Source organism: Canis lupus, chromosome 13 (genome assembly GCF_011100685.1).
Source record: "Canis lupus familiaris isolate Mischka breed German Shepherd chromosome 13, alternate assembly UU_Cfam_GSD_1.0, whole genome shotgun sequence".
NCBI classification, from domain to species: Eukaryota; Metazoa; Chordata; class Mammalia; order Carnivora; family Canidae; genus Canis; species Canis lupus.
The window spans coordinates 7,034,974-7,323,331 of NC_049234.1; the positions used below are offsets into that span (position 1 = coordinate 7,034,974).

Sequence of the window (288,358 nt, forward strand, 5' to 3'; positions counted from 1 at the left end):
TTGATTACCATTAAGGCTGACTTCTTGGGTATGCAAACTGTGCAGTAACACAGAACTGTACACTTAGAAGGATCCTGAGTTTGGTTTAATGCTGTGCTGTTACTATACTGAAATTGCCAATCATTTTCAAATAAAAAGCCCCACATTTTTATTTTGCACTGGGCCCTGCAAATTATGTAGCTGATTCTGGTTGTCTTGTTATCTACAGCTTTTAATACGGTACTAATACATTATAGCTCTTAATAAACATATATGTGACTTGAATAAACAATTGAATGAACTACCCACCTTCCACTTAATTTTCTTCCTCTGGAAATATAAAATTATAAAATGCTGTGTTATTTATTTAGTTACTGACTAAATATTTTTTATTACCAATCGTATTGCAGATCCTGAAAATGTACAAAGTTTACATTATTAACTACTACTCTGTGTGTTTTCTGTGGTTTTTCCCTGCTTCTCTCTATTGACTTCTTGGTCTCCCTAAGGCCTTTTCTTCCTTTGTATTCTGCATAACAGTGAAACAAAAATTCAAAGTGTTAGACTAAGTGGGTAATAGATCAAATGCACATTCACAGAGGTAAATTCTTCCCCTCAAAAACTGAATAAAACTACAGCTTGACAAAGGGTGAAGAAAAAAAGATATTTCTTTAATTAGAGAAAAACAAAATGAAACAAAACAATGAAGTGAATAAAGACCTAAACACAGAAAGAGAATAAAGGGTCCTCCATCAAAGGGATCTGGTAGAGACTGGAAGGGAGCTAGAGCTAAGTGGTCCTCAACTATGTCCCCTATACAACCCTCTACTCATAAACAACAGGATTCCAACATACAGGTGGTCAGTGGACTCAGAACACTTTGTGTGGATGGGAGCCTAAAGGGATAACCGTACTTCTAAACAGGGGAGAACAGAAGAATACAATCTGGGAAATCTCCCATGGTCTGGAAAAATAGGTGTTATGGACTATTAGTGTCCCCCCAAAATTCATATGTCAAAATTCTACGCCCCCCTCCCCCCGCCATGTGATGGTAGTAGAAGGTGGGACCTTTTGGAGATGATTAGGTGAAACATCTTAGCCCATTCTAAAATTTTACCCAGAACTGTCTGGTTGTTGACAATCAAAGCTAATAGTGAAAAGTCAAAGTAAAACAAAAGGTATGTTTTATGGTGCATTCCATTGTACTCTTCTTTTTTGCATAGGGAGTGGGGGAAGCAGAACAGAAAAATCAAGACCTTTCAATAGATATTTAATAAATGATTTGTTCCTCTATAAGACATCTAGCTCTGATGACTAGAACACAGAAAGGAAAAAGGATCAAATTATATCTTGCTGAGTAAAAATTGATCTTAAAAGATTTTCTTTACTCTCATTAAGAAGATTAACATAATAGCTTCTGTATCCCAGGGAATCAAAGTGGATTTAAACTTTGTGTCTGGCAGGTGGTCTATAGAAAAAGGCTTGAACATGTTTGACTGGAATTCCACTGAAGTGGACCTATAGAGCTTGTCGTAAAATCTCCCCATTTACTCTAAGATCATAAATCATCAGGTCTAAAGGAAGTAAAATGAAATATGCACAAAATAGGAAAAATTTGGTTTTGAAATTTTTTCTCTGATAATACTAAGTATGGAATTTATACCTTTTTCTAGATTTCAGTATGACTTGATTCTTTCATAGATATTGTAGGATTGTCATTAATATTTATTCTCCATTTTCATATATTTTTTTCTCATCGTTTTAAAATTTTCTACTCCTAATTCCAAATTTTGTTTTCCTCTATTTCAGTTCCACACACATCTTTCTAGGCCTCAATTTCCTTATCTATAATTATATGATACTGAGGACATCTATAATATTTTTGTAAAGGGATTTTTTTAGATACTCAGTATAAACCATATTGTTTAGTATATAGTTAAAAATTCACTATATTTTAACTAGTACTAGTACTACTATGGTCAATCTCATATGTAATATCTCTAGAACCTCTAGCATATATACTATTACTACTTAGAAATAGATTTGGTCTTATAGCTCTCTTATAACAGAGTGCTTTAGGCCTGACCCCTAGGACATCTACATTTAGTCACTGTGGCAGAGATATTTAATATTCATATATTCTTCATGTGCTCCTCATCATTTTCTACTGAAATAAATTTTAACTATGGCACCATATAGGCTATGGTTTATTGTAAATTTAGACAGTGAGAAAGGGTGTGAAGAGAAGCAGCCAAGCTTCAAGTAAGATCAATATAGAGAATTCTAAATAACTTAGAGAGGCCAAGCAGACTTCCACAGCTCAAATACAAGCCATGATATGCTAGGTAAAGAGGAACAATCTCTATTTATTCTTAGTTTCAGAATACTTAATATTCACTTCTTCGTAAGTGTTAGCCATTTCCATGTGATTTCTTGTTAAATTCTAATGATAGTCATCTCGTTTTCTTCATTTTTATGGAGATTGAGTTTTTAAGAGATTAAGTGACATTCCCAAGTTTGGTATAGCCAAGTGGTTGGGCTTTGGAGTCCAGTAGACAGATGGGACATGTGAAATTTGGGGAATACTGTTTATTTCTTAGAGGCTCAGTTTTTAGATTTCAAGGGGTCATTTTATGGTTTGAATGGGCTAATTTATCTTAAACAGTAAATATTAGCTATTGCTGTCACAAAAGTAGTAAGTGATAGAATAGGTTTCAAACCTTGGCTTCTCAGACTACAAAACCTATTCTGAAACACTGAAAACAACTCCCCATTTTAGCCTATAACATGGTGCTCCATTATTCAAATTATTATTTTAACCAGAATTCCAGGACTGCTTGCCCAGTAAATCTTAGAAAACTTGACATTGTCAGTTTTTCCTGTCAAATTCTTGACATTGTCTTTCTTCCTCTTCTCCATTCAATAAGAAAGAATATGATGATAATTGTTGATTCACTTGGTAAACACGTATTGAGGATCTATTCTGTGCTGGGTAATAGACTAAATGCTGGGACTACCAAGAAAGGCTCACAATCTAGAAAAGATAGAAAGATACTAGCAAATGTCAGTCAGCATGATTAACATTATTTTTAAAAATTATTACAGTTTATGGAAACTCTGTAGATCCTATTGAACAGCTAAAACAAATCTCGAAAGACTAGAGATAAAGACAAAGAAAATTGTCAGAAAAGGGAAATATAAAGGATTAGTAAAAGTCATTGGAAACGGGAGTAGACTATACTTTTATTTACTAATGTCTTGTTCACCTGGATTTTTGACACCAACTATTAAGTCATAAGCTCATTTAAATCACTAAAGTGGTCCTACTCTCACTTTTGGTTATTGAGGATTTAAATATTGAAGAAATTCAGCTGTGGAAAGATTATACTTTCCCCACTCCTTATATCAGGTAGGGTCATGTGGCTTGTTTTAGCCATGTGAATGTAAAAGCCATTGCTTCTAGGTAGAAGGTTTAAAAGCCTATCCAAGGGATCCCTGGGTGGTGCAGTGGTTTAGTGCCTGCCTTTGGCCCAGGGTGTGATCCTGGAGACCCAGGATCAAGTCCTACGTTGGGCTCCCAGTGCATGGAGCCTGCTTCTCCCTCTGCCTGTGTCTCTGCCTCTCTCTCTCTGTGTGACTATCATAAATAATAAAAATAAAATAAAAGCCTGTCCAAGCTTTGCCATATTTTCTTTCCCATTGTCTGTAAATGACCAAATATTTTAGAGTTTGCCAGCAACATATTGTCTCTCTGCATACTCTTCTTCTTCTTTTCTTCTTCTTCTTTACTCAAACCACTTAAAATTTTTGAAAAACCATTCTTAGCTGATCGGCCATACAAAAACAGACAGCAAGTCAGGTCTGGCTCACAAATTTGCCAATCTCTGTTCTAGATAATGGGTCCTGGAGTGTGAAGAATGATGACATGGTACAGAGAACCCAGGTGACCCATGATGGATATGTGATATGATAACAGAACACTCTTGTGATGAGCCACTGAGATTTCAGCATTCTTTGTTACTATAGCATAACCTAATCTAGCCCAAATGACAAGAAATCCTAAACATTCTACCTGGAGACATTTAGATTTTTGTAAAATGTTATATTTGAGATAAATCTTGATTATGCATAAAATATTGCATCGTTCAAGAAAAAAGGAAGTAGGCATTTTAAACAGAGAATACAGACTGGGCAAAGGTTTCGATTCTTGAATGTATATGGGTAAGGATAGGAGGAGGAACAGGTGGACAAGTAAGGCCAGGAATACTAAGTGAGAGGACATAATGTATTACTGCATTATCACAGGGGTGGTAGAGTAGGATGTGCTTTACAGAAGCCTACCTGCTTAGAACATTACTTACATTTATTTCTAGAAGTTCTTCTGATCATTGAGGAAAAATCATAACAGAGAATAAGAAATGTTGTAATGTAGAGAGGTAAAGATACCCAAGTGCATTATACAGAGGCTAAATATTCTTCAGAGTCCTTCAAGACTATGTTTATGATTTCAGCAGTACTTCCTAGAGGAACTAAACATTTTGTGGAGGTTTTGATAACAGCTTAATTTCTTCAATATTTCAATCCTTAATAACCAAAAGTGAGAGTAGGACCACTTTAGTAGTGATTTAAATGAGCTTATGAGTTAATAGTTGGTGTCAGAAATCCAGGTGAAGTAGAACACATTACCTTATAAATATAATAGGAATAGGAATTTTAATCATTTAGCCTAATCAGTGAAGAAAATATTTTTTTCTTGTATGTAATTATTAAAGTGTAATTTCCCAGCCTACATTACTGAAGTATGCAGTGATAGTGATGAAAATACAACTAACATTGAAATTGATCATCTTACCATCAATAAAAAACCTATAGTTGATAGAGACTTACAGTTTATAGATAAACTAATGTGAGTAACTTGTATTTTAACTCTCCCACCCCATCCAACTCATATTTTAAAAATTGAATTATCTTAGGTATTATTTATTCCAAATATATATTTTTGTTCATATATAGGGATTTTTTTGATTACTCAAATTCATCTTTTACCCTTTTAACTAATTTATAAACTTGTAAATGTAAAATTTCAGCATTTGTCATCTTCTTTGGTTTTCTACTAAAACAGAAAATCTCTGCTGAGATTGACATTAAAATTTGCAATATAACTATTTATACATTCCAGTTACTCTGGATACTAACAACATAATGTTAGTGTTTTGATAAACTAAGAAGCTGACTTAGTAAACAGAAACTTACAAGCACTTCATTCTATATAATGTGACATTTCAAATTATTCAACCATGAAAAATATGGGAGATGGAACAAAAGGGGGACATTTCTCTGAAAGAAGAGAGAGTTAGGAACCTTACAATTATGGTATAAAGACTTCTCCAGTGATCAAATTTTTTTTTCTAATTTTAACTGGGAACTGATATGATAATTTTAAACAAAATTTTAGCTGACAGGCTGCAGAAATCTTTCTACTAGGTATCTAAAATGAGCTCACCACAGAGACAAATGAGTCAAATCCCAAAGCTTAAAAAATCTGTCTGGGAGGATGCAGTATAGAGTCAGTCATATAAAAGGAAACATGAATTCCAATGAAGTGAACACAATGAGAAAGTGCATAACGAGGCACACGTGGCAACATAAGGAATCCTAGAAGGGCAGGGATTCAAGAAACATTCTTGACATAGGAGCAAGTTATCTAAATCAAGTCTTAGGAGATATATATAAGAGGCAGGGAGATGAAGGGAGAAGCAAGCAGTTTGGGCATCCCAAACAAAGGAAAATCCTTGTGATTTCTTTTCCAGGATTACCCTTTTCTTATATACAAAATTATTTGGAAGCTCCATGAATACACTGCAATAAATGTACATAGTAAATATGCATTACAGTGTAGTATACCGTATATACTATACTATAGTGTAGTGTACAGGTACTCTGTTGGAGAGAAGAATATGGAGAACCAGCTTGTTGGTAGAAAGAGCCTAGACTTTTTCCTTGCACTAATCTGAGAAAGTTTCAGCCCCAAATTTACTCTTTATATTGTGACATCAAATTGTATCAAAATTGAGCTATGCAAATAATTTTGATATATGTAAAATAAGTAAAACAATACAATAAAATAACACAGATCTTTTACATTAATATAGATAGGCTAAATTATTAAATAAAGAGTGAACTATCCCATTTCTTAGTTTATGTTTATGTAAAGCAATAGGTTCCTGAGAAAAAACAAAGTTTAGGGGTACCTGGGTGGCTCAGTCAGTTAAGCGTCCAACTCTTGATTTCGGCTCAGGTCAGGTCATGAGATCATTCCCCACATCGTTCCCAGCATAGATCCTGCTTGAGATTCTCTCCCTCCCTCTGCTCCCACCACTGTCCAACTCACACTTACTCCCTTTCTCTCTCTCTAAAAAAAAAGAGAGAGAGAAAACATAGTTTCTCCATTTACTTGGCACCTCCAAATGGTTAATATATATTAAGTAGTCTACTGAGAACTGTGGAAAATCCATGAGAAATGGAATAAAATATATAAGACCTAGGAACAACACCCACCTTATCTACTTTACAGAATTATGAAATCTTGGGGGACAACAATTGGAACTATAAAACATTAACAAATGTCAACTATTTTCATTCTTGAAATGAATTTATTGTCTTTTAAAGACTTTACTGTCTTTTCCATTTCTCACTGGTTTATCTATCTCCTTTTCTTCGACTTCTGTAGCACACAATTTAATTATATAATTCATTGTCTTGTTTTTATGGCTTCTTGGGTTTGTCTCTCCAAACTGGATACAGACTGATTACCATACTTTTTTTTTTCCTGTCCTCAATTCACCTAACATGGAGCTGAGCCCATTCCTTATAGTTTCCCTCCTTTAGTTAATTTCTGTCCACATGTCCAAAAAGAGTCGTGAGTCTTCTGCTCATGGTGAATTGAATTGAGCTGGGTTATTTTTCAGAGCATTTGTTTCCCAGGTTGCAAAGACAAAGAGACCCTGGCATTGGATCCAAGTTCCAACTAACCAGCTGGGTGTGAAGGTTAGTGACACTCGCAGAGACCCAACTGTTCAATAAGAATGAAGACTTGTGGGTCAGCCAAGAAGAAGGAAGAACTGGGAATTCATTAGTTTATTAGTAACATATACTTACTGGATGCTGGGGGAAACCCAAATCCGTGACAGTGGCCTTGATTTAGATATGAATCTTACCTTTTCAGAGATAAAGCAAATACATCATCTTCTCTCATAATTATCTTGCACAACACATTGCTTGTTTGTTTTGTTATTTTTTCTCATGCATTATTCTATCCAAGAGAAAATCATGTTTAAAGATTTAGATGATTTTCACTCACATCTTTCCCCCAACTCAAGCCAGATGTAAACTTTCCTCTGGGAGTAGGCAGAAAGGAGTTCCTTTCTTGGGATTACATTTGGTTTATAGAGATGTGAGTTGATGCTTTCCCTAGAGCACAGAAGCCAAACTGGAAGATTCATTCAGCAGGATGCGTCCTTTGTCTGCTTTGGAAATAAAATATGTTCACAAGATGAAATGGTTTATCGTGATCCAAAACTTCTTGATTTGCAAGTTGGAAGGCTCAAAATTTCCCAAAGGATTCTAATATATAAAAATACTGTTTTTTTCGTCAGGGTCATTGGTCATGTATGCTAGTATTCCATTATAGAGACTCCAAGGCCCTTTGCCAGGAGAAATATTTTTCAAGTCAGAAACTCTATCCACTGAGTAATAAATTTCTCTATTTTATTTTTGTTTCATGCAACAATAGGATGGGATTTTTCTTCTATGGGTATAAAATACAGAGCTCTAAAAAAGGAAAAAAGACTAAAGGAGTGAAATCTCAACACTGGAACATATTTTGTAGATAGTTATGCATTTTTGGACCCTAATAGTGATTGTCTTATTTTAAAAATTATATATACATTCCCTACATACTTTATTGAGAACTTCAGGTCACTTTAATAAGGACCTTAGGTAAAATAGAAATAACATGAATCATCTAATATGAAAAATATTTAAAATATAAAAATAAAGTGCAATAAAGCTCACGAACATTGATACAACAATTATAGCTGAATGGAAAATTAAACATTCAACTTCCTTATTCACAAAAGACAAGGGGAAAAGACAATCAGTTATGTATTTAACTTTTTCTATATCAAAAGTCTTAAAAATGTTTGAGGGGGCAGTGTTTTCAGAAATGATGTTGTAAAAACAATTTTTCATGTGGGGTTTCAAATTCTGCTGTATCATTTACTGGCTATGGGATCTCTACAATTTATTTAACATCCCTTGTTTTTGTTTCTTCAAGTAAAAATGAAGGTAGTAATATAACAAACTCATAGGGTTATTAGGAAGATTAATAAGTCAATACGGGTAAAATAGAATCATTCCTGACAAACACATAGAGGTGTAATGGACATCTTTGGTAATATTCCTCCAAAAAATGCAACAGTAAGGATTTCATATGGAAATCATAGTAGAGGCCCTTCATAGAAGCTGAGATGACACTAACAAATCCCAGCCTAGTGAACATATTAGTCATAAGGTACTTAAAAATATGCATTCCCAGCATATAGCCTTTTCATGGTCTGACAGAAACCCAGTGATAAAAAAATAGCCTCTGTCACATGAGATTTTAAACGAAGCTTCATGGTTTAAGCTGGGTCTTGATGGGACCATCGAGATACAGTCTTCCTTGGATCTGAGAAGTTTCCTGTCTGTTAATCTGTGTTAGAAATCAATCTTTCAAAACAAAGCAATTGATTTTGTCTTACAAACCAATTTCCATTATGAAGAGAGGAAGAAAGGAACAAGCAAAGGAAGGAATGAGGGAAAAAGAAGAGAGAAGTTAAAATCAAGTGTGAAAACATGTTGTTGAATGCTTACATATATTATTTTTCTCTCTTCTCATTTACTAACCCAGCCTGAGAAATAAGCAAATCCAATTCAGTTATAAACTCTGATTAACCAATCATAGTAATTCCATTTCACCTCACCACTTATCAGTTAAGGGTTGAGCATGAACAAAGCTCTGGCCTAAGAAATGTGAGGGAGAGTCTGTGGGATTCCACATAAAAGTTTCCTCTCTCTTAAATATGTACCAGAAAAATTCTCTCTTCACCTTATAGATCTTCTTGTGTCTGCATTTGACATAGAACTTTTGCATTCTCCTTTCTGTAGTGAGGGAAGCCAGTTTGAAGACAGAGCCAGGAGATTAGGTACATTCCAGTAGAAGCACAGAAAGAACCCAGGTCCCTGCAGACCTTGTTAAATCATTAAGGAAACTGTCCTGGCATCACACTGACTGAATCTGTTATGTGAGATAAGTTACCTCGTTGTATATTCCTGGGGAGTTGAGTTTTCTTTTACTTGCAGACCAAAGCTTCCTAAGTTTAACCTATGGGTCAGACGTTTTAAAAAATGAGAAACTATTGATCTCTTAATAATGTGCTCATTGATTAATCCTCTGCAATTATCAACTTTTTGAGAAAAGTTTTGGAAGACACCCTAAACAGAATTGGCAAGAAATTGGGATACAGGAACTACTTGAGAAAGACTAAAGTAAGGTTGTTTCGACTGATTGTAGGTTAAAAAAAAAAAAAAAAAGATAAATCATGTAAAAAAAAAAACCCTCATGTAAGAGAGAAGTCAAAATAGACATTTTTAGTTGCTGAGAGCTCATACTCCTCATAGTCTCACTGAAAGAATGAATAAATGATGCTCTTCTACAAGATGAGATGCAAGCCTAAAAGGAAGGAGTAGGTTGCAGAAAGCAAAGGTAAACAAAGAAATCGGTATGTGTGTTGTCAATCTAGTAACAGTTGAGCAGGGTCCAGGGAAGGAATCTATATTTATGTTGTGTTTGTCTCAGACTTGTCCTAGGTGATGTTTTAGAACTTAGCTAAAATCTCTAATAAGATGACATATTTTCTATTAGTTTTCCTATGTAAGATATCTTTTGATTTTTATACATTTCTTTCATAGCTGATCTTATCAAATGTTTTTATTTCTAATAGAATTTTAAGAGATCTTTTTGGGTTTTCAAAACAAGTTGATTTTTTTAACTCAATAATTCTGGTATTCTTGCTTACTCTTTTTAAATATGTACAGTTCTAATTCCACATTCTTGCCTTTAGAGAAGTAGCATACAGGTCACTGGTAATCAGCATCGACAGTGTTTTCAAAAGGATATGGATTTGCATTCCAGCTCTGTAATTCCCTAGCTTTATCACTCCCAAACTTGAAAAAATGACTTACTCTTTCAAACCTCAGTCTCGGGATCCCTGGGTGGCGCAGCGGTTTGGCGCCTGCCTTTGGCCCAGGGCGCGATCCTGGAGACCCGGGATCGAATCCCACATCGGGCTCCCGGTGCATGGAGCCTGCTTCTCCCTCTGCCTTTGTCTCTGCCTCTCTCTCTCTCTCTGTGACTATCATAAATAAATAAAAATTAAAAAAAAAAAGATTCAAACCTCAGTCTCCTCATGGGTAAACTGAGGATTAATGATACTTACCTCAGGATTGTTGTCAGGAATATATGAAATAACACATGTAAAAATTTAACAGAGTAGATACTTAAAACATAGTAGCTAGTATTATTTTTACATATGTAAAGTATAAGGTTCTTAATAACATATATTAATTTTGAGAGAAGAAATTTATCTTATTTCTGATTCTAATGGGGAGACCTCTACCATTTTTTTGTTTGTTTGTTTGTTTTAATTTTTATTTATTTATGATAGTCACAGAGAGAGAGAGAGAGAGAGGCAGAGACACAGGCAGAGGGAGAAGCAGGCTCCATGCACCGGGAGCCCGACGTGGGATTCGATCCCAGGTCTCCAGGATCGCGCCCTGGGCCAAAGGCAGGCGCCAAACCGCTGCGCCACCCAGGGATCCCCTTTGTTTGTTTTTGTTGTTGTTGAATTGGCTTTATTTAAATTTTACAGAAACCTGATTAAAGTATGTAAGTCCAGTGACAATTCTACAAAAATGCACATACAATGCCAGAATTCCTTAAAAGCAACTAATATTGTATTCTTGTTTTGCATAGAACATGCATTTATCCCAACTGCCACATGTTGGCCAGAATCAGCCTCTACAAGAAGAGACTGTCCATTACAGTCAATAAGAAAACTAGTTGTGAACATAGGTTAACAAAAAAAAAAAGAGGTTTTCTGGTTAATGTAAAAGAAGGATCAGTACCTTTCTAAAGGAGCCCTTCTGCACTGGGTGATGCGTACATTGCTCTTATTTATGTTATTAACAGTTTGAGATAGTCTCAGGACGTTGGAACAGGAACTGAAGCATAAGGGTGTTTGTAAAAAGCTTATGATAAGAGTTACCAACGTAATTCTTTATTTTTCCTCCATTACTGAATAACAAGTAAAGAGGTAGAGGTTAATTATATCTTTAAATTTATTGCTTACAGGTGGGAAAGTATCGAATTTGGATTAAATCAAATATAAAATTCTTCAGGGTTAAATGAAGGGAATACAAACCATTATAAGTATTTAAAAATCAACTTTACTGAGGTATAATTTACATGTAATAAAACTGCTGCTTTTAGGTTTATGTTAAATAAAGTTCGGCAAATATATACTCCATATAGTCACTTTAATAAAAATACAGTAGTGGTGGAGCGCCTGGGTGGCTCAGTCAGTTAAGCATCTGACTCTTGATCTCAGCTCAGGTCTTGGTCTCAGGGTTGTGGGTTCAAGCCATGCATAGAGCCTACTATATATATATATATATATATATATATATATATATATATATATATATAATGTGTAATTGTGTAATTGTGGTATCCAATATAGTAGCACCTAGCCACATGGCTATTAAATATTTCAAACATGAGCAGTCTAAACTGAGATGCATGTTAAATGTAAAATACACACCGGATTTCAACAACCTGGTATGCAGAATATAAAATAATTAATATTTATGTTTATTATAAATATGAATTTATTCATATTTAATATTTAGTAATATTTTACATTTATTAATATATGATATTTAATTAATATTTTATTAATTAAACAATAAATCACATTAATTCTATGTTATAATCAGAACATTTTAGATACATTAGGTTAAATAAAATGTATTAGTAAAACTAATTTTTCTCAGTTTTTTTTTAATGTTTCTAGGGTGTGTCTTAGAAACAAAATTAGTGATGCATCTCATGTTATGTTTCTATTGAATGGCACTGACAGAGTATTTTTCTTGTGACCTTTTCCTTTCAATTCTCCCATACCTTCAGTCCCAGTCTTTGATCTACTTTTTTCCTTATAAGTTAATCTTCCCTGCTTTAGGCATTCATGTAAGTGGAATCATCTAATATGCATCATTGTATGCCTGTTTTCACTCAGCACAATTTCTGTGAGTGTCATTGGGAGTATCAGTAGTTCATTCATGTTTATTTCTGTGGAGTATTGCATTGTATTAGTATATTATCCTTTTTCCTACTGATAGACATTCTAATTTGGATCTAAGATGATTAAAGCTACTAACAGCACTCATATCATATACAAGTGTTTGAGTGAACATATACTTACATTTCTCTTGGAAAGACACCTAGGATTAGAATCACCGTGTCATATATTAAGTGAATGTTACATTTAGAAAACAATACTAAAGTATTCGAAGTTGGTTGTATATCATTTTATGTCTTCATGAGCATGAAGGGGAGTTCCGATTGCTCTACATTCTACCAACAATTCATATTGTCAGTGTTTTAGCTATTTTAATGAGTATATGCATACTTTTTATGTGCCCTTTTTTTGTATGTCAATTTTTTAATGGATGCTTTCTTAAAGATTCTATTTTTAAATAATCTTCACACCCAACATGGGGTTTGAATTTATAATCCTGAGATCAAGAGTCACATGTTCCATTGACTGAGTCAGCCAGGCACCCTGGATTTTTTTTTTTATTATTTATTATTCAGTGCTTTATGTATTCGGACACAACTCCTTTGCATATTATAAATATTTTTCTCAGTCTGTGCCTTGTTTTTGAAATTTTTAATTTTGATGAAATGCAGCTTATCATTTTATTTTATAAGTAAATTATGCTTTTTTTCTTTCTTAAAAAATCTTTGCCTACTCCAAGTCATGAGGTTTTTCTCCTATACTATATTGTAGGAGTTTTATAGTTTTAGCTTTTGAATTTAGATCTATGATTCATTTTGTTTATTTGTGTGTGACATGAGTAAAGTTTAAGTTTTTCATTTTGTTTTGTTTGTTTATTATAAATGGATATTTGGTTATTTTTGTACCACAGTATATGGTTATTTTTGTGCCACAGTATATGAAGATTGTCCTTTCTGCAGTGTTGCAGAAAATCAATTGGTCATATATTTGTGGACCCATTTTTGGATTTTCTGTTATATTCCAGTTGCTCTATGTTTATCCTTACATCAACACTACATTGTTTTGATTATTATGGCTCAAAGTAAGTCTTAAAATAGGTAGCCTAAATCCTCCATTTTTTTTCTTTCTCAAGATTAGTTCGGCTACTCTACATCCTTTGAATTCCCTAAAATATTTTAGAACTAGCTTGTTAATTTTCACATATGTCTAGTGAGAATTTGATTGTAATTGCATTTTTACAGAACATTTGGGGGAGAATTGACATCTTAATAATATTGAACATTTCAATCAATGTACATGATATATCCCTGCATTTATTTGGTTATTATTTTTTTAGTTAAGTTTTTAAAACATATAGAACTTGTACTAAAAGAATGCATACTAGAATGAGGATCTGATGGAGACTGGGCCAATCCGGTATACATTACTGGAATAAAAGAAAGATGAAGGATAGACCTCACCTGGAAATTGTGGATGATGGAAATGATAAACATTAAGCTTCTTTCTCTGATCCTGCCTATGGCAATACTGGAAATAAAGATCCCAAAGAATCATGGCCATTTTCTGCCTTCTCTTCCCTTAATCCATCTTCATATGCCTTGATGTTTCCCTTCAGTTTTGAGACATTATCTAATTTAGTTGCGAACTTTAGTTTTTGTTTTTTTTTGTTTGTTTGTTTTTCCCCCAATATTTTCATACATATTTTAATTGATAGGTAGCTTTATCTGGTTGCTAGTTAGAAGCTATTTTAAGCCTGACATAATCTTAAGGCAGTCTGTAAGGTAATAATTTGAGAGTAATTCCAATGACCTAATAAAAAATTTCATTTTTAAAGGTTCTTAGAAAATCAAAGAAGTTACTACCCTCTCAGAATTCATTCTTATGTTAGGAAAGCTTAGGGAAAAAAAAAAAAAAAAAAACACAGCTTTTTTCTTATTTAGAACCTAATCTTTTCAGGCTATGTAAAACCCAGTCTTTGCTTTGTCCCCAAAGTTCCTGAGTATTTTTCTAAGACAATTTCAAAGAGAAATAAATATCTTAGTCACCTGCACTGGGAACCTTGCCTTGCCTCTATTCAATAACAAAGATAGCTTATTATTATTTTTTAAAGATTTATTTATTTACTTGGGAGGAGGGCAGGCAGAGGAAGAGGGAGAAAGAATTCTAAGCAGACTCCAGATCCAGCATGGAGCCTGACACAAGGCTTGATCCCATGACCCTGAGATCATGACTGGAGCCAAAATCAAGAGCCAGATGTTCAACTGACTGAGCCACCCAGGCACCCCCAAAGATAGTTTAAATAGAAGAAAAGTGACCCCTGAAAGGGTAAAGCTGAACATGCAAGTACAACATTGGATAGGCATTGGAAATATGACAGGGTTTGGAAGAACTATAGCAGGACAGCTTCTTATGAACCCATAGAGGGGATATGTATCTTTTGTATGTTAAAGCAGAATTCGCTCACAGAGAGCTTACCATCTTCCATTCTAGGTCCAATCCTATGGATCTTATTGAGAAACAGTATGTGTTGGAAGGCCACAATAGGGGTCACCAATTAGAAATTGGTAAGGCAGACATTGCCATGCTGAGACCACCCAAGGACTCTCTTTTCATCCTCCTTCTGTAAGTGATGGAGGTCATTAATAATGGAAATTATATGACTTCTTTTCTACATGCATATCTTTTTTGTATGAATTCCTGAGCAGAGACCGCTGTTTCCTTTAAATTCAATGAAAAAAAGTCTCCTGGGATGGTACTGTAGAGAAAATGACATTGGAGGTTGTGCCCCAATAACTATGAATTCAATTGGATGTTACTTTAAGACATTTTAGATTTGTGGGAATTTAAGTATGTGAAAGAAAAAAAGGATTCCATCAAGCTTGAATATCTTCAGAATTCCATGGAAAAAGCATTTCCATATCCTAAGCACCAGAGAAATGTACACCTCAGCAAAGGGATATGGGGTAAAGAATTGGATGGCTCCTGTTAGATCACTTCCATCTTGAAGTTATACCATCAGTGATGTAAGGTTCAGTGAATCCCCAGGAGTCTGTCAGCCTTTTAGTCAAATTTCCTTGTCCTTAAAATGATAGCTTCACACATTCGAATGAAGCAAACTCAAAATTACATGGGATGTTATTCTCCTAACTTGTGTGAAATCACACAATAGTTTCTTGGTGGGTGAGCATGTTTTAAATCTGGAAAGATTTAAAATTAAGTATACAAATGTCTGAGAGAATCAAATCCATACCATGATTATATATTTTTTGGCAGTCTCTGTATATTTGTGATTTTATATGGCAGCAATATTTTAGAGATTTCAACATATTAGATAAGTGGGTTAGTCATATATTTCATATTGATCTATATTTGTGACTTATATAGAGTTTCAAAGCACTTAGAACGCAAGGCTCACCATACATGTTCAAATCATCAGATTTATAAAAGTTATTTAAGTACTTGGAAATAATTTGTTTATTAATTCAGACAACCTGAGTACTTAGAAAGAAAGTATAAATTTAATGAAATTGTAAATGAAACCAAATATTTTCCAAAGGCAATTAGGTGGTTGGTAAAATTTGCTAGAATTTTAAATAGAATTATATGAAATGTAACTCAAACAAAAGCTTCTTAAAAGAGATGATAGGTTCTTGTATTTGTAGCTTTAATGAAATAAGAACTTTTAAAAAGTAAAACTATGAATTGACTTTTCTGCATCCAAGAATATCCTAAAAGTCACCCCCAAATTTTTACGTAACCTGTAAGTAACAAAAATAACCCAGTTTTTAAAAAAGTTTTCTGTTTTACCTAGTATAATACCAATTTAATGTTTACCTATATTAAACCTTAAGGCATGTGTTCAGTTCTGTAAATTTCCCATGCATAGGCAGTGCTTGATCTTTATTCAGAGGGTTTTTTGGGGTGGTGGTGGTGGTGATAAGTTTCCTGTACAGAAAGCAGAGAAAAGGCTTAATTGGCATGACTGATGGGAAAATGCCTCAACATATAGTGCTGATTCACTATAAGGGCCATGGCACATTTCTCCCCTAAAACAGATACATATTGAGCTTCAATTTTAAGTAGGCTCCACGACCAGCAAGGAGTCCAACACCAGGCATGAACTCAGGACACTGAGATCAAGACCCGAGTCAATATCAAGAGTCAGATGCTTAACTGATTGAGCCACCTAGGCACCCCAGATTGAGCCTTAGTTTTAGGTTATAGAATGTAGTTCTGAAGTACTGCCAAAATGTTGTACCCAAAGCAAGAGAACTCAATAAATTGCCATTCCAAGAGATTCTTCCCATTCCCATTCTTGTTACTCCAAGATCCAAAGTTGTGCTCATAACATGCTGCAGGCTTCATGGGTACTTATTCAACAGGCATTCATTGGGTATCCAATACGTGACGAGCGCTGGAAATGCAGAGTTGAGGATATGGATGTCCCCCTCCCACCAATCTTTAGATAGAACCTTCTAGATAGAAGGTAAACAATTAAGGAAGCAATATATAGTACAATGGAAAGGAACATCCCTCAGGGTGAGGAAACACATTATAGTGATCCCCAATCTAGCCTGAAAAAATATAGAAAAAGTTTCAACAGACATTAAACTTGAATAGTAAGCAGGAGTTCTGTTTGCTTATTTTATTTCATAGAAAGGAAAAAATTATAAAGATGGCTTTTCAATGGACTCTGAGGTTGCTTTGGATACTGAAGAGCAAAAGGAAAATGCGCCAGAAATAAATTCCCCCTTTGGCATCATGGTAAAAGTGGAATTAAATATATTTGCATTATTAGACTAACAAAGCTCAAGTTTTAGATTTTAAGGGGAGACTAAATAAGTTGTACCTTTCCTGCACCATAACTAAGTAGGACAAAAGGTTGCAGAGGATTGGGCATTCGTGAAGACAACTAGAATACATAACCAAGTGTCCTAGTTTTTCAGAAATCTGGAAGCTCATTGTTAGGTGATGATCCAAATTGGACAACTGGTACAACATGAAACTTCTCCCTGATGATACACTATGCTCTGGTGGAAATTCTACAAAGTGCCATAATCATGTCAGAGTCTGATAAAGGTGATCAGTTTTTTTGGCACAAAAGCATAAATATCAAAGCACACAAATCAAAGGACTAGATTTAACGTCTTCTATGCTCAGTGAATCTAAAAATATAAAGAACAAATAATATTTGAAAGAGCTCAACAATGCATTCTTGGAATTTTATATCAATTTTTATTAATTTTTATTTGATTCTTCTTTAATTTAAAATTTAAAATTTTCTTGTATGTGTTGAATAATCAATAGATATTTTTAAGACCTTTTTTTTAAAAAGAGGTGTTTTTATGTCAATGTTGGGGCCAGCATTTCTTTCTGCTTGTAAAGAGGTAAGGTAATTTATAACATTCATATAATGTTGAATGCTCTATAATGTCTTAATCTATGCCTTATTAAAAAGACATGTTTTCCAAATTGTTTTGTAAAATCCCCTTATGAGTCATTGAATGTTTAATCGCTTAGACTAGTCCTTATATATGAGATGCTCAATTAAAGTTTGTTTAATTGGGGCAGTTGGCTGGCTCAGTTAATAGAACATGCAACTTGATCATGAGTTCAAGCCCCATGCTGGGTGTAGATCTTACTTCAAAATTATATAAACAGAGTTTGTTTAATACATGTAATTGGGTTGTGTTGAACTTGTGTTGCCTTGCATTGAACTGAGTTGGACTAAGTTGAGTTACATTTGGAATAAATTGACTTGGATTGCAGGGCATTGAGCTGCATTGATATAATTGAACAGAATTGGCTAGACTGAGAAAGATTATCTGTGTTTCATATGGTGAGGGACTTAATATTTTTGGTTTATCCCTTCATCTCTAGGATATAGCATAATTCTCTCTTTTTTAAGATTTTATTTATTTTAGAGAGAGAGAACATGTATGTGCAAGCAGGGGAAGGAGTAGAGAGGAAAGAGAGGGAGGTAGAAAGAACCTCAAGCAGACTCAAGCCTGACTTGGGGCTCCATCTCATAACCTGAGATCATGACCTGAGCGGAAACCAAGAGTCAGATGCTTAACTGACTGAGCCACCCAGGTGCCTATAGCGCAATCTTTAATATAAAACACACATGCAGTAAATTTTTGAGGAACCAAAAAAAAAAAAAAAAAAAAAAGAAAAAGAAAAATGATAGAATGGCTTTATAGTAAAAGTATAATTTATTCAACAATAATTTTTTATCAGGGGGATCCCTGGGTGGCTCAGCGGTTTAGCACCTGCCTTCGGCCCAGGCCGTGATCCTGCGGTCTCGGGATCAAGTCCCATATCGGGCTCCCTGCATGGAGCCTGCTTCTCCTTCTCTCTCTCTCTCTCTCTCTCTCTCTCTCTCTCTCTCTCTCTCTCTCGCTGTCTGTCATGAATAAATAAATAAAATCTTTTAAAAAATAATTTTTTATCATAATACTATATAAGCACTGTACTGTGTACTAGGGATACTGTGGTGATAAAAAAAAAAGCCTGTCCTCAGAGAGATTACAGTTTGCTGATGGCCACAGAATAAGAAAATTAGCAAGTAAAATATAATATACAGCAGTACAATTAATTGGTACTGTAACAACTCAAGAATGATTTATATTGTGGGCTATGGGATCAGTACATTCTGAAATTGTGTCTTGTAGTGGCCTTGGTAAGTAACAGGAATAAGTACTAAGTCCTACGCTAGGACTACCACATATGATTGTGTCCTACACAAAGGTCACTGACTTGCAAGGTGGTGGGTAGTAATCCTGTGTTCCACTACCAAGCTATTAGCATTCTGATGTCTGTCTTCTGACATTCCCAGAAAGAATTTTCCAACTCAGTTTTATTGTCACATAGGTCAAGATCAAACCATGAAGAATATTAACTGAAATTATTATTTTTAGTGAGCAAATAACTTGATCTTATTTTATTTTTGAAATCAATATGAAGAATAGTTGAAAGGTTGGGAGACCATCTAAACGTTAGTTCAATAATCTTTTGAGGGATGTTCAAATCAGGAAATTTTATTCCTCCCATCTTTCTGGTTGCTAAATTTTGTTTTTATTTGCTGGATCTTCTTACACCTTACCTTCTAAATATTGGAATTCCTCATGGATCCATCTGAAATCACCTTACATTCTCTCTCTACGCTTAGTCCAAATAGTTTCCTTCATCTTCTGATTTTACATACTACCCGGTGGTCTTCATGTCCGTGATCCTAACCTTATCCCTATGCTCCTCTACCATTTTTCCAACTACCAACGCATCTTCATTTGAATATCTCCCAAGAAACTCAAAAATAAAAGTCTTGATTTATTTTCTCATTGAAATACTTTTCCTTCCTATGTCTTTCCAATTCCACTGAATGCTATTATCATGTATCTAATACCCTATGCTTCAAACCTGTGAAGTCACTTTTGATCCTGCCCTTCTCTTGTACACCTTGTTCTCTATCTTCAATCCCCATAGAGACAAGTGGTTTTTAAAATGGGATTTTTAAAATGGGATCTGAGAAAAATGGGTCATTATTGCAAAATCAAAAATGCTTCATGGTCTATGCAGAAATCTATGTTATCTTTCCATACTCTAAGAATATATTGAGACTCCAAAAAGAATGCGTATGTTTATGAACACTTGCCTATTTTTAGAAAAATGACTTTATCTGTACAATTAGTCATTGTGCAAAGTACTTTGGACCTCCTACTCCTACGTATATGCATTTTTTTCATCCTTTGACCCTTTGATACTGTGATTTATAATATGAAATCTATATTCATCTTTTCTGGCACAGAGCTCCTAAAACCCTTGGAATTTCCTAAGTGAAAAGAGACAAAGGTGTTTCTTATTATGTTAATGAGCAGACTTTAAGATGGGGGCTGGCTGCCAGGAGAACCAGCTGTGTGATTAGAGACCTGGAACTTGCAGTCCCATCCCCTGACCTGGGGGTGGGGGTGGGGGGGGGGTAGGGGGGTGGGTGGTAGAATATGGAGATTGAATCCATTGCCAATGGTCGATGATTTAATCATTCATGACTACATAATGAAGCCTCCATAAATACCCCAAAGGCCGAGATTTGGAGAGCTTCTGGGTTGATGAATACATGGAGATGCTGGGAAAATGGTGCTTTGCACTAAAGCATGGAAGCTCTGAGCCCTTTCCTCATGGTTTGCCCTAAGTGTCTCTTCCGTCTAAGTAATATCTCTTGGAATAAAGCAGTATCTAGTAAGTAAAATGTTTCTCTGAGTTCTGTAAGCCACTCTAGCAAGTTAAACCCCAGGAGGGGTCCTGGGAACCTCTGATGTGTAGTTAGTCTGTGAAGTATAGTTGACAATCTGGGCTTGTGAGTGTGTAAGTCTGAAGTACAAGGAGGGTTTCACTGAACCCCCAGTCTGTAGCCAGTCAGTCACAAGTAAGGCAACAACCTGGGCTTGCCACTGGGATCTGAAGTGGGAGAGGCAGTCTTGTAGGACCGAACCCTTAACCTGTGGAACCTGATGTCACCTCTGGGTAGGTTGTGTCAGACTTGCTTGTTAGTCTTGTGGAGAAAGCCTCCCCCTCCATACATTGGAATTGAGTCCAGGAACCTAAGAGAAACCCAAAGAAGGTAATGACAAATATCTGATAGAGCTTTTAGTCACAGCACAATAACTACTATGTAGAGGCCATGGTTAACTGCACAGTTCTCCAGCTTTATGAGGATATTTTTACAGTTTCATGATGTTCCCTATTCATTGCCACTAAGAAAAAATAATGCTCGTTGAGTACAACTATCCCCAGAGAGTAGATTCTCATTCATTTAACCTAGCATATGGTCAATATAAAGTAATTGTTAAACTCTCTGACTACCAATTCAATTAACTAGTGAGGCCTGAAGTGCTGTAATTAACATCTAACATAAAAGTCCTGAAGACTATTACTTGGCTTTCAACTGTCAGCCCTGTGAATTATTCAAATACTAGTTAACAGAGACTTTGATCTCCCCACCCTTTATTGAGGTACATTTTCCAGGTCAGATAGGGACGTCTCTCTCGGCTCACCTGTCTTGCCACCCATCTTTTTTTCCTGAGTTCCAAAGAAGGCAAGAGGGCACAGAGTGGTAAGGCTGCCTCCCTTCATATCTGGGAATCCTAGAGACTCCAAACCATCATGCCAGCTCACATTCAGGCTTTACAATTTTGTTAGAATTTTCACCAACTTCTTTCTACCTAGGTGGAGCACAGATTGCTTCTCTCATGCTGTGCACCAAGGACGGCAGCAGCTGTGGATCCTGTCTCTCCTTGGAAGGGCTCCTCACTTTCTGGCTTTTTGTTTGGTAGGTTTCTTTACCTTCTCAGCGATTGGTTGGGTTTACATACACAACAATGATTCTCTAGATTGTTCTCAGTATTGGGATGAGCATACAGCATTCTTGCAATTTTCTCAATTGTAAGCTAAAGTGGAAAGTCCTTTATTGGTATTCATAACTCAGGCCCATATTGTCCTTTTCTTATCTAGTTTTGAAATCACCATTATAGAAGGCTCAATGTACTCTTTTTAAATTTTCTGTAATGACTTGTACAAAATAGGAATGCCCCATTCCTTGAAAGTTTGTTGGAACTCATCCTTATAACTATCTCAGCCCTAATATTTGAGCTGCAGGATACCTGACTTACACTCCTATTTCTTTAATGTTTATTGAGCTGCTAAATTTTTCAATTTTGTGTGTATGTGTGTCAGTGTGGTATTTTAAAACATATTTCTACATTATATAATGTTTCAATTTATTGGCATACTTTTAGTAAGTCTCAGTTCTAGAATACTGGAACACAGAGATAGATGATTCTCAATCCCTGCCCTCCAGAAGCTAGCAGTTAAGAGGGAGAGGCAGAAATATTGCTACTTAGAACTAAGTGTAACTCCAAAGATGAGCTGGCTAGTAGTCTTCACAGGGGTAGCACAAAAAAAAAAAAAATCACATCTCTGATGAATTTATCTCAGTCTAAGGTCTTTACTTAATAAATAAGAAATTTAGTCTTATTGAACCCAAGGAGACTGACTCTACATTAAACAAAATTATAAGAGACTGATATGCAAGCAAAGATAATAATTTCTTAATTCAGGGTGATATATCTCCTTTCCAATGATGGACAGCTATTAACCTACTATGCAGACCACACCGTGTCCTAGCACTGAAGTTCCAGAGGAAGATAAATTAGTCATTAGCTTGATGTGACAATGTGGTAACAAAATAAATTATCTTTAGAAGATATTTATCTATGGTTATTTCCTATTGAAATATTTTCATATTGTTTAGTTTCATCTCTTTTTTCCAGAAGCTTCTTTCCACAAGCTTATGTTATTAAAGTAATCAGTTTTGTTATATTAACCTTCTCTCTCTTTAGTTCTTCATTTCTTTGATTTCTGCAATTCTTCTGTTTCTTTGCGTTTATTCTGTTGATCCTTCTCCTAACTTTTGTTGAATAGTTAGCACTTTTTAAAAATTTAACATTTTATTATGAAAACCTTAAAACATATACAAGTGGAATAATATCATATGCTCCAATGTGCCCAACCAACTCTAACTATTATCAACTAGTGGTCTCTTTTATTTCTTCTTATACCCACATCTATCCTCCCTTTATTATTTTAAAGATCTTAGAAATTATATCATTTTATCCAAAAGTTTGAATGTCATTTGTAAAAGACAATGACTTTTTAGAAACTTAAAATACCAATTTCACACGTTTAATAAATCAAACTAATACTGTAATATTTTTAAATATCCAGTGAGCAGTCTAATGTCCACAATCCTCTCCTGTTCTGTCTTAATCCAACTGGTTGATATACCTCTTAATTCTCTTCTAATTTATAAGGTCTTCCACTTTTTTTCTTCCTTGCAATTTATTTGTTGAAGAAATCTGTTCTGTTCTGCAGCATCTCTAGTCTGGATTTTGTGGTCTGCCCCCGTGGTGTCACCTCAAGTGTCCATCCATCACCTGCACCTATCTTTTGCTTTCTGTAGTTGAATCTAGAGATCTAATGAGATCTCAAGTTGATTTTTCTGGCTAGCCTATTTTACAGGTGGTGCTGCATCATTCCACAGGGAGGGGTGTAATGTCTATCTTCCATTTGGTGAAGTTAGCAGCCACTGATGAACATTGCCTAGATTCACTAGTTCTTCAGAGTTTTTAAAGGGATGATATTCTAGCTTTATAATTTCTCCTTCATTTGGTAGCTTGAATATTCATACAGAGGGAAATTTCCACTATCAGAAATTGGATTAGGTTGATAACAATTTGATTTGCAAAGAGAGGTTACATGCTTGATTTTTTTTTTTTTTTTTTTTTTACTTAACACTATAGTTTCCAACAATAAGTTGGTTCTCTACCATCTTCCAAAGATAACTACTGAATTTTTCATGACTTATGAACTCATGGACTTAAACACATGATTTTTTTTACATCAATATTGTAATTATTATCCTTATTGATGTTCAAAGTGTCTCAGCTGTGTCAAAATGACTAGGTCATGAAAAAATATTCTGGATTCACCTTGCACATATATTACCCAAATCCAGAATCAGTCACTTTCTCCAGAAGCCCTGCTTTCCTTTAGTGGGAAATGGTACTTAGAAACCAAACAAACTGGGTGCTATGGTTATTGTTTCTAGCCATTGTTAATGGACAACATTTTTTTGTAAACATTTTTGTGATCTGATAAACTTATTTAGATTACACATTTACTTCTAAGTTCTTTTTTTAAAATATTTTATTTATTTATTCATGACAGACAGAGAGAGAGAGAGAGAGAGAGGCAGAGACACAGGCAGAGGGACAAGCAGGCTCCATGCAGGGAGCCCAATGCGGGACTCGATCCGGGGACCCCAGGACCACACCCTGGGCCAAAGGCAGGTGCTAATCCACTGAGCCACCCAGGGCTCCCCTTTACTTCTAAGTTCTGCTTTAGCCATATACTACAAAATTTTACTACTACTGTTTTCATTATCATTTTGTTGTAACTATTAATTTTTGTTATGGTTTCTTTTAATTGAAATATTATTTGGTAATATGTAGTCACTGAACATGGGCTTTTAAGCTGTTTGCTTTTAATTTCTCATCATGTTGCTTAATGGTCAAAGAATATAGTTGGTCTGATATTGATAATTTGCAACATACAGAGGCTTATGTCGTGGCCTAAAAACAGTCTATATTTGAAAATGTTTTCATTTTGTTTTAAAAAAGTATAATTTATTAGTCCTGGGAATTTGGAGAAGTATAGGGGTAAATTCCCAAGAATGACTTCTCAGACTTCATCTGCTTTACCTTATTCTTCAGCCCAGTATGCTTTTATGCTCCCAGTTGTTATCAGTGGACATAGACATCGGAGACCAGGGCCACCGTTGCCACTGATATCTGTGGCAGGCAATCATTTGGCCATGGCATATGGGAAGAAGCTTTCTTCCAACTAAGCCTCTCCCTGCTGCCTCTGGTTGCCATCTGTCCCAGAATTCAGCTGCCCATCACATACATAAACACCACACACACATATACACCACATACTGCACCCCCTTCATACACACCATGCCAACACATCACACATATCACATCATACCACATATACAACACATCATATCACACATACTAACATGCGTATACCATGCACCACACACATACACACACATAAACCTACATCACACACACCACATTCTGCACTCCAGTTCAAGATAGATTTCAACCTGGCCTAAAGCTTTTACAGTTTATTGGTTTCCTCTGATGTCTGTAGATTATCCAGCTTTGATTTTGACTTAGTAGCTTATGCTAGTTCAACCTCATGGCAAGAAGCAGAAGCTTCCTCATATCCATTTGTAAGCTAAGTTATTGGGCTAACAGCAATTGAAAATTAAGTCAAGGCCAGCATCTAAAACATTAACCTCTTAACTTGAATGTTACATGAAATGGTCTTTAAAATCACATCAGTCTTGTCCCTTGATTTAGGGAGAAAGGGTACTCAGACTACTATGAAGTCATAAAAATCTTCCGAACTGTATTATTTCCAGGAGCTTTTAAGAAGGAAACAAAGAAGATAGCAAAATTAGAGATGTGAGCCTTTGTGCCCGTGAAAAGATATTTTATTTAATGGGGAGGGGATGACAACATTGTTGAGGAGAAACAAATTTGAAATATTGTAATATAAATGTTAAGAAAGATCTAGCTAGGGGGTGCCTGGGTAGCTCATGGGTTAAGCAACAGATTTTCGATTTTGACTCAGGTCATGATCTCGGGGTTCTCAGATGGATACCCCACATCCCTTGAGCCCTGTGCTCAGCAGGGAGTCTGCTTCTCTCTCTTCCTCTGTCCCTCGAGTTTTTTCTCTCTCAAATAAATAAATAAATCTTAAAAAAGAGATCTAGCTAGGCTTTCATTATATGCTTAGCTAAATTTCCTAATATATTTATTGAATAATGCATTCCTCTCTAATTACACTAGATTCTTTCTTTACCAATTATTTCTTTACTACAATTTATTTTAGACTAATCTGTTTAGCTGGTAGATCTATTGAATCATCCGTACCCTTGTTTAAATCAGCCATAAAACATATTTTAATATGGCAAGCCCCCCTACTTTATTATTTTCAAAATATCATCCATTTTTTTCTCATCCATTTATTATTGTAGAAGAAAAACAGCAGAACACTTTGTCTTGAAACTTCTCAGTTAAAATAATTTCTATCTTCATAGTATTAATAGCAATTTCCACAATGATTAACATTTTGCCTATCAGTTTTAGGCTACAAGATGTTCCCGGTGCTTTTTTTGCAATATATTTCTTCCTTTCAAAAATTAGTCAGATAAAATTATAGACATTTTTAAGTGAGGTATCTAAAGTTCCAAGAAATAAGTAGCTTGTTCAAGGTCATAACACTACTAAGTTGAAGAAATAGAATTTAAATCCAGATATTTTTACTTCAAAGATGTTATGGTCTTCCTTGAACTGATTCACATCATACTTTTCAACTGGTAAAATAATTCATTTGTTAACTTATTTTGTGAGGTATATTTTTAAAATGAAAGATTTTTACACTTTAAAAATAGAGAGATAGCTGGAGGAAAGACTGATTGGAAGGGAAATGTCTGAGAATGGGTCTGAGTTCAGTGCCACAAGCAAGCAAATGCTAAGTGTCTCAAGGACAGCAAAGATGCCCATTAAGTAAATCCAGTTGCCATGCCCTATTCCTTGATCTCTTTTCTTTTCTTTTTTTTTTTTTTTTTTTTTTTTAAGATTTTATTTACTTATTCATGAGAGGCACACACGGAGAGAGAGGCAGAGACACAGGCAGAGGGAGAAGCAGGCTCCACACAGGGATCCCGATGTGGGACTCGATCCCCGGTCCCCAGGATCAGGCCCTGGGCTGCAGGCAGGTGCTCAACCGCTGGGCCACCCAGGCTGCCCCCTTGATCTCTTTTCAATGACCTTTGTCTCTTGCTCCCAAATTCCATTTATATATGCTTGGTTTGATTAAAAAATGCAGCGGTAGATAAACATAATGATGACTGAAGAATAAAGATAATAAATGCTATCATTTTCTAAGCTATATCATGTGCCAACTCTTCAACTAATTATCGAATCCTTATTTCTCTCAATTTACACATGAGGAAACTGGGCCTCAGGGAGATTAAGTACTTTGCCAAAAAAATAAATAAATAAAAAGTCACAGTTACTAAGTTGTGGAAATGAAATCCAAACCAACATCTGAGTTTTTCCAACTGTTTTTAGCACAAGAAAAGCTGCGCTAAAATGGTGAGGATATCCATTGTAAGTTAAGTTGTAAAGACATATCTAACACATCAACTTATTTTGAGACCCTTCCAGTCACAGGAAGTGACAAAAAACAACAACAACAACAACAAGCCAAGTGCTGAGTCTTCCTCTCATGTTTCCAGCCAGAATAATAGTGAAATTCAGAGGTGTTCTTGCTCAACAAATAGGAAGAAACAAAGGAAGAAATCTAGAGCCAGAATGAGCCATTAGTTAATGGTACATTTATGTACAAGCAGGATTTGATCATTTCTTATGTTCTCAAGAACTCATCTTTATTTGTCTAAGAGCACTTCTTACTCCATATCATCTAAACTCTAGAAGCACCAGATTTGTCCAACACAAGCTATATTTGTAATTTCCTAAATAAATACCAAAGTTAGGCAGGAGTTAGGGTGGCAGGATGGATACCGCTCCAGCTGGTTACAAGTATACATTTTTTCTGCAGACCTAGCAATAATTGTCCAAGTCCTTCCCCCATTAGACTGCAAGGTCCTTAAGAGCAGCAGTAATAACAATTAACAGTTGTTCACATTGTGCTTTCTCAAGATAGGCTATCATACTGGATCCTTACAACAGCTCTGGGAGGTCGAATATATTATCATAGACGTTTTGAAGTCGTTACAAATGCAGTGCAGAGAATTCAAAGCAAACTGCCTGAAGTCACAAAGGTGGTGAATGGCAGGTTGTATTTGAATACAGTGAATAGGATGTGGAACACGCTCTGGTCTCAGCAACATAGCAAAGTAAGAAAGAGAAGAAACCTAGGACTGGGCCATCACAAGCAGAGAGAATTTGGCTCTCTTCAAGATGAGAATTGTTAGGAATGTTAATAATGTGGCTATAATTGGGATGATTTTTTTCTTCCACAAAGCATTTAGTTAACCTCCTAGTGTCATGCTAACCAGTGACTAACCTAGTATATGGAACATGGTGGACACAAAACAAATGTTTAATGAACAAATCCGTTTGGAATATTTGCAATAATGCAACCTCAGACCCTGGTGGATTCTACAGTGCTAAATCTGGCCTTCATGTGTGTCTTCAGCATGGCTGAGCCAGTGCTAGAACATAGGAAGGATTTTCCTGGGAGGCCTGGGTGGCTCAGCGGTTGAGCGCCTGCCTTCAGCTCAGGGCATGATCTTGGGGTCCCGGAATCGAGTCCCACATCAGGCTCCCTGCATGGAACCTGCTTCTCCCTCTGCCTGTGATTCTGCCTCTCTCTCTCTCTCTCTCTCTCTCTCTCTTTCTCTCTCAGTGTCTCTCAGTGTCTCTCATGAATAAATAAATAAATGAAATCTTAAAAAAAAAAAAAAAAGGAAGGGTTTTACTGTCAGGAAGATTTGGTACATACCAGAATAGGCCTTAGGAAAGGAGTGGGCACAAGTACCAAGCTGGGGGTATACCAGTATAGATTAACAATTAGGCAATGGAGAAAGAAATAGTAGAAAATGAATTTAATGACTTTGCAAAGCTTGAGGGAATGAGACAAGTAGCTAAAGAATACAAATATACTAAAGAAAAGAATTTTAAAAACCCAGGATTTAACAGTGTGTTAATTTGCTGTGGCCACTCTAACAAAGGACCAAATGGAGTGACTTAACAATAGAAATTGAGGGACTCCTGGGTGGCTCAGCAGTTGAGCATCTACCTTAGGCTCAGGGCATGATCCTGGACTCCCGGTATCAAGTCCCGCATCAGGCTCCCTGATTAAATAAAAATCTTTTAAAAAACAAAACAACAACAACAAAACAAACAAAAAAAACCATAGAAATTGAGTGTCTCACAAATCTGGAGCATGGAAGTCCAAAATCAAAGTGTCAGCAGAGCCAGACTCCCTCTGAGGGCCCTAGGGAAGAACCTTCCTTATCTTTCTAGCTTCTGGTGGTTGCTGGGAATTCTTGGTATAGCATGGTTTGTAGACTATCACTCTAATCTCTGCCTCTGTTGTCACCTAGTTTGTTATGGCAACTCCAGGACACTAACACAGACTTTGGTACTTCATGCATGCATGAAGTTCCCATTTATGGTGTGTTTTTAGAAAGCATACCTGGGTCTGTCTTCTTGGGTGTCTACTCTTGTTCCCATTTAAATTCTAGCATTGAACAGCACTGTTGAATAGATGGGAATTTTTTGCTCCACTAAATTCCTGGGGTGTTCATTGAGGTGCCCCCATCCCCTGCCCCCTGCCCCACTGGCTGATTCTCAAAGTCTCCAGCCCTGTGTGAGCTCCAGTGGTGGTTTAGCTTACCGCTCCCTGAAGCTGCTTATTCTCTGTAGATCTGCTATGTCTGGTTTCATAGAGACTTACCCTTATGAATACAAAGCTTATATTTTAGATGAAAACTCAAGGGGACACAGACCGATTTCAGCAACTATTTCTCTGCAAGTTCTCTTCTTTCTTACTATACTGCTTTGCAAAGTCCAGCTACTCTAACATCTTTCCATGTTAGACCTTCTGACCTCAGGAGAACCACTGTGCTCTGTTTATGGTCCCCGCCTATGCAGCCATCAGGGGGTGTCCCCAAGGAGAGAGATTTCATCATCCTGGGGCCCACCTCGCCTGAGTTCATTCTCTCAGGAATCGTAAATTTGCACTGCCAGTTTTCCAACATCTAAAATAGTTATTTTGTATACTCAATTCAGTTATATAATTGTTTTTGGCAAAAGTCTGGACCATTACAAGCTACTCTATCATGGCCAGAAGAAGGATTCTCTGAGAACATGCTTTATATTTGTTTCTTGCCTTGGGAGTAACTGGAACGTCCAGTTAGTATAAATTTAAATTTTAACCTGGAAATAATTTAATTTGCCTCCTACAATCTCAACAAAGCAGGATATCTATCTTGTCGTTTTCCTATGTTGACTGGAACATTATTATTTCTAGGCTTTCTCTCACTGAATGTGTAAACTTTTTTGGTGGGGGAGGTCTTTTTTTTTTTTCTCTTCATTATTTGATGAGGGTTTTATTTTATTTTATTTTTTTAAGATTTTATTATTTGAGAGAGAGAATGAGCAGGGGGAAGCAGCAGAGCAAAAGGGGAAGTAGGCTCCTCACCGAGCAGGAAGACTGACTTGGGGCTTGATCTCAGGATCCCAGGATCATGATCCGAACCAAAGGCAGATTCCCAACCAACTGAGGCACTCAGGCACCTCAGTTGATGAGGTTTAAAACCTAAATCCCTAGAGTGCAGATTTCCCTTCCATGATGGTCAGTTTTTTATTTTAGCCATTCCAAAATGTGTTAAATGATAAGTCATTGTGGTTCTACTTTGCATAATTTGTGATGCTGAGCATCTTTCATGTGTCTATTGGCCATCTGTATGTCTCCTTTGGAAAAATATCTATTTAGGTCCTCTGCCCATTTTTTAAACTGGATTAGTTGGGAGGTTCTTTGTGTTGAGTTGTAGGAGTTCTTTATATATTTTAGGTATTAACCCCTTATTCTTGTGATTTTCTTCACATTTTCTTTTCTCTAGCTTACTTTATTTTAAGAATACAGTATATAATACAGTAACATAAAAATAAGTGTTAACCAATTATTGATGTTTTCAGTAAGGCTTCTATTCAACAGTAGGCTATTAGTAATTAAGTTTTGGGGGAGTCAAAAGTTATACATGAATTTTTGACTGCATAGAACTTCGGTGTTCCTAACCCCTGCATTGTTCAAGGGTCAACAATATATAAACATTTTTTTCTTTTATATGAATAGTCTAACTCTAAAAAAATGCATGATGAACTGGTGATTTTTATGATTTCTGTGTAAGAAAGCTGGGTAGATAGGCATGAGGGTGAGGGAGACAACTTTAAATGTTTTTGTGTTTTTTCTTGTTAAACCATGTAAGTATATTACCTTTTGAAGAAAATGCTAAAAAAAAAAAAGTTGTTATATTTTATTTACTATGTCTACATGTTCTGGAGTTTTTGAGTTATTGAGTCTGCTATGTATTCAGAACTGGAAGTCTATCACCTTCCTAATCATAAACTCCAGTATTATTCTTTTTCCCAGTTTTATTGAGAAATTATTGACATATGACTATTGACATAAAGATTTTCTTTATTCATTTGAGACAGAGGGATACAGAGAGAGAGAGAGAGAGAGCATGAGAAAGGGAAGCAGTTAGGAGAGGAGAAGCGGACTCCCCACTGAGCTGGGAGCCCGACGTGGGCCTGGATCCCAGGACCCTAAGATCATGACCTGAGCCGAAGGCAGACACTCAACCAGCTGAGCCACCCTGGTGCCCCTTGACATTTGATATTGAGTAAGATTCATAACGTGATAATTTGATATGTGTATATATTGTAAAGTAATTATCACAATAAGATTAGTAAACACCTCTATTATCTCACATACCATTTTTTTTGTGTCAGGGGACATGAGAACATATACAATCTATACTCTTAGCAACTTTCAAGTATGTAATACAGCATTATTAATTGTAGTCATCATGCTGTACATTAGATACCCTTTGACTGCCATCTTCTGTTTCTCCCAATCCCTAGCTTCTGGCAACCACTATTTTACTCACTATATTAGTTTGATATTTTAGATTCCACATGTAAGCTAGATTATACAATATTTGTCTTTCTCTCTTTCACTTATTTAGCTTAATGCCTTCTTTAGCTCCAGAGATTCTATTTGGTTCTTTTTATTCTTTTTTTTTTTAAGATGTTATTTATTTGAGAGAAAGAGGATGATTTGGAAGAGGGGCAGAGGTAGAGGGAGAGGGAAAATCTTAAGCAGACTCCATGCTCAGTGTGAAGCCTCATGTGGGGCTTGATCTTAGGACACTGAGATCATACATGACCTGAGTTGAAATCAAGAGTCAGATGTTTAACCAAGTAAGCCACCCAGGTACCTTCTATTTGGTTGTTGTTGTTGTTGTTGTTGTTGTTCTTCTTCTTCTTCTTCTTTTAAATAATTTCTGTCTTTCTGTTAAACTTCTCATTTTGGGTATATATTATTATCCTGATTTCACTGAATTCTCTCTGTGTTTTCTTCTTGCTCACTGAACTTATATAAGACAATTTTGAATTTTGTATTGGGCAAACCACAGATCTCCATTTTGGGATTTGTCTCTGGACAATTATTGTGTTCCTTTGATGGTGTCCTATCTCCTTGGCTTCTCATGTTCCTAAAGTCTTATCTTCTGTCTTTGCATTTGAAGAAGCAGCTGTCTTCCCTAGTCTTCACTGACTGGCTTTGGGAGACAAATATAGCCTTGTTAGGGATTCTGAGGCTTTCTCAGAGCTTTTCTATAGACTCACCTGCTCCACACTTCTTGTGCCCTCTTGTTACAGAATTCTTGAGTTTGCATTCCTTCTCTGAGTCCTGCAATTGCCAAACCAGAGCTTACATCCTTCCATTTTTTTTTTTTTTTTTTATCACCGATGTGATGCTAAGTTTCTTCCCAGGCCCACGGAATCAGGCCAGCCTTCTGCACATGCTCACTATTCATCTGCAAAGATGTTCCTGCTGCCACTGGGAGTATAATCAGGGAGTCAGTCATGGGGTGGAGGTGTGAAGGGTGAAGGGTATGAAGAGTTTTTGGTGCTCGTGAGCCATCAAGGGATATCTACAGGCGAGGTGTCCCCAGTGGCTCATGGACAGCCTTCATGATGGAGACTGTGACATGGTTGTAGGATCAGGATCCCTTTCATGTCCTCCCAGAGCCTTGCTCTTCTCTTAGTTGCTCCTTGAGCACCCAATTGCTCGGCATACTTCAGTATTCTTGATGGGGCAAGAGAAAAATGAGTCTCTTTGGCAGCGTCCCACATATGCTTTCACTTTTCCCCCACAGGAGGAAGTATGGGCTGAGAAGGTCTCCTCAGCACTGATCTGTGCTGCCTTGGGAGAAGGCAAAGCAAAACTGCTCCTTTTACCCTTTTTCAGGGCATCCAGTCTCTAGAGTCTTTCCTCCAGTGGCATACTGGATCTTCTCCATCGGACTCTGGGCTTTCACAAAAGCTCTCTCATCCATGGGTGATTATCTAGATTGGTGTTCTTCAGGGGAAATATTGTAGGAAACTCTTCTTCTGCCATGATGATGTTGTGTATCTCTTTAATATTCTTTGCAGCAAAGAAAACATGAACAAAACATAAGTACTAAATTTTCCATTACTTCAGACCCTCAGAAGAGATTCTGTTTTTTAATAGCTCATACAGAAAGGCCTATTAGAGGCTTGATTGGCAGTGATAGCAATCCGTGGGGTGATATGGTTGTCTAAATGTGGAATGCAAACATGGGCTGTGGTAGTGGAAACACAGTGCCTAGAATAAACAGGCAGTTAGTTCTATTTTACTGTTTACTGATTAGACCACTCATAAAGTAATGTTTGTTTTGATTGCTATTTATTACAAGGAAGATACACTGTCTTAAGTCAAGTTACCAAGAAGCAGATTCTGAAATGAGGACTTATGTGAAAGTGGTTTATTAAAGAAGTGTTCTGAGGAATACTGATGAGGGAGATTTTCTGGCAGCAGGATGCGGGAGGGGAAGAAGCTAAGCAGAGGATAATTTAAGTCCCACTTCAACTTAATTCTACAGAGATGCTCTCAAATGAAAAGGAGACCTCAAAGTTACCCAAAACTGGGAGTAGGGACTAGGCATTCAAGTTTCCTGAACTTTGAGCTGTTGGCCAAAGGTCCTGGCAATGGGCAGTAAATTCCCAGACACACTGCTTCTCTACTGACCCACAAAAGAATCTCCAGCAGGCCAAGGACAGTCCTCTAAGAAACAGACCAAGCAAAGCACAACAAAGGCAGGGAAGGGACACACCACAGTAGATACATAAACTATGATATATGACTGATTGAGCTATAGAATATTTGTGCACGATGCTACAATATTCTCAGGGAGGGACAAATACCTTCAAATAGTGTCTTGCAGACACTATTGGGGTTGAATGTGTCTGTATGGTCTCCAGATATAAAACTAAAGCTTCTAGATGGAAGGAACCTCTAAAAGATTAGAGATTCTCTGAACATTTTCAGAGTTCCCTATAGATGCCACAGCCTCTGTCAGTGAGGGGAGCATCTTTGTATTCTGTGATATTTGGGGTCATCCTATCAATATAGTAGTGAGTTAAGATGTGGTTTTCAAAGCTCCCAAATTCTGAGCAAACTAGACATTCAAGTTGTCAGGTTTGATTTTATGGAGAGGGAAAATATCCTGTTGACCACAAAATAGTAAACTTTCTTCCCCCAAACTTGCACATTTATTAAAATAAGGCATTCTCTTATTAATTATTTTCTCTGCAACACTGTGTATCACATGTTCTATCTTCTGGCACAGTTTAGGTCCAAATATTGTGAGGCTAGAAGAATAAAAAAAAATTTTAAAAACCCACTGTATATCATCTCGCTTTGTTGTTTGCTGTGATATGAAATAAGTAATGGAATCAAATTCAGTCTCATGAGAAGGAGGCCATGACCCAATCTGAAGACTTGGGAAAGAACTTTCATTCTTTTATGCTCTTTTTCCTCTATTTATTTTTAAGAAGAAAGTTTTTTATCCTGGTGAGCCTGTAAATATAAAATTTCAGGTGTGGAGAATGGGCCTCTAAAGAAAGATTTGAGGGACTTTGGCAAAATGTAAGTAAGGAAAAATTTCGTCACTCTGATCAAAGATGCCAAGCACCACTGCTCTGAGGAGACTTTACCTTTAAAAATTAGGCAAATGGGGCAGTCAGAACTTGAGAGAGATAGGGACAACCATTTTCTGTTTCTAATGGTCCATGTCCAATCCTTCAAACTGAGGCTTTATCAAAAAAATTTTTTTTCTAGAGAGCAGAAAATCCTCACTAGCAGGAGCTATTTAAAGGCTCTGGCCTTGCATTGAAACTGCAGATTTGGCAGTAGCAGGTTTCAGCTGGATTTTCTGGGCAGTAAGTAATGCAGCAGCAAATTTACTCTTTTTAATATAATGGCAACAGTCGTTGGAAGGAATGGGAATGACTTCAGGCAGTGCCAAATTTTAAATGAAAAATCTAACTATAGCTGTTTCCTTTTGCTCTCTCGGAGAGCTCTGAATGATTGTGTGGGAAGCAGGGGTGAAGGGTGACCTCAGCATGCCTGCTTTGGAGACTAGCTCAAGGGGGATAGCTTAGGTCAGCTTGCCCCACACCTGGCCCCTGGGGAGGATTTGTGTGTGACAATGGGAGCAGCAAGGAATTAAAAAGCAACTTCACTGGGCTGAACCCTTGTAGAGCTGGTATCAAGGGAGAGAGGTTTACTCTTTGATCTCTGAGCCCTTGAGCTGTGGCATGAGAAAGAATCACTGAGTCATAAAGTAAGTACCTAACTTAGTGTATAAGCCAGGCAGTCCTCTCTCATGGGTCTTTCTGGATCCCATACTGGGCAGCAGGGATGAGTCACTGATGGAGCAAAAGAGACATCCCCATGCGAATTCATCATTTTCTAAATGAGGAGAAATGGCTGCTTCCTTTTGATGGTTGTTTATTTGTTTTTGTTTTCCACTCAACAACCTCTATTCCCTGACTTTCCATCTCTGTTCCAGCTTAAAAATGAATCTTTTTATAAAAGCAGACTTCTTTGTATATAACAAAGTATATCCTAGGTAATCTCTACCAATTTAAAAGTAGAGTTTTGGAGTAGAGGGTATAAAATTGACCTAACCTGGAATTATGAAACATCAGAAAATATCTGCAAAATTCATGGGGTAGGGTCATCAAAGACCTCTTTGTAAGAAGAAAGGTAACTTTCTCCCCTTGGTTTTAGATACGGTCTTTGAGTTTTACCCTTGGAGGTCTCAGTGCACGAGCAATGGGCCCATAGGAGACTTTGGTTACTGTCATTAGCAAGTAACAGAGGCAGTGTCCACCTGGTCCCCAGAAAAAGGGCCAGTGCCACCTGGAAGGTGCAGTAACCCCCAGCTAAGACCCCGGTGGAGCCCAGGGTCACATGACACGGCAGAAGAAGCAACAATGTCAGGTGGAGCTACAGTAGTTGCAGCAAAGTTGCTGAGCAAAAGTGATGATGTGAGATAATCTAATTCTTGGGAAAAGGGAGATTTTCAGGAGTTTGAAGTACTGCGTAAGCAAGTAGAGGAAAGAGTAAAAAAACTTATTTGTTTTTAATGCAAACCTATTTATACTCACAGGTTGATGAGGACTAGAAAAACACGTGTTCCTTTTGAACAGACCCTTGTGTCACTCTGTAGCTGAATCAGGCAGCAAAAAAATCAAAATCCTTTGCATTCCTTTCCTTCACAAAGCCTTTTGTAAACAGTGGGAAAGCATGAAGAAAAGACAACCACTGGACAAATGCAGATTCACAGGGCTCTCAACAGCCCCCTTTGACAGGCTAGTGGAGCATCATAGCAGAGAGGAGGACTGGCTTCTGAGGCCAAATTTAAAGGCCCTGTGGTTTCAAACTGTAGAGGGAACAATATGACCAAGAGGGCTATTACCTCCATCAATATGGACACAAACAGAGGAGCCAGCAACCAGCAAAGAATGTAGCTGCTGTGTGCCAGTGCATATCAGTACTCCCTATGTTGCAAACCCTGTAGACACCCCAGATTTTACTAGCCCCACCCACCCACCCATGCCCTCCTTGGAAATGCAAAGTGCACCAGAGAACACCAAATGAAAACTCCTCAAGACTGTTTTCCCTATAAAAAGGAGAAATAAAACATTCTGGGAAGCAACAAATAAACTATGTAAACATCCTAGCATGTGTGTTCTAAGTTCTGTCTACAAATAATACATTCTTGAATCAGTGGAAGAAATCATGATCAATATCATTTCATCATTCTCGGTGGACTATTAAAAGGGTCTCATGTTACTTCTGTCAGACATAAAATGTCACTTTTATGTCGAAGAGTGCACATGGTAGGCCCTCAGAATATGTGGTGGAAAATGACTATAATTCACTGAGCACTCAGGCACCCCGGAATATTTTTAAGAGACAGAAGCAAAAAAATAAACTTTATAATAAAATCAGTTCACATGTTAAATTTCCTTTAATGGTGAAAGTTGTCTCAGATGAATTTGCTAAACAAAAATTATCTCAAAGAGAGTATAAATAGATTATATTACTTTACATTACAATATTAGCTTTCTAAAAATAAGAATGCCAGCTAAGCAAAACTGTAAGTACCATGAGCTCCCTGCAATATTAATATACAGCTGATCCTTGAACAACGTGGATTTCAACTGTGCAGATTCACTTATACATGGATTATTTTTACTATAAATGTGTTTTCTTTGATTTATCTTAATATTTTTCTAGCTTTATTGTAAGAATACAGTATATAATACAAGCAATATACAAAACATGTGTTAATCAACTGCTTGTTATCAGTAAGGCTTCCAGTAAGTAGTAGATCATTAGTAATTAGGTTTGCGGGGAGTGAAAAGTTATATATGAGTCCTTGACTGCACAAGGGGTTAGTACCTGTAACCCCAGTATTGTTCAACGGTCAAATGTAATATGATTTCAACTATGCATATGGATACCAAAACCTTTTTACTACATGCTAAGCACAATGCTGAGCGCTTCACATGTATTATCTCATTTAACCTTTATGGCAACCCAATGGAGCAGGTTTGTTTATCTCCACTTTAGAGGTAGGAAGCTGAGACCTAAAGAAGTTTTTAAAAATTCCAAGATCACAAAACCAAAAGGTGCAAAGCCCAGAATTCAAAGCTACTGTAATCAAGATAGCATGGTATGGTAAAAGAATAGACATGTTAATCAATTAAACAAGACAGAAGGCCTAGAAATAGGCATATACAAAATTAAACTTCAAATGGGTTATAGATCTAAATATAACACCTAAAACTGTAACCTCCTAGAACACAATGAAGGAGAAAATCTTTATTACTTTGATTTTTTGATATGACATCAAGAACATGATCCATAAAGGAAAACAAATTAAATTGGAGTTTATCAAGATTAAAAATGTTTGTTCTACAAAACTCACTATTGAGAGAATGATAGGAAAAGCTACAGACTGGAAGAGTATTTGCAAATTGAATTTCTGACAAAGGGCTTTTATTTAAAATATATTAAAATCTCTGAAAACTCAGCAATTAGACAATAATTCAATTTTAGAATAAAAGAACTGAATATACATTTCACCGAAGGAAAAAAAAAAAGAACAGAACGCAAGTAGGAATATGAAAAGATACTCAATATCATTTGTCATTAGGAAAACACAAATTAAAACCACAAAGAGATACCACTGCACATTTTTAGAATGGCTGAATAATTAAGTACCAAATGCTGACAAAGATGTATAGTGACTAGAAGTCACTACATTCTTAGTAGGAACACAAAATAGTAGATATTGTGGAGTACACTGTAAGAGGTTTTAAATTTTTATTTTGCTATGAATTTAAACATACTGCTATGAAATGACCCAATAATTCTCTTTCTGGATATTTATAAATGTGCAGTGAAAATCTTACACGCAAATCTGTATGTGAATGTTGAGAGCAGATTATTCACACTCGCCCAAATTTAGAAACAACCTGGATGTTATTCAATTGGTGAATGCATAAACAAACTGGCACATCCATAAAAAACAAAATGCGTGAGTTTTAATTGCATTTGCTAACCATAAGTAACCAGATCCAAAAGGCTACATGTTACATGATAGGATTTATATGTCATTCTAGAAAAGGCAGAACAATAGGAAGAAAAATGAACCAATGGTTAACAGGGATAGCGTGAAAGGATTGTCTGACTACAAAGAGGAACATGAGGGAATTTTTAGGTTAATGGAATTGCTTCTTATCATGACTTTTATGGTAGATACACAACTCTGCATATGTCGAATCCCTTAGGACTGTCCACCACAAAGAGCAAATTTTATTGCATGTAATTTTTTTTTTACAAATCAACAATGTATGGGGAAATCACAGTAAATATGACCTATAATAAAGGGACCTAATCATATTAAACATGAAAACGTTACCACATAAAACGGAAATCGTATTTTGACTGGCTAATGTAAGACAAAAGAAAAAAGAAACATACACAAACATTTTATTCTAGTTAGGATATTTGTTTCTCCTAGATCTGTAGCTTACCAATTCTAAAGCTATTTTTACAGCTTTGAAATTTAACTATTACAGATAAGGAAAGCTAGTTTTTTCAGTGTTAGACAAAGAAATTATAAATAATGCAGGGGGTGGGGAGAGCTAGAATAAGCCAAGAGACATTTGATTGGAATCTTAAGTATCAATATGGATTAATGTTTTTGTTATATACGTGTGTTGTATGTGGCTTTATATGGATATAGAAATATAGGTATGTTTATGTATATATATACACATATACATCTAAATGTATATATGTGTGTGTGTGTATATGCACACACATCCAAACTTTCTCCTGAGCATGTCTAGAAATAATGAAATCTTAGTAATAATTCATCTAGTACATCCCCACGATAGTTCCTAAATATGGTTTTCAAAGAAAAAAAAAAAACAGAATCAAGGAATCAAACTAGGTTTAGACATGAAAATTCAATGAAATGTGTGATTCTGGCTTGGATCCTGGTTCAAAAAAACCTCCTTGGAGAAGCAGTTGGTTCCTGGCTTTTGGTCAGGGAAAACACAAGATCAACCTGGATTATCTTTTGGTGCCAAAAATAAGGAAATACTCCAAAAAGGGTGAGAACATGTCAAAAGGGCATAGGAACCAACCTGAAAGAGTTCCTAGTAGCCAAAGCTGAACTTTTTGAAGAGTAAAATAGTGATAATACTGTCTTATAACCCATAGAATTAAGTAAATATCTCTGAGTTCATACTGATAAATCTAAATAACTGAAAAAGTAAATAAATGTGAGGGAAAGAACAACTCTTCCTTTATAAAATAATTCCAACTGCTAAATGCAGAAGAATGAGGGAAATAGAATAGGCATGATGCTAAAATTAGTAGGCAAAAGTTTGAGAAGAAACAGGGAATTTTCATTGCCTTTAAGAGCTTCCCCCAAGATCTTTATTAGTTGAAAAGGGAAGACTACCAACCTTAGAGTGGGTAAACGGCTGACACCACCTCCACCCAGTTAGCACTGTTAGCAATAGATACACGCAATTTATCTTATTAGTATCATATATCCTCTGATGTTCTGCATCAAGAAGGGTGCATCAGTTCTGTGGTATTCTTGCTAAAATACATGACCTTCATCCAATCATGAAAGGACACATCAACAACCTCAAACTGAGAGATAATCTACAAAATAACCAACAGGACTCCTTCAAGGTCATAAAAGACAAGAAAGAACCAAAGAGGAGACTAGGGAAACATAAAAATTAAATACCATGTGGGCTGGATCCTGGAACATTAAAAGGACATCACTGGAATAGCTGGTGAAATCCAGTTGCGTTCTGTAGCTCAGGTAATAGTATTCTACTCAATATGAATTCCTTTATATAATTGTACTATGGTTATATAAGATGCTAACCTGAGGGGAAGCTGGGTGAAATTATATGGGAACTCTGTGCTATTTTTGCAACTTTTCTGTAAGCCTTAAATTCTTTCAAAATTAAAAAAAAGTCTAGTCTGATCTAATATTGAAACTTCAATCTTTCATGTAATTTTACACCTCTTGGCACCCTTTCACTATGCAGCCTTTGGCATCTTCAGAGTGAGAACTGGGAGGAGGCAAGAGGGAAGACTCAGCAAAGCATAGCATAACTTGACAGGTATGCAATCTATGGCTTTAAAACCACCTGGGTACAGCGAATGCTATCCAAAGACTACTTCTTTTTCTCATCCTTGCTTGCTTTTGTGCAAAAATCCTTGCTGGGGAACACAAACTCATTTTCTGGCATGGGTAGATGTAAGCCCCAGATAATCACTGATGGCCGCTCCTCTCGGTGGCTACATCTGACAGTTCATCTCTAGTCTCTTTGGGCTAATGTGGATTTGCTCCCGGCAGGAAACGATCCCTCATGGAGGGCTCCTTCCCAAGATGGCTCTATGCCCGTTCTCGTCTGTTCTCTACGAGATATTCACATTGCTGCCCATTCCAAGGTGTAAGACCAGAAAGGCAGCAGGATTTTGCATACTGGACCAGGCCTAAATATTACAATGTTGCTATTCTCTTCTTACACATCTTATCTCTGACAGCAACAACACATTTAAAAGCTAGTAAGAGGTCGTAAGTGGAAATTAATTATAACATACTTATTACAATTATACTGATCACTTTTAGTGTATTGTGCTATTTTGAGGGCCTTATTTTTGTAAACATAAAGAAGGTTTAAATTCATTCTTGGCCTTGGTTCCTCTAAATTAAGTTTCTGTAATAGTACATTTTTTAAAAAATGGGCTTTAACATTGCTGTTATGTTAATTTTACATTTTTAAAACAGTGATTAAAAATTTACAAAGGATCCTCTGGATAATTCATCCAGCATTGAGCCCTAAGCATGGATGTTTGAGAAACAGCTGCAGTCAAGTGTGCTTCCATGAGGAACAAAGCAACTCTGAGCAAATATGTGGGTGACCAGGACTCCCAGGGGCAGAGACACAGGACATGGCAGGGACTTTAGTCACGGGTCTGCAGGTGAGGTTCTGAGAACTCCCACGTACAACAGAAACTTAATTTAGAGGAACCAGGGCTGAGAATGAATTTAAACCTTCTTTATGTTTACAAAAATAAAGCCCTCAAAATAGCACAATACACTAAAAGTGATCAGTATAATTTTAATAAGTATGTTATAATTAATTTGTAGACCACTTTTGGGTTTTTTTCCAGGGGATTCCCTCAAGATGTATTTGCCCCCTTCCACAAACTCCTTAACTTCCCAGATCTCTGGGCTATGGACTCTTGGATAGACTGCTACTTTCTTTATAATTCATTCATTCATTCATGAAACCCTAGTTGAATACAACCTAATTGCCTTAATACTTGGAAATATAACACTACAGACTCTTGGATAGACTGCTACTTTCCTTATAATTCATTCATTAATTCATGGAACCCTTACTTAATGCATTCTATTTGCCTTAATACTTGGAAACACAACAATGTATAAGACCCTCAAGGAACTTAGAAGACAGTGAAAAAGAAGATGCATATGAGATCATTATATTTCAGTGGAGTTTTATGATAAAGAAGCACAATATACTTTGGAAAGGAAACAAAGTGGGTACTTAACTAAGAATTAGTAGGTCAAGGATGCTTCCCTAATGGACCAAGAATGTTAGAAGATAAAGAGGCTGGAAGTGGAAAGATGTAAAACGTGGAAGAATGAGAAAGAAGGGCTCTCTGTGCAGAAGGGACAGGATGAAGAAGGAGATGGTGGAGAGAAATGGCATGTAAATTACCTTAAGTAAATCAAGGTGGTTGAAGCATAAAGGGCAAAACACCAGCGGTTCAGTAGTGGAGTTTATAAAAGAGAACACTGTCAGGATCACAGCGGCAAAGGAACTTGTATTCCTATAGAGCTGCACTGTCTGATACATGTGTTTAATTAAATTACAATTAAGTTAACATTTTAGCTCCTCAGTCACACCAGCCATATTTCAAGAGCCTTTAGCCACATTGGCTAGTGTTTAGAGGATAGAACATTTCCACCATCATTGAAATTTCCACGGAATAGTACTTCTATCAACAGTGGGAGTGTATAGAGACTTTTCTTAAAAAGTTGTTTGAATGTTCTTGCCTTGGAAGATGCAACTTTTCTAAAAATGCAAGTATTTATTTGTCATTTCCTCTATCACATTTTCTATCTAAAAGTGCCACATTTTAATTTTGTTAATATTTGCTTTTCTAAGAAAGATGGATACCTGAACCACTAACAGATAAAGCCCCATTTCACTGAGAGGAAACTTGGTGATGTCAATACAAGGGCAAGCAAGACTTAACCAAGTGACAGTGGCAAGTAGAGAGAGTACTGTGAGAGGCTGAAGCATGGTCAAAGGAGGTGAATATCTGTGCACATTCTGCTTGATCAGAAGATGCTTTGAGAGTTGGCTCATCTCCTTGCCATCCCTCAATACCTACCCTCAGGCATGGGCCAGAAGCAGTCAAGTGTAGTAGGAGAATGGTGGCTCCCATCACATCCACTGCTGTGAGAAGCTCTGGGCTCTGAGTGTCTCTAATTTGATATATAGACCAGACGAGGCAGATGAGAGATAAGTGATACTACTTTTGTGTTTGTTCACTAAACTTGAATTAAATGAGCTTCTGCCTCTTGCCTTTGGGTTTTGGGTGTCTAATTCAAGGTGAATGGGATAATCAGAACACTTTAGAATCAATCCTTCCCATGGGTTTGGAAAGGTAGTTAATTGTCATAATGTGAATATACCCGTTTAATCAGCACACAGATCAAGAAACAGAATATTAGCAGCATCCCCAAAGCCCCCGTGTGCTTCATATCAGTTACCATCCCCATAAGGATAACCATTGCTCTAGTTTTGTTTTTTTATAGAGAGAGTATGCCCTCTTCCAAATCTGATTTGTTTCACCCAGTACTATGTCAACTAATGGTTTCTGTTACATAAATTTTAAGGTTGCTTATCTATGTCACATGTGTACAGGAGAATGTGCCAAGTGCATACATAAATTTAAAGGAAAATCATCAAATTAAAAACATATGTTCTCCCACAGGTATCTAAGACAGATTTTTACCAGGATCTTAGAGATTCTCAGTGAGTTCTTCTTTCGCCCTCCCTCTCTCAAATGAGTAGCATCAGCCATCCTAGCTGCATGAGGCAAGGGCAATGTTGGCACTGTAATCAAGACTCTTAAAGGAGAAGATATGCTGAACAGAGCGTCCCTTCATCTCACTGAAGGTTTACGAGTCCCTTCTGGGGAAATCAGAGGAAAGGATTCAGTGAGTTCTGGGACAGCTAGAGCTCACCACGGTCGGGGCATGTGGCAGGGCTGCATCTGGGTAGAGAAGTTGCTGCCTGACAGGAAGGTACCCACATTGTGAGCTTCTCAGTTTTCTCTGCTTCTCCTTCACCATATCCCCTATCTCTCGTGTTCAAGGGTCAGACAGCATAGAATAGATCTGTGGATCAGAATGAGTGTTTGCAGCTGATTGGGGAAGCAAAGAACAGAGGATCAGGTGGGAACTTCTTCAGTGCATGGTTGGGACATGCAAAACTCAGGTCTCGTTCTAAGCTGGACAACCCAGCCTCTCTCTGCCCTCTACAGATCCTGTTTTTTCCGTTAAATAGATAGGAATCAGCAGCGCTGATCTTGTACGAACAGCCCTGAGCATGGTGAGTGCCACAGGCCCGCTCCCCTTGCTCTCACTCTTCTTCTGCTAATGGTATTCTGGGTCAATCTAGAGGCTACTTAAGAAAAGATAAGAAAGAGAAAAAGGAAATATCCCTTCCTCAAATAAAACCACTCAGATGAAGTGATGTTAAAAAGCCCAAGTCCCCAGGGGAAAAGTAGCACATGAAGACCACAAGAGGCACCAGAATGCCAGGCTCCGTGGGACAGTGGTGCCCCAAGCCATACCTCCCATTTTTGCTAGCAACTGCTTGTTTCCTCTGGAACTAAGCAAATAAGGGCAGAATAAAAACGATTGCTTTATATTCCCTCCTCAGTAATCACAAAATCCTATTTTCTCAATAGGATAGCATTGTAGAATATTATAGAGAAGGGGTGGTCAGAGGAAATTTCAGAGAGAGTTGGAAAACAGTGCCTGGGGTTTAAGGCCCTGGGCAGAATCATCCCTTTGTTTCGGTCTTGTTTGCCTTTAATCCACAATAACGTGCTTGGGAGGTGAGAGATGTAAACACGGAGTAGGCTCTTAGAGAATTAGTCCTGTTCATATGGAGAAATCTGAAAAGCACTATTCATTTCTAGAAGCAGAACAGCAGAGCCAATGCGAGGGAAGCTTGGCTCTTCCATTTGGAATGTGCATCTAAAGCTTGTTTTCCTTTCAGTGCAATAATTGCAAGGGCCAGAGTGTTTCAGTGAGGTAAATGCACGTCCTGGACCTTGGAAAAGACTCCTGAACTTATCCCAGGCTAAAACAGTAGCAAAATGAAAAAGGATTTTGGTTTTGGTTTTTGTTTTGTATTTGGTTTTGTGTGAATTTTGAAGTAGTTTGAAGGTAATTTATTCTACTATGTAACACTAGGAAAGTAGGAAATTACACTAGTTTCCAGTTTCATTTGGAGGGCGCTGGCTTATCCTTACCCATTTGCAAAAATATATTCCATGGAATGGGTGAAGAATGCTAAAAGTTACATGAGAGGGGATTTTTATGGTTAATTTTTTTTTTTTACCAAACAGATTAAAATAAGTTAATCACCAGGCTTCTATTATCAATGATATAGAATTAACTAGAACATTCCAACTCCTAGCTATGGTAGTTAGTGGACTATTTATTATATTACTTTTGTCAAATGTAAAAACATAGCTCATACTCAATTTTGTCATTAAATATCAAAAGCATTATTTCTTAGATGCTAGGATTTTATTTCTAGAGAAAAATACACACTTTAAACCACAAGAGGGCAGCAGCACTACTTTTTTTCTTTTTTCTTTTTAAATCCAGTGTATCTTTGGAAACTCAATACTGCGTCTAAAGCCATAATTACAATGTAATAATTACATGCCTTCCTCCAAATAACTCCTATTAATTTTGATGGTATTTTATAAGTAAAGTTATTTTTAAAATGTCTGTGACTAGGGTTCTTTACAAATGAGAATAGTTTCAAGAGAAGAGCAATAAGATAATTTTAGTGAGTGAATTAAAGTGTCTCAAGAGGATGAATTTTGCAAAAGTATTTTAAATTTTAGTTTTAAAAATAGCATCATTAAAATTATACAAATATATCTTTTCATAAACACTAAAGAGTATACAGAAAACAAGAATATTTAACAATGGATAAAACTTGTCATGTTTAGTTGTATGTATTTTTAAAACTAGACATAACTAAAACGAGAAAACCAGTAAGCATAAAAATTTATAAGGAATAGCCCCAACTTAATGTAAAAAATAATTAGGTATTTTTCTGCTGCTGACTACATTTTCTTCATTTTTAAGATGCAATAAAATTTCAATAATTTTATTTAGCCACCAGGTGGTGCTGCCTATTTGAACAATGAAGTAGAAAGAAAACTGAAGATCCGAGAAATAACATGTCTGTCTGATGCTATTTATGAATATTTATATGTTCACCAGATTTTTTTGACAAGTATAGAGTACTTTTGATTTCTGTAAGGGACGCCTTTGAAAGAGTATGTTAGAAAAATGCACTATCTGCAGCAGATACTTCACGGAACTACATGAAGTTCATGAAATTCATTTAATGGCAAAACTGAAACATGGACACTAACCTTTTCACAAAAAAACAAGGGTCTATTCTAACCAGATCTTCCTCCATGGAAGCTACTTATTTTTACCCATGAAATTGTTCCTTTTGTTTCTCAGATGATGAAAAATTGCATTTTATTGCCCTTCATATTAGTAAAAAAGTAAAAGAAAATTGTCTCCTAATTCAGCAATAGATAAGGAAAGATAACAAATCACATTTAATCTGCATCACCTGTAGATGGTGAAGTAATTATATGTATAGAGAGGCCAAACTTTATCCATACTTAGTCATTCTCCAAAAACAGTTTCATTTAAGTTTGAGGGATAAATGATGTGACTGTAGGTATCCTGCTATAGAATAAATAAATTTGGAATATGTTAGCCATTTTATAAGAAAATGCATTTTATAATGACTATTTTTTATATAGCTGATTAAATCATAACAACATTATGAAATTTAATAAGTATAAACACAGTTATAGGTTTATTATGCATTGTTGTCCTACTGCATATAGGAGAAAGAACAACTAATACTGAGTTCCATAAAGATGGTAGAATTCTCTTTCTTTTTGTTTCATTTAATCCTCAAAATTACCATTGGAGAAGGTGTTATCTCCATTCTCAGTCTAGAATTTGAATAAAGTTTTGACCCTAAAGCCATACCATTTTACCAATGTTGATAAAATCGTGGAGGAGACAGGAGTTCCACCTATGACTTCTCTCATGCAGTTAGTAGAGATCGCTAACTAATTTTGAACTTCTTTCCCTCCAAACCCAGATGGCGCCTCAGATTCTCAGAGCAGCAAATCCAGGGAGCCACTATCAATTAGTAGTAGACAATCATATTGTTTTCATTTATTTGCAGATGTTTTATTGGCAATGAGCAAATGCCTGTATCTTAAGTTTCATTAATTCCCTGTATAGGAAAATATCGTCCCTAAAACAGGTTAATGTTTTAGTTTTTGATTATCTATTTAAACATGATGGTAATGAAATATTAGCTAGCATTTATTTAATGAGTACTGAACTCTTTGTGTCATCTAGTGTTCTGTGTGCTTTTTATGTATCCTTTTAACAATCCTACAAGATATTTATATTATCATACCCATTTAATAGACAAAAAATTTAAGGCAAAATTTATATATACCAGTAACCACAAATCCAGGAATTTTGCAACACCTTTAGGTCAATATTTGTAGGGCCACAGGGAAACTTCAGTAGTACAGTCAGTTAAATGTCCAACTCTTGGTTTCGGCTCAGGTCCTGATCTCAGGTTTGTGGGATTGAGCCCTGAGTCAGGCTATGCGCTCAGTGCAGAGTCTGCATGAGATTCTCTTTCTCCTTCTCCTTCTGCCCCTCCCCCATGCTTTCTATCTCTCTAAAAATAAATAAATCTTAAAAAAAAACAAATTTGCAGGACCACAATCTCAGACATTTTTCTCTGTTAGTCACAGAGTCATTTGCTGATCCTGACTCAATCAAATTAAACAATGAAAAATGTGCTGGATATGGATTTTTTTTCCTCAGCTACCAACCATCCTTGCTTTGCTTTGCTTTGTTTTGCTTTGCTTTGCTTTGCTTTGCTTTGCTTTGCTTTGCTTTGCGATGCTGGGGCTGGAAGCTCTGCAAACCACAGCTCTGCTTTGTCAGCTGCTCCCTGCGGAGATCTGCCCACAGGGGGCATTAGAGACTGAAGGAGGAAGAAGGAGGCTTCTTCCCCTCTCTTGCAGTTCCCCTGCAGTTCTTGGGGGGCATCCTCCAGGTGACACTTCACTCGGAAGCAGTGCCTTCATGTACAGCAGCTGAATCCAACTTCCCCAACATTTGAGTGTTTGCAGTCCTTGCGGGAGCAGCCTCAGTGCACTGCCTCAGAGGCACCACCACCAGCTGAGAGCAAGTGCTTCTTCCTCAGGTGACTGAGCTTCAGCTTCTTGGGGCCCCTCCTCCAGGCTTTTACATTGTAATAATCAACTCCTTTTCTTTGCTCCTCCAACTTCAGGAGTGTTAGCTCTGCCTACAGTTGCTACCTCTGTGAAGATGCTTTGCTTTTTAGGTTACCTCATATTATGGATTGAATTGTGTCCCTTCAAAAGATGTGAAGTTCCTTACCCCCTACTACCTGTGAATATGCCCTCATTTGGGGATAGGGTCTATCAGAAACAGTAAAACAAAGGAGAAAGAAGAATTTATTGTGAGGGTTTCAACCTGCAGGCCAGGAAACTCAAAGCTCTAGGAGCAATGAGTTTTGAGTTGCTCACAGACCAAGGGATTTTTATGGGGTAACTGTGGAAGTTATTAGGCTTTTTTCAGCTGAAAAAAGTGGCCTTTTTCCCTACTTGGATCAGGGTAGTTGAGTCAGGGAACAAGAAGTCCAGAGATGGCATGGATAGACTTGGTGTTTGGGGATTGGCTGGCATCTGCTACTAGTTTCTGAGAAGAGCTGTCATTTCTTACAACTTCTGCTAAGTAAGGTTAAATTTCTTTCTTTCTTTTTTTTTTTTAAGACCTTTTTTTATTCATGAGAGACACACTGAGAGAAGCAGAGACATAGGCAGAGGGAGAAGCAGGCTCCCTGCAGGGAACCCAAATGCAGGACTCGATCCCAGGACCCTGGGATCATGCCTTGAGCCAAAGGCAGAGGCTCAACCACTGAGCCACCCAGGTGCCCCAAGTTTTATTTTCTTTAGAGCACCTGCATTGGCCAATTTCATTTCTGCCCCGACACAAGAGACTCCATTTTAGTGTTGGTTCTGCAGGTCCTCACAGATGACCCAGTTAAGATGAGACCATTAGGGTGGGTCCTAATGCAATATAACTGTGTCCTCATAGAAAGGAGAAGCGTGGTCACAGAGACAGACACGGCCACAGAGAGCATGCCATGTGGACAGGCAGACACCAGCGTGCTGTAACAACAGCAAACTAAGGCATGCTAAAGATGGCCAGTAAACCACCAGAAACCAGGATTCTCCCTCACAGATGCTCCCTTACAGCCCCCAGGAGGAAACAATCCTCCTGATACTTTAATCTCGGGCCTCTAGCCTCTAGAACTAGGAGACAATAAACTTCGGGTGTTGAAACCATCCAGTCTGTAGTACTAAGTTACGGCAGCCCCTGGAAACTAAGACAGCTAGTTAACACTTTTTTTTTCCAATTAACAATTTTTTGGATTACTTCTGTTAAAATAACTGGTGTGACTTATCTCTTGTGACCAGGTTCTGAATGATATAATGAGTACAGAGAATCATAAAAAAATCATAAAAATCATTAAAAATCATAGTTTTTATTGTAACTTTTTTTAAAAAAATATTTTATTTATTTAACGGGGAGAGAGATAGAGAGAGAGAGAGAGAGTACACAAAAGCACAAGCAGGGGGAGAGGGAGAAGTAGGCTCCCTGCCAAGTAGGGAGCCCAGTGTGGACCTTGATCCTAGGACCCTTGAGCTGAAGGCAGACATTAAACCGACTGAGTCACCTAGGCACCCATTTACTGTGGTAACAGTCATTAAAGGTCATTGTCTTTATGTTGTGGCCATGTGATTAGTACTTAGCTTAGCAGGTGTATTAGCTTGCTAGGGCTGCCACAACTTATACCACAGACAGGAGTGGCTTAAGTAACAGAAATTTATTTTTTCACAGTTCTGAAGGCTAGAATTCTGAGATCAAGGTGTTAGCAGGATTAGTTACTTCTTCATTTTTAAGATTTTATTTATTTATTCATGAGAGACACAGAGAGAGAGGCAGAGACATAGGCAGAGGGAGAAGCAGGCTCCTTGATGCGGGACTTGATCCCAGGACCCAGGGATCATGACCTGAGCTGAAGGCAGATGCTCAACCACTGAGCCACCCAGGTGCCCTGGACTAGTGTCTTTTGAGGTTTCTCTCCTTAGCTGGTAGATGGCCACCTTCTCCCTGTGTCCTCACATGGTCATCCCTCTGTGTGTATCTATGTCCTAACATCCTTTTCCAAAAAGGACACCAGTCATATTGTTTTTTGGCCGTTTGGATGAGATCAAATGTAGGACACCAGTCATATTGGATTAGAGCCCACCATCTGACCTCATATTAACTTAATCACCTCTTTAAAGACCCTATCTCCAAATATAGCCATATCCTGAGATACTGGTGGTTAGGACTTCAATCTATGAATTTTGGGGAAGACACAAACCCACCACAGCAGTAAATCCCCCTTTAAATAACCTAGTTCAAGATATTGCCTGAGGTCAAACTCAAGATTCCTGGATTATGGAATTTCTTTTCCTTCTCTCTTTTAAAAATCAAAACTCTCTTTACCAAGCTTTGGTCTTTCTGTCAGTCTCCAGCAGTGCCCAGAATTCCAGAGAATAGATTGGCAAGCTGATCCACAGGCTTTGCTGTGACTGGCAAGTAAATTAAGCAAGGTTTGCTTAACAGGTGCATTTGGATCACGTGTTGCTCCATCTCCCTCTCTCCCTATACAAGCTTCTCAGTACAGATGTTAGTTTGGGCCCATCTTTACTATGTGTTTTATTTATCTCTTGTCTAGTGGAGAAGATGAATGCTATTTATTGAAAAATGTCTTACAGGCCATGATATATTGGTCATAATTTACATGAAAGTTTTATGAACAATCAATACATATAGAATTAAATACAAAGTTGTTGCTGAGAACTTGGATTTACAAAACCAAGCCTACCAAATAGGGATATTAAAAATAGTTCAATAGAACTGAAGTGGAAATATGAGTATTTATCATCCTTCAAATTTTGGAGGCTTTTAAAAAAGATTTTATTTATTCATGGGAGACACAGAGAGAGAGGCAAAGGCATAGTCAGAGGGAGAAGACGACTCCCTGCAGGGACCCTGATGTGGGACTTGATCCCAGGACTCCAGGATCACACCCTCGGCTGAAGGCAGATGCTCAACCGCTGGGCCACCCAGGTGCCCCAAGTCTTGGAGGCTTTAAGTGCACTTATATTTTCTTTTATTTATTTATTTATATATTTTCTTATTAAAGCTTTCCCACACAGTGTGGGTCTGGATTAAATCTCTTCTCCAGTTCCTCTACCACATATAATCCCTCCATGTATGGCACTTGCCAAAGTCTGCTCTGTCAATGCAAGTGTTTGTGGGCTGCTTTCACTGGAGATCAGGGACCATAGGTTATTGCCATTATATGCTTCCAGGTCTGCAGCATGTACCTTGCATATGGTTATACTCAAGACATGCTTATTGAGATCAATTAAATCATAGAGTTTCCTTGGATACTAACAAAGAACAAATATAGATTGCTTTATTAATAATTTAGAACTAAAGAGTTAGATAATAAAGGCACTTTTATTCTACTTCACAAAATAGCTATAGTCAGACTAGATGACTCCTTTTAAAAACTCTGTGACAGCCCATATTTCTACTAAGTTTTATGGAAATTAAATTCTAATAAATTAAATTAAAGTTCATCAAGAAGTATTACTTAATGGAGCCTGCAGTGAATCCGTCTGAACATGAAGTACCTGGCAATGGGAATAATTACCAGGTTAGAAAAGTATAACTTTTTCTAATATTTTTCTTCACATTTATTTGAAATAATCTATATTTTCTCCTATTCTTTTATTTTTTAAAGATTTTATTCATTTATTCATGAGAGACACAGAGAGAGTGGCAGAGACAGAGGCAGAGGGAGAAGCAGGCTCCCTGCAGGAAGCCCAACGCAGGACTCAATCCTGGGTCTCTGGGACCATGCCCTGAGCCAAAGGCAGACGCTCAACCGCTGAGCCACCCAGGCATCCTTCTCCTATTCTTTTAAACACTTGACTATGGTATAGCTCTTATTTTTAGAGTGGCATGTAGAGGACATAATGGGACTCTCAATTTGATGAAATTTTGTCCTTTAACAGCTAATAATTGCAACTATCATAATATGTAGGAACCTCTAATCAAAAACTTTACAAGTAACAAATACATAGAATTCTTTCTCAAAAAGAACAAAAGTCTTTGAATTAGAGAACCTGGCATACAGTCCTTGGTCAGACACTTATTAACTATAGATTTGGGCAAATAACTTATTGTGGATAATTTTCACATAAAGAAATGGAATGACAACTACTTAACAGGGTAACGAAGAAAACCAAGTGAGATTATATATGGCAATACTTATTGTCAATTTAAAGCCTTATATAAACATTATTTGTTACCATTATTTAACAAAGAACACATTTGTGTATGTCCTTCCTTTGGTCTTGTGATTACTACACAAATGCCAATAAATTATGTTCTTCAATTTCTTAGTTATTAATATTAACTTTGGTATATCAATGCATAGATGAAATGCCACTAACAATGCCTGTAAGACTTAGTGGAATAGAGATTGAAAAGATCTTAAGACAGGGGTCCCTGGGTGGCTCATTCAGTTAAACAACCAACTCTTGATTTTGGTTCAGGTCATGATCTCAGGGTTGTGGGATTGAGCCCTGTAGGGGGCTCTGCCCTGAGTGTGGAGCCTTCTCCCTCTGCCCCTTCTCTCTGTTCATGTGCACATGTGCACTCTCTCTCTGAAATGAGTAAATGTTTAAAAAAAAAACAAACAGAAAAAAGACCTCAAAAGATTAAACTCAAAAGTCACAGTTGATGAGTGGGGAAAAATTAGAGAGAAAGATAAATCATGAGAGACTTCTAACTCTGGGTAACAAAGGGTTGCAGAAGGGGAGGAAGGTGGGGGGATGAGGTAGCTGGGTGACGGTCAGTAAGGAGAGCACATGATGAGATGAGCACTGGGTGTTATACTATATGTTGGCAAATTGAATTCAAATAAAATATTTAAAAACTCACAGCTGAAAGGCTTCAGAAACAGCCCACAGGCAGTAATTAAAGGTCTTTATGAGTCATTATGATTTATTTACAAGTGATTGTACATTGCTATATGCATAACCCACATGTCCCAGACTTCTAATTCAAATGTTACTTTTTCTGCTATTTTCTATGTTACCAAAGGCGACAGTTTTGCTAAACTCTCTAACACTTCACAGCAAGCATCTTCTTTCCTCCAATGTCCAATAACACTTTCTTCTGTCTGCCCATCCTTTAACTGTCTCCCTGAGGTATTTTCAGCTTTACAAATGGTCTCCTAAAGGTCTAGTCAGATCCCATCTAGCCTGGTGTTAAAGCCAAGGCCATGTTTTTATCATGAAGGCTCCCTACTTCCAGGCTCCACGTTTCTCTACCACTTACTATTCCCTAACAAGTGTCCTAAAGCAGATTGGTCTAGTTGTTTTACTGGTTTACAACTGCTTTATTATATTCACATATTCTGTGGGAAAGGAATTCAGGGCACAAGAATAGAGGGATGACTCTTCTCTGCTTCATGATGTCTAGGGCCTCATCTTCAAAGACTAAGAAATTGGGGGTTCTTAATGATTGGGTAATAGAATCATTTGGAAGGATATGCATTCAGATATCTCATGCTTGTTGCTGACTATTGGCTGAGTCCTCAGCTGGAGACAAATGACAGGACAAAACAGCTGATCGTACAGTGCACATATGGTGCATAATTCTCTTCTTACCCAGTGAATTCTACATGGTCCACAGCCCCTTCAGTGTAGACAAGCTCCTGTGATCGACTCTACCCAGGAAGTAGCAGCAATAGTTCAGCTAATGATATTCACAGTTAATCACTAGATTTCCTTTTAGGTCAGTTCTTACTAAAATTATTCTAAAGCCAGTGGTTTTTCAATATTACAAGGGGAAAATGCCTTTAATTTATAGTATTGTTCTTTTAAGAAAGTCATTAATTTGCAAAATCTAAGATTTTATTATGTCAGATATAAATGTGATTGGATATGAGGTTTAACACTTGCTTAATTCTTGCCAATTCTCATTTGCTTTTTTTTAAAATTTTTTTTTTAATTTTTATTTATTTATGATAGTCACAGAGAGAGAGAGAGAGAGAGAGAGGCAGAGACATAGGCAGAGGGAGAAGCAGGCTCCATGCACCGGGAGCCCGATGTGGGATTCGATCCCAGGTCTCCAGGATCGCACCATGTGCCAAAGGCAGGCGCCAAACCGCTGCGCCACCCAGGGATCCCTCTCATTTGCTTTACGTATATAGTTTATTTTTTAATCCTATAGAGTTTTTATTTCTTTCTACATGGCCTTATTTTTTATAAATTTATTTTTTATTGGTGTTCAATTTGTCAACATCTAGAATAACACCCAGTGCTCATCCCATCAAGTGCCCCGCTCAGTGCCCGTCACCCAGTCACCCCCACCCCCTGCCCACCTCCCCTTCCACCACCCCTAGTTCGTTTCCCAGAGTTAGGAGTCTCTCATGTTCTGTCTCCCTTTCTGATACTTCCCACTCATCTTTTCTCCTTTCCCCTCTATTCCCTTTCACTATCCTTTATATTCCTCAAATGAATGAGACCATACAATGTTTGTCCTTCTCCGATCGACTTATTTCACTCAGCATAATACCCTCCAGTTCCATCCACGTTGAAGCAAATGGTGGGTATTTGTCGTTTCTAATGGCTGAGGAATATTCCATTGTATACATAAACCACATCTTCTTCATCCATTCATCTTTCGATGGACCCCGAGGCTCCTTCCACAGTTTGGCTATTGTGGCCATTGCTGCTAGAAACATCGGGGTGCAGGTGTCCTGCCCTTCATTGCATCTGTATCTTTGGGGTAAATCCCCAGCAGTGCAATTGCTGGGTCGTTGGGCAGATCTATTTTTAGCTCTTTGCAGAACCTCCACACAGTTTTCCAGAGTGACTGCACCAGTTCACATTCCCACCAACAGTGCAGGAGGGTTCTCCTTTCTCCACATCCTCTCCAACATTTGTTGTTTCCTGCCTTGTTAATTTTCCCCATTCTCACTGGTGTGAGGTGATATCTCATTGTGGTTTTGATTTGTATTTCCCTGATGGCAAGTGATGCAGAGCATTTTCTCATGGGCTTGTTGGCCTATGTCTTCCTCTGTGAGATTTCTGTTCATGTCTTTTGCCCATTTCATGATTGGATTGTTTCTTTGCTGTTGAGTTTAATAAGTTCTTTATAGGGCTTGGAAACCAACCCTTTATCTGATATGTCATTTGCAAATATCTTCTCCCATTCTGTAGGTTGTCTTTTAGTTTCGTTGACTGTATCCTTTGCTGTGCAAAAGCTTCTTATCTTGATGAAGTCCCAATAGTTCATTTTTGCTTTTGTTTCTCTTGCCTTCATGGATGTATCTTGCAAGAAGTTACTGTGGCCAAGTTCAAAAAGGGTGTTGCCTGTGTTCTCCTGTATGATTTTGATGGAATCTTGTCTCACATTTAGTTCTTTCATCCATTTTGAATTTATCTTTGTGTATGGTATAAGAGAATGGTCTAGTTTCATTCTTCTGCATGTGGATGTCCAATTTTCCCAGCATAAATGGCCTACCTTTAAATAAAGATATTGAATTTCAGAGAGATTAAATAACTTGCCTATAGTCATATGGTAATCAGTCTACTCAAGATCCTTAGCTACATCTGTTTTCATATTTGATTATGTGGGAGATTTATTTATGTTAACAGCTTTTCCCTTTTCTTTTGTAATAGTTATCCTTCTTTGGTTTATGATTTTTATTGACAACTAGATAGCAAACTAATGACCTGGGTGGTGTTCAACACATGCTATGATTACTTATAATTCATCAATTTGATGCTGTCATAAAAGCCAGTGAGGGACTGATGAAAACTGACTCCGCCTCTCTCTTCAGATTTAGTTGTACTTGGGTCACATTTGAAAAAGTACACTGTGAGAGATTTAGGGCCCACAGTCTTTGGAAGGAAGCTGTAAAGAAAATGGTTGAGTAGCTAGGTATTTTGTTTAACAATGTTATATTTAAAATAATTTCCCATTGATACTGGTTGACGTTCTCAGGATATTTTTGAAAAAATTAAATGTTTGAGAAAATTTGGAAATCAAGAGAAGGTGTAGATTTATTAGGACAGGAGTTTGTAGATTTAATGGGCTATATGATTTTGTAGCATATAAGCAGGCATGTACCTTTTCACAGAGTCGAGGGTACTCACTTTGATCACACTGGATCACCCAATATCCTCTGTGTATGGATGTGTAGTTTGGAAGAGACAATTCTAAGAAATTTTGAATGTTTTTCTAAGGATAGTGGGAAGCTACTAAGAATTTTAAACAGGGAAGAAGAAGCATAATTTTTTAATAGAGAATTTTGACTGTGGGTAGACAGTCAAGTGAATGGGGTATGGATAGACTGAACAATAAGGGGAAATCACATATGAATCAGTATAGTGTTCAGATGAGCAATAATTGTGGCTTGGAAACAGATTATGGTAAAGGGTCAGAGGAGATAGAAATAATTTATGGAATCAGTAGTACTTGGTGATTGATTAAGGATATAGGATATGAGAGAAGTAGGTGTCAAGAAAGACTCCAAGTTTTCAGACATATGCAAGTGGGTATGAGGTGGTGTCATTTACTAAAATAGATTATAGTGAGAAGAGCAAGTTTGGTTGCTAGGAGTCAATAACATGAGTTCAATTTTAGGTATATAAAATATAAGATGCTGGGGCACCTGGATGGCTCAGTTGATTGAGAGTCCCACTCTTTATATAGGCTCAGGTCATGATCTCAGGGTCATGGCATGGACCCTGGTATTGGGTGTACTCAGCACGGAGTCTGCTTGAGATTTTCTCTCTCCGTCTGTCCCTCCCCCCACTTGTACACATATTCTCTCTCTCAATAAATAAATAAGCAAAATATTTAAATATATGTATATGTATTTATATTTATATGATGCTTGTGAGGCATGCATTTTTGCAGGAATTTATAATAGTTCAGATTGTACCAAACTTTTCTTTTTCCATTCTTTGTTGAGCATTTATCTTCAATGTGTCATGCTGGCTTACGACCTACATTAATTCATGTTGTATTACTTTAATTTTGCTTTAAAGGTCAAGGCATGAGAATATCAGTGTATATTCCTGTGAAAAGCAAGATGCTAAGTCTGATAATATTGAGATAGTGATGAAGAAATGATCCAAGTTAACTTTCCTAAGATCTATAGATGAATCATAACAGGGCAGCCTTCTAGCCAAGCCTAATAAGGGGAAGAACATTCAGGAAAAAAATGGCTGGGATGAGTTACCAGCTTCAGGATCACAACATCTAGAAGGACAGTTTTAAGAGATGTTCCTCTGCCTAACGGTATTCCTGAATACATTCCTGTGTGACAAAACTGCTGTCACTATGGCTAATAGCTGTCTCCCCCTCACACTTCTTTGTCTCAAAGCCTTCTGATGGCTTTCTTTCTCATTCAGAGGAAAATCCAGTTTCTTACCATGACCTAAAGACCACATGGAGTCTGGGTCCTCACTGTCAGGCCACTTCATGCCCTACCACCATTTCTTTCATTCAATTCACTACATGGACATAACCTTACTTAATGTTCCTCAAATAGACAAGCTTGCACCTGTTTCAAGGCCTTTGTTTTTTGCTGTTTTCTCTGCCTAGCACACTCTTCCCCTCCTGCATGGCTCCCTCGTATACCTCCACACTATCTCCCTTGCGAGATAGCACTTTCCTGATTCTCTGTGTCCTCCTGACTCTACACTCTTGTCTGCTTGTCCATCTTCATATCACTTATCACCACCTGAAGCATATCTACTCATTTGATTTTTCTCTCCCCTCCTCCCACTCACTCCATCTAGAATGTGAGCTCTTTTAGGGAAAGAACTTGTTTTGTTCACAACTGGATTTCCAGTTCATAGAATAAGTCCTAGAACAAAGCAGGTACCCAATAGATACTGGTTGAATGAGTTTTTAAGTAAATATTGGATGAGTGGATTATTGGAAACTGGAGATGTGGTAGTGAACTGTAAACTACTGTCTGCCTATTCTGATTAATAGAGTTCTATTTGTGTATTGTATCAATAACTGTCATACAGAAGTTTCATTTTTACATGGTTATTCATTTTTAAAAATTTATTTATGTTTTTGGGCCCTAGGCTTCATTGAATTTTTTAAATGTCATTGCAGAAGTTTGTGAGTTGGCCCTGAACCAATAGGCATACTTTCTAGTTTTTAGTAGCTCATTGATTCCCCCAATTTCACTCTTTGTATCGTCGGTATCCATGCTTATATTACTGTACACTTTGGAGCCTATAAATAAGGCCCATCTACCAAGTTAATGTAAAGAAAATGGTCATTGGATGTCTGGGAGACTCAGTGGTTGAGCATCTGACTTTGGTTCAGGTAATGATCCTGGGGTCCTAGGATGGAGTCCTTCATTGGGCTCCCTGCAGGGAGCCTGCTTCTCCCTCTGCCTATGTCTGTGCCTCTCATAAATAAATAAAATCTTAAAAAAGAAAGAAAGAAAATGGTCACTTGGAAAAATCTGTTGTCAACTGATTTGTGTATTCCACATAATTACCAGCAGATGGCACAACTGTAACAGCACTTCAACATTTTCAGCTTGCCTGGAGAAGTAAGATACTGTTGTCGCAGGAATGCCAAAATTTTCCGGAAGTGAAAATTTTTGGATTTTAGCTGTTTCAGTGCCAAGGTAAGGGACATCATCGTTCATGCTGTTTTTTTGTACATAGTGATAACTACTGGGTGTGTAGGTCTCACGTGTGATCCAGAGTAAGTCTCTTACTTTCTCAAATGTTGTGGAATGGACTACTCATGGCACATCATGCATGGGCTTAAGGAAATGCCAGTTGTAGGTTCAGCCTCTGCTGGTTCTCTATTTAGATAGGGTCTTCATCTTTAAATAACGTCCGCTTGGGTTGTCATTGGAGTTGCTTCTACTTTAAAACTTTTCATTTATGACCCTCTGTTGAGATGCTTTTAGGGAAAATCATATACTAAAATAACTAAAAGATATTTGTAAAACTTGCATTAAAATACAGACTATGGAGCACAAGAGAAGGCATGGTCTCTTATGAGAGACAAAATGAAATTTTTACTCTTACTTCACTGTTTTCTAGCCATATGACTTCAGGCAAAATACTTTCCTATAATTCTCCAACTCTCAATTTCCTCATGTATAAAATATCACTAAATAAACTCATTTTCCAGAGTGGTTGGAAGCATTAATGCTTTAGGAACTATTACTACATTAGTTTTTATTTTTTACGAAGATATATTCTCTAGAGCACTATATATTTACCCAGGAGCCTCAAACTCACATTAGAACACATATTTGAGAAGTCTGTGTGTTAGGAACTTTTTATGAAGGATCAGATAGATGTGTTTTAGATAGGCTTAGAAGAGAAGATTGTTGTTGATTGAAACAGAGGGTTCTGGTTTAGGGGGAAAAAAGAGATGCCAATGAGTAAGGCTTGCTTGTTAGCAGCAGCTGCATGATAGGATTCGGGTGATATCTAAATTATTGTGGTCAGTTTGGCAGTCCAACTGTCTAGATAGGCCAAGGACTCAAAAAATGATCAAAAGGACTTGGGAGTCACCAAGTGATATCCTAAGAGTTCATACACATAATTGATGGAAATCCCCATGACATTGCCCCCGTGAATCAGAAGTACTAAATGATCTGGTTTATGAACTCCAAAACTGTAACATGCAATCAAGAATGAAAGAACAAACAAAAGGTCCTAGAGATAGATATCTTGATGCAACAAAAGGGAAGTGCTTTCAACCTGAGACTGAGGGAGAAAACAAAAATAAAATCTAAAAATTAGTGGCAAGCAACTTCAAATCCTATGCTACATGGACGTTTAAATACTGCCAGTTGGATTCACCCTGGGAGCTTCATTGTATAATAGCACAAGACAGGCGCTGCTGTTCAAGGGGATGAATCTCAGTTTGAGTAGTGTGCGTACATTTTAGAAATGTTCCCATTAAAACAACATTTAGGATTGTAAGTGGTAAGCTTCATTTATTTGATAATTCAGCTTAATGAAACATATCAATTTTCTCATGGTTCTGAATTTTAAATGGTTTCTGATTTATAGAAATAATTCTTGCAGAAAGGTGCCATCTTAATTAACAGATTTAAGCCTTCTGGTTCATTCATGTTTATATTAATCTAATGTTTACCAAGTTTATTTATATGTGAGACACTATCAGAATGTACTGAGAGGTCTGATTTCTCATTTTTAACAATAATTTCTCCTTGAGAAGAAAAATGATGTCAATGTAGACACAATTTAGGCAAGACTCTGCTGTATTTTTCTACAGTTTGTTTTTTTTTTTTTAAAGATTTTATTTTTTTAAAATTTTTATTTATTTATAATAGTCATACAGAGAGAGAGAGAGAGAGAGGCAGAGACACAGGCTGAGGGAGAAGCAGGCTCCATGCACCGGGAGCCCGACGTGGGACTCGATCCCGGTTCTTCAGGATCACGCCCTGGGCCAAAGGCAGGCGCCAAACCGCTGTGCCACCCAGGGATCCCATTTTTCTACAGTTTGGATGTCTAGTTAGAGCAAGCCAAAAGAGCACAACTTAGCTACCAAATTCCTTTATCCCTTACCTTCTCTTTCATAAGTGATGCAACAAATGAGAAAATGTAACATATTGTGAATCTGTGGCTAACAAGAAATACAAAAAAGAGATGAAGGAACTCTTTACCTAATGAAAACAAATATGTAAATAAGTATTTTTTTTCTAAGTGGATGTTATCAAAGGTAAGTGATAAATAACTTTTTAATAAAAGTGCACAAAAATGCTAATCCTTGGGATCCCTGGGTGGCTCAGTGGTTTGGCACCTGCCTTCCACCCAGGGCGTGATCCTGGAGTCCCGGGATTGAGTCCCGCGTCGGGCTCTCTGCATGGCGCCTGCTTCTCCCTCTGCCTGTGTCTCTGCTTTTCTCTCTCTCTCTCTCTCTCTCTCTCTCTCTCTCTCTCATGAATAAATAAATAAATAAATAAATAAATAAATAAATAAATAAATAAAATCTTTAAAAATTGCTAATCCTTTTTAATGGATTCAAACTTACTGGTTCAAGTATTTGTAATACCTCACTGGAAATGAATGACAGTATCCAAAGCTAAATTCATTCCATTGGAAACAAGAAGAGTTCTATTTAGATGACACATGAAAATATAAATCCAAATTCAACCTGAGAGGTTTTTTATCCTCCTCATTTCTTTTTTTTTTAAAGATTTATTTATTTATTCATGAGAGAGAGAGAGAGACAGAGACAGAGACAGAGACAGAGACACAGAGAGAAGCAGAGACACAGGGGGAGGGAGAAGCAGGCTCCCATGTCTGGAGCCCGACGCGGGACTCGATCCCGGGATTCCAGGATCGCGCCCTGGGCCAAAGGCAGGCGCTAAACCACTGAGCCACCCAGGGATCCCCCCTCCTCCTTATTTCTATACTTAATGGTGACTCTTAATTTGTGGGGAGTTGAAGAACAGACTCAATTATTGTTGTTGAGGAATACATTTGTCACTGCCTGTCTTCTCTTTTGTTGACTTTCACTTTCCTCAAAATGCTTTTGTGGTTAGAGCAGAGCTGAGTTCTCTAAGTCTCAAAATATATTGTTTCCAATGATGAAAATCTACAGGGGAATTATGTCATTAAGTGGGTGAGTACTTTATGAACATAGAATCCAATAGACTCTACATTGATACACTCAATGGTATTTGTACAGATCCAAAAAACCAACAATCTAGTGTTGAAACATATGTGAGAAGTTGATGGTCATTGCTTTCAAATTCCAATCGAGATATATATATATATTTTTTTTTCCTTTAATGGCCTCAACAATCTTAAGTATTGCAGTCATATTTTTATAAATGATTGAACTATCATCCAAACAATTTAAGTTTGCCTTTTCCAAAATTTACCCAAGTGGTAAATGATCAAAGTGGGATTTATTTATTTATTTATTTATTTATTTATTTATTTATTTATTTATTTATGTCAAAGTGGGATTTAAATTCTTTAGAATGATGTCAATGCCCATGGACTTTGTACAAGTACTATTTGATTCTTTGTAATACCATACTGCTTCTTGAACTTGCATATAATAAAGCTCTATTGTATTTAAGTATGACTTTCTGTGCCCTGCAACAACCCGGGGGAAAATCTAATTAGATAGTTTGCCTTTCTACATTTCTTTCCAACATCTTGTTGCCCACCAAGTATTCAGTTAATAACTCCTGTTTCCAGCTAGTTTCCCATTATCCTAGCTTTATCTCTTCCTCTTTTGTGTTTGTTTTTTGGATACATCCAGTAATTTTAAAAAATTACCTCTAAGTGCTATTTTGTTAGAAACTGTTTTTTTTATAGCAGTTTTAGGGTCACAGAAGAATTGAGTGAAGGATACAGAGGTTTCCTGCCTCCACTCGTGCATAGTCTCCCTCTGTATTGACATCCCACACCAGAGTATACATTGGTTATAATTGATGAACCTACTTCGACCTATCATTATCACCCAAAGTCCACAGTTTAGGGTTCACTTTTGGTGTTGTATATCCTATGGGTTTGGACAAATGTATAATCACATGTCTCTACTATCAGAGTTTCACACAGAGACTTTTCACTGCCTTGAAAATGCTCTGTTTTCCACCCTCCCATCCTTCCTGTCCCCCACCTCTAACCCCTGGTAACCACTGGTCTTTTTACTGTCTCCATAGTCTTGCCTTTTCCAGAATCCTTTCCTCTTTTTTTTTTTTTTTTTTCTTTTCACCGTATACTGCACTTAACTCAAGCCTCCCCACTGCCAAAATTTGGGATACTATGGCATTTCAGAGATGGAGAAATTTTTGGACAGAAGGGCCTTCTGGAAATTTTAATCATTTATCATGTTTGTAATTTGTTTTCTCTGGTAGAATATAAACTCCATGAGGACAGTAATTCTCACTTGTTTCATTTATAACCATAAACTCCAGTCCTAGACCAGTGTCTGGGGCATTAATTGAATGAATGTTGTTAAATGAATGAATTTCCTTTGCTTCCTTCATCTATTTCCTATTACGACACATTTTATTTTTTTATTTTTTTAGATTTTATTTATTTATTCATGAGAGACAGAGAGAGAGAGAAAGAGGTAGAGACACAGACAGAGGCAGAAGCAGGCTCCATGCAGGGAGCCCGACATGGGACTCAATCTCAGGTCTCCAGGATCAGGCCCTGGGCTGAAGGCAGCGCTAAACCGCTGATCCACCAGGGCTGCCCTATTACGACACATTTTCTTCATATTTTGCCATACTGGCTTTTATCCTCCGGCAGTACTTTATTTTGCCAATCATTTTTTTTTTTTCAGATGTGGATACCTTGATGTTTGAGCACATAGAACTATCACAAATGTATCATTAGTCTACCCATGAAGCTTCTGCACTTAGAGTTTGTGTTCTGTTTATATTTAAAATCCTTTTCAGTTATTAGCTGGACTTTGACCACAGATGGAATGGGAGCACACGGTGGATGGAATCACTCAAACAGATTTTGCAGTCACTACTGTGATAGCTTGAATGATTGCTTTTTGGCTTAAAAGTTTGAGGCATTGTAACTCTTTATATAAATGATTTACTTTAACTTGAAGAATATTTAGAGTCTTCATCTATTGACAGAGAAGTGATAATCAAAGCTACAAATAATCTGATCCCAAGAATACACTACTTTGTATTTGCCCTTCAGCTTTCTTAGTTTATTCCTTAATACTAGCAGATAGTTTGCATACGTTGTCATTTTGACCATGTGCTTCATAACTGGATATGCCTCTTAGCAACACTTGAATCATGAATCTGGAGAGATGAGTAGGATATATGACCATTTATGTGAAAATACTGCCCCATTTCATCTCATTTTTGGTCCTCAAATGCTCTAGGACCATCATCTGTTGCAAAATTTCTGTAAAACAGTTTGTTTCAGGGCACCTGGGTGGCTCAGTCAGTTAAGTGTTTCCCTTCTACTCAGGACACGATCTCAGGGTCCTGGGATTGAGCCCTGTATCAAGCTCCTTGCTCTACAGAGAGTCGGCTTCTTCCTCTTCCTCTGCCCCTCTTTCTTTTTCTCTCTCTCTCAAATAAATACAAAATCTTTAAAAGAAAAACATAGTTTCTCTAGTAATTAAAAAAGAACAGAACCTCAATGTAATAAACTTTCACACGGAAGATAAAATTTATGGAGTGAACCAAAGAGCATTTAACTCTCCTGTGCACTGGCACTTCAGAAATTAATGTTTTTGTAACTTTTAATCAAATAATCTTTGGACTTTTATTTTTTGCCTATTGTTTGCAGTCTGGTACCTAAACTACTTGTATCTAATACAGTGAATATCTAATACAGTGAATATCCAATTAGGATCTGGAGCTACTTAGCCTTCTCCAATTACCAGCTATTTGCTGAAAACTTGAAAATTCATATTTTTAGGCTAGCTCTTTTAGTCTTAAAAATCTTTGTTTTAAAATGAGAAAGAATGAATTATAAACATATTACTTCAATTCTTTATTTTTGCCAACACAAAATAAAAAATGAATATTTATTAAATTTTGGACATATAGTTTGGCTTCAACACAAAATAATAAGATTTACAAGCTTCAAAATGAAATAATTTATTTTACCCCATCCTTTCTAACCTTCACTCTAAAAGAAGTTTAGAAAATGAGGGGTACCTGGGTACCACCCTGAGGGGTGGCTCAGTCTGTTAATCGTCTGCCTTCGGCTCAGGTCATGATCCCAGATCAGGCTCCCTGCTCAGTGGGGAGTCAGCTTCTCCTCCCTCTGCCTGTCCTCCAGCTTGTGCTTTCTCTCTCTCTCAAATAAATAAATAAATAAATACTCTAAAAAAATTAAGTTTAGAAAATGAGAGAAATTAAAAGACCTGATGAGCTTTAAATAAAAAAAAAAAATTTCCCTACACTTGGGTATGTCAGAAATTTCCCTTTTCTACCCAGTCTTGCAATACCTCCAAATGCTATCTCTTTAAGGTCTATGAAAAATCTAAAAAAAAAAAAAAAAAAAAAAAAAAAAAAAAAAAAAAAAATAAATAAATAATTAAGGCAACTTTTCTTAATATCAGGAAAAGTGAGGTATTCACACTTCTCAGAATCCAATTTTGGATAGCTAATTAGATCATGATGTCTGACCTAATACAATTATGCTTCTCTTCTCTGCATCCAAACTCCACTTACATTTTAGATAAATCAATTTAAGAGTTTTTTTAAAAAATTTATTTATGATAGTCACACACAGAGATAGAGGCAGAGACCCAAGCAGAGGGAGAAGCAGGCTCCATGCACCGGGAGCCCGACGTGGGATTCGATCCCGGGTCTCCAGGATCGCGCCCTGGGCCAAAGGCAGGCGCCAAACCGCTGCGCCACCCAGGGATCCCGAGGGTTTTTTTTTTTTGTTTTTTTTTTTTAAGAGCTGTGTAGACTCCTCACAGAACTAAGAGGGAGGTGCAGAAATTTCCCATATGCCCCCCATCCCTACATATGTTTAGCTTCCCCCATCATCACCACCCTCACCAGAATGGTACTTTTTTTTTTCTTCATCCAGGATGAACCTACATTAACACATCATAATCACTCAAAGTCCATAGTGTATCTTAGGGTTCACTCTTGGTGTTTCACATTCTATGGATTTGGACAAATAGATAATGACATATATCCATCATATTTATAATATCACATAGAATGGTTCCACTGTCTTAAAAACCCTCTGTGGTTGGCCTGGTCTTATGTCTCCGCCAGCCCCCAGCTCCAACCCCTGGCAGCCCCTGATCTTTTATAGTCTCCATAGTTTTGTCTTTTTCAAAATGTCATAGGATTGGAATCATATTGTATTTAGCCTTTTCAGATTGACTTCATTCAGTAATTATGCATTTAAGGTGCCTCCATGTCTTTTCATCGCTTGATAACTGCTTATTTTTTGAGGTCTCAATTTTTTTTTTTTAACATACTTAAAAACCGTTGCTAACTTGCTCCTCCAGAGAGCAGTATGATCACATCAGTGGGCAAGGCGAGTAAGACTGCAGAAACTAGGACAGATGAACTCAAATGCTATTAAATAACAAGAGGCTGTGTTTTTTTTCCTCTAATTTTCTTGCCTATCCTTCTCAAGGAGAAAGTCACACATAGAAGATCTCAGAAAGGGATCGTACGAAGTGAGAAGAGACATTCTGTGAGCATAGCAGTCAAGGAAGGCTAAAAAATGGAAAACAAAGTTTTAAGGGAAATGCATTGTTCCAAACACCTAACCCAGTGTCTCCCTCATGCCTTTCTTCTCCGTGAAAACACTGCTCTTTTTTTTTTTTAAAAGAGTTTATTTATTTATTCGTGAGAGACAAAGAGAGAGGGGCAGAGACATAAGCCAAAGTGCCCAGGACCCCGGGATCACGCCCTGAGATGAAGGCAGATGCTCAACTGCTGAGCCACCCAGGCGTCCCCACCACTCTTTCTTGAATGTTCCTGTGTTACATGTATTTCCTCAGGAAAGTTTTCTAACCAACTCTTGAGTTATGGATCAATGCCCTTTTTACATACTCCTAGAGCATCCTGTACTGCCCAAACCCTATTAACTTCTCACATTGAATTATTATTGTTGCCAACCTATCTTTCTTGTGCACTGCACAATAAGCTCCATGAGAGTCTCCAGCGGCTCTATGTGTCTATGGTCTATTAGAGTATCTGGCACATAGTGTCTTCTCAACAAGTATTTTATGAAGTAAGGAAACAGTTAACACGGGTATTTAATGATATGCACTGCTAATTTAATTAAGCAAGCTATTAGATGGAGGTATCTCTAATGCTGAGGTGGCCTATGTAAGAAAACCAAAATCTAAGCCTGTAAATGCCTCAAGGTTATGAAATCAAAACGCTAAGGATAACCAGTTACAAATAGCCAACTAAACTTGAAACAGTCAAATATTTTCCTTTCTTTATTTCTGTGTTTTTTTTTTCCATATAAGTCTCCCCCACACACATGCACCCCACCTTTTGTCAGCATAGCACCTCTAACCATTTCTGGTTTGGCACTGCCTGATTAGAATCTATACATGCTCAAATAAGGTCTTAAACATTTTAATATTCCTCAGTTTATCAAATCCAGAGAGAAAGAGGTAGCTGAAGGTGTTACTCTCCTGGCAGCACCTGTAGATTCCCGGTTGTCCAGAGCTGGTAATTATTCAAACCTTGCTCCAAAGGAAGAAAAACACAATATACTGTATTTGTTATAACTTGGGAGTTCAGATCAAAGAATCTTGAAAACACACACACACACACACACACACACACACACACACACACGATGCCCCTCAGTGAGGACAGGGGGAAATTACAAGACGGTGAAACTACCTGCTTGTTTTATTTTGACTCTGGGTGAAGAAGAAATAGAAAATACATATGTCTGTACTTGAAAGTCATCATAAGTTAGTAGTTTAAATTTGATCCTAGGTGCCTGGCAAAAGCAAATGCAAATACTTTCTGGGAGAAGGTATCTTAAACCCAAGTATAAAAAAGAGCAAAATAGTGTTCTAAGGAGCTTGATTGCATGATTTTAAAAATGGAATTAATTTCACAAAAACTGCAGTTATATAAATTAAAATAACAATATGTAACATAAAATAGTGGTGTTTTTTATCTTAAAAAATCAAACTAGAAATTGACAGCATGATACATGAAAAAAAAAAGACTGCCAAATAACCAGGAAGCTTTAATAATAAAATAGTCTGAAAAAGAAAAAAAATTAATAATTGCTATTGGAGACTTAGTAGATGAGTTACCTAGCAAATTAATCTGAGATGAAGAAAAAAATTTGTACACTAAAGATAAACCTAAAGAGGAGTGCCTGAGTGGCTCAGTTAAGTGGTTACCTTTGGCTCAGGTCAAGATCTTGGGGTCCTGGGATCTTTCCAGGTTGGGCTCCCCACTCAGCAGGGAGTCTCCTTCTCCCCCTGCTTCTTGCCCCTCCCTTCTACTCATGCTCTTTTTGGCTGCCTTGCTCTCTTTCAAATAAATAAAATCTATTTTTTTCTTTTTAAAAAGATTAACCTCAAGAAACTAGTTGGGATGAGATACATGAATGGAAAATATAGAAATATAAAAAAATAATAAGATCTGATATACTTTTGATTATAGTTTCAGGAGAGAGATATGTCAAAGAAGAAATATTTGAAAAGTTAGTGGCTCAGAATTTTCTAGAATCCATGCAAAATCTCATTCTCCTGACTTAAGACAGGTTAACAACTGCCAGTCATTATAATAAAGGAAATCCACACTAGCCATGTCATATTCCAACTGTTAAACATCAAAGACAAAAAGAAGATCTTAAAAGTAGCTGAAGTGGGCTGAGGGGGGTGGATCTGGCAAGAGGGTGGTGCTAAAGCTATAAAAGAATGATAATTTCCACATGACTGATTTCTCAACAGACCAAAAGATGGTGTGTTAATATCTTCAAAATACTGAGGCAGAAATAACTCTCAATATAAAATTTTCTAAACAGTATAACTATCATTCAAGAGTAAGAATGAAGTGAAGTTATTTCCAGGCTAAGAACAAGTGATATGAATGGAGCTTCTAAGTCCCAGTTTAGCCTAAAATGGTCAACTGATTCCTCTGCTTGTTCCTTTGCCCCTTATCACTTCCAGAGGAACTAGAGAGAGAACATGAAGAAAGCTGGAGTGACAGCTGCGGACAGAGGCTCCTTCTAGCTAGTGTGTGTGTTGGGGGGGAGTAAATTTGACCTGGGAGGGGAGGCAGCTGTCAAGCTTGTAAAAAAATATCATTTTGCTTTGTTTTGTTTTGTTTTTAAAGCCTTTTTTTTTTTAATTTTATTTATGATAGTCATACAGAGAGAGAGAGAGAGAGAGAGAGGCAGAGACACAGGCAGAGGGAGAAGCAGGCTCCATGCACCGGGAGCCTGACATGGGATTCGATCCTGGGTCTCCAGGATCGCGCCCTGGGCCAAAGGCAGGCGCCAAACCGCTGCGCCACCCAGGGATCCCTGTTTTGTTTTATAATAGGAAAAAAAGGGGACGGTTGGAAGTGTTCTTGTTTCTCTCACACATGCCTGGCTCAGACCCCTGATCCAGGTCCCCTCCAGGTAAAATCAGGGAAGCTCAGGAGCCATTTGCCTGTGAAATGCTAGATTATGGTTAAGGGGAATGATTGTAGTTTTGGGTTCGTAAAGCTCCCTGTCTATATTTGATTCTATTGCTGCCTGACAATAGTATGGTTAAACCACCCACATTTGTCATCATTTCACAGTTTTCTGTAGGTCAGCAGTCCAACCATGGGATGGCTCGGTCTTCCACCAAGGAGGTGATTGACGATGAGGTCTCATTTGAGGCTCAACCGCATTAGATTTTTAAAAAAGATTTCATTTATTTTTTTGAGAGAGAGCAAAAGAGAGAGAGAACGAGAGCACATGCACAACTGGGGGGAGGGGCAGAGGGAGAGGGAGAAGCAGACTCACTGCTGAGCAGGGAGCCAGAGGTAGGACTTGATCCCAGGATCATGGGACTAGGACCTGAGCCAAAGGCAGACGCTTAACCAACTGAGCCAACCAGGTGCCCCTGGGATTTTTTTAAATTATTATTATTTCACCATGATCTATTTCCAATGTTCAAGATTGATGGATATTTAGTGTTTTTTCTATCTTTTGCTATTATTAGCAATAGGACAATGAATATCAGTGGACTTAAGTCACTTTAAATATGCATATTTGTAAGATGTATTTCTACATATGGAACTACGAGATCAAAGGGAATATGTATTTGTGTTTTGATAGATATTACCAAATTTTCTTTGTACCCCCACCAGTAATGTATTAAAGCATCTATAGCCCACAGACTTTTCATAGAAGTGTGTCAGCAAACTTTTGAATTTTTACCTATTTAGCAGGTGAAAAATAGCACCATAGCATAGGGTTTTGTTTTGGGTTTTTTTTGCATTTCTTTTCTGATAAGTGAGATTGAACATTTTAAATATTTTATGTCTTTGTATTTTCTTTTTTTTTTTTTTTTGTCTTTGTATTTTCTTATGAAATCTCTGTTCATCTTTTAAGTTCTTTTTTTCTACTGGTCTGTTAATCTTCTATGACTTAATTTCTGAGTTCTTTCTATGTTAGGGAAACTAGCTACTATCTGGATATGGACTACAAATTTTTAACCTATTTCTGATTCCTCTTTTGACTTTTATGTTTTGCTATGCAGAAATTTGTTGCTGTTATGTATCAAATCTTTAAATCTTGTCTCTTGTGAAATTTAGACTTTGAGTCTCATTTTGAAATTTATTCACCATCCTGAGGATATAAATTAGTTCATCCATAGTAACATCTGGTTTTGTTTTTTAAATTTAAGTGATTAATCCATTTGGAATTTGTTCTGGTATATAATGTGAAGTATGGGTTCAATTTTTATTTTTAGAAGACTATCCAATTGTGCTAACATGATTTATCAGGTAAAACATTATTTCCTCCTTGCTTTGAGATGCCATTTTTATCAGATACTGAACTCCTGAATATATTTTGATTTATATTCTGATTTTTTGTTTTATTTGTGTCACATTGTATTAAATATGGAGAGCTTATTATGTTTTGATATATGATATGACTAGTTTCTCTCATTGCCCTTCCTTTTTCAGACTTTTCTTACCTATTCATGTTTGTTTATCTTTCAATATAAAGAAAGTTAGGGTTAATTTGTCTGGTTAAAAAAACTTTATGAATTTATTGAGATCACATTATATTTATACTGGGATCTCATTTTTATTATATTGATTCCAGTTTATCCAAATGTTCTTTTGTATCATTCAGAAATGATTTAAAGTTATAGGTCTTCAATATTTTTTAGGTTTGTTTCTAGACATTTTAATCTTTTTTTTTTAAAAAGATTTTATTTATTTATTTGACAGAAAGAGAGAGAAGAGAGAGAGCAGGAGCAAGGGGAGGAGCAGAGGGAGAAGCAGACACTCCGCTAAGCGGGGAGCCAGACATGGGGCTCAATCTCAGGACCCCAGGATCATGACCTGAGCTGCAGGCTGCCGCTTAACCAACTGAGCCCCTAGACATTTTAATATTTTCTGTTGCTTTTGCATATGATTCTTTTTTCTATTAAATCTTCTACTGGTTTACGCTAATGATTTTTAATATCATTATCAAAATCATACTAATATATCAAAGTCATACTTTTCTCTGTTAATATTTCTATTTTAGTCCTTTTATTTTTTCTATTCACATACACATATCTTTCTACTTAGAATTTTATGTATTTACAATTTTAAATCTGTCTGTCTTTTTTTTTTTTAAGATTTGAGAGAGAGCGAGATAGTCCAGGAGCAGGGAGAAGGGGGAGGGAAAAGAAGAAAAGTAGGGAGAAGCAGATGCCCCACTGAGCAGCGATCCCAATACAGGACTAAATCCCAGGACCCTGGGATCATGACCTAAGCCCAAGGCAGAGGCTTGATGGACTAAGGCACCCAGGCACCCCTTTGAGTCTATCTTTTTATAGTTAACCTTATATCTTAAGTATTGCCTCTAGTTAAATGCTCTTTGAAAAATGATTTTTGAATGCTTCCAGAATTCTGTCATGAATATTTTTAAACATTGGTTTGGTCACACACATTTCCAACTTTTCCTTTTCCAAATAATGCTATAATTCACTTCTTTGTATCAAATTTTGTGTAAGCATTTCTGCTTATAAGGAATTTAGGATAAATTCCCAAAGAAGAAATTATAAGTCAGTTAAAAATACAATATTTTAAAAGTCTTTACCAGTATATATTGCCAAATTTATTTGTGAAAAGGTTATTTAACTTGTATTTTTAAATTATCTGGAAATAAAAGTTTCCAGAAACATCAAGATTTGTGGCAGCTGAAATTTGAGTGGAAAATAATATTGAGCACTTTCTATCTGCCAGATACTGTACTAGATGCTTTACACAGAATAACCCATTTAATTCTCCTGTAATCATATGAAGTAAACAATTTTATTATCCCTATTTTACACTGAGGCACTGAGATTAAATCGTTTTCCCCAGGCTACATATCTAGTTAAGGGCGGAGCTGGATATTCTAGCATCAGAGTCTGCTTTTAACTGTTCTACTATGCTGCTTTTGTATAAATCTTACCAATATTTTTTTATGTCATGGTACACATTAAAATAATGAGTATTTCTGTAGCACCCTGGGGTAAATGTAAGATTTGTGCAGAATAGTAACTGGCAGGCATCTGCATATAACCAGGTCTCTACCTGACCTTTTTGAGAGGTAGGGGAATGAATAATTGATGTACCTAAAGCCCATCATCAGCACAGTGCTTAGGAAGCTCTGCTTTACAGTAGTATAAAAATCCTTTAAAACTTCAAATTAATAGTAATGATGACATATGCAGGTTTACTAATTCCTTCAGGTCAGCTATATACTATAGTTGAAATTGTTTTCTTTTAATTGAAGTTGACATACAATATTATATTAATTTCAGGGTTCAACATTTGTATATATTACCAAGAGATCCCACAATAAGTCTAGGTACTGTCACCATAAAAAAGCATTACAATATTTTTTTGTATATTTTTTATTGTAGTTCGATTTGCCAACATATAGCATATCACCCAGTGCTCATCCCGTCAAGTGCTCCCTTCAATGCCCGTCATCCAGTCACCGCCCCACCCCCACCTCCCTTCCCACCACTCCTTGTTCGTTTCCCAGAGTTAGGAGTCTCTCATGTTCTGTCTCCCTGTCTGATTTTTCCCACTCAGTCCTCCTCCTTTCCCTTATAATCCCTTTCACTATTTTTTTATATTCCCCATATGAGTAAAACTATATGTTTGTCCTTCTCCAATTGACTTACTTCACTCAGCATAAAGTATTACAATATTATTGACTATGTTGTACTTTACTTTACATCCCTGTGACTTATTTATTTTATAATGGGAAGTTTGTACCTTTTAATCACATTTACCTATTTTGCTCATCTCCCTACCCCTTTCGCCTTTCCACAAGTTTATTCTGTGTTTATGAATATGCTTCTGTTTTGTTTGTTAATGTGTTTTGTTCTTTAGATTTTACACATAAGTGAAATCTCACAGTATTTTTCTTTCTCTGTCTGACTTATTTCATTTAGCATAATACCCTCTAGGTCAATCCACATTGTTGCAAATTGCAAGATTTCATTCTTTTTATGGCTGAGTAATATTCCATTATATATACATATCTCATATATACAAATGCTGCTTATGTTTATCCATTCTTCTATGGATGGACACTTAGGTTATTTCTACATCTAAGGTAATATAAATAATGCTGCAATGAACATAGGCTGCCAGTATCTTTTCAAATTAGTGTTTTTATTTTCTTCAGTTGAATATCCAAAAGCGGCAATGCTGGATCAAATGGTTGTTCAATTTTTAATTTTTAATTTTGTGAGAAGCCTCCATACATTTTTCATAGTGGCTGTGCCAATTTTCATTGCCACCAACAGCGCACAAGGGTTCTCCCTTCTCATCTTCACCAACACTTGCTCTCTCTTGCCTTTTTGATACTAGCCATTCTGACAGGTGTGAGGTGACACCTCACCGCCATTTTGATTTGCATTTCCCTGATGATGAATGATATTGAGCATCTTTTCATGTGTCTGTTGGCTATCTGTATGTCTTTCTTGCAAAAATATCTATTAAGGTCCTCTGCACCTATTTTTAATCAGATGGTTTGGTGTTGAATTGTAGGACTTCTTTATATATTTTGGATATTAATCTCTTTTTAGAAATACCATTTGCAAAAATGTTCTACTATTTAGTAGGTTACCATTTTGTTTTACTGATAAGTTCCTTTACTGTGCAAAAACTTTTTAGTTTGATGTAGTCCAAATTGTTCATTTTTGGTTTCATTTCCCTTGCCTGAGGAGACATATCCAAAAAATATTCTAAGACTAATGTACCCAAGATTACTGCTTATGTTTTCTTTTACGAGTTTTATAGTTTTACGTCTAACATTTAGGTCTTTGAGTTTGTCTTTATAGATACTATAAAAAGTGACTCAGTTTCGTTCTTTTGTATGTGGCTATTCAGTTTTCTCAGCACCGTTGATTGAAGAGACTGTCTTTCACCACTATATATTCCTGTCTCTTTTGTTATAGATTAATTGACCAGATAAGCATGGGTTTATTTCTGGGCTTTCTATTCTGTTCCTTTGCTCTATGTGTTAGTTTTTGTGCGAGCACCATATTGTTTTTGATTACCATAGCTTTGTAGTATAATTTGAAATCTGGGAGCGGAATACCTTCAGCTTTGTTTTTCTTTCTCAAGATTTCTTTGGCCATTTGGGGTCTTTTCTGGTTCTATACATATGTTAGAATTATTTGTTCTAGTTCTGTGAAAAGTATATGTGGTATTTTAAAAATATTAATTTATTTATCTGAGAGAAAGAGAGAGCAGGAGTGGTGGGAGGGACACAAGGAGAGGGCAAGCAGACTCTCTACTGAGCAGGCAGCCTGATGCAGAGCATGATCCCAGGACCCTGAGATCATGACCTGAGCTGAAGTCAGATGCTTAACTGACTGAGCCACCCAGGTGCCCCTATTGGTATTTTGATAGAGATTGCATTGAATTTGTAAGGGTAGTATGGACATATTAACAATATTGATTCCATGAGCATGGATTATCTTTCCATTTGTATCATCTTCAGTTTCTTTCATTAATGTCTTACAGTTTTCATGGCACAGGTCTTTCATCTCCTTGATTGAATTTATTCCTACGTGTTTTATTCTTTTTGATGTAGTTGTAAGTGGGATTGTTGTCTTAATTTCTCTTTCTGATATTTCTAGTCTGTCTTTGTATGTTCTATATACCACCCCTCACTGAGGTATCTTACTTCATGTAGCAGTTTTAAAATTGTTTTTGTGTTTTGTTCAAGTATTACAATCTACCTACACTGAGAGTTTTAATTCTCATTTATGATTTCCTTACCTGTAGTGCTTTACTTTTGTCTGATTTTATTATTTTGTAACCCCAGAACAATGTTGAATAATACCTTTGATACAGAGTGATCTTGTTTTGATAATGATTTTAGTGGAAATATCTCTGGCATTTGCCATTAAAAATATTGGCCTTTGGATTGAGAGAGAGATCATGTTAAGGAAGAGTCAGTATTTTCTTTGTGTATTAAGCATTTTATCAAGAACTTTTATTAAACTTTGTCAAATGACTTTACGATATCTATTGAGATGATTAAGATATTTTTATCTTTTTCATCTGCAATATGACTAATTTAATAGATTAATATTGAACCATCCCCGCATTTTAGAATTAACCTCACTGTTTCAAGATGTATTATTCTTTTGGGCATCCCTGGTGGCCCAGTGGTTTAGTGCTGCCTTCAGCCCAGGGTGTGATCCTGGAGACCTGGGATTGAGTCTCATGTCAGGCTCCCTGCATGGAACCTGCTTCTCCCTCTGCCTGTGTCTCTGCCTCTCTCTCTCTCTCTCTCTCTCTGTGTCTCTCATGAATAAATAAATAAATAAAATCTTTTTTAAAAAAAGATGTATTATTCTTTTGATGTGCTGTTATATTCTGTTTTCTAGTATTATACTTAGGATTTTTTTCCATTTCTTTGTACCTAACATTATCACACTTGGGGATTAATTAATGTTATATTCACTTTAAAAAATATTTTGGAAGGTTGTTTTTGTTTGTATTTATTTATTTATTTATTTATTTATTTATTTATTTATTTGTTTATTATGCTTTGCAGCAATCTAAATAGGATTGCAATTTATTGGCTGTTTGAAGGTTTGATAAAATTTTTATTTGGAACTATATGAACATTGTGTTTTGGTGGGGTACTCACTGAAAAATTGATCTTGTGTGGCAATCAGTAGACTTAAACCTTATGATTCCTTAAGAATCTCTTTTTGCTAAATTCAAACTTTTCTGAAAAATTCTACCTTTACTCTTGCTTCCAAATTTATTTTGCATAGAATTAGTAAAGTAGTTTTTTATGGTTCATCAACATTTAAATTATCCTTATTAAAACTATTTTTACAATTTATTTATTTGAGGGAGAGAGAGTGAGCAAGCATGGGGGGAGGGAAGAAAGAGAGGGAGAGAGAGCCCCAAGCCAACTCTGCACTGAGCGTGGAGGCCAACACGAGGCTCCATCTCATGACTCTGAGATCATAACCTGAACCAAAACCAAGAGGCAGATGCTCAAGCAACTGAGCCACCCAGGTACCCCTATTAACTCTATTTTTGAGGTCAGAAAACTGAAGTTAATACAATACTTAGTTCCTATTTATACAATCAAAAGATACAAAGCCTGCCTTCCAAACTAACCCTTCTGACTCATTTTTGCTTCCATTCCCCTAAACCTGGTTGTATATCTACCCAATTTTCCAACAGCCTGTCTTGCTAAGACATTGAAATGTAAGGTTGTCAAAGGGTGATAGAGTCTCCTTAAAATAATGCTACTTTTGCTATGACAGCATTATGAGTTCTGTCAAATTTCCTAACTGAAGATATATTCTGACCATCCTTTACTGAAATTAAACAGCCTGAACATAGCTATGGGGACACTAATCAAAATGACATCCTGTCCTATATCAGGCTAAAGGAATTGATTTCTTCTTTAAAATAAAACAAAAAAAAATCAAATTAGACTCTGTTGCAACCTTTGCAGCTTTGCAGAAGAGTATTTGCAGATAGAGTACGACTCAGTACAACCTGCTACAAATTTATTTAAGAAAAGATATCCCAGGGCAGTCCTGGTGGCTCAGCGGTTTGGCTCTGCCTTCGGCCCAGGGTGTGATCCTGGAGGCCTGGGATTGAGTCCCGCGTTGGGCTCCTTGCATGGAGCCTGCTTCTCCCTCTGCCTGTGTCTCTGCCTCTCTCTCTGTGTGTCTCTCATGAATAAATAAATAAAATCTTTTTTAAAAAAAGAAAAGATATCCCACAGAAATACTTGCTAGCTTATTCCTCAATCAGAAATAAAGGTTTATTGCAATCAATGTCTGATTAAAAAAATAAGTGTAAGCAATATGTAGTTTAGAGGGGATACTCTAGAAAACAAGAAGTTTTATATCATGGATTTTGACATCTCAATTCATTTAAGTTTTTAGACTGACATAAAAAATGCTATTCCAGCAGGGAGAATCTATCAAATATCTCTTGTAAGTATAATGAAATAACCAATTCTGCTTCACCCCTATTAGTGCCAGGCAACTTCCAATCTTGTATTTAGGAGCACTGAGCACAGGACAGAGTACACCACTCTATCCACCTTGTGAGCTTGAACTTGCCAAAGGCTTGAGCACCATTTGTTATACGCTTAATTCAGGAAGCTGAAAACTCCACAGAGAATCTACATTATCTCTTCCTGACTTACCTGTCCAGCTTCACTGTGGGCTATGTGTGTCCACTAAGCTTCAGTCACTATGGATGGCTGTTCAGTTCCACGAACATATTAAATTTTACCTGCCACAGGACCTTTGTCTTTACTGTCTCCCCCCCCAACCCCCCGCTCTGGTGCAATCTTTTCAAAGATCTCCATATAACTGGCTCTTTGTTATTATTCAACTATCAGTTCAAATGTCACCCTCTCAGAGATGTCTTCCCTGACCACACAGATTATTGTCCTAAATAAAAGTTAAGTGACAATGACCTACAGTGGGCATTGCACTTCTGAGAGTATTTAAGTTCAAGATACGTGGAGTTTTAACTAGAAGGTAGAGGATATGAAAATCCCTGATTTTGTAATGTGTTTGGAATGAGAAAGATTTCCTATTGAGAAGAATCTATTTTAGGCTTTAAAATGTACTGTTATTTTATGAAAACCAGTATTATAAAAACATGGTATTTTAAAGCATGAATTTCACAGCTTATACAAGACAGAATAAAAATATGTTTAAAAAGCTGCTTTTTATATTTTATCATTTTGTTATAAATATTTCTAAATTAATACTATATTGCATTGTTCATATATTTTAAAGACTTGCCTTGAAAATGTACTTAGTTTATCCATAGAGATTTTGATGGGGACTTCAAAAGGCATCTTACTTATCCAAACATGATTCAGCCATGCAAAAGATTACATCATATTTATAGGCAGTATAGCTATACTACTACTACAATATAAACTACATTATAAAGACTATGCTTTCTTGTTTTGTCCTTTAATAATTCTAGCATCACAAAAATTATCAAGTGCCCTAAAAGTATTATAGGGTATAGTTTTGGAATAGAAACATGAAATACAAAAAAGAAAAAGAAACATGAAATACAGAAAAGAATCAGGGACTAAACTAGCCTCATGTACAGAAATAAGTACTAAATAACACTGGAGAGGAGGCCATCATGTGAAGGTTTTAATTGTGAAAAGAATAAGTCCCTGAGGCTGAGGAGGGAGTAACATGGACTATACTTTTCAGAGACTATTTCAGAGGATTTTTGGGACTTCTCTATGGATGCTGAAGGAAGATGAATTATGGATAAGATATAAAAGGGAGGAAGTTTCCTTCCTAGAGTTTTGAGAGCTTGCACTTTATATGTTTGCAGATATTAACAAAGTTATATATTAGTACATTCCAAAACCAGATTTAAATGTTTCATTATTGTTACATATTGTTTAAATATTATATATTGATTATATATCATGTATATACAGACACACAGGAGCTCATCTATATGTTTGATTTTTTTCTAGTTATTGGAAGCAATTAATTGCTAACATTGGGAGGCAGCACAAGTTGCAACTCATCCAGATAGTCACATAATGTCTTGTACAAATCAGTAGGCTCTAACCTGAGTTTTCCTTTCCTGTGGAGCAAAGTGCTCATAGTGGCTAATTTCCTTTCAACCCAAGGCTACTCTTTCAATGTCTCTAGTTGGAACCATGCTCATATCCTTGTGCTTGGCAGAGGTCTGATAGCCAGACAAGTGGGACTTTTTATACAGCAAAAACAAAGTTTTAATTGATGTTAGAAATAAAATGCATAGATCTTATCATCTCATAAATATTCAGCTTAGATAGTACAGTCCAAGGATCACAATTTATGAGTAACTTTATAAGATCAAGGCTAAAGTAATTACTAAAATACCAAAATAAATTAAAAAAATACCAATATAAATAAGAAGTATAAATTTAGGCCCCCAAACAGGTGAAGACCAAATCTTTTGATACCATTAATATTTTGAATCTGACATTTCTAGTACTTTTTTTTCCCTATTGTTAACTCAACCAAGAAATACTTTTATCTTTTTTTAAAAGATTTTATTTATTTATTCATGAAAGAGAGAGAGAGAGAGAGAAAGAGAGGCAAAGGGAGAAGCAGGCTCCATGCGGAACTTGATACCGGGACTCCAGGATCACACCCTGGGCTGAAGGCAGGCGCCAAACCCTGAGCCACCCAGGGATCCCCTTACCTTTTTATTCCATAATAATTTATTGTTCTATACTTCGAGTTGTGTCCCTGTATTTAAGTGGATTTTTTTGTTCCAATAGCCCAGAAACCATTATATCCCATTTCTTTTATATCACTTCTCAAAGAATGCATTAATGTGCATACTATACTATCAGAAAGCTAAACTATATTAAAAAACAATAAAATGCAAGTGTATTAAAAAGTAAACAGTGTTTTAAATAGGATGCAGTTATAGAAAAGACTTTTTCTTAATAGTAAGAAAATGAGATTCAGATCTAAGCTTTTATTAATATGTACATTCCTTTATTATTGTATCAGTGATTTAAAATTCACTTAATCCCACAAATGAAAATCCCAAGTGCACAGATATTTGGGGGATACTTTTCTCTAAAAACAAAAACCTCTTGATATCTTTGGTAACTTGCAAATATAGCAAATTCTTAATCACATAAACAATTTTTTCCTCCTGTCCTTGGTGTTAAATACAATATAGGATTTATATGTATGTTTTTATTAGCATTAATATGTATTTTCAACCAAATTCAATTGTATTTAAGCTTAGAAAGCTCCTCTTGTTGAAAACCTAACACAGAATGTTATGGCCAGTACTTCTTTTTATTCATGCTGCTCAGTAAAATGTATAATCTTGATATCTATTTATTCTATTGATTATTTAAATTAATATCATCTCCCTTAAGACCAACATATAATGCAAAGAAACTAAAGCTTGTTTAGATCATTTAATTAGTTCAATTCAATGAATATTTATTAGGCTTATCCCAGATGCCTTGTACTGGGCTAGTGTAAAAACACACGGAGATATTGTTACATTCGGGTTGCTCATAGTTCTGTGGAGGAGACCAAAACATAGAGATATAAGTGCAACTCTCCACATGAAGTGACATGATAGAAGTGTGCATCAGGGCAGAGGCTGCATGTAGGGGACCCATTTTATCCAGGCTGCAATGAGGGTTGCAGGAGGTGGAGATGGTTTGAATGGAGTTTTAAAGGATGGCAAAGACTAGGATCATTTTTTCTGGTTTATGCAGTGTGGGAGCGGAAGGGGAGCCAGAATAGGAGCCACACATGTGAAGGCTAGGGGCAAGATATAACATGACATATGCTGAGAACAGCAGCAGTCCCATGTTACTGGAGCATCATTTCCATGGTCCTTAGATTTTCATTTCTTTTTTTAAAAATCTTTTATTTATTTGTTCATGAGAGACAAAGAGAGAGAGAGGCAGAGACACAGGCAGAGGGAGAAGCAAGCTCCTTGCAGGGAGCCCAACACGGGACTCAATCCCAGGACTCTGGAATCACGCCCTGAGCCAAAGGCAGATGCTCAACTGCTGAGCCACCCAGGCGTCCCAGGTTTTTGCTTCTAGGTTTGGAAGACTATAGAGTGATTAAAGTTCAGAATCAGACAAATCTGGATGCAAATCATATTAGTTGTCTGATGTAACATGTATCTCACTTAAGGCAAATTGTATATTGCTAAGCCTCCCTTGCCTCATCATGAGTGTGGTTAATAATGCCTGGTTCCTGGGGAGATTGAAAAGAATAAAAGACATAATCTATATCAGTATGTCTTAGCAATGAGCTCAGAACACAACAGGCTCTCAAATAATAGTATTATTGAGTTTATGCATGGTAGTATTCTCTATGGTTGATACTTATTATGGGTAGTTTATGGATTTGTTAGAGAATCCTGATAGCAAGATCACAGATTCTCATTCCTGTAAACCAGGAAATTTTTCTTTCATGGTTATCACTGATATTTGTATGCCTACTGGATAAACATGAGATTTTAATCTTGAAGGAGACTGTGTAAGTCTATTACCCTTGCTAGAAAATAATAGCAATGTTACCTTATCTTTGTATTTTACTATGTTAGAATATTTGCCCTTAAAATCCATATGGGCATCTGTGGAAAATGTGCAAAAAAAAAAATACTACCACCAAAATTAGTTTCATTGGATAGATCAGCAAATTAATCAAGCAAGATCAGTAAACTAACAAAAATCTACATATTTTAGCTCTTGATCTCACTCAAAACATTAGTCATATCACTTTCTTATATGAAAAACTTAATCTTCTTTGAATGTCTTGTTTGTCAGTATTTCTGCTGTCTACATAATGTGGTGTACCATTCTGTGAAAGCATCCTATTCTGTATAACATATCACTGGTGTGTAGTGATCATTCATTGATGTGTAGTGATCTCAATGATCTCAAGTGTGATGGTATCAAAGGTATGTCCTCTACAAATGTGCACACTAATGCTAAGAGACACAAACAATAGCAACTTAAAGGTTAGGAAACAAGAAAATCCAGTTTGCATTTGCTTTGAACCAGCAGGATATTTCATATTTCCAGTACAAAAATCTTTATGGAGCTTTTATTATATGCAAGGCACTGTACTAAGTAGCAATAGGACATATACAAATGATTGTCAGTCATATGTGGTAGAGAGCTGTTGTTAAGGATTTAGATACAAAACAAATCCTTATAACATGCCATAAAAATGTATACAGTTGTATAGCTTTACAGCTTTATAAAATGCTATGAAGCAAGTGTGATAGCATGGAGGGAGGGATTAGAGATTCAGATGAAGAAGAGATCTTATTCAGTCTGAGCAATCAAGAAAAGCTTCCTTAATAGAGTTGAAGTTTAAGATGAATCTACAAAGATAGATAGCATTTCTACTCATGGAACTAACAAAAAAAGAAGAAGAAGAAGAAGAAGAAGAAGAAGAAGAAGAAGAAGAAGAAGAAGAAGAAGAAGAAGAAGACGAATAGAAGAAGATAAGACTAGAAAGAAGAAAAACGCAGAATAAGAAAAGAAGAAGAATCACGCCTAAGACATCCGATCAAGCATAAGCCGAATCATCCTACGCTCGCCTCCGCATCCGCCTCCTCCCTCCTACCCGCATCCTCCTCCTCTACCTCCCTCCTCCTCCTCCTCCCTCCTCCTCCCTCCTCCTCCTCCTCCTCCTCCCTCCTCCTCCCTCCTCCTCCTCCCTCCTCCTCCTCCTCTCCCCCTCCTCCTCCTCCTCCCTCCTCCTCCTCTCCTCCTCCTCGCCTCCTCCCAATCCTCTGCCCCTCCTCCTCCGCCTCCTCCTCCTCCGCCCTCCTCCTCCCTCCCTCCTCCCTCCTCCTCCTCCGCATCCTCCCCTCCTCCTCCTCCTCCTCCTCCCTCCTCCCTCCTCCCTCCCCTCCTCCTCCTCTCCTCCTCCTCCGCTCCCCTCTCCTCCTCTCCTCTCCTCCCCTCCTCCTCCTCCTCCTCCTCCCCTCCGCTCCTCCCCTCCTGGCTCCTCCTCCCCTCCCTCCTCCTCCCTCTCCTCCCCTCCTCACCCCTCCTCCGCCTCCTCCTCACCTCCTCCTCCTCCTCCTCCCTCCTCCTCCTCCTCCTCCCTCCCCCCTCTCTCCGCCTCCTACCGCCTCCGCCCCTCCCCCCTAAGCAGCTCCCCCACTAAGGTAGGAAGAGATGCATTGGAGAAGAAACTACCCAGATTGGCTAGAGTGTAAAGTAGAACTATGGAAGAGAAAGTCAGACATTAACACTCAGGATGTTATGGGAGATCAAAGGTGAAGAAATTGTACTCAATTCCTTAGGTAATGGGGGCTCAGCACAAGCTTCTGAGAAGGAGTGGGATGCTGTAGAGAAATGACTGGATCTGATCTATTTGAAAATTGCCCAGCAGATTATTGAGGCTAGATCCAAAGGAGAAAAGTAATTGCTGCCCAGAGGCTCTGTCAGTAATGAGGATGTGAGCCCAGGCAGTGTACATGGAGCAGAGAGTTAGGATCGAAGCCTGGGACTTCAGAGAAGTAGTAGCCACTTGTCTTTGAAAATGACTGAATGAAGTGGTGAGGATGGGAAAGCATGGAATGCATGTCTTTAAGCCTCAATGACTTCAATATCTTCTCACGGAAAAAAGGCAATGGAAAGTGATGAGGTGCTGCTCATCCCTCATTGCACTGGCCAGATGTTTCCATTTCATGCACCTGACCAGCAAGGTTAGGATTACCTTTCTCCATCACCAGATTGTGCAACTTTCCCAAAGTTTTGAGTATGGCTGAAATGTGAGGACTTTCCTAAATTGAGGAGTTAGACTTCTTTAGTCAATGTTATGAGTAGCTCTGATCCCAAAATATGCTCTTGAAACAGGAAAGTCAGTTAGGAAAAGAGAATTTTGGGGAGGATTTGGTGGATTTGTTTTTACACATGTCAAGTTTTTTTGTTTGTTTAATGATATTTGAGGAACTAATATCATCTCTGAAAAGTAATGCAGGAATTTTATCTTAAATGCCATCTGGCTCAATTATTTCAACCATTGCCATAAGCATATAGGGCTATTCATTGAGCAGGATGAGGTGTACCAAAAAGTGAGAGTAGAGTCCTGTGACATCTGGCCAGTGCCAAGGACCACCAGGACTGCAGCCCTATTTCACTGCCACCAAAGACTCTAAGTCTCTTTCACAGACAGGCTGTCAAATGAATGGTTATTCCCAAAGATATGAGTCTATTTCTCATAATCATTGCCAATTAAAAATAAACATTTTGAACTCAGTCTGTTTTTACACAATGCCAAACTACCACACTGCATGATTTAACTGAAGATGGTGGGGGTTAATTTTGTAATCAACATAAAACCAGAAGAATTCCAAAGAATTAAAAAGAAAAATCTGAATTAAATTTTTCCTATTTTGTGACATTATCAAATGAACTTGATTCTCTGAGATAACTGTAAGATAGAATGTATAAATGCAGTTCCTACTGTGTTACCACCTGTTTTACCATACAGTATCTCATTTGGCTTTGCAGCTTTACACATGGAGTATCATAATCGACTTTTAATGTTTAAAACAGGAGAGAAAACTTAGCTTCAGTAAGTAACAAATCTATTAATTTCCAAAGTTTGGATTCTACCCCAGTTGTGCCTCATTCCAAAGTCCATTTTCTTTCCAAAAAAATTTTTTTGATTTATTTATTTTTATTTGGGAGAGAGAGACAGAGAGGGGGAGAGCATGAGCAGGGGGAGGGACAGAGGGAGTAGGAGAGAGAATCTCAAACAGACTCCCCACTGAGCCCATAGCCCAGTGTCCGGCTCCATTTCACAACCCTGAGATCATAACCTGAGCTGAATTCAAGATTTGGTTACTTAACCATACTGAGCCATCCAGGTTTCCCGCATGTCCTTTCCACTTTAATGCATACCCCCAACTTTGTACCTGGGACAATCCAGTCATATAACACAAGAGTTTTAAAATTATAAAGCACAATTCAAATATAATAGGGAATATTCTAAATATTCTAAATGGTTCAGAGACCAGTCCTTTCTAGATACCTGTTGATTTTGCTCTAAATTACCCAGTTTATTTGATCCTGGATTTCAAACCATCCTGAAACTTTCAACTTCTAAAGAGCTAAATAAAAGGGTTTAGAATAAGGAAGTCACCGAACATTTGCTGCAAACACACAATATCATACAATGGCATGGATCATGGAAAAACCAGAAACCTAGGAGAAAGAGTTGCTTTTAAAGAAGGGAGGACAAACGATGAAACCTGCCCACTAACATGCAGGGAACATTTGCATTATTGAACATATATCCACTCACATGCATCAATTGACACAAATGTAATGTTGGAACAATTTCCCTGGGACAATAGCAATTATTTTTAAAATACACCGAATTATACACTCCATTGACATCCATTGAGCTTTAACTTGGCAGTTCAGCAGTAACTCAGCAAGCAACTTGGAAGCTAAAATTGTTTCAAGGTCAGAGAATCAGAATCTTCAGGTGCTAAGGTTGTCTCAGAAAATAACTCTAGATCCAATTAACTTTAAGACATGAGTCACTCATACATATTTATTCTAAACTTATAAGTAAAATTGCTTATAATTATGTTTGGCTTTTATTCATTGGGTAAACTGGCTCTAGCCAGACCTGGAGATTATACTATAATCCCCACTTGGGCTATTTAATATCACAAAATAACAAAGAAGAAACAAATCCCACATCCTAGCCCTTGTGTTTAATTTTGAGCTCTTATCTATCCCTACTGGTCCAAAAATATATTTTTCCATGTCTGAATAATTTCATCTAAAATAGTGCCCTGGAACCTCCAGCAAGATCATTATTAGTAGCCTATGCTTTTCTGTGCATGAAATTCCAGGGAAGGTATGGGCTTATCAGATTTAGTATCTTTCCAACTCTGAATCCATGGGAGTTAGAAATACTTATTTGGCCTTTTAGTTTTTCCACAGACACGTACTGAATTAGACACAAAATATATACACTTACATGCATGCATACATCTCCCAAGGTTTAATGTTGATTCTCAAAGACAGTAATTTCTAAATTTCTAAATCTCGAAAGACAGTAATTTCTTTTTTTTAAATTTTTTTTAAGACAGTAATTTCTAAAGAAGTAAAGAAACATTTTCTTAGCTGCCCCTTAGTTTGCAGAGTGATATTTTTTACAATGGAGTTTGTGCTCAAGGATATGAAACAGCACTATGTTCAGCCATCTTCCCTTTTTCCCACTTTGCCACCTAATGCCTGCTGCCTAGCGTAAGAAGCACCTTCCTACTGTTGAGCTATATATCTTTTTGATGTTTCCTTTCTTAGTTCCATACAGGTTCCATGGAAATACTGAGTTTTATGCTCATAGACATTTAATCAGATTCTTAGGCAGACCCAACTTCCTATGTCTTTGAGGGTAGACAGTTTTGTTCATTCACTTACTTCTTTGCTTATTTTCGTTCTATAAGAGCTATCCTGTGAAATTGTGACATATTTCCCAGAGCCCTTAGAGTGAGTTCCATATGTCCTAACCTGTAACCGTCCACATATCTTCACTACTGACCTAATGCTTTATGGGCGTTAGTCTTATTCTCCCAACCAAACAAAGAAATCTTTAAAAGCAGGAACTGAGATTCATACTTTTAGTATCTCCTAGGGCTGTGCAGTTCAGTAGAGCCTTCCCTGATGTTGTAAATGTCTATATCTGCATGGTCCGGTACTATAACTTCTAGCCATACATGATTATTGAATGCTTAAAATGTGGCTAGGGCAACTGAGGGACTGTATTTTGATTTTATTTATTTTTAATTAACTGAGCTAGTTCTATCTAGCTAGTAGCTAAGATATTGGACAGCACAGCCCTAGAGCATCCATTTCAAATCCAGTGCTCAATAAGTATTGGTGAATGAACAGTTTTACTAGTTAGTGTACTTTCTTTTTCAAGCACAGAATTTCTATCTTCTTTGGAATTTTACCATTAAGTGGGAAGAAAAAAAAATCTCTTTGAGAGATAAAAAGGGAGAAAGAGGGAAAGAGAGAGAAAGAAAGAGAAAGAAAGAAAGAAAGAAAGAAAGAAAGAAAGAAAGAAAGAATAAAGAAGAAAGAAAGAAGAAGGGAATAGAAAGATCAAAACAAGCAAGAAGAACCAGAAAGACAGAAACCCGAAACTACAAAATAAATAAAGCAAGACACAGCATCCCATCCCATCCCCGCAAAGCCCAAATCCCCCCACCCCCCCCTCCACTCCCCGAAACCCGCCCCCCCAACATAAAAAAAAGAAGAAAAGAAATAAAGGGAAAGAAACTAAAGTACTGAAATGAGTTACTTTTAAGGAAGAACCTTAAATAGTGTCCTTGAAAATCACTTTAAATTGGTAGTTACCCTCTCCACTTAGAGTTGGATCAAGTTGTATTGTAATCATGTTCAAAGACTTCTTAGGGGAGCTCAACTTTTAAAGTGGTTTCACTTTGATCATAGTGAGCTAAGCTATCAGTCATATGAGGAGAAATAATTTCATTCCAAATTGCTCAATCAGATTTAATCAACCAGAACCAAAGAACATATATGAACATTTTTCATAAAATGTGAATCTGAATTGACTTAGAATTTTATTAAGTTCTTTTAAAACATACTGATTGATATATTCTTGATCAGAACTTTAGACTTTCAACTCATTCGTTTCCTTCATAAAATATTGAGTAAATTTTATGTTAATTGAATCAATTTTATTATAAAGTTTACTATTACCCTTGAGATTCATGTAACATCGTAGGAAGTACATAAGCCAATGAGAGTGAGATAATTATTCTGATTGTATACCTGTGATGAACTCTAAGTAGAAGAGGCTGGACATGATGTATAATTGTTAAACTATGTTTTGAGAAATGGTTGAAGCTTTAATTTAATTTTCACAAACACAAAGCCTGACTTATGCCTAAAACTATAACCATAATCCCCAATATCAAATGTGTTTTCCTTCAAACAGGCTTACTATTTTCTTTGCTTATACATCTTAATAAAAATGAGTGTTAGTAATTTGAACTTACAATTGAATATATATTAAAGAAATATCACCTGAATCTATTTTATATGGGGGGGAGGGGGTTCTTCTAACATTTCATTTGAACATGTTCCACTGCTAAGATCTTTCATAATCACTAGCCTAGAAGATATCTTGGGGCTGTCAGAGCTCTGTTACATGCTTCTGTCTTCTGAGCTAGTGTCCTGGCTCCTCCTGTACTCCTTTCCAGATCCCAGGGCACCCAAGCAGACAAAGCGAGCAATCCTCCATTCCCCCTGAGACAGGCAGAAGCAGGGAGGGCACAGGAAATTGAGAACTCTCCTGCCGCTGGGCGCTCCCAAGCTATGCAGATCAATTCACCCCCACCTGCCCCCAGGAGCATCTAGGCCAGAGAGGACTGGTAGACTGCAGTTAGTTACTTGAGGGGAGCTCAACTCCAGAGCTGGAGATATAGCGGCCACCATTCTTGTTTTTCCTCTTAGTTTCACCTTGTGGCTGGGAGAAGTGGAGCCGCTAGGGAACAAAGCCCTCACAGGATAAACAGCTCATACTGAGCCAGCACCTTGGCAGGGGGTGGGACATCTCCACCCATGTACACACACTTGAGAATCAGCAAAACAGTCTCCTCCCCCAGAAGACCAGCTGGAAGAACAGGGAAGAGCAAGTTCTTGACCAATCAGGGCTGGAAAGCTCCAGGGCTGAGGGAAAATAGTATATAGAACTAGAGGGTCCTTTTTTTTTTTTTTCTTTTTCCATTACAATCTGTTTTTATATTAGACTAAGTATTGCCAATATTTTTTCTCTTTTCCCACCTTAACTACAATAATTTACAACTCTTCATTTTTAAGTTTTTCCTGTTTGACTTTCATATTTCTATAATTACATGTCTTAGATATATTTTTCAGTTCTGGATTCCCTTCAATGTATTCAATTTAATTTTGGTAGATAAATGAGATAGGGGTATTTGTTTTTTTCTGCCTTGTGTTTTACAATGGTGGAAGTTAGTACATTCTAACACACAACCAAAATACACCCAGAACGAAGTGGTACACCATGTTGGTTCATTCTGTGAGATTATATCTCTCTTCCTTCCCATTCTGCCCCCATCTTTTATCTTCCTTATGTTTTTGTGAACAATGTGAGGACTTTATATAAGTATTGCTGGTATATAAATTTGGGATAGAGCTTCTTCTAACATACAGAACAGAATACACTCAGAACCAAGAGGATCATCATCTAGGACCCCTCAGATAGACTACATTCTCCCTCCACTACCACTTCCTCACCACCACCATTTCCCTTCCCTTTAATTCTCTTTACTTTTCTTTTTCTTTTTTATTCATCTTTATTTTTGGTTTCTGGCTTTTCATTTTTACTACTTTGTTTTAAAATTTGTTTTTCACCTTAGTGGTCCTTTTATTTTGTTCTGTTACTCTTTTTTCTTAATTTTCTGGTTTCTGACCTCTTCAGAATCATCTGGGGTGAAATTTACTTAGGTTGTGGTTGATATTCTTGACTCAGCCCACTCATACAGCCACTCTGCACTGGCCAAAATGACTAGAAGGAAGAATTCACCACAAAAAAAGAACTGGAAAATGAACTATGGGGACTGCATCAAGATAAGAAGTGTTTGCACAGCAAAAGATACTGTCAACAAAACTCAGAGACAACCTACAGAATGGGAGAAGATATTTGCAAATGATATATCAGATAAAGGGCTAATTTCCAAGATCTATAAAGAACTTATTAAACTCAAAAGCAAAGAAACAAACAATCCAATCATGAAATGTGCAAAAGACATGAACAGAAATCTCACAGAGGAAGACATAGACATGGCCAACAAGCACATGAGAAAATATTACGCATCACTTGCCATCAGGGAAATACAAATCAAAACCACAATGAGATACCACCTCACACCAGTGAGAATGGGGAAAATTAACAAAGCAGGAAACCACAAATGTTGGAGCGGATGTGGAGAAAGGGGAACCCTCCTGCACTGTTGGTGGGAATGTGAACTGGTGCAGCCACTCTGGAAAACTGTATGGAGGTTCCTCAAAGAGTTAAAAATAGACCTGCCCTACGACCCAGCAATTGCACTGCTGGGGATTTACCCCAAAGATACAGATGCAATGAAACACCGGGACACCTGCACCCCGATGTTTATAGTAGCATTGTCCACAATAGCCAAACTGTGGAAGGAGCCTCGGGGTCCATCAAAAGATGAATGGATAAAGAAGATGTGGTTTATGTATACAATGGAATTATTACTCAGCCATTAGAAATGACAAATACCAACCATTTGCTTCGATGTGGATGGAAATGGAGGGTATTATGCTGAGTGAAGTAAGTCAATCAGAGAAGGACAAACATTATATGGTCTCATTCATTTGGGGAATATAAAAAATAGTGAAAGGAAATAAAGGGGAAAGGAGAAAAAATGAATGGGAAATATCAGAAAGGGAGACAGAACATGAGAGACTCCTAACTCTGGGAAACGAACTAGGGGTGGTGGAAGGGGAGGTGGGCGGGGTCCATCACTGGGTGATGGACATTGAGGAGAGCACTTGATGGCATGAGCCCTGGGTGTTATACTATATGTTGGCAAATCGAACTCCAATAAAAACAAATGTAAAAAAATAGAAAGAAACAATGGCTGATGTGATTGTCTCATTTTATATATCAGAACACCGGTTGCACCTCTATTAAGTATCATATCAAAAATCATAACCTAGATCTTCTGACTCCCACTCAAGTATCCTCCCCACAGAACCCCCAGTACTTGGAGTTATTTAGATTTAAGATCTGCCTCTCCACAATCTCCTAGCCCCTCATACTCTGGGGAGCTATCGTCTCTCTGGAAGTATAAGGCAGTTTTTCCCCACTCTCAGGTCTTGAACATCAGATGACTGAAACAGCACTACTAGTTATTGGGTGTTGGAGGGAGACTTTTAATATGAGAGAAGGAAAATTTACACCAGATGGTGTAGGTTCATGTTCCCCATTTCTACAACTTTCCACCTCAAAATTATGATGCACTCAGCCTAGTGAATCCTTTAGATAGTCAGCCTGATGTATGAGTTTAATCCTGCAGGCACAGAGCTTAGCATCTAGTACAAAGAAACATCCCTGTAAGGGTTCCTTTCAAGTCTGGAGGGGAGACTTGATAATAGGCTAGGACAGCTACAGGTTCAGGCAGTACACTGCAAATCACATTCTTTAGATTTCATACTAAAGGTGATGCAATGGAAACCAGTCATATCCAAGCAAAGTGAGGACCTGAGAACAATGGAATGGTAGGACAATACCTAACTAGGACCTCATACATACCTGGAAAACATGATATTTGCCCCTCACCATAAGAACAGAAGAGGAACAGAAAACCTTGGAAAGAATCTGTCTCACCATCAGGGCAATTTTCCAACGCAGGTAGGTAAATATTTGGAATCCCAATGCTAGTTTTCTCTCAAATTTTGGAATTTTATATAGTATAGATTCAGTCTCCCAAAAGACATTAGCTACCTCTGGTCATACGATGAAATGCTAGCTAATGCAGAAGAACTCTATAGGCCCAGCTTGGGTCAGGAACTCATTATTGAACCAATCATTTATGTCCAGTGGTGAGGTGGTGTCTTTGGCTTCATTTGGTTCAGATATTGTTGAACTGGTACAGGAAAGGCAGACAGAGTTAAATAACAATAAGCTGTGTACTTGCCTCTTCCCCGAGGCTTTAGATTCTGAGATCACAGACTGTGTTTTATTCCAATTCTCTAGCATAATGCTGGGGACATAATTCACATCAAATGAAATCTTACGACTTGATTTTTGAGTTATCCATTTTGCATTTGGGTTGATACTCCAGCAAATATCACAGTTTATTATACAGTTTTGCATGTATTTCAAAGACCACAGACCTCATGATGATTTCAATTTGTATACAAGTTGAGGCTAAGCCCCATCACATTCTCCAAGGAATACATACCAAGGCCTTACATAGTTATGCTCCCTGATCCTATAATTTTAATTGCATCCCCCAGGAGCCCAGCTTGACATCCAATTTGATTTGTACATAGAAGCTTCCCTAAGGCAGGCAACTCTAATGAATTTTAAAATCTATCTTCCCTGTTCAGTCAATGGAACAATTTTTTTTTAACAAAGAGAACTTTTTAATTTTTCCAGAAAATGCCTTACTCTGCTTATATTTTATTTCTTTAATATTTCACATATTTTATGTATTAATTCCAGGAAATAGCCATTGATCATTTTCAATGTTTATTTCTGTATATTTAATTTGTCATTACTTTTATTTCTTTATCCACATGTTCTTGCCCTTCTTCTTGAAAACCAAAATGTTTATGGGCAAGAAAGCAATCACTGTGTGAGAAGACAATTCATTGAAAATCACAATTGCCAAATTAAATTCAGTTCTTCCTAAAGGCCTGGAGACATCTTAAGGTCAAACATGAAAAGAAGTCAAAAAGGTCCTTTTAAAAAATTATATCTTCCCTTCCTATTTAGGATGACTTGACAGATAGAGCTGCTTCCATAGCCAATGTGTGACATTTTGAACAAAAATCCTACCCTTTCTGTTTGGTGCAATTTCCAGGCTTACAGATGAAAAATCAAGCATTTTTTCTGACTTCTAGAATTCACCAGGTTTTACTGTTGTTAATGTGTGAAGACCTATAAATTCCAAACAAGGAATTGGCTATGAATTTAAAGATAAACTTCTGAATTTTGAAAACCTAACAGTTTACCCTTCAAGATGGAATGAATACTGGAGCAATATAAAATGTCGAAGCTAGTTCTCTGCAGTCATGGTACCTCCATATTTAGTACTAACCATGTGCCAAGCATAATTCACTTACCTTTATCACTTTCTATTTTGTTGAATATATTGATTAATATTTTTGTGCCTCCATTTCTTCATCTATAAAGTAATGACAATAACTACCTCATAAAGTTACTCGGAAGATTAATCATAAAACATTATCCCTAGCACTTAGTTTCAATAATCACCATAAGTTATTTTTACTTGGATTCTAAGGAGAGAAATGGTATTTTGATTACCACCATAGTCTAGAAGAAGGAGCATATTTAATGATTTCTATGGACTACAAAAATTTACATAGGGCAATAGGTGGCAATCAGGATCTCATAGAATGATTGCAATTTTTCTTAGGAACATAAACTTAAGGGGACACCTGGGTGGCTCAGCAGTTGAGTGTCTGCCTTTGGCTCAGGACAAGATCCTGTAGTCCTGGAATCGAGTCCCACATCAGGCTCCCTGCATGGAGCCTGCTTCTCCCTCTGCCTATGTCTCTGCCTCTCTCTGTGTGTCTCTCATGAATAAATAAATCTTTTTTAAAAAGACCATAAACTTTGGGATTCAATTCTATGCCCACCAAGCAATATTTCAGAGTTGCTACATGTGATTAGGCTGCACAACTCTAAGGATATCATTTGCATTGTAGTCTAGTTGAATGGAGTCCCTATCAGTTCTGCGTACAAGCTGCGCATCCTACAATGTAGCCCTGCTTCTTATGTACTCATTTGGAACTCCCCTAAAGGCAGATTGAGAATTACTAGGACTTTCAGTTTCATGTTTGCTTCATGTGGTTCAGTACTACAATTTTTTACCATCTCTAAATGAATTGATGTGACAAGTTGCTAAATTTGAAAATCTGAGCAAGGAATTCTTAATTCATAGTGACCCCATTTAACAATAACAATATTCTGAGACCTACCTTAACATTAAGCTGACTTCACTCTCATCATTGCTTTTGTTTTGTTAGCACAGCATTATTAGCAAACTTCTCTAATCACTGCCTACATAGTGTACTATTCTAGGTCAGGTCCTGGCTTGATAGAGGTGAAGAACACAAATATGGAATTTACTATCTTAATACTGTTATCACCCTAGGTTATAAATATCTAGTAGACTTTTATGTCAGGGGGATATAGAATTGTTACTCCTCTACTGTCTCTTAATGGAGATGTTATAGAAGTTGAGGTGAGATGTTTCTCCATCATATAGGAATGTCCCATATAAATGAATAGGATCTCTAGTCTTCAGGCTCTTAAGTTCAGTTAGCAAGGTCCTGTCATTGTGACAACCAACATGACCCTAAGACATTTCCAAATATTCTTGTTGGGAGAGGGTGGTACTAATTTTTCTTGACACCTCTTGCCCTCCCATGCTGAGAGCTGCTGGGATAGAAATTCATCCATACTCTGCAGTAACTTAATTCTAGGATGTACAAAGAAATGGGGTCAGTTAATCACACATCTTTCTTTGTATCTTCTGCACTGAATGCTTTGATAATACGGCTGGATCATCATGAGATCCTTTTTTCTTTGTTTTGTTTTTCTCTTAAATAAACTGTATTGTCACAGTTTATTGAACTGTGTAACAGTTAACATAACTGTGTATACACAGTTAGTGTAATGATAAAATGTTTTATCTGCATTCAGAATTAATTGTTTTAAAAATTCATAACTTTTCTTTAAATTTATGTTCTAAACACATAAATGAGAGTGAGCAAAGAGGAATAATCAATGTGAAATATCGAATCTTTGGATTCTTTCTTTCTTATTTAGAATATTGAGTCAGGAATTCTGAGATAAGGCATGTAATCTTATTTTATTGCAAGAGTCCAATCTGCCAAATGGGGACAATTATATCTGTAGCATGACTTATTTTATTTGGGAAGATGTTGTACTTAGTGGTTACTAGTTAGTATTTAAAGTACTAACTTTATCCAAATGAAAAAAATAATCCCAGTTTTGTTATTGATTTTTGATTTTTTTATATGTATATTTTTTATTGGAGTTCGATTTGTCAACATATAGTATAACACCCAGGGCTCATGCCATCAAGTGCCCTCCTCAATGTCCATCACCCAGTGATGGACCACGCCCACCTCCCCTTCCACTACCCCTTGTTTGTTTCCCAGAGTTAGGAGTCTTTCATGTTTTGCCACCCTTGCTGAATTTTTCCACTCATTTTCTCTCCTTTCCCCTATAATCCCTTTCATTAATTTTTATATTCCCCGTATGATTGAAACTATATGATGATTGTCCTTCTCCAATTGACTTACTTCACTCAGCATAATACCCTCCAGTTCCATCCACATCGAAGCAAATGGTGGGTATTCATCGTTTCTAATGACTAATATTCCGTTGTATATATAAACCACTTTTCCTTTATCCATTCATCTGTCAAAGAACATCGTGGCTCCTTCCATAGTTTGGCTATTGTGGACATTGCTGCCATAAAGATTGGGGTGCAGGTATCCTGGCTTTTCACTGCATCTGTATCTTTGGGTAAATCCCCAGTAGTGAAATTGCTGGATCATAGGGTAGCTATATTTTTAACCCTTTGAGGAACCTCCACACAGTTTTCCAGAGTGGCTGTTACCAGTTCACACTCCCACCAACAGTGCAAGAGGGTTCCCCTTTCTCCACATCCTCTCCAACATTTGTTGTTTCCTGTCTTGTTAATTTTCCCCATTCTCACTGGTGTGAGGTGGTATCTCATTGTGGTTTTGATTTGCATTTCCCTGATGGCAAGTGATGTGGAGCATTTTCTCATGTGCTTGTTGACCTTCTTTGTATGTCTTCTTTGGTGAAATTTCTGTTCATGTCTTTTGCCCATTTCATGATTGGATTGTTTGTTTCTTTTCTGTTGAGTTTAATAAGTTTTTTATGATCTTGGATACTAGCTCTTTATCTGATAGGTCATTTGTAAATACCTTCTCCCATTCTATAGGTTGTCTTTTGGTTTTGTTGACTGTTTCTTTTGCTGTGCAGAAGCTTTTTATCTTGATGAAGTCTCAATAGTTCATTTTTGCTTTTGTTTCCTTTGCCTTCATAGATGTATCTTGCAGGAAGTTGCTGTGGCCAAGTTCAAAAAGGGTGTTGCCTGGGTTCTCCTCTAGGATTCTGATGGATTCCTGTTTCACGTTTAGGCCTTTCATCCATTTTGAGTTTATCTTTGTGTATGGTGTAAGAGATTGGTCCACTTTCATTCTTCTGCATGTGGCTGTCCAATGTTCCCAGCACTGTTTATTGAAGGAACTGTCCTTTTTCCAGTAGATAGTCTTCCCTGCGTTGTTAAATGTTAGTTGACCATAGAGTTGAGAGCCCATTTCTGGGTTCTCTATTCTGTTCCATTGATCTATGTGTCTGTTTTATGCCAGTCTGTTTTTATAACACACTGTCTTGATGATCACAGCTTTGTAGTACAACTTGAAATCTGGCATTGTGATGCCCCCGGTATTGGTTTTCTTTTTCAATATTCCTCTGGCTATTCGGGGCCTTCTCTGATTCCATACAAATCTTAGGATGATTTGTTCCAACTCTCTGAAGAAAGTCCACGGTATTTTGATAGGAATTGCATTGAACGTGTAAATTGCCCTGGGTAGCATAGACATTTTCACAATATTAATTCTTCCAATCCATGAGCATGGAATATTTTTCCATCTCTTTGTGTCTTCCTCAATTTCTTTCAGAAGTGTTCTGTAGTTTTTAGGGTATAGATCCTTTACATCTTTGGTTAGGTTTATTCCTAGGTATCTTATGCTTTTGGGTGCAATTGTAAATGGGATTGATTCCTTAATTTCTCTTTCTTCAGTCTCATTGTTAGTGTATAGAAGTGCCACTGATTTCTGGGCATTGATTTTGTATCCTGCCACACTGCCGAATTGCTGTATGTGTTCTAGCAATCTTGGGGTGGAGTCTTTTGGGTTTTCTATGTACAGTATCATGTCATCTGCAAAGAGGGAGAGTTTGACTTCTTCTTTGCCAATTTGAATGACTTTTATTTCTTTTTGTTGTCGGACTGCTGAGGCTAGGACTTCTAGTACTATGTTGAATAACAGTGGTGAGAGTGGACACCCCTGTCATGTTCCTGATCTTAGGGGAAAGGCTCCCTGTGTTTCCCCATTGAGAATGATATTTGCTGTGGGCTTTTCATACATGGCTTTTAAGATGCTGAGGAATATTCCCTCTATCCCTACACTTTGAAGAGTTTTAATCAGGAATGGATGCTGTATTTTGTCAAATGCTTTCTCTGCATCTATTGAGAGAATCATATGGTTCTTGTTTTTTATCTTGTTGATATGATGAATCACATTGATTGTTTTATGAGTGTTGAACCAACATTGCATCCCGGGGATAAATCCCACTTGGTCATGGTGAATAATCTTTTTAATGTATTGTTGGATCCTATTGGCTAGTATCTTGTGGAGAATTTTTGCATCTGTGTTCACCAGGGATATTGGTCTATAATTCTCCTTTTTGTTGAGGTCTTTGTCTGGTTTGGGAATCAAGGTAATGCTGGCCTCATAAAACAAGTTTGGAAGTATTCCGTCCCTTTCTATTCTTCAGAACAGCTTTAGTAGAATAGGTATTATTTCTTCTCTAAGCATTTTATAGAATTCCCCTGGGAAGCCATCTGGCCCTGGACTTTTGTGTCTTGGGAGGTTTTTGATGACTGCTTCAATTTCCTCCCTGGTTATTGGCCTGTTCAGGTTTTCTATTTCTTCCTGTTCCAGTTTTGGTAATTTGTGGTTTTCCAGAAATGCATCCATTTCTTCTAGATTGCCTAATTTTTTATTGGCATATAGCTGCTCATAATATGTTTTTAAGTTCATTTGTATTTCCTTGGTATTGGTAGTCATCTCTCCTCTTTCATTCATGATTTTATTAATTTGAGTCTCTTTTCTTTTGAATAAGGCTGGCTAGGGGTTTATCTATCTTATTAATTCTTTCAAAGAACCAACTCCTGGTTTGTTGATCTGTTCTACAGTTCTTCTAGTCTCCATTTCATTGAGTTCTGCTCGAATTTTTATTATATCTCTTCTTCTGCTTGGTGTAGGCTTAATTTGCTGTTCCTTCTCCAGTTCCTTTAGGTGTGAGGTTAGCTTGTATATTTGAGTTTTTTTCCAATTTTTTGAGGGAAGCTTGTATTGTGATGTATTTCCCTCTTAGGACTGCTTTTGCTGTATCCCAAAGACTTGAATGGTTATATCTTCATTTTCATTACTTTCCATGAATCTTCTTAATTCTTCTCTAATTTCCTGGTTGACCCATTCATCTTTTAGTAAGAAGCTCTTTAACCCCCATGTGTTTGAGTTTTTTCCAAACTTCTTCTTGTGATTGAGTTCTAGTTTCAAAGCATTGTGGTCTGAAAATATGCGGGAACAATCCCAATCTTTTGGTATCAGTTGAGACCTGATTTGTGGTCTATTCTGGAGAAAATTCCATATGCACTTGAGAAGAATGTGTATTCAATTGAATTCAGATGGAAAGTTCTTTATATATCACTAAGAGTGCTGTGTTGAAGTCTCCTACTATTAGTGTTTTATTAGTATCTCTTTACTTTGGTTATTAATTGATATACTTGGCAGCTCCCACATTAGGGGCATAAATATTCATGATTGTTAGGTCTTCTTGTTGGCTAGACCCCTTAAGTATGATATAATGTCCCTCTTCATCTCTTATTACAGTCTTTGGGATAAACTTTAATTTATGTGATATGAAGATTGCTACCCCTGCTTTCTTTTGAGGACCATTTGAATGGTAAATGGTTCTCTACCCCTTCATTTTCGGGCTGGAGGTGTCCTTAGGTCTAAAATGAGTCTCTTGCAGACAGAAAATAGATGGGTCTTGCTTTTTTGTCCAGTCTGAAACCCCGCATCTTTTTTTTTTTTTTTTGAAACCCCGCATCTTTTGATGGGATTATTTAGCCCATTCATGTTCAGAGTAACTGTTGAAAGATATGAATTTAGTGTCATCGTAATACATATCCAGTCCCTGTTTTTGTGGAATATTTATTTGGGCTTTCTCTTTCTTTTCAGGGTCCTCCCTTAATATTTCTTGCACAGTCAGTTTGGTGGTCCCATATTCTTTCAGTTTCTGTCTATCCTGGGAGTTTTTTATGTTTCCTTCTATTCTGAACGACAGCCTTGCTGGATAAAGTATTCTTGGCTGCATGTTCTTCTCATTTAGTACCCTGAATATATCCTGCCAGCCCTTTCTGGCCTGCCAGGTCTCTGTGGGGAGGTCTGCTGTTAACCTGATATTTCTATCCATATAAGTTAAGAATCTCTTGTCTCATGCTACTTTAATAATTTTCTCTTTATTTTTGGAAATTGCAAGTTTCACTATTAAATGTCGAGGTGTTGAATGGCTTTTATTGATGGGGGGGGCTCTCTATCTCTTGGATATGAATGCCTGCTTCCTTCCCCAGGTTTGGGAAGTTCTCAGATATGATTTGTTCAAATATACTTTGTGGTCGTCTCTCTCTCTCAGCCTCTTCTGGAATCCCGATGAGACATATAGTCTTCCTTCTCAAGCTATCATGTATTTCCCTTAATCTTTCCTCATGGTCTTTTGTTTTTCTCTTTTTTCTCAGCTTCCTTCCTTGCCATCAGTTTGTTCTATGTCACTCACTCTGTCCTCCACCTCATTAATCCTCGTCATTAGGGCATCGAGTTTGGATCGCATCTCGTTTAATTGATTTTTAATTTTGGCCTCCTTAGATCTCAATTCTGCAGTCATGAAGTCTCTAGTATCATTTATGTTTTTTTTCCAGAATCACCAGTAGTTTTATAATTGTACTTCTGAATTGAATTTCTGACTTCGTATTAAAATCTGAATTCTGTAACTCTGTGGCACAGAGTATTGTTTCCGGTTCTTTCTTTTGTGGTGAATTCTTCCTTCTAGTCATTTTGGCCAGTGCAGAGTGACTGTATGAGTGGGCTGAGTCAAGAATATCAACCACGACCTAAGTAAATTTCACCCCAGGTGATTCTTGCTCAAAGTGAAAACCCCTCTCTCTGTAACATTCTGGCCGATTTCTCTTTAAATCTCAGGTGGAGTTTTGGACCTCTAGTTTCTAGACAATTTCAAAGAAAACTTGCAGTTCCTATGTTTTATCCTTCCTGTGCAGCCTCTCATAACTCTCTCCAATGTCATAGTTCCTCTCTGCTGCAGGGAAAGAAAGCTGCTCTAGCTCCTTTTAAGGTCTGAATACCAGGAAAGCAGAATCCTCTTCCTTCTTTCCTCGGTTCCCTTCCTTTTCCTTCGTGTTGATCTGAGATGCTTTGGAATTTTCAGAGGGATAGCTCGGCATCTCATGGAAGGCTTACAGCTGGGAAGAGGACAGTTCCGGGAAATACAAAGCACAGGGACAGGCCTGGGGGAGGGAAGGAGTCTGTCGAGCTGTAATCCAAGTTTTGTACTTTGATCTTTGCAATATAAATTCTGTATAGGTAGATAGTAATTTACTTATTTTTATAAAATAATAGCTTATTTTTATAAAAATGAGTTTAACTGCATTACATTTAGCTTCTCACTGTGGATTTTTGAACCAGATGCATGGCTGGTGTGTCAGTCTCAATTTAATGTATAATGTGTGTTAAAAAAGTATGCATGCATAAACTCTACAACTGCTTCATGCCTTGCTTTGTTGGCTTTCTAATTACTTGGCAATTGCTGAATGAGCAAATGCTCAAAACTCATTAATTCTCTTCTGCTGTTACTTTCTAATACTTTTCAGAAAGCTTATAATTTTCTTGTCTAAATGTTTCAAGTATTAGGAACCATTGCTGAAGTTGGAATGATAATATAAATAGCTATGAAAATTATCCCAGTAACCAGATATCATTTGTATTTAAGAGTATCCATCACAAGCAATTTTGCTTCAATAGCTAGGGAATGTCAGTGGCCAAATGTTAAAGCATTTTGTGTCCCTTTCCTTTTTTTGTATTCAAGTCCCAGTATGTTGAAGAAACAGCTCTCAGCTTTAATTTTAGCTTTCTGTTGGCCTTAAGACATGCATTAACTTTGCAGCTAATTGCATGTATTTTTAAATAACTCATATAAGTGCCTCAAACTAAAGTTAGCATATAGACTAACACATCTCATAAGAGCACTTTCTTTGTTACTTTTCAACCTGAGATGGGCTGCAGCAATTTTCAAAGTGCTTTGCTTTTCCCTGAAGGACACATGTCTAACTTTCTAATACATTTCTAAAATTCACCTTTTAGATTGGTTTGTATTCTTTTGGAATCTGTCCTGTGGTTTAGGATTTAGGAAAGTAGCTTTCACTGAGTATAGAGGTATATTAAAGAAAATATACTTTAAAATTTTTTTCTAGTTTCCAGACAAATTATAGGGCAATCAGAGGTTTAGATGAGTAAAGTTAATGTTTTTCCTAAATATCTACATGATTGCCTTTCAAAACTGGGTGGCTTTGAGTGAAAATTTAGAGCTTTAGAAAATATTTTCAAGCATACAGGTGTTCATGTTTCCATTCTTATAAGTCTACCTTTGAAGTTGCTCAATAAGCATTTGCTGAAGGAAAACACATAATTCAATAGTGTAGAAGTAAGATCTGGATTTGTACAATGTTTCTATCACCAGCTATGGGATACTGTGACCATCTAACCTCACAAAACCTGTTTTATCATTCGCCTACCTCTACATATATTATGTATACATGTAATGCATAGACATAATATCAGAGTGCACCTACCTCATAGGTCTGTTGAAAGGATTATATGACCTAATGTTCAGTGATCACCTAGCATGGATCCCAACCTATTAGTGCTCAATCAAGATTAGAAAATCTTGATTTTCTAAAAGCCACCATGGGTGGCTCCGCGGTTTAGTGCCTGCCTTCCGCCCAGGGTGTAATCCTGGAGTCCCGGGATCGAGTCCCACATCGGACTCCCTGCATGGAGCCTGCTTCTCCCTCTGCCTGTGTCTCTGCCTCTCTCTCTTTCTCTCTGTCTTTGTCTCTGTCTCTCATGAATAAATAAATAAAACCTTTAAAAAATAAAATCGAGAACAAAAATCATAATACTCATAGTAGTTTGCTCCAAGGGTAGATAGTAGCATAGGAGTTCATGCTTCCCTCTGCGGCTCTGACATTGACTCAACTCTAAATGATTTCAGTGCGTGAATCCCTTTATGCTAGGTTTCTAGTTTTCACAAAGGGAATATTTCCAGCCTAATTAGGGTCAATCAGGATGGCCAAAAGGACAGAGACATGTGATACTGTTATAAGAGCAGGAGCCTATGTTTCATACCCATTGCCATCAATAGCTGGAATGATTGGGAACACAGTAGCCATCTCAAGCATGGCTTAGTGCCGTTACTGAATTAAGGTGTTTTTGATTTCAGGTAGCAGTCCAGTGTTGGGTTATTGGACTCATTCCTATTTAATGTTCTATTAATGACCTGAAGGAGGTCACCTATTAACTTTTACAGTTGATACCAAATTGCAGGTTTTTATAGAGAGGGTTGCAGAATAAAAGAACAAGGGAAAAAAAGATTAGAATAAATTTTCCATTAATGAGTTAAAAAATCAGGGTAAAACAGCTATGAAACACAAAGCGAGGTGGAGGAGGGGGTGCTTGGGTCACTCAGTTAGTTTAGCTTCAGACTCGATTTTGCTCAGGCCATGATCTCAGGGTCATGTGATTGAGTCCATGTTGGGTTCTGCACTGGGCATGGAGCCTTCTGAAGATTTTTTTTTTTCTCTCTCTCCCTTTCTACTTGCCCCTCCTCAAACAACAACAGCAGCAACAACAAAAAAACTCCAAAAAACAAAAAAACAACAAAGGGGCAGTAACATCTAATGATGTGAGTGAAAAATAGAAGGTGATTTAGACTCTATTATAGAATGGGGGGAAAAGTTATATTTTCTGTTTGGCTTTGGATATTTTTATGCTTATATTAAATATGTCTGTTCATGGTATTCTGGGATATTACTTCAAATAAATAATGGAGCTAAATTGTGAAACAACTCAGTGAGAAATAGGAAGCAACCTAGGGAGTCAACCTGTTTCTTTTATTAATATTCAAATAAATCAACTCTGTTCAATCTTCTGTCTTTTAGACATGTCATAGATCAAGACACATGTCAAGAAATGTATTTCAATTTGAAAATGCTCTTACCAGAAAACTAAATAAATAGTTATGATATGAAGCCAAAACTATGATTTTATTTCATCAAATGCAGAATTATTTTATGTCAACAGATAAATTTTTGAAAGTTGTGAAAATTTCAATAAGGATTAAAAATTATATTTTTCAAGGATAAACTTGAATTTAGGCAATTCAGATCAGAATGGTCTATCTCTATGTTATAGCTAAGCCACATTTTATAAGTTTCAAAACTCATTTTGCTTAGTTTATCCAGATTGAATTCAAACATTTTAAAATGAAATCAAATAATCATTTTGGTAATGGATTTATGGAGTTTGTATAATTACAGACTGTAAATAATAATAATAAATAATGATTTAGCATTTCCACTCTACTCAACTGCTAATCTTGCCTAATTCTCTCCCATAGCCTTGCATTCCTATTTTTTACGTTAGAGGAAAATGAAACTCTGAGAGATTAAGTAGTTTGCCCTAGACTCCAGTAGGATAGGAGAAACTGCTATTAGAATCCAGGCAGACTGTCTTTATAACCTATGCTCTTAATCTCATATCCTAGGATTATTCAGAATATACTCAGCCAAATTAAAATAACACACCTCCAAACATGCCTGAAAATTTTGGCAAAAAATATTTTTTGGCATTGGGAAATTAATATTTATCCCCAAGCTACAATTGAATGCTTCCATCTTTCTTTTACACCATATTCATTTTAAAGACTATTTTGAAACCTGAGTGTTAAAGCATGTTAAATTTACCCAGAAAAGTATCCAAGAGTTGATCATTACAGCAATGTCAGCCTCCAGTTTTGTTGCAACCAAAGTCTTTTGCTGTAAATATTACAAACCTCAAATTGGTGACTCACGCAGCCAACCTGATTACAACTCAATCTCATTCAGCTGCTCTGGATCCTGGAAACCGTGCCCAGATGCTCAGCTGCTATTCAGTCGTGACTTCAATGGCCAAGTGTTTCAATGAGGAAAATCAGGGTAGAAAAAAATTCATTGAAAAAATATTAATTCAGAATTTCAGTGCTGTTTCTTCATAGACAGTATCAGCTACTCCACATCTCTGTGATTCTCAAGGGTCAGAACAGTTTCCTCCTACATTTCCGTAATCTTCAGATTGGTCAGGCTCTGGAAGGATTTTGATCAATTCCCTTTCCTACAAAATCAGAAAAGTCTCAAAACTCCAGTGAACCATAGTGTCTAAAACATGAGTCATGTCTTCTAAGTAATACTGAACAGAATGCAATTCAAACACGATGGGAGGAGATAGAGATACAGCTTTAGGTACAGATATACATTACATAACATACTTGAACTAAAAAAGTTCTTAGAGGACTTGTAGTCTTAGGTTTCCTAATATTTGTTTTTAGCTACAGAAATATTCTATTAAATAAAATCATGGCCTACATATAGAAAGTTCTTAAAGATTCCTTTATGCCCATCCTTCCACCCCATTTCATGCCTCCTCTATGGAAGACTGATTATTACTGCAAGTGGCCAGATTAGTGTTTGCTAAATGAGCAGAATCATGTGGCTTGCTCTCTTTCTCTTCTTCATCCTAGGTATCTACTGCTAGTCATTTGGCCAGCTCTTGGGCATTTGCTTCTGTCCCTCTCCTCTTTGCTGGAGTGTGGAAAGCTTTATTTGGACTAAAGGGAAGATGGAATGCCTACTGCTCCAGCCCACACTGTTCTGCATAATGATTTAGGGGAAGAGCCTGCTAAAAATTAAGCTGTTTTGCTTTATTTTATGATTGTTCCTTGTAGGAACACATGGCAACATGTTTCTCTGATTTGGATCCTTGATTTCCTGAAGGTCCTGGCCAATATACCTTTGACTGAGACAGCTTTAACACTTCCTTCAGCTTGACTAAACTTTAGACAGGCTTCTTTCTGCCCTCACCTCTCTCTCTCTCTCTCTCTCTCTCTCTCTCTCTCTCTCTCTCTGGAGCATTTACTTTAGAAAACTTGTAATTGTAAATTCTTTTTCTGTCCCTTTGAGATGTAAAAAGCCTCTTGCCAGTTTTACAACCCAGAAATGTCTTTCTTAAGGATCTGGAAACCATCCCTTTGAAATGTAAACATGAAAGGAGATTACACCCCTATCTCTCACTCTTAATAGCAAACACAGAGGAAAATATTTATTTGCAAACTCAGAAATAACTCAGTGTGCTCAAAGTGTCCCATTGATCAATGTCTGGACTGGTTGTCCTTCAGTACTTTTCCACTAGCTCATAACAGCATTTAAAAACCCTTCTGCTTTTTGTTTTAGTGGGGTTGAGTTCAATTTCTCTTTCCTATTGCAATAGTCTGAAAAAAGTTTAATTTTGCCCAGTGCAACCTCTGTTTTAATACCATCAAACAAACATTATAAATCTTACATAATCTTGTGCTGCTCTGGGTTGTATAAGAATGAGGTGGTCTAGTTCAATCTCCAGATTGTTCCAGGAAGTAACCCAGAGGAAATTTCCTAAACCCTAGGACAACACAGAGCATAATTTGGAAACTGCCAAATTCCAGCTTCCTCAAATGAAAAAGGAGAGATTTTTTTGGAGTTCTCCTGATTCCATCCCGACTCTACATCCTAGGCTGATGCCAGCTCTATTACAGATGCGATCTTTCCTATGCATCTTCCACCCTGTGGATCTGAGGCCATTTCTTAGAGATATTACATTCCTCCCGTCTCTTTTTTTCACTTGATTTCCATGCTGGCATAATATGGAAACTCCACAGAAGAAATGGTTGTAGTTGAGACACTGAAGGTGTCAAAGGTGTTACAAAGTCGTATTTAAACTCTTTGAGTGGGTCTGTTGAGTAGGTTGAGACAGAGGCCTAATGCTACGTATTAATATAAATTGATTTATTGGAAGGGAGGAATAAGAATAGGGATCCTTGTTCTGGGAAAAGTAGAGAATAGCATAGTACCTCTTGGACTGGTCCAGGATGTCTGCCTGAGTTCTAGAGAGAAATTGTGGGAAGACCCAAGGAAAAATACCTCTGGGTATATGAGACTCACTGATTCCTAATGAAATATTCTTCATGAAAAATTATGATAATGTGGTGACACCAGTCCATGCAACTTGAGTTCTTTTTCTTCATGTAATACTTACACAAAAAGCCTGGAACAAGCCTAATTATAGTGGTAACAAGCAATGATTCCACTCAGCAGCTGGGAAAACAAGTTTTTTATAATGATATATGCCTCGCATATGACTTTCATAAAGTCATATATATATAAGGTTTCTGTGTGTGCGAAGAAATAGCAAGTGGGGAGGAGAGGTAAGTGAAAATGAATAGGAATTTAAACGTGTTTGTTTGTGGAGCTTACTTCCTCCTTTGCTAGCATTTCCCAGATGTGTTTTCTGGAATAACAATATTTCCAGTCAAAAATGTTGGGACATAATGCTGTATTCATTTACTTACTGGATATGTGGATATACACATATGCCATCTAATGGACTCAAGTGGGCCAAATCTAAGTTGGCCCCAGGATCTGTCTCCTGCTGTTCCCACCCAGTGTCTCCTCCAGCTGAGGATAGCACCTGTGGCTTGACTCTAACCAATAGAATATGACAAAAAAATGATAGCAAGTTACTTCCATGATTATGTGACATTATATAAACTCTACTTGCTATCATCTAGAGTGATTCTAGTTTGAATAAATACATAGCCATGTTGGGAAAGGCACTTGTCAAGGAATAGCAGGCAACCCCTAGAAATGCCCTGTAACCTCTAGAAGCTGAGGGTGGCCTCTAGCTCAGAGCCAGCAAGAAAGCAGACCCTCAGTACTTCAACTGCAAAGAAATTAATCCTGCCAATAACCCAAGTGACTTGGGAGTGGATTTTTCTCTATTCAAGCCTCAGCGTAAGAATGTAGTCTGGCTGCATCTTGATAGTAGCCTTGTGAAAATCTTGAGTGAAGGAATCAGCTGAAATGTAGCTGCACTCCTTAGCCACAGAAATTGTGAGATGGTAAAGGTGTGTTTTATTTTAAAACAGCTACATCTATATTAGTTCATTACAGAGCAATGAAAAAAGAACACAGGAACTGAACAGTTCTGCAATGGAGAAATCTGTTTGTTAATTAAATATCTCTAAAACTTACTCGGGAAAAGTAAATTACATTTGGCTAAGAGTTTATGGTTGTATAGAGTACCTAGTGCAGTGCTTAGAACATGTGGGGCCTAAGCGCTTGAGTGAATGAAGGAGGAAATACACGCATGCATGAATGGGCATACCCCAACAATACTTGGGGCTTCAGTAGGGATGCTTATCAATATAGGTCACTCTTCCTGGGGAATTTTCGATTTTCTATAGTTTCAATTATACCATATACTCTAGTGGCTCCCAAATATACACTCCTAGGGCTCTTTTTCATGTGATATATACTGGTAAGTTAAATATATTTAACAGGATTATCCAGATATTCCAAAACTAACACTTCCTAAAGGAAATCTTTCTGCCCCCCCCCCCCCATACCACTGTCCACCTGATCACACAAAACAAACCCCAGGAATCATGTCAGACTTCACTGTCTCACATACTTCTCCTGTTCATTTGTTCACCCAGTATATGGCCTTGATCTCTTACAGCCTAATTAACTGCTTGCTCTGTATCTGAGCCTGTACAACGTAGAGAGAAAATGTGCAGTCTTGCTGTCTGGGCTCTCTTTAAATTCTTACTTTGTCTCAAGCATGTGGGTTTTAGGAGCCATCATAAGGCAAATGCAGTCTTCATGCACAGAATTAGGGGATCACTTCCTCCTGCTCTTTCCCCTCAAGAATTTCCTCCCTGCTAATTTGGCAGTTGGTAGTGATTGCTGCAGTCCTTTTCCCCCCGTTCCTCTGGCTAGAGGGATAGTAATCTTTCTACCAGAGTTTTAGCCTCCCAGAGTTTTAGCAGCTTTCAGGTCAAAGCTATAAACAGTTAAAAAAAAAAATCACCTTTGTGCCTGCCACTTTTCCAAGTTAGACTCCCTTCCCATATCTGTTTGCTCTGACTTCCTCTTCAGAGTCATTAGATAGTGGGGGTTTTGTTGTTGTTATTTTTTTTTTTTCATGCTTTGGTCAGAGTTTTATACTTATTATCAGTAGCAGCATTGGCTTATTTCACCACGCTGGAACTGGAACTCTGAGAGACTTTTGAAATCTTTATTATAGTCTGGGTTTGATTTTTTTCCTGTTTGTCATGTATTTCTAGTCTTACTGTATGTATTTCATTTAAAATATGAATCCTAAATAAGGCAATGAGTAAATCTAAACTGATTGAGATTTACTTATTGCCTTATAAGACATCAATTTCATAAAATGATTACTAAAAAGAAAGTGTGTTCTATTTAATATATACAGAGAAGTAGGCTTAGTACCCTTATTTATATTTTGTCTACTTGATCTGTCAAAGACTGAGAAAATTAAATACAAGTAATCAACTATTACTGTTTCTTACTATTTCCCTAGTGTTTCTTTCTTTAAGAAAAAAAAAAAAAAGATTTTATTTATTTATTCATGAGAGAGGCAGAGACATAGGCAGAGGGAGAAGCAGGCTCCCTGGGGAAGCCCAATGCAGGACTCCAACCCTGCACCTGGAATCACGCCCTGAGCCTAAGGCAGATGCTCCACCCCTGAGCCACTCAGGTACCCTAATTTGACATCTTTTTATATTAATCAGTGGAGTCTTTTACTAGAACAGTTATTATTAAATGACTTTTTGTATTATTTTTGTTAATTTTCTGCTTTGTAATTTAGAAAGTATATAATTATAACTTTAAATAATATTTTAAATTTATACTCTTTCTAAATTGCACAATATCTAATGAATCACCTCTCTAACGGGGTATGAGGAAAGTAGAATATTAATCTTACCACTTTTTAGCTACTTCCTCCTGGGGGATTTGTCACCCTATACTATAGGATTTTATTCTCTTTAGTATTGTTATCAAATGCAGGTTTTCTTCTTAAGAAGTTTCATAGAGAGACAGGTACTTTATGTATATATACATACATATATATATAAAACAAGTTTTATAGAGAGATAGGTATTATATACATGTTTATATATATACATATGTATATAGGTGTGTGTATATATGCATATATACACAATTTATAATCATAACTATTTAGCTTTAATTCTGTGTTCAAATATATACAGAGCCGAACTTTCATGAAGTGTACATTTTTATTTTCATTGCACTAAATTATATATTCAAGTAGATTTGTCAGAATATATATAGATTATATATTCCTGAATATTGACATAATTGACATTCTCTCTTTGCATCAACAAGACTGTATAGAACCCTAGTATATGCACATTCTGTACAAATTGTTCCCCTTTTATCTAACAGTTATTATTGCTAATGATTTAAAGATAGATTAACTTTTTAACTTATAGGTGACCTCTTCCTGGTCTAGATATTTGAAGAATTCTTTCCTTATTCTTAGAGATCAGTAAATTCATTAAGATGCTTCTGAGTGTTATTTAACACATTTTTCTTCATGTAATAAATCCTATTAATCTATAGTTTCAGGTCCTCATTCAGTGGTTTACCTTACAGTATTTTTGACTTTTTGTCTGTGGCACATATTCTTGTTCCATATTCAAACAAAACCATTCTTATCTCAAAGATAAATTTCCATTATTATGTACAATTTGAATTACCATCTGTTAAATCACATTCTTTGAACTGTGATATTCTTGAATCTGTCTTCCATTCAGAGGCTTTTACATTGTTAGTTTTCTTCCCTGCTTCCAATTCAGTTCTAAGATCATCAATGTCATTTTCTCTCTTAATTTATTTCATGCTAACTTCCCTTTGTTCCAGCCTATTTCTTTATCTTTTTATTATTTTTTTTCATTTCATAGAGTTGGTATTTTAATTTCCTTTAAGAAGGTGACGTTATTCAATCTCTCTTTTGTTATCCGGGAAAAAAAATCTTCTTTGAACATATACTTTTTATCAATCAACATAGCGTACTATTTTATGCTTGCTTATTCTTTCTTTCCTTTTCATACTGATTGCATATAAACCTTATTTTTCTTTTGTCCATTTTCAAGTGTAACTATATCTACCTGGGTCTCTTTTTTGTTCTTAAATGTTGAGAATGGACATACTCAAGCTGCCTTATTTCCTTGGGGTCTATTTGAATTCTCCTGTTACAATTTGCGGCATGGATATTGGTATTCGTGTCACATCCATCATTTGGAGAGAGAAGGTGGGGTGACATTCTGAGCAGCCACAGTCAGGATACTTTAACTCTGTGTCCTCCATCATAATGTGTTAACAAGGAGGGATTTGAGGGCTCTTTGCTTGACGCAGCTGCCCATTTTTTCTTTTCCATGTTTGGTTCTAAACTATACCAATGACTCAGTTGAAGCAATGGCAAGTTTCTCCAGTCTATTGCTATGCCTTTAAGAGCAACAATTCAAGTAAGATATTCTCCGTATTTACCCTGGCCTGCCAATGTGCCTTACTTTGCAGGACAGTGGTATAATAAGTCTTCAACACGTTCACAGTGTGGGGGTGGGATACATGATAAATCCTGTCATGGATTGACTAAATGATCAAAACACAATGGCTTATAGATTGAATAAGGAGAAATGGGAGAATAAACAAAAATTCTGTTTAACAGAGAACTAACAAAATTCAAAGTGTATTTGCATGAGATGGAGTTTTACATTTTTAAAAGTATTACATGTGGTAAGAATGACAAGAAGGAGACATAATTTAGGATTTTGTGTTATGAAACTCTTATGAAGTGGCAAGTATTTTAACAGGAGCCAAAAGAAGCTTTTACTGAAAAAAAAACAGTTTTAGCTTTTTATTTTTGTATGATGCCTCATTTCAACTTTATTTTTTTTAATTATCAGAATAAATAAACATATCACAGCTTTGGACAGCTAAGGCACATTTAAAAATTCTAGTATGTTATAAGAATTCCACACATCTTTGTTGTTATTATGTATTATTGTAGAAATGTCTAGATACTGTTGGATAGTGATAGAATACTTTATCTGTGTTATTCGTTAGCTTAAAAAACATCAAAAGGAAAAAAACCCTCTCTAATGATTCTGATTTACATCTAATTGTTGACATTGCAGTTGCACCTGTCATCTACTTCCTTTCCATATGTCCTCCAAGAGGGATTGTGTTAAATAATCTTATCTTCTGGAGGGGAGTTGGGAAGAAGGGAAAGAATAGGATGGGATAGTAAAAGAGCAGTAGTAAAGGAGAAAGTGTAAGTTGAGTCTCTTATTCCCACTATTATCTGTTCCCAATAGCCTCAATATGGAGCACACTTCAGCAACCAGAAGATTTCTGGGATCCCTTCTGTAGTCTTAAGAGTCTCCAAACAACCATGGAACCCAGAATTGCTCCCATGGGTATTTAACCTAAAAGAACTGCCACGAGGTGGCACTAAATCATAAACAGGAAACGGACTGATTGAAATGTGATTTCTTGAAGGAGAGCTGAGTTTACCCCAGTCAGTTCCTTAACCTTGAAAAAAATGCAACTCTTTTTTTAATGCAGTTTAATCATGTGTATCCTACATATTGCTTTATGGCAGAAATGTAAGGTACTTTCCAATACCTAATTTCATTTGCTATAAGAACCAGAAGAAGTGGACTAGGTTGATACATTATCATCCCTTTGGATGAGGAAATCGAGGCATAGAGATCAGATGTGGCATTGAGTAAAACAGCACATAGTAATATCGATTGCTGATTTTTTAAATTAAAAATTAATTTTTAGGGATCCCTGGGTGGCGCAGCGGTTTGGCGCCTGCCTTTGGCCCAGGGCGCGATCCTGGAGACCCGGGATCGAATCCCACATCGGGCTCCCGGTGCATGGAGCCTGCTTCTCCCTCTGCCTGTGTCTCTGCCTCTCTCTCTCTCTGTGACTATCATGAATAAATAAATAAAATCTTTAAAATAAATAAATAAATAAAAATTAATTTTTAGGTGAAAGTCTTTTAATTATTCTACTATAAGATCCCTGAATAAATTATTACATCTTAATTCAGGTAAATGGTTTCCATGGCAGCCACTAACACATCATAATGTGTTATAATGCAGCTCACATGCATTGTTCTCTTGCCACATAACATCCAACAGGTAAGATGTCAAGGTCAGAATAGCTACTGGTTATATGCCCTTTACACAGTGTACCTCAAATAGCAGCTGTCTCAATCAAGCTATCAGCATCAGGATAATACCATGTCATTAGCTCGGAGGAGGGAGCTTGCCTTACTGTTAACTCTATATAGCAGACAACATAGATCAGATTTATGAGATAGCTATTTCATGTTCTGAAATATAAATTGTAAAAAAAATAAATAAAATATAAATTGTAAAGAAGCAACATGCATAGGACTTATTCTAGCTTTACACTAGCTAAAATTTGGTTTTCACCTTTTTGAACCCACTCCTACTCTGCTAGAAATCTATTACATATAGTTTAAAAGAAGTATTAATAACCGAGATCTGTTCTATAATTTTAAAATTAGGCGTAAAACTAAAAGCTATCAATAAATTCAAAGCTGTCATGCTATTAATGAAATTAGAGTGAGCCTTATATTGGCTTTGGCCATTTTATCTCTTAAAGGGTTAATATTTATCATTGATTAGAAAAGGAATAAGTAAGGCCTAAAATTTATCTGTACCAGAGTGAGATGCCAGATGCACTATTTTGTTATGTAATAGATAATGAAAAAAACCCACAAGAATTTGGAAGGAATATTCAACTGCCTAAGGGTCCTATTAATTTGGGCAAGGTAAATGCATTTGTTTTGAAGACTGAATAACAAGTTAGTTGAAGAGTTCTAAATTAAAAAAGGGAAATTAGTCTAATAATGGAGATTTACACTTCAAACATTAGTCTAGAAGAAATAAAAAATAGGCATGTTCCCAAATCTGCATTAATTATAAACTCAGATGGCAAGGCCCATGATGTTCCAGACACGAATAATGAACACTAATTTGTGTTAAATCTATAACTTGTTTATTTGTAGGGGAGATCTTTTCTTTATGAATGGGCACTAAACACAGTTTAGACTCCAAAGATAGCTCATGGGAAGAGGAAAGTTTTGCAGCATATTAACATTTTAATTTACCATTTCAGTAACTTTGAAGGTAAAACTTACCTTTAATGTTAATCTAAAATATGAATCTTAAGAATGAGTATTTTAAAAAGAAGGTACCACTCAAAGCAGAAGAAAGATGAAAACCGTATATATACATTTCATTGATTCTAAGACGAACTTTTTTCACATTCTACTATTGCCAAAATCAAAATAAATCTTCAGATCAATGATGTGTCATAGTGCAATTGAAAGCAGTTTGTATGTCTCACGGTGGTGCAAAAAATCATTGTTAATCTTAAACTAATTATTTTTAGATTCAATGAAATATGTAGTCTGTTTTCTGCCTTTGTTTAAACTGAATGGATATTTCTCTGCTACTTGTATTGCCTCTGCCTCTTTTTCCTAGCATTTAAAAATGTATTGTAGGGAATCCCTGGGTGGCTCAGCGGTTTAGCGCCTGCCTTGGCTCCGGCTCCCTGCAGGGAGCCTGCTTCTCCGTCTGCCTATGTCTCTGCCTCTCTCTCTCTGTGTCTTTCATGAATAAATAAATAAAACCTTTAAAAAAATATATTGTAAAGAATCTACTTTTCCCTAATATTCGCATAAGTATTGTTGGGTATTGTGTGTGGATGTATACCTATTTTACATATACGTATTATGTAAATATATAATTTTTTAGTTAGACATATGAAATATGCTGAAATTAAAGAATTTGAAGTTACTTCATTAAGGGGAAGAGGCAATAATGGGAAATACTTAGTATAAGAGTAAGGAAATTCATATAGTATTTAGATGGTCATGTTTTGGCACTTATTAATAGCTCATCGTGCAATGACTTGGAGACCGCCAGCTTGACAGACTGAAACACAAACATGAAAGTTAAAAACTTTCTTGGATGTCACCTTCAAAAAACTTTTCAGTCATCTTATATTCCTTTTTCATTATGCCCAAATGAAATGATGTCAATAATAGTAATGCCAGTTTCCAAAATCTAAACCTCTTCTGCATGAACCCTGTTTCTATGATGTAAAATAATTATACATTTTTTTTCTGTACCACTGTGGCAAGCAATTATTTCTCATACATATATATTGATTGCTATAACTCAGCCATTTCATTTTGTTACACCACTTGTATTTTCAAAATTAATTGCAAATGCTACTGGGTCAGTCATAGAGAAAGAATTATGCTGTATGCTTCCCCTATAATTTCTCACTGTCCCTGAGACAGTTCAAACAATGTTACTTAACTGGCTAATTAACTTGGAGGAGCCATGTCTTCAGCCTGTTTGTAAATAATTTAAGAATAAATAATCAACCCACTTTAGGTAGTTGTCAAACTAGTTATATGACATAATCTAGCTATTATTATTTCAAGATTTATACTAAGATTCAGATTATTTAAATATTCATATTTCATCTGATTATTTTGACTATATCAGTGCAAGTATTATTTGATTTGCCCCTTATATCCTTCACAAATTAAAATGGCTTGAAATTTTATTAATTTTTTTAATATATATATTTTTTTAATTTTTATTTATTTATGATAGTCACAGAGAGAGAAAGAGAGGCAGAGACACAGGCAGAGAGAAGCAGGCTCCATGCACCGGGAGCCCGACGTGGGAATCGATCCCGAGTCTCCAGGATCGCGCCCTAGGCCAAAGGCAGGCGCCAAACCGCTGCGCCACCCAGGGATCCCTTATTAATTTTTTTAAAGATTTATTTATTTATGAGATTCACAAAGAGGGAGGTAGAGACTGGCAGAGAGAGAAGTAGGCTCCTTGAGGGAGCCTGTTGTGGAACTTGATCCCAGGACCCCAAGATTACGACCTGAGCCAAAGACAGACACTCAGCCACTGAACCACCCAGACTTCCCATGGCTTAAAATTTTAAAAACATACCACTTATAACAAGCTTTAAGATTAGGAAGATAAATCAAAAGCTACATAGACTTTGGCCACAATGAAGGGAGATAAATGTATTTAGAAAAAAGGATCTTGGGATCCCTGGGTGGCGCAGGGATCCCAAAATTAAAATTATTTTTAATTTTTTTAATTAAAAAAAGAGAGGCACAGAGACACAGGCAGAGGGAGAAGCAGGCTCCATGCACCGGGAGCCCGATGTGGGATTCGATCCCGTTTCTCCAGGATCGCGCCCTGGGCCAAAGGCAGACGCCAAACCGCTGCGCCACCCAGGGATCCCTAAATTAATTAATTAAAAAGAAAAGAAAAGAAAAGAAAAAAGGATCTTATAGTTGCCATAACTAAGCATTGACTTTAGTTCTATGGTTTTCAACACTCATGCTCAAAAATAGGGTAATAAAAAGAGCAGTAACATTTATATTACCTGATAAATGTATGTATGTATCTCTATTAACCCTTTTAAAAGGTAGAATGATTTGACTACAATGTTCGAAATAGATTTGTCAGTTAGTTTCTTACATATAGGTAAATAAGTAGTATTATGAAACTCAACACATGAATAAAGAAGAACTGGTATATACAATCACACTTCCTTATTCAAAATAAATTAGGTGAAGTCTATAAAGTTTACATGCTTTACACATATAGTTGGAGGATCTTTCCTTTTTGGGAGCTTCTGTTAATTTATTTTGTTGAAGAAACACAGATATGTTGAATATCATAGCACAGATATTCCATATACTTCTTCAAAATGGTATTTAAGTAGATTGTCCTTATTCTCACTAGAATCACAGCATTGAATTTTAAAATATAAATATTATATTAATTATTCCATGGCTCTTACAGAATTGAATACATACATGTAAGTATATATATATATATATATATATACATGTACACACATACATAGGTTCAATTTCTATATATATTCAATCAACACATACACACACACACACACACACCATTTGCATTCATATTGCTTTCACCAAAATGTTCAAAGCAGCAATTCACTTTTGTTGAAATCTTAACAACTGAAATACGACTAGTCTTTCCCAGTTGACAATGGTAGGCAGAGAGCTTACTGAACTCTACTGAATGGTGGAGGCCTTCTGAATCATTGAGGAATCTTTTTGGCCCCAAATAAAAACCTTTTAGATGGGTTCACCCAGGTGAACCTCTAAAGTTCAATGTCTTCTCCAAAGTTTCAAGATTTTTAAAGTCCAAAAACAAGGGGAAGTCACTTTCTATTATTTTAATGTCAAGCTGAAAATAACTATTAATTCTGATGGACTTTGCAATTTCCAACCATGTCCAGATCAAACTTTTATTTTTAAAGAAATTCTGATTTCAAATTGCATAATAAAGTCACAGGTCGTACCAGTTTCTCAGATCAGTTACAATGGGAGAGATTTCAGGCCTAAAGCTCAAGGGGACCTTAGTGATTCAGATGGCCTTATGTTAGAACAAATGAATAGCTATAAAATTTGACCCCAAATAAGACATTTGCCCAGTCCAAAACATAGTACAAAATATTTGACCGGTAGAGCAAGCTTAGCTCTGGCCCAACAACTGTAAATTTTTCGAGATGTGTGAGAATAGTGAGATTACTCCAGTAGGCAGTCAACAAGAAGCTCTAGGAAAATAGAGGTTCTTGGAGCCAGACAGATTAATGATAGTATTAGAAAATGTGATTTGTTCATTCACAGCGTAACTCCAGTCATTGGTTGGAAAATGCCCTCATACCTTCATTAGCTAGAAGAATCTATTCCTCTAGGACACTAGCAAAGACCATGCAGAATATCAGGTTCTTATACATAAAGACTGAGACTTTAAGGAAGAGTTCAGTCCTGGAAGAAGCTACCGTGCTAGGGAGAGAAGGCAAGTTCATAAAACTAATCTGGTATTGCAGGCTCTAGGAATGCCCAGGTGCTAAGTCCTGGTCTCTTAGCAGCAAGATTTATTGCAGGGCCTTCTAGATGATGGCCTAGTATCCTTACGGGTTTTATTTGCTTTTGGCTCAGAAATCATGCAAAGGCTGAGTGTCAAGATAAGGACATTGGTGAAGTGATTAAAAAGGTAGGGGCTGGCAAATTTTAGTGAAGAGTTACAATTCCTTAACTAGTTAAATGGAACATGTCACAATTGTGTCTGGCACAGATAACTAAAGAACAAAAAGTGGAGCTTACCAAATGTGGCTTAGTTTTTCTTGCTTAACATGAAATTGGAAAACTATGTAGTCTAGGTTGGGTGCATCTGCTCCGGTATGCCATCAAAAACTCAATGGCCTTCCAATTTCCATAACTTCTGTTCTTAACATGAATCTTTTCTCCTCATGTTCACTAGCTTCTTGCCCATTATTTTATATTCCTGGCAGAAAGACTTCTTTTTTTGTTCATAAGAAAAAGCCATCTCTAACATCCCATCATCGAGAAATATAACACATGACTATTCTTAACTGCAATTGAGGCTGAGATATTAAATTGTTATCTCTAAGTACATTGCTATCCTGAACACAATTTGTTATGTTAGTGAAAAACAGAAGTTAAGTGGCTATTAGGTGGATACCTTCATTACCTGGCATGAATTGCTCCTATATACTCGCTGTATATTTTGTTATTTGGAACACAAGAAATTCATGGTGAAAATGATGGGGATATTATTGCAGAAATCCTAGCTAGGAGGATATCATGTAAAAACAGAACACTAAACCTGAGGATTATTTACTGCCTACCTTTGGAAATAACATAAGCAATGAAGAGTTTTGGCCTTTATAAGCTATTAAAAACACAAGAATGGGGATGTAAATGAAGTTACAGATTCCATTCTTAATTCCCAATATAAAAAAGAAGGATGTTGCGTATCTTTGAATCATCATGCATCATACATTGTTTTGATGGAAAAGCAGGACTTACACATTTTAAATAGGTTTTTCTTATTTTGGAGATAGTAGTGTAATAGGATTTGAGATCTCCTCTGAGAGATAACATTGAATTTTTAATGCTATGTGGAAGAGATTGTGGGAATAAAAACATCATACCAATCAATTACATTTCTCAGAGAGATGAAATAGGCATACAGATGTAGCCTTGTAATAGTTCCTTTCAGAGTATTGGTATTCAGGCTTATAGCTTTAAATATTAAAACATCAACACAGAATATAGTACTTAAAATCTAGAAGAGGAATTGTGACATTTGATAACATTTCAAGGCTACATATGTGATCTAAAATCAACTGTTTAAAGGTATGTTGGTTTAAGGACAAATTGAGACTTTTTAGAACTTTGTAGGACTGAAGGACTTTCCAGAAGTCCTCTCTGCTTTCCAGAAGACTGGAATGAAGAATGAGAACAAAGGAAACAAACTGATCCAACACTATTCTTAGTCACTTTGCTATAAAATGATAGAAGACAAAACAAGATTTAATCTTGTGCTGATAGTTGATTTCCTCACAGCTGGTATCCATTGATTTATCTTTATCACCCTGTTAGAAGAGACCTTGGCAATACAGTCACACAGGAATGCTGACCCACTCAGCTGTGGAAGCTGAGGTGATGTGATATCAAACAAAATGCAAAATATAGTATGGTAGGAGCGTTTTTGCTGACAGCCGCCGAGTTGGTGAAATGTATGTTTCAGGACATAAATTAGTTAACGTAAGGATGACTTGGCAGTATATGTTAAGGGCAGTATCCATGAGGCAGACAAAAAATGCTATTATCTGAGTAGTGTGTTTTGCAGAGGAAAATTCTCTATATGTATCTTATGATATTTTTCACCTGATTGACTAAAAATTATTGCATTTAGGTATTTAGAGCTAATGGAAACTTTTAGTTTTACTGTGATGTTTTGAATGAGATTGTGTGTAGAAAATGTTTATCTCGGTCCCCCAGTAGTGAATATTTGATAAATGGCAGTTATAATCAATCTTTCACTAAGAATATAAATATCTTCAGAATATTTTCACACTTGCTCTGTTTAAAGTGGTTTCTCTTTTCTTTTTGTTTTTCAATCATCTTTGTTGAATTTACTTAATGCACATACAATATACATATTTTAAGTAAACAGTTCAATAAGCTTTGACAAATATACATACCAGGTTCCCACGGCTCCCATATAGATACAAACAATTTCCATCACCAGAGAAAGTTTCTTCACACTCCTTTTCAGCCAATCCTCCATCTCCAAACCACTGATTCTAGTCTTATCACCACTTGAAGTTTCAGAATTTCAAATAATTGAGAGAGTATTGTATTTGCATTTTGTATCGACTTATTTCCCTTGGTATAATATTTAGAGATTTACTTATGTTGTGTGTGCCAGTAGTCTATTCAGTTTTATTGCAGGGGAACCCTTATTATCTGAATATTCCACAGTTTGTTTACATATTCCCATGTTAATGAATGTTTGGGTGATTTCTTGTTTGGAAAACGAATAACGCTAACATGAACATTGATAAACAAATCCCATAGACACATGTTTTCACTTCTCTTGGGTAAATAAGAGTGGAAATGCTGGGCCATAGGGTAGGAATATCTTTAAGTTTATGAAAAATTGCCTGCTTTCCAAAATGATTGGATCATTTAATTACTGTCATCAATGTATGATGGTTCCATTTGCTTTTTTTTTTTTTTTAGTTTTATTTAAATTCAATTTAGTTTACATATGTGTACTATTAATTTCAGGGTAGAATTTAGTGTTCCATCAGTTACATGTAATACTCAGTGCTCATTATATCAAGTTCCCTACTTAATGCCCATCACCCATGGGATGCCTGGGTGGCTCAGTGGTTGGGCGCCTGCCTTAGGCTCAGGTCGTGATCCCCGCATCCGGGATCGAGTCCTGCATCCGGCTCCCTGCGAGGAGCCTGCTTCTCCCTCTGCCTGTGTCTCTGCCTCTCTCTCTAGGTCTGTATCTCTAATGAATAAATAAATAAATCCTTTTTAAAAAAGGAACAAAGCTGGAATAAATATCTGTGTGCATGTTCTTTTTTAAATGCCTATCACCCAATTATACCCCATCTCTCCACCCACTTCCCCTCCAGCAACCCTTAGTTTGTTCCCTATCGTTAAAGAGTTTCTCAAGGTTTGCCTTCTTCTCTGTTTTTATTCTATTGGATTTTTCCTTCCCTTCCCCTATGTTCATCTGTTTTGTTTCTTAAATTCCATGTATGAGTGAAATCATACGGTATTTCTCTTTCTCTATTATGCTTAGCATAATACCCCCTAGTTCCATCCATGTTGTTGCAAATGGCAAGATTTCATTCTTTTTGATGTCTGAGTAATATTCCATTGTGTGTGTGTGTGTGTGTGTGTGTGTGTGTGTGTGTATACCACATCTTTTTAATCCATTTTTCTGTCAGTGGACATCTGGGCTCTCTCCATATTTTGGCTATTGCGGACATTGCTGCTATAAACATTGGGGTGCATGTGCCCCTTTGAATCACTATTTTTGTATTCTTAGGATAAATACCTAGTAGCTCAATTGCTGGGTTATAGGGTTGATCTATTTTTAAGTTTTTGAGGAACCTGCATACTGTTTTCCAGAGTAGCTATACCAGTTTCCATTTCCACCAATCATAGAAGAAGTTTCCCCTTTCACCGCATCCTGGCTAACACCTGTTGTTTCCTATGTTGTTAATATTAGCCATTCTGACTGGTGTCAGGTGGTATCTTATTGTGGTTTTGATTTGTATTTCCTTGGTGATGAGTGACGTTGAGCATTTTGTCTTGTGTCTGTTAGCCATTTGTATGTCTTCTTTGGAGAAATATCTGTTCATGTCTTCTCCCATTTCTTGACTGGATTTCTTGTTTTTTGGGTGTTAAGTTTGAGGAGTTCTTTATAGATTTTGGCTACTAGACCTTTACCTGATATATCAGTTGCAAATATCTTCTCCTACTCTGTAGGTTGCCTTTTAATTTTGTTGATTGGTTTCCTTTCTTGTGCAAAAGCATTTTATCCTGATGAAATCCCAATAGTTCATTTTTGCTTTTGTTTCCATGCCTCTGGAGACATGTCTAGCAAGAAGTTGGTATGGCCCATTTGCTTTAAATTTTTATCAGCATTTGGTCTTGTCAGTTTTTAAAAATAGGTATGAAGTGATATCACATTATTGATTTTGTTGATGGCTAATGTTGAGTATCTTACGGTGTACTTATTGGCTACTTAAATATATACCTTTTATAAAGTTTTTTGAAACTTTTAGCCATTATTATTGAGTTGTTTTTCTTTATATGAGTTGCCATGTGTATTTGAATTTGAGTCTCTTGTTAGATAAATGTTTGCAAATGTTTTCTCTCATTTTGTGGCTTGACTTCTTATTTTTTAACAGTGTATTTTGAAAAGCACAATTATTTAATTTTAAACAAGTCTAATTTACCTATTTTTTATGATGAGTGCTTTTTGTGTCCTGTTTAAGAAATCTTTGCCTACCCCAAGTTCATTATTTCAGTCTTTTCTCTTTCTATGCTATGATTTTGAATTCTATTGACTTACATTCAAGTTCATTGGTCTTCCTACTCTTGTGTCAAATATTCTTGGAATGTAAGTACCAGGTGTATAAGACTTTCTGGTTTTCAGCCCAATCCCCATTTCACTATGCCACCAAGGGGACTGATTGTTTTGATTATATTATAATCAAATATAAATTTGGTTGTAAATTTGTTGTAAATTTGGTTACAACAAATTCTAAAACATTTTGAAAGGAAATTCAGGCTATCCTTCCAGGAGGTCACTGGAACTAAACGTTATAATATTGCTAGACCTCAAAACTGCATGACCTTGAACCTGCTAGATAGACCTTAAATCTGTATGACTTGGGAGATCTAGAGATCCTTAGAGCAAGTTTTTGCAAACCATGAGATTTCTGTACCACAAACTATGGGATTTTCAAGGCCATATGCTATGAAGTCTTGACACTGTGATGGCAAGACAACAGACTCTGGAGCTGGGTTCTGTAAGGCTCATGACAGTGAGATGATAAACAAGAGACATCTGGACATCAGATTTGGGATTCTTTGAAACCAGAGAGATTTTTTGGCTTTTTAATCATTCCTAACCTCTGATAACTCCACAAAACTTCTGTATAAATGTATTATTTAGCAAAAGAACATTATCCTTGAGTTTGGGCTTTTTCCAGATTAAATACTGACACACTGGTTTGCAGGTTGGTCAGAAGTTTGTCAGTTTCTCCTTAATGCAAGTCAAACATTTCATTTTATAGATGCTTGTTATCAGTCTGTCCTCTACCCTCACCACAACTTCAACCATGGGTCTCAGGGATTAAAGTTTCCGGGATCCCTGGGTGGCTCAGTGATTTAGTGCCTGCCTTCAGCCCAGAGTGATTCTGAAGTCCTGGGATTGAGTCCCACATCGGGCTCCCTGCATGGAGCCTGCTTCTTCCTCTGCCTGTGTCTCTGTCTCTCCCTCTCCCTCTCTCTCTCTCTCTGTGTGTGTGTGTCTCTCATGAATAAATAAATAAAATACTAAAAATAAAAAGTTACAAAGTTTCTTTCCTCTGTTCCCTTGTTACTATAGAAGGGCTCATCTTTCTGAGTTCATCTGATTTTAGGTTTTAGATTTCTGTGTCCACATCTCTTTAATGAAAATATGTATTTTTTTAGTGAAATGTTTGAATTTATAAGGAAATATGCACTAAAACAGAATGAATCAATGAAACTTTGCCAAGCAGAAACAGAAACTTCCATTGGAGATATCCAATCAGCTAGCAAGAAAACTGGGAGAAGCCCATGAGACCCCATCCCATAAAGCCTCTTTCACAAGACCCTAAGTCACTTCTCCTAATACACCCATACAAATTTAGGAGTATGGACTATCCACATTTTCAAATACTTTTAGTTTTTTTTAACTGCAATAAACATAACATTGGCAATGCTCACCACCACCACTCAGACAATGTTTCAGCTTTATATGAATAAATATTCATATGTAGAATATATATTCTATATTCTTTCAGAATATAGAAACTTGTTAATGCAGTAATTTCTTACTGTTTCAGTGGGAAGAAAAGGTATTTTGTATCTTTCTATATCCTAACTGCTACTGTAAATCTAGGTTTCCCAACTTTGCAGGTGTTTGGAGAATATGTCTATTTGTTCCAGTCTTTCATAGGGAATCCCCTATGATCAGACAGATTCAATCACAGAATTTGGTATATTGGTTATTTCAGTTGGGCTCTTCTTGAGTATATGGTGAATGGTGACTGATTTGTGTGCCAAATCTGGATTTTAAGCATAAGAGTTTTAGCATTTGAGACACCTGGGTGGCTCAGCAGTTGAGTGTCTGCCTTTGGCTCAGGGCATGACCCCAGTCTGGGGATCAAGCCCCACATCAGGCTCCTTGTGAGGAGGCTGCTTCTTCCCTCTGCCTGTGTCTCTGCCTCTTTCTGTTGTCTCTCATGAATAAATAAATAAAATCTTTTTTTTTTTAAAGAGTTTTAGCGTTATAGTTCTCTCGAGTCAATCTCTAATTTAAAATCTAGGTTTCCATTTTCCCTGTCATTTATTTTGTCATTTGAACCAAACATTGGAAAAAGAAAAATTTACAACTTATGTATAAAATATCATTTGGGAATAGAATTCCCCTGGTGGGGCCTTATTGCCTCTTAGTTCATCTAGGATCATCTTTTTATTATTTTTTTAAATATTCAGTTGAACTTTGCAAATCGAGCTATCTAACATAGCTGCTGTTGTACTCTCTTTTAAAGTTATATATAGAATGAATTGTAAATGGGTTAAGCCTTGAAAGCTGGGAGTAGGAAATGAGCATTGTGTCATGGAGAAAAAAGAAGGAGTTAATTACTGCATGTGGACAGCATTGTTAGGGTAATTACTGACAGGAGAAGGCTTCAGGAAAGAAATAGAAAAAGGAAGGTCATTCCTGAGCCTTCTTATAAAGCATTTATCATTTCACAACATAGAACATTTTTAGTACATCTTTTTCTGATGTGATAAAGTGTTAGAGGCAGATGTCCTCAAGATGCTATGCTAAACAATTCCACTGCCCTTTTTTTTTTTTTTTTTTTACCACTTGCAATGTTCATAATAGTGACACTCCAGAAGAAAAATTACAGGTTTATCTTGGGCTCCCCCTCAACATTAGTCTCAGAAGCAATATGGCATATATAATATTCCAGACTTTGTGTTAGTGTGTTGATTTATATATAGTCTTCTCTGTTTCTGACTGAAATTTCTGAAAGAAAACCAATTTTAAGATGGCCGCCAAGGACAGATTCTCAATATTCAATATGAAGGTGTTATAAACAAAGTCTAATATATTCATTGAAGTTCTTAACATTTGAGATTTATATTTCTAAAATTTATGATAGACACTGTGACTTTGAAACTGACCATAGAAGTGGTTAATGAACAATGAAATCCCCCCTACTACCCCAGATTTAAGGGAAGGCATAAGCACACACAAAGAAATCAGTCTTCTGAGGATAAATGCACTATTTCCTAAGATATGGAGTTTTCAACATTCTATAGTTTGAATTTTTGATGAATAGTGTGCATAAAGAAAGAGTATTTGAATTCTGACTTTTTATAGTTATAATTATTGTCATATACAGTACTACAAACATCAATTCAAAGACATTGTCATCTTTTTCTTTCTTTGTATATGTTCCATTTGTATAAGTATTCTTTTATAATTTTATCTTCTTAGAAGGATAAGGATAGGCAAAAATATCTCATAAGTTATCAATAAAAGTAAGTGAATTTGAGAAAAATGGAAGATATTTCCTCCTTGCATAGGTGATAGAATTTCACTGACAAATATTTGGTGAGTCAGGTGGTAGGCAGAAATATTTTAACATAATGTAGACAAGTGGGCTGAATGATGCTTCAGCTGGATTTAGTGTAATCTAGAAAAGTAGCTTACTTCTTAAGATACATGGATTAGGAAATAAATCCAGGATCAAAATTATGTATTGAGACTAGATGGAATAACAAAATGTGATGACCAGATCTAGCCTCTTACTGGATTAAACAAAAAAAAGAAGAAAAAGAAGATATTAGAAACAATTGTTGTTTTTAAGACACAGGACATCAGCCGATAGACGACAATAACCTTGAGAAATAACAAATGAGATAAGCTCTACTGTTTCCTAGCTTACTGTCTTGAGTTTCCAGTCCATGACACTAAAAGGGAGCCCCAGGGGAGCTAGACAGACTCCCTTACGTGAGGGAATGAAATCAGTAGTAACAGAGAGAAGATAATTGCATAGAGAGAGAACTCCAGAAATCTGCAGAAGGTCCATTTTTAGTATTCAGTAGAGCACTGACTGGTTCATGCCTGCAAGGAAACCACCCAAGTTTGGGAAAAGAACCATCTGATGGGTTAAAACTAACAGGGTCTGATGCTCAGGTAGGACCAAGAATAATGGTCCATTCCTACTAAAGGATCAAAGAAAAAAAATAAAAGGAAAATAGAAAGTATTTTGAACTGAATGAAAATGAAAACACAACATATCAAAAGTGTGAGATGCTGCTAAGGCAATACTTAGAAGGAGAATTGGGGCACTAGATGCCCATTTTGAAAAGGGAGATCTTTAAGAAAAGATCTTAATGTCAGCTTCTTCTTTAATAAAGTAAGAAAAGAAGACCAAAGGAACTCCAAAGTAGCATAAAGATCACAGTGGAAATCGATGAAATAGAAACAGAAAATCAATAGAGCAAATAAATGATGCTTAAAACTGATACTTTGAGAAGATCAATGAAATTGATAAAGCTTTATTCAGAGAGAGAATGTAGATTAGCAATATCAAAGATGATAGGAGGAATCATTACAGATTCTAAAGATATTATCAGGATAATAAGGGAATATCATGAAAACTTTACAACTACAAATCTAACAACTCAGTGAAATGGATAAATTCATTGAAAGGCACAAACTACAAAGCTAACTCAAGAAGCAATAGGCTAACTGAATAGCCCTATATTTATTGAAAGAATGGATTTTGTGGTTGAAAACTTCTCCTCAGCAAAGATGCTATGCCCAGATAGCTACACTGATAAATTCTACCAAAAATTAAAAGAAAATATAATATCAAGTCTACACAAGCTCATCTAAAACATTAAAGCAGAGTAGATTGACTCAATGCACTCCATGAGGCCAGGATTACCCTTATACCAATATTATAGAGGGACATTACAAGAAAAAACAATAACAAATATAGATTGATTACCCATATGAACATAGATGCACATATTCAAACAAAATTTTATTGTATCAAAACCAGACATATTAAAAGTATACATATCATTCCGAAGAAGTATTTATCCCAAGTGCTTGGTTGGTTTAACATTTGAAAAGCAATCAATAAATTAATTATGTTGACCAAGTAAAAAAGAAAACCATATAATTGTCTCAATGGATGCAGGAAAAGAGCATTTGACAAAACTCAACGTCCATTCATGATAAAAAATCTTAGCAAGGTAGGAACAGAAAGGAATTTTCTTAACTTTATAAAGGGAACCTATGAATATCTACAGCTAATATTAGATTTAATGAGGAAAGACTGAATGCTCTCCCTTTAAGATCAGGAATGAGACAAGATGTCTACTCCCACCTCTTGTATTCAGTTTTGGAGATTCTAGCAAGTGCAATAGTTAAAAAAAAGAAATGAAAGACATCTCGTTGAAAAGGAAAATGTACTCCTTGGATAAAATGGACTAATTTATCCAGTATTCAAAGACAGCCTGGTCATTTATATAGAAAATCCAAAAGAATCTACAATAACTTGCTAGAGCTGTTAAGTGTTTTAGCATATTTAAGGATACAAAGTCAATATACAAAACAAATGCAATGAACAAGGAATTGAGGTTAAATAATTAATAATAATAATAATAATTAATAATTTTCAATGGCATCAAAATATGAAATATCTTAAGGTAAGTATGATATAAATGTTTAAGACCTGTACACTGAAAACTAGAAAATATTGTTAAGAGAAATTAAGAAGACCTAAATAAATAAAAAAATTCAGGGTTCACATAGAAAAAGACCCAAGGTTCTTAAAATGCCAATTCTTTCTAAATTGATGTATAGAGTAAATGAAATCCCAAGCAAATACTAAGAAAATCACACACCGAAAAAAGTATCTGACAAAGGCCTAGTATTATAGACTGACTTATGTCTCCCCAAAATTCATATGAAGGTTAAATGAGGTTAAATGAGGTCATAGGTGTGGAGCCCTAATCCAGTATGACAGGTGTCCTTATAAGAAGGAGAGACATCAGGGATGTGCGTGCACTAAGAACAGACCTTTGAACACAATAAGAAGATGGCCATCTGCAAGCCAAAAAGAAAGCCTCAGGAGAAACTAACCCTGTCACCTCCTTGAACTTGGGCTTCCAGCCTCCAGAACTGTGAAAAAATAAATTTCTATTGTTTAAGTCACCCAGTCTGTGGCATTTTGTTATGGCAACTCTACCAGCGAAAAGATTTAGTATCTAAATTAGTATTGAATTCTTAAACTCTGTAATAAGAAAAGAAACAATCTATTTTTAAAAATGGGTCAAAAATTTGAATAGACAACTGACCAAAGAAGATATAGGTTAGCAAATAAACATACAAAAAGACCCATACATACTATTATCAATCATTAGAAAAGTGAACATTAGAACCAGAGTGAGATATTACTTCAAATCCATTAGAGTGGGTAAAAATTAAAAATTTTTTAATCTCATTTTAGTAGACCTCTTAGCTCCTTTCAACACGGTTTACCACTCGCTCCTCCTTGAGATATTTTTCTCTTAGGTGACATCATATTCTTGTGTTTCTCCCCCTCTCTCCTTTTGTCATCTTTCCTGACTTTTCTCCATCTGACATCTAAATGTTGCATCCCATAGCCCAGTCATTTTGTTTTATCTGTCTCTTCTCTTGGACAAATTGATCTCATTTCATCCTATTGCTTCCAACAGCTTCTCTGTGCTGGTGATCCTCAAATCTCTATTTTACTGAATCTAGGCACTTTTTTTTTTCCTTCATTAGGTAACTCTGCACGTGGAAACTCCAAGAGGTTTCAGCCACTTCTTGAGTCCACAAGAAGAGGCTTAACAAGTAAGAGAAGCCCTGCACTATAGTTTATATGCTAAGCATTTGCACATTCATTATCTTTTCAGACTGCTCTCTCTAGCATGCTTCTATGCAGACAATTATAAACCTTATCCTCATTTGACAGATTAAAAAAGTAAGAGCCAAAGACTCATTGAGAGTCACACAGTTAATCAACAGACTAGATTTACAGAAAAGCCCATTTCTATATCACTGGACATGAACAATGTGAAAGCAGGGAGTGTCCAACTCTTCATCATTATCCTTAGTTGCAGGAAATAAGAGTAATCATCATTTGAATGATTGAATCTATTTCAACTTTTGTTGTTAAAATTGCTTCTAAAGTATAGGATAAGCTCATTTTGCTGATTTAAAAACTGATGTTCTGATCATCAAGGATTGATCAAACCAATTGATACGTAGATCATTAATTTTTATTACATATTTTTAAAGTCCAAACCTGGAATGAATGAAAAATAAATGAAATTAAAAATGAACATTTTCCCAAAGGAACTTAAACCTAAAACATTTCCCCAGAGAAACTGAGATTAAATAGTAATATTCACTTGTTTTTTTTTTTTTTTTGTCATTTGCCTTATTTTCCTCTCTGAGAATGAAAAAAAAATTATTTGAGAGCTCTAGTTCATGGGTCATTTATTTTCATAGCAACAAGGCACCTTGTGACATATTAGCACTTGTCAGTTTCACATAGCATAACATATGGAGCATGAAGAGACTGTAAAAAGGAAGTGACAACTTGCTGGTTCAATCTGGAGGAGATATAGGACTAGTAATAGCTTCTCGCTTGAATCTTTTCCCAAACAATTATTATAACACTAATTTTAAATCCTTGGCACCATAAATGATAACAGTAACCAAAATAAATTTCTGTAGCTTAGTGAGTAGAAGTATTTTTCTTAATCTAAATATGAACAAAGGGGAAGAGTTCTTCCTCTGTAAGTGAAGAATAGGTTACTTGAAGCCACACTGAGGAAAATGTGTACTGTTCCTTAAACAAAAGTGCCCTTACAAAGGGGGAATCTAAAAAAATGGCAGTGGCAATGCTAGCATGGAGTCTGGATTTTCAAAAATCCCAAATAAAAACAGAGAGCAAAACCCCACAGTGAAACTAAATCACATGGATAGCATGGAAAACAAAACAAAATGACAAGGTATGCCACACACTCCAAAATATAAAAAGATGGGGAAGGAACACCAGTAGCCAGAAGACCAAGGCCATCAATGTGTGTGAGAACAGAGGAAAGCAACAGAGTGCCTAAAAGATCAGAGAACAAGAGAGCTCCTGAGTAGCAAACTTCATGGAGTGCCAATCTGAGCACAGGAACTGAACAAGAAGGGCTTTGGCCCACTCTGGTGGTGGAGGACCAATGTCTGAAAGGTCAGAGCCCTAAACTAAATAGAAGGTTAAAAGGAAAGATTTAAAAATCTGAAGAAATAAAGACAGAACCATTGAAGAGAAATTAACAAATACAGGAAGTGCAATTATCATATAGATTTAGGATTCCTTGAAAAAGAAAATCAAGGAAATAATGGAAAACAGTAGTGAAGTAATGACCAACTTGGTAGCAATGCCCATCCCTAATGCCCAGTTGTTTCTAAAATACCATTCCCATTAACAGGTCTTCTTTGGCTGATTCCAGGTCTGGAACTGAACTGTACAAGAGGAATTTGGAACATCTTAATATACCAATAGCAAGATAGCTATGAAAGACTGTTACTAGAATATGACAAAAGAATTTGAAGAAGCTTCAACTGACCAAATATAACATAATTTGAACTTCTAATGAAGTTCAAGAATTGGTAAGAATTGCAGTAGATATAAACCTATGGAATATTTCTACATTCTTGAGTTTGTAATAATACTTTTTCATTAAAAAAGGAAATCTAATTGTTTCCATTCTGAGGATGAAGTTAAAACCAATTGATTAGATTAAAACAGTAGTTATAAGGAAATTACCAACATTTATTTTGACTTTTACATTATGAACTATCCCATTGGGTAAACAAATAGTAGATGAGAGGGAACAATTCTTTATTCAATTATTTGTTATCTAACAAGTAAAATAAAGTGATAGAATTAGCATATCACAATTTTGCTACCCTTAATGAATTAATGGTCATAGACATTGAGCATCCAGGGATGCTAACATTAAAAACAGAAATCATTGATTGCTTGACAATGTTTATTCAAGTCCAGAGATTCCATTCTTTAATATATATTTGGAGGAATTGAAATCAATATCTCAAAGAGATGTCTGCACACACATGTTTATTGCAACGTTATTCACAATAGCCAAGATATGGAAACAACTTACATGTCTTTCAACAGATAAATGGATAAAAAAATGGGTGTATGTATATATATATATATATATATATATATATATATATATATATAGGAATAGTATCCATAAAAAAAAGAAGAAAATCTTGCCATTTGCAACAACATGGATGAATCTGGAGGTCATTATACTAAGTGAAATAAACCAGACAAAGAAAGAAAAGTACTGTATGTATTACTTATATATAAAATTTTTTTCAAAAGCTGATTATATAGAAACAGAAGATAACAGTGATTGCCAGTGGCTGAGGGAAGGGAGATATGGGGTGATGTAGGTCAAAGGGTAGAAAAATTCAGTTATAAGAAGAGTAAATTGTTTTTTTTTTTAAGATTTTATTTATTCATTCGTGAGAGATATGGGTGGAGAGAGAGAGAGAGAGAGGCAGAGACACAGGCAGAGGGAGAAGCAGCCTCCATGCAAGGAGCCTGACCTGGGGTCTCCAGGATCATGCTCCAGGCCAAATGTGGTGTTAAACCGCTGAGCCACCTGGGCTGCCCAAGAAGAGTAAATTCTGAGGATAAGATCAATATATATGAATATATATTCCTAATGTACAACATGGTGACTGTAGTTAGTAATACTGTGCTGTATACATGAAAGCTACAGAGAGTAGATCTTTGGCATTCTTACTACACTCACACTAAAGAGTTAATTATGTTAATTACATGAGGTGGGGGATGTGTTAATTACCTTAATCTCGGCAAACATTCTACAATGTATATGTATATCAAATCAGCACATTGTGCACTTTAAAGTGTATACAATTATATTTTTCAATTATCTCTCAAAGAAGCTAAAAACTTGGAGACAAAATGTCATACTACATGATTAATATCAGAATGGAGCACACATAATTCATTGTCTTGACAAAAATGAGGGACAACATAAAATTACTTTACTCATTCAGCCAACCATCCATGTATTAAACAAAACCAAATGAACTAACCATAACTAGTTCTCTTTCTCTCTCTCTCATATGCATACACACACATACACACAGAGTCATATTTTACTTGTAGTATCCCAATGATTGTGAGAACACAGAAGTGAATGACACATATCTTGATTTTAGGATTAATGTAATCTACTGGGTGTTTGCAGAGAATTATATCAAGTACATAATTCTAAAAGTGTCTCAAGAGAAGTCCAGAGCTACATGGAATTTTTTTTAAAAACTCACTCATACAAAACAAATAAAGCTCTTATTGAATTTATTGACTTTTGAAAGGTCATTTAAAGTCCTGGTGTATAAACATTCTTATGTTATACTTTTCTTCACTTTGTTAAAAAATAAATTTGTAATTTCTGATTTTCTCCCAGAGGCTGGCTTATGAAAATTTCTTTCAGCTTGATTTTGAAGATTCAGTGGGATTCAGTTTTATTCTTCATTGTAATTCTCAAATGAAAGCAAACATTAGACACATATTAAGTTTAGGCCACGTTAAAGTTATTGACATTTCTAAGCAGGAAAGGTACTACTAGACCTATTAGTTGCTCACTCTGTATTAAGATGAATTAGTTAAATCTGGGAATGGTATTCAAGGAAGAACAGATATCTTCTGGACACTTTACTGTATGAAAGATTTCATATAAAGTATGCTTTTAGGTAGGTTAGGAGTCCATGAAATTACATTATTAAAAATCCAAAATACACAGCTAAGTCCAAAGAAATAATTAAAATAACACCATACAAAAAACCCCACAACTATTTTAAACATGTCATGTACACCATTCATAAAACTTTTTTATATATAGGTGAACATGTATATTAAAAAGAACATGTATTTATATACATAGTCTTATACATATGCATATGTATTTTTATATTAATCATATATATTTCTTTTTAAAGATTTTATTTATTGATTTATTTGACAGAGAGAGGGCACAAGCAGGAAGAGTGGCCAGAAGAAAGAGAGGGAGAAGCAGGCTCCCCACTGAGCAGAGAGCCCTATGCAGGGCTCTCCCAAAACCCCAGGATCACGACCCAAGCAGATGGCAGACGCTTAACTGGCTGAGCCACTCGGTGCCCCATTGTATTTCTGAAATGGATTTATATACACATACAAATAAAAGAATAAATAAGGAAAAATTAACTTCTTTAAAATGGGATCAACGTTAGATGCAATTTTAAATACATTTAAAAATGTAACTCTTAATGAAGTTAATAGAGAAAGAGCTGATGTAAAACTGAAGGACGTTTAACTTCCTGTATACAATTCTTCATCACAAGAGAAGAAGTTTCTAGAGATAACTCTAAAGTTGAGAATAAATACTAAGATGTTGGAATTGTTAAAATTAGAGTTGACAAATGAGGAAATTGACGTTTTACTTCCTTTGACTTATACTGTGATAAGATGGTTTTAATGACATCAAAATATATACAAATTATATTTATTTTTAATCATAAACCTCACAGTTTTATATATGAATACATTCAATTCCATCAACTATCTTTTACATATCCAATAGGTTAAAAGAGCTTTAAAACACCTTTTTTAGTTCACAGGCAGGAATATATATTCATACAGGTGTGCACTTATTCATTTAATTTACTCCTTTAAGCAGTTTTTGAGTGGTTGTTACAACCAAGGCACTGTGCACTGAAATTCAGATGGTAGGCAACACCAGAAATCATCCCTCCTTACATGACATTACATTATAGCCCATGACAAAGGTAAAATGAGATGACACATCAGAAACACCAGCTTATACCTGGCCCTCAAGAAATGTCAGTTTCCTTTCTAATCTTCATCTTTCTCCACTCCTGCTCCATTTTGGGAGTTCCATTGCTGATCCACCGGCTGCCAATGTCTTAGACTCTCCTCTTAGTATCCATCAGGATGATTCTCAGTTCTGACCCTTTGTTCCCCATTGAAGTCTTTGTAACTATCTCTGATGCAGAGACCTAGTCTTATTAATCTTTCTCCACCATTTCTCACAGCCTGCCTTGAAATACTTTTTTAAAAAATACATCAGCATCTGTGGCGAGGGGATCTTTCACTAAATCACTAAATTGATAACTTTGGGAAAGTAACAATTTGTCACATGGCAAAGGAATGTTCTAGGTGCACCGTCAGCAATATGAAACCTACCTAGGTTAATGTGGCTTTACGTTGGAATAAAAATAGCAATCATCTCTAACATTTATTTTACTTACTATCTGCTGGGCATGATCACATGCAGGCAGATTATCTTAAAATGATCTATCACAACAACCCTGTGAGGTGTGTTTGTTCTACTAACAGGGAAACTGGAGCATATTTATTTGCTGAAGGCTATAAAGGAAGTGATTGAGATTAGCCTTCAACTATGAACTCAGAAAGACTTCATGAGCTTTTAAGTATGGCTTGAAAAATAGCTAAGAACATATAAAAGAAGACTGTTAAGTTTTACAACAATTTCTGAGAAGACAATTTGTTAGCATAGAATCATAAGCCATAGGAGCTTGAAGAGGCTTGAGAAAAAAGAATTCAAATTCTGGATCTTGGGATGCCTGGGTGGCTCAGCGGTTGAGTGTCTGCCTTTGGCTCAGGGCGTGATCCCATAGTCTCTGGATCGAGTCCCACATTAGGCTCCCTGAATGGAGCCTGCTTCTCCCTCTGCCTGTATCTCTGCCTCTCTCTCTCTCTTTCTCTGTCTCTCATGAATATATAAGTTAAATATTAAAAACAAAACAAAACAAAACAAATTCTGGATCTTATAGATTAAAAAGAAAAAACAACAACCACTTTAGTTCCTGATAGGTCCTTTGTCTTATCCTGTGTCTTATACCTAATGTATATAAAACATGAGCCTCCTCCTGCCAAAGCTAGCCCCTGAACAATGTTTTTGGGTTTTTTGTTTGTTTGTTTTTAAAGATTTTATTTATTCATTCATGAGAGACACAGAGAGAGAAAGGCAGAGACATAGGCAGAGGGAGAAGCAGGCTCCAATGCAGGAAGCCTGACCTGGGACTGAATCCTGAGTCTCCAAGATCAGGCCCTGGACCAAAGGTGGCGCTAAACTGCAGAGCCATCCGGGCTGTCCCATAATGTTTGAATTTCATCTCTTCACACCTCTGAGTCTCTGCTCCTTATTTATTTATTTATTTTTAAAGATTTTATTTATTTATTCATGAGAGACACAGAGAAAGGCAGAGGGAAAAATAGGCTTCCCCGTGGGGAGCCTGATACAGGACCTGATCCTAGGACCCCGGGATCATGACCAGAGCCAAAGGTAGACGCTCAACCATTGAGCCACCCAGGTGCCTCTCTGCATCTTATTTAGCCCTGGTCCCTCTGTATCATCAGTGTATTTTTTTCTCTCTGGGATATCTTTTAGCTCTAATAGTTCTCATCTTTAAAAGTCCCTCAGCTATAGCTTCATTTATATTTTTGTGCCCCCCAATACTAAGGACTGCAAGACTCTAGCCTTGGTTTTTATTACTGACCTGAAATGTAAGAGTGTACTCTCTCTGATGGCCAAATTGTTCATTGTCCTTGCTAACCTCCGACCCTCAGAATGTACTTTTATAGACGCTTATCCTTAGGCCATCTACTTCTGAGAAGTGAAAACAGGAATATTTACTTTGCCACACATCACATTCTCCTGTCCTAATACTTTCATATTTTGGACCAACCCAAATGCCTGGAACATATCAACACTTTTGCTAACTGTCAGAAGACTGCAAATAAACGGTTTCTCTGTTGCTCCCTTTGGATGTTCTTTATTTCAGGAACCATACACTTGCTAGTCACATTTGTTGAAATGTTTTTGCACTTGATTTTGTTTTCTCTTCAACTCATTTTAATCCAGTTTTTGTCAACCTTCTGAAACTGTTCTCACACCTCCATTGTACCAGTTCCAATAAGCCTTTCTTGGCCTTATCTTATCCAACACGTCCATGCTTTTAATACATTAGGTTACTCTCTTTGAAACACTCTCTTCTCAGTGTTCCTTACTCAGGAAATTCTTAGTTTCAGCTTTGCCACTTTCTACCTGGGTCATTTTACCTCTCTGAGATGATCTCCTAATTGTAAAAAAGATCTAAAAACAACTTCCACTTTACTGTTTCTCCAGAAGTATTGAGTATAATTTACAGAAAAATATTATTTCTATATTTGTGAATGTAATATAGCAGGCATTATAGTTTTGCATTAACTGTATGAATCTGCAAGAAGATCAGAAAAGAATACCATATATGTAAGATCATCATACATAACATAATGAGCTTTATAACAACAGATTCAGGTTCTGATCAGTCTAATTTTGATCAAAGTATGGACAATAGCAGAGTTTATATGAGAAAGGCCAGACTCTCAAATCTCATCAAAAGTGCTTAACAAGAAAATGGTTGAAAGTGAAACTACTACTTAATTAAAGCTCACTCTTAGCATTATGATTAAACCTCAAAGCATTGGGAAGCTACTATAACATTAAATAGTATAAACTTAACTTCTTTAGTCTCACGATAAAAGCAATTATAATTTGTAAATGACCATCTCAGTTAGTTTTGAATATTCACCTTGTAATTACATTCAGCACAAGGTTAATTGGAAAACTGTTTTCCTGATTCAACTTGAATGTTTATGTAATTATGTACTTCTTATACATGGAACCAATATTGAGAAAGCAATTTGTTCAAATACAGTTCTGATTTTATGACAAAAATACTCTGCTAAAAAAATCTATGTAAATAATGTTACTTGGGAAAAAATCAGCTTTCAGCTTAATTTACTAAGCATGTAACCTATCCAAGGGTAAAGATGCTTCTCTAAATTTTTTGATATACAAATGTGTTTTTCAACTAAAACATTTCAACTAAAACTTGGTAATGTTAACCCAAACAGGTGTCCATTAGAGATACAAATGCTTTTTTTTTTTTTTTTTTTTTTTGAGATACAAATGCTTTAAGCATTGTTTCACGGTACATATAACAATGACTTGAACACTTGGAAAGTACAGTCTTAATTACCTCTCAAACAGGGATACATTGCCCTCTTGTAGTTTGTACACAGACTTGGCTTTTGCCTATTTCTTTTCTGTGAGTTTTTCATTGTCCTGGTGCTCTGGGACCATTTGTAAATGGAACCATAATGAAGGTTACCACTCAGAGACCAGCATGAGCATCGGAGAAACTCATCTCATGCCACATGTAATTATCTTTGGCTAAATTTCTCCTGTGTTGTTTTGTTATATTTCATAATATTTTTTTCAGAGCTGGAAGTGGCTCATGTGAACATATAATTGAAGCACTATGAAAATGATTTAGGTTACACTCATAGCGCAAAACTATGGCTAACTTGCTCACTCCTTCGATAATTTATATATAAATAGAGAGGTCAGTCAGCAACTATTTGCCATATACTTACCACATGTAATATGCTAGGCTAATTGTTATAGTAAACAGATGGATATTACAGTGAATAAAATTTACATCTAATTTAACATCATATGCAGATGGTGCAGGGTCACTTGAACCTATATACTTGGAAGCCACTATCCTTATAATTTCAGGGCATCATTCACAATCCAGATGGCAAGAAAAATTAAACATATTCTATTACCTCCAGAACTATACTGGGCTTTTAAAATGGCCTACCATATCATGGTTCGGTAATAATATTTTATTCCAAAGGCTCACAAACCAAGTAATTGCTTCATTTGAAATACATCAACATTCAAGGAAAATACCTCAAAGTCATAAAGTAACTTGGATAAAATAATTTCCTTAGAAAATATTTATGAAAATATCATAAAATTTTTTGAGGAGTAAGTGTTGGAAATTTTTCTTTATAACAAGCCAAAAGAATGGATCAAGCATAATAGAACCTAATGCTGGAAAACCTAATGCTTGATTCTGGAAAAGAAGGTAAAATTTCCAGAATCAAGAAGCTCACGCTGCATTGGCTATCATTACTTGAGTTAATTTTATAAGCCAGACACTATTTTAATCCACAGAACATATCTGCAAGGTAGGCACTGTTTCCCCTATTGTATGGGTACAAAAATAGAGATCCAACTGATCTGTAGATCAGGATCACAGAGAGAAAATATTGGGGCTTGGAACCTGGTATTTTGGTATTTTAAACCTGACCATATACCATTTCTAAAATGCTAAGTTGCTATCTTTAAAGATTCCCAGAAGCAAAGCTCACTATGCAGAATGATAATGGTATCCCCAGAGTATTGCATTCCGGGCTTTTATGAGAGGACATGGACTCTAAAGTAGAAATACATGATGATTTCTCACTATTATTTATGAGGTAAACTACCCAGTTGATCAAAGTAAAGCCTATTAAGTTTATTCCTGTTAGAAGTACTCTAAATATTAAATATATTTGTGCTTTCTTTGCAAGATCTAACCTGAAATCCAGATGGAAAAAAAATGAACTGAGAAGAATAGAAATTATTTAAGGAAATGAGGAATACTGCAGTCAAAATTCTGAGAATTAAAAAAAATTACTAAAGAATAATATAGAAACTATCATGTAAGTATGCAAAGTTAAACCCAGTAGTCAGTTTCAAAAATTACTATAATTTTTCACAAAGTATCACAGTGGTGTATCTTAGGTGAATCAGTAAAATTTTAAGTGAGTGGATTGCACAGAATTACAATTGTCTGAAGAAACCTTAATATGTGCTAAATAGCAATAAGGTGTACTGGAGAGAAACATTAGCATTTTATGATAAGCTTTCTCATGGAGACAAAAAACGGTGGGCATTTGAGATTTCCTATTATGGTGACCCATAAATTTATATTTTGGGAAAATTGAACAGGGCAGCCCGAGTGGCTCAACGGTTTAGTGCCGCCTTCAGCCCAGGGTGTGATCCTGGAGACAGGGATCTATTCCCACGTCAGGCTCCCTGCAGGGAGCCTGCTTTTCCCTCTGCCTGTGTCTCTGCCTCTCTCTGTCTCTCTCATGAATACATAAATAAAATCTTTTAAAAAAATTAACAAGGGAAATGTTCTAGAACATCAGAAATTAAACTTTCTCAAGTGGAGCAAACAAATTTGATTTAGGTGTTTTCAGGAAAGAATGGTTCTGACTTTGATACAAACAGAAAATAAAGAGACAACAGAGTTCTAAAATAAGATGGTCCAATAATAACCTGAAGCAAATTATAATCAAATACAGTTCATACTAATTAAAAAGATGGCCCCAAACAGAACATAGTTATTAGAAATAATATGTATTCTGCTCTAAAGCTAATGAAGAGTCAGAGGAAAAATGCAATGCATTTCTCCAAAAAGAATATCAATAAAGCAAAACAAATAAAAATATATAAATTTTGCTGTGACTTATATCAGCTTCCCAGCTTCTTCTTCACTTCTTGCCCTGACACATGCAGAATTTGACCTAATTCTTGAGAAAGATTCTCCATAATCCCCCTGGGGCACATGAAGTCACCTTCAGGGAAATATACATGATAAATTAGATTGACATCAGTACATAAAAATGTGTTGTTTACAGAGGAACTAGAGACAAGAAAAAAAGAACAAATGAAATTCCTGTACCAGACCCCTGGTTTTCCATTGGCCACCTTTGCAAATCTGTGACCACTTGAAATACTTGTGCATGATTTGGCAGACCGTTTCATCAAATGTGAGAACTAGTGGATAAAAAAGTAGAGTCTGCAATTCAGCAGGATGCTCAAAGCATTGCCTGTTCTTTTCCACTGTTTGACTTGTGACTAAATAAAAGTAAAAAAAAAAAAGAAAAAATCAGCATATTTTCAGATCAGAGGTGTCTTACATGTATGTCCTTAAACTAAAATTGATCTATCAAAACAGATCTCAAACTTCTCAAAGTACAATGTTCATATATATATATATATGCACATACACATATACATTTAATTGCTTAAAATAGGCTACATAGAAAGAGCTATTACATACATACTCTTTTTCAGGGACAGTGAAAAGACGCACATTTCCTGACACTGTGTAAGCCTCAAATGAAACTCTCACTTTTTTGCACTTATAACTTTACACTTAAAACTGGTTAACAAACACAAAGTGTCCACTCTGGCAAGACATGGAATGATGGTCGTTGTAGCAAATGGCAGGTTCTCCTTTCTAAATCTTTTAAAATTTATTCACCCCACTCATACCAGGGCCTATTATGTCAACATTTCCCAAACATGGTAACATATTAGAGTTGTGAAGAGACTTTCTAAAGTACTGGTACCCTGTTCTTTTCTCAGGTTGCTGGAATCGGAATGACCAGGATGCAGCCTGGAGCAGAAAACCACTGTACTATGAAGTTTTAAATCACACTTATAAGACCTTATTATCACTTAATATTGGCAAGTATTATTATGATTTTTGATGTCTTTGTGATAGTTGCTGAAGCTTGTGTCACCCTTCACTTGTGCTTCCCTGGCTAAGATATCTCTTCTAGCTGTTTTTTGCTCCTTAGGATATTTATTTATTTATTTATTTATTTATTTATTTATTTATTTTTTATTTTTTTTTTCCTTAGGACATTTAAAAGACTATCTTCTAACGCACTACCCAGTACTTTTTTCATTTCTGCTCACCTTGCCTCCCAGTGGGATATTATTCAAGTTTCAAAACATATCATTTCTATAGAAAAAGACACAATTATCTCCTAGAAAGATGGACTTACTATGGTGAATCTAGAATATATTTCTAACATTTTTTGTAATATATATATATATATTACATACTACATATATACATATACAATGTCTATGCAATATACATATATACAATATACAATAGTGTATATATAAAATGCATGTATGATATATATAATAGTATACCACACACACACACACACACACACACACACACTGTATATATACACTATACCATACATATATTTTGGAGGCCTAAAATGAGTAGTCTCTGGCTTCAATTTCCTTAAGCAGAAAGGGATGGTTTGGTCCTATATTTTTTCTATAAATATATAACATTCTTTTTCAGGTTCCCTTTGTCCTGTTGGCATATTTATTGGTATAGAAGTCTAGTATTAGGACTTAAATCGAGCCAAAACTCAAATGAAAAATTAGCACATCTACGTTTGCTATAGATCTTGCTCCATCCTCTCCCTACCTCATTTAAATAAAATTAATTTTGCTAGTGTTTTTTTCTGTAGAAAAATTATAATAGCGACAAAGGAAGGAAAAAACAACCTCTGAAAATTGGACATATATTAATAACCTCTGTACAATCAGGCTTGAAGTGCATTTTAGGAGAGCAGTATCAATCTCAATCTTTCCAAAATGGAACAAATTATTACTTTCCCAAAGCTATAAATTCAGTGACTTAGTGAAAGATTCCCTCACCACAGATGCTGATGTGTTAAAAAAAAAAAAAAAAGGTATTTCAAGGCAGGGTGCAAGAAATTGTGAAGAAAATAGATTAATAATATGAGGTCTCTGCATCAGAGATAGTTACAAAGACTTCAATGGGGAACAAAGGGTCAGAACTGAGAATCATCCTGATGGATGCTAAGAGGAGAGTCTAAGACATTGGCAGCCGGGGGATCAGCAATGAAACTCCCAAAATGGAGCAGGAGTGGAGAAAGATGAAGATTAGAAAGGAAACTGACATTTCTTGAGGGCCAGGTATAAGCTGGTGTTTCTGATGTGTCATCTCATTTTACCTTTGTCATGGGCTATAATGTAATGTCATGTAAGGAGGGATGATTTCTGGTGTTGCCTACCATCTGAACTTCAGTGCACAGTGCCTTGGTTGTAAAAACCACTCAAAAACTGCTTAAAGGAGTAAATTAAATGAATAAGTGCACACCTATATGAATATGTATTCCTGCCTGTGAACTAAAAAAGGTGTTTTAAAGCCCCTTTTACCTGTTGGATATGATACAAAGATAGTTGATGGAAATTGAGTATAAAATCCAATTTATTGGGTGTTCTGTTATTTGTTAATCAGAGTGAGATACCAACATTATCTGCTGTAATGACAAGAGCACTCTACAACAGCTGGAGATCATGGTGTATTGGCATCATGCAAAAACCAGTTAAATCAGTAGGCAGTACAATATTATCAAGGGGGATCAATGTGGACACCCACCAAAATGTTGTACAGGAAGGTAGACAGGAAACATGACAACAGAGATCCAATTATACAACTTAGGAACTAAAATTCTGTCCCATGGAAAACTTTTGTAACAAATCATTACTTTATTCCCTTAAGAAGTGAACTCTGAACAGGGACTTGAATTGCAGTATAAGGTGGAGACTTGGTCATAATTTTTTTTTTTCAAGAGATAGGCCACAACCAAAGAGTATGACTAATATCCAGAGATGTGGAGCAAAGATCTTAGTCTAGAACTCCCAAATTCATCCTACTGAGAAGGAAGCCAAGGGTTAAGTAAATCCAGCTAAAGGGCCCGAAAACTTATAGGCATGATGGGATAAGTGTGGATATTAATCCAAGAATAATTTCCTGGGGAGGTAAGCTTTAATATCAGCCATATTTGGATGCTCCTTATTAACTACCCAGATCACATCTGGCACTCTAACTGGAAGAGAGTCTTAAATTTGATTTTAAGGTATCTGGCCCCTTTGTTTTTGAAAGTCATGCTGGCAGAGGACTGAATAAGTGGAAAGTGAATTATTGGGTAGTAAGTGGCACACCTCCTTGGCTTCAGTCCATTACTACCACCTTAATCCAGGCTTTCAACACATCAGTAACAGATGATTGAACAACACACAACAGTTCTCATGTCTCCTGTCTTTTCTCTTCAATCCTGCAACAAAGTCATCTTTAAAACCTCACTTTAATATCTCTGCTTAGATTATTTGCCCAAATTATCTTTTTTTAATCCTTCTTCTAATCTGAATATTATTAAATACTTTGATGCTAACTTCAACTTATGTTTCCTTTTTAAAGAGGCTCTCATTCAAGACTCCATCTACTCTAAATTCCTATAACTCTTTCATTCTACATCTTTTATATTAGAATGCAATGATATATTTCCAATGCTGATATAAATTCTTCATGGGAACAGGTTGTATTTTATGATTGTACTCTTAGAACCCAGGTCTGTACGTGACAAATAGATTCAACTCATAAAAATTGCATTAATCTTTCTTTTTCTTTAGTGTCCCCTCACTGATCAGCATAATGACATGTTTTGTTGATTTAATGTAGTAGATACAAAAATGTCCCACCCATGTCCCCATGATCTACTTCTGCAGATGGTTCCCTTACAGGACAGTGACTTTCTGCCTAAGGATGTTCTCTGGCATCAAGCATGCTTAGCATTTCTGCAGGACAGATTGGAAGTTCTGAAGGGTTAATACCTCAGTAGAAATCCTTAGCCAATGAGGGATAGAAGTTAGTGGACAAATACTCCTTCTTCCTCTTACCTTTCCTGCTTATCTCTCAGTGGAAAAATTCTAAAGCATGTTTTATACAATCTCTCAGAGGGTTGCAAATGGAATTTTTCCTATGCTGCCCACAAAAGAAACCTGCTCACTAGGCACTCTTTACTGCCTGTCTTCCCTTTCTTGTCTCACATCTACTCACTCAGAGCGCTTGCTGGATTCGTTTCCAAAATACTTGCCCACAAATTCTGTGTCAGAATGTGCTTTGTGAGACCTCCAGATAAAGACAATTAATAATGTACTCATTCATACTAATTCTTATTAACCTAGTAAAGCATCTCCACAAGGTTTAACCAACACAGGGAAATTCAAGACTGTGCCTGACCCATAGTAGATATTTAACAAAATGTTAATTGCCTTCGTTCACTTTTTGGTACCACTTTATTCACTTGGATTAAATAAGATATATAGTTGAATTGAAATATTGCTTTTTGAATATTCATTGCTGTGACCATAAATTAATGGACCTAAATTTATGAATTTTTAAAAAATTTCTCTTGTTACATCCCATATAATTTTCTTTCAACTATTGCCAAGTGCTTTCTGTTGGAATATCTTTATAAATGAATTCAAGAATGCAAAACCTAGCGTAACTTTTAGTAGAATTTTAAGAAACTGATGAAAACATTAACAACTTTTTATCTCTGGTACACCCTGTACCGGAACCACAGGCTTTTCACTGACGTAATTTTTATCCTTTGGGAGGAGGAGACAATTTTATGTTCATTCTTGAAAGAAAATGTCAGAAAGGATTTAAATTGTGTACTTTCTGGCTTGTTATTACCAGTTTCCATCACTGGTAATTGCAAAATCTGTGCAGTGAAAACTAAATTATGTGGAAGAGGGATGAAAAAATTCAGCACTATTGCACTTAGTACTATTAGTTTTTGAATAATATTTTATTAATTATTCTGATATGTACAATCTGCAGCTATCATTACAATAAGCCTATAAAGTAGATGATTTTTTTTCATGTATCTCCATCTTACAAAAGAAGAAATGCAGCTCAAAATAGCTAAATACTTTGATTAGAGTCTCACAGCTAATAAGAAATGTATCGAAGGTCCAAGGAAAGTCACTCTGAAGTTCTACCATCCTGTCACAGTAAAGACAAAGACAAAGAACTTTGGCACATCAGTGAATCTTGAAATCTCTTTCAAAAGTCACTCCTTTCTCTTAAAAAGGAAAAAGGAAAGTTAGATCTAGTAGCCTCTAAAGCTCTCTTGGAAAAGAATTGTGGTTTTATAAACCAGCTTATCTATCTGCATGTTACTAATCATAAATCAGATTTTATTGCTCTTACTTTAGTTATCCACTGGTTTGTTTAAAAAGGAACTCAAAGTGGCTTTTCCATCTTTAGGTTGCTTGTTCAATAACCAATTACCCTTGAATGTAAAAGTAAGAAGTCTGGAGACATTAAAAGGTTTTGGATTGGATAGTCATGTGAAAATGGTCTTGCCAATTTAGCAGTATTGTACCCACCAAAGCAAAAAGAGATTCCAAAAAGAGAGACCCATTGGTACACTAATCCAATAGTATAGTGAATTATTCCCTAAATGGTTGGACTAAGGTGTAGCAATGGGAATGAAAAATTATAGTAAAGTGTAAGAGAACTGGAAAAGATCAATCAATAGGAGCAGATCTGGATGACTAAATGTTTTAGAAGAAGTCATGAAATAGTAAGAAGTTCAATGATAAGGAGACTTCACCTTCCTCGGTATTTACAAAGCAAACTATCTTGGCTAACTTTGGGTGTATCTTCTGCACACACAAAGTAGAATAAGATAAAATGTGTCTGATTCTGTTAAATATATACACAATATTCCATTTAGTGGTTTTGTTGGACAGAAATCCAAATTTAGTTTTGTGCCACTAGGGAATAAAAAGAAATAAAAAGGATTACATGCTCTATGGAACTAGGTGCCATCTATCACACCTTTCCAGATTATCTGAATCTAAAGTGGTTTGTACATTTCATTATCATCTTAATATTTTATTAATTATTTTAGAATTCTGTAAGTTGTAGAAAACTCATATTAATCATTTCTGTCCATAGATATGCAAATGATTTTTTTCCCCTGGAGATGTATTAATTCTTCCAACCACTGAAGAAGAAGCCAGTTTTGTTTTTGTTAACAAATCCTTTCAGAATTGCTTCATTGCCTATATGTGTCACCTCTTCCTCTTGTCCTTGAAACAGTTTTCAATACTTTGCTGATTCCCTCATTCATTAACAAGTTAAATAAAATCTCAGAAACATAGTCATTTTGTATTTGTATGAGTCATGATTTTACTGTTAATTTAAAAAGTTCTCTTATAGCACACCTTATTTTTTAATCCATTGAATTATTTCCTCTTGATCATATCTAAATTGACACAACAGTGATGGTGACGGAGGGGAGCTGTGGATGTTGGATAACAACTCAGTGTTGACTTGCTATCCTAGGAAGGATGAATCAAATGGTTTGCACCAAGCAATGGCATACTTGGTTTTTACTTTACCTCAGTAATTACAGTTCAAATAAAGAGAGTTCAATTATTTTGCACTTTGCTTACTTGTATACTCAGAAGAATATCTTGGAGGAATGTAATGCGTTGTATGTATATCAGAGTTGCTGTATGATGCAGAGCTGATTCAGTGAAGAAAAGTGCAATTAAGTGGTTGATTGGCTCTTGATAAAGTCTGTGTAATTTTGGATTAGATCTTGGCCTCAGTCACAAAGCTAAAAGTCTTTAAGATGCTGATTTTATCACAGGACTTTGGGTGCTTCCCTTTCAATTTTACCTCAAGTGGAAGCTTGTTCCTATTTTTTTCTTTTTCAAAATAAGGAGCCAAGATGATTCACTTTACTTTTTACCTTATGTGAGTCATGCTGTGGTGCGTAAGCATCCTTCACCATCTGACACAGCCTCAGCTGCAGGCTGCTGGAGTCCGAACCTAATTAGTGTTGAAGTGCTATTGAAGAAGATATCTTGAAGGTTCTGCATATGTGACTTGAGACTGCCATTTTCTAGTTCTAAAATGATGAGCTCTATGACCTCATCGCATTAAGATATGCACATCATTAACTAGTTGATGATTGATTTCACTACACTGGACATTAGTGACTTCCTTATAATCCTCAAATTTTATTTGCTTTGTGAAATCCCTCACATATCTTAAGGTGAAAAATATTTTGACATGATTTTACCAATATTATAGATTAAGCTACACATTCAGTAGTATAAGCTGATTTACTTAAATGATTTTGGGGGGATGGAGGAGCCCTTCTCTTTTGAGCTCCACCTTCTTTTACCATAAGCAAAGAGATCTCCATTTCTCTCCATGATAGGGAGCGTATAGAAGAGAATTCTTGTTTTTCTTTCCATCCCTTGTTTACCAAAATGTTGGAAGAACTAATCTAACTGGTAATGGCTTAGTATCTATTAGATTCTTTCAGCAGTAGGTAACATTGTTGTGTTTTAAAAGTAAGAACTTACCAGTTTCTTGCACTGCCTGTCTTATGCATTGTTATGACAAGCCAAGGCTTCCTCTCCATTTCTCCTCCTGGAGGCAAGCCGAGAGCATCACAAATATGTTCTCTTATATACCTTATTCTGATAGTGACTGGGTTTCTGAGGAAGCTCACAAACAATCCATGTACCCAGCTAGGTAAATATATTTGTAGTCTAATTTGAAAACTCAGCTCTTCCCATATATAGATGTCAAAAATAGATTTGTAATAAGTCGTAGCAGGTCTCCACCTTGACCTCAGATTCCAGACATGCTTTTCAATCTGAGTTTTTCAAAAAGCTCTATACTTTAGAAAATTAATGGATTGCTATTTACAAAATCCATACATTGATCTCCATCTGGCATCTTGTATCTATATATACCTTTGTGAAATAACCTAAAGAAAAGAAAGAGTGATAATTGAGAGCAAAACAGAAATATTTTATTTTATTTTTTTTCTATATATATAATAAACTAGTTAGTTTTTCAGAATCAAGTCTCTTGGGTGGTATCACCTCATTTTAACTTTGCAGGTATTGATTAAATACATAGTTACTCATTAATGTTATGGTTTGACATATTTAGTCTATTATACGGGTCTGCAGATTGCTCCAGCTTTTGGGGGTACAAAGGTCTTTTAGATGAGAAACTATGCCTGCATTATTCAATAGTAGAGTGATATGCAAATTTGGAACCTTAAGAAATGCTGACAGATGATAAAATAGTCATTCTAGGCATAACCTACTGGGCAATGCAAGTAACTTTATTTTTATTCATTTTTATTAAAAGTTTTTGTACTGTCTGCAGTTCAAGATGACAAATTGAGCACAAGATTTTCTCTCTCATCCCACAAGAGACCTCACTAAGGAGATGATAAAGGAAATTGAAAAAGTGTAACAATGAGGTGAAATAAAAAGGAGCCATTTGTTGTAATAAAAAACTTTATGTGGAAAAAAAGGAGTAAGTGATAGATTTCAACAAGTTCCCAGAACATCAAAATCAAACAGGACTGTTGCAGGATGACTCAGTAAAGGAAGTCACAGCTTAAGAAAGATATTGTGGACACTGTGGTAGAATAAGGAGCTGATCGCTTGGATAGAAACACAGAGTAACTTGTGATCAGAACTGGCAACTACAGCCCATGGGCCAGATCTAGTCCACCATCTATTTCTGTAAATGAAGTTTTATCTACATCTATTTTTTTTTTTTGTATTTTCATGTTATGATGGCACAGGTAAGTACTTATGACCAAGATCATTTGGCCTTCAAAATATTTCCTATCTGGTCTTTTACAGAAAAAGTTTGCTGACCCCTTCTCTAGACTCAAGAATGGAATTTTGCATTCGGAACCGGATTGAGAATTGAGATTTAAAAGTAAGATTAGGTGGAAGTAGTGGAGGGTTAAATGTCTACCTCATTTTCCATCTCTCACCCTTCTTATGTCATGAAAGACTAAAAATCTACCCAGGACTGAGAAAGTGAAAATCAGTTCAAACAGGAAAAGCAAAGAGCACTTGGGCATTATTCAGGCCCTAAAAACAAAACAGATAAAGCCAGCTACAAAGCTAATAGAAAACTTTGTTTTCTTCAAGAAATTACAGCAATTGTAAAATGATGTAACAACTCTCTCTCTCTCTCTCTAACTGAGCACTGCTTTCTTACCAATGATGCTCCTGACCCACTTTGCAATTTTCATTTATTACTGGGGCTACTGATTTGCTAAATCTCCTTCACTTTAACATTACCTGGCCTGGTTAATCCTACTTCTTCCAATCCTGCCTCAGAAAGAGCAACCAATCCAGAACTGCGTAGCCTCCCTTAGTCCTCTTCAGAGTCCTTCAGTGAAAAAGCAAACCTTACAAAGGATACTTTCCTCTTCCTTCTTGTCCAGCAGAATTCCTCTGGAGTGCACTCCCTTGTTAAGAATTAACAAATCTTATTTTATCAGACCATAGACTTGTTCTTGATCATCTGTAGCTGATTAGACTTTAATAGCTGTTAAAGTATAATATTCAAAGAAGTAAAACCATGACTCCCATATAAATATAAAATGAACACCCATCAAAGATCTTTAACTCAATTAAGGAAGGAACCAATAAAGTTATAGGGAGGTAATGTAATAAAAAAAATATAGCAGAGTAGGAGTGCTAAGTTAGATACAGAGCTAATTAATGTCCAGCCAGGATGTAAACTACAATCTCTAGGATTATCTTTTCTACTTCACAGAAATCATTTGCATCTGTACTAAACAAAAACTTAAAAATAACCTCTGTTCCAAGAATTATAAAAATAACACCGACAATAAAATATAAATCCTTGGAGTATACTCTTTGGCTTTGTTGAAATTTCAGATAATTTATAATGTAAATCCTAGTGGGCCTAGATTATCTCCCTCTGCCAAGTAAACTATAGGTATCATTTTATGTTTATTTTATTTTATTTTTTTGTGAAGTAGAAAAATTGTCTGGGAGGATGAGGGAAACTATTGTGCTATTCACATGCCAGAGTCAGTTCCAGTCAGACTTTCTGGTACTTAGAAGGCTTACCCCATAACGTCTGGATCTTGCCTGCCAACGCTAAAGCAAAATTGACAGATGATGTATTACCCACATATGCAAAGAGTCCAATAAGCATCTTCATCTCCTTTCCTAAAGTTAAATAAATTATCAGTCTTCACCAAATATTTCAAGAGAGCCTTCAAAACAAAGAGAAATGTAGGTAAAACAAAAATATATTTTTTCCTTAACCAGGGGAAAATATATAACCTTTAAGAAATAAAATGTGTATTCTCAGAGATTCAAAAAGATTTTTGCACCATAAAGAACAATATACTAAGAAAAAGAGAAGTTTTTTTTAAAAGCTCTTGAACATTTAAAATAATATCACTAAAACAAGATTCAAAAGAAAATTTGAAAAAAAGATAAGAAATATCCAAGAATATGGAATAAAACTTCAAAGAATGATTCTAGTTTGTCAACCCCTGTTGCCATAACAGGGGTTATTGTTTCATAACAGAGGTTATGAAAAACCTCTGACCAATAATTCAATGCCAATTGGTGATTTGTGGGTCATATCCTTGTAGTGTTTGCACATGGATGTATATTTTGTTGATTCAAATACCTGCATTGTTGGGGGCACCTGGATGGCTCAATTGGTTAAACATCCGTCCAACTCTTAGTTTTGGCTCAAGTCATGATCTCATGGGTCATAGGATAAAGCCTAGCTTCTGACTGTACTCAGCAGGGGGTCTGCTTGAAGATTTTTTTCTCTCTGCCACTCCCCCACTCACTCTCTCTCACTCTGTCTCACTAAAATAAATAAATCTTTAAAAAATAACCCAAATTCTAGCATTTTTTAAGGATTTATTTATTCATGAGAGACACAGAGAGAGAGAGAGGCAGAAACATTAGGCAGAGGGAGAAGCAGTCTAGTCTCCCTGTGGGAGCCAGATGTGGGGCTTTATCCCGGGACCTCATGATCACACCCTGAGCTGATGGCAGACGCTCAACCACTGAGCCACCCAGGCATCCCCCAAATTCTAGCATTGTAATGTATATTTGAACATTGTTAAGAAAGTAGATCTTTAATGTTCTTATCACAAGAAAAAAATTATAATAATCAAAAAATTAAAATTAAATAAAAAGCTAGCATGTCAATAACAAGTGTTAATTACTCCTTGAATAAGTTCTGCACAAGTTGCTCTGTGTGGGGGATGGAGGAGGCATGAATATAAAAAAAGAATAAAAACTTTAAAACATCAGAAACCTCTAAGTCTCTAAGCATAATTCATGATCTATATAGCTCAACTCTTTACAGAAATTTCCTTTGCAAACCAAAAAAACTCCACAATTTTAGAAAATTAAAAATATTTCCTACTCTTGCACTAGGTTTCACTGTGACTAGTCTTCTAAACATTTGGAAATACTCACAAGGAGCATGAGACAGTGACAGGAATGCTCTCTGGTCCTTAGAGTCTCTGACCAGGATTAATGATAACTCTTTAAATAAATGGGCGTGGGCTTGTGTATTGCAGGCACTCTTATTTGTTGGGCAAATAAGCTATTTTTCTCCGATTGTCGATGTTTCTGAAAAGCCTTACAATAGACTGAGACATGGTGTAAAACTGAACCTAAAAGTTAAAACCCAATGAAATGTCATCATTGCTGGATGAGGCCAAAGGCTCACAAAACTTGGCTAATGGGTAGATATCCAAGGCTTTCTCCACTCCTAGAACTCATACAAAGGACACTTAATTAACATGCCTGAATTATAGATCTCTTAATCACCATGATTCACAGGTTAAATTAAAATTAACAACACTACGCAATTGCTCATCTGTGGAAAGAACACAGCTGTAACCAACAAAAAGGATTAAAAACAGCAAGTCAAAAGAACGGAAATGGATGGCTTGGGGATTTATCACCCATATTTTTGGGTTTTCATCTTCCTGTCTCTAACACCCTTCTTATTTCTTGTCTTTAGTGGCCCATGGATATTTTCCCTCCTTTTCCTAGTACGTCACATCTGCAGCTGTATCTTCCTTTTGAAGAAAGCCACAAAAGGAGGTTCTCAGAACTTGTTAATCACTCTCCTATCAGAGTAAATATGTACTGACCCTCAGCATTTCTCTACCAAAATTGAGCCAAAGAAAGGACTAGCTCCAACATTTATTATTTTTATTTTATCGATAGTATGTTTGTTACATTAATTTAAAATATTATTAAATTTGGAAATGAGATAAAAGATGTAGACAAATTCTGCCCTAGAGGATTTAAATTTAAATAGTAATCTAGAGTCTAGTAAATCGGGATGATGACTTTTGGACCACTAAAATTGTGGCACCTAATACATTTGGGTCAGCTTCTTCTATGGGAAACTAATGAAAAAGAATGAGCTCTTAACCCAAACAAAGCCACTAGGGAAATTAACACCAAATTCCGTTGCATAAATAATTTTAGGAGGTTTATGTATTCGCTAAGCCAATTTGTAGAATAGTTCAGAATGCTTGGTTTAAGACAAAATATCTTCTGTGACTGAAATAACAGCATCAGATTCTTCAGTTTGACTACATTAGTTAAGTGATAAGCACTGTTTGGGAAAGAATTTAATATCTTAGCAAAGAGTTTCTAGTAAAGAAACCTCAGAGTTTCAGGGTTCAGTTTTTTAAATTTGTTTTTCACAATTCAGTCTTTGCAGATGATAATTACTTACTTGTGGGCACCTGGGTTGCCAGTTGGTTAAGCATCTGCCTTTGGCTCAGGCCATGATCCCAGAGTCCTAGGATCCAGTCCCACATCAGACTCCTTGCTTTTCCTCTACTCCTCCTCCCTGCTCATGCTCTCTCTCAAATAAATAATTTTTTAAAATATCTTTTTAAGGGGATCCCTGGGTGGCGCAGCGGTTTGGCGCCTGCCTTTGGCCCAGGGCGCGATCCTGGAGACCCCGGATCGAATCCCACATCGGGCTCCCTGCATGGAGCCTGCTTCTCCCTCTGCCTGTGTCTCTGCCTCTCTCTCTCTCTGTGACTATCATGAATAAATAAATAAAAAATAAAAAAAAAAAAAAAAAAAAAAAATATCTTTTTAAAAAATAATACTCAGTTGTTTGTTTTTTGTTTTTCTTTTTACCATGTATCCTGTTTGGGTGCTCACAGCCTCAGAAAAAAACTAGCAATTATTTTAATCCAATCTCTCATTACCCAGGTTCCTTGCCATATATATAGTCTCCCAAAGCAACACATAAAAGAGCTCACAGTATAAGCTCATGTGATTCCCTTCATCCAAACCAATGCCTTCTTTTTTCTTTCCTGATTAAAATCAAGATTCATAAACCAGAGAATTAAAATAACTAATTAATAAAAATGATAATTTTACATTTTTCTCAATTGTCACATGCTAGAAACAACAGCTTATCAAACTAAAGCTCTCACATATTGCTTTGTATCTATCACTTTGGTTGATTGGGTATTAATTTGGCAGGTAAATCAGAGCTATTTTTGCTTCTGTTTTGTGAATTTAAGTGAAAAATAGCATTAATCCATAAAAATTAGACCATATTAAGATCAAATAATTTGCACATTTAGCTATACATTAGATAAATTATAATAAAAGAACAGTTGGACTATTCTGTATTTGTTCCCTACTATTAGCAATCATACAAATCACTACTTTCTTTTTTTGTGTGTATATTTTTATTGGAGTTTGATTTGCCAAAATATAGCATAGCACCCAGTTCTCATCCAGTCAAGTGCCCCCCCAGTGCCTGTCACCCAGTCACCCCATCCCCCTACCCACTTCCCCTTCCACTACCCTTTGTTCATTTCTAAGAGTTAGGAGTCTCTCATGTTTTGTCACCCTCTCTGTTTTCCTGCTCATTTTCTCTCCTTTCCCCTATAATCCCTTTCACTATTTTTTTAAAGATTTATTTATTTATTTATTTATGATAGACAGAGAGAGAGACAGAGAGAGAGGCAGAGACACAGGCAGAGGGAGAAGCAGGCTCCATGCCGGGAGCCCAATGCGGGACTCAATCCCGGGACCCCAGGATGCTGCCCTGGGCCAAAGGCAGGTGCCAAACCGCTGAGCCACCCAGGGATCCCCCCTTTCACTATTTTTTTATATTTCCTTAATGGCTGAGTAATATTTCATTGTATATATAGACCACATCTTCTTTATCCGTTCATCTTTTGATGGACACCAAGGCTCCTTCCACAGTTTGGCTATTGTGGACATTGCTGCTATGAACATTGGAGTGCAGGTGTCCTGCCTTTTCACTGCATCTGCGTGTTTGCGGTAAATCCCCAGCAGTGCAATTGCTGGGTCACAGGGTAGCTCTATTTTTAACTCTTTGAGGAACTTCCACACAGTTTTCCAGAGTGGCTGCACCAGTTCACATTCCCACCAACAGGGCAAGACGGTTCCCCTTTCTCCACATTTTCTCCAACATTTGTTGTTTCTTGTCTTGTTAATTTTCCCCATTCTCACTGGTGTGAGGCAGTACGTGATTGTGGTTGTGATTTGTATTTCCCTGATGGAAGTGATGCGGAGCATTTTCTCATGTGCTTGTTGGCCATGTCTATGTCTTCTTTGGTGAAATTTCTGTTCATGTCTTTTGCCCATTTCATGATTGGATTGTTTCTTTGCTGTTGAGTTTAATAAGTTCTTTATATATCTTGGATTCTAGCCCTTTATCTGATATGTCATTTGCAAATATCTTCTCCAATTCTGTAGGTTGTATTTTGGTTTTGTTGACTGTTTCTTTTGCTGTGCAGAAGCTTTTTATCTTGATGAAGTCCCAATAGTTCATTTTTGCTTTTGTTTCCCTCGCCTTCATAGATGTATCTTGCAGGAAGCTGCTGTGGACAAGTTCAAAAAGGGTGTTGCCTGTGTTCTCTTTTAGGATTCTGATGGATTCTTGTCTCACATTTAGATCTTTCATCCATTTTTAGTTTATCTTTGTATATGGTGTAAGTGAATGGTCTAGGTTCATTCTTCTGCACGTGGCTGTCCAATTTTCCCAGAACGATTTATTGAAGAGAGCGGTCTTTTCCTCATGGATATTCTTTCCTGCTTTGTCGATTATTAGTTGACCATAATGTTGAGGGCCCATTTCTGGATTCTCTATTCTGTCCCACTGTTCTATGTGTCTGTTTTTGTGCTAGTACCACACTGTCTTGATGATCACAGCTTTGTAGTACAACCTGAAATCTGGCATTGTGATGCCCTCGGCTCTCAATATTCCCCTGGCTATTCAGGGGCTTTTCTGATTCCACCCAAATCTTAAGGTGATTTGTTCCAACTTTCTGAAGAAAGTCCACAGTATTTTGATAGGGATTGCATTAAATGTGTAAATTGCCCTGGGTAGCATAGACATTTTCACAATATTAATTCTTCCAATCCATGAGCATGGAATATTTTTCCATCTCTTTGTGTCTTCCTCAATTTCTTTCAGAAGTGTTCTGTAGTTTTTAGGGTATAGATCCTTTACCTCTTTGGTTATGTTTGTTCCTAGGTATCTTATGCTTTTGGGTGCAGTTATAAATGGGATTGATTCCTTAATTTCTCTTTCTTCAGTCTTATTCAAACCACTAATTCTCAATTAGGTTCCACTCTCAGAAATTCTGCTATAGCTTGGGATGTAGTCTGGGCATCAAGAATTTTTTTAACTAAGTAGCCTCCATACCCAAAGCAGGGCTTGAACTCAGGACCTTGAGATCAAGTGTTGGATGATCTACGAACTGAGCCAAACAGGTGCCCCTGAGCATCAAAATTTTTATTTATTTTTATTTTTAAAAATATTTTATTTATTTATTCATGAGAGACACAGAAAGAGAGAGTCAGAGACATAGGCGGAGGGAGAAGCAGGCTCCATGCAGGAAGCTTGATGCAGGACTCGATGCAGTAACTCCAGGATCATGCCCTGAGCTGAAGGCAGATGTCAACCCGCTGAACCACTCAGGTGTCCTGCATCAAGATTTTAAAAGCCCCCCAGCTGAATCCAATATGAAGCAAAGTTTAAGAACCACTGATATAAATGCTATTTTATTTTTTTTAATTTTATTTATTATTTATGATAGTCATAGAGAGAGAGAGAGAGAGAGGCAGAGACATAGGCAGAGGGAGAAGCAGGCTCCATGCACCAGGAACCCGACGTGGGATTCGATCCCGAGTCTCCAGGATCGCGCCCTGGGCCAAAGGCAGGCGCCAAACCGCTGCGTCACCCAGGGATCCCATATAAATGCTATTTTAAATGAGAATACACTGGGCTTATCTTATAGCAAATCTAACTATAGCTAGCATTTCTCATTATTATACAGTAATTTAAACTAGTGCTTTCTATCCTTCTATTATCGTGGTATATATTAAAATTGTGAAATTTGTATGGCTCACTGGGAGTAAATTGAGAAGGCTAAATGTAGCAAAAGCAACAAGCCCAGAAATCTCAGCTGCCCCAGTTGGGGCTAGACTACCTAAATGTTAAAGGGGATCAGCACTGAGGCATTCTAGTAACCCATCCTGTGCAATTCAAAGGCTGAAACACTCTAATTAATTTATTTATTCATTGACTCTAACATGTAGAGTTAGTGAACATAAAAATATACATATATACACACATACATATATGTATACATATATATATACATATTGAAGGCTATGTATATATAATTGAAAGCTACTTGCTTGGATGTTACTCCCTTTCTTAGAGCCTAGCTGAGTTTGGGGCTCATTTAGAAGCCTCTCGTAGACTGGGTTGAGCCTCTGAATGCATAAACAATGTCAAAGATTCCAGAGACATACCTGACACAAGTTAATCTTTCTCATTCTGAATTCATGGACCAATTGTTTACTTAAATCTAGAATCATGCCAGCATAAGTTCCACTCATATTACTATGGGCCTTCTTTCTCAAGGCTAGACAAGGTTAGACTTGTCATCTCCTTTATCTTACCTTAAGCTTTCCTATGAGAAAATATGGAGAACTTAATAACCACCAGCACCTGAACCTAGTAATAATGGATTTAAAAGCTATAAAATCATAGCAGTATAAGGAACAAAGGTTGATTTTTATTAAAATTACATCTTTTTAATAGGAACAAGAAACATATAGCATATGGGATGGGAATATAAAATAAGACAGAAGAGGCTGATTTTAATTATGCTTAATTACAGAACTGCACACATGTGGGATTATGACAAAGCAGAGCGCATTTGGCTTCAATTATTTTTGCTGAAAATAGGGAGGATGAAATGTATGAAATTAAATCATTAAAGAGGCGTTATACTGAGGTAAATTTCATATTTTAAAATTTTCAGGTGGAAAAAATGTAAATATGCAATAACAAGGTTCAAAAGTTTTACTAGGAGGTGTCACAATGTGAAGAGCAAAGGCCATCATTTCCTCATTTATTTGAGTAAGTTTTAAAGCAGATGCTTTCTTTAGGAATATGTTTCTCATTGTGGGGAACATCCATACCAACCAGACCTATGAAATTGCTTGGGGAATCTTTGGCTCATTTAAAGATTACAAAAGCTGTTGTATCTTTCTGGTCAATATGTTTGCCTGCTCTCTGAAATGGCAACTCAGATCTTCACTTTTTTTTTTTTTTCAAATATTGATCTCTTTTGTTCTGGGCAGCTTACTGTGCCTCCTACTTCATAGCAAAATGGAGGAGCTATTGGGATGCCTTCAATGTCTGATAGCAAACCCCTGACCTATTTGTACCTGGGCCAATTTGTCTGCCATCTAGAGGTGTCTTCCCTCCCTACAGAAGGAAAATAGTTCTTCCCATTATAGACCTCTACTTACCTTCTACTTTGCTACATCTTTTCTTCTTCTACTTGCCTCCTTTGCACACTCCACTTTCTGGAATGCATTGACATTGTTCTCTTGGTGTTTGCAATGTGTCAAGCTCTTTCCTGCCTCAGAGCCTTTATAACTGCTCTGCCTTTGCCCAAAATATTCTTCCTCATGCTCCCTTCCTCATTCAGAACTCAGTTTACATGTCAACAATTGAGAGAAGCTTTCTGTGACAGTCATTTTAAAGTATTTTCCCCTAAACTTCCTTATCTAGTGCATCCCATTGATTTTAGTTCCTAATTCACTCTTAACTTTATTTCTCTTTAATTTTAATAGCCATATGCTAGGCAAAGGGGGACAAGTTACTATTCCTTGTTTCCTAAACTACTATAAAATGTCCTTAATAATTTTTCCCAGCAGGAGTTATATTAAAAATATATTTATATTTAAATATATATATATATTTATTTATACAATCTTAACTGGACAGGCATCAACTAAAAAGAATAGATGCTGTGCTCTAGTGCTGAGAAAGCATTCTAGAGGCCCATTGTGGCCCCAGGTACTAACCCTTTGGTTGCTTGATTCTGGCATTGGGTCATGACTGCCCAAATGGCAGCAAGGCACTTGGGCATGAGGTAATAACTACTTCTAATAAAAATGAAATTATATCAGTTTTTTAAACAATCATTATGGTTGCACTATTGCAAACTGATTGGTGCATACCAGTCAATAACATAGTTACCCAATTCCTCACATATAAACAAAGGGGGTCTTTAATAAATACACACACACATATACTTTAAATTCTGTAGAGCCTGCCCAATATGACCTACAGTTCCTGGATAACCTAGTCCTTTTCTACGTCTTTAATACCATATTGTTCATGATCCCATTGGCTCTTCCCATTAGAGGCAAGCAGGAAACCGAGCTGTAGAATGCTTTCATACTGCAGAGTGTGTGCATGACTCCCATAGAATTTTCACTGAAGACCAGATCAAAGGAAAAAACTACAAAGCCAATGAAAAGTCCAGTGGCAGGCAACACAGTCAAAAATGAGTGACTATATAGATAAGGTAGCCTGAGATGAAATTATGGTTTTATTGATATTAGAAAGACAACTTGGTAAAATATACTTTGTGTATAGTTTGGGTATGTATACACACTTCAGTAAAATATAAATACCTTTTGTCTTGGTAATTCCAATCCTATAAATTCACTTTAATGAAAGAAAAATACACATTTTTGCACAAGGATATTAATTGCAATATCTTTTATGATAAATGTCACAAAGTTTCTATCCATTGATAGATAACTAGTAAATTAGAGTATGGTTCAACACTACAAGATGTAGTAAGCAGCCATTAAAAATGCTTGAGAAGTATGTTTAAAAGCATGGCAAATGTTTGTTATATATTATCAAGTGGAAAAATCAAGCTATACAGTAGAATATGTAGTGTGATTCTAATTTATATAGAGATCATGTGATTAAGTTATGTGATGAGAACATAATTTTCTTCTTCTGTATGTTTTTCCATATTTTTCAAATGTGTTTCAGAGGGCTGTAATTGCCTTTATAAATAGGGGGAATGCCAATACATTTTATTGAAAAAATAGTAGTATATTATTTTTGAAAGGAGTATACCAACATGCTTTATGGATATTGTTATCTATTGTGAAAAGCAGACCTCTGAATGTCTATAAGGCATGGATAATAAAAGAAATTTTGCTGAATAGAATGAATATTACTTTCTGGGCTTTTTTTCCCCTGTGCTTTATATGATGCTTTAAGATGATGCAGCAGACTTTTTTTTCCTAAGACCCAAGAGCAATTTTTCTTGAAGATTATTTATGCAAGTGTCTTTTACATACTAAAAGAGTGAAAGAGTCAAAACTTATAAAACCAGGCAATATGAAGGCAAAAAGTTCCAAGAGTCCTGTTCTAATTTTTCAAAAGAGCACTGTGTTCCCTCATAGCTTGTCTGCATTAAAAAGACCTATGTGCGTAACTTCTCAAAGACTTTTAACGTTTGGTATAAATTAAAGAGGTTTGAGATGACATCTGAGAATAATGTCAAGCTAAGAAAGCTTCTATTATACACAGGCCAGAAATGTTTCAGCCCACTCCATAAAATAAAACTGAAGCATTCTGGGTCAAGGAAATTTTAATTCAAATCTTTGTTCATTTATTTTATTTTCAATGTCAATTAACAACATGTTCATTCCAGCTAATAGAGCCCTTAGTAGTGAGCGAATGCATGATGAACGCCTCAAAAGCTAATTCAATGTACTGTTTGGCTATTCAAATTGAATAAACTTTTCTGTAAAGTTGCTCCTTATAACCTAAGTGTGTTGTCATGGTCGACAGAAATTAACAACTTCGATTTGTAAGTGTCTAAAAAAACTCCTCAGTCATTTATTCCAGTGGAATTACTAATAACCTTCAATATATTTTTGGTTCTTTTTCCTTCATCTCTTTTGCCATCTTTTATTCGTTGTTTCATTTACTTCATTTTTGTCTTGCTACAGGTAACATTTTGTCCTTCAATATGTCCTGCTAGATTATTTTTCTAAAACTCCAGTTTTATCAGATCATTTTTCTTTCTTATACCTGCAAAGACAATTTGTTGACCAAGAACTCACAGTGACACAATCAGTTTGGCATTAATGTCCTTCCATTAGGCTACACTATCTACCCAGCCTACTCAAACCATCTCCCAACAGGTAATTTTCAGCTAGGTTGATTATACTCCTTTTTGCTACATGAATGGTATTCTTTCCCCACCTAAAATAATTCCTTCTGGGCCTTTCCTCCCTTCCTCCTAAACTTAACCAAATTAATACCCTATCTGTTTCAATTCTTTTAAATCCTTTGATAATCACTTTTAGTTTTCTCACTATTCCAACCAGTTGATTTCATAATCTTGCATAGTTATTTGATTACCTTGCCTCTACATGCATAGGCCTTGCTCCAATTATAAGCTTTTTGTTGATAAAGACTGTATATAGACTTATATTATCTCACCTAACCACTAGAATAAAGTACAGCATTTATGAGTTGGGATTTTGGAGAAATATCCTATTTATTCTACCTTTCAATATATGTTTCAGAATATGATTACTAGATTTAGAACTGCCTCATAAAGACACGAATTTAGTCAATTACCCATAAATGTGTGTGAAGGAGGTGGCTTGGAGATAGGAAGAGATATCTGAGCTTATTCATTCCTTAAATCTTCACACACTTCTTGTTTATCATGTACAAGGTAGATACTGATAGATAAAATTCAGTGCCAAAAACATTTATGAAACTTACATCTAATTGAGATAAAAGATAATATACTAGTTATCAGATATATGCATATGTAATTTATAAATTGTTATAAGTTCAATTGACAAGGATAAGCACTATTAATATAATGTTATAATTGGCATTAACAAGATGCTGTAGTGATGGAGAAAAGTGATTGGAGAGAGGAAAGAGTACAATTTAGGTAAGCTATCTGGAATAACCTTGCTAGAGGTGATTTTTACTTGGGACTCAGAAGAGAAGAGCCAGCTATATGAAGAGAAGATGTGGGACTTTTCAGGTTCTGGGAATTGTATATGAAAAGGCTTAAAAGTGGGGGCAAAAGAAAAAAAAAGGTGGTTTTGAAGCATGAAAGAGAAGCCAGCAAAGTGAGGGCAGAGTAGCATGAAACAAAGATGGAGATGTCCTCAGGATTCTAGGGAACGCAGGGCCTCACAGGCCATGTAAAAATTTATGCATCTGATTTAAACTAAAATATGAGTTGATTTTTCTTACGTCAGGTTTAAGGCTATGTAGAAAACAATATCTGATACAAAATGGGGTTTTGGTTTTTGTTTTATAAAACTATATTGTTTGTTGAATCATATCACCTAAAATAATGAAGAATTATAATATGACCTAGGTTAGATACTTTAAACTTTTACATTGACCATTAGACAATTGTCACTTTTTAAGTAGTAGTTATCTTATAGCTCTTAGAGATCTTGGTGTTTTGTTTCACTGATGGTTAAATAACAATGTCTCTAGTTCAGCTTTACTAACCTTCTTGTTCACTAGTAGTACGTATGATCCTCTGTCTTTTGGTTGTTTAAGTCCAAGCAGGACATTCTCAGACATCAGTGTAGGATGCTCCACCCTACATCTGGTTATATCCAAACCCAAGACTAGAATTTTCTGATGAATGTGATCTTTCAGGGATGCCTGGGCGGCTCAGTCAAAAAAGTGTCAGGCTCTTGATTTCAGCTCAGTTCTTGATCTCAGTGTTGTGGGATTGAGCCCTATGTGGGGTTCTGCACCCCACATGCGCTTTGCCTTCCACAATGAAGACTCTCTCTCCTTCTCCCTGTGCCCTCGCTCTCTCCCTCACTCTCTCTCTAAAATAAATAAATAAATCATTTTTAAAAAGTAATCTTGCAGTGATCTTTGATAATGTCAAATTCAAAAGCATCCTTTTTGCCTGTTTAACTAAGATTAAAACTAATTGTAACCACTTCATTCTGACATTTAATAGTTATTGTCTTTCTGCACCTGTTACCTTAGACTTCATTTGTCAGCTAATATTTTGCTTAGCATCTCAAGGAATGGCTGAGAGTAAGTTAATTGTGTTTTCTGTGGAGATGAACCTTTGGGAGGAAAGAAAAAGCTTGAATTTATATCCCTTAATCTGTACTACCCTTTCCAATTCATGATACAAAATGACCTAAATAATCAAATTAGCAGGAAACATGTAGGAGTTTAGCTTACGTGGCCCTTATGTGATTGCCATCATAAAATCACAAAACACATCCAATTTTAAACTGATCTTGAAGTGTGATGCGTAGATGTTAAGTAATCCTCTACTTCCTCTCAACGTGTTTCAGTGACAAATTCCATTTTGAACTGTTACATGATTACAAGCCCTGAAATTCAATTTCATGATGAATAATTAAGCACCACTCTTCAGAGTCCCTGGGAGAAATCACATTCTCTGCATCACAAATACTTGGAATAATCGATTGGGAGTCAATTGGCAAAATACTTCAGATTTAATTTGCAGTTCTGAAGGATCCTCCTTTGCTTCAGCTATCAGGGAGCGAGCTGAAGCTTTCTCCCCTTCCTGTATTAATGGAAGAAAAAGCAATATTTTATCTTGTTTTAGTATTGTTTCACACTGCGATGCAGTGTTCCTTACTTGGTTTTAAAAGATACTCATTCAAGAGAAGTCCTATTTATTTAAACATTCTTTTAGAGCCACAGGTGGAAATAAAATGAAAAACACAATTAAAAAAATTTTGTTCACTGTTTTTTATTCTGGAGTTCAGGGGATAGTCAATGTGGGAGTGTTAGAGATAAGACCATGGACTTTTCCTGAGGGGAAAAAAAAAAAGCAGCTAGATACTAACTACTCGGTTTGGATCTGTAGCAAATGGGTTAAATGCTCTGTGTCTCGGTTGCTTCATCTGTAAAATGGATATCATATTTCTTAAAATTTGTTGTGAAGATTAAATGAGATTATAAATAAAAGATCCTTCACATTGTTGTTGGCTGGATTAGACAGTTCTCTCTGGGGATAAAGTCTAGATCATTCCTCATTCACAGACCAGAGAAAGGTTACAGAGATAGTATTCAATATGATTTCCATTAAAAACATTTTTTCACTTGCCTTGAGTATGTGTGAGTCAAACATTGTCTTTCCCACAACAGTCCCATATCTTGAGCCCAGTGCAGCCTCTCCAGGCTATGCCACAGATGGTGAGGGTAGATAAAAGCAATTCTTAGCTCACAGGTTTTAAAAACAAAAAACAGATGGTGGACAAAATTTGTTTAGAGGGTATAGAAGAGCCCAAACTGGGAGGCATGCTACCTGGACTCCAGGTCAGCAGTTAGATCCTTGCTATAAATAACTATGTGCCACTCAACGCCAGCTGTGCATATCCTTTGGGCTCATTTTTATTATCTGTAAAATAGAAGGATGAATTTTGATCATGTTTAAGTTTTCTTCTAGCTCTAAAGTCTCTGTCTCCAATTCTCAGTGCCTCTAAGAAAGCAAAGGCAGAGCCATCTGGCACTCTCCAGCCCTGGTCAGGTGCTCTTCTGGGCTCTGGAGTCTGAGACTTGCAGAGATGTGCGCTCTATTCTATGTAGTAATATAATATTGGCTTGTCTACTTACTATTCCAAGGCTCTTCTAGGGGAATCTGAGCAGGACATTTTCTTCAGTCACTTACCTTTGTAAGCCATGGAATGCTTTTCTCTGTAACTAGAGGGAAAAGTGAGAGGCCATACCTGGGCAGCCAGAGACAGTAAGCAAACAAACAAGCACACTTGTAGTTCAGTAAAACATTCCTATGGACACTGGGATTTGTATTTCCTATAGTTTCTGCTTTTCACAAAATATAATTCTTCTTTTGAGTTTTTCTAACCACTTGAGAATGTAGAAATTCTTTAAAAGAAGAGAATTTTGTGGCTTCACTTATCAAAAAGAGGCAATGGCATCTGTAGAAAAATAGGGAATGAAAAATATGATGAGGGAAAGGTAGACATTCTGAGATAAAATGAAAGTTCTAGAGTTAAAGAGAATTGGATCCTATTTTTCCCTTTCATTGGCTCTGTGACTTTATTTTTTAAAAACATTTATCTATTTATTTGGTGGGGGGAGCAGCAGAGGCAGAGGAAGAGAAAGTCTTCAAGCAGACTCTCCACTGAGTGTGGAGCCCAGTGCAGAGCCCAATTCCAAGACCCTGAAATCAGGACCTGAGCCAAAATCAAGAGTTGGACACTCAACCAACTGAGCCACCCAGGCACCCAAGATCTGTGACTTTAAACACAAGGTCGCTGAGCATCTTTCTCCCTCAATTTTCTCATTTGTAAAATGGTAGATAATAATGGTTACCTATTTGGGCTGTCCTAAGGATTAAATGAATTATTCTATATCATGACTCTTTTATACAGAAGGCACTCAATAAATGTCATTGTGACTAATCCTTTAGTTACTGTGTGGTAGGCAGAATGGCCCCATAAAAATGGCCATGTCTTGGTCATAGGAACCTGTGACTAGACAGATTCTAAGGCAAAGGGCAATTACAGCTACAAATGAATGGAGGTTGCTAATCAGCTGACCTTCAGATGGACGAGGTTATCTTGAATAATCCAAGTGAGCCAATGTAATCACAAGGGTCCCCATAAGAGGAAGAGGGAGGCAGAAAAAAGTAGAGAGATGGTGGTACAAGGGAAAGAGCCTCAAACTGAGGAATGCCATCAGCCTCTGGATGCTGGAAAAGGTAAAAAACTGTGTTCTTTCCTAGAGCCACCAAAGAGAAATGCAGTCCTACCAATACCCTTATTTTCATCTAGTGAAATTCATTTTACACTTTTGGCTTCCAAAATTGTCAGATAATAAAATGTGTTGTTTTAAGCCACCAAATTTGTAGTAACTTATTAAAGCAATAGAAAACTAATACTATTATTATTATCCATAAAAAAAGGCTAGTTGCTTACCAAAGTATGCCCCTCCCCTTCTTTAATGCAAAGATTTTGCTGGAAATAGCTGCAATGTCAAAAATCCAGAAATAGCAAATTAAAACCATCAATTTAATAAATAGTATTTAGTAAGAGTCTATTGCAAATATAAGAAGAGCTCTATAACTGGAGGCTTTCAAATTCAAAGATATGAAGGTCAGGGGTAATGATGTCACAGGGTGGCTTGTAAAACAAAAATGAAGCTGTTAACTTTTACAGTGGAGGTTTCCACACAGCAGGGGATTGGTTAAAAGTAATTATCTCATACCATTTTCTGGAAAATGACTTAATTTTTTTTATGATTGTCAGAAGCATTTATAAGAAATAACCTAACTTTTGCTCATATTTATGAAATAAAATTGATTTAGTTTTGCTTACATGGCTAAAGTGTTTTATGCCTTCTTGGGGAATTCTCAAGCCTGGTCTCCATTTTGCATTTGTTAATTTTAACAATTCCCCACTTTTGGTCCTTTTCTCTGCAAGCTGAGAGCTTGACCAGCTAATACAGCATTCCTCTTAGATACTACTGCTGTTGTAGCCAGCCCGAGAAATCCCATATTTGCTATTTTCACTAGTTGAGTCAGGATGGAGTGTCATGTAGTCAGTGTCACCAACAGTTGCGTTGTCATCATAGACCTAAGAGGTCAGATCATTGAGTTTTTGCACCTGTCCAATCCTAATAGATATCATTTGATGTGTGAGTGTCTGCTGAAAAGCATAGGGGATATAATGCACCAGAGGGGATATAATGCACCAGAAATGTTAATATGATCACTAGAAGAAGAAGAACCGCCAAGAACTGAAAAATTTCCTAGGAATCAATATTTAACCAATTAAGTAAATCAGATGTGTTATAATAAGACTCAGGTTTTACCTAAGTCAAATTATCTTCTTTTTTTCTTTTGGATAACGTGTAATTGGGTTTCCACTTTTTTTCTGAATTATTTGCCTAGGTATAACATGATGTATTAGCAATCACATATCCTCATAATTACTTAGGACAAGATGAACATGAGGATGTTTTATTTTAGGAAGTGGTGTCGCAGGTGAGCATCTACCCAAATTAGGTCTCCAAATGATGTGAGCAATCAGGTAACTTAATGAGAGGCATTTCTATGGAAACAAGAAAAACAAAGGTTAATTTTAAACAAGGGTCAAAAGGTTAACAAAGGTTAAAGTTCAAACACTAAGCTCAGTTTCTGGGCTTGGAGAGCAGTCAGTTGAGAAAATTTCTAGATTTGAGTTGGAAGCATCTTCAGATGTTAGAAGAAAGATGGCATTTTCAGTCTGATAGATTTTCCTGTTTGCAGTTTGACTGTCTTTGAAGGTAAATTTGGTATTCTGGTGAACTCTCTTGAGTGGCCCATACAGTAACAGACATGAAGGTTGTCCATATATGATATGTTGTGGTGGTTTCTCTCAAGTTTATAAGTAGATAACAAAAATCTCAAACATCATTAACAGGACTAGAATCTGATAATAGGTATACTACAGTTTTCTATTGAGACACATTTTTTAATAGTCCTCCCATTCTTATCAAAGATATTTACAGTGAAACACATTTGTAAAATAAGGCTCATCTTATTAAGCTTGGCTTGATTATTTATGCAAGTGAAGGAAGAATAGTAATTCTATGCATATTCTCAAATACATTTCAGTCAAAGCTTTGGTCATATCTAAGGGGTTTTATTGTCTCTGTAAAGTCAACCTTCGTACTTTAAAATTGTTGGGTAATAAGAAATTTCTGATTACATCTTTAAAGTCTCTCTAAACTAAGAAGCCAAACTAAGCTTTTTTATACAAAGAGAACAGATTCTTATTGAACCTAGGTAAGTACATATATTGTCATGAAAACAAGAATATTAAGAATTCCTGAATTCTGGAAGAAGAAAAAGATAAATGTTTCAACTTCTGTTTACAAAGTATATTTTAACAAATTGCTGTAAGTTATAGAAAGCTTTAAAAGAGGAGAAATGAGGTCCTTTAAATCTGGAAAAGAAAACATTAAAGAACCAGCAATGAAAAAAAAAAAAAAGAACCAGCAATGTTTTAAATGAAGTAATAAATATTATAATTCTTCTCATCAGTTCATTCAGTCTTCTGTAATTCTTCTTTTGCTTCATCTTGGGTTAGCAGCTTTATGAGTCAATTGGTTTCATTTAGAATTTCAGAAATTCTTATCTAATTCAGTGTAATGATCTTAAAGTTATCAGAGATCTATATTCTAAATACTTGTCAGGATCCTTTCCATTAATCTTGAAGATGAAGCATTTTTATATGTAGTTCATTGTAAATGCTTTCAGAGAAGAATTGAGAGTAACACGAGTGTCTATGAGTGACAAAAGACTTAAAAATAGCCCTGATTAAAGATCTGTTGAGTTCATACACACACATACACACACACACACACACACACACACATACACAATGATGCAATTGATAGTAAATTTGGTTGTTTTGTGTTCTACAGTATTTCAAAATAATAACTGGAATTATGACTGGTAATATTACATCAGGACATTGAAAGTTGAAGAATTTCACATAATTTTTAAATTATATTAGTAATATGTACTCATCTAAATATAATCTAAGGGTTAAACATTACTTTTTATTTGACAATGTTTCCCATGCAATTCAATGTATCTACTAAGTGTAAATAAATCAATCTCTATTTTATAAGGAGAGAAAGCAAATCTTTTGAGATTTTCCAGAGCCCCTCTGGAAAGGTCTAGTTAGTTTGAGGTCAAGGAGATGTCATCCAGAACTTGATTTGGGGAAGGTTGTGAAAAATTTCAAAAGATTGAAGACCTTTGATCAAACAGAAGCATAAGTCACTGTAAAACAAGACTTAGTTATCCAATCAGTGACAATAAAAAGATCTCATAGGCAAGTACAGAAACCTTTCACATAGTTGTAAAAAAATCTTAACTCATTTAGTATTAAAAAGATTCCATTTTTCTAAGTAATCAAAGACCCGATAAAGACAATGTGGAGCACAGGAAATATTTTCTAAGGCACAGAATCTTTGTTTCCTGGACAGGTTACCTTAAAAATAAAGAAAAACTTTCTCTAAATTTCTAGTGAGTAGACCAATAATGTAAAAACTGCATGGCTTTAAAAGAAAATTAAATTCTAGTTTTGTATTTGCACATTATTCAGTTCATTTTAAAATGAGCTTGAAAACCCTTATAAAATCTGTTCAATTTAACCAGCTTTGAACTCACAACATAAATTTCTTTTCCACAAACCTGCAACTTTCTGTATTCGTTTAGGATTTGTCTTATTTTCCTTCTTATTTTAGAATAAGGAGACATTTTATTTTAGAACTTACTCTCTTTTTCCTTAACAAAAATACCTCTTCTCTTCCTTGAATACTCTTCATATAGAAACACATCTTGTTTTCTTACCATATTTTGCATATAAAGTTGTTTCCCTTCACTCATTGTTTCTAGTAGTTCTATTTTTACATGTTGATCATAAATTTTAAATATTTGTAATCTTTACTTTCCAGTGAAAACTAGGAAACAGGCAATTATCTGTTTATTATATATTAGCATCTATCTACCACACTCTAGCAACATATTGTAGATTAGTAAATATATACATAATTAAAAATTTGTTTTAAAGATTTTATTTATTTATTCATGAGGACACAGAAAGAGAGAGGCACAGACACAGGCAGAGGGAGAAGCAGGCTCCATGCAGGGAGCCCGACGTGGGACTCGATCCTGAGTCTCCAGGATCACACCCTGGGCTGCAGGCGGCGCTAAACCTCTGCACCACCAGGGCTGCCCATCATTTCCTTTCTCTAAATTATCTGTTTTTAACAATTATGCTTAGATTAGACATCAAATAGCTAACCATGATTTTTTTTTTTTTTTTTTTGCTAACTATCATCTTAAGTTCTTTTTCTGGCTGATAAATTTTGAAACAGAGACAGCATGAGCTTATTTGACTAGTAAACCCAGGTAGAAAAGTTGCATGTTTGCACTATATTTAATGTTGACAACTCAGAAGTCATGTCTGCTTTTATTAAATCAACAGACTTAAACTAGGTTTTATTTATTGGCAATTATCCCAGATCATGTGACCTTGAAAATCATTTGGGTCTGTTTCTATATTTGAGCATTTTAGGAATACTGACATAAGTGATTATTTTCCTTTAAGCCAATTAATAGAATTTTAAAAAATATTACATATATATGATAGACATATGGACAGACACAGAGGTCTTGTAGCTCTCATTTTTAAATTTTAGCTATGCCTCAGGTACAATAATTGTAAAACTCAGCAAAATAGCTGGATTTAAATTGTTTCTGGCAGATGGACTCTGTCAAGGTTACCTGCTCAGAAGGCCAACATTCTTTTTAACTGAAGATTGATTATTTGCATGCTGTAAAAATCCTTTCAGAGCTATTTTTGCAGTTATCTTGTTTTTTAAGAGTGGCTACATAGCAAATAATGTGTTCCATTGTTTGCGAGGTTTGGGATCCTCACTTTTCAAGGGTGCCCTGTAAGGTTGACTATCTATCTTATCTAAGTTAAATGTTTCCCAAAGTAGCTGCTACAATTCCAAATTATCCAAAATTTTACCCATTTTGCTTACATGGCTTATGTGGTTTTGTCTGCTCTGAGAATTCTCCAGTCCCGTTTCCTTTTGTCTTTAATACTGCTTAGACCAGAGCTCCATTTTCCAGCTCTTTGCCTCTGGGGAACCATGGCCTGTTTGGTTAAGAAGCTTGTCACTGGGACAAAGCATTTAAGTAGGAGGTGTTCCTTCTTTTTCTGGGGCTAGATGCAAAGGACCCTTAACTATAAAGTATGGAAAGCTTTGATTCCTGGATCACAGTCTGGATAAAAAAACTTCTGCTGACCAGGAACAGCTGTAATGGACTGTTATATAAATAAGAAAAAAACTTTGCATAAACTGCTGATGTTTAAGGATTTAGTTGTTAAAGCAGCCACCATTATTTCAGTTGGAGGTATTATCTGCCAGTAAATTCCCATTTGTGGTATATCACTGGAAAACTGGCTGGAAACCTCCTTCCCTCTTACAATCTTTTCATCTCTTCAGGAAATTGCAGGGGCTTCTTCAGATCTTTTTGTGAAGTAGCTCTAGTAGTTATCCTTTTAAGCTCCTTTAATCTTCTTGCTGCTGAAATCTCCAAAGACCCCAAAAACTCAGGGAACACCTTTACTAAACTCTGAGACTACCAAATATTTCAGATCTTTGCCTTGGGACCATGGGAAGAGACTGCATTATGGAATTATAGATTGGAGGAGGAAGTGATACTGTTTTTACCTCCTTAATGTTCAGATGCACAAAGTCCCAGGATTAAACATTTACATCAAGCCTGCTTTTCTGGTCTCCTGACACCCAGAGCCATGTCCTCACACTGTGCTGCTGAGTCTTCATCATTCTGGATGTTTCAGAAAGTGTGTGAATGTGAGCATTCATTAATTGACTACACTGTGATTGGGGGGCAGCTCTACAGGAGGTTGTGATTCAAACAATTAATTTAAGACAAAATACTGGGCTCTCAAAGCAAGCAGTCAGCGTATAAGGACTTGTGGCTAGAGTGGTCTGTGAACACCATTCTCAGCTTGCTGTCTCCTTTAGAGCCAAAGTATGCTCTTGAAGATAACAACGGGAACTAAAAGAAGATGAGTCCTTTTCCCAACTAAGTTTGGGACATCCTGAATTAAACAAGTTAAATGCATTTGTTATGTTTGACCTTATTGGAACTTTGGTCAATATATTTCAAAGTGAGAACTGCAGTATGCAAGTTTCCCAAATATTTTGATAATGGATTTGCATATATACATGTATATATAAAATATATGAGATTGGCATATCCTAGAAGGGTTTTGAAAATTACGTGGCTCATGATGCTGTTTTTTAGGAGCTAAACTTCTAGCTGGTTTATTATTCACCTTGCTTTTTTTCTCCCTTTATTAAATGATTTCAACTTAATTGCTTATGTATTCTCCAAATGTTGTAAGCAAAAGGGAAAGTAGAAACACTCAGGACTTCTCCTGGTTTACTGTTTTAGCTTGTCGAGGGTTGCAAAAAATGTTTTAAATTTAAACAGTCATACCCATGTTTTCTTGAATCTGGCATCTCCTTGCACAATCCAGAGACTAAAATGAGAATTCTGGTACTGGGGAAAACTTCTTGGAGAAAAGATATCTAATGAGGAATTGAGTTATGTTTCTGTGGGGTGGTGTTTAAGAGAATTTTTTTCTATTATTTCCTTAATAAATCCTAAATAAGAAATCCATTACTCTAGATGTGTGTTAGCTCAGGCAGCTGTAACAAAAATATGGCAGTTTGGGTGGTTATCTTAAACAACATAAATTTACTCTTCACAGCTCCAATGGCTAGGGAGTCCAGCAACAAATGCTGACAAACTGGAGTTCTAGTTTGCAAATGGACACCTTTTTGTTGTATTCTCACAAGGCAGAGAGAAAGAGGAAGCAAGCTCTTAGACCCTTATCACCTAATTATCTCTCTAAGTCCCCATCTCCAAATACCATCACACTGGAAATTAGGGTTTCAACATGTGAATTTTGGAGAGACACAAACCTTCAGTCCATAGCAAGGTGAGTTGTACAGGTGCATCTATTTTGGCTTTATGATGATGTGATGATTGATGACTCAGGTTAAGCAGAGACCACCCAAAAAAAACTCTCATATGGGTACTGCAGTAAAGATGGACAGTATGCCAACATAGAAGTCAGGAGCTGGGAGTGCTAGTTTATATTCTATCAGCTGAGCATGCTGAGTGACTCTGGGTCATGGCTTTTCTTTCCATATTGTGGGAATCTGCTTGCTATAGTGATGTAGGAGATTTCTGATTTAAAGATCAATGTTTTTTTTTAAAGCTTTGAGAATGAAACTGACATTAACATAAGTATCAGACTCAAAACCTATGATACACCCAATTTATTGGCAATCACGGCCTTATCATAAAGATGGATTGTTCTACTGAAAATATGAAAGTCCTGAATCATGCCGGTTGTACAGTTGCCAAAAGAACTCTTCAGAAAGAGTAGCCATGGAGACCGCACACCAGATGTCTCAAGGGGTGTATAGAAACATCTAAAAACTAACCATCAAAAGGATTGCTTAGCAAACACTAGAAAAGGTAAGAGTCTGTGCTTACCTTGTGGGTGAAATAAGAATCTTTTTGGTTGTTATTGCTAGTCTTGACAGTTTAAGCAGATGGCCTAAAGGCAAAAGTCCCAACCTCAGAGCAGGCTCTCTGTGACTAAGTTACAGCTGACATCTGTGGTCTGATCTGTGAGGATCCTGTAATGACCAAGGATCTTTAGTCTGAGTTTAGTGACAGTACCATCTCAGACATCCGTAGTGGCATGAAATGCTCTGCTGCCATCAGTTACGTTATTTGATGGTAAATCTATCTAGTATAACTTTAGAAAGACTGTACAGAGCCTTGCTAATAGTTTCATATGATCAGTATACAAAATATTTTCAAATGAAGCAACTGCTTCAATTGAAGCAACTGCAGATCTATACCAGAGAGATTTTCACTTTCTATATCCTTCATTCATGATTTCCATTATTGTCCAATCAATCTGGTTATATTAAATCTTGTTAAATTGAAAAATCCCAGCACTTATGAAATGATAAATATTTGTTGAATGAATTGTTCATCTATTAGAAACTGAGGCTTCTAATCTCTGGAAAGGAGAGTATTCATATTAAAAATCAATATTGAGGCATGTAGGTGAGTCAGTTGATTAAGCTTCCAACTCTCATTTTTGACTCTCGTCATGATGTCATCAGGGTCTTGGGATTGAGCCCATGTTGGGCTTAGCACTCAGCATGGAGTCTGCTTCAGAATCTCTCTCTCTGCCCCTCCCCCTGCGCCCATGCACACGCACTCTCTCTCTGATATAAAGGAATACAATCTTTTTAAAAAAATCAATATTAAAAGCTGTGCTACTCCTTGTCTCAAAATCCCATACTTGCAGTGTGCTCCTCCACTTCTATATAATTCTTCCCTACCATATTCCCTTTCCTTTATTTCCTTCCATTACATTGCTGATTTATTCTGATTTGTTCTGATTCAAGATAAACAATATCTGATTTGTTATGATTCAAGATAAACAATATCTGCTATCTAGTAGCAAGAAGCCAATGTGTAACTTCTGTGTCAAATGACTCCCTTCCAGATATTAAGGGTCCCCATTGCCTATTTGCTAAAATCAAACTGTCCTACTTATATGCGTAATCTGACTCCACCCTGTCCAAAATCCTCTCAATTCCTCTTTTTCTTCTATCACTAGCCTTGGACCATTCTAACCTTCCTCTTTATCAAATAACAGGTACGTTGGGAACTTTACTGCTAGAGTTCTTCCAGTCTTTCTCCTGGAATCACTTAGGCCTCAGCATAAATATTCTATCCTCCGAGAATATTGCTGTCTTTTCTGAGTTCTTATTCCCCTATTATTTTCTAACACTTCTTTCTCTTTGTTTCTTTCAAAGTTCTAAAGTTTCAAACTGCAAATAGGTCACAGTTCATAATTTTTTTGTTTTGTCTCCTTTGTTCATTTTTTGGCTTCAGTTTCCATGTTTGTCTCTTAATATTCTCATACACAGCTACTAGTGTGTGTTTTCGTATGTAGTTGATACTCATAATGCTTAATGAATAAGTTAGTAAAGAATGGTTGGATGTTCTATTAATTGTCCTGTAAATTTGAATTTATAGTTTCCGGGATATAACAGTTAAGGATTTTAGTTTTATAATGACAATAATTGAGATTTTGATGCTTTGAATCCCTATGTGTTATGATTTACTTTAGCAAATCGTCAGTTAGTTCTCATTTTTCCATTACGCAAAATGTTACTCTTTATTGATAGGGGACTTGTTTGCATTTAACCAAACACGTTTAGCCATTAGTCAATCATCAGAAGCCTAATCAATAATACTAATACGCAAGAAACTCTAGAGGACTTTCAGAGCCCACAAATTTTCGTTATTATATAATGCTATCTTTTCTTGCCAAATAGTAATTCCAGAACTCAGTGTCATTTTTAAAGACATTTTAAAGATAGTAGCTTATCTTTATTGCATTAAAGTAGAACGTTTTGAAATAGGACACTGACTCAATCAATATTTTAAATAAATGCACCCAGAACATAAGGTTTTCAGTTATATGACATTATGCTAAACCTGAGTGGATCATAAATTAGTATTTAAACTGTCTTATTAGTACAGTTTAAATACTGATAAGACAGTTTAAAGGTACAACATTAAATTATCATGGATAAAGAATTGGATTCTATTTCTTCAAAGGTTTTTTTCTCATTGCCAGGAACTCTTAATTACTTTGAGCTCTAAAAAATCCCATCTGCATCAACATTTCCCTGATGGCATTCCTATTTTGAACATGTCTTCTGAAATTATTTATTAAAAGATTGTTTTGAGGGAAGTAAAATGCAGTCTCAATCACAGCATAAGTAAATATCTCTTAAGAATGTTTAATCATTTAAGATTTTTTTTTTTGCAGAAAACAGAGGTTCAAAAGAATGCAATATGATTACTATATATCAGCATAAAAATGGATTCTACAATCATAAAAAGTATCCCTGATCAGGAGATGATCTTACCAACATATTTAGCCTTTTGCTCATTATTTCCAGAATGTGAAATAGTGCTATTACTGGAACCATTCTGGAAAGTATTTTGCAGGGGAAAAGGAAATGGGGTGCTACCAAACCTCTCATAATAATGATTGTGACGATAATAAGAGTCAATAGTTCTTGAGGGCTTGCAGTGTGCTAGACAGTGTGCTAACTAGTTTATATGCTTTGGTTAATTTAATCCATACCACAGTTATGGAGAAACAGTGATCCCAATTTGTGAATGAGAAAACAAAGGCTTTGAGAGGCAAACTCTTGCCTCACCACATCCCCAGCCAGTTGGTGACTGTAGCAGTCTGCAGCTAACCAGAGGAGCTGAAATGGTTGGGAGAAGGAGACATAACTCAAAGCTCCCTCACTCAGCAGAAAAAGACAGAATCCCTGAGGACAAGTAACAGAAAGGAGAAAGAGCAGCTCCAAAGATAATGTGGTCTTTTAGAAGAAAAAATAAATGAAAAATATTGCTTTTTAAAAAATTTTTAGACTTTATTTATTTATTCATGAGAGACACACACACACACACAGAGAGAGAGAGAGAGAGAGAGAGAGAGAGAGAGAGAGAAAGAGAAGCAGAGACACAGGCAGAGGGAGAACCAGGCTCCACACAGAGAGTCTGACATGGGACTGGATCCTGGGTCTCCAGGATCACATCCTGGGCTGAAGGCGGCACTAAACCGCTGAGCCACCCCCGTTGTTAAAAAAATTTATTTACTTTATAGAGAGAGAGTGAGCAAACATGGAGGGGAGGGGCCAAGGCAGAGGGAGAGAAACTCCAAGCACACTCCACTTGGAGCCCAACTCAGGGCTTGATCTCAAGACCTGAGCTGAAACCAAGAGTGGGTTCCTCAACTGACTGTATCACCCAGGTGCTCCAGAAAGCATATTGGTTTAGCAGAGGGATGGCCAAAGAAACCCAGAAAGACGGTGGGCTCTTAAATACTGAGAGAATGTGTCCCACCTACATTGTTTTTATTAGTATGTGGGGAAACAGCAGAGTAGAAATGGGAAAGGCAGGTATGCTTATACCCTGGTTGTATCCTGATATGAGGTGAATTCTGGGAAGGCATCCTTCTTGAAATGGTAAGAGAAAAATGATGGGGGAAGAAGGTGGCTCAAGGGTATAAATAGGAACTGTTTTTGATTTGACGATTGATCAAGACATAATGGCTAATTTTTACTGCACTATGGATGAAGTTATGTAATAATCATTATAAATTTTGCTGTCAGGACTATTATCATTATTTTATAAAGGAGAAAATAGAAGTGATTTACCTGAGCATCCACAGCTATTCTATGGTAGGACCAACAATCCAACCCTGGGAGGCTGATGTCACAGCAGTACTACCCATCATCATGTTACAGTCTGCCAGATCATGGGGAGTGAGATTCTGAGAAGAGGCAAAGATAATGTTGCTGTTTTTAAACCTGCATAAATGGCCAGTATGTTTATTAAACTGGAAAGACCTTTATGTTCATTTTGCTTTGACTTTCATTTTTCAAGATGGGACTGAAGGACCAAAGAGGTAAAGTAACTTGCCTGAGGTCACATATGGAGCTCCTGCTGTGTGATAGAAGGAGCAGAGATTCCAACTTCATGAGACCAGCCAGGTCCAAGGCTTAGCTTTACCAGGTACCAGCTGGAAGCCACTTCTTATCCTTGGATCTCAGCTATATCATATGAAGGTAGCAATTCTGATATCTACCTGATCAGATGTCATTCTACCTGGAGCAGAATTTAACATGATACTAAGAATATAAGCTTCAAGATTCCTCACTACATAATTCCCTTTTAGGGATCCATGCCTAATTTTGTATTCACAATTTTAATTATTTTTTTCCACCAGAAATATATAAGCTTCACACAAAGGTTGGATCTGTTCTGGATCTCTTATTACTGGGGTGGTTAAGATGGCTTTGTTTATAAACCTGAGCTAAAAATCAAGATGATCTGACATCCAAGCCAGATTTCCTTCCATAGATAACAATGGATGCCTCTTCTCTCCTGTTTCCAAATTTCTGGAGCTCCTCTCACAATCCCTTCCTCTCACCCTACCTATCCCCTTTTCACTAATATCTGAGCACCCCAGACAACACACCTAGATAGTTTTATTGGCTATAAAAATAAACCTTTCCTACCATGAAAATACTGCAGGTGCAATCAAAATCTTCCTTTTCATTATATTTTCTTAATTTTCTTAATGTTAAATATCTTTTAAAGCCAACATGTGCAAGACAAATGCTGCCAAGTTTTAAATCCCATTTTTACAGCTTAGAAGAGGATATTGATTAAAACAAAGGACTAAGAAAATATGTAAAGGTGGATTTTGCAGCTGCTGGGCTGGCTCCTGACTTCCTGCACAGCCAGGCTCCCACTCTAGTCCTGTTTGGAATCTGAGGATGGAAGTTGTACCCCACGAAGCCTGGCAGACATTACTTGGGGAAGTGAGATCATAGTCACTAAAATTGATTTACTTCATAAATCTCAATTCTGAAAAAAATGTTTAGCCAAGGTTGTTAAAATGAAATATGGAATTATGAGCTATGTTTCAATTTTCATGGTGCTTCAGTTGAATTCAACAGCAGTTAAAATTTTATACCTTAAAAATATTTGCATATTTCACAAGTATAAATTCATCTCTGGATGGCATAAAGCAGACTTTCTAGTTAATGAAGTATTTCAAATGCATTTAGTCATCTCATAAAATAAAGAAAAATCAAATTGTTGAGTTTTAATCATCGTCAAGGATACTTGTCCAATATAGTTTCTTGCAGATGGTTAAAATCCCTTTTCCCGTAATGCCTATTGGCATTACAGCAAGAATAGTCTTAAAGTATGTTAATTATTTATATTAATTATTCAAATATGCTCCTCTCCTAAATAATAATTTGCCAAGTATTAGAGCAGTTACTCTGGATTTTCTGCTGCATATAAATGAGCGCATGAATGATTTAATTCCAACTCATTTAACTTCACTGTGATACTCATAGTGTTGAAAAGTTTAAAGAACAGGGTTTTATTTTGTTTCTTAAATCATGATGTGGAGAAGATGAGTGGGTAAGTAATATAAACATGATGCAGACTTAAAGTAGAGTGCTAGAGGGAATGTGTGTTGTGGTGCTTGTTTTTTGGATGCCCCAGAGAAATCCGCATGTCTTCTGAGATTGTCTTCTCCTCTCTCATCGCTCATCTTCTTAGCTCTGTGGGGTTCAGAGGTCAAACTACTCTGTGACTCCTGATTCTCACATCTCTTCAGGTCCTACTAAAAAACAGGGGACCAAAACAACAAAAAAACCTGTGCCTAGCTGGATAGATTTTTTTTCCTTTCAGCCTCAAGCCATCTGGCTGAAAGTCTGACTAGCATACAAACGAGAAACGTTTTCAAACCAATCAGTCCATAATATACAAATGTGTTCTGGTGTCCAGAGATTTCATTACAAGTTCCCAAAGCAAGGCAGTCATGACTTTCCTGAATCCCCACCCCCAGCAGCCTATGACTTCAATAATGAAGGATAAGATAGTCTTTCTTCTAATCTAGGCACAGCCAGAGTGCTTCCTGACAAATGTAAATAGATCCTATTACTGTTCCCCTTAAAACTCTACTTTGTGCTTAGAACAGAATTTAACCTCCTTAGCTGTCTCATAAGTTACTTCTCTAATCATGCTCCTCTAGTTCCACCTCATCCCAACTCAATTCTCTTCCTTGCTCACTTTATTCCCTTTCCTTAGCTGTTACCATTTCTGGGGAGTCAAGCTTTCTCCTTGCCAGAGGTCTTTGCAATTGTACTTCCCGGGGTCTGGAATCCTCTTTCTTGCCTCTGCACAAGTGGACATGCCCAGCCAGCTTCATAGCTCTTTCTTCCCCATCCAGTTAGTCTCCTTGGCAGCATCCACTTTCCTTCTCCTACGCCCACCTCTGATTTATCACAAATATTCTCTTGTTTTTGTGACTTGTTTGTACTTTATTGTCCAACTCCCGTTGAGGTTCTCTTTAGCACTTTGGCACCCAAAACAGCTCCAGGAACAATATATGTATTCACAAGTTTGTGCTGAATCAATTTAAAGAATATTTACAAATGGAGAGAATAAAGGAAAGAAGAAAGGGCATCAATGAATGACATGGTGAAGATTAGCCTTATCCCAAAAAACTGTAATATGGACACAGCAAAAAGCTCATTAGAAAATCAGAAAATATGCATTACATAATAACACTGAAGTATCCTTTTCTACATTTATGTTATTCTATTCACTTTTTCACAGATCTTTTTTTTTTTAATTTTTATTTATTTACGATAGTTACACAGAGAGAGTGCTAGAGAGAGGCAGAGACATAGGCAGAGGGAGAAGCAGGCTCCATGCACCGGGAGCCTGACGTGGGATTCGATCCCGGGTCTCCAGGATCGCGCCCTGAGCCAAAGGCAGGCGCTAAACTGCTGCGCCACCCAGGGATCCCCTCTATTCACTTTTTTAAAGCAATCTAAATATTGAGTAAATAAAATGGGTTTTAGGTGGGCTCTCTGCAATGTTTTTCTAAGAAATAATTCATTGTAGAACTTGGCCAAATTGAATCTTAAAATATTATAAACTCATCTCTTTGTTTCTGAACAATACAATTTTGGTCCAAGTTTTAAATATTACATTTATTTCAATTTTTTGGTGATGGATGTTACATGTACTTTTATATTTTCCTAAGTTTTGACTTTTAACAAAGTTCAGTGCCATATTCATGCTCGGAGGGAAAAAAAAAGTTAAATATCTTTTTGTTTTGTTTTGTTTTGTTTTTCAAACTCCATCCTGTCTTCTTTTTAAAAGAACTTGGTCAAATAGGTCTTGTATTACTTATGACATAGGCCAAGCTGTTCCAACAAAGAGATAACACAAATTCAGCTGCTCAAATAAGATAAATGTTTGCTCTTCTCTCATTTCATGGTCCAGAAGTAAGTGGTTCGAGGCTTAAAGGGAAGCTCGGAAAACCTCAATACATCCAAAGCAGCTTCTCCAGTTCTTTTCATCATGAAACCTGAGTCAAAGAAGGATTATATAGATGGAATTAAATAGACAAGGAAGACTATGTTCAAGTGAACAATGCTGATTGTATATTGAAAAGTTGCTAAGAGTAGATGTTGAAAGTTCTCATCACAAGAAGAAAAATATGTAACTATGAATTGATGGATGTTAACTTGCTGTAATGATCATTTCACGATATACACATATATCAGATCATTGCATTATACACCTTAAACTTATATGTTCTATGTCAATTATATCTCAATAAACCTGGTGGGAAATGCTATTGCATTAGGAAAGAGAGAGAGATTGAAGGTGAATTTTTAAACACTGGGGTGAACTATTAGAAAAGTACTGGAGGTTAGAGGTGGGAGTGTTGCTGATCAATGTGATTAGACCATCTGTGTGTGCTAATTGGCGCTTACCCAAGTTAGGCTGCTACCCTCCCACAGAGCCTGGGGAATTGGGAACTATCTTTCTTGATGGTTACATTTCTAAGGGAAAGTCTTTGAGAAAGACATTCCTAGGTACTAAAGCTGGCAAGAGGCTGGGAGATTTACAATTCAAAAGGGCAGAGAATTTACAAGTTTTTAAAAGTAAATGCTTCATATAGTTTATCTTCTATCACTAGAAGAGCATAAAACTTCCAGCTTTCTAGCCACCTCTTATCCAATCAACATGATGTCATATAATGGATTAATGCAATGTTCTGAGAAACTCAGACAGTCTGAATCTCTTCAGACTGTATTATGACAGAGGGCAGGAGAGTTAACATAGCCCTGAAGCAAAAGCATAAATGAATGTGTTTGTGCCAGTCACATAAATGCAAACTATGTCTGATCCTCTTATCTGACCAGAATAGGAAAAATGCATTCAATAAATCAATGGCTGCATACCATGAGAACATGAGGCTTTTTAAATCTGTTCTAGCGATGATACTACATTGAGCACAACAACTGCACTCAGGGTTTCTACTTGTATGAGCTTGAAGCAATCTGTACTATAGTCATTCTCTAGTGTCTGTCCATTTCTGCAGGAGCCAGACTGGCAAACTTAACAAAAATGGTGTAGGAAACACCACTCCAGCATCCTTTAGGGAGTTAATGGTGACATTAATCTCTGCTAATCCCCACCTGAGTATAATATTAAGAAGAAAATGGTTTACAGCAATTACAGGAAAAAGATACAGTAAATTGCTAACTCATTCATCAGAGGAGGAAGTATAATCCATGGAAAAAATACAGGTCAGAAAGACCAAGGCTTGAATGTTTTAGCCACGTGGCCTCATTACTCTCTCCATGACCTGCTATAAATTATTTAGCTTTGGGTCTCAATTCATCTACCTGTCCACAGGCTTAGTAATTGTCTCCAATCAGTGTGAAAGTATGGGAGGCTATTAAATAAACAGAATATAGAAAGTTTCCTTAAGAATGGTAGATATTGGTGCCGTGGAAATATATTGGGTGGGCTACCAAGACCTGAAAAGGAAATGTATGTAATTCAGTAGGAGTGGATAGGACCTATTACTGACATTTTATCTGTGCATTTATGTGAGCTACTAAAATAATGGTATTAAAACCTTCAACCATGTGATTGTGAATATTTCCTTTTCTCTGGGCAACTTATCCAAATTCGCTTTATATATTTTGAGGTTATGCTATTAGATACATACAAATTTAAGATTTTTCTTATGAACCAACCTTTTATGATTATGAAATGTCAGGTTTTTTTTTTTATTACTCTCTCTTGCTTTTTAAAAAGATTTTATTTATTTATTCATGAGAGATACAGAGAGAGGGGCAGAGATGTAGGTAGAGGGTGAAGCAGGTTCCCCACAAGGAGCCTGATGTGGGACTTGATCCCGGATCCCGGGATCAGGCCCTGAGCTGAAGGCAGATGCTCAATTGCTGAGCCACCCAGGCAACCTCCTCTCTTGCTTTAAAGCCTATTTCATCTGGTATCTATATATCCCCAGACAATCTTGTCTATACCTAGTAAAGTCTTGTCTATTTAGTAATATGTCTTGCCATAAAGTCTAGTTTTCTAATATTATTTTACTATACTAGCTGTCTTGTGGCTAGTGTCTGCATGGTAATTACTGTGATAAGTGCTATGAAAGAAATAAAAAAATTTGCAATGAGATAGCAATCAGGTGCAACTTTAGATAGAATGTCAAGGAATACCTCTGTCCTAGGAAGAGAGAGCTAGATATTGAGAAAGTACCAGCCAATCAAAGATCCAGAGAAAGAACATTCCTTATAAAGATATCAAGAAATCCCACATGGCATAAAGCACTAGCTCTAGTCCTGTAATAGGAACAAGGCCTGTTGGTGAAGAGTTGTAAGTGAGCTAAAGGCAGAGTAGCTAGAGAGAAGTTCAGAGCTAGGTAGGAAGTAGATAGTGCAAGACAGTATAAACCAGGACCAACAAACATTTTCTGTAAAGGCTCAGATAGTAAATATATGCTTTGCACTCCAAATGATTTCTGTTGCAGTGACTCAATTTGCCACTGTAGTGCAAAAATAATCCTAGATTATGTGTAATTGACTGAGCATGACTGTATCTCAGTAGAACCATTTACAAAAACAGGCAGTGGATTCAACATGGCCTGCAGGCTGTAGTTTTCTAACCTTTAGTATGAACCATGGTAAGGATTTGGATTAGTCTAAATGCATTGGGACATGTTTAAGGAGGTATCTTTGTTGCTATTACCTATGTTTTCTTGATTGTTTAGTATGAGAGTCTGGTATACATATTTTCAATTGATAAAATATGATGTTTCTTATTTACAGTCCTACCTGTGTGTCTTGATTAAAGAGTCTTACTTGGTAGCTAGAGATTGGGTAATAGGAGAATAAGTGGAAGCAGAAAAAGCAGATAGGGAATTATTATAGTGCTCACTTAAGATGTAAGATCACTTAGATTAGAGTAGCTGAGAGTGGACCTAGAAATCCAACATATAAACTGATGAAAGAAGAGAAAGGACTTGATGATGGATTCTATTTTGGAGGTGAGGAAAATGCATACATCAAAAATGACTCTTTAGTAGTGGAATTAAATGACAGAGAAAACTTAAAATTGAGCAGGATAAAAATTTTATCTTACACATGTTTTATGTTTGAGATGCCTATTAGACATCCAGTGGATATGTCAGGTAAACAGTGGATATGGAACTCAGGAAAGAGGTTTCGGTTAGAAATATTAGGCTGATATTCATCTCATTTTCACTTATTTACACAGACCCCAGTTTTTACATGGTTCTATCTGGTATACCATTTGTAATTAGGCAAAGAGAAAGTTTAGGGGAGAGAAAATAAGAATAACAAGCACAGACACCGACCTGAGGCCCACCAACTTGTAAGGTCAAAAAGAAGAAATGTCAGCAAGGGAGACTGAGAAGGAGCAGCCAGGGAAGTAGGAACAGAATCTGGAAAATGCCCCATAAGCTGGAGAAGAGACTGCTTCCAGAGAAGCCATGACATATGCAGCTGAAGGACAAATGGTTGAGTAATACGAGGAGGAAGGCCACTGACAGGGGAAATGGAAGAAACAGAAGCAGATCAGAATAAGTTAATGAGTGAGAGGTGACATTGAAACAGTGTGTATCAACAATTCTCTTGAGATGTTTCACTGTGATGTTCAAAGCTGGAGGATGATGGGGATGTTATACTTCGTTATTTGTTAACATCACAGATACAAAAGCATAGCTTAATGCCGCTAGAAGTCATCTATTAAAGGATGTAATGTGGATGATGCAAAAATAGCCAGGTGCCTGAAGGGGGAGAGAGTATTAAGTAGGTGAAAGTGAAGGGGGCCAAGCAAAACAGAGTAGGAACTGAGTTATCCTGAGTTATCCATTCTCTAAAATCTGGATTTCAGTTCTTAAACTCCCAGCCCTGACAGATGACATTAATTTTGCCATTCACCAACAGGAGGATAAAGCAGCACATATCTAATAAGAAAGTTTTAATTCTGAAAGAAATGAAAATATAGGACCAGGGAGCACAGAATTTGGAATATATTGTGAACTTGGCTCCTGTTAATATTGGCTCCAAGACGAAATAAAGAGTTCAATGTATTCTGGTCAGTAAAGCTAGACAGGGAAGAATTGCTCCACTTTGAGAGGAGAATATAAATGGATTGTCACTAAACAAAATCATATTTCAGTGTGATCTAAGAGAAGAAGAGGAAGAAGAAAGAATTTGAGGCGGGGGGAGGGTTGTGTGTGCAGTGGTTAGAATTCCACTTATACCACTAACACAAGGCGCTACCAAGAAAGACTCTTTAACCAAGACACACTGGTAGGGCTATAAATAAAAATGTAAATATTTAAGGAACATATCATATTTATCAATAAACAGATCATGCCCTCAAATTTCTCTAGAGCTCTCCTACCTACTCTAGCTCCCTCCACAGTCCTTGTAACTTTCCATTATCTGACAATGAAGGGGTTAATGCTTAGCACAGAAGAAGATCTGGGATCCCAGCTACCTTTACTGTAATGTTTTTTTCCCATATCCTTCTCAAACCACCACTGCAAATTAAGCAGACAAACACTAAGGTAACAAGAAGTAGCTCTCTTTCCTCATTGTCCCGTAACACATCCCCCCTCCTCTACAGAGCTTCTCCCAAGGCCTACTTAGTGCCTTGGTTTAAATGCAGGCCGGCACATATCCCTCACGGAGAAACCAGAGTCCAGCAAGCTCAGGGGGGCAGTGGCAGTGCATGACAAGGAGGTCTAGCTTAAAATGGAAAAACCGGGATTGTGGAGAAATACAAAGTCATCCAGTGTCGACTGGAGCACAGATGACATGGAAGCTGCCAGGAGCTGATGGCTGGGGCAAGAGCAAGCCAAGAAGGACTGAGACTATTGCAGGTAATTTGGTGCCAGATTGCTTGGTTTAGGATTCTGACTTCTTTGTGTGACCTGGAACAAGTCTTTCAGCTTCTGTGCCTCAGTTTGCTTCTCTGAAAAATGGGAGTAATAATTATGCTCATTAAGAAGATTACAACATACTCAGCAGAGTGCCTGACCACAGTGAATGTCCAATAAAAGTTAGCTGCTATGATTTGGTGAAGAGTGGTATCTTATTTTAGTAAAGGAGAGCCCATGGCTGGTTTCATGGGAAATATGTGTCTTTTAGTGACTAAATATAACTACTTCTGATGTCATCAAAGCATAAGAAGTGCATGCTGCAAACTACTGCAAAATGATCCATGACTCCTCAACAGAGAGTGGGAGGCTTGGCTGAGTCACAGGAAATGCAAAAATTAAGGCCTTCTAAAAGAAGTTCATTAACATCCAGCTGGCCTGGTATCAGTACGGGACAGTTTGTTTATGGTTTATGACATTGTTTTCATGCTTTATGACACAGTTTGATTGTGCTTTACAGTTTATGACTGTGTGATGCTGTTTGCAAAGCTCTTTGGTAGAATCTCTTTTCATTTTCTATTACAAATCCCTCAGAATAACTTTTATTTGGGATACAGTCCAATCCATAAATAAATTTTGCTGCTTGGAAAATAAAAGTTCATACTATTGATGGTTTAATAGGAATGACATTTTACTATTTGGCACAGATTGATGAATATCGGCTTAGAGAGATAGGCATGGTACACCCTTTCCAATAGCAGTGGATTCTTTTAACCCCCAAGATAATTTGGTAGCAAGAACTGCAATGCTAAAATTTGTTCAGTGCTAGAACAAGAATCTGTGAATGGTGACCAAGGCTTTTTAGAAGATGAATGTAAATAGGGGCACTTGGCTGGCTCAGTCAGAGGAGCTTATGACTCTTGATCTCGAGGTCATGAGTTCGAGCCCCATGTGGGATATAGAGACTATTTAAATTAATAAAAACTTTAAGGGACACCTGAGGGGGCTCAGCAGTTGAGATTCTGCCTTCGGCTCAGGGAGTGATCCCAGGGGTTCGAGATCAAGTCCTGCATCGGGCTCCCTGCTTCTCCTTCTGCCTGTGTCTCTGCATCTCTCATAAATAAATAAATAAAATCTTTAAAAAAAACTTTAAAAAGAAAAAGAAAACAAATGTAAATACAGTACTTATAAGTATCCTACAAAAATTAATTCCATAGAAAATCCAAAAGCAAAGCCAGATCAATCAGTTTATTTTTTGACACTAAATAAAAGAGAAATTAATACAATTTTTCCACTTTATCCCATATCTGATTTTTTAGTTTCATTGTAATAAGAAATCGGTTTACTTCTAAAATTTTGATTGATTTATCATAGACACTCACTGAGTTTATATATTTAAAATATAACCTAATGCCTTAAACTTACCCAGTCAATATTTAGGTGAGTTCTCCAAAATTTTCTAGAGAGAAAGGGGAAAGATGAGTATCTATACACAAGCTTCCCTATTCACAAACTGATTTTTATTGTTGTAAGATCGGAGGACCAGCTAATTTGTTGTCAGGGTCTCATCAGCCTGGGCTGGTGTCCTATGATTTCTCTGCCATTACAATCTCCTGAACAGAATGTTAGATAGGCGCTGATAAATAGTCCCATGAAATAGAAGAAAAAGAAAAATCATTCACTACCTCTCAATATTTGTAATCTCTGTAACATATGGCATTTAAAACAAATGAACAAAAGATCATTTTATCTCCATCTTGTACTGTGAACTTATCAACATTGCTTTAAGAAGGAGTAGTCAATATCCTACACTACTGTGAGGATAGTAAAAACATACTGAAAGAGATGACATGCTAAAGGCAGCATATGGATCTTCGTTGAGAATTCAGTGGTGAGGTTATTAGCATTGTACCTATGTGTGAGAGGAAGGGAAAGATTCAACTAAATCCTCTGTTTACAAATCTTAGCTAGAGTACACAGCTAAAATACTTGCTAGAGTATAATGTCTACAAACTACCAGATTTTTTTAAATTGCCAGAGAAATATTTGGACATTAAAGGAAATTTATAAAATAAAAAATATCCATATGTTAATTTTATTTACTTATTCATGAGAGAGAGGCAGGGGCACAGGTAGAGAGAGAAGCTGGCTCCATGCAGGGAGCCCGATGTGGGACTCGATCCCAGGACTCCAGGATCACACCCTGGGCATGAAAGGCAGGTGCTCAACCGCTGAGCCACCCAGGCATCCCTAGTTTATTTTTTAAAGTCCACATTGCTTTATATTCTCCATAAGTCTATTTTAACTGTTGCATAATATTCTGTCCAATTAAAATTCTCCATCATCTCTTCTGTATTACTAAATTATAGATTGTTTTCTCTATTTGTGAGGCTAAATAATAAAATGACTTAGAGCATGAAATCTACAGTCTGATGTCTGCTGCACTGTGGCATTTCACTTAAACACTTTGCACCCCAGTTTCCTCATCTGTACAACAAAGAGCAGGCCTGTAAGGATGAAATGACTACATAAAGCATCTAAAGCATCACTGGCACAGGGTAAATATTACATAAGTATTGGTTGTTATGAGTACTATTGCCCTTTCACTACATAGAAAATGTTTAACACACATCTCCATATGGAGATGGCATAAAAATTATGTTTTTAAGAATACCTTTTGAAAATTTTATTTGCTTGATCAAGGGAAGACAAATTTGTGACTTTTGACCTACACATAAACTACTCTCTAAAAATTCCATACTAATTTCCAATTTCATAAAAATATATTAACAATCAGTTTTGAAACAAGTGTCAAAGATGTCTTATCATTTTTAAAAACACCATTCATAAAAATAAATTTTATTTTTTGTCAAGTATGAGGTTTTTAAAGTATGTTTAAAGTATGTTTTTCTATATAATCCTGTGTGAAGTCTTTCATAATATTCTAAACAATCACATAATCAATGCATCCCACTTTTGATAATACAGAAGTAAACCTACAATTCAAGAAATACATTGAAATTGGCAAACTCATTAGGAACAGATTTTTCTTGGTCTCTAGGATAGAATTATAAATTACAAATTTTCAAGGAGCCCATTGAAATTTAGTATGTATACGACTATGTGTGTCTTCCTCTAGTTCAGTTAAAAATAAAGCCAATGACTTGGTAGGTCATTTAATTCCCTCTACTAAAGAAAAATACCATGATTTGGGAAGAACACAGTATATTCTGTTTATTAGCAGTGTGAACTATTGGTAATATTTTGTGCTGTAAGTTTAAAATCTGTTTCAAACTTTAAGTTAATTTTCATAATAACGACTCACAACAATCATTATGATGGTGATAATGAAACACCTATTAGTTACTGAGCATCAAATATATGTGATACATTTCACCAGATAGTTGACATTAATTATTCCTAATCCTCATAAATTCTCCACAAACTATTTGGCAGATAAGGCAATTGAGCATCTGAGGGCAAAATGACTTGCCCAACACTAAATGAAGAGTAAGTGTGTATATAATAATTCTGCACTAGGAGCTGCCATTTTTTAAGGTAACCTCCAAAGATTCATTTCATATAAAATAACAAAAAATGTGAAATTCTATTTTGCTCTACTGGGAAATACTGTAGTCCATTTCCTGTCTCTTTAAATACTTAAAGTTATTTATTCAACACAAAATAGAGACATACCTATTTTTTCACCCTGTGAAACAAAATTATCCTTCTTTGGAATTTTGTTTTTTATTTATATTGGATGTGAGCACTAAAAGTAAATTTCCATCACTACCTTATGCTCTGTGTGCCTTCAGAAATTTCCCAACTTAATAAGAAGTTGGATAATTTATTTTCTTTCATAGTTTCATCATGGATTCAATACACAGGAAGACTATGTCTCTGAACATCATTATTTACTCTGGGTAAATTAATCCCTAGGAATTAGTGGCTAGTTTTCCCAGATAAACATCAAGATTCTGAAAATAAACACATTGTTTGTAGAGACACATAAACTGGGAACCTCATACAACCTTAGAGCTAGCCAAGTATCATTTTCTTCATTCATTCACAAACATGTATCAAATGTGCAAGCACTGCACTTGACTTTAAAAAGAAATGAAGATAACGGAAAATAGACCCACCTTTGATAATACAGGAGTAAACCTACAATTCAAGAAATATGATAAAATTGTGTTATTATGGAAGCATTGAGGAAGGAAACCGAGCCCAGCAGAAACCATAATCTTCTTCCAAGACTTAGGCACAATCACGTGTGGAGAGGAAGCTTCTGAGTCACACCTCAAGTTCCAAGACTCCCTCATTTATCCCCAAATGCTGCACAGTGTGTTGTGAAATGGACCACAAAGCTGAACAAGGCACAAACACCCACTGCCTCGCAGCACGTATTCTTGCAGGGAATAGAAACGTGTATACAAGTGTTTGCTACAATGCACTGAATCTAGTCATACAGGCCTTGGTGATGCCTCTGTTCCTCAGTGTTTAATCACTCACATGCAAGAGTTATTTTTTGCCATGTATCAAGTCGCTAAATATTTTTCTCTACTACATACCAATTCTTCATGAAGAGCACACCTTTATCTTCTATTATTCAAACTTGTGACAGAAAAGTTGGTTACTATCCCCCACTGACTTGAACCCAACTCTATGGCTCTAAATAAGGAAAACAAAGACTTACAATATAAGATTCTGGGGACTGAAACTAACATCTACACACTGTGATTCTAATGGGAATGATCCTTTCAAATTTGGAGTGTGAATATAGCTGGGACCTCAGTGGAATAGAATATTGTTTTTGTATTTAAATTCTCTGTGCATCCCTAGAGAAAGAAAATATATGCTTTAAGGTACCTAGGAGAGGACTTTCTGCTGAAGATGACTTACTTGGTCTCTGTATAATGATCTATTCTCATTGAATCGGTATGTTAACATCAACCAATTTTTTTTGAGCACCTACAATGCATACTGCATTCCTCTCAACATTTTGAGAAAAATTCAAAATCCAGCTTGCAATCTAATTTGAGAGGTTATAAGTGTGTGTGTGTGTGTATGTGTGTGTGCATATTATATATTTGGAGTTACATATGAAGGTACAGGGTGATCTAAACTCTGATACAATACATATATCTATATCTATATCTGAGCAGTATATAGATAAATATATGTGTGAAATAGAGATAAGCTATATCTACTTTTATATTAAAAATTCTATATAATTTGAATTATACATACCTTTTTAGGAATATATCTGATCCATAAATCAGCAAACCTATACTAAGAATAGTCCTGTACATTTCTATACATGCTTTTCCTCTCCAACATCAATGCTTTATATAGCACCTGACATTTAGGAGGTATTTATTCAATGTTTCAGAATTGATTAGTATTTCTCTGACCAAATATCAGCCAAAAGTGATAACAATAAACAAAGCCAGCTATTCAATTTTTTTCATATTATTGTAAAAAAACATTTAGGGGGAAATATGAACATTTTGTAGATTCCTAAATTGCTATTTTCAAAACTGGGCTTAACCTTCACATCCTGGAATTAACAAGCATTTGGTAGCCAAAGGAAATGTTAGCTCATCTACAGTGGAGCTAAAGCCTTCTTCGATGCTTTACAAATGGTACAAAATTTACAAAACTGAAAAACAATTGCTTATGTCACTGCTAAAGCCCCAGAGAATATCTCTTCTAATTGACTAATCTTTCTTGCTTCTCTGGGACTATCCAATGAGGCTAATCTCACATGCTTTCCATTGACATAATTTTTCATATTTGTTTCTGGAAATATTGGAAGACTTAAAACCAGCCAGGAAAAAAACTTTTCAGCAGCATTCAGGCATTTATTTCTTGTAAAAAAGAAAAAGAAAAAGAAAAAGAAAATCCATTGGAATTTGTATAACCTCAAAACAGATTGAGACCTCTTTTTATAAGCAGCATCCTAATCTGTCCTGAAAATGCTTAGATCTAGCAAGAGTGCTGGCCTGTTATTAGGGCTTACCATTTTTGTTTGTTTTGTTGTTTTCAGATAGTAAAGGAGGAAATAAATCTCTGGTGAGTTAGCATGTTTTCATGGGTGGCTGTCATGCTTCCCTGCACATTGCCTCTGGGCAATCATACTTAATGTCTGGGCAGAGAACCAATGTCTCATGAGCAGCAACCTGTAGGTCTGATTAAAGAATGGTCTGACAGTTCCCATAGAGATTTCTATCCAATTTCCTTCAGCCTCCATGTTGGTGGATTTAGAGGGGAAAAAGCATGATGGCAAAGAAGGAGGCTGTTTGGGGGAACATGGAAAAACACTATAGAATGATGAGTGGTCTAAAAGAAATACCAGGAGGCATTTTTTCTCCAGCATGAAAATAAATGTGAACTTTGAGTTACTGTAACAGGCTGTAGGAGTTTTCCAAATAGAGGAGGCTGTATTTACAAATGAGAACCACAGACTGCTTGATGATTATGAGAACCGGGAATTCAAATGTACTTTGTCACTATTGCCAGTTTCATGAGAGAAAGATGGCCCTGGTGAAGCACAGATGGCATGTTTGAACGAAAAGCTGATTATGCCAAGAGGTTAGTATGCCTGAGAGCAGAGCTTATTGATCTGTGAGTAGGACGCCAGAAAACTAGCGATGAATATTGATCTGTGAGTAGGACGCAAGAGAGCTAGTGATGAAGAAGAATGCGTGACTCTCTAAAGCACCTGAGAGAATCAAAGCAACTTGAAATACACATCTAATATAGGCATTATTTTTAATTCCCCTGGTCTCTTCTTTTCTCTATCTTAAAATAGCTGGAAGAAAGCCCATCTGTTTAAAATGCAGCACACAGAAATTAAAAACATGGAACATTAGAAACTAGTGTCTACTGGAGAAATATTTGCATGCAGAATTAAGGAAAAAATATGCAAGAAGCACAGGAGTAGCAAGGAAAGGAAATCCAAAAGAAGATTACAGCCAGATTTGCTTCAGGAGCAAAATCAAACTGTGATACACTAAGTGTGGGCTTTCACTGGGCTCACTTCCCTTAAAATGACAGTCTCTATTTTTAGAAGTATTTGGCCCGTTTCAACTCTGTCTTACTCAGTACTTGATGGAAACTCAGAATTACAAAGAATAGAAAGAACTTTTGCTGTAACTCTGCCCCACCTGAATCTCTGATGTTCTCCAGGAAGCAAGTTAAGGCTCTCTGTCAACAAACCTTACTTTGAGGGCATATAAACTTTAATAATATAAAATTCCTGGGTTTTTTTTTTTTTAACTGAGCTTCCTAAGGCCATAAATATTTTTAGATTTCTTGTCATTAGTAATTAAAATTCACTTCACAATTCTGGATATGTTGTTACATAAGATAAAATATAAGTTCTTGATCACACATACAGTAAAATCAACTGACTAGAAAAATGAATCTGAGAAATTTCATTTAACTATACCTGCAAGGGAAGTTTGTTTATTTAACTTTAAAATGTGAATTGGGATATGTATTTTAAAATATTTCCAGGGGCATCTATCTGGGTGGCACAGTCAGTTAAGCGTCTGGCTCTTGGTTTCAGCTCAGGTTATGAGATCAAGCCAAGCCCCACAGAGCCCTAATGCACAGAGCCTGCTTGAGATTCTCTCTCCCTTTGCCCCTCCCACTCATGCTTTCTCTCTCTCAAATAAATCTGAAAATATTTTCAAAGATTATTTTTCATTCAAATCTCCCTATCTTGTAAACCGTTTCCCTTTTGTTGGCTCACTGAAACAGCAATGTCAAACCATGGAGCTATGATTATGTAAACACCATGGCCATCCAATGGAGAGAGTTGTGCTGAAATATTTCACTATGAAATATTTGTCAATTTCCGTATTTAGTTCTGCCTATTTTCATTTTATAAATTGTGAGGCTATGTTGTTAGCCTTCTTAACACCTTTTTTAGGATCTATATTACAGCATAGCTACATCATTTCCTTTTGGTTAGTAATCGTGTAGTAGATCTTTTTTTCTGTTCTGCTTTTAACTCCTGTGTCTTGATATTTGACGTATGCCTTTTGTAAGCATTATATCCTTAAGTTTTGTAGCTGTTGTTCTGTTTTTGTTAGTAATCCAGTCTCTGCCTTTTAATTGGATAATTAATCAATTCCTATAAATTAATGGCTGGCACAGTTGGATTTAACTCTACCATGTTACTGTTTGCCATTTGTTCAATTGTTTTTCGTTCCTTGTTCCTCTCTTTTGCCTTCTTTTTGGTTAATCAAGTGTTTTTATTTTATTACATTTTTCTCCATTAGCTTGTTGGGTATATATTCTTTTATTACCTTTCAGTGATTACCCTACATATTATCACATATCTTTGACATTTTAGAATATGTTACAAATGAATACTTTTACCATTTCCCAACTAGGATTTGATAATATTTTTATGCTTCCTATCTTTTGTGGCATTATTTGATTCTACATTTACTTAAACCTGCAAGTTATTATTGCTATTCTTTTCTGTAGTTAATATTCATTTATACTTAATCACATATTTACCTTTTCTGAACTCTTCACATATGTAAATTTTGTCTCTGTAACTAGATTGCCAGCTTCTATGGAAGGCTTATTTGTTGTTTTCATATCACTCTCCTCTCTGACAAGTGCTCTGAACAATTTAACTTCCAGTCATATCAAATACTTACTCCCAACTCCTAGTCCATTATGTGTTAACAGGTTGGCTACTACTTTGGCATCTTTGCAGATGTTACTCCTTTTCTGTACAAACCCTGTTTCTGTCTTCCAAATTAGCTCAGTGGTCTCTATCTCAAAGACAAGATCTCCATGCCATGATCAGATCTGGAGTGTATTTCCTTCCTCTCCCTCCTGTGTGACATAAATTTAATTAGCTGTATACATTGAAAGTTTACAAGACTGTTTTTCTACTAGACATTGAATTTTTTGGCATTGGGACAACACTCTTTACCTTTGAATGCTTTGTCCTAAATTCTGTGTTTGGCACATGTTTTAGATATCTTTGGCTACTGTTACAAAGTACCACAAAGTAGGTGGCTTAAATTACAGAACTTACTGTCTCATGGTTCTGAAAGCCAGAAATCCAAAATCAGTGTTAACAGGTTTTATTCCTTTGGTGGGCTATGAGAAAAATAACCTGCTGGAGGGCTTTCTCCTTGGCTTGTAGATGATCTCTGTAGGTTCATGCATTCTGTTTCCAAATTTCCCTGTTTATAAGGAAGCCTATAGTATTATATAGAGACAAACCTAATCAATTCATTTTAATTTAATTAAGACCTTATCCCCAAGTAAGGCCACCTTCTTAAAGTACTGGGAGTTAAGGCTTCAAACATGAATTATGGAGGGATGCAATTCAACCCATAACAGCACATAATAGGTATTTAGTTACTACATGTAGAATAATTGATTTGGGGAATGAAGAATTTATAGCACCTGTATGGACACAGAGTTTCTGATTGATCAATTCTTATGTTTGTGGTAAAGGGACTCATCTCTTAGTTTATACTGTACAACTTATATATAAAAGTTCTAGGCAATACATGAAATGACAAAAAGATTAGAAAAACAATATAGATGTTTTGACCTCTGTAGTGATAAAATGATTTTTAAACTTAGTTTGATATATATACAACAAAAAAATTTATATGTAACACTTAAATTCATCACACTGAGCTATAGTTAAAAATAATTTTTAATCCCAAAGTATTGTTACGAAATACATTCAGAAACAAGTGATTTTTAAAATACAAAGGTTTGAATTTAGTCACTAGAGGGAGCTATATGTCATTGTACATAGTAACTTAAGGAGCAGATGTCAATATTTTCAGAATTATCAACATTGATAGAAACTAAATTTACAAAGTGAGAAAATCAGGGATAGAGACATATTAAGAATAAATTAGATTTTAACAGATTTTCCTAATTGACACTCAATGGACATAGTACCCAAGAGTAGCAGAATGCAGTCTTTGCAAATTAGAACAATTACCAAGATAAACCATATTATAGGCCATTAAAGAAATCTCAGAGAACTTCAGAAAAATTTAAGACATGTGAAATATGTCATCTGACTACAATGAATTATATTAATAACAGTAAGTTTCCCAGAAAAAAAAATCCCTAAGTATTTGGAAACTAAATACCCTTCAAAATAACTCCTGGGGGGGAAAAAAAATCAAAAAAGAAATTGAAAGATATTCTTAAATAAATGAAAATGAAAACAATAGATATCAAAATTGATGAGGTGCTGATAAAGCAGTACACAAGGTAAATGTATAGAACTAAATGCTTTTATTAAAAAAAGAATGAAGTTCTCAAGTCGATGACCTCTGGTTCCACCTAAATCAACTATAAGAATAGAAGGGAAAATTAAATCCAAAGTAAGCAGGAAAAACAATTATGAAGATCAGAGTGAAATCTAGGAAATAGAAAAAAGAAAAGCAATAGAGAGAATCAATGAAATCTAAAGCTGATTCTTTAAACAGATCAATAAACTTGATAAAACTCTAACCAGACTGACCAGATGATCAGAAAAGAAAAGAAGGAAGACAAAAACAAGCAAGAGGAGGAGTGATGACATTACTACAGACTCTACAGAGCTTCTGTTAAACTACAGCTGAAATGCAGTTTTAATGACCTATGGACTCAGAAAAGAATACCTTTGTGTGGTGACTGGTCTTCCCCACCTTGACCTCTGTAGGCAAAGTTTGAGACTTTGGAGTATCTATAGCATTTCTCTACTTACCCCTTTATTCTAAATTATATGTATGTGATTCCTATCCTAGACAGAGCTTCTGAAGACATTCAGACAAATACTTGAAAGTATGAAAGTATTCTAAATTATATGAGTTCTAACATAGAATAAGAGTGAACATTACCAGAGTCAGCAAACTCACTTTGAGTGACTTCTTGGGGTGACCACCAGGGGCCCCCTCTGGAAGAAAAGACCCATCAGAAATAGCATAATGGATCAGCTGGATCTCTTTCTTGCCTGTCACCTCTAATTTGATTTTTCCTAACTATTCATAAGGTTGAGCATCTTTTCATATGTTTTTGGCCACCTGTATTTTTGAGGGATTGAATCTTTATATTTTTTGCCTGTTTTTATTTTTTGTCATTTTTGCTTCAAAACTTCATAAAAATAAATAATTAGGATATTAATCCTTTGAGAGTTATATATCTGTTGCAAATATTTTTCTCAAGGTAAAACTTACTTTTTACTATTGCTTATAGTGTCTTTTACTTTTATTTTTATTTATATTTTAGGTCCCCAAGTATTGTAGCTTTCATTTTTCTGAGTTTTCCACCTAATAAATGAAAAGTTACCCCAAATTTGAAATATACAATCTACTAAGTTTTTTCTGCAGGCTTAAATCCTTAATCCATCTGGAATAAATTTTATATATGATATGTGATGGAATCCACTTTACCTTTCTTCCAGATTAAATGTCATTTTAACTACCATCTTTATTAAGTATAACCATTCTATCTCCTGCAGTATTGGAATGCCAATTTTTCTGTGTAATGTTTCCATATACATTAAAAAATATATTTTAGGATTCTAATATTCTATCAATATTTTTATTTATCCCAGTACTGAGAACATGCTGTTAATTTTATAGTGAATTTTTAATATGTTAATATTTAACAGGTTCCTCACTAATTTTAAATTCATTTTGATGAATATTTTAGATTTCCTGGGTGTATAATTATGTCTTCTGCAAACAAAAGTTTTGCTTCTCTCTTTCTAGTTTTTGAAACTTTTTCCTTATTCCATTTGCCACAATCATCTTTAATATTACATAGAGACATCATTTGGGATATTCCTGTTTTATTCCTGATTTTAATGGAAATGACTTTATCATCCACTATTTGGTATAATATTTGCTTTTGGCTTTAGCAAATAGTCTTAATAATGTTTAAATATGTCCTTGTGTTCTTTTTTAATTTGAAATATGGATTTTAAAATTTATGAAAAGATATTGAGAAAAGCACAACTATTATAAATACGACAAAATTAACCATGGATGATATTCCATTCTTATTCTAGTCAGGGTTTTCACTGGCAATATTTATTAAATTTTATCAAAGCCTTTTTATTATCAACTTACATAAACATGAAATCCCTTTCTATAGTTTGTAGATGTACTTAATTATAGTAAGATTACATATTTCTTAATGTCGATTTAAATTTATTTTCTTGGAATGAACCCTATTTGGTTATGTTGAATTAATCTCAACTCATTGCTAAATTTTATGATATGAGAGTTTTTACATATTTATAAATAATTTGATCTATGTTTTCTTTTTCATATTAAATGTAATATTTGTATTAAGTTTATGCTTCACAAGAATTTTATTGTCTAAAATAGTTTAAATGCCTGAGAAGTGTATTCTCTGTAAAAATTAGTTCAAACTCAGCTACAAAATCAGGCTTATACCTTCTTCAAGTGATGAATTTTCAATTACCTTTGTAGGATCTTTAATAGTGATTGATCCATTTAGATACTTTTTCTTTCCTTGGGTCAATTTTCCATAGTATTTATTTTAGTGAGAAATCATTTTCTCTAGATCCTTAAATTGCTTGCCATATATTCTTTTAAAGTTACACAAAATTGCATAAATAATCTCTCAGTTTAAAAATTACTTCCATATCTGTGATTTTGTTACCTCAAGGTCAATGTCAAAAAATTTTATGCTCTATTTCCTTATCTGATGCCATAGTTTTGTTTTACTGTACCTTACAAAGTACCAGTTTTTATATTTCTTTATCCTTTCCACATTTTTTTTTTGTGTGTGTTGACTTTTTTTCAACCTGATCTTTAAAATAATTACCTTTAGGTTGACAACAAGACTCTTACTCAAAGGCTAGCTTTTTATACCTAAAATGTTGATACATCACTATCAAAGCAAAGGCTAGAGTCTCACAGAGGAATCAACTATTTATTAAATACCTTCTGCATAAACGAACCTACGAGTACTGACCATTCCCAGCCTCCCTGGGAAAACTGAAATATTCCAAAGAGGAAAGCAAATAAGTAAAAGGCACATGTAGTTCTGCAGGTTGTGTGAACTCCCAGTACATTTTTTGTACCTTCCCATAGCATCACTAGATTCCTTCACCCAACTAAAGCTGGAATCAAGGAACATAGACAAAAGCAATCCTTATCTATTATGGTAAAAAGAAACAACACATAAGGACTTTAGGCATGACCAAGGTGAAGTACAAATCTCTTATCTCTAAGAATCTTGTCTCTTGTCTCTATGTGTCTTCACATATTTTATGTTTTACTGTTAGCAGTATTTTTAAAAAGAATTTATTTTAAACAGAGTTTCTATTCACATGAAATTTATGACAACCACTGTGGTAGTCTGAAACAAACAACCAAAAAAAAAAAATCCTTAAAAATATACTATTCACTTCCTAAGCTTCAGAACCTGTGAATATCACCTCATAGTCAAAAGACTAAATGCCACCATATTTGAAAAATCAGTCTTTGCAGATTTTATGTAGTTAAGTGTTTTGAGATGAGATCCTCTCATCCTCTAAATGCCACTACAATTTTTTTTTTTATGAGAGAGAGCAAAGGGAGATGACACACACATAACATGTGGACACACACACAACGTGAAGAAAGATTCAGAGATTGAAGTCACGCAGCCACAAGCCAAAGAACACAAAATCATCTCTACAGCCACTAGACGCAGTCAGAAGCAAGGAATAGATTCTCCTGCTGGAGCGTAGACACTTTCATTTCAGACTCTGGCCTTCAGAACTTTGGAAAAATACTAAGTTTTTTGAAGCCACTAAGTTTGTGGAAACTTGTTACAGCAGCCCTAGGAAATGACTGAAGCTGCTTTATGTCTTAAATTCAATTTTCTAAAATATGTTAAGAAGAAACTTTTAGAGTCTATTACTACATTTTATCATTTAAGGTAATAACTGACATTTTTCAATTCACAAAGATTTGTTTGAAATGGCATCTTTCAGCAAGACAAAGGAAGGCCAACGGCAAATTATTAAAAATGATATGACTCATGTTCTAAGCCCCAGAGTAGTTCCTGCTCAATGCATATTGATTATGAACCAACAAAGTCATTTTTTATTAAAACCCATTAATAAATAGGAATACATTTGAGTCTCACTGATTTTAGTTGCATGGAATTTCTTTTAATTTCTTTTATATATCTATAAATTAAGGTAACACTTGATTGGAGAGAAGCCATAATAAACCCAAGTCCCATGGGAGTAAAATTTTACTTAACCATATCTTCTAATTTTTTTAAAAGATTTGTTATTTGAGAGTGGTGAGGGTAGAGGAAGAGGGAGAGGGAGAATCTCAAGCAAACTCCACATTGAGCACAGAGCCCAGTATGGGGCTTGATCTCATGACCCTGAGATCACAACCTGAGCAGAAACCAAGAGTGAGGCTCTCAATCAACTGCATTACCCAGAAACCCCTACACCTTCTAATATTTTATTCATACTGAAAGTTAAAGTGCATGTATGTAATTAAGCACATCAGATTTCATAAAATAAATACCAAAGAATCATCTTGCTTTAATAATAGTTTGAATAATTACTATCAGATTTTTTTTGAAGATTTTATTTATTTATTCATGAGAGACACATAGGGAGAGAGACAGAGAGAGAGAGAGAGAGAGAGAGAGAGAGAGGGAGACACAGGCAGAAGGAGAAGCAGGCTCCATGCAGGGAGCCCGACTTGGGATTGGATCCCGGGTCTCCAGGATCACACCCTGGGCTGAAGGTGGTGCTAAACCGCTGAGCCACCTGGGCTGCCCTATTATCAGATTTTTATAGACATTATCTCCAATCTTTACAATGGATTTGAAAATTATATTTTAGATATTTCCATTTTAGAAATGAGTAAAGTGAGAATTAGACTGTTACTTGCTGATGGTTATACAGCCAAAAAGATAGAAACTAAAAAGTTCTGACTTTCTAGCCTATGTTCTTTCCACTATACTGCACTTCCTCTTAACTCTGATACCTGCTACCATGTATTGCTTGAAAAAGGAGAAAGACCTTAAACTAAAGCTTCACTTTCTTTGTTCTTTTCTTCTTCCCCCCCTTCTTCTCTTTTTTCTCTTCTTTCTCCCTCTCTTTCTCATGAAGAGGGTCTTTGAATTGGCTTGAAGATATAATTAAAATTGTCATTTTTTCTATAACAAAATATGTACAGAGTTACTATATCTGTGTTTACCAGCTTAGTGTTAAAGCTAACATTAGCACCTAATTTTCTTGTGCTTCATGTATTGTGTGCTGCATTGGAAAGTATTCTGTTCTAAAACTCTCATAAATATCACATTGACTCTCAGAAATTTATGCACATAAACAGACCTGAGTGATCTTTGACAAAGGAGCAAAGATAGTCTTTTCAACAAATGGTGCTGCAACAAATGAATGTCCCCATGCAAAAAGAAGAATCTAAAGAACAACGTCATACCCTTCACAAAATAGATCACAGATTTATAGTTAAACACAATACTTATAAAACTCTAAGAAGATCACATGGGAGAAAACCTGGACAATCTTGGATTTAATGATGGCTTTATAGATCCAACACCAAAGGCATGATCCATGTAAGAAATAATTGATAAACTGGACTTCATTAAAATCAAAACTTTTGTTTTTTCTGCAAAAGACACTATCAAGAGAATTAGAAGACAAGCCACAGATTGGGAGAAAATACTTGCAAAAGATAGATCTGATAGAGGTCTGTTATCCAAATTATATGAGCACTTAAAACTCAATAAGAAAATAACCGTACTTCTGAAAGAGCCAAATACCTTAACAGACAATCATCAAACAAGATATACACATGGGAAATAGGCAAGTAAAATAATAACATATATCATCAGAGAAATGCAGATTAGACAATGAAATTCTGTTACACACCTATTAGAATGGCCCACATCTGGAACACTGACAACACCAAATGCTAGCCAGGGATGTGGAGCAGCAGGAACTCTCCTTCATTGCTGGTGGGAATGCAAAATAATACAGCCTCTTAGGAAGACAATTTGGCAGTTTCTTACAAAACTAAACATATTCTCACCATATGATCTAACACTCGTACTCCTTGGTATTTACCTAAAGGCACTGAAAACTCATGTCCACACAAAAACCTGTGCTCAGATGTTTATAGTAGCTTTATTCATGATTATCAACACTTAGAAGCAGTCAAGACCCTTTAGTAGGTAAATGAGTAAACAAACTGTGGTACAATCAGACAATGCAAATAAATCAGTGCTAAAAAGAATGGGAGCTAACAAGTCATAAAAATACATGGTGGAAACTTAAATGCGTATTGCTAAGTGAAAAAAAAATAATTTGAGAAAGCTATATAATGTATGATTCCACGTGTATGACCTGGAATAGACAAAACTATGGAGATAGTAAAAAATTCAGCAGCTGCCAGGATTTAAGGGAGAGATAGGATAGATAGAGCACAGATTTTTAAGGAAGTAAAACTACCCTGTATCACACTCTAACAATGGATACAGATCATTATACATTTCTCCAAACCCATGGAATAAACAACACCAAAAGTGAACTCTAAACTATAGGTTTTGGATGATTATGATGATGTGTAATCTCATCAGTTGTAAAAAATGAATCATGAGTGAGGGACATTAGTAATGGGGGAAACTATGCATGTGTGGGGACAGAAGGTAAATGAAAAAATCTCTGTACCTTCTTAATTTTTGTTGTGAACCTAAAACTTCTCTAAAAAATCTTTTTTAAAAAGATCACATTTACTAGTGTGTCCTGGGTGGCTCAGTCAGTTAGGCATCCAACTTTTGATTTTGACTCAGGTCATGATCCCAGGGTTGTAGAATCAAGTCCCATGTTAGGCTCCGAGTTGGGAATGAAACCTGTTTCTCTCTCTTTCTCTCTCTCTCTCTCTCTCTCTCTCTCAAATATCACATTGATTTAGGGTATTTAATCCTCGGATCTTGGCCCTGTTTTTCACTGTCTGTCTCAAAAATGGTCTAATATCTTTCCAGTTGCCCAAGTTACAAATCTCCAAATCATCTTCAATTTTACTCTGCATTATCCGAGTTCCTTTCATACCACATATAACCAGTCAAATTCTGTCAAATTTTAGGAGTGGGAGTCATAGACCAGTTGAAAATCTAATAAAAACTTATACCCGGGGGTGACTGGGTGGCACAGTTGGTTAAGCATCTGACTTGGTTTCGGCTCAGGTTGTGATCTCAGGGTCCTGGGATCAAGCCCCACACTGGGCTCCCCGATGAGTGCAGAGTCTGCTTAAGACTCTCCTTCTCCCTCTGCTCCTCCCCTCCATGCTCTCTCTCTTTCTCTCAAATAAATCTTTTTATAAAAAATGCACTCCCAAAAGACACACAAAAAAAGTACATGCGGTTTCAGGGACTTCACAGATGTCTCAGAACCCATCCTTACACTCTGTCTTATAAATCCTGCCTCTTCTGAGCATTTTCTCCTTAATCTGTCTCAGCTTTGCATCCACACCCTGCACTTGAGTTTTCTTCATCATTCATCTGAATTATATATATAGTTTAGTGTCTCAACTGGTTCTCTGACCCCTGTCTCTAATCTATTCACTAACCAGATGCCATGATAAACTTTCTAAAACAGGTATCAGAGTACGCCCGCTCCTCTCAGTGGTGCCTGGAGGCAGCTCATACTGGCAAGCAAGGGCTGATGATAGGCATTTTTTTCCCCAGCTCTGAATTTAGGGATAGCAGGTTGGTACCTTCAAATCAGTATTGTGGGAATATTTACACTATGAAAATTGGTAAACACTACAAATCAGGCATTTTATTTAGAGAACAGGTTTAGCAGCATAATACAGCCTGTATTCTTAAATTCTGGTGTTTCCCATTGTCTAAAGGTCAAACTCTTAGCATGTTAGGCTTCTTTAATATGGTCTTCAATGTCCTTTCCAGCTCCCTCTGTTCTCCATGGTCACACCAAGTTACTCATAGCCCCCTGATTATATTAGGTGATTTCCCATGTCTGTAACCCAGAATATACCCATTCCAATACCAAGAGTCCTTCTTCTCAGAAGCATTTGGTTCAAAGTCAATCATAAATATTCCCTTTCTGACCAGTCTTCCCTAATATTCCCACTCGCAACCAATCCCTACTCTACTCTAATACCAGTCCTTTACCCCCATTCCATGACATTTAACAATTGTTTAATAGATATTTATTGAGTGCCCTCGAGACAACAGCAATATATTTCTGACTGTTCTAAATGTAGTATAAGTTCCTTCCAGTCAAAGATTGTATTTATCTTTTTGATTCCCAAGATTGACCCTCCATCCTAAGTATAGAACTTTATCCACTGTAGATGTGATGTGCAATAAATTTGTTGAATTTAATTAAAAACCTTTATGGTTCTAGTACAATTAACATCTCATTTAGTTTGTAATAGGGTTCCAGATAGTGAAGCTAGACCAAAGGCTACATAGGTGTCCATATAACATGAGGCACAGTTGAAAATGGGTATTAACTTTTAACGAAATAGAGGAGAGGATCTACAATAGGGCACATTTGTTTTCAAAGCACACAGAAAAGTACTTCTGGGTAATTTATTTCTTGTTCCGAAGGTTAATTTACGACCTTCCTTTATAACATTTAACTATGTGCTGTGAACTCCTGTTGAGGACAGTCATTGGTAAAACTACTCTCAGGAGCCGGTTTGAGAATCTTTGGTTTTGCCTAGCTTTGGTGGATATTAACCAAGCTAGATGTCACATCTTTCCTATGACTCATTCCTCACAGCAGTCAGGAAGAGTGAATATTTCTATTCCTAAATTCCCGAAGAGGAAAGTAAGGCTAAAGAAGACTGTGTGGTTTGTTCACATTTAGCATGAAATGTGCATAGCATATGCACTGACACAAAGCAACCAGACAGCATTTTAATTGCTCATCTAACCTCCGGAAAGAGTCACCATCTGTTGAAATTCTGAAGATTAAAAGATATAAAACCTGACAAAAAACTGAAAGCACATAATAACCACAGAGCCTAGTCACAAATCTTGGAAAACATCCACAGTAAAATGTAATTTATCTACAAATAAGAAAAGAATAATACCTCCAATTAAAAGAGAGTGCCAACAAGCATTCATATGGGGATAGAACACAAAATGAAATAGTGTTATAACCTTTGAAAGGCAGCACACAATGAAAGCCTTGTCATCTGTGGTTAAGGTAATGCTCTTCCCATCTCCCCAGGAATCAAACTTTGTCCCTAAACAACCTGTATTTTTATCACTGAAATTAGTTTCAGTGAAATTATCCAAGGCTATATGGCATTTGACCATTGTCACAGAGACAAGCTCTTCATCTCTGGAAATGCCAAAGTTTGCAACAGGTCAGCTATTAATATATATTTTTAAAACCCCATTTTGTAAGTAAAAATTGTAAATGTGAAAACTGAACTTCAGTTCCCATGTGCTTCTCTGTGCACAACAGAGTTCTCAAAGTGTTGAAAGTGAAACAGATGTTAATGTACTGACCTTATCTCAGATTTTTACTCTGCCTCATGAAATCTTAATTGATTATACAGTTGTCAGGTGAAATTTCAACCAAATCCCTGCCTTAACTATAATCCCCACTCAATAGACATTTGTTAATAACAGTGGCTAATACTCATTGTCAGCAGTCTCAACTTTTTATATTATTAATCCCCTTAATCCTCAGCACACCCCTCTGAAATCAGGGCCACCATTAGTATTTTATATTTGAGGAAACTAAGGCATCAAGTTTTGTTTTTGTTTTGTTTAATATGTTCAGTATCATCCAGTAATTGAGAGTTGGAATTCCAGCCTAGTCAGTCTGACTCCAACACCCACCCTTAACCACTATTTTAAACCAAAAAAAAAAAAAAGTTCTGATAAAATTGTAACAATATACAACATTATTTATTAACTTACATGTGATGGACCATTCTAGATGATGCTTATTTTTTTGTCAGCATCTGAGTGATGGCATTCCCAATGTTCTCAAAGAAATTAGACATATTAAGTTGTAACTAATAATTATGAAATGCCAACAATGTGCCAGGTACCATGTGCTCCTGGAATCTGAAAATTAACCAGGAATAATCTTGCCCTCCAGAATTTTAGAGTTGGAGGGGGGAGATTCATAAACACAGCATAGCGATATGGTTCAGGGCTATGGCATAAGAACCTAAGAGAGGACACCAGGTGCCATGTCATCCCCATAGGAGGAACTAGGGAAGGAAGTTGAGAGGAGATGTTGCATGGTTGATACTGTGGTAGACAAAATAATACCCCCAAACATGTCCATGCTCTTTCTTATGCGTAGAACCTGTGAATATGTTACCTTTCATGGCAAAATGAACTTTGCAGATGTGATTAAATTAAGAACGTTGAGATGGGGAGATTATCCTGAATAATCTAGGTGGGCCCAACCTAATCACAAAGTTGTTTATAGGAAAGAGGAGGGTAGCAGAGAGAGAGAAGATGTGAAAATAGAAGCAGAAGTCAGAGTGAAGTGAATTTTGGCTTGAAGATGAAGGAAGGCTGCAGGTGAAGGAATGAGGGCAACCTCTAGACTTTGGAAAAGGCAAAGAACAGAGCCACCAGAAGGAACACAGCCCTGCCACCTTGATTTTAGCCCACAAAACCCATTTCAGACTTCTGAGCTCCAGAACTGTCACATAATAAATATGTGTTGTTTTAAGGCACTAATTATGTGGTAATTTGTTGCAGCAGCAATAGGAAACTAATACACACTTCGGGTTTCAGTTCTCATCCTTAGTGTCAACTCTGCAGGCTGCTGGGCACTCATACAAATGTTTCCCTCTTATTCTCTTTTATATCACCGGAGGGTTTTTTTTTTTTCTGCATGGAATTTAATGACATTTCAACTAGGCAATTATCATTTCACTTATTTAATGTTTCTTCTCCTTTGAGCTGTAAACTCCATGAGAACAGTAATACGTGTTGCCTAGCACAATACATGATACATGCGGAGCACTCAGTGATGTTTGATGATGAGGGAAAGAAAATAGGAACGAGCTGAGGCTTGCTATGCCTCACTGTAGGTGAAGATGTGCACAGTGGGCCCATTCAGGAAACAGAAAGTTCTCTAGGCGTCTGGAGCCAGAGGAGAGGGAAGGATGAGAAAATTGGAGAGAGAGGGGTTCTGCTTAGTAGCTTGGACTTCATGACTTCATTCTATAAAGAATGCCATGCCAAGATTTTTTTTTACTTTATCAGATTGGTTTTCTTTAAAAAAAATCATTCTCAGAGTACTGCAAAGAATAATTAGAAGGAACAAGACTAGAAGCAGGAAAACAGAAGACTTTTGCATTAGCCCGATAAGGAAATTAGGAGAGTCTGAGTCAAAGTGATGAAGAGATGAAGGGGAGGCAACCAATTTACACAAGAAAAAGGAAGTCACTTTTGTTCTTTTAAAAGGCACACTCTTGGGATCCCTGGGTGGCGCAGCGGTTTAGCACCTGCCTTTGGCCCAGGGCGCGATCCTGGAGACCCGGGATCGAATCCCACGTCAGGCTCCCTGCATGGAGCCTGCTTCTCCCTCTGCCTATGTCTCTGCCTCTCTCTCTCTCTCTCTCTCTCTGTGTGTGTGACTATCATGAATAAATAAATAAAATCTTTAAAAAAAAAAAAAAAAAAAAAAAAAAAAAAAAAGGCACACTCTTGGCAAAAATAAAGAACACATGTTAATTGAAGTAAACAATTTTGTTAGTCTTTCAGTTGTTATTTTGGCTCCATAATTTAGATTTTTAGAGAACTTTGAGTCCTCAGAGTTCTAATGACATTTTTACTATAAAGCAGCATTTCACAAACTTTACTCATAGTTTCTTACTACTGGTCGATCATCTGCACTATTGTGTATATAGTACTTTTGGTTAAAGCAACATTAAATCAACAGCTTGAAGAAATCAGCCTCACCCTAGGCAAGGTCAATAAAATCACAATTCAGAGTGCCACTTGTATTTTTAAAAAACTTATTAAGATAAATACTTAACTACTAAAGTAAGTGTTAACTGTTTACTATCGAAAATCATTTCACCATGTCGCCACTAATGTAGCCCACTGTCGTTGACATGGAGAATAGCTAATCTATGGGAGCATGCCTCTCAAAAAATGGAACAAAAGGAGTTTGCAAAAGAAAAATGAAACTAAGAGTTAAGAACACATTCATTCAATTCTCACAGCCATCTTTGATTTGGTTCACACTTAACCATTGAACAGTGTCTAGCCTGTTCATCTAAGGAACTAGAGCAATTGCTGGTGCATCTAAAGGGTCTCTTTTCTCACCTCTATGTTCTTCTACCGCACTGGCTTCCAAACTTTGTGCTGAACTTTGGAGTTTTTGCTCCAATGGAAATAATTTTCTATGACCAGCAAAAATGATAGAGATGCCTAGAATTTGTTTCTTAGTTATTAGCCTGTTGGCCAATACAAAACAGGATGTTTTCTATAAGTAAAATCTGAGTCTTCCACTATCTTCAGGGTTAGTTACATTTTTCAACAACTTTATAAGAAGATTTTCTCTTCTGGTGTTTTGCTTTGCTTTGTTGTACCATTCTGTGCATTTGGCTACAAGATGGGGAGCTACAACACATCATCCAATCCACTAAAATATTCTGGGCTATAAAGGGTAGAATAATCTATCGCAAAATCAAGGTGAACCATCTTAAATCTGGGTAAGCTAAAATTTAAAACATTTCATAGACCATATTTCTCAAAATATCCCCTCAGGTCAACATAGTGTGAATTTAATTTCATATATTTAAACCACTAGTTTTGGGTATGAAATTGTAAATATGAAGTAATCAAGTGGAGGGCAGCCTGGGTGGCTCAGCACTTTAGCGCTTGCCTTCAGCCCATATCCTGGAGTCCTAGGATAGAGTCCCGGGTTGGGCTCCCTGCATGGAGCCTGCTTCTCCCTCTGCCTGTGTCTCCGCCTCTGTCTCTCTCTGTCTCAAATAAATAAATAAATAAATAAATAAATAAATAAATAAATAAATAAAATATTTTTAAAAGATGAAGTAAACAAGTGGAAAGTTTTGCCTTTGGAATTTCTCCTTTCGGTCTAACTTTATGGCACCAGCATTTACTGCATATGCAGGTGATAATTAATTGAATCAAGTGTCCCTTTAAAAAACCAATGTAGTGTAACCAAGTCATACATAATTCAGCCAAATCTCATTGTTTCCTGTTTGTATTATTTGGGGACATGGAGTTGAGCAGGTTGCACCTCAATATATCTTCATATAAATATTTTAAAAATTGCTAAGCTTCAATAGTGCAAGTAAGGGAGCCATTTAATCTGCTTAAAAGTGAAGAACAGCCACCTGCCTCAGGAATTTGAAAAAAAATTCCTTAAAGGCAGTATTTGCATAGAAACAGGGAGTTGTCTAATTAAACTTTTTTTCAGCATCTATGCCTAGCTACTACTTTATTTAATTCCACACAGACATGTTTAAAGTATAGTAATTATAATTACTTACATAGTTATAACAAATTAAAAATACTTATAAATTTAAATATACTTAAAATACTCATAGATGTGCATGTGTGTGTGTATATATACTTAAAATATTCTCCTAAGATTGTACCTAAAAATATTTTATGTGTGTTTCTCATAGCTTACCTTTTTACCATGAGGATTAACTTTCTTCTTCCAAGTAATATAAAAGCAGATAAAATATGGATACTATATGAATGTTATTTTGCTGTGTAATACTATAAATACACAGTTTTAAACTAGAAAGAGATGTCAGAAATATAATTTAAAGTTAGATACAAAAAGCGAATAGTATGGAATACCTACTATATCAAAATAAAAGTAAGATGTTAATTTATATCTTTATGCATACATTTATCTTATCTTTAGAGGTAAAAAAATACTCTTCTTCTCAGTAACTTTAATGGATAAATTCACATAAATATATCTTTAAAACTTTGAAAAATAAGATGTTTTAGAATTATTTTAAATATATGTAATACTTTAATATCTATTAAATATGTTATAAACACACGCATACATACATATATAATTTCCTCTTTTTTTCACATAATGAAAATATACATTACCAACTTATCATTCCTACAATGAAAACCCAGCCCTGTTTAAACTTTGGGAAAGCCTATCTCATGAAACTGACCTTCTTTGATATTTAAGATAGAAATTCTATATTCGCTATACAATCAGCTTAATCTTTTCACTTCTATATTAAGAACAAAAGTATAGTATTCACATAAACATAATTGTGGTTTATTAGACTCCCACTCCCACCAGTGTTTCTCTTGCTGTTTCTGAACCTTTTACAACTGAAGTATTTATGGCAATCTATACCTAACCAATAATAAACTGTAGGATTTGCTTAGTTTTCCAGAATTCCAGCCAAGCAAACTAGAAATGATGATGGCTTTTAAACTCATGAGGTTAATTAAGATCTGCCTATACTTCTGGGAATTTAAGGGTTTTTTTGTTGTTGTTTTTTTTTACATATTTAAAGGCTTAAAGAAAATAGTGATTAAAATAACTCATAATCAAAATACAGAGGAAGGAATATTTAAAATAAAGAGAATAAAGCTAATTTAGCTAATTTAGCATTTGAATAAGCAGAAAAAATTCTCTGACAACTTTTATCCTATGTATTTAAAAATCTCTGATTAAAATAGTAATTTGTAGTCACTAGAGAAAACCTGAAAACTACAACAAATTATGAGAAGGGAAATGACACATGATCACTCCAAACAGAAAATAACTACTTGTTTTGGTGGATCCCCACCGAAAGGTACACATACATGTTCTGAGTCATACATGCATACACACACATTTTTTTCTTTTCTGAACCTAGGATTACAATATATACTACAGACTTTGAAAATGTTACTATGTTTCTAGGCATTCTATTTTTTTTGCTACCTTTATTTTAGTGTTTAAAAAATACAAATAGTATGTCAAAGTGATATATTAAAATTTATTTTCCAGATCTAAATGATTTCCAGTTTTACCCATTTTGATAACGCTACAGCATAATATGTTTGTGAGTTTTTTCCTCTGAATCATTGATTATGTTTAAATCTTTTCTCTTTCAAACAGCACAGCCATCATGGTGGGTCAGTCCATCCTTGAGTGGCTATGTTGCAAGCCTCTAAACCAAATGTTCTACATTCACTTTCACCCTTATAATTGAAACTCCACCTTATTGCCAGAGTGGTCTTCTTAAAACACCAATATACTGGTGTTTTCTGCCTTATTTAAACTTTTCAGTGGCTGTTTATTGCTTCTGAGATACAATTGCAGTGCTTATGCTAGAAATCTGCCTTCCTGCCTTCCCTTCAAATATCATCTTGAGCTTGGTTCCTCTTCCCTTATCAAGTTCGTATTGTTCTAGAATTTTTTTTAGGTTTTCCTTGGTGGCAACTGAAACTCTTTCCAAAATGCAACCTTTTCATGTGCCATTCTGTCCATCTAGAACAGTTTTCTCCTTCTTCATATAGTAGACTTTGACATTTCCTTCATATCTTATTCTAAATGCTACTTCCTTAGGGAAAACATCTAATATGCCTTCCCAGCCTCCTGAAATTTTTCATAGCACTTATCAAAATACTAAGGGTATATATATATATATGAAATTATTTTTCCTTTACAAGCTTTAACTTGTCTTTGCACCTTTCTGCATCTTGCTGTTCTCAGTAACTAAAGCCATAGGAGAGTCTTCTAAGTCAACTGATACCCATTTTTTTAATGACCATATTGTATGCTATGGTGCAGATGAATCCTAATTTATTCAACTATTCACCTATTGTTGACCATTAACTCTGTGGTCACTTTTTAGTTACTATACCTAATGCTTCAATAAAATAAAATAAATATATATAATATAAATATAAAATAAATGTAACATACTAATACTTTTATTTCCAGAAATCAAGTTCCAAGGGTTGCATGCTACTTATAGGAATACAATATATTTCACATTGTAATATGTATGATCGATCAGATGGAGTTCTTAAAAGTTGCAAAATCTTATATTTATACAAGTAATATATGGAATTTAATTTTCCCCATGTGCCCACCAGCAATAGGTATTATAATTTTTTCCAGTCTAATTAGAATAAAGTGATATATTATGGTCATTTTAATTTGCATTTCCCTTATTGTTAATGAACTTGGAAATCTTTCTATGAGTTTATTGGCTATTTGGATTTATCCTCCTGTGTAATTGCCTATCCATATATATTGCCTATTTTCCTTTTCATTTATTTCTGTGAATTTGTGAAAGATTTTTAGTATATTATAGATTTTAGCTCTTTGTGTGCTATATGCATTACAATTTTTTTCCAAATCAAATATTTATATATAGACATTTTTTGTGGCATTTGTGCCTTAGTAAGGTTATACTTTTTAAGCAATCAAAAATGTTTACTTCCTCTTATATGTGTCTTTTTCTCTGTTTTAAGAAAGTGTCCCTACATCTTGGTTTTATATACAGTTTCTAATGTTTCTCATAAGATATTTATTGTTTAATGTTCTTACATTTATGTTTTGTATTTAATGTTAATGTTTGCATATGGCACAAAATGTGGGGTCATTTTATTTCTTCCAAAATGAATAACCTGTTAACTCAGCATGAATTAAGTAATCCATTTTTCTCATTGAACTAAGCTATTATTTTGGTATGTTATAATAGGTATCCTTAATAGATATATTTCTAAATTTCTATATTTTCTACTATTTGTCCATTTCTATGTTGACAATATGTTGATATGATTACAAAGTATTTATTTTTTTTTTTAGCATTATGATCTGTGATAAGGCAGAGCCATACTCTCATTCTAATTAATATATTTTGGCCTCATCTTGACATTTTATGTATTATATATATTTAAATTTATTTTATCCAATATTTTCCCCCTAAAAATAACTTATTGGGATTCTAATTGGCATTGCATAATATTACATATTAATTTTTGGAGAATTTATATTTTTATGATAGTGAGTCCTATCATTCAAGAACTTTGCAGGTCCCCCAAGTATTTTATTCTGATGAACAAATAATAGCTTAGTTGGGTTTGGATTTTTGTGTTGTTCTTTTCTCTTAGTAATTTATAGATACTATATCACTGCCTTTCAACTTAGTTGTGAATAAGATGTCCAGCATCAATCTGATTTTCTGTTCTTTTGTAGATTATTTTTTTTCTGCATGGATGCTTGCAAACTTGAAAGTCTTGCCAGAATTTGCCTACGTGAGTACATTTTCTCATTCATCCTGTCTAGAATTTATTAAGTCCTCTCCTCTCAATTGGCAATGCAGATATTTCTTCAGCTCAGGAGAAAATCTTCTATTATTTGCTTGATTATTCACTCTCTGACATCTGTCCCATTCTCTTCCTGCAATCCCCATTTTTCACTTTTAATTTTCTTGGATCTATCCACTAGCTCCCTTATTTTCCATTTTATACCTTCAATCTATTTATATTTCCCTCTGTTCTTTGGGATAGTTCTTCAATTTGATCTTCAAGCTAATAATTCAGGTTTCAGTGGAAATCATCCTCTCCTTCATTTATATACTGAATTGAATAGTTATGAAAAATCAAGTTTCAGCTCCAAAAAGTGCTCTTATTTTTCTCTTCAATTTATTTTTTGTCTCCTTCAGAAGCTCTATTTCACTTGGGATGGATTCCATTTATTCTGATCAATCTTCCTATTTGTGGCTTTTAGTCCCCTTAGATGGGTGGTTTTTTCCCTTTATCTACTTATGAGGGCTCTGCCAACATTGAAGTTCCTATGTGAAAGCATTCTCCTAGGTAATGGAAGGCAAAGAGTCCTACTCACATGTAATGATGGTATAGACATAGGCAGCCTGCCAACTTGTTGATGAGGCCTCTGCAGGAAGATTCTAAGGACAATGAGAGCCTTCTTAATGAGCATCTACACTTCTCTAAGGGCCAAGGTCTTACCAGGACCCACTACTCTAAGACTTTACACTGAGACTCACATTATTCTTTAGCTATTCTCCCAGTCTCTAGGGAAGAAATCCCAGAACCAATTTTCTCCAGCAAGATTCCAGAAAGGCCTAGAGCATTGTTTGTACCCACCTGCCCATAAGTCCTGTAGCCATTTGTATTAATAGAAGCAAATACCATAGATTTAGAAATAGGTAGACGGACAGAGAGTTGTGTTCTGTCCCACTGTGTTCCCAGAATCTCTCTCTCTCAAGTATTTTTTTAAGATTTTATTTATTTATTACAGACACAGAGAGAGAGAGACAGAGAGAGACAGAGAGACAGAGAGGGAGGCAGAGACACAGGCAGAGAGAGAAGCAGGCTCCATGCAGGGAGCTCAACGTGGGACTCGATTCTGGGTCTCCAGGATCACGCCCTGGGCCAAAGGCAGTGCTAAACTGCTGAGCCACCTGGGGCTGCCCGTCTCTCAAGTATTTTTCAAAGTTTGTCCCTTCCTTCTATTTGTTCTTTCTGTTCTAAGAAGCACAAATCATGCCCATCTTACTCATCATTATATATTCAGGGCCCAGCATAACACCTGCATCAAATAAAATAAGGCCTTAATTTATAGAATAAATGAATGTTTCTGACAGTAATCTTCAAGGAATATTTTTATTTTTAAAAGATTTTATTTATTTATTCATGAGAGACACACAGAGAGAGAGAGAGAGAGGCAGAGACATGACCTGGGCCAAAGGCAGACACTCAACCACTGAGCCACCCAGGCGCCCCAAGGAATATTTTTCAATTAACTATTCAGAGCTATGCTCACTTCTTTTCATTATTCTTTTTTTAAAAATGTATTTATTGGGATCCCTGGGTGGCGCAGCGGTTTGGCACCTGCCTTTGGCCCAGGGCGCGATCCTGGAGACCCGGGATCGAATCCCACGTCGGGCTCCCGGTGCATGGAGCCTGCTTCTCCCTCTGCCTGTGTCTCTGCCTCTCTCTCTCTCTCTCTCTCTGTGAGACTATCATAATAAATAAAAATTTTTTTAAAAAATGTATTTATTATTTGAGAGAAAGAAAGAGAGAGAGAGAGAGTGTGTGTGTGTATTACGGGAGTGAGGAGGGGCAGAGGGAGAGAGAAACTCAAACATACTCAAACATACTGAGCATAGAGCCCCTGAGGGGCTTGATCCCATGACCCTGAGATCATGACCTGAGTTGGATGCTTAACCAACTGCATCACCCAGGCTCCCCTTTTCACTATTCTTTATATTGCATTTATACTTAGAAAGATCTTTCCAGAGCAGATACTTGCTAAACTTTTATATAGAGGTTTATCAGGATTTTGCCTTTACCAGACAGTCCAGATCTTTCTTCATCTTAATGACACATTGACTTCCCTTGGGCCTATCAAAGATGAGTTAGAGCTTCCTTCTTCAGCCACCATATGTTTCCCCTTAGAAAAGGACATGTTTGCATGTATCTCAGGAGCAATCTCAGTTCGGTTTCCCCATAGAACTAAACAGCCCTCAGGAAACCATGTCATTAGAATTAGATGAGCAACATATGACTATGTATTTAAAAATATAATGGAAAAGCACCCTAGAGAACTTGTTTTCTGTCTTCTTCTTCTTCTTCTTCTTCTTCTTTTTTTTTTTTTTTTTTTTTTTTTTGACTCAAGGAGCTTGAGAACATTACCTGCTTTGCCAATAAAAAACAGAGGCAAATCCAGTGATCAGGTGACACTGTTGCCTTGACAGAGGATAACCATTCTTGTTCAAAACAGACATATCCAAAGGTGAAATGACAATATATGTTCTGAATTTACCAGTAAATTTCCACATACATTAAAGAAGAGAATTTTTATGTTAAAACTTTTCCAACAATACTGTGTTCCTGTCACACACATCTTGCTCAGTTCTTCTACATCGATGGGTTATGAGGAGATTTTACAAATCCCAATGATGAGACCATACCCCATACTTATTAACTAAAAATATCTTGGGGGCACATGGGTGGCTCAGTTTAGTAAGCCCCTGCCTTCAGCTCAGGTCATGATCTCCAGGTCCTGGGATCAAGCCCCACATTGGGCTCTCTGCTAAATGTGGAGTCTGCTTCTCCTTCTCCCTTTCCTTCTGTGCTCTCTCTCCCTGTCTCCCAAATAAATAGCCTTCAAAAAAAATCTCTGGAAGTGGAGCCCAAGCATCTGCACTCCCTAAAGCTCCCCAAGTCATTCCAATGTGTGGCCATGTTTGAGAACTAGAACAATAGATACTTGCTACTCCGAGTGTTGTTTGGGGGCTAATATCATTGGCATGACCAGGGAAATTGTGTGAAATATCAAACATCAGGCATCATCCCCAAACTACTGAGTCAGCACCTGTAATTGTGATTAATATGCACTCTCAAATTTAAGAAGTACAGAGACCACCTGGTTTATCTCACTGGTCTTAACCTTTACAAACAGGCTGGTTCCAAGATTTGATTCATAAATTGTTAATTCAGTGCTGATTCTGTGTCAAGCATCTTGTTAATAGTACAAGATACACTGTTTGGATAGGTGTAGATTTTTTTAAGTCACTGGAACAATGTAGAGTAACATACATTTTAAGATATATTAGGTTAACCTCAGTTCCCTTTGGAACATCAAAAGTAATGACTAGTGTTGGATGTTGTCCTCAGACAAGCCAACCTCTGAGCAGCCACAAGGACATCATAGACCTCTATGCCCTCTCCTTGGTTGGTTGAAATTTAAGACATCCTATTCCAAATATATCACAAAATATTTGCATAGCCAGACTGCCTAAACTATCCTTTTATATTCTGAGTGCCAAAGGTAGTTTTGCCTAAGAAAGCAGTAGTCTGTGCACAAAAACTAAGGTAGTTGGCAAGATTCTTGCACATATGCTAGTAATTTGGGATTGCATCTGGTAGGTAGCCTTTTGGCTTATTTTGTGGGCAGCTTTTTATTATTTTTTAAAATCAGTTAAATTTACTTATTTTAAAAAACAGATATTTTTGTCTATCTTGATTATCTTTTTCCTTGCTCACTAGCTAAATACACTTAAGATAGAAGCCTGACCTCTAGAACTCCCCATAATCAGCTTCCCTTCTCCCTTTAGGCAAATATTAAGGGATACCATTTTGACTTGGGCTTAATCCCAGTAGGAAAAAGAGAAAAGTGTAACTACCATATACCTGATAGTAAATTGTTTCTCTGGTGGAAAGTATGCTAAAACAGTCACACAAGAAAAAAAAAGAACTTTCAGTAAAGCTTGCTTCTTCAGTTAATCAACAAATTTCTCAAATGTCTAATCACAATATTCTAAGAAGGTATAACATTGTAGAAAAAATGGCCACCAAAATTAAGGAATTTACAGTCTGGATGTGATAATTTCTACATCTTATATCAATTCACAATTACTATAGACTATACCTATGTATATACTGTGTGTATATACATATACACACATATGTACACTGTATATTGTATCCAAATAACATCTATGTTATTTATCAAGCATTTATAGAAAATATCACATAAATGAATCTATATACTCTCCAGTCTATTGCCAGGATATGGTTCCTAAAATCCCATGATATAGGAGAATCAGTTTCTATATTTGATACTCGAAAAGTTTCAGCTTCAAAAATAAGCAATAAAATTGCTCCTTGCTCCCTTATCTTTCTATAAATATTTGACTAATGCTTAGAATCCTACAAGGTGCTGGAGTACAGTTATGGGCAAACTGGACAAGGTCCTTGCCTTCACAAAGGATATTATATTCTAATTTAAGGAGACTAGACAGATGGATAGAGATTAAAAGATCAGCAATAAAAATCAAGGAAAAATAAAAGTTGTAGCAAAAAAAGATAGTGACTGGTACAAGAATAAGAGAGAGCTCTAGAGCTAAGGCCTGAACAAAAAGGAGTTCCAGCCATGAGAGAAGACATGCAGCAGGGCTCTGAAATAGAGATGAGCTTCTCATGACTCAGAAGCAGACACAGGGTCAGTATGTTTGGAGAGTAAGGTGGGATCTGTCTTCTCAAATGAGTGATTTCATAGGTCACTTCAAAAAAAAAAAAAAAACCCTGAAAACTCATGCATGGGAAGTTTTTGTGTGTCAGGCCTGGGACGAGCATGATCCCTCTACTCATATTTCATCAGCTAGAACTCCATACCATGGCCATTCCTAACTGCAAGGGAAACTGGAAAATATGGTCTGTGAATTCAGTAAGAAAACAGATTTAGTAATTAGCTGGGTAGCATTAGCTCCAAAAGTCTGACTTCAATTCCTAAGACTCATAGAAGTCCGAGCTACAAGAAGACCTGGTCTTCTCCAGTGCCGGCTGCTCCCAACTCCAAATTCCGTCTGGAATGTTCATCTAATTCCCACAAGTGGAATTTCTTAGTACTCTGTCATGTAGTACTGAAACTACTAAAAGATTCCTACTACGTAATTCAGTGACTGAATTACAAAGGTACCAGAAACGCTACTTGTCTACTTGCCAATATCTATTGTCCCCTTCACTGATATTCAGCTTGGAGCATGTTCATATTGACTAAGAAATTTTACAGGCTCTCATCACTAGTTTAACTAATTTGGGCTGAGGAAACTGAAAGAAAAGAAGGTATATAGAACTTTCAAAGGGTCACCAGTGTGGCTAAATGGTTCAGTGTCTGCCTTTGGCTCAGGTCATGATCATGGAGTCCCAGGATCAAGTCCCGCATTAGGCTGCCCATAGGGAGCTTGCTTCTCCCTCTGCCTATGTCTTTGTCTCTCTCTGTCTCTATGAATAAATAAATATAATCTTAAAAAACAACAACAACAAATTTCCAAGAAGTGTCCTTATCCTCCTTCCTGCTGGCTGGAATGCAGAGTGATGGCTGTAGCTGGAACACACATCTTGAACCATTAGCTGTAAAAGGGACTTGGGTCCTTCATGATTTTAGAGCTGCTATTCCAATCCTGAGCTTGCCTACATTATAGTAAGAGAAAAACTAATTTCATTTTTTATTGTTTGAAATTTTGATTCCATTACAGTTACCATACAACTTTATATTAGTTTCAGGTGAACAATAGAGTGATTCAACAATTCAATACACTACTCAGTGCCCATTATGAGAAGTGTACTCCTTAATCCCCATCATCTATTTCCCCCATCCTCCCACTCACCTCCCCTCTGGGAATCATCAGTATGTTCTCTATAGGTAAGAGTCTCTTTCTTGGTTTGTCTCTTTCTCTCTCTTTTCCTCATTGTTTGTTCGTTTTGTTTCTTAAATTTCACAAATGAGTGAAATCTGATGGTATTTGTCTTCATCTGATTTACTGCACTTAACATTATACTTTGTAGGTCCATCCCTGCATTTGTCCTTGCAAATGGCAAGATTTCATTCTTTTTTGTGGCTGAATAATATTCCATTTTATATATATATATATATATATATATATATATATATATATATATATACAATCTTTTCATGTGTCTGTTGGCCATCTGAATGTCTTCTTTGGAGAAATGTCTGTCCAAGTCTTCTGCACATTTTTAATTGGATTATTTGGTTTGGGGGTATTGAGTTGTATCAGTTCTTTATGTGTTTTGGATACTAACACTTTATCAGGTAAGTCATTTGCAGATATCTTCTCACATTCCATAAATTGCTTTTTAATTTTGTTGTTTCCTTCAGTGTTCAAAACCTTTTTATCTTGATAAATTCCCAATAGTTTATTTTTGATTTTATTTCTCTTGCCTCAAGAGACATATCTAGAAAAATGTTGCTATGGACAGTGTCAGAGAAATTACTACCTGTGCTCTCTTCTAGGATTTTTATGGTTTCATGTCTCTTTAGGTCCTTAATCCATTTCTAATTTATTTTTGTGTATGGTGACATAAAGTGGTCCAGTTTCATTCTTTTGCATGTGGCTGTGGCTGTACAGTTTTCCCAACACCATTTGTTGAACAGACTTTTTTCCCATTGCATATTCTTTCCTTCTTTGTTGATTAATTGACCATATAATTGTGGGTATATTTCTGGGTTTTCTGTTCCATCGCTCTATGTGTGCCAATACCATGCTGTTTTGATTACTACAGCTTTGTAATATAAATTGAAATCTGGAATTGTGATACTTACAGTTTTGTTTTTCTGTTTCAAGATTTCTTCAGCTACTTGGAGTCTTTTGTGGTTCTATACGAATTTTAGGATTGTTTGTTCTACTTCTGTGGAAAAAAAAGCTGTTGGTATTTTGATAGGAATTTCATTAAATCTGTAGATGGCTTCAGGTAGTATAGACATTTTAACAATATCTGTTCTTCCAATCCATTTGCATGGAATATCTTTCCATTTCTTTATCATCTTTAATTTCTTTCATCAGTGTTTTGTAGTTTTCAGTGTACAAGTCCTTCACTCTTTGGTTAAGTTTATTTGTAGGTATTTTATTATTTTTGGTATAATAGTAAATTGGCTTATTTTCTTAATTTTTCTTTCTCCTGCTTTTTTATTAGTGTATAGAAATGTAACATATTTCTGTACATTGATTTTGTATCCTGTGATGTTATTGAATTCATGTATCAGTTCTAGTTGTTTCTGGTGAAGTCTTTAGAGTTTTCTCTATATAGTATCATGTCATCTGCAAATAGTGAAAGTTTTACTTCTTCGTTACCAAGTTATATGCCTTTCATTTCTTTTTGTCATCTGATTGCTGTGGCTAGGACTTCCAGTACTATGTTGAATAAAAGTGGTGAGAGTGGACATCCTTGTCTTGTTCCTGACCTTGGAGGAAAAGCTCTTGGTTTTTCCCTATTGACTATGATGTTGGCTGGTTTTTCGTACAAATCCTTTATTATGTTGAGCTATTTCCCCTCTACTCGTGCTTTGTTGAGGGTTTTTATCATACATGGATGTTGTGCTTTGTCAAATGCCTCTTATGTATCTATTGAAATAATCCTATAGTTTTTATCTTTTATTGACGTGAGGTATCACATTGATTGATTTGTGAATATTAAACCACCCTTGCATCCTAGAATAAATCCCACTTGATTGTGGTAAGTGAATTTTTTAATGTATTGTTGGATTCAGTTTGTTACTATTTCTGAAGATTTTTGAGGATTTTTGTATCTACATTCATCAGATATTGGCTTGTAGTTCTCTTTTCTTGTAGTGACTTTATTTGGTTTTGGTATCAGGGTAATGCTGCACTCATAGAATGAATTTGGAAGTTTTCCTCCCTCTTCAATTTTTTTTGGAATAGTTAGAGAAGAATAGATATTAACTCTTCTTTAAATGTTAGGTAGAATTTGCCTTTGGAGGCATCTGATCCTATACTTTTGCTCATTGGGAATTTTTGATTCTGTTTCTTTGCTGGTAACCTTCAAATTTTCTATTTCTTCCAGCTTCAGTTTTGGGAGGTTATGTATTTCCACGAATTTATCCATTTCTTCCAAGTTATCCTATTTGTTGGCATATAATTTTTCATAATATTCTCTTACAATTGTATTTGTGTGGTGTTGGTTGTTACTTCTCCACTTTCATTTATGATTTTGAGTCCCCTCTCTCTCTCTCTCTCTCTCTCTCTCTCTCTCACTCTCTCATTATGAGTCTGGCTAGAAGTTTATCAATTTTGTTGATCTTTTCAAAGAGCCAACTTTTGGTCTCATTGATCTATTCTGTTTTGTTGTTGTTGTTTGTTTTTAGTCTCTATATCAATTTATTTCTGCTCTAATCTTTATTATTTCCTTCCGTGTGCCAGTGTGGAGATTTGTTTGTTCTTCCTTCTCTAGTTCCTTTAGGTGTAAGGTTAAGTTGTTTATGTGAGATTTTTATTGCTTCTTATGGTAGAACTATAGCTATAACCTTCCTTCTTAGAACTGCTTTTGTTACATCTCAAAGATTTTGGACCATTACATTTTCATTTTCAGTTATTACCATGTAATTCTTCTTTAATTTCTTGGATGACTCATTCATTATTTAGTAGCATGTTATTTAACTTCTATTTATTTGTGCTTTTTCCAGATTTTTTCTTGTGGTTGATTTTTAGTTTTGTAGTACTGTGGTCAGAAAAGATGCATGGTATGACTTCAATCTTTTTTAATTTGTTAAGACTTGTTTTGTGGCCTAATATGTGATCTATTCTGGAGAATGTCCAGAGAAAAACTACAAAACAACCATAAGACAGGTAACAAAATAGCAATAAATACATATCTATCAAAAATTACTCTGAATACATATGAACTAAACATTATGATCAAAAGACATAGAGTGACAGAAAAAGGAAAAAACAAGACCTATGCTACCTACAAGAGACACATTTCAGACCTAAAGACACCTGCAGATTCAAAGTAAGGGGATGGAAAAACATCTATCATGCAAATGAATATCAAAAGAAAGCCAGGGTAGCAATACTTATATTGGACAAAATAGACTTTAAAACAAAGACTGAAAAAAAAATAAAATAAAATAAAACAAAGACTGTAGCAAGACCCAAAGAAGGACACTACATAATAATAAAGGGGACAATCCAACAGGAAGATATAACAATTGTAAATATTTATGTGACCAACATGAAAGCACATAAATAAATAAATAAAGCAGTTAATAACAAAGGTAAAGGAATTAGGTGATAGTTAATACAATTATAGTACAGGACTTTAACACACCGCTTACATCAATGTATAGATCATCCAAACAGAAAATCAACAAGGAAACAATGGCTTTGAATGACACATTGGACCAGATGGATTTATCAGATATATTGAGAACATTCCATCCTAAAATAGCAGAATATCCATTCTTTTTAAGTGCACACTGAGAAAATTTAATTTCTATCATATTTAAGCTATAATTATCTTGGGTTTTCGTCACTTGCTGCCAAAGTAATTCTTCCTAATACACTATCTTTGTGCCAAGTTCAATACTAGATGCTTTTCATGCTACATAGCATAATGTATACAGTAACTAAGGAAGTGTGGGTATCATTTTACCCATTTTACAGGTAGCAAAACTGAGGCTCATAGAAATGAAGTGACTGCTCGCAGCTAGAAAGTGGTGAAAATGGCATTCCAAAACAGATCTGTCTATTTTGAAGCAAGTACTTTCATCCAATATACCATACTGTTGCCCATAGAATATAAAAATTAGTCAACCCCCAAGCACTACTTATAGGCATAACAACAACCTTCCTATACCACAACTCACCATTGTTGTTTCTCTGATGTATTCTTTTCTAGACTTGAGTTTGTGTTTGTTCCTGGTCATTAATTCTTGCATTGAGCTCCAGTTCCAGTAAATGGATTTCTGGTTCCTTTTGTAAAGCCTATATCCCCACCTTAGATTCTTTTTTTTAAAAGAGTTTGTTTGTTTGTTTGTTTGTTTGTTTGTTTGTTTGAGAGATAGAGAGTTAAAGAAAATACAAGCAGGAGAGGCAGGGGGAAAGGGAGAAGTAGACTTCCCCACTGAGCAGGAAGCTCAACATGGGTCTCCCTCCCAGGACACTGGAATCATGACCTGAGCTGAAGCAGACACTTAACCAACTGAGCCACCCAGGCACCCCCCACCTTAGATTCTTCTTATCCCTTTCTCCAACTTACCTTAATCCATGGAGGATCTAATATCCTAACCCTCCATCCAATTCTTGTGGCTACATCTCTACTAACTGCAAATTTCTCTGATGTGTACTTGTCAGCCATGGTGTCTTCCTGCTCTCAACCACAGCCCTGATTTGTCCCCATAAACGTAGCGATGGAACATGATAAAATAGGTCACATAGTGTGATTTCAATCTCAGAGTTTGGCATTGGCTTGGCTGCAATCAAACATCACCTTGATTCTAACTGCCTTGTGACTTGGATATATCATCTAATCTGCCCAAGCTTCAGTTTCCTTCACACAAAATGGAATAATAATAATACCAAAAATAATATTAAACCTATACACTTTTTGTGGGAATTAGGTAATTAGATAACGTGAGCAATGCATGTAGGGCTAATACGTAAAATTACTCAAGAAATGTTAGTTGTAATCATTTTTTCATCATCATTGATTCCAAGATAACTCTGATCTAACTTCAAGTGTCTTCCCTGTTGCTAGGTGATCCTTTAATTTTTCCTTGTTGACTCTCTAGGCTAACAAATTTTTCACAGAGGCTGCTTTAGTCTAGTTATTTGTCTACTTGTTCCTTTCTTCTAGTAGATTGAAAGCCCCTTAAGGAACATACTGTATTTTATTCATTGTTATTTCCTCTAAAATGCAATGTGTATACAGGTAGATTTGTTGAAATAAAATCATAAAACCAAAATGACTCATTTTAAAGATAGAAAAATGGAAGCTCACTCGGGTAAATAAATATTCTGGCCAAGCCAAAACTGTGTCATGTTATATCTCTGTGTTTTCCCTTATATTGTTCTTATAACCTGCAATCTTTGAAATCAAGATATTACTTTCTTTAAATATCTTTCCATTAAGTTAATCATTTTATCTGCTTCTTTTGAACTTTATTCATAACTACATCATATTTTAATGTGTTTTATTTTCACACCCAATTTCATTATTCCTTGTGAAGTCATAGATGTTACAGTGACTTACTCAATTATTTGTGACCCCTACAGCATCCACTGTAGCTCCTAAAACATGGAAAGTGACAGCAAATGTGTATGGGATTTATCAGAAAGAGTCAATCACGTCAACGTTTTTCTAAATACTTTGTGTACAGGTAGTCCTACTGTGCAAAATGCATAGAGATTATAACCAAATTTCACTTGGGAGTCTTAACTCCATGAGAGTTCAACTCTCCCAGATGAATTGATCACATCCAGAGCCTTATAGGGTATTAGCCCACCATCCTCTACCCCAGGAGACAAATGCCACCATCCAGCCTTCCTGTTGCCTTACAATAATTGAAGAACCGCATTTCAGTTAACCACTGCTATCCCAAATTATTCAGTTGAGTTCTGGGAATCTGTGGGCATATTATCAGGCACTCAATTACACAGTCTCAGAAGATTCAAAAACCCGATCAATCAACCCACTGTTTATACATTTGCACTCAAGAAATTCAAGATTCTGTAGTGCCGTCTTCAATCAAATGCATTGTATTCAGGATCTGTGAAGTGAGTTGGCAAAAAAAGAGAGAAGGAGTCCATTTGAAGAGTAGGAAGATTATAGGAAAAGATACATTCATATTTATTTTGTATCTAATCCTTTAAAATATCTTTTAAAAATATTTTAATGCCAAAAATATCATTGATAAACTATAAATGTGCATATATTGGAGATGAAAACTCAAACATTTTTACTGATAAAATATACTATCAAAAGTTTTATAAATTACTACATGATCTGTCATTGTATGGAGCTGACTTGGAATAAAAGAAAAAAGCTGTCTTCTCTGTATATGTCAGTCTTTCTCTTTTCTTTTGCTCTCTTCTACTATCTGACTCTTCGGTTGATTTGGCAATCAATGAAAACATCTTTTAACAGACCCAGATCTTAAAGACTCAGATCTAAAGTTTAATTCAGACATATCTCTATACTGCAAAGTCTGATTTGCTACCAAGCAAATGCATTTTCTGTCTTTTAGTTTGATTGCAGTGCAGAGGGAAGAGAAGGAAAGGGAAGAAAAGGAAGGAAAGAAGAAAGGAAAGAAAGCAGGCAGGCAGGCTCACTATGTCATTGATCCTCTTCTTATTGCTGTTCACCACTAGAGACGATGAGAAGTGACTGTCAGCGTAGTTAGGCAGGCTGCCAAGCAGGATCAGAAAAATAATCAATGGCAAGACAAGTACTATAGATTTCCACTCCCCATGATCCTTGTAAAGATGAAACTCAGCAACTCTTCTGTTTCTTGTCATTTGCGAAGACAATTGTAAGGACTGAGAACATAATGATGAAAGAACAAAATGCTAAATGATAGAGTTTTAAGATTTCTAATGTCTCTACTAATTGTAATATATTTTACACAAATTGATGAATATCAACTGACTCATTACCTTTAGGATGATAGGGAACTATGACCAAGAGGTAGTGAAATAACATGTATGAAGTATAGTAAATGAGTTCTTCTCCTGACACAAATTTTCCATGTATAATTGATAGAATCCAGTTCTTAAGTATTGGTCTAATACTAATCATTTAAATTTGAGTCACAACTTTAACATATATTTAAGGCAGAAGATGCTAGAACATACAAAATATATTAATCCCTAGGAGCTAATACTTTTTATTATTATTATTTATTCATGAGAGATAGAGATAGAGAGAGAGAGAGAGACAGGCAGAGGGAGAAGCAGGCTCCATGCAGGGAGCCTGATGTGGGACTCGATCCCGGGACTCCAGGATCATATCCTGGACCGAAGGCAGGCACTAAACCGCTGAGCCACCCAGGGATCCCCCAAGCTAATGCTTTTTGCTCATAATCTCAAGTTAACTACTAAGCTGTCTTAACTTCTATATTATACTAAATGAATATATGTAGAACAAATGTTTTCAACTTGACAATTACATACATGAGGTTGTCACTCTAGAGCCAGTATTCAACACCTCCCTCAGGAACTGACTCACTATCCAACAGGATGTAGGCAACCCTGGTTGTCCTTTCAAAGCATTGGTGATCATACTTAGAATTTTGAGACCACACACACAAGAGTAAAAGTGAGGATGGCACCAAAGAGGGTGTTAACCAATTTGTTTTTAGAGAGGGATGGTGAAGAACCCTCAATCCCACTTTGAACATAGAGCTAGCATTCATTTGTTTCCTGGTTAGACTTCTTCACTCTTTTTATATCATCCAGTAGGTGGCCTCCTTATTAACCATGCTTATGAATATTCCCTTCCAGAGCAAAGAATAGCAGGTACCACTGTGGCCAAGACTCGTCGCTGAGTTTAGTAATATAGACTTCAAATTTTAGTTGAGCATTTAAGCATCTGGAAAAAGCCAAGTATTTCTTAGTCTATTTTGTAGCTAGATATGGCAATATAACTAAATTCTGACCTGACTAAATTCTGGCAGAAGTTCTATGTGGCAAATCTGGGGGACTCTCCCAAATAACTCTTGCCTACTTTCTTCTTTATGCTTTCTTCTGTCATACTGTTTGGAATATAAACAAAGAGCCCAATTGAGCTGGACAGAGCCTGGATCTCTGAGGAATTCACAGAGCAAAGCTGCCATGCTAACCATGGTTTACAGACCTCTAGATTTTTAACTGAGAGACAAATAGACTTCTATCCTCTTTAAACCACTGTTTTGTTATTGTTATTGTTTGTTTGATCAATCACAGATGAAGTGAATCCTATCTCATTTACCACACAAGATACAGCCTTTATATTAGACCAGAACTCATTCAGATTTTTGACAAGTACACTGATGATGCTCAAAGCTTTAATTCAAATGCCAGGACCACTCAGAAATCCATTCCCTACATGGAGTAAAAGGCATGAAAATTTTTAAGGGTGATAGTACAACCCTACTTTAAAAGATTTCATTAGCTGGAATTATTCATTGTAAAAAAATAAATATAGTCCATTTAGATATATAACACTCCTAGGGATACACTGACTATTGTAACTAGGCTATTTGTCTAGAATAATATCATCTGACTTTGATCTGATCTATAGAGAATTGTCCTTTTAAAATGATGTATGAGGAGACTTGATTACTAGATGCATTGACATTTTGGGAGGAAACAGTTTGCTGGCTGCCTGGCCTGGAGCTGCTCCTGTTCCTGTCTCCACATGCACTCACCCAGGGCTGCTACAGAAAACTCTCTGCAGAATGCCATAGGCAGAAAATAAACTGATGAAAGGCTAATTGCCACTTGGAGAGGACAATCTGATTGCAATGGCTATTGCATAATATACAGATTCAAGGTGAACAACTTCCAACTTTCCAAGGTGAAAAAAAAGCTATAAATCCATTTGGGGAGTATGATAAAGTGAAATATTCTGTCTCTATGACATATCTACACTCCAAAAAATCTGAAAGAATTTCAAAGATAAGCTAGCACCCTCCAACCTGTTCTAGAAACATACAAAAAAGAGATAATCTGAATTTCTATCCCCCATGAAACCCTAAACCACTACCAGAATCCTTTTCTTGGCAGAAAATTAGAACCCCTATAGCTCAGAAATGACTGAAGTCATCTGATATGACTCTTTTCTCTTCTCCTCAAATGTTATTTCTTGAGAAGGATTTATGCACTCAAGAGCTCTGTTCCTATGAACTTACAGTTGTCCCTGACTTCTCTACAATTTCTCTGTGTCAGTCTATTCCATTTCCTTACGTATTCACATTCTCCCTTTCGACTTCCTTCCTTCTTCAAAACTACAAAGAGCTTCAAATCTACCTCTTCAACTCCTTTTTCTCTCCAAGCTAGCTAGCTTCTTTCTTTCACAACAAAATTTCTCGAAACAACGTCACTATTTGTTGCCTCAACTTCTCTCTCTCATTCTCTATCTTGCCCTATAATCTGGGCACTATCCCCACCTTGAATCAGTCTCCTTTATTAGGATTCACTAATGTCTTAATTTAAATGGACTTTTCTCAGGACCCATTCTGGTCACCACTGATGTCTCTAACTACCATTGGCTCCTTGCCTCTCCTTAAGCCGATCTCTCCCTTCAGCTTGTACTGACCGCTGTAGGATCCGTCATTATTGGACATCCTTAAAATTCTTTCCTCCACTGGCATTCTTTCCATCTGTAGTGGCCTAGTTTTTCTGTAGTTTCTTCTGACTCCACTTTTTTGACATTTTTTTAACCAACATTTAAATATAATGCTCCCCAAAGCTTATAACAGCACATAATGTTTCTCCCTATGATCTATCCCTCAAAAATACCATTTTAATAATTCTCATGATTAACTTCATGGCAATAATTCTCTCTCTCTCTCTCTTTTAAAGATTTTATCCATTTATTCATGACAGACACAGAGAGAGAAGGCAGAGACACAGGCAAAGGGAGAAGCAGGCTCCATGCAGGGAGCCCAACGTGGGACTCGATCCCAGGTCTCCAGGATCACGCCCTGGGCTGAAGGCAGGTGCTAAACCGCTGAGCCACCCGGGCTGCCCACAATAATTCTCAACTAAATTGTCTGAAGCCGAAACCTCTTTTAAGCTCCAAACTAGACACCCTGTACATCTTACATGGTTGCAGTATAAAGCATAAAAATTAAAGTATTCCAGACAGAACACATTATTTTTCATCCTCCTTCCTTTTGCACTTTTCTTCCCAAGTAATGACCACTTCATCATTTTGATATTTTTTTTTCATCATTTTGATTTTTAAGATTCATCATACAAGTGTTGTTGTCTGCCCCTTTAACTCATGACCTATTCCCAGCCTTGGAACCATTGACTTAATCCTATATAAGCACAAGGAATTCTCACATGCTATTGCAGAGGCAAAGATCAGTAGAAGCTTCTTGAAGATACCTACAAAGTGATGCCAGCTGTTACAACTCTGTCCATGCATTGACTCTTGTGTTCATTTCTTATTTTCATTCTCATGGATTCCAGTTCAAGCCCATAGAACTCTTTCACAGTCTATTGTTCTAGCCTCACAAGAAGTCTCCCTCCCTCCACTCTCCTCTGATATCCAAGTAACCCTTTACATTGTTTCCATAGTTACCAATTCTAAAAGAAATCCAATCCAGATATTTGTCTCATTACTTAAGAAAAAGGAAAAAGAAAAAAAGCCCTTGTTGCCTCTTCACTGCACCCAAAACAAAATCCATATTCCTCCCGGAACTTAAATTTAAAGACAATTTACTTGTATGCGCAACAAAGATTATTGAGTACCTATGTACCTAAGGTATATCCTAGATGTTGGGGGCACACATCCATGCCTGTAGTTCTATATTTATTATCACAGGACCAAAAATGATTTTAAATACAGCATATCAAAAAAATTCAGGACACTTACTGACCAATATATTTTTTTAAGTCAAGCAGTTGACAGTAATTCAAGAGTAATTCCAGTCTTTACATGCTCTTCTTGAAAAACATTACCAGGAATTCAATTTATATCCTATAGCAAAATGCTATGAAAATATTTCTTCTCATGTCCACTAAAATTCCTCCCTTCTCTACAAATGCTTTACAGCCTATTTTATTAAATCTTTAAAAATTTGTCCCCATTATAGCCAGGTTGATTTTCAGTTTTTCTCTGTGTCTTCAAATTTTGTTGTTTTTAACCAATTATAAGAATTTTTTATAATGAAAGCAAACCTAGGAACTGATCCTTGCTGCAGCCTTTCTACTTTTGCCTGTCTCTTCCTTTCGTCACAGTCATTCCCACAAAAACCTCAGGGAAAGGGTTGCCAAAGGAAGAACCCTGCTTGAATTGAAAAAACACTGTGAAGACAATTTGGGAGTGTTCACATACTAAAAAACCAAATCCTCGAATAAAAGAAATATGAAGGAATTTCCTTGCTGGAGTTATCACTGCTGGGAGAGTGAAGAAGTCAGTCATATCAGGTAGAAATGGTTCCCCTGAGAAGGATACACCCAAGCTGAACAAGAATGAGTTAATCTGTGGAGAGCAAGGTCAGAGAGCATCATATTTGAGGCAGTTAACAACAGGGTAGACATGGACGTCAGTGACCTTAGCCACAAGACTAAGGATATGGAACCAAGTTCTAGACTTAGAGCCACAGGCTAGCAAATAAATGAGAAAGCAGACCATGCGTGAAGGATAAGAATTTGCTAACAAAGACTAACAAAGTAGCCTGTGTGTGTGTGTGTGTGTGTGTGTGTGTGTGTGTGTGTGTGTGTGTCTGGAGGCAAAAGGAGTGGTGATCTTTGGGAGCACAGAAAACAAAACTGGAGAGGAGCACATAGAAGCTACATATGCTTGTGGAGTAACCCCAGAGAGCTGAAGATTTTAGTAGTATCAGGTAATTAAGGGGTCCTGTGGTTCTGGCTAATCTCCTGTATCCCAGATAAAGGTAGCTCATAAGTGGAAGCCCTTCTAGGAGTACTGGGATGCCAGTATTATTGGAGTACTTTCTGCTAGAAAAAGGATGGACCCAAAAATTCACTGAAGCTGCAATCTCTTTCTTAATGTTTTCAAATGAAGTTAGCAGTGAGTTCAAAGGACAAGAAGGGGCAGAGAAAACAATAGATTGATATCTCTTACCTTCCCAGCATCATTTCCCATTGCCTATTCCTATTTTCTTTTAAATTTTTGGTATGGCTCTTAGAGATACAGAATTGTCAGATACATAATCATAAGTCTTTGCTCACGATATATCATTATCATTAGTATAGTGAACCTACTTTATTATTTTGTGAATTTAATTCTTTATTTTATAATATATAAATATCTTTAAAACCACTAGCCAAATCTATAATCAAGTGTAACCCTTAACATCTACCTATTTTATTCTCCCCCAACTCCTGCCAAGTGGTAAATACTATACTGAATGTTTTTTATTCTGTTGGTTTTTAGTGTATGTGTGTATTTGGCAACATATTGTTTGGTGTTACTTGTTCCTCATTTCTTTAATAAGGTATGATATTGTGAAAAGGCTTCAGTGGCTTGCTTTTATTATTCAGTATTCAATTAAAAATGTGTCCATCCTATTGTGTTTAGCTCTAGATTGTTTATTTTCATGGCTGTATACAAATTCACTGTATACATGGACTATTCAACTCTCTTGTCAGACCACTCCCTGAACACACAAACGTCCAGCCTCTTTGCTTTGATTATAAAGCTGTTCCTGTGTCTTTTCTCCAAGACCACAAGATAACAAAAATGTTGGAGTTAGCAGACAAGGACATTAAAACGGCTATTGAAATATGTTTTAAAATGTAAAACAAAAGCATGAGTGAATTCATGAGAAATCAAAACAGATAAATAAAACTATAAAAGCAAGATGAAATTTTAGAACTAAATAACAAGTCTGAAATGAAAAATCCATCAATGGATATAAGAACAGATTGGCACTGGAAAAGAATGGATTTGTGGACAGTTAACAGAAGACAGATAAATAGAAACTATTCAAACTGAAGTACGAGGAGGAAAACGGGACCAAGCCCCGTGACCTGTGGAATATTAATGAATTCCATAATATATATTTATATGTATTGGAAAATTGGAATCGCAGGACAAGAGAATAGAGGACAGCAAAAAAAAAAAAAAAAAAAGGAAGAAGAAATCATGACCAAATTTGGCAAAAAAACATATATTCAGAAGCACACAGATCCAAGAGGCTGAACAAATCCCAAATAGTGTAAACCCCAATGGGTAAGGGCTAATGGGATTAAATAGTTACCCTACAAATGGGCAGTATAAGAGCTCAGAATGTGGTCTTCAGTGAGAGATTTCTCCAGTTAAATCATAGCTATTTCATTTACTTGTGTAAACTTGAGCAAGTTACTTAACTTGCAAGTTACTTAGCAAGTTACTTACTCTGCCTCGCTTTCTTCATATGTAAGGACAATAATAGGAACTGTTTTTTAATATTGTGAACATTATGTGAATTAATACATAAAAAGTATTCAGAGGTTATCCTTGCACTTTCCTAGCACTCAAAATTCTGATTTTTAAAAAGACTTTATTTATTTATTCATGAGTGACAGAGAGAGAGAAAGAGAGGCAGAGATACAGGCAGAGGGAGAAGCAGGTCTATGCAGGGACCATGATGCGGGACTCGATCCGAGGACTCCAGGATTACACCCCAGCCGAAGGCAGGGGCTAAATCGCTAAGCCACCCAGGGATCCCCACAAAATTCTGATTTTAAATAAAAGGGGAAACTTTAGGAAAAGAGAAGGAGGGCATCTGGATCGCTCAGTGGTTGAGCATCTGCCTTTGGCTCAGGTCGTGATCCTGGGATCCTGGGATTGAGTCCCACATCGGGCTCCCAATGGGGAGCCTGCTCTCCCATTGCCTATGTCTCTGCCCCTCTCTCTGTGTCTCTCATGAATAAATAAATCAAATCTTTTTTAAAAAGAAAAAAAAAGAGAAGGAATACAGAAAAAATAAGTATTTATGAAGATAATGTACAACAATGTTGAATTATATAAAATTATACCCCTTTTAAGTTTCTGTTTATCCATGACTATGCTTCCATACCCTAAAATTCAACAAATCTAAATACTACATACAAATGTGATGAATTTCTAGATGTTCAAACTACCAATGTTATTCATATTAAATATGTTAGTCATAACTATACTTTTTTTGCATAGCCTATATCCCCCCAAAAATTGGATCTTAATAATATGGGTATTTTTCTTCAATCCATATGTCATTTTAATCTCTGGAGGAAGATTTCTTTATATATAAAAGCATCCAAGTAATAGATTCTCTGTAATTTAACATACACAAAGTATATCATGTATATTTATAGCATATTACATCTTTTTTTTTGCATATTACATCTTTAATGCAGTCTATATTATTACACACCAGGGAATTATTTTCTCACTATTCTAGTTTAATTTTAGAATAGTCCCTAACTCAAATTATCAATACAATTGCGGATAATGCAAGTTGACTCTGAAGTTAATGGGCCAGTTGCAATCTTTTATTTTTTAATATAATTTATTCATTCATGAGACACACACACACACACACACACACACACACACAGAGGGGTGGGGCAGAGACACAGGCAGAGGGAGAAGCAGGCTCCATGCAGGGAGCCCAACGTGGGACTGGATCCTGGGTCTCCAGGATCAGGCCCTGGGCTGGGCTGAAGGCGGCGATAAACCGCTGAGCACCGCTCTCCCCCACCAACCCGGGCTGCCCACCGGGGCTGCAATATATAAAAATTTTTTGATCTAACTAGAAATTAATTTAATTCTATAATAAAGACTCCAGTTACCTTTTCCAAAATCATGATTCAATTAAGAGTTTTATTTATCAAAAAAATACTCAATTAGACACATAAGGATGACTTTGATTCATTTATTCAATGAATATTTATTAATGTTCTGCTTTGTGCTTGAGGTGCAGGGTGAACAAAATTCACAAAAACATTCTTTATTCTTTTAAAACTTACATTTTTAATGTTCTCAATTGACAGGTCACTTCTGTGCTCCTAGACAACACAATATGAGAAAGATTTCATAACATTTCATGATTAATTTCTGGAAAAAGAATTTTCCTGCCTCCCAACTCCCTAATCGCCCATCTTCCTCATATGCTGCTCTTCTTTCTCCACACACAACTTAATTATAAATGTTCCCCAAAACTCTTAAATCAGCATTCTTTTCCTAAATTAATTCTCTAAATTCATTTTTCCCACTCCTCTTTGATTCACTTGGTTCACAGTTTTAGTGATCTTCTCCATCCTGGAAATAGTATGATGGCATGATAGGAATATTGAACTCAGCTTATGGCCAAAAAAATCTGGGAGCTAGTTCTAACTCTTACACTAAATTGCTTTGTGACTTGGGCATGTTATTTAAGCTTTTAAGACTCAATTTCATAATCTGTAAATTGAGAAGTTTGTACCAGATGCTGTCTAAGATCCCTTCAAGCAATGAAATGCTGTTTTTCTCTGATTCTCAAATATAAATCTTCATTATGAATCTGTCATTCGTGGTCTATTCCTACAATCCCAGTAGTCCATAGGGTATTTTAATTTAGATACTCCATAACCTAAAATTTATTGCCTAAAAACTCAAGTTTAGATAATAAATTAGCTCCTCTCCAAACTTTACTTCCAAATTAATAATGTCTTTCTTGAATACGTATGAATGAACACCAGGCAATAACTGGTTAGTAAGAGAGCACCATCTTAATGTCATGAGACAAGCTCTAACCCCAAAGAAAGTAGTTCCTCTTTAGCAAAAGAAGTACAATTTGGGGAAATTTCTAGAGTAGAGAGTTTTGCAGGCAACCTTCAAGTCGATTTTTAATTTTTTCCTTTTTAAAGATCATACAGGTTGGTATAACCTTTCCCCCTGTACAAAACATTTTCAGACATTTTCAGGCTGTGAGAGCACTGAGAGAATTTCACAAGAAAGGTGTAGTTTGGACTCCATAACACTCCAGTAAGTAATTACTTTTTAAACAGGCAAATGCATCAGTTTCTGCACACAGTATATTTGCTATTTCCTCCTTATCATTGGTTATGCCTTTTCCCATCTGGAATGGTGTCCCCACTTCCCCCTGCCTCAAGAGAGGTAGTATTAAGTTGTAGTTGAGCTTTAAGGATGTGGGCATTATAGTCAGGAAGTGCTTGGTTTATTCCACCTTCACTATCTGCATGGCCTTGAGCATGTTATGTTAACCTCCCAATCTTACTTTTTCCAGTTGAAACACTTAACACTGAGGCTGTACATGGTAACTGATATATAAATTTTCATTGCTGTCATTATCAACATCATAATCCAGTTCTAACTCATTCACTCTGTTCTTTTAAATCCACAATAAATTGCCTTCGCCTCCTCTCCACTCTGACCTGCCTAATCAATATGTCAAAAAAGACTACTCACTCATGTCTAAATCATCCTAAAACTTTGATGATATTTATGAAAATGTATTATATTTTTCCAATCATTTAATTTCTGGATTTGCTTTTGGGAGAGGTGAAGAGTGAACTCCATTTCTGGAAAGGCCCTCTCCCTTTCTCCCCCCTACCTCTTTTTCACTTTGTCGTTCTTAATGCCATTGAAACTGACAGAAGTAAAAAAGAGGGTAATGCAAATAATTTTTGTTATCAGGGGACTTGTCCCCTGAGTCCACAAATAGGACAGCGGAGGTTGAAGCAGCAGGAGAGAGCTGGAGAAGAGTGAGCAGTAAAGCAGAGAAGAAGGAGGCGCTTCCAGGGTCCTTCTTTCTGTTTGGTACATTTATTTCTAAAGAAAACTAAACAAAGTCCTTAGAACACCTAAGAGCATTTACTTGAAACATTTTTAATGAAACAAAAGAGAAACCCAAGTTTGCAACCAAATGTCAACTAACACTTAACCTTTTATATATGGCTCCCCAAATCTTTGCTTCCAGTTTGATCTACATCAGTAGCAAAATGCCTGTGAAGGTAAAAATAGATTCATCAAGCCACCAAAATACCAGAAATAGATATTTTCTGTTATCTGATATGCAGGGGAAAGAATGGAGACAGAAGACCAAAGCACATTGCTATTATTCTATAGTCCACAATATAACTTTCATCTGGAAATAGTCCTTGGCTGTTCACAGTTGCCTCCTACACAAACTTATGAAAAGAAATACTTAAAAAAAAAACCCTGATTTTTTTTTGTAACTCAAATCCTAGACCTGGTAAATAGGATGCCCCCAAACAACTGAAGAGTTGTATCTGACATTCGTCTCATCTTCTTATAACATGTGACAGACTTTCACCATTGTTTAGTGGGGCAGTATCACTTCTAAAGAGGATTGCAGGTAGGCATTGTCTTATAATTGTTAGTTTGCACCAGACTTAATGTGGGCAAGTAAATAAATAGTTATGCTAAAAGATGCCATAACAATGTAAGAGTGTTATATTTCTTATCCTTTAAGTGCTGTAACATTTTCCTTCTTTTCTGAAATAAACACATTTATCCAGCCCCAAAGAAATGCAAACAAAATTAACCTAATACTTCACAAACATTTGCTGCCTATAAATGGAAATAGTCAAACTTACACCCACTTTTTTTACACGCAGTTGCTTTTCTGGCTTTGCACTCAGCAGGGGAGTCTCCTTGAAGACTCTCCTTCCACCATCTCCATATCTCTCTAAAATAAATAAATAAATCTTTAAAAAGAAATCTCCAAATCTGATTATGGAATTGTTATTTTTTCCTTTTAATTAAATATATACAATTTTAATTATATATTCATTTTGAAGAAACTGAAACTTTTAAAAAACATTTACCCCCTCCTGTAGCTGCTGTGTTATCACATGCATATTTGTTGTACATATTTTGTTGTACACAAAATTTACAAAACATTTCTTTTTTCTTTTTTTCTCTTTCTTTCTTTCTTTCTTTCTTTCTTTCTTTCTTTCTTTCTTTCTTTCTTTCTTTCTTTTTTAGAGAAGGCAGGGAGGGTAGGAACAAGGGGGAGAGAGAATATCAAGCAGATTCCCATGATAAGGCTAAACCTCCTGACCCTAAGATCACAACCTGAGCCAAAATCAGGAGTGGGATGTTTAAACAACTAAACCACCTACATACCCCACAAGACATTTCAATTAATGTTTTATATAGTCAATATTTATCAACGTTTATACACAATATAACCTTTTTAAATTTCTAATTTTCTTTCTGAAATTATTTTCCTTCTGATTGAAGATTTCTCTTTAGAATATTGCTTTTTTTTTTTAATAAGTTTTGTTTTGTTTCTAATGCAGGACTTCTGGTGACAAATTGGTTGGGTTAGTTCATCTGAAAGCATACGAATTTGACCTTCATTTTTGAGAACTATTTTCACTGGATATGGAATCTTGGGTTGGCAGCTAATTCATTCAGTACTAGAGAGACTTCTGGCACATGTGTCTATCCTCCTACTTAGAAGTACAGGTACTATTTTAAATAGTTGGAAAAATTCTCTGAGGAGACAGAATTTATGTCATTTCTTAAATGTAATCCATTCTGGAATATTTATTAAAAAAAACATTGCAGAAAGATGGAAAGGTAAATTCAGAGATTCTAAGGTTTTTATGTTCAAGAAACTGTCAGGGAAAAAAATCAAATGTCAGCATGTCTGGACTATAAGAAACATGAACAAACATAAAAGAAAAACCTGGATAACTATCTTTGGTCCAAATCACATAGGAACTTGCAAGCCAAGATAAAGTATCTGAATTTTAATCTAGTTATAATTGGAAATCTTTAGATTGTTTTGAGCATTGATATAACTTGATCAGAATTATTATTTTTACATCATTTATCTCATTTGCCTTCACAGCCATACATTCTAATTCTCACAAATCCAGAAAATTTCCTATAGGAAGTGCTATCCTTATTTCCATCTTAAAGTTAGGGAAAATAAGGCTAGGAGTCCATCTAATGACTTCTCCAAAGTTACAGAGTCAACAAGTGACACAGCTTAAATATTGATCTATATCTATATCCAAACAGTCTGTATTAAATTTTATTTGAGGGATCCCTGGGTGGCGCAGCGGTTTAGTGCCTGCCTTTGGTCCAGGGCGCGATCCTGGAGACCCGGGATCGAATCCCACGTCGGGCTCCCGGTGCATGGAGCCTGCTTCTCCCTCTGCCTATCTCTCTGCCTCTCTCTCTCTCTCTCTGTGTGACTATCATAAATAAATAAAAAATTAAAATAAATAAATAAATTTTATTTGAAACTTTCTGACTGATCCATAGTACTAACCATCACATACAGTATGTGAAAGTCTTTTTTTTTCCCAAACGGTTATTTCTGAAGGCATTTCTAAGAGTGATAAGCTTAAATAAAGCTCCTTTTCTATTTGAGTTTTTGTACCTTGCTATTATGCATATAAAAAGATTTTTCAATAGAAATGGAATCTAGTCCTACTTTCTTTAGGAAAAAATCTAAAATAGCTCTTTAAAAAACTTCATTATATCTCAATAACTTTGCCACCTGTTCTCCCAGCTAAGCAGTCTTTTTACAGATTGATCCAAATGTGGTCGGAAAGCAACTTGGAAGTACTGAATTAATTTAAAAATTTCTCTAGGAGCTTGCTTTCCAAACCACCTGATTCCCTTTATGTAGCTTTTAAATTTGAAAAAAAGAAAAAGAAAAAACAGACAAAATCTGAAAATGTTTCATCCAATGCTAAAGGTTTAATAATAATCCACTCACCTAGAATATGGCATAAGCAAGCAACAGAAAAAGGAGACACTCACAACTACAATTATCAAGTCAGGTGCCCTGTAGTTGGTTGACAAAAGTTGCTTTTCAGAAAAGGAAAAAAAGAGTTAGGACCACCCACTTCCCCTTCCCACTTGATTCCCAAGTGAGAGGAAGGCCTCCTTCCTTGACTCCAAGAATAGAGACTGAAATATGTATATGTTAAATACCCCAATTTAATTTGGAAATAAAAAAAGGGAAAAACAAGAAGCAATGACAACCCAGATAAAAATATGTCTTATTTTAAATATATGAAATAAGAAAACATAAAATACACAGAATTTAAAATGCCAAAAAAAGAAAAAGAAAACAACAAGTCTTCCTACTTCCTAGTCTAGACCAAACCTGAGAATTGATTTTTTAATATTATCCCCTTAGGTCTTCTGTAACATAGCCAGTCTAGCTAATTTTTATCCACTCCCCAAGTAACAAATCTAACTGTAACTGATATCATTTAGAAGAGAGTTTATAGCTTTCTATGAATGCCATATTTATTCTCTTGATCTCACAAAATGTGTACATTGATGCTATCGTGTCTCAAGTCACAATAAGAATGATTGGAGGCATAGAAATGGAGACAGCACATAACTATTGGTTGCCTGAGAAGAAAATAAACCTCTAATCTGAGATATTTGAAGTGTCCCAGAGAATGAAAGCAAGGCTTCTATTTAGCAATTAATTAAGCTAATTATTAGATATGCAAAACAACATTAGGAAAAGTACCCCCTTCCAAGGTGAAATTGCTAGAGCAAGAGGGAACCACCCACGTTAGATTTCATATTAAAAGGTCATGAGCTTTATAACGGGTGGAAACTACAGGGAGGGAGCTTTTGGCTCCTTAGAAAAATCTTTTCATACAGTGCAAGACCATTGAAAGATGCAATAGGTTGCCTCAGAAGATTATGAGTTCTCTGTTGCTCTGAGAACAATTCTATAATATTCTGTTGCAACAATTTTGTTGCTACAATTCTATAATAATACATCCAGTGGGAATATAGCAAGATTTTAAAATACGTGGGTATAAAATGATTCTATCCTGAGAACTGATCAAGAGAAGGGATAAGTGAATAAAGCAAAGAGAAAAGCATTGATGTTTCTTTTGTGGCAATTTAAAACAGGAATGATATATCATTTATCATCTATTAAATTATCAAGATTAAGAACAATGATATCACCCACAGTAGGCAAGCATGGGTGAGGAAACAAGCATTCTCATACACTGGAATGAGAAAGCAAATCAACACAATCTTTTGGGGGACAATTATCAAAATTTAAAATAATCTTTTTATTAAATAATTTCACATCTAGGAATCTATCATACAGAAATATTTTCAGTACTATTTATGCATATATGTAAAAATATTTATTTCTGAAAAAAGAAAAAATAGAAAATTTAGAAAATATAAGTGGTTTTCACAAGAGGATAAATTAAATGAATTATAGTAGATTGATATTACAGAATATTTTGTAGTCATTAAAAAGAAGAAGATGTTTCTCTCTATTCTGACAAGGAACAATTTCAAAGCTTATGTTGTTCTGGGAAGAAATGAATACCTAGTTTGAATCTATTTTGAGTTTTGGTAACAACAACAAAGCTACTGTATATGGTTGGATTAACACTGAGAATACTTCCTAAAGAATTCATACCACACTCTCAAGAGAGATGAGGAGATTAAGGACAAGATTTTCACTTCTTACTGTGGATACTTCAAAATTGTTTAAATTATTTGTAAGAAACATTTACAACTTTGTAAATGTTGTAACTTTTTTGGAAACCTATCACAATTTAAAATTTTTATCTTTTTTGTAGTACTTCCTAATTGATAATCCCTAAGGGTCCTGCAAACTGTCAGATTAAGGAAGTTTATGCATTCTCGAAAAAACTGACATCCCCTTGGACCAAAAAGCAATAATGAGAAAACAATAAAATTAAAAAATTCTTATAGGAATACACCTTAAATAGGGTGATTTATTATATTCTATTCCTTTGTTATAGCTTTGAGACATCATTGCTTTATACTCTTAATAAATGCACTCCCAAACATCAAAATGAAGAGAACAGAGAAAAATGGGTTTCATTTTAATCTTAATTGTCACTTATGTGATCAATATAGTGTCAAGTGAGTCTTGCAGAGGAGACCTGGGAGAGAATCCTCTCAAAATAGTAAACATTCCCATGGGGTCCCAGATGCATTTCCATTACTTCCCTAGTCTCCCTTGCTGCACATCAAAAGCATTTAGGTCATTCATGCCAGCTTCCCTTGGTGACTCACAAGAGATTATATAAATTGTTGGTTATGCTGCAGAACTGTGCAAATGCCTGCTTAAAATAAAATTTATTTAAGGGAATAGGATTTTGGGTTGTTTTTCCAACTTCTTCATAGTTTGAATTTGGCTTTAAAATACATCATGAAAGGAAAAGGAAGCAATACATGATTCTATTGAAGATTAAATAGCAGATTAGATTTCCCTGATTTTCTTACAACTTCAAGTACAATTTGGCATAAATGGGGTTTATTCTCCATGACAGTGTGATGCCACATTGCGATGATGTCATTCTCTCATTGATATCAATCTCTCGTTGTTTTCTCTCTGAAGGACTCACAATCAACAATCCCTTGCTCAAAAAAAAAAAAAAAAAAATCCCTTGCTCACCAATTTTTGGTCCAGTGGAACTACCGTACTTCCATATTATAAATGCTACCAATGCAAGCCTTAGTTTCACAATAGAAACAAAATTAGATGCTTTTGTTATCAAATCCCAGAAGAAGGAAGTTTTGCTGAATAATTAACACATAAATTTTCTGAATTAATTATTTCTGATTTTTCTCTGCTCTTGCTCTGGAATCTGACCATATTTCTAGACCAGTTTTTCACATTCTTTTTACCTTTTTGACACAGAAGAGTCAGTAAAACTTCAACATAAAAACCCCTGAGTCAAGGCCATTTCCTTGTAATGAGAACTCTAACAGCGGGGGCATGTGCAGACTAGAAGCTCACCACAGGTTTCCAGTGTAGACAGTGGAACACTTTAGAGTCTGCTCTGCTCTGATACGGCAGTCTGTTCTGATATTATTGTCTAAGGATTTTGCCTTTTGAATTCTCTCTTTGGGCCGACTCTCCCCTATTCTTAAATCCATCCTGCGATCCAGTTTCTATCAATTTCTTTCCCTTATTCAAAAAGTACTCCTTCTCCTAGAGTTTTTGTGAGTTTTCCTTTCTCCTTTCCCTCTTCCTTATTTGAGGCTATAATTAAATTGCTCAGTGCACTGGCCTCATTTCCTGGGGTGGATTTTTCAGACAATTTTCTCTACATTAAGAAAGTTTTTAGCACAGATATTTTCCTCTTGTTCACTGTTTCTGAAACACAAGTAAGACTGATCACTATTTGAAAGCCATACTCGAGAGACAAGTGTTGGTTGGAAAGGGAAAGTTGCTTTATTCAAGAGGCTGGCAACCTGGGGAGATGGGGGACTGATGTCTAAAGATCATCTTCCAGGTTCTGAGTTAAGGAGCAGGCTTTTTAAAGGGGAAGTTCAGGGTAGGAAATTATATACATATTGATGAAAGGGGTAGGGAAACTTATTACTCATGAGGAAAAATAGAGCATGTGCATTGAGCAAACATATATATAACATACATCCCATGTGCATTTTGGGGTGGGGATTTAACATCAAAGGAGGCAAAAATTAGCCCCTGACATCAGGAGGTTATCTTAGGATAAGGATAAGGATCTATGGGCATGCTCTGAGAGCTGGTATAAATGGATAGGGTCTTGGATTCCTTGTGTTAGGTAAGGAATGCAGAGCCTTGCTTGTTCCTGAGCTATCACCATATCAGCACCATTATCAATTGACCTTGAGTCCTGGCTTCTGCAGAGACAGCTAGTGAATTTGTTAGTGGGGTCTGGAAAGATGCAATAGCTGATTAGGGGGAAACAGTTCTCTGGAAGATGAACTTCAAATTTTCTGCTAGTTTCAACCTCATTATCCTTATGGGGCATGGTTTTGATACTGTAGGATTCCATATACTGGAGTATTACATTCTTGGGATGCTGTCAGTCTTGTCTTAAAGTAAAAATGCCTCTCCCATATCCTATTGATGGGAGAGGCACTTTTCCCAATGTCAGATCTATAAATGAGGCAGATAGTGTCATTTTCCCATCAGTGAAACTGCTTATTGGAAATCTACCAATACTGCTTAGCAGCTAGTGGGCGCCTCCTGATGCCAGGAGCATTCACATATGCTCTCTCACTTAATCCTTCTACAAACTCTCTACATTAATTGCATTCTCTCCAGCATACAGATAATGAAATACAAGCCCAGAGAGGGCATATAACTTGCCACCTTTACACAGCTAGTAACTGGCAGAGATACGATTCAAGTTCAAGGCTCCTAAATTTAAGTCTAGTACTCATTGTTCTTACCCTGTTTCCCATATTCTGTCAAACATCAGAACATCAAAAGCAGAACAAGGATATAAAAGTAGAAAAAAAATTCAGTTTCTACCTTGAAAAAATTTCAAGCTTTGTGGTTTTATGCTAACCTTAACCCCTTTATGGATTCTTATCCATAAAATTATTTGCCACTTGATGAAGGTATATCTTCTAAATTAGTGAAATTATGCTTAGAGATAAGTATGGAAATATACTATGGCGCAAGTGTCTTTGTCTTATAAAGAATCAGAATAAATATAATGAAAACTAATAAATCCTGAAGAGAATCTAATGTATATTATTTTTTACTAAGCATCTGGGAGGGTATTCAGAATGAAGTTACAGTAGGCAGGAAATTATATACATCCTCTTTAAAAAGATATTGGGCAGCCCGGGTGGCTCAGCGGTTTAGCACCATTTTCAGCCCAGGGTGTGATCCTGGAGACCCAGGATCGAGTCCCACATCAGGCTCCCTGCATGGAGCCTGCTTCTCCCTCTGCCTGTGTCTCTGCTGCGTGCTCTCATTCTCTCTCTCTCTCTCTCTGTTTCTCATAAATAAAATAAAATAATAAAATAAAATAAAATAAAATAAAATAAAAATCTTTAAAAAAGATACTGTGATTAGTAGATGCAGGTAAGCCTGGTAGGTTTGAGTCCATTTGAAATATTTCAAAACAAACTGTATATTTATGATCTAATAACAACTATAGAGTATGCTGTCATTGACAGGAGATTTTTAGGAAGAAAAGCATCATCTCATTTATATAAGGATTTATAACAACAGTGGGGAAAGGAAGAAATGCAAGATCAAATTCTCGAGTCAGAATGGGAAGAAATAATATCTCATGGGTGCCCCTGAAAAACTTTGGAAAAGGATGTGTGGTAAAGAAGAAAACATAGCAGTGGTAGTTTGCTTGAAATAAACCAAAGTACATTTTTAATGTCTAGCCATATGATGTAGGTCGACTGTGGTGATCCTAGTATGCTTGTATCAATACCTCATTTCAGAATTGTCACTAATGGATTTTTAGGTGCCCTAACATGGGCTTGCAGGGTTAAGTTTGATCCTTTTAAAGGAGGATAGATACAACCAGAGACCAAATATATAACAAAATGGCTTATCTAATCAGGTGCATGACACCTTTCCATACCTGGAAAGTTTCTGGCATTTGTTGTAGAAATATGTGTTTGGTTCTCCCAGTGCTGTCTGGAATGCTGGACATCCCAATATGTAACCCTGGTATTCTGTGAAGTTACACAGCAGATTCTACAAGCAACTTAGATGAATACCTTCTCTATCATCTCCTGTGGAATGTTCACTGCTTTGTCTCTGGTGCACTGAAATGGGGAAAAAGTCGGTAAACCAAGGGGAATAGGGAGGAGGAAATTTGAAATAAGCCTAATCTAAAAGATTTACCATTGACCTAATTGAAATGTAATTGCCAATCATATAATTGGATGCTTTGCTCACATATTTTTAGGTGAAGATTCAGAGGACTACACATATAATCATCCCATACATTAAATACAGACATTGAGCTATTAAGCTATTCAAATAGCACAGATAAGGCACTTGGACTTGGGATTTGATATTGTAATAAGTGGATCTAAGACATATTTCTAGTTGGTTACAATGGAGCTATTTACTTATCCTCTTCATCTCTGAAAGGGAATTAATAATTATACATACCTCACAGAGTTTGGGGAAGTAACTAAGATTACCTTTCCTTGGAATATGTAAAGTTCTATTGAATTTTAACTACTATTGTCATTGATAGAAAATAAAATAAGTAGATTTTTCAAAACAAATCAAGATTAGAGGGTATAGCACCCAAAAGCATAAGATACCTAGGAATAAACCTAACCAAAGAGGTAAAGGATCTATACCCTAAAAACTATAGAACACTTCTGAAAGAAATTGAGGAAGACACAAAGAGATGGAAAAATATTCCATGCTCATGGATTGGCAGAATTAATATTGTGAAAATGTCAATGTTACCCAGGGCAATTTACATGTTTAATGCAATCCCTATCAAAATACCATGGACTTTCTTCAGAGAGTTAGAACAAGTTATTTTAAGATTTGTGTGGAATCAGAAAAGATCCCGAATAGCCAGGGGAATTTTAAAAAAGAAAACCATATCTGGGGGCATCACAATGCCAGATTTCAGGTGTACTACAAAGCTGTGGTCACCAAGACAGTGTGGTACGGCACAAAAACAGACACATAGATCAATGGAACAGAATAGAGAACCCAGAAGTGGACCCTCAACTTTATGGTCAACTAATATTCGATAAAGGAGGAAAGACTATACTATGCAATGGAAGAAAGACAGTCTCTTCAATAAATGGTGCTGGGAAAATTGGACATCCACATGCAGAAGAATGAAACTAGACCACTCTCTTATACCATACACAAAGATAAACTCAAAATGGATGAAAGATCTAAATGTGAGACAAGATTCCATCAAAATCCTAGAGGAGAACACAGGCAACACCCTTTTTGAACTCGGCCACAGTAACTTCTTGCAAGATACATCCACGAAGGCCAAAGAAACAAAAGCAAAAATGAACTATTGGGACTTCATCAAGATAAGAAGCTTTTGCACAGCAAAGGATACAGTCAACGAAACTAAAAGACAACCTACAGAATGGGAGAAGATATTTGCAAATGACCTATCAGATAAAGGGCTAGTTTCCAAGATCTATAAAGAACTTCTTAAACTCAACACCAAAGAAACAAACAATCCAATCATGAAATGGGCAAAAGACATGAACAAAAATCTCACAGAGGAAGACATAGACATGGCCAACACGCACATGAGAAAATGCTCCGCATCACTGGCCATCAGGGAAATACAAATCAAAACCACAATGAGATACCACCTCACTAGCGAGAATGGGGCAAATTAACAAGGCAGGAAACAACAAATGTTGGAGAGGATGCGGAGAAAAGGGAACCCTCTTACACTGTTGGTGGGAATGTGAACTGGTGCAGCCACTCTGGAAAACTGTGTGGAGGTTCCTCAAAGAGTTAAAAATAGACCTGCCCTGCGACCCAGCAATTGCACTGTTGGGGATTTACCCCAAAGATACAGATGCAGTGAAACACCGGGACACCTGCACCCCAATGTTTATAGCAGCAATGGCCACAATAGCCAAACTGTGGAAGGAGCCCCAGTGTCCATCGAAAGATGAATGGATAAAGAAGATGTGGTCTATGTATACAATGGAATATTCCTCAGCCATTAGAAACGACAAATACCCACCATTTGCTTCAGCGTGGATGGAACTGGAGGGTATTATGCTGAGTGAAGTAGGTCAATTGGAGAAGGACAAACAGTGTATGTCCTCATTCATTTGGGGAATATAAATAATAGTGAAAGGGAATATAAGGGAAGGGAGAAGAAATGTGTGGGAAATATCAGAAAGGGAGACAGAACATGAGAGACTCCTAACTCTGGGAAACGAACTAGGGGTGGTGGAAGGGGAGGAGGGCGGGGGGTGGGGGTGAATGGGTGACGGGCACTGAGGGGGGCACTTGACGGGATGAGCACTGGGTGTTATTCTGTATTTTGGTAAACTGAACACCAATAAAAATAAATTTATTAAAAAAAGGAAAAAGAAGATTAGAGGGTATAATAATAATAAAGTGGAAAGTTTGATTATGAATTCTACAAAAATCCCTAATAACCTTCTCATACTTCTACATTATACTAGTTTATAAACAAGCATGCCCTTTCTTGCCATGAAAACTAGTTAACATTAATTTATAGCTCATACCATACACTTTAATCTCCTTGTTGTTATTTATTGTATATACTACTTTATGTACTATTAGTAAGTAAAATAAATATGTCCAACATCTAGTAATATTACCTTGCCAAGGGTTGTTTTTTATAAACACGTCTCCAGTAGATTTAAGCATATAGCTGTCATGTCTATGATACAAATAGTATCTAAAAATATGCCTTTCAGACCCATGATTGTGCTTCACTGATTACAGCAACCTTTTCTATTTTAGGAAAGGAAAATTCATGCCTAAAGCAAAGGAATCGGGGCCAGAAAAAAAGAACAGGGAATGCACAGTTAAAACTCTAAGGAAGTTCTGTTTTTGCTCATCTCAATGAATCTGACTTACAAGAACTATTTCCTCCTGATTTTTTAGAGAAGCAAAGGAGGAATCAACTTGAAAGGATAAAGGCTTAAATAGCTTTTTGCTTTGTGTTCCATAGCAGCTTTTCCCAAAATACGCTCAAATACAAAATAGTTTCCAGAGCTATGGATGAGAAAACATAGAGGAGGAGGGTCTATTTTCAAATAAAGATCCAACATTCTTCTCAGAGATTAATAGCTATTAGCAAATTTGTGTCTCTGCAACATGCTACAAGAAAATTGTTCAACTTTATTGTGCCCAGCATTTCCTAAGTGCTTTTGGCCTCAGACTGTTTTTATTACTTAACATTTACTATAACCACATGTGGGGGCTCTCTGAATTACTGAAAACCCATACATGAAATATGAAAAAGAAAGGCCTGGGAAGAAGGCAGGCTGGAAATGCAGTGCATAGAATTTGATAGGCAGAGCTGCAGAGATCTAGGATCAAAAGACTCAGATTTAAGATATTCCAGTTTTCAGAGTTTTTCTAAACAGAATCTCTCTTTTCAGATGAAAGATTTCTGTCAAGGAGAGACACACATGCTCATGCACACATGTCCATAAACAATCTACTCTAGAAATCACAATCAAAATGATGTCTCAGAACTATGCCCATGGTTGCTGGCTAGAAGGCTATGCCAAATTTCTATGCAGTCTTTTAAAAACATGACATGTTGGGTTTGCTTCATGTTCAATCATTTACTGATGTTTCACTGACTTACGTAGCCTAGGTGAATAATACCAATATTTTTCCCAATCTTTTTGCCACTTTCCAGCCCAACAAATAATTGAAAATATGCATTGTATCAAGTATACTAGTGCATGTTTGGCTACCAGCCCAACTACTGTCTCCTGCCCTCACTACTGAGATAACTGATCCTGTCTTATGCCCCATTTATATTCCTCACCACAGGAGGGATTAAAGAAGATCCTTTCAATACTCAGGCAGGATACTCAGTATGGATAAAATATGCCAGTAATTCTGCCTAGACAGAATCATGTCCAGCTCTACCAACTGGAATATCACCTTAGTCCTTAAAATCTTAAAATGATTCCTGCCCTAGATCATGGTTCCTGTTACTGTCCCTTGGCCCTCACTTTTATTTCTATGAGCAGATATACCACAGGAACTAGTATCTTTAGAACTACAGTGTTAAGTGGGGGGCTTATTCACAAAGACTACACGGAAAATTTAAGTTCTGGAGCTGGAGATAGTGTCAGAGCAGGCCTATCTATGAAGCTGGTTGAATTCTTATCCACCGAAATGCTGAGCTAGAGTTCCTTAAATCACAACAGAGAAATAGTCTCTGAACCTTGTTTGAAGCTAAGCCCAAGATGGGAATAATTGGGGTATCTGTGAAGATACAGAGTTCAAAGGTAAAGAGCATGTAAATCTCTTCCTTTTTATTTCTCCTATGCTGCTAACCTGAAAACTCTTGCCCAGCCTACATCTGCAACTCTGGCGTCAAAGTGGAGTGGAAAAGTAAGTAGATGAATTATATCATTCAACTTGCTTAAGCTATCGGATAATAATCAGGGAGCAGTGAAGTTGGGATTTTGTTGTATCTTGGATCTCTGTTATAGTTTTCTACTTTTCGTAGACATCTTATTAGATCATATTAGACCAACCACTGCCATTTACTTCATCAACAATCAGCATTAATTGGTAAATCTTCATATTAATAGTGTGTTGTACTAGCTCTACATGAATCCATTTCAAAGATATAATTCCTGCCCTTGAAATTTACTGTTAATATCCCAAGTTCTTCCAAAAAACTAAAATGGAAAATCTGCTTGGCTATTTGGTCTGTTGCCCTTCAATTGAGGCCTTGGCATATGTGTCTAAGCTTATTTTTATTCTAGAATGAGTAAGGATCTACAATCCAATTTCTGTTATTGTCTGTCTTCCACGACAATAAATTAATAGTTTTAAATTAATTGATCTTCCCATAAGCATTAAATTTTACAATATGTGCACAGAACTTCCTTTGGAACATTCTAATTTTGTCTTTCAAAGAATTCTTGTGGCAAGATTCTCGTCTTAAAAACGTTTTGTAAATTTATGTATGACAGAAATAAAAATTTTTTGAATTCTTAAGGTATCTGACGAGGACCCTTGATATAAATACAGGAATAAATGGAGGAAGAAAACAGTAATGCTGGGCACCAATCTGCCAGTTTTTATCTCCTCTTTACTGAATATTACATTATGCCAAGGGTAACACCTTGGCTCCTTCCTGTGAACATGTTCTGTTGAAAATGCTACCAAAAAAGAATAATGTTCCAAAGGAGCCCAAAGTTTATGTGAAAACTTTAACCTACTTTTAATTTGAGTTTTCACGTTTAGTTTGTTCAGGAATAATAACTTCATCATTTTTCAGTAGTTCAATCCCTGTTTGGGTCACACAATTCTTAGCCCTGGTTTGATCAGCTAGAATTGCAATTTCCTATCTTCCCTGATAATCACAGGGATTTCCATGGTTCTTTGGAGGTGACTCTTGACCCTGAACACCAGAAGAATGACCAGGGAGCTGAACAGTCAGCTGATAACCCGGGTTTGTGGCTTTTACCCTACCATATGGTTTCAAATATCTTTTGTATCATGTTCTACACATTACCAAGCAAAATACCTTCAAACTTGTTTTCTATAGCACTGCCTTCCCACCCATCACTCGTGTGCCACTGACTGCTGGATTTTCAGATGCAGACAGAATGGTCTCTTCCTTCTCCCGTGGGTAGGGCTTATTTCTCACTTGATTTGCCTCATACAGTCTGAATAGTCTCTAGGTTTTGGCCAAGCTTCCTTTATTCTACCATTTTGCTAAAAAAAACCCAATAACCTTAGTTATAATAATTAATTAAGCAGAGAAGGACAAATGCATATATTTGAGGTTAGCGACGTCATATACTTAGGAACTTTGGAAAAGTATAGAAAAGATCAATATCGCTAATGATTGATTATTTCATTCATCCAATGTATATGTATTAAATAGTAATGCTCTACAAGTCAATATGTCAGGCACTAAATATTCAATAGTGAGTAAAACAGGCATACTTTCTACTTCATAGTCTATGGCCTACTTTAAATCTGCCACATGTCTCCAATAAAGCTGGGTCAACTTGGATAAGTCACTTAATTACTTAAGCCCTCATTTCCTTTTTTAAATCTGGTAAAATAAAGAGGTTAAATTAAATTGTACCAAAGATTGTCTTCAGCGTAATCTTCCAAGACACTTAACTCTCTCACAATCAGAGTAAATGATCTAAACTATAAATCTTTCCATATATATCTTGCCAGGGAGTCAAAAGCAGCCTTGGTTCTTATTAAGCAATCAATCCTTCCTCAAACATGGATGTCAATGAAGAGTCTTCAGTGATAACAAGTAAATCATAGACCGGTAAACCAAAGAAAAGAATATTCTTTCCACTTCATTTGTAAATGTATGTAAAGAAGAACTTTAGCAAATTAAATAAGAATTTCAAATAAGAACTTTAACAAGTTACCTTTATGTAAGTCATGAAATTACGAGTCAAACAGTGATTGCTTCCAATTTCTTGCTATTTCTCTATATTTTGCCTGTTGAGAATCACATTTTGAAAGTAGGGTTATTCTTCCAGTCATTTATTAGGCTTTACGATTGTGTTTTCATCTGTATGGATAGGCCTGCACAACACTGGGCCCTTAAAGATACATTTTTTAAAGCTATTTTCATGGAGACACTTTAGGAGCACCTGTCCCTTATTGATACAGAGTAGCTAAACATTTTTTTCTGTGATCTAGTCTGTAAGAAGCTACTGCTAAATATCCATATAATATTAGAAAAAATAGACACTTAACAATCAACATAATTACTAATCTTATAGAAATAGATGATCTAGGCAAGATCTACAGATGCTGAAGATGTAAACTGAAGATGACTGCAAATGGCAAAGTTTGAATACTGAAGACAGTAGGGGTGGGGGAGATGATAAATGCAAGGAACCTTCAGAGGAATAGTGCTCTGAAGAACCATTCATGTTTTGTTTTGTTTTGTTTTGCTTTGTTTTGTTTTGTTTTGTTTTGTTTTCAAGAAAGCCTTAAGACATAGATATTAGTGCTCTCCTAATCTGCATTAGGATCTGGAAAATCAATGATATTTAAATCAGAGCACAGAAATGGAGATTGACAAGTAATGCATCAGTGACAATATGATCTGATTAGAACCTAGTAGCACACTCCATAGACTGCAGCAGAAAATCAAGGAATACCTGGTGAATCTTAGGAGACCCACAAGTATTGTAGAGAAGTCAGCTTAGCTTTTAAAATGGTGGGTTCAAGGTGCTCAGATGGAAATGTGCAATAAAAGCAGCTGGATTTATAGTGGACTACTGGGGAGAAGTGAGCTGGAAATAAATATTCAAGAGTCATCTATTCAGACAAATTAAAGGCGCTCCTCACATTTCTTTCTTATTAACTACACCTAAAGACTATGAGATAGATGGATGATTAAAAATAAACAGATAGTGCTCTGTAGGTTTTAGAGAGAATGAGTGGAGTCATTAGGGAAAAGAGTGGCACAAATGCACTTAAGTAAATTGAGGTGGTGTCAAGCACTCTAGATAATGAAGAGGATAGGCTGAAGAGGTGATAGATTTCCAAATGCAACAAAGATGACAAACTTTTTAAAAATTCTGTCTGGGTATCCTACAGAGAACACTGTCCTCACAAATGCAACATTCTAAGATTTTCAAAGTGTGAAATAGGATTAAAAAGGAAGCAAAGGTATAATTTCATTCTTTAGGGGTTCTTACACAATTTCCTTTGAAATTGGGCCTGACCTTTTAAATAAAATTTTAATTATAATTATTTGTGTTATTATCCATATATATCCAGAACATATCCAGATTCTGTGGCCTGAATCCCACAGACTAAAAGCTCTATGAAGTCAGGAAACAAGTCCTTATTTTCCACCCACCAATGTACACCTAGAGCTAGTCCAGTACATGGAATATAGTGCACAATAAAAACTTGAAACTTCAAGTAAGGGAGGGAGGGAAAAAGAAAAGTTCAGTTTCTTACTGAATTTGGAGGTAAATCTTTGTGATAACTTTCCGAACCAATGTACTTTGTGACTTCATTCCCAAGCTTGACTATTTGAAGGTCTCAGGATTCAATTGTTCTAGGTTTGAATTTGGATCTTTCCTACTGAAGATATTTTCAAAGATTAAAAATGTTAATGAGTGAGTTTTGTAGATCTTTCCATTTAAAAAAAAAAATTCCTGTTCTAATTTTCAATCTTAGAAATATTTTTAATGATGAAACGCAGAAGGTAAAAGGTGACATTATTAATGGCTAATTATTTTTACTCCCACATGGAACATTCTATTCATGGTTTCATTTCATTTGAATAATGTTCTTCAGTGCATTTGCCATAGCAATGCCTTACTTTCATGCAGAAAATATTAACCCACAATTAGAAATGAAATACATATATAAAAATCACATCAAATATTGTTTCACTTCTCAACGTCATTTTGACAGCAAATCTTAAAATAATTCCAAGACCCAATCTGCTCAGCCAAATTATTATATACAGAGAATCTTTGTTCTGAGGATTTCCTCCCTCTAGTGGTGGGGAAAAAACTTTCTTTTCCAGCCTCATATTTTCTTCTAATAAAACCGCTCCTTTAGGTACAGGCATCTTTCCATTCCTGACCAAATCTGGTTTAGGCATGATATGATATTTACCTAAGTGAGTTTTCCATGCATTTTTGGATATCTCAGTAAATCCCTCATACATAATATACATAAACACTAAACAAATTCACAGCAAAACAGCTATCTGCCTTGGTTTTTTTCTAACTACCTAATTGATTCTCTTGCACGTACTATATTAAAATCAGCTGCAAATTTTTACTCATTCTCCCCATCGAGAGGTAGGCTTTGTTTCTTTTCTGTTTGAATACAGCTGGTCCTGTAATTGTTCAGTAATAGAGCATGGTAGAAATGACACTGTGCCAGTTCTAAGCCTATCTTTTAAGAGGGTGGCTGATTCTACTTCCTCCTTTTTGGGATGCTTGTTCTGGGACATTTTATCTCGGTATCTAGTTACCGTACTATGGGACACTCAAAATACATTGAAGGTCATATGTAAATATTCCAGTTGAAAGCCCCAGGTAAGCACCCATCTGGGAGCCAGCATTAACTTCCAGCCACATGAATAAAAGCCTTAGACGTTGCATCTAATAGACTCAGATGACTGCATTCCCAGCGAATCTCATGTGGAGCAAAAGAACCACCTAGCTGAGCCCAGGCAACCCACAGAATAAAATGGTAGTTATTTTAAGCCACTAAGTTTTGAGCTATATTATGCAGCTATAAATAAAGGAGATAATATTGACACTGAAAGACCTCATCTATCTTTGCCTCCCTGTTTCTAGTCCTAGTTTTGCAAATTTCCCATGGTTCTATTTTCTACTCCCATATATCAATTCTGTTAACTCCCACCAGGCTGAGAGCTCCAGAGCAAGGATGATCTGTAATTTTGTCCAAGATCCTAAATTTCTAAGTTAACATTTTCAAAACAAGTAAATATAGTAATTAGCAAAATCTATTCCTTCTGTATTTTTTTAAAGATTTTAAAATTTTATTCATGAGAGACACAGAGAGAGAGGCAGAAATATAGACAGAGGGAAAAGCAGGCTCCTCATTAATGAGCCTGATGCAGGACTCCATCTCAGGACTCAGGTATCACACCCTGAGCCGAAGGCAGATGCTCAACTGCTGAGCCACCCAGGTGTCCCCCTTTTGTATTTTGAAACTATCAAGAATGAAATAAGGATGAATTATGAAATGGCTCCTGTTGTGAGCATAGTTAGAGTTGCATTATTAATTACTATGCTTATGCACATCCCCAGTGGAAGGGATCCACTTTGAAATTTAGCTTTTTCCTTAGTGAAACTGGTCTTTCAAAGGTCTTTTCTCCATTTGTGTATCTCTTGTATATATTTATTTGCAACAGTTCACCACTGCTTGATTATTTTCTGGCTCTTTTTCCTCCTTCCAATACCTAAATGCAACTATCCTCCAGGGTCCTGTCTGAATATCTCTCTTTCTCTAAACATAGACTAAATACCAGCTAAACTGGATCTGTTATTGCTTCTCAAGACAGTCAAGTCTTTATCCAAATTTAGGTATAATGCATACCCTTCTATTTGAAACAAATCTCTGACCTATTGTCTTTGAACTTCTTGAAATAAACACAACTCAGTAATAGAAACCCACACAGAGATCCAAAGAGAGGTCACCACAAATATCTATCCTTTATTTTTATCTAGACCCCCTTTAATCAGCTTACTACCATACTCCCTACTTATTTCTCTGGTTCCTTCTTTTATTCTTCTATCATGACCCTGATTTATCACCTAGCCTTAAAAGAGATGGAATTTGCTATCTCACACTCCCACTGCATACTGTCCAGCTCCTCATGCTCATTTGCTCCTGCCTGCTACCCCACACTTCATAGACCAGCATCATGATCTAGCAGGCAGACCCTGCTCAAGGGATTCCTTTTCTGTGAAGACCTCCTTGTTAGCACTATTATATATGAACTCTCTTTATTTGAATTCCCATAGCTCTGTGCTTATATTTTGCAGAACTTATCAATATTTACCCCGCATAGAAGAAGCTCTTGAGTATGACTCACTTCCCTACAAATTTCCAACCTGCTTGATTAAAGGGCAGTATCTGTGACATAAGGACCACATAATAAACACTCACTTTTTCTTAGTAGTGATTATTTAGCCACATTAACCATTTTAATTTTTTTGTATGTCAGTATTATGATCATCACTAACCCATATGTATAAACATTTCACAAAAATCACAATTTAGGCATTACTCTCAAATCATCTTCATCAAGAAATTAGACTACAGGAACGTTTTATACTTAGAAATAACAGAGAATACAGACTTTTATATCATATAATCATGAAAGATTTTATCAGATGAGAAGTAGATTGAGTCTCTGAAAGCTAATTATGTGAGCCAAGTCTTCTTTCTGAATTCATTTTCTGTCCACTTGAGTTCTCCTCTTGTTAAGACATTTTTTTTCATTTAATACGGATGAGTCACTGCTTTCTCCATCTTGTCCCCCTAATTCATGTCATTTTAAAACCTTCATGAAAGCTTTCAAGGTCACCACCAATCAGACCAATCATCTTGATAAAAATAACATTGCTTCATCATGCCATTTTGGCTTTTAAGTCATTTACTTTATTTGGCATAACCCCAATCCCTTACTTCAGCCACATCCATTGAAATGAAAGCAGAAGTGTTCTTTCTAAAACCTACACTGTTAAAACATATACCACTTTAAATATGTCACCAAGAATGCAGAATTTTAGAAGACAAAGGAGTTGTCACTGACTTTTTTTTCCTCTCCTATTTCATTAGAAGGTGAAACCCCAAGGAATAATATCTTAAGGGAACTGTGGCATATGCATCATTTGATTACTCAAAGTACCCAGGACCAGGCTTGGTAGAATAAATGAGTCAACAAATGTTTTATATTGGGATTACCTGAGAAGGGTTCAGCAGGGAGCAAAATGAAGAGATCCATTTTGGTGGAGATAGATGATGTTAGAAGCCTATGAGATTTTCAGATCTACATATTCAAGTAGAAGTTGGGTATAAGGTTTAATAATGGGAAATCAGTTTGGGCAGAACATACCAAGATGGAAGTCATCAATGTAAATGGAGTTTAAAGACTGGGAATAGGTGAACTTATTCAGGAAAAGCCTGTAGCATGAGAAAAGAGATAGTGGAAGAAATAATCTTATTTAGTACATGTCTGAATGCCTCAGTAGGGATAAAAAATGGAACTGTGTCTCAATACACCATGTGATTACACAAGACCAAAGAGGTAATTAATGTTATACATAGAGAAGAACGAGATACAAGTATATTCCTAGATTATAGCTGAAATAGTCTATGGTTCGTCTATGCTAACAGGATTGAGTACAGCTAAAGCAGAAGGAGTAAAGGGGTGAGTTTGAAATATTTGTTGAATGAATGAATGATAAAATGTTAAATTTTATTTCTAGAATCCAGAGGCCTACATGATCAAGCCTATTTGTTAAAACTTTCTTCCTTCTCCCTTGGCCACTCTTCTGAGGAAGCCTCTAGACAATTGAATTGGAGACTCAGTTCCTCCGTTTCTCTACCTGTTTTCTCTCTTATCCCACTGCTAACTTTTATGCCAAGGTTCTAATAGATAAAACAAAATAGATACTCCTTTCAAATGTACCTGTTCCATTTCCTATAACACTGTCTATGCAGAATCCCTGCCATTCTGAGCATGATATGAAGTGAGAATCACCCATCTTAATTTTGCTTTCTCCCCTCTGAGCCCAGCTCTGACCCTTATGATTTTAAAGAATAAAAATATTGCCAAAGCTGAAATTTTCATGTCCCAGCCTAGCAGGCTTTCCTGAGGCTTATCGGCAGTGCTACTCTGATAAAAGTGAAGGCATTTCATAATCTCTTCAGTCACTTCATTCCCATAAATAAAATATTTTCGATTCTATAGTTTTAGGGTATTTAGTGAGAAGCTGGGGGATATCTGGGAGCAGGAGTTTGGGGAAAGGAGGGCCCAATAAGTCTTTAAAAAGAAACTTTCTCTTCTCTATGAATATCTTTATTTCTACAGTATTATTTTTATTCCCCTGTGTGGTGCCTGGTAAGGCCTATAGCAGACACTATGGAATGGATCCCCTCACCTCACCCTTCCATGGTGACAGAGCCTGTTCTAATATTTGCTCTCCACATAACTTTGCACTCATGGACAGTGTTACGATTCCCAGCCCAAAGAGTGTGGATCTTGATTAGTCCTAGCCAATAGAATCATGGCAATTTTATTTCTCTTGCCAATCATTGGCTTAAGAAAAGGCATGAAACCCAGTTCTGGAGAATGAGACAAGAGAGGAAGGCTGGTAAATGAGCTACACTTTCTGAAAAAGGATTTTTTGCGTTGAAAGAGAACTAGAGAAGGAAAAAAAAATGTCTCCTGCCTCTGGAAATTGTTTGCTGAGGAGGATTGTTAAAACTGTTGCAGCCATCTTAAAACCAAGAGTTGCTAAAGAAGGGCAAAACTGAGTTATTGGAGAGCAAACAGATGGAAGGTGTATATGAAGAATTTGCTCTACCTCACAGCTCCTTTTTATATGACATTTTAAATTTGCTTTATTTTTGCAACTTCAAGGTAAGGTTTTTATTACTTGCAGCCAAAATCTTACCAAATGATAAAAGCCCTACTAAAGTGGAGTGAGGGAAAGGACAGACATTGACTTCCAGCTAGCAAAATACCATCCTGCACTTCATTCTGGAAGAAAAACCCTGAGGAAATAGATCAAAGGGAAGGAACTGGGAATTCATGTGTTCCAACTTCTGCTCAGTGTCACATTAAAACAAAACAAAACAACCCCACACACCAGTCTTATGAAAAAATAATCACAAATAAAAGTAATTCCAATATTTCTTTGGCTTCTTAAAAAAAAACACCAAAAGGTTTGGGGGAAAGATTAGCATGTGTCTAACTTATATAAAAAAGTAAAAGCTTCTCTCTGTTTCTGTGACCTCAACATTATTCATAGAAATACCAGCAATTCCCCCTGGCCTCTTTTTTTCCCAATTTTACCTCACAATCTACAGCTCCTCACAGGCACAGATGAATCTCTTTCCAGTGCTTCTTTTTTTTCCCTCTTCTGTCTCTTACCTTCATTCCTTCCTCCTTGCACCAGGACAAGTATATGTTGTCAATTTTATTTATTTTTTTTTTAATTTTTATTTATTTATGATAGTCACAGAGAGAGAGAGAGAGAGGCAGAGACACAGGCAGAGGGAGAAGCAGGTTCCATGCACCGGGAGCCCGATGTGGGATTCGATCCTGGGTCTCCAGGATCACGCCCTAGGCCAAAGGCAGGCGCCAAACCGCTGCGCCACCTAGGGATTTTAGAGGCAAATTTCCCATCCTCATTGCTCTGTATCATTGCATGGACTCTGTGGCACAAAATCCCAAAGAATTTACATGGCTCAGTCAGACTTCTCTTAGGGGCCAGGAGCACAGAACTGGGAATAGTCACACTTCCTATCTTGCTATTTTTTGTTTTCAGAAATTCACAGCTCCAGACTGGGAAACTCTACAGGACAAATGACCTGATTTCTTCCACAAATAAGTTGTGGAGGTTGTGGGGGAACAGAAAAACAAAGATAAATGGGGAACTTATGGCCTCTTTTTTGGCTAGAACCATGAGGGTGCAGAAGAGAAGAAAAAGAAGGTTCCTACTATGCCAGCAACCCTTAAGAAAAAGCGAAGGAATTTCATAGAGTTGAAGATCAAATGTCTGAGAAAAAAAGTTTGCCCAAAAGATGCTTCGAAAGGCAAGGAGGGAGCTTATCTATGAAAAAAGTTGAGCATGGGACACCTGGGTGGCTCAGCGGTTAAGCGTCTGCCTTTGGCCCAGGGTGTGATCCTGGAGTCCTGGGATCAAGTCCCATGCCAGGCTCCCTGCATGGAGCCACCTTCTCTCTCTGCCTGTATCTCTGCCTCTGCGTGTGTGTGTGTCTCTCATGAATAAATAAATAAAATCTTTAAAAAAAAAAAAGAAGCTGAACATCACCACAAGGAATATAGGCAGATGTACAGAACTGTGATTTGAATAGCGAGGATGACGAGAAAAGCAGGCAACTTCTACGTGCCTGCAGAACCCAAATTGGCATTTGTTGTCAGGATCAGAGGTATCCATGATGTGAGCCCAAAGGTTCGAAAGGTGTTACAGCTTCTTTGCCTTTGCCAGATCTTCAATGGCACCTTTGTTAAGCTCAACAAGGCTTCATGCTAGTTACTTCATGCTAGTTAACATGCTAAGGATTGTAGCATGGGGGTACCCAAAGCTGAAGTAGGTGAATGAATTGATCTACAAGTATGGTTATGACAAGATCAACAAGAAGCAAATTGTCCTGACACATAACACATTGATTGCCTGATCTCTTGATAAATATGGCATCATCTGCATGGAGGATCTGATTCACGAGATCTATACTGTTGGAAAATGTTTCAAAGAAGCAAACAACTTTTTATGGGCCTTCAAATTATCTTCTCCATGCAGGGGAATGAAGAAAAAGACCACCCATTTTGTAGAAGGTGGAGATGCTGGCAACAGGGAAGACCAGATCAATAGGCTTATTAGAAGGATGAACTAAGGTTTCCACATGATTATTTTTGTAATATGGTCAGTTAATAAATGACTACTTTCAAATGGGAAAAAAAGGGGGGGAACTTATGGATGGAGAAAGACTAGAGAAATACATCAACCAATCGTAATGCATGAACCTCATCTGGATTTTGATCCCACTACCTTCCAAGAGAACATGCTTATATTTATGACATCTATGAGATTATTGGAAATTAAAACACCGACTGGATATTTAATAATGCTAAGGAAAGGGCAGCCCAGGTGGCTCAGCGGTTTAGCGCCACCTTCAGCCCAGGGCGTGATCCTGGAGACCCAGGATGGAGTCCCATGTCAGGCTCCCTGCGTGGAATCTGCTTCTTCCTCTGCCTGTGTCTCTGCCTGTGTGTGTGTGTGTGTGTGTGTGTGTGTGTGTGTGTGTGTGTGTCATGAATAAATAAATAAAATCTTTATAAAAAATAAGTCTAAGGAAATGTTCATTTTATTTGTAATAATGGAATTTCAGTCATTTTTTTAAGTTGTTAACTTCTAGAGATATGTACTAGAACATTTGCAGATCCAAGTACATGGTTAGGTATTTGCTTCAAAATGATATGAGAAGGGTGGAAATGGTCACATATTGATCCTTTTTGAAGTTGGGAAATAGGTGCATGAAGGTAAATAATATACTTCTTCTGTTTGTGATTAATTTCTTTGTAAAAAAAAATAGTAGAGAATCTTTTAAAGAATAGATAGTACACCAACTTGAAAGTGTCACTGGTAGGTGAATTTGGTGAGGGTTGCTTGTCTGGGCCAGGATGATTGAAGATTCATCCTGGAGACTCCATGGTCTCTGGAGCATGTTTCCTGCACATCCATGTCTACTTTGCATATTTCTTGTTAGAACCCGTATTTCAGACCCCCTCTTTGGTGTTTGCAATTGTTTGGACAGGCACCATGACCTTTCCAGATTTGCTCAAAACCCAACCACCCACTTCACATATCCGTACAGAAAAAATTTCCTACCTATAACCTTCATTAACATATGTCTTTGGAATAGGATGATGAAACAAGTCCAAGTCTTTTTGATAAGTCTGTGGCAATTTTCTTTTAGTCATTAATGCCATCAGTCATGGGGTAAAAGGAGTCTTTTAAACTTACTGTGTCTGTCTTCTGTAATGTGTATATTCAGGTTTTCATGTCTTCTCTGTATTTAGTCAAGGCTCATCTGTGAAAAGGAAGCCAGAGGCCAAATTATATTTAAACATTTCATTTGAAGTTGTCTCAGAAGATGTAAAATTATTTTTCATTTGGTATGATTCACTCTTTTGTGAAAGACCTTCTGTTCAGAGTCTAATACCTTCAAAATATTCACTCAGTTTTATGAATCTGAATTTGTTAACTTCATTTCTAATGGTTCTGACGTAATTCTTTTTCATAACTCATTTGTATGCATATAATACATTGCCAATTTCTAATACTCTGGAACTGATTATGGATTTTTAGTTACTAAAACAAATAACTCTCAAACATTTGCATGTTTCTGTAACTTAGAGTTTCTTCTGTACAAATTTCTTTATTTGAAAAAAATGTAATTCTTTTTTTGTTATTCAGCTTTGTAGTTCATCAGAAGTTCAGTTAGCATGTTCAAGTTAAGGAAATGTATTATCTCAAATCCTATCACAAATGAATTCCCGAAGAAAATGGACATAAAATATAATGGGAGATGTGTACCAGGGATCAAGAGAGCAGAGGGATCTTATACAGAGGCCATTTGTCTTTTGCTTCCCTAATACCTGACCTCCCTTCTATGTTTCAGAAATTCTCTAAACAGGAGTGTGAATAGGAACTGGAGTCCTTCTCCTATAAAAGCCAAAAAGGTCAGTTTGTTGCTTTCTGAGCCTCTTGTGGAGGTTACTGTTGAGATTGTGAACCAGGCTCAGACAATCAAATGTATCTGACTCGGATTTGGAGTCTGGAACTAGTGACATCAAGAATCAGGGGAATTATTTCTGCTGTAGACACGACAGCAAAAACATCAGTGTCTGGAAGTAGGATTGGCAATATCACCATGGTGATAGCCAGTGCCCAGTGCCAATAACAGTGTGGGTGCAAGCTGCAGCGTTCATGTCTGGTGGCATTATTACTAGTCTTCTCACTGGTCTGCTTCTCAAAACTGGTTTTATTTTTGATTCTGGCTATGCCATCCCCTTTCATACTTGCCCATTTTCTGACTGCTTCGTTGTTTTTTTTTTTTTTGCCAAAATTCTTCAGCAATCTATTATTTATTCAATAAATTATTTTTCAGTTTAATTCAGCCAATGTCGATTAAGTTAAGTAAGAATCCTGACTTTATAAAAAATGGTACCAGCAGGTTCTATAGCACAGAACTGTCAAAAAATCTGGGAGGTAGGGAACATGCAGTCACTCTTCAGGAACAGAAAAGTGGTCGCCCATGACCTGCCATGACAAAACATCTAATAAAACTATCTCCTGGGTTCCCTTGGAATTAAATATATACCAAAGGCAAGGTTTCAGAAGTGAGTGTCACCAATGGCATATGAGGGGCATGAGGTATTGAATGACTATAAGGTGAAGTAGATTGTAGGCTGTTAACAACACTTGTCAGCTGAAAAAACAAATGAGATACTCAAACCCCAAGTTCTTGTCTAAAGGCATGGACATGTGTGTCTCCTCCTGGAATACCACCTTCTCTTCCTCCACCCACCACCATGTAATTTAGAGATAATTCTGCTCAGTTTGCTGGTAACAACTGAAAGTGAGCTGCTGGAGAGTTGTATCCACACTAAGCATCACTTTAAAGGCAATGGATAAGGTAAGTCTTATCAGTAGGCAAAACTTTAGGCAGTAGACATCTTTGCTCTCTTTACCTAAATGGACAATTGTTCCAAAATCAAGAACTACACCATCTTGCGAAGAATTAGTGGTTTGACTTGGTGGTCTTGGGCTTGGGGGCAAAAAAAAAAAAAAAAAAAAAGGTGAGGATCAGCGACCAACAAGTTTGGGGAAATGTTATGGCCAGATCCAATGTATGAAGAGTAATGTTTGTCACCAAAGGCTCCAACTCTGGAAAAAGTGTTTCATAATTAGGAGGAAAGATGATTCACTCTGGGTCTTCCCCCAGTCACCCCTGTGCTATTCAGTGGGCTTGTGCACAAAGTGGCCAGAGTAGCTGTGTCAGTTATCTTTTGCTGTTACAAATTGCCCCCAGATTTAGCAGCTTAAAACTAAGGACTGGGAAAAACCCAGAAGAATCATAATATGCACACTTGCTGGGGTACATCAGGGTCCTTACTTCTGGGAATCAAGTCTCTTCTTTGGCCAGTAGTTTCCAAGTCCAGCAGCTATTTCAGGTCTAGGCAAGGTATCGTAACTTTGGGGGGCCAACTGTCCTCAGGCTCCCAATCATTCATTTTTTATTTCCTTTAATTGCACAGCTTAAGTAGTACTTTTACTAGCTGTCCAATTATTTGCCCCTAGAGATACCATGTTCTCTCAACCACTTGCATGACTCTCGACAGTCAGACCCCACTTAGGAGCCCTTCCAAATCTTCCACTTATTAAAATGTATCTGATTTCTAATCATTAAGTGCTGCCATTTAACTCTGCTGTGTTAAGGCCCTTGCCTCTCCACCACAAATCTTGCTATTCAGCCTCCCTCCTCTGACCTTGGCACTCATGCTGGTACCCCTCTCACCAAGACAGTCTGTATTGCTTCAGCGAACAGTATATCCTCTGGGCTCTTTCGTGGGCGATAGTCCTCTGATGAGACTTTGGCCCTTGCATAATGTATTCATAATAGATTCCCTCTACCACACTCATGTCTCTGAGCTCTCTCATTTCTTCTCACACTATGATTTGGAAATTCTGGCATTCATACCTCATGTGTGCTCAGTGACTAGTAGTTTGTCCTGACCATCTCCCCAAATCCTTGCCAAGGTATTCAATTGTCTATCTCAGCAAAGTGATCTCAAATAAATAAATAAATCCTCCATTTCCCAGCCTTTATGTTTTGCCTACACTGATCAAGCACTCCCAAAATCCAAGGCCTCTGTACTCTCCAGGTTCCAAAGGTGCATGTTAGCAGACCCTGCAGCAATTTGGAGATGCAGCCCCTTTCCTTATTGGGCTCGGCAGGTCTCTGCCTGAGTTGGTTATAATTCAACCCTTGTTATAACCTGGTGGACAAATGGGAGCTTATGGCAGATCCTGGGGAAATGGAGGACACATGTCTTTGTGGGGAGAGGTTCTGCATCATTTCCAAATGGAGGAAGGAACATAGTCTTTAACAGAAATAAGCCTTTCTTTGAAGGCACATAGGATGCAAGGAGATCTGGGAATTCAAGATTTCTAGGACATCAATCTCATCCCATTCACAGATTGAATTCCTTAATTCTGAGAAGAGATCTGCATACAGGAGGTTTATTAGGAGATGTTCTTTGTCTCAATACCACTGAAAGGGTGAGGGAAGGAAACAAACAGAATTGGGCATATGGAGAATTAGAATAGCAATGTAGCCTCAAACAAAGCTTCAGTTGATCCTATGGGGAGTCCATCTCCTATGGGGAGATGGAACAACCCTTCACAGTGTCCCAAATTGGAAAAAGACAACTGGCTCACCACAGAAAGCCAACTGTGCCAGGAGGCTGTCTTCAGTTGAAGCCATCTCTAAAGAGGCTTGACAGGTAGAGGTTGTCTGCTGGTAGTGCCACCAGAAGTTAGGTGAATAAGGCCTACTCTTCGTGTCTCATAGTGTACATCAAAACATCCCCTGAAATGTATCTGTTTCACATTGGGAACAGGGAAGAGTATAAATGGAGCCAGGCAATCTCTTAGGGGCACCTCTAGTTCTACTGGGAGTGATGGGAAAAATAATGGAAGACCAGAGGAAACTCATGAGACAACTATTTCAAAATAATGTTAACTAACGATATGTAAGTTTGCCTGATGATGCTATTTACTCAGTTTACTGACAAAGTCTACTGTGCAAAGGTATTTTCATAGGGGAAGCACATGGGAAGGGTAATTATCCTGTCCTTAATGTAATCATGGAAGGCTTCACATTTATATTTAGGTAGATAAAAAGGAGAGGAAAGTATGTGAGACAGGGGTATAGCAGTGGCTGAAGCCCCATAAAGAAGTATGCCAGCATGTCATGTTCACTATGCTGCAAAGCATTTGATGCTAAAGTGTTTGTTTTGTTTTGTTTTTGTTTTTGTTTTGCATCAGAAACAAAGACTTGCAGGGTAAAGACTACAAATCCTATTTCCTTTGCACTGTGAAAAATCAAGTACCTATACTGTTTAAATCACTGCATATCTTTTGAATATGCTGACAGCAGTCAGTATAAAAGAATGTGATCTCAATGAAAGAATTCTCAATAGACCTTGGATTTGTTTGCTGGCATATTTTCAACCATGACTTCAAATCATTTGTAATCATCTTTTTTTGTTTGTCCATTACTTAGCATATTCAACATCTGACCTGAAAGATCTCAGGAAGAAATAACTACATCATTTTTTGTGTGGTTGACACTGACAGTGGTTCAACTTAAGATATGGCTCTCTCAATGGCCAATGCTGGCATCCTCAAGCCATTATTTCTTTTACTTTTATGTATTGTCTCTTGGAAACAGGGGACAGGATGTTGCACTCTCCCCCCACTAATCATCCTCTCGCAAGCTAATGTGTCTGCTAAGATTCACAGGAGTGCTCAAGCTGCTCACAGTGGTGACGCAATGGCTTTCTGTGAATAACTTCAGACTCCCTGGGAAGGCATTGCATGACCTTACATGCCATCTGCCAAGCCATCTGCATCTTATTCTGGATCCTAAATAAAAGCAATTGTCCCTGTTAACTTATATGTGCCATTCATTCAACAAATATTTATTGAGTGACAGGCTACTCTGCAAGGTGCTATGGGTAAAAATGTGCCACAGAGAAGAACAATATGCAAGCAACCAACTACAAAACCATTTCATAAGCAATATGTGGAAGTATGTGCTAATTCTAAGGAAAGAAGATACACATTAGAAAGAATGTGCATAAAGATTTCCTTTATATGACATGCTAATAAGCACTTAATTTGGTTATGTATAAAAACAGAATCAACAATAGGGATATGGTATTTTAAATTGTTCTTAGGCAATTATACTGCTCATAAAGTGAATGTAGTGCACTGCTTTCAACTTTCAACCTGTGAGTGTTACCTATTATTCATTCTTGACTGAATAGACACCCAGGGAGAAAAAGATAGATGGGCTTGGTAGGGGAGAATGAGGATCTTAAAAGAAGCAATGCTCCTTGTTACACTTGCAGCCACTGATAATACTTCATGTTCCTTCTACTCCTGCATGTTGGGCTATATTTGCATCAGAAAAAGGCTCCTGCAAGTAGGTAAAAATGGGAAGAATGATCTTGGTGCACACCCTCCTAGGCTCATTATGTTTTCAGCTGTAATGTTTATAAGGTCTTATATTTATGGAACACTTACTGTGTGCCAGACATTGGTCTAGATGACAGAGGCAATATTATATAATCCCTCATGGGGACTCAATGGGGTAGCTATTAATATCCCCATGTACATGGTAAACTGAAGTCCAGAGAGATTTAAAAATGTAGCAGTTGAGAGGCCACAGGAAACAGATGATATATTTGAAAAGGACAATTTTCAAAGCTTGGAATGGCTAGGGAAACCTACAAAGGATGGTAAAGTAGAGAGAAAGGATGTACAATAATGGCGATAGGAACCAGCAACAGTGGGAAGTCATGTTTACACCTAGATCCGAAAGGAAAAGGGGAGAGATGGATGTTACTGGAGCCTCATGAAGATGTGAGGGGAGAAAGTCATCCTGTAGGAGATGAATTCCAGATCAGTGCGGCCAGTGGCAGAGCCACAGGGAATGAGGAAGTCTAGTAAGGGAATGAATAGCTTCTGACCTCTCTACTGTTACTGTGTCTCCTCCCACCCTCCAGTCTCCTGGAGGTGCCACCCATTGGCCAGACCCTCCCAGTGACAGAAGGAAAGGGAGCCTAGGGTGTCATACTCTGCAAAGTTCAGCACAGAGAGAGAGAGTAAGGAGGGTTGGGAAAGGTAAGGGCAAATAGGGAATTACTAACACAAATAGCTTGCCCAACGTCATACTGTAGTAACAGTAATGTCAGCAGATCATATAAACTGTTACCTTCTGCTTCAAAGATCTTGTAGTTTATACCGTAATAAGTTATTCTGTAACTTACAGTAATAACTATTTCAGAGATTATGCTATAAAAGCAAGAGTTTTAGGGGTGCCTGAGTGGCTCAGTGAGTGGGGCGCCTGCCTTCAGCTCAGGTCATGATCTCAGGACCCCTGGGATCAAGCCCCATGTCTGGCTCTCTGCTCAGAGGGGAGTCTGCTTCTTCCTCTCCCTCTGCCCCTAGCCCTGATCAAGTGCTGGCTCTCTCTCTCTCAAATAAAAAAATAAAAATAAATCTTTAAAAACAATAATAAAAAATATATCCATCATAAAATCAAAGTATTTTGGTTCATTAACAAAATGATTTCTATTAGAACTATTCAAAGATTAACTTGATAGGTACTGAGAACTCTTTTCAAAAATTTTTTTAAAGATTTTATTTATTTGAGAGAAAGAGCATGAGTGGGGGTAGAGGGAGAGGTGAGGAGGGGATGAGAAGTAGACTCCCACTGAGCAGGGAGCCTGATGCAGGACTGGATCCCAGGACCATGGGATCATGACCTGAGCCAAAGGCAGACGCTTAACCAACTGAGCCACTCAGGCACCCCTGTACTGAGATCTCTTAATAAAGGTATTCAAATATAGTAGCCACTCCAGAAACAGTTTATGAATTACCATATTAATGAATGACCATTTATCAGGGATCTTTTAGAAGGAAACTCCTGTACTTGTGATCTTTTCTAATTTAATGAGCTCTGAAATTTCCTTCCAAGATTCTATGATTCCATAAACATCTAATATGTTCCTCAGACTTCTCGGTTACAAATGAAGGTTGTTTTAAGGAATTAGTTGTATAAGATACTCAAGCAATCACACGACTAGAAATGTTCCATTGCCAAGAGGGGAATCATGAAGGATCATGACTTAGTTAGGAACGTTTTCAAGTGCTGGCAACAAAAAAAAAAAAATTCTGAGCAGAAATATTTAAATAAATAGAAGGAGTGTTTGTTGTTCAGTTGTTGATAGTGCTGATGTCTTTAGAGTTCTCCAGAATCTTTTGCTCATGGCTATACATTAGCTGCTGCAGCTCCACTGTCAGGACAGTGATTCAATCCTCCTTTATGATTCAGTCCTGAAGGAGGGAGTGGCAATGATTGTATCAGGAAAGAAAAGGCTTTTCCGGGAATCTCTGAAGGATTCTGCTTCTATTTGATGACAGTCCAGAAGGAAGTTAGGAGAAACAGTTTCATTTTGAAACATTTTCATGAGAGGCGGGTCAGCCAACCAAAAGTGCCTGCCCGCAACTTCTTCCTTAGCACTACCAATTATATAAATGGCCCTCTTGCAGCAGATGTTTACATCTACTGATAAAGAAGGAAGATGGCCAGCATCCATCTCACAAGTGCAGGTTCAGGCTCCTGTGGGTAGGTTGTGTTCCTTAACATTTTCTCTAGAAATGAAAACACAGGGGATGTTAGCCCACAACTATCTGGGTCACCGGTATTACTGTGACCGGTTAAGTGTGGGGAGTTTTCTCTGAATAGGTTTGGAAGGTGAGCTCAGCACTTAAAATTCAGCCTTACCTCTCTGGTTTTGGACAGCAAAATTAGCCAAACTGGAACCTTTGCTGATTTAGAGGAGAAAACTGTGAATTATTTTAACATCTAGTCTGATGGGATTTCTGACAGTTTTATCCAACATCTGCTTTCACAGCTGGCAACAGAGAACTTACTGTTTGACAAAGCTACATCACTACTGTGTTAGCATGACCTTCAAAAACTTTTCATATTGAACTAAAGCTGGCAGCCTCTTAAATTCCAAGTGTTGACCCTAGGTATTTTTTTCTACAGCTAAATTAGAATAAGTCCCTATTTCATGTAATATTCCACAAATATTTGAAGTCGTTGTTCATGTTACCTCATTGGCCACCTTGTCTTGTTTTTATCATTGTTTTCAAGACGTGGCATTTAGTATTGCTATTATACTATTACCCTATTATACTACAGTTTGACAGTGTCCTTCCTATATTAAAAAAACAACAATGCCCTGATACCTAGGAGAAAGAACACACAATAGATGTGATAAGAACACAGGCTGATTTTTTTTCTTTTTATACTACTATTTTTGTAGCCCAAGATTACATCAATTCTTCCTGTGAACTATTGCTTGGTTAGCATAAAGTCAATTACAGAGCCCTGTGGCCTGACTCCAGGCACCTTCTTCAAGGTTGACTCAATCTCTTAATTATTTCATGCTTGCTATGTTCAAGGTAGGAGGACAATTTTTCCATTTTAAAACTCCTCAATTCAGATAATGATAATCATCTATCCCAGTGCTCTATTTGCTTATATTTATACCATCAAACATTTTGTCATGTTTCGTGTTCAAATCCATTTTATATATTAATACCGCTGTAAGTAGGTATTTGATAAATAAGAGTACAGGGAGGCCTAGGTGGCTCAGTGGTTGAGTGTCTGCCTTTGGTTTAGGGTGTGACCCCAGGGTCCTGGGATTGAGTTCTACATTGGCCTCCCCACATTGGCTTCTCCCTCTTATGCTTATGTCTCTGCCTCTCTCTGTGTGTCTCTCAAGAATAAATAAATAAAATATTTTTTTAAAAAATAATAAATAAATAAATAGGGACACCTGGGTGGCTCAGCTGTTAAGCATCTGCCTTTGGCTCAGGGCATGATCCTGGAGTCCTGGGATCAAGTCCCACATTGGGCTCCCTGCAGGGAGCATGCTTCTCCCTCTGCCTATGTCTCTGCCTCTCTCTGTATCTCTCATGAATAAATAAATAAAATTATTTTTAAAATAAATAAATAAATAAATAAATAAATAAAGGTACATATGTAGAAAATTTCAATGAAACTACATAAAGCTCCATTAATCTATAATAATTCTAGAAGTTCTTTAAGATTGCTGATATGAATCTTGAGATTAAAGATATTATCAAAATGACTACATATTTAAACAACAACAGCAAAAAACCTGGCATCCTTAGCTGGAAAATTTAAAAGGGTTATGTTGGAAATATTCTCTTCCTTTTTCCAAAAAAATCTAGGCAAAGTACAAAGACTTCACCTCATTCAAATGTAAGTGGTGTGGTATCAATGAGAAATGAAGACAAAAAGGACCTTGCAGGGACTGTAATATGAAAGCTGTGTCTTTATTTTTTCTTAAATATTTTATTTACTGATTTACAGAGAGAAAGAGACAGGGAGTGAGAGGAGAGGAAGAGGGAAAGAGAATCTCAAGCAGACTCTGTGCTGAGTGCGGCCTGATACAGGGCTCGATCTCAGGACCCTGGGATCGTGACCTGAGCTGAGAGTCAAGTGCTTAACTGAGACACTCAGGTACCTCAAAAGCTGTATCTTTTTTTTTTTTTAATATTTATTTATCTTTAATATTTTTTCTTTATTTACTTATGATAGTCACAGAGAGAGAGAGAGAGAGAGAGAGAGAGGCAGAGACATAGGCAGAGGGAGAAGCAGGCTCCATGCACCGGGAGCCCGACGTGGGATTCGATCCCGGCTCTCTAGGATCAGGCCCTGGGCCAAAGGCAGGCGCCAAACCGCTGCGCCACCCAGGGATCCCAAAAGCTGTATCTTTAAAGACAAAAAAACAACCACTTGAAATTCATGCTATGCAGGGCCTATTAAAGGAAAATAATACGACAGTGAGTAAACAAATTATATGTCAACATTTTTAGGAAAGAAGTTAAGTCATCCACTCCCATATTGCTTTTGAAGTATACAGGTACAAGGAGCTTGGGAAAATACTGGCAAATGCCCAGGCTATTCTGGAAATTAGGAACAAACTAAATGCAGAAAAATCCATGAGACCAGATGGTAGCTACCTGAAAATTTTAAATTAACCCAAGGAGGAAATAGTTGAAATGTTAGCCAAAATGCAAAGCAAAAAAACAAAACAAAATCCTTTTCTTCATAAATACAATGATGGTAGAGGAAAAGAGTTTGCCAATGAGACCCTCTCCATGGGATGAGAAGAGCCTCCTCAGGAGACTATAGAAAGGATAGCCATTGCACCATTGTCAAAGGTTGAGCCACTGCACACAGTAAGCTTCTAACCTAAGTCCATCTTATTTCTGCAGAGGAAATCATGCTGGCCCAAGGAATACATGAGACAGTAAAGAAAAGAAACTCATTCGCTTGGCAAACATTTGCTAAGTCCCTGCTAGCTGTCAGGTGCTAGGCTAGGTGATAGGGAAAAAAGAGACATTTCCAAATATTCCCAAACTCAAGCACCTCAATTTCATATCTGGTGAAAAAAGGGAAACTGACATGGCTGTACTTAAATCCTCCTTGATTTTCTGGACTTGTTTGTATTCCCTGCCACAGCTATGCCTCAGAGAATGGTGGAGTCATGTACTTGTCTTTCACTTAATTAGGGCCAAAATTTAAGCCTGTTGAAACTGAACAGGAAGGCACGTATACTCAAGGACTAAAAGTAAAATCATTAAGAAAAGTTGTAAGTAGGAAGCTTGGTGAGAAGAAAGAAGACCCAATAGGCAGTGAAGGAGTATCCCCAAATGGCAGCAGTCAGCTTGAAGAAATTGTGTGATAGGCCAGACGAGGAAATGAATTACCCTGATACAGAAAAGAGGTGGCTAGGTTGATCTCTTGTAGGTTTCTATCCTCTCTCTGTCAACAGAGGCTAGAGATGTCTCTGAGGTAGAGGAGTATTTACCACGGAATGCCAACCACAAAGACTTGGAGAATATTTCAACAGAGAATGTTGATATAGGCAAAACAAGACAAGGATGTGATAAAGTATAACCCCATTAGCCTATTGAAAAATACATATATTGAAAAATTGAAAATACATTTGTCTCTAAGAACAAGGAACTGACTATATGCATAGAAAGTGGCACTATTCCAACTGGCCCGCCTTACCTGCTCACTGAGCAGTTGACGCACAAACAGAACCTAGGCACGCAAGAACAGATGAAATGCATATGTGATTTTGTGAGCTAGCTCCTGTCAGACACGTATAAATAATGTTGGCTAAAGGGATCAACTAGGCAGTGATATGATTTCCCCTTTCTGATTCCATTTGATACAAATCCATAAAAAATTTTAAGTGGCCAAGTGTTTTAAACTGGTGTTTCTGGGATCCCTGGGTGGCGCAGTGGTTTAGCGCCGGCCTTTGGCCCAGGGCGCGATCCTGGAGACCCGGGATCGAATCCCACGTCGGGCTCCTGGTGCATGGAGCCTGCTTCTCCCTCTGCCTATGTCTCTGCCTCTCTCCCTCTCTCTCTCTCTGTGTGACTATCGTTAAAAAAATAAATAAATAAAAATAATAAACTGGTGTTTCTGTTGAAATCAAGAGGAAAAAAATGTAGAGATCTAGAAATTACTTAAAACTGTGATTTGGGGATCCGCTGTGGTGGTGGTGGCAGCGATAGTGGGGGCAGTGGTGCGTGAGTGTGTGTAAGAGAGAGAGAGAGAGAGAGAGAGAGAGAGAACAAACATATAAAAGGACATTTGACACAGTGATTTGGATACCATGGACACAAAGATGCTATTGTTTTGATGGTGCATTTCTGAAGCATAAAAATCCGAACATTTTAACACCAACAAAAAAAATATAGCATAACGGTTTATAACAATTTCATTCATTATTTAGCAGGAAACTGTTTATGCCTCTTTTTTAAATTTTATTTATTTATTCATGAGAGACACACACACGAGAGAGAGAGAGAGACAGGCAGAGATAGGCAGAGGGAGAAGTAGGTTCCATGCAGGGAGCCTGACACGGGATTCGATCCCGGGTCCACACTCCGGGTCGAAGGCGGCGCTGAGCCACCAGGGCTGAGCCACCCGGGCTGCCCCTGTTTATGCCTCCTATACAAAGTCTCATACTCATTCTGGCTGCCATAGTCATTAGTATGATCATTACCATCTTTAATAAAAAGGGAAAGAATGAATAAACTACCACCAAAATTAGATTAGGTCTCCCTGTTATTCACTCTCATGGCATGTTATATTTTTCCTTTTAGTATTTATCACAATTAAATTTAATAACTTTTCATGAAATGTCTATGACTCTTGTATTAACTTCGAAGCTCCAGGATGGTCTAGACTTGTTCACTGCTATATCCCAATACCTAACACAGTGTTGAGTACATTATGGGTCCTCAAATATTTGTGAATGAATGAATGACAGGGTAAGTCTCAGGATTAGGCACATCAGTGATGACGCGAGGGAAGGTCACAAATGATATACAGCTCAGGAATAGGTGAGGGTCAAGAATTAGGAATGGAGTTCCAAGACACGACGAGGGATATCTGTAATAAACATGATTGGTAACATAAAAGAAAATGGAACACTTATACATTCATTTTAGTCATTTATTTTTAGAATGAAAGTATACATTAAACCATGCTTTTTATATTTGCAGCCCCAAATTCTAAAGAATATCTTGTATATTCTCCATGTTGAAATATTGGTAGCATTTTCTGGTAGCGTTACTTGAGAATGTTAACTTTGTGATAACTCACTGAGCTGTTCACTTTTGATGTGTGTACTTTGCTGCATGTATGTTGTATTTCAATACAATGTTTACTGTAAAGGTGTTGATATTTTGTCAACACATACCCTTTGTAAAGCTCTGACTTTTTTTTTAAGCTCTTACTTTTAATTCAAATTTAAGATCTCTGAAGATAGACTGTCCATCCTTGAATTGCACAAATTAGATATGTTCCAATAGTGTTTTTTGTTTCAACATAGTGTTTATTTGGCCCAGAACTTAAGAAAACACTGAACTTCTACTTTATTTTTTTTTTAAGATTTTATTTATTTATTCATGACAGACACAGGCAGAGGGAGAAGCAGGCTCCATGCAGGGAGCCTGAGGTAGGCTCCTCGATTTGGGGTCTCCAGGACCAGGCCTTGGGCTGAAGGGGGCGCTAAACTGCTGAGCCTCCCAGTCTGCCCCTGAACTTTTACTTTGAAAATCCCTCTAGCTCCAAAACTCTGAGTAATCTTTCTTCCCAGCTGGCACCCTGGTAGGGACAAAGTGAACCATCCATGGGGCATAGTAAGCGTCGTCCCTAGGGCCATAATGCCTTTAGGGGCTCACAAAGAGTTTAATTTATTTTTTAATTTAGAAGGGAAAAAAAGAATTTTTAGGTTGAGAAACTGTTTTAATATATTATACGAACATATTTGTCTTTTGTACCAGTTGAAAAACAGAGTTTTAAATATTTTATGGAGAAAAAGACCCACATATGCAAAAATGCTGAGCACCTACAAAAGTTATAATGTTGGCCCTGGGACTGAAGTGAAGTAGATAGATCAAATCTATTATCCTAAACAAGGTATGGTTTTGGAGGGATAAAATCCACTTGGTAGGTCTTCTCCAAATTAGTTCACACACCAACCTAGCCTGCAGTAGCAACTTTTTAGTTTATATAACTGTAAATCAGGGTTTTTTTGTTTGTTTTTTGTTTTGTTTGTTTTGTTTTGTTTTGTTTTGTTTTGTTTTGTTTTGTTTGAGAGAGAGAGAAAGAGAGAGCCTGCACATGTGTGTTGGGGGCTTAGGGGCACAGGGACAGGGAGAGAGAAAGTCTTAAGCAGGCTCCACACACAGCACAGAGCTGGAAGCAGGACCTCAATCTCATGACCTGAGATCATGTCCTGAGCTGAAATCAGGCGTGGGACGCTTAACCAACTGAGCCACCTAGGCGCCTCAAATCAGGCTTTCTAAATGGAAAATTTCAGTAAAGATTATAATTTCAACTTTGTTAAAATCTTTAAAGCCTTTTTAGAGCTAAAGACTGAACTTTCTCTGATGTTGCAAGAGTGAAGAATGCTTAAAAATGAATTAACCATAATTCCCTTTTTTATTTGGTTCTCTTATTATTTTTTCCTTTATATATGTCTCAACTATGTGTTTCCTCATTAGTAAAATACAGCATGTGGGGGTTTATATAAATGTGAACTTTGCATAGGTGGCAATTTCAGGAAATCCATATTTTAATTTGTGGCTATGATATCTCTGTCTCTGTCTCTCTCTCTTATCCTGTCCTATCCCCACTGGAAGGAAGGTATGGCAACTGTATTATAATAGTTTAAAGAACAGTAGCAAATACAAAGGATAGACACAGCGTCCAGCAGAATGTCAAACAGAAGTCATAAAGCAGAGGCCTAATTGACAGATGCTCATCATCAACTATTCATTCAGTGCCCATGCAAGAAATATTATTTTAATGTTTTCTGTATGCCATGAATCGTAATGAAGCCCATAGGAATGGCAAGTGTTCAACATCTAGTTCATTTCCTTCACTAATAACCTGCTCGAAATAGGATGTAGTCAACAGTCCTAGGAGATTCCACTCAATCGAAGGTGGAGACAGCTATTTTGAGAAGATGCAGTGTTACTCAGCCACTGGCAAATTAACAAGGCATGCCATCGCTGAGAAAGATTTCCTCACTATGGACAGTTTTAAATAGCCTAAAATAATCATAAACTGCTTTAAGCTAGTAGGCAGTGCCTGAGAGCATTAGAGAATTGGCTGTTTGACTGGTTAACATTACCATAAGGATTTGGAATGAAATAAATGGAAAGTCTAGAACATGATACTATTATAATATGGGCTTCAGTAACTGGCTGATATTTTCTGATATATAATTACTACAGAAATGGATCTTTTCAAGTTGAATTAGAATGATAGAATAAGGCATCTCTTTTCTATGTAATGAAGGCATACTATTCCTGCTCTTGAATGCAGGATACCCATTTTTACCTTAACCTTAATTTGGACTCCCAAATTTACAGTTATGTGCATACTTTTTAGATACTTATAGATGATTTTTTTCAGGCCTGTCAATATCTATCAACTTAGAAGCCCAGAGGAGTCTTTGGTCCCACCACACCAAACACTGAAATATACATAAATATCTGTGTCTGTTTCACAATTAACATTTACTTTCTCTAAGGTCATTTTAATGATCTTAAACCTGTATTGGTCCTTGGAAATGCTGACTGAGCTTCTCCAGGCTCCCAAAGCATCTTCTGAATTTGGCTGCATATTTTTGCCTAGTGGGACCACTTTGAATTCTGTGAATCCAATTTTAATTAAAATAAATTAGCTTGACTGTGTGCTTTCTGATACTCTTAGTTGCATAGTTTTAATTATTCATATTAAGCAAGGAGCTGAGTCAAGGAAAAGCTGGTAAAGAAGATAGATACTTTTCTTGAACAAAACAGAAGTATCAGGAACAGGGAGAAGTCAGAGGTAGCCAAAACTAAAGATATCCAGTTAATCTGACTCTAGATTAAACAAGCATACCTTTAGGGTTCAATGTTGGATTCCTCTTTGTCCTAAAAAAGTGATAGAGAATGAGGTTTTCCTCCTGTCTCCAGTCCTACCACCTACTAAAACTGAGTGAAAAACAGCATTTAGAATTGTAAGCCAAGGCAGGGGAAGAAAAAGACTGTTTTCATATCATGAGAGACCATCTTGAGGCTCAGTGTTGGAAGCATGATTATTTTGATAGTCCACCGGCAATATTCAATGATCCCTGACCCACCCTAGCTTTTTCATCTGATGTGCCCTGAAACTGAAAGAGCAGAAAAGCCACTTCCAGACCCTATCATATCTTTTCCCCACCTCACCAGTCTGCGCAATTCCTGTACACCCAGTATGGGTTAATAATGTGGTTTTATTTTTTTAAAGATTTTATTTATTTATTCATGAGAGACATAGAGAGAAAAAGAGAGAGAGAGAGTGAGACAGAGACATAGGCAGAGGGAGAAGCAAGCTCCCTACAGCGAGCTTCATACAGCAAGCTTCATCCCAGGATCAAGATCTCAGCCACCCAGGTGCCCCTAATAATATGATTCTTGAGGCTGAATTAAAGGTTTGCATGTTCTTCTAGACTTCATGTGTGTGCATAACTTGGAAACAGGCAAAGTGGTTTAATAATCAACCCTACTAGAACTCTTTTCCAACTTTAAGGAGGAATGCTAAGGTAAACAAATTTCAATTTATCCTATTTAACCTAAGCAGCCTAAGGAAAAGGATAAATAGCTCAATTTTCTTTTCTCCATATATAGTATCGACTCTTTCTGGAAAGACACTACTCCTATGCCAGAGTCCAGCTATTTTGGAGAAAAAATATAAATACAAGAATTTTAGAGCCTTAAGATACAGGTTCAGAGGAAGCACTAATTCCAGGATAAGTGTTGGAAGCTGCTGGAGATGCAGGGATTCTGAGTTTGAATTATACTTTTTTATTGTTGGCTGTAGAGGATTAGAGGTATTCCCTGGGGTGGATATACCTCTTTTTTAGTGTGTGCTCATAGTAACATGGCAGGAAGAGGAGCTTTGGTTTGAATGTATAACATGGATATTGTACAGGATAAAAGGATAACAGCATATGAGTACCCCGCCTCCCCCCACCACAAATAAACTGTACCAGGACCCAGAGCAATTGAAATCACAGCTAAAATTTGAAGAAGAAAAAAAAAAGGAGGAACTGGGTTATCCATCCAACTAATGCTTCCCTTAAATAGCCAGTTTGGTCTAATATGAAGACTGATGGGTCCTGCTGTTGAAAGCTAAAGCTAAATGAGACTGTGGCCACTACAGGTGTCCTGAGCCTGGCATTATTTCTGATATTAAGATGGTATTTTAAATCTTGATTGAGATTTCTCATCAGGAAAATAAATTTACATTCTTTTCTTTATTTTTTCTAACTGAATTTATATTTTGAATAGATGAGTTATTTACTAGTTTCAATATTCAAAACATACAAAAAGACATGTACTAAAAACTATCTCAGGATCTCTGGGTGGCTCAGTGGTTTAGCGCCTGCCTTCGGCCCAGGGCGTGATCCTGGAGTCCCGGGATCGAGTCCCACATCAGGCTCCCTGCATGGAGCCTGCTTCTCCCTCTGTCTGGGTCTCTGCTTCTCTCTATCTCTCTGTATCTCTCATGAATAAATAAATAAAATCTTTAAAAAAAATAAAATAAAAACTCTCTCTTCTCTCCTGCTCCTCAGCTCCCCATCGCCTTACCTTTGAGGCCACCAGTGTTACCAGTTTCTCCATAGCTCACCAGAGATGTTTTATGCTTACATGAGCAAACATTTATTAGCTTCACCCCTTTCTTGCATAAACAGTCATATACTACACACACAGTTTGGCATCTTGCTTTAATATCACATATCTTGAAAATCATTCCATTTCAGTACACAAAAAGCTTCCTCATAATTTTTAAATGACTGCATGTTGCTCCACTGTATGAATGTACCATTCCACATTTCATTTTTCTCATACTAAGTGACACTTAAGTTGTTCTAATCTTTTACTACAACAGCACTAATACTTTAATGAATATTCATCTACACACATCATTTTGGGTGCAAGCACATCCATAAAATAAATTTCTGGAAAGAGAAGTGCTAGGTTATAGTATAAATGCATTCATAATTTTGATAGGTATTGCCAAATTACACTCCATAGAGGTGGTAAAAATTTATGCTCCATCCCTCATTGACAAAGTTATTAACTATTTTGACATTGCCGGTCTTGTATATAAACAATAGCATCTCAATTTGGTTGCATTTTGCATTTGTCTTATCATGAATGAAGCTGAGTATATTTCCATATGTGTAACAATACGTGCATGTCTATTTCTGGGACATATTATGCCATCCACATAAAAAATAGATTTGTGTGTCATTCTCATTCAGGTTATGGGATTACTTTTCTGGTTAATGCAGACAACATTAGTAGTCTTATGTAGAATGTTGTTCAAATATTAGGGATCTCTGGTCCCAAAATAACTGCTTAGGGAATAGATTTCACAACTAGAATTGTCTATGAGAGGGAGCATAATCTGAATATAAAATGAAACTTCTACCTTACTCTCACCTCCAAGCAATGGACATATGGAACTATTGAATAAATGGCTTAAGACCCAGATCAAAATCTTCACCAATCTGAAATGTTGGCAGGTTTGGGTCTGTTCATGAAAATTCCCTTTTGGGACCAGTCTTAATGGACTCAGCCTTTATGGTGCTATCTCCCTAATCATCTGCTTCCCAGCAGATAAGACCCAGGGATAGGGAAAAATGAATTGAAGGAAATAAACTTGATCACCCCCTCATTCCAGTTACATACTCTGTCACAACTACCAGGAAGATACTACAAATGAAAGACTTAGACATTTCTTTGTTGAAGCCCAAGCGGACATAAAATTTAAGTTTACTTGTTTACTGGATTTATTTAAAAAATATATGATTTGTGAAAATAGTAGCAAAGATTTTGGAAAAATAGTATAAATATGAGGTTCCTCACTTATTAAATCAAATCAAAGACCCATGACTTTATGATTCACCAAAAATATTAAATAAAAATGAAAACTTCCTTTGACCAAATAAAAGGCAAATTATTGGTTAATTCTGGGAGGGGGGGGAAGGAATGCTTAAGAGTCTAAGAAAAACTATATTTGGAACTGAACAAGTACAAGAAAAATATAACTTTAAATTACCAAATTATTTGATACCAAGAATTTCTATTTGATAAAAGTTTTACTTTTCCAGTTTGGGTCCCCAATCCTGTTCGTTCTTATGATAAGCTAATCTTGATCATGCTGCCATTAGGATTTAATTTATTAAAATTTCCCTGGTCATGGCTATCTACGGAACCTGGAAAGCAAAGCCATTCATCCCTATTTAGAGCATATCTGGAAATCACTCACAAGGCTCTCTGAACAAACTAAAAAAACTTAATTCCCATTACCAGAGACCAACTATAGACAGTCAACATTTAATTGTGAGTCAGACTTTGTCCATGTTCAAGGATGGAGGTTTTTAATTGATTAGAAATAGCTAGCAAAATAATAAAACTTGATTTAACGGACTTACAAAGTAGAAAAAAATTCCAAAATACATTAGTAAGACTTTACCCTGAAGACTGTGTCTTTAGTTCTGGAGTATGATTTTTTTTGTTTTTATTCAAATATGACATATCTACAGAAAAATGCACAAATTAGAAGTACATACTTTGATGAGTTACCAAGAATAGAGTACATCTGTGTAACTACCCTCAAGTCAAGAAATAAAACATGACTATCGCTGAAGGCCTCATGTCCTTATGCAATGTCTAGCCTCTGCTCCTCTACAAATACAATCAGATTTCTAACACTATAGATTACTTTCACCTGGCTTTGTACATTATAAATGGAATTGTAATCATGTATTCTTTTGTATCTGGCTTATTTTGTTCAGTATTATATTTGTGAGTTTCCTCCATATGGTTTCATGTTCTTATTTATTTTATTTAGGGTAAAATTTTTTTTAGCATCTCAAGTGTGTATAAAGAAGTGAGATCTGCTGAGAATGGTACAACAGCCACTTATAAGTCTTGGAGGGCCAATACATTTTTGATCTTCCAATAAATACACTGTCTCACTTATCAGCGCTATGTTTACCTATACACTAGTCTCCAGTGACCTGTTTTACTCTTCTGATTGGAAGTAAAAAATCACTGCAGGCTAGATAGAAATATCTGGCTTTGCTCTAGTAGGCCAGACTCTATCTATGGGAAAAGATTTACCAATTCTAATTGCTCAGGAAATGAGTGACAACGTAATTAAAGCACCTAATGTTAATATCAGTAACCCTCAGAGGACCACATCTTCAGTTATAGAGACCCGTAACTTATAACTAAAGGAAATGTTGCTTTTGAGACTGAAGTTACAGTATTTGGATAGAAATCACAGAGTATCACACTTGGAGTATAGCACTTGAACTTAGTGGGCTGAGAAAAAAAAATAGGACTTGTTTCAGTTTGTAAATCATCTTAATCTGTATCTTACATTAATATAAAATGGAGAGGACATAAAAATGAATGTTAAATGAACATAACAATGAAACAAATATATTTAACAAATTAGTAGGCAATTTAAAACTTGTGAATGGATGACCCTAAACTGCTAAGGAAAGTGCACTCTTGCCTAGCAACCCTCAGCCTCGCTGTGATTGGGCTGGGTGCCTATTTTTAGTTGTCTCTGCTACTGAGCCAGATGAATGCCACCTCCTTCTTTCACTTTGCTTTGGATAATGGCCAAATACCAGGATTTACTATTCTTTAAATAGATTGCTCCCATCTGTTCACAATCAATAGGAAAAAAATTGAGATGTGGAATATGCCGTGGTCTCTTGGCCATTCCTGCCATATCAGACTGAGAGATTTAAGCTATTTGTCATGTGGCTCTATTTCCTTCTTTTTTGAACATATGGTATTGGTAAAACACCATTAAGATGGTCTATTATAGTAGAAAATAATTTAGATAATCTATAGCAGGGGAAATAAAATAAAAGCATAGGATATTTTTAATGTTTCTGTCTTTCACAATATCCTAAGAATTTTTGCATGTAACTATTTTGTGCTCTCTCTATTATAGAATAGAAAACTGTCTCTAGTGCCCCAAGTGAGAAAGGAAAAAATGATCACTGGCTATACTATATTCAGCTTTCCCTGTTTCCCTAGGGTAACAAACAATTCCAAAGTATCAGTGGCTTACAATAACAAAGTTTATTTCTTGTCTGCATTATATGTTGCCTGGAGGTCAGCTATGGCTTTGCCCAGTGTCTTTCCTGCTCTAAGTTCTAGGGTAAAGGAGTAGCTTATACCTAGAACGTGCCATTCTCATGGCAAAGGGAAAGGAACAATGACAGAACTTTAAAATTGTTCTTAAATTTACTTCTCATAATCTTGCATACATCATCTATGCTCATATTCCATTGGCTAACACAAGCCATGACAAGTTTGATAGCCAAGAGGCAGGAAGAATAGTCCCTAAGTGTTGGAGTGGGTGGCGCCCAACAACACCTCAGGGCTAGAAGAGGCAGCGGCAGGCCTTGCAGGGTGGCCAAGGGCAGTGGGGACAGCAGGGCTCAGGTGGAGAGTCTGTACTGGGGGCAGGGGGCAGAGGGCAGAGTTCTGGGCTGGAGGGTGGTGCAGGGGCCCAAATGCTGAACCTAGAAGCCCATTCTGAGGGAGGGGCTTGGCACCTCTTCAAGTGAGGAGCTCCTCTGGATGGTCTCCCCACTGCAGCCAGGAAGGCTGAGCTGGCAGGAGCCTGCCACCCCACCTGGGGAGAGTAGCCAGAGGCAACCCTGCTCAGAGCCAGAGGAACTGAGGAGCATGGGGGTGGAGGTCTCCAGAGGCAAGGAAATCCCCTGGAGGCCATGGTGGCCAGATGCTGGCTTCCCACTTGGGGATCAAAGCTGGAGAAGCCCCAGGGCCAGACTGAAGGTGCTGGGGCAGCTGGAGGGGGATGCCCTAACCAGAGAGGACTGCCAATGGGCACCTATGGGTAATTCCAAGGAGCTGGGTACCCCATGCAGGGGTGGACAGCACAGGGGGCCCCCATGACAGGCCAGAGGGTTGGGTCAATTGCAGGCTGGGCTCAATAGGCAGAGTGCACAGGTGCTCAGGGGGTGGCAACAGCTGGAGTCACCTGGGCTTCCTCAGGGATGGGGGATGCGGGGTGGATGCTCTGCCTGGCTGGTTCTGTAGATGCATTTGCCCCTGTCTCCGATGAGAACCGCCCTCCAAAGCCAGACAGCCAGGTGTTTCCCTCCTGGGCTGATTCCTACAAGAAGGAACACCAAGGAAAAGCCTGGTGGACAAGAGCCAGATGGAAAGAGTCACCAAAATTTGAGGGGGGGGGGGGGATATATATAACCCATTAGACTAAAATCTTTGTCAATCATCTTGAGAATGAAACAGAAAGATAGTTTATCTCAAGAGGGAGATTCTGTGATGGGAAACACCCAGAGCATGTGACGATAAATATTCTATTTTGGTCCACCCTCTCCTTCTGAAACAGCTAGTTGATGAGACAGTGAGGAAGTTTTAACTGAATGCCAACTGAATCTTTCAAACAAGAGAATAAGCTAGCAAGTAGAATCTGAGAAGCTATGAGCAAAGAATTAAATTATTGCATTTTTTTTCTCAAGACAATAAAAGGACTTAATAAAGTTTTAAAACACATCTGACTGGGAGTTATCTCTTGTATTATATTTTTTTAAAGATTTTAGTTTACCTTAAGTAATCCCTACACCCCACATGGGGCTCAGACTCAAACCCCGAGATGAAGAGCCACATGCTCTAGTGACTGAGCCAGCCTGGCATCCCAAGAGTTATCTTTCAGTATGCTGACCCTTTCACTTGCTTTCCTGTAGCAATAACTCAGAAATTAACTTGGAGCCTCTCAAGAAACAAATAGCTGCTCCTCCATTTTCCTGAAATCCCTTTATATAATATTTCCCTTGACAGAACAGTCATACACCCACAACTTCTGGACTTTTAGAACTACAATTTCCAGTGGGGAAAAAAAAAAAAACTGATCTCATGTTCTCTTTCCCCCCTAGTCTCTTGAAAAGGATTCTTTCATACAACTTGGCTTATGTGTCCACTCATAAACCAATCAACTGTGCCCAGGAATGAGGAAGATGTCACAGTCATAGGAACATATAACTGCCTTTCAACTCAGTGCCTATCACTGGCCTTCCAGCTCCCCTCTTGGCTCTTTTGAAAAGAATTTATTTCAGATGTTCTTTTCTGTTTCTTCCTACATTGTATTGCCTCAAGTGATTAACAACAACATCAGATGTGATTGCTGGAGATCCAGTTCTACTTTCTTAACCAGGGTGTTAGTATGAGGACATATCCAATCCTCATAATGAACAATTAAAAAAAAATCTCAGAACATTTAATATACTGAGAAAATATCAAAACTAAAACAAATGACTCCATTTACTCATTTTTATATTTCTCCACTTACTTATTCATTACTCATTCATTTATGCATTCATTCAGCAAGTATTCTTTGAGCACTTTAATATACCAGACACTGAGTTAGGTAAATTTTGATTCTTGTGAACATACAAAAAATGTGACCTCATATTCATGGTCATTACCACAGATCAATGTATCTCACTCCTTTTGAAATTTGAAGTCCTAATTTTGGAGAAGTGGCTGAGAACATTGTCTAACAACTAACTTGTTTGAGTGAAGTAGTCATTTGGAACAACTTTTTAATACATTATTTTGGAAAAACATATCAAGAGTCAAGAAACTGTCTTATAATTTGACCTAATGATTTATATTTAAGGGTTTATTCTAAAGGAAAAAAGCTCAAAAGATATTTGTTGTACCACTATACTTATTATATGACACTTCAGAAACCACCTGACTGTATAAAAGTAAAGGAATGGCTAAGAAAATTGGGATATCAATTAAATAAAAGATTATGCAATTATTAAAATGATATATGTGAATACGGGTAATGTTTCTGTTAAGTGGCAAAACCATAATTCAAAAAGATCAAATCACTCTGTTGAAAATTACTTAAAATTTAATATACAATCCAAACTGAACGGCAAACAAAAATACAAGTAACTATGTTTACCATTAATATATTCGATCACAATGTGTTTAATCATATTGTTTCCTTAAGTGACATTTTGTGAAGCATCAAGCCAAACAACATGTAGTTTGTAAGTATATTAATTTCTTTTGGTTTTGCCCCTTTCTATAAAATGACAACAATTTTTTTTTTTTGGTGGTGATAATGCAATCAGCTATTAGACTTATATGAGCTGCTGTAACAAATTTGACCCCCAAATTTGTCAAATACAATAGAAGCTCATTTGCTGTTCATGTAACAGTCTGGCTCAAGTGTTGTGATTGGTGGGATTAACTCCACACACAGCTATATGGTGCTCAGACTGTTGGCTGACCTGCCCACTCCAAGAGTTTCAAGATTGTTTTGGTGTTGCCATCTTAGCCATAAAAAGAAGACTGGGGAGTGAGGGAGACCCATGGGGAAGGTTTTTATTCAGCAAGCTTCACTCATCAATTCTGCCCACATTCCATTGGCTAAAATCCAGGCATTTACACACACCTGACTGCAAAGGAGACCGTGAAACAGATTTGGGGGTGTGCCTAGAAAGAAGAGTAAAGTAATTTTCTTGAGGATTTAGCAAACCAAATTCAAAGCTTCTTTGATTCCAGATAATGGTTCCCTTACACATTTTCTTGATAATGTGTGTGTGAAATAATTGTTTGTGAGTTGAATTGCAGTAAGAACTAGCCATTTTAGAGAACCTACTATGTATGGATCAGGCACTGTTCTGTGTATACATGTGCACACCTGTGTGTTTGTGTGTGTGTGTGTCCACAAAAACCTGGACACAAATGTTTGTAGCAGCTTTATTCACAACTGCTAAAACTTGGAAGAATTAAGATGCCCTTCAGTAGGTAAATGGATGAACAAACTGCAGAACATTCCTAATGGAATATTCTTTAGCAATACAAAGCACTAAGCTATCAAGCCAGGAAAAGAGATGGAAGAAACTTAAATATACATTGCTAAGTGAGAAAACCAATCTGAAAAGGCTATATGCTATATAATGCCAACTGCATGATATTCTGGAAAGGTCAAAACTATGGAAACAGTAAAAAGATCAGCAATTTCCAGGAGTTTGAGGGAAGAAAGGAGGGAAGAATAGGTGTAACACAGGAGATGCTTAGAGCAGCGCAACTATTCTGTATGATACTGTAATAGGAGATAGTTGTCATATATTTGCCGAAACTCATAGTTGACACAACATAGACAATGGACTTTAGTTGATAATAATGTGACGATACTGGCTCATCAATTGTAACAAATGTACCACAGGGATGCAGGAAGTTCATATTAGAGGAAGCTGTGTATGAGAAGGGGAAAGATGGAAAGCCACATGGGAATTCCCTGTACTTTTTTTATATAAACCTGAAACGCTCTTAAAAATTGTCTATTAATTTTTAAATATGAAATGACAATAGGTTGACTCCTTTTAGCTCTGAGTCTGTTTATTAAAAAGTCAATTAAATGTTTCCCATTGTCAGGGCACCTGGGTGCTGAGTGTTGGGCTATTGATTTTGGCTCAGGTTGTGATTGCGGGGTCTTGAGATCAAGCCCTGAATTGGACTCTGCACTTAACATGGAGTCTGCTTGTCCCTCTCCCTCTGCTCCTCCCCTAGCTCATGCCCTCTCTCTCTCTCTGTCCCTCTCTCACTAGAATGAATGAATGAATAAATAATTAGGGACACCTGGGTGGCTCAGCAGTTGAATGTCTGCCTTTGGCTCAGGGCATGAGACCGAGTCTGGGGATGAAGTCCCACATTGGGCTCCCTGCATAGAGCACACTTCTCCCTCTGCCTATGTCTCTGCTTCTCTCTCTGTGTCTCTTCATGAATAAATGAATATTTTTTTAATTTTAAAAAATAAAAAAAGAATAAATAAATACATTCTTGAAAAAAGTTTCCCATAATGTATTTTATATTTTCTCTAGTGGACAATATTCTCTCCCCAGAATTGGCTGAGCAAATTCCATCAGGTAATAAATAAAGGGGATGTCACTTTGATCACCAGAGCCTAGATAAGGTAACTTCTCTTGAAATTTGAAAAAGTAATCTTAGAAAAATTTAAATATATACCTATTTAGATGGAGCAAACTCAAAATGTAAGTAAAAAATTAAAATTTTCAGGTAACAGGGATCCCTGGGTGGCGCAGCGGTTTGGTGCCTGCCTTTGGCCCAGGGCGCGATCCTGGAGACCCGGGATCGAGTCCCACGTCGGGCTCCCGGTGTATGGAGCCTGCTTCTCCCTCTGCCTGTGTCTCTGCCTCTCTCTCTCTCTCTCTCTCTCTCTCTCTCTCTCTGTGTGTGTGTGTGACTATCATAAATAAATAAAATTTTTTTAAAAATTAAAAAAAATTTTCAGGTAACATCAATTATGTATTTACTATCTAGGAAATTAAGAGAAAAGCTCCATTGAATTTAACACAATTATATAAAACTGAAGCAAAATAAAACCTGTTAAATGATTCTGTGGCTATAAACACAACACTAGTATTTGATGAAATATTATCATTGCTGGACCCTTTTTTAAAAGTCATTTTTGGAAGACTCTGCCTTTATTCATGCTAAAATTGGGTCTAAAATAGATCCTCTCATGTTTGCTGCTGCTTCTAATAAAAGTGTGGAATTTCTGTTGAGTTAATTAATTAGATCTGGGTGAATTTCTCCAATTTTAGATTTTCTCACTGATGAAAAGTGTAGGAAGGGGACTCATTTCTCTAAAGAATGCATTTGGCACCAATATTTTTAATATCTTACAGTGATATAACATCATGTATTTTTAGGGACATCCCCTTGTACTGTTTGAAAGACTGGGTTTCTTTCCAGTTCTAAGCTCATTTACCTGCCAGAAAGAAATTTCAGATTGTGTCCATTCTTGGTGCTACCTCTCTGTCTGAATTCCTGCAACATGCCAATCTGTTCCTATATTTTCCTTTGCATTTTTAACATGATCTTTTAGACTCCAAACTCCTCCAGGACTATTTCTTATATACTTCTACAGCTCAAGTACTAAGACAGAGTATGTGTTAAAAAAAAAAAAGTATATATATATATATATATATATATAGTTGATAATAACAGTACTCAACTTTTTGAATTCTAAAAAATATACTCCCAAAGTATTTTAAGAGTTGATATTATCATTGAAAAAAATAATTTCTTGACTTACTGAAGAATCTTGGCATCTCTATGACATTGAGATTTGAGGATACTGGACTCTCTTAAGAACTAGTTCCTTAAGGTTCAATTTAACTAGGTCATAATTGGTCATATTAACATGTAGAATTGAAGGCTCAGAAATAGCAATACAAAATTCTAAGAAATTTCTTAGAATTGATTTCCCAGATTTAAAATACTTTGATCAATTTAATCCATTATCGTGTTGATAATGATATAATAATGAATCACCACTTATTTGCACTTGCTAAGAACCAGACAGTATGCTACTATATTATATTTATTGCATGCTATTACATAACAGTCACTATATAAAGATAACTATTAATTTTCAATGGCTTCCTCTTTTACCTGAATAAGACCCAAACCCCTTGCCATGCACCCCTAGACCCTCCTCAGTGTCATCTCATACCCTTCCTCCCTGCTCTTTGTGTATTAGCTAAGTCACCTTTTTAAAATTTAAATTCAGTTAATTGACATCTAATGTATTATTGGTTTCAGTGATAGAGGTCGGTAATTGATCAGTCTTATACAAACCCAGTGCTCATTGCATCATGTGCCCTCCTTAATGTCCATCACCCAGTTACCCCATCCCAGTACCCACCTCCCCTCCAGCAACCCTCAGTTTGTTCCTTATAGTAAAGAGTCTCTTATGGTTTGTCTCCCTCTCTGATTTCATCTTGTTTTATTCTTCCTCTCTTCTCCTATGATCCTCTGTTTTGTTTCTTAAATTCCACATATGAGTGAGGTCATATAATAATTGTCTTTCTCTGATTGACTCATTTCACTTAGCATAATATCCTCTAGTGTCATCCATGTCATTGCAAATGGCAAGATTTCGTTTTTTGATGGCTGAATAGTATTCCATCATATATATCACATCTTCTTTATCCTAAGTCACCTGTTTAAGTGTCTTCAAACATTGTACTGAGCTCCTTTGCACATGCTGTTCCCTGTGCCTGGAATTCCCATCCTCTACTCTTCAGTAGTTCACTCCTGCTTCTCCTTTCGGTTTAGTGTAGCAGTCACTTCTCCTGAGTGGCCTTCTGTGACACTTTCCTATATCTAAGTTTAGTCCCTCTTTTTATTATCTTTCACAAAGTATCCATTATTGTTCCCTATTATCATTCATCAAAACTGGTGATTATTCATAGTTATATATTGGGATGTAAATCTCTATCTCCTTGACTAAACTGTAAGCTTCAGGAGGGCAGGAGCTACCTCTGATTCATGAAAGACACTTACTAGTATCTATTGAGTGGACAAATTCAAATATCAAAGAGGAATTAGAGTTATTTCATTAAACATGATACTTTCTAACTTATAATAATAAATAACTTCATTATAAAATAATTATCCTAAAAATGTTATTTAAAAGCTACTGTATGTCCAACTACTATAGCTTCTTGCCTGTTATATAACTTAAACAATATCTAAAACGATCTCTTATTTCGTGGTTAAAGTGGTGGTTATTTTCCCATAGAATTAAAAGCCATCTGTGAAACAATCCTTTGACTTTGTCATGAAGGAAATTGAAGAAAATATTCGGAATATCAAACCTGGAATACTTCAAAACATTAAGCTGGAAACAGAAAACAGAAATAGTCTTGTGGGATCATTTTATCATAAGCATCCTTTTGTAGGTGGTTAGCTTTCAGCTAGTTCCAAAAGGCCTTCTCCAAATATTCCTACACTGAGAACTCTAGTCTAACCAAAAAAATTCCACAGCACTCATTTTTGCAATTATTATATATAACTTTGAATTGATATTCTGCTGCTTCATTTCTTACCTAACCAAATACGTGAAGTACTTCTTCTAGAAAGTAGAGGCCATTTCTTAAATTTCTTTATACTCCCCCTAGGGCAGTGCAATGCACAAGGATTCTGCATTAAATACTTGCTAAATAAATTAGTTCCTAATTGTTTTATTGCACCGAAGAGTCCAATGCAATGACTAGCAAATAGTTTTGACTGCTATTTTCACTGGAAGTAGGAAACAATTGCAGAAAAGTGTATGGAGTTTGCACAGGAAGAGAGAGTTTTCCATGGAGCTTGATATGCATTGAATACCAATTTTGTGCGAGTTTTTTAATAGATATTTATCTCATTTGATACTCCCAGCAACCTTATGAAATTCGTATGATCATTATAATTCTGCCATAGAAGGAACAAATTCCAAGTTATTTTCGAAGACCAACTAGCTAGTAAGAGTTGTAACTGGAATTCAAGTCCAGACCTGATTCCAAGGCTGCTCTGTCTGCTAACCTATCATACCTTTGAAGAAACAAAAAACAGAAATGATTATATCATGGCGGAAAAGAGTAGATGGTTGAAGAGGAAGGAACTTAAAAAGGAGGAAATAAAATCTAAACTTGTAAGTGAAATGGTGATCTAGAGAGACAGAAGCCGTGACTTTTCCTCTCATTTCTGCTGAGAGTTAAGAGTACGTCATGAGCAGATAATACAATAATCCTAGGAACAGAATAATTCCTAAGACCATGTGCCAACTGATGTAACCGGCTGTGAACACCTACACATCAGGAAGAGATTCCCACAGTGAGATTCCAGAGAAGGTAAGGCAGAGAGGAGTGATCCATCAGCGGCATGCCAAGGAACTGGTTAGCAGGCTGGACAGGATGGGCAGTATTCTCTCCCTCTCAGGCAGCTGTGAACCAAAGGAAGGACTTGACTGAAGACTGGGATGTTAAGGATAAGAGCTGTTTGGGATCTTCTTTTGTTGTTCATATAACACCAATTTACTTGAAGCTTTGTAAATGTACAATTTTATATTTATTAAAAATTTTTTTAATGTAGTAGTAAGGCCACAAAAAGATTGTAAGTGCCTATTCTGTAATTCAGAATTCTCAGCTCACAGGAGGAAGAGGAAATTATGCTATCACTAGTTGATAGAAATGATTATTTTTGAACTCCCAAGAAGGTATACTAATAAAACTTTCATTCATATTGCATGTCATTACATATGAATAATGAATATATGAATAAATGAAATGTAAAGTAAAATTCCCAAAAAGTGCAACTATCTGGCAGCGGGGCTTATATTTGTAAAGATGCAAAGATCATTTATAGGGAATTCTCAGTAAGAAAAAAATCTAACTCAAAAAGTTACCTGGGTAGGTATTCTTTCTGAGTTTCACTGTGAAAATGCAGATTTTTTTTATTTGACTTGTTTCAAAAATCATTAAGGTTGAAAATATCAATTCACTCTCTACATTCAT

General features: G+C 36.4%; 1 long non-coding RNA gene and 1 pseudogene across 7 annotated transcripts; both read left to right on the forward strand.

The window, feature by feature from the left end:
• The first annotated feature begins 40,436 nt into the window (after window positions 1–40,436).
• Window positions 40,437–139,791, forward strand: LOC102153110. 7 transcript variants are annotated; one of them, XR_005368510.1, is made up of 6 exons: window positions 40,437–40,560; window positions 40,793–40,867; window positions 128,071–128,139; window positions 129,774–129,954; window positions 137,837–137,968; window positions 139,686–139,791. It is a non-coding gene; the product is annotated as an uncharacterized LOC102153110 (long non-coding RNA). The 7 variants fall into 7 exon arrangements; XR_005368506.1 differs by having other exon boundaries at window positions 40,443–40,560; window positions 129,795–129,954; XR_005368507.1 differs by lacking the exon at window positions 40,793–40,867 and having other exon boundaries at window positions 40,499–40,560; window positions 129,795–129,954.
• Window positions 139,792–246,422: 106,631 nt separating this feature from the next.
• Window positions 246,423–257,602, forward strand: LOC100684894 (annotated as a pseudogene).
• Window positions 257,603–288,358: the final 30,756 nt, after the last annotated feature.